This window comes from Emydura macquarii, unplaced genomic scaffold (genome assembly GCF_026122565.2).
Source record: "Emydura macquarii macquarii isolate MOO-44397 ecotype Brisbane River unplaced genomic scaffold, CSIRO-AGI_Emac_v2 contig_3134, whole genome shotgun sequence".
Lineage (NCBI taxonomy): Eukaryota > Metazoa > Chordata > Testudines > Chelidae > Emydura > Emydura macquarii.
The window spans coordinates 38,345-321,189 of NW_027133271.1; the positions used below are offsets into that span (position 1 = coordinate 38,345).

Below are 282,845 nucleotides of genomic sequence, written 5' to 3' on the forward strand. Positions count from 1 at the left end.
CAAAGGGAGAGATTGTGTCTGTGCGTGTGTGTCCCTCCAGAGGAAGAGATTGTGTCTCTGTGTGTTTGTGTGTCTGTCCAGAGGGATTGTGTGTGTGTGCGTGTTAGAGCCCCTCACTTTTTTTTTAAGCCCATGGGACATTTGCTTCCCATTGCTCTCCCTGTCCCCGGCACTCAGACACAAAATTGCCCCTGCCTTAGTCTCCGGGTGATCCGTGCACTGGACGTGCTCGTGAATAAATCGTGCCGATCCAGTGCTTTGCAGTCTGGGGAAGGGGCTGCACCAGTTCCCCAAAGAAGAGCGTAAGTGAAGCCGGAGTGAGCAGCTCTGTTTGTAAAATTAATCCTCTGTCTCCAGGCCCCAAGCACCCCAGGCAGTCACACTAACCAGGTGACACCAGCAGAATCGCCCTGCCAGCGCCTCCTCCCCCCTGCCCCCTTCATGTCGTCATGGTTTAATGTAAGCGCTGGGGGGATCTTCAGTGCAGCTCAGTCGTGGCAGTGCTGTGTGAGATGCAGCAGCCCTGAGCAAGGCGACCAGTCTGCCAGAGCCCGGCGTCTCCTGGACTGGGATCAGATCAGCACTCGGAGCACTTAGTTACTCTAGCGCTGGTCAGTGACACTGGAGACAGGTGAGCAGAAGAGAGATGGCAAAGGGGGTGTGTGTGTTTGTGCATGCGTGTGTGCATAGATCCGTTTGCTGCCGGGCCTGTGCATCTTCTCACCAGGGGTGCTGATCCGCCCCTGCTGTTGCTGGGGTGGGGCGGGGTTGGGGGGGGAGCAGTGGGGCTGTGGGCCAAGCGGATGCTTTCAGTTCTGGTTGCACAAAGGAACTTCGGTCGGACACTGCGGAGCAGGTCTCCAGCTGAGCTCTTCCTTAGCCTTCCCGCGCCTTCCTCCTCCACACTCTTCCTCCACGAGCTAAGGGGTCTCTCTGATCTCGGCCGGCTGGCTCGGAGAGTGCTGCTTTCACCAGAGCATGCCAAGGGAGATGCTCTGCATGTGTTTAAAAGCCAAAGGGCAGCAGAGCAAAGCTTAGACAGCAAACGCAGAGACCAGGAGAGCAAAGGCACCGAAAGTTTTCTTGCTGGTGCATGAAGTTCCCTTTAAAAGCGTCTTCCGGCCTGCCTTTTAAATCCAGACAAGAAATATATTTGTATGTACAATGAGTCAAACTCGCTGCTTCGCTTCGCAGCCTGTATGTTATTATTTACTGTTATGGCCTTTGAGTTCCTCTTTAGCGGAAAAGAAGAATACGCGAGCTTACAATTTTCATTCATAAAATTCACATTGTAGCACCTGAAACATACATATGCACACACCCCTTCATGGTACGTATTTCTGCATACACACACACGCACAATGAAGCAAAGATGGGCCAACTACTCACACACACACACACACACCCTGAAATCTGTCTTCAGTAGCAATAGACGCACTATTCAAACTAAACAATTTGTGTCGCTGAATTTTATTAAATTCATCAAATAAATTATCCCGCAAATAAGCAGCTCTACTATTAGCCTCCCTTCCTAGGACAAACGCCCAGCAGATAAACAGTGAAGTGACTAAAGAAACACGGCTCTTAATTTACAGGTGAAGCCGAATGGCATAAGGGCTGTGAAACCTTGGGATGTTTTGAGGTGGTTGCTTAAGACACGGACTTTCTGCCTGAAAACGAGACAAGTATCCGGCGAAAGCCTCCTCCGCTGTTACTGATCACAAGCGACGCGAGAGAAATGGAGTCTGGCTGTTACACTTGACCAGCGAAGAAAATGATCTATGCAGGGCGCACCATTGAAAGGTATTTACTGATTTATTACCACTTATCAGCTGGAATTCCTAAAGATGAAGCTAATGATGCGATGTGTAGAATGACTCAGTTAAGTAAATGGAATGGTGTCCTTAGGGAAAGTTTCCATTTGTATAGATAGACGCATGTGTGTCCAATCTCTGCTTCTCACACATAAATATGTTACACCATAGCGTCACACATCACCCGTTCACATACACACACTTCCCGTATACCAAAGTCAGGCAACACACACAACATACAGCAGCCTCAAAACACCCATCCACACACACGCTCATTACACAGATCAGTCACACAACAATACACATCATATACATACACATACAAAAGTTACACACATACACACACACACAATCTTAGTTTAATACATTTTACATTGCCTGGACCTATGTATTTGTTTCTCTGTTATAATTTATCTATTTATCTCTGCAAAGATTTCAGTTCTAGTGTGCATGAAATACCCAACTTTCTTTTGCATCACATTGTGTAATTATGCACACAGAGATGGAGTAATGCAGGCACAGTCCATTGTATGCATTGTTAATTGTCTCCCTTATATTTCCAGCTCTCCTCCATAGCCGGAGGGATAGTATCTGTAATTTTCTTTCAACACACGAGTGAGCATTATTTCTTTTTTTGTCCTCGAACCTTGTTACCATCAATGCATTAATCAACGCAGCAGCAAGCTGACAAATGTTCAGGAGATGATGAGTTAACAACGTCTCCCTTTTTATAAGCCACGTCAGTGAAAAATTGAGCCCAGTGAAGCATCTTATTTACTAAATAAACTCACCCTGGCTTGGATTTGCACTGAGTGAAATCAGAGATCTTTGCTGAGTCCATCTCTTCAGGGACTAAAGAAGTTGTGAGCTGCCCAGGTCTTGGGAACGGCATCTAGGGAGCGTTCTGTTGCAAACGCAGACAAATTCCGGCTGCGAATACAAGCAGGAGCCTTTCACTTTTAAAACCAGCGAGAGAGGCGATGCCTGCACAGACGCAATATGTATTCCATTCCCCTTTTGTGCGCCGATCCACAGCTGCATTCCCAATGAATGTGATCTGTAGACTGGGCTCTCATTGTCCTGCGTACAAATTCTGCCTTCTGATCATTACCCAAGCACTGTGAATATCATTTCCCTCCTAAAAGGAGATCTCTTTGCTACTGGAATTGAAAGATTCCTTTGCTGAAGCTGAGAAAACAAGAGGGAATCGTTCTCTTTCAGACCTGAATTATATCCATGACTCTGTTTCCCCCCTTCCCAGGGAGTGAGATCTCAGTAGGTACAAGGGAGCCAAGTGTCTCTTCGTTCTCTTTGGCATTCAGGACCCAAAGCAAATAAGGGCCACGCAATGAATTGGTTTCCCGAGCGGCAGGGAAAACGTTGATAGGTACCGGTCCATATTTTGTACCCGCTGCATCCCCTTCGTGCTGCCCTATTGGTGCAAAGGGGACAGAAAGCTGTCTTGGCAAAGCAGCTGGGAATGAGCCCAGCCACTTGGCATAAAGGTCCCGGGGAAAAGCATCCAAAGGGCCTAAGCGGCGTCAGAGTCTAGCGCCATATTCAAAAGCGCCTTAGGCACTTGGGCCCAGATCCTCAGTGGTAGCCAGGTGCCCGTCTCCCATTGAAATCACTGCCCCAGGGCATGCCATGACCACTGGGCATCAGCTGAGATGAAAAAGAAATAGCTACCGGTACAGATACAATCAGGGGCTTCATCCTTCGAACCACCTGGCCTTGGAGATTGTCAGAGGCAGCCCATGGGGCTGGATGGACCATTGGTCTGTTCTGAGGCTGCAACTCCCACGCTCCTAAACGTCTAACACTTGCATGTTGAAGGTGGCAATTTGCATCTCTCACCCTCATGCAAAGTAGCAATTCTGCTTCCTCTAATTGGCAGCCCAGCATGATAAATCAGGCAGGTGTGTGAGAGGCCAAGGGACATGGAAAGCTGGAAGGAGCCGACAGATCTTCACTTGCTTTTCTGACCCTGCAGTAACCCACCGTTGTGTCATCAACGGGAATTGACCCCGCCGCCTCTAACATAAAAACCTAAGAACAGCCATCCTGAGTCAGACCAATGGTCCCTCTAGCCCAGAGCCCTGTCTTCCGACAGTGGCCAATGCCAGGTGCTGCAGAGGGAGTGAACAGAACAGGAAATCAAGTGATCCATTCCCTGTCGTCCACTCCCAGCTTCTGGCGAATAGAGACCAGGGTCACCCAGATAAAGGGGTTGCATCCCTGCCCCTCCTGGCTAATAGCCATTGATGGTCTTATCCTCCATGAACTTATCTAGTTCTTTTTTGAACCCTGTTATAGTTTTGTCCTTCACAACGTCCTTTGGCAAGGAGTTCCACAGGTCGACTGTGCGTTGTGTGAAGAAATACTGCCTTTTGTTCATTTTAAACCTTGCTTCCTATTAATTTCATTGGGTGACCTCTAATTCTTGTGTTATTGAAGAAGTAAATAACACTTCCTTATTCACTTTCTCCACACCGCCCAAGGTTTTAAAGACCCCTATCAAATCCCCCCTTAATCGTCTCTTTTCCAAGCTGAAAAGTCCCAGTCTTTTAATCTCTCCTCATATGGAAGCTTTTCCATACCCCTAATCATTTTAATTGCCCGTCTCTGCACCTTTTCCAATTCCGATATATCTTTTTTTGAGATGGGGCGACCAGATCTGCACGCAGTATTCAAGATGTGGGCGTAGCATGGATTTCTATAGAGGCGATACGATATGTTCTACCAGACCTATCCCTTTCCTAATGATTCCCAGCATTCGGTTAGCTTTTTTGACTGCCGCTGCACATTGAGCTGGTGTTTTCAGAGAGCTATCGACAAAGACTTCAAGATCTCGGTCTTGAGTGATAATGGCTAACTTAGGCCCCACCGTTTTGTACTGATAGATGGGATTCTGTTTTCCAGTGTGCTTTGTATTTATCAGCATTGAATTTCACCCCAATGGGCAAGCCCCTGCTATTTGAGCTAAAGGTTCGCTCCATTAGAGGGATCAGTAGTAGGTTGTTTTCTTGTGCATGGACCTGCCTCATAATGGGAACCCCAATAAATTGGATAATTACCTGCGATACACAGCAAGTTCCACAGTCGCTGCTGTTAAACCCTTTGAGTCCTTTACTGAAATGCTGTCTTCACCTCCCTTATGTAGCCCTCCGGCTTGGTGAAGCCCAGCAGATCTCAGGAGACCTCCATCAGTGATGGTCCTCTCAGGAAGTCCATGTTCTCATCAGCTGTGCCAGCGCCGCACTGCCACAAAGCTGGGCCAAATCCTGGGTGTAAGAAACCAAAAGGGCGGGGGAAGTGCTGCTGCTCTTTAGTTATAAAGGGCCAGCTCCGCACCGGGGGTAAATCCATCGACTCATTGAAATCAGTGGGGCAGCTCTGCCGTCAGCGACGCTCCCCTGAATTCCATGGAGTGGTGCTGATCAAACAAGCCAACCTCTGGCTGAAAACCCAAGGGTCTCCAGGGCTCGTTCTATGTAGCCAGGTCCCTCTGAACGGGCCTCTAATGGGTGTCCTTTCCTTCTGGCTTTCTAGGAGCAAGATGGACTAAGTGCAACGCAGCTGGAGGAACGTGGCTCATCCACCATGTGGAATAGACAAGTTGGAGAGAGTGCAGCGGAGGGCAACAAAAATGATGAGGGGGCTGGAGCACAGGACTTATGAGGAGAGGCTGAGGGAACTGGGCTTGTTTAGTCTGCAAAAGAGAAGAGTGAGGGGGGATTTGATAGCGGCCTTTAACTACCTGAAAGGGGGTTCCAGGGAGGATGGGGATAGGCTGTTCTCGGTGGTGGCAGATGACAGAACAAGGAGCACAAGTTGCAGGGCGGGAGGTCTAGGTTGGACGTTAGGAAGAAGTTTTTCACGAGGAGGGTGGTGAAGCACTGGAATGGGTTACCTAGGGAGGTGGTGGAATCTCCATCCTTAGAGGTTTTTAAGCTGAGGCTTGACAAAGCCCTGGTTGGGATGATATAGCTGAGGTTAGTCCTGCTTTGAGCAGGGGGTTGGACTAGATGACCTCCTGAGGTCCCTTCCAACTCTAATATTCTATGATTCTATGATTCTATGTAGCCAGGTCCCTCTGAACGGGCCTCTAATGGGTGTCCTTTCCTTCTGGCTTTCTAGGAGCAAGATGGCCTGAGTGCAACGCAGCTGGAGGAACGTGGCTCATCCACCACGTGGAATAGACCCTGGGATTGAAAATCAAACCCTTCCGGTGCGTGCGCAGCCTGCAGAGGGACTGGAAGAAACCTGCTGTGCACCCGCACTTCCAGCAATACAGACAGCTCCTGGGTTATCCCAGCTGCTTTCCCCGCCACTGCCTCGGCAGCTCCCCGCATCCTTGCTAACGGACACCGGCTCGCTGCTTTTTAACGCTCTGGGGAGCCGTCTGCTGCCGCCGTCCACCCAGAGTCACACCCCGCTCTCTTTTGCCCCCTGGCGGAGACTTTGCAAATGAAAGCTGCTGCGCACGGGCGTACTGCCTTCGGGAAGATCAGCGTCCAGGGACCAGGGGGGAAGCCGTGGCGCCGGCCTCTCCGAACATGGATCAATTCGCCTACGGCGTCCTACTTCTTAGGAAGGTTATTGTGTGGTGCGTCATCATGCTCCCATCAGGTAAGGGGCTTCTGTGACTCATGAGATTTGACAAAAGCCCGTGGTTGGACCATCGGCCTGGGAGCCAGGAATGCCCGGGTTCCAATCCCGGGGCTGTTGTTTAACTTCTCTGAGCCTATTCCCCCACCTGTGAAATGCTTGGAAAATTTAAAACTGCTGTTTAAATGCCACATATAACAAGCTTCCCAGCTGGCAGAGGTGACTGGCACCTGTTGATCGTGGGGGGCCCAATTTAAAGGTTTCCTCCCCCGCCCATGCCCTCAGCGGCCCCTCTCTGCAGCTCCCAGCTCTTTCTTGCTGCCTCTCCTGTCACTGCAGCTTGCAGCTCACTAGTTCCAGGAGCTGTCGCAGGGGGAGGGGGCCCAGCTGGCAAACCCTGGCAGAAATCCGGGGGGGGGGGGAGGGGGGGAGGGATGTGACCCCAGTTGCCCCCCACATGCGTCACCTCTGCCAGTTGGGCTATCAGCAGCGTTCGAACTCAAGACCGTCAATAACAAAAGTCTGAGCATCTTTCACTCGAGTTAAAGGGGTAACTCCTTCAGCTAACAGCTGTAGTAGGTTGTTATGTGTATCAGTCACTGAGGGGGGGGAGGTCTCTGGCCTGCGTCATACCAGAGGTCAACCTGGATCATCACAATGGTCCCTTCTGGCCTTGGAACCAATGAATACCAGGGTGATGCTCTCTCCCTGGCCTGTGTTTCTCAGTAACAGTGAAATTCAGCTCCATGCAGAGCACACAGCCCACGGCTCTGTAGGATGAATAACGCAACTGGAGAGAGAGGGTCAGCTTTCAGGAGGGACCTCCCTGAGTCTGGCATCAGAGATGCTTAAATACAGGCCAGGGGGACCAGGCCGCTTGTCTGTAAATGCTAATAGCTCCAGCACGCACCACCGACCCCTCAGCATGCTAATAAAGATCGCTGTCCTGCAGTCCTTTCCTGCTAATGTAACAGACACAACTCCCCAGGGGTGGCCCTCACCCAACGGGAGCGGCTATCACGGTGTTGCGCCCTCGCCTGGTTTCATCATGAGCCTCATGATATTTTACGTTTTACGTAAAGCCCGAGCTCCTGGATTCAGGTGACTACTTGGGACTCTCAGCTTTTGTTTTAAAAATAGCAAGTTTCTAGCCCTTGTGTTCGCAGAGAAAAGCTTGAGAACGTGAGCTGAGTGTGACTGGAAGGCCCAGAAGATCAATAAAATGAACCCCCCATTTATTTCTCTTTAAAATTCTCATGGTTTTGTCAGAAGCCTGATGCAAGATGTTCAAAGGCTGGCAGCTGGCGGCAGCTTTAAAGCTGCCCTTTGAACAGCCATCTGCTTATTCAGACTGTTCATTGCAATCATCTTCATGGCAGCCTCTGTGGCTCAAACCCATCTAGGCAGGGCTGGCCCCCACCCCTGTGCCGAGCTACGGGAGATGGGGGGAGCTACATCTCCGCACGTCCTGTTGGATGTTTACCCCGTTGGGTTGGATTGCGCCTGTTTGCAATGCGCCGCGAAAGCGTCCCCGCCTGTGAAGGCTCCGCACGTGACATGACGGGACGCTGTCAAGCCGTGTTCTCTTCGGCTACGTTGTCAGCAGCCTTTGGGGGTGGTTGACAAGGACGCTGGGGATTGGCTGTGACTCAGCTGAATTCTTAGCACTTTTCGTCCGTAGACCTCCAAGGACTTAACAAAGTATCATTAACGCCAGATGGGGGAACTGAGGCACAGCAAGACAAAAGGGGCCTATGGTGAGTGAAGGGCTGAACTTGGGTCCCCTGATGCCCTAGCTACTGGGCAACACATACATGGTTTCCCCCGTCCCCCAAATCCCACCTCAACTTCTCTTACCCTGAATCCCCCCAAGTGACTGAATACAGTCAACTTTGAGACGCAGTACAGTTGTCAAGATTTATTGCTCTTTAAAAAGCAAAGCCTGACTGACCTTCACACCCTAAAGGCCCCCCCAGGCCGCCTGCCAAGAGAGAAACCAGCAACCTTCCATCTCCACGTGCTCTGAAGTTAGGAGCGACTGAACGTCGGAACCACCTGGTGACGCCTGAGCATGAAACGAGTTTGGTGTGACTCAGTCCAGCTTCTGGGTGCTCAATAACGAAAAGCATCACCGCAACTGGACCTAAATGGGCTCCCCTGGCTGCAATCTCAGCGGAGATAGGGAGGGTGGGATGGAGCCTGCACTCCCTTCCCCATCCTCCGAAGGGTCCTTCCATGTTTACTGAAGTTGGATTTCTGCCACTGGTGCATTTGGAGCCATAGGACGGCTGCAGAATTCCCACAGGGGCACATGTTGCTGGTGCAATACAAGAAGCTCTCACAGCTGCTAGCCAGATGGGGCAACCGCCTGCATCCTGCCAGCACCCTGCACATCACCGTTAGTGCTCAGCAGGACTAACGTGATGTCTCACGCCTGGGCCCAGGGATGAATTTCACCCTGAAAAGAGCAGTGGGATGGACAGACAGACACACACTCGCACACATGCTATGCACAGAGACTCCACAACGCCAGCTCTCCCCTGACACTGATCATAGAATCCTAGAAGATGAGGGGTGGCAGGGACCTCAGGAGGTATCTAGTCCCACCCCCTGCTCAAAGCACAATCAACCCCAACTAAATCATCCCAGCCAGGACTTTGTCAATCCAGGCCTTAAAAACCTCTAAGGATGGAGATTCCACCACCTCCCTAGTAACCCATTCCAGTGCTTCACCACCCTCCTAGGGAAAAGGCTTTTCCTAATGTCCAACCTAGACCTCCCCCACTGCAACTTGAGACCATTGCTCCTTGTTCTGTCATCTGCCACCACTGAGAACAGCCTAGCCCCATCCTCCCTGCAACCCCCTTTCAGGTAGTTAAAGGCTGCTATCAAATCCCCCCTCACTCTTCTCTTCTGTAGACTAAACAAGCCTAGTTCCCTCAGCCTCTCCTCATAAGTCCTGTGCTCCAGCCCCCTCATCATTTTTGTTGCCCTCCGCTGGACTCTCTCCAACTTGTCCACATCCTTCCTGCAGTGGGGGCCCAAACTGATCTTCCCTTCTGAGCAAGGACAGGGGTAGCTGCCCCTTCTCCTCACCTCGCACAGGCAGATCTGATTGTGGCGATGAGTCGCCATGTTATTTCCACAGGCACATGCCCTTTAGAGACAGAAGCAAACAAGCCTGGCTGCTCAGCTGGAAGCTATGCGGGCAGAAGGGCCAGGGAGAGAAACACCAGCCTGCTGACGACTCACGACATCGACATCGACATCCTTACGTTGCAAGAGACCCGCATTAGCAACGACCAACAGGCGAGGCATCACCGTATCTACTGATGCAACCTAATGACCAGCCACCGTCATCCGAAATATGGCTTGGCAATATACATCAAGGCACCGTCCCAGATTTGAATGTGATTCCATCAGCTGAAGGAGAGGCCTCATTTACCGCAACCATCGAAGTAGAGGAGCTCTACATCACCAACGTCTATAAAGCCCCTAGTGCAAGATGGCCGAAACCAACGCTACCTAGCATCCCATTCTATGCATCTACACAGGCGATTTAATAATCTCCACACTATGTGGGGGAACAAAACAAATAACACCGATGGCGAAGACCTCATGGACTGGATATCTGCTCAAGACTTGCAATTAATTTACGAACTAAAACAACGATGAACACTCCATTCAAGTCGCTAGCACCATGGGTACAATCCAGACCTACCATTCGTGTCTCAAGACAAACGTGGAAACACTCTGATCGCATCATGTGACGTACTACCAGCATTTCTGAATAGCCAGCACAGGCCCAGAATGATCTACGCAGGCGCTGAAATTCCTGTGCTTTTACCGAAAGAGGCACCACAATGAAATTCTGCTACAGCTGACTGGGATGCCTACAAGCAGAGTGTTGAGAAACCAGTCGCAAGGATTCCAGCGAGACCGGAGTGCTACCAACGGTTCGTAGGGCTCCTGAAAGCAGCAGGAAAGAAAAACGGTCCTGAGGTTTTCGGAAAAAGCACGCTCCTTGCTGGCCAAGAGAGACGCAGGAGTTGCTCTGACAATACAACCAGCCCGGGAGCTCTTACCCCGCAAAAGCCATGCTACGCTCCCTTGACACAGCACAACACTAGCGCTGGCTTGACTGCATACAAAACCTTGATTTTACACGTTCAAGCCATCGAGCCTGGACACTACGGGGACGCGTTGGGGCTGCTAATCCCACAGAGTATCGGCCTCCAGGAATCTGGCCAACTTGGTAGCTACCAAACAAGTGAAGAACACAAAGGACCACTCGATAAACACATGAGAAGAGAAAGGTATCAACAACTCTACGGGACACTTGCATCAATTCCCGGAGGAGAATCCTCCGCTGTCAGTACTGAGGAATCTGAAGAAGGACTTGACACAGTGAAAAAAGGGACCTCTGCAGGCCATGACCGTATTTTGCCAGAATTTCCCCAGCATCTCAGCCCCAAAGGATTCCAATGACTAGCAGCATTGTCCTCTGCTACCTCCTTTCTATGCACTGGTGATCAAAACTGGACACAGTCCTCCAGCTGAGGCCTAACCAGAGCCGAGTAGAGTGGTAATATCATCTCCCATGACTTGCATGCTATGCCTCGGTTAATGAAACCCAACGTCGCATATGCTTTTTTTGTAACAGCATCACATTGCTCATGTTGTGGTTGCGATGCACCATAACTCCCAGATCCTTCTCAGCTCGCCTGCTGCCAAGCCAGTGATCCCCCGTTTGTGTTTGTGTTTGTGCATTTGGTTTTTCTTCCATTTGTCGTGGTTGAATTTCATTTTGTTGGCTATAGCCCAGTTCTCCAATGTATCAAAATCCCTCTGAATTTTAGCTCTACCCTCCAAAGTGTTGGCAACCCCCTCTTGCTTTGTGTCATCTGCAAATTTGATCAGTTTGCTCTCTGTTCCTACATCCAGATCATTAATAAAGCTATTACACAATTCCGGGTCCAGAACAGATCCCTATGGAACCCTACTTGAGATCTCCCTTCAATCCAACATCATTCCATTAAGAGTTACTCTTTCTTGCAGTTGTTTACCCAATTATGTGTCCATTTAATGGCAATCCCACCAAGCCCGCATTTCTCCAGCTGACTTATCAGAACGTCATGTGGGACTGTCTCAAAAGCCTTGCTGACGTCCAGGTATATTACTGCATTCCCCCTCTCCACCAAGCCAGTTACCCGGTCAAAGAAGGAAATTGGCATGATTTGATCTTTGTCGATCCATGCCGGCTTCTAGCGATCACCCCTTCATCCTCCAGGTATTCACAAATTGAATATTTTATGCATTGCTATCGTAGCTTCCCAAAGGTATCAAAGTCAGGCTGACTGGTCTGTAGTTCCCTGACTCCTCCTTTTCTCCCTTTTAAAGATGGGCACTACATTAGCCCTTCTCCAGACTTCCAGGACTATCCTGTCATCTGTAAGTTTGTAAATATTATTGCCAGTGGCTCTGAGACTTTTTTCATCTAATTCCTCCAGTCCCCTGGGATGATAGCATCTGGCCCCGCTGTTTTGAATTCATGCAAATTGGTCGGAAGATCTCTGACGTGTTCTTTACTACTCCCGATCTGCATCGCTTCCCCTTTTTTGTCCGTGGTAACTTCGTTAGTCGTCCGGCCACATGTTATTTTTTGTGAGACGACTGAAGCAAAGTAGGCATTGAGCAGCTCCAGCTTCCTATCATCTTCTGCTACCAGCTCACCTTTTCCACCCAGCAGCAGCCCCACGCTGTCTCTGATCTTTTGTCTCTAACATTCCTTGCCCTGGCTTTCCTGGTTTTGTCCCTACATGCTCGCGCTATTCCCATGTATATTTCCTCGGCGACATGCCCATATTTTTTCCATACAAATCCCTTTTGGTTTTTAGATTGCTAAAAAGCTCCTGGTGAAGCCACATTGGCCTCCGGTGGCTCTTCTTATCTTTCCTCTGCGTTGGAATAGCTTGATGTCGAGCCTCCAGTATTACATCTTTTAGGAACTGCCAGCCCCCTCGACTCCTTGTCTTCCTAATTGGTCTTTCCCTGGGACTTTGCCTGCTATTTCCCTGGGTTGGTTGAAATCCGCCTTTCTGCTTCTTTTGCTGCTCTCGTGTCCTGTAGGATCTTGAATTCCATCAGATCCTGATCACTTCCTCCCACGGTCCCGACCACCTTCGCATTCATGCATGAAAAGCATGAAACCGAAAATCAACGAACCAAAATCTGTGTGTCAGGAGCGAGGCCTAATTGGTGGACAAAATAACGAGGGGTTGGGCAATTGGGTCCACCACTCCCTTTGTGAGTCCTTAAATTGGCTCCTGGGATGAGCCTAACCATCCTGCCTGTCACCCCTGCCGTCTCCTGAGACCCTGGCCCTTCTTCATCTGAATCCTGAGAGATGCCCTGACCAGGCCAGGCCAGAGAGAGGGACCCAGATGACATCGCCACCTCCCCCGGCTCTGGCTAAATCCCAAACCCCACCAGCCTAGGATGTGAGACTGCCACACATCCCCTCCACACTTATTTCTTTTCTTTCCTCTCTCTCTCCTTTTTCCTTCTGTCTAGTACAAGTCTGGCTCAGCCAGCTGGGCCTGCAGATTTTGCAACTCTGCTGTAAGCCTGGGACCAGACAGAGGCAGCTAAAAGCAATGCCCCAACTGCCCCAAGCTGCCAGGTATCGGAGCAGCTGATAAAACTGCGTGCTTCCGGGCTGTTCCTGAGGTGAGCCTGCAAGTGAAAGTCAACACCCAGGACGAAGCTGCATTTTCAGTCTTCGCTGTTCTTTTCTTTCCCCTCTTGTGTGCGCTTGTCTTGTTCTGCCTTCTAGGAAATGGGATTGGACTTTGACACCAGCAAGAACAGCAGCTGCAGCCCATCTCAACTAACTTCTCTTGTCCCCAAAGACATCTGTGATACCCTCTAAGAGACTGTCAGACAAGGGCGTCTTTCCTTCAAAAACCTCTCTCCAGTTGCAGGGAACATGGGATGCTGGGAAGACGAAAGCCCCATTTAACACTTTACATTCCAAATATGTTAACTGTTGCTTTTTCTTTTCTGTGACTTTAATAAAAGGTGAAACAGATTTTTAATGGTGTGTTTGCCGTGGAGCTAAGCAGGATGAAACCTCTGCACACCAAACCCCTAATCTCATTTAATGCTGGACAGTGACAGGGTCCTATTAACACCTTTGGCCTATATAGGCTGACTAAATTAATACGGCATTATAGGAAGTGGTCAGAGAAGAACGCAAACTAGCTCTTCCTTATGGCTTTTTTTGTCTCCCTTCGGTGCAGTGTCCATCCAGGACCGGACTCACATCCACGCCGAGGAGCGCCTCTTCAAGTACCTGTTCACCAGCTACAACAGGTGGTCCCGTCCCGTCCCCAACATCTCCGATGTCGTCATCGTCAGATTTGGGCTATCCATTGCTCAGCTGATCGACGTGGTATGTGTGCGAAGCCGGACTCTCCTTCCTCTTCCTAAACCCTCCACAGAAGGCTGGGACATTTATTTGAGCACCTGCGGCTACAGCTGGCACCTTAAGCCCAGCAAAGCTGCATTAGCCCTCGTGTTTCAGGGCACATGTGCAGCACCAGCTGGGGTCAGGAAGGAACTCCCCTCCCCCCCTCCTCAGGTAGTATATTGCATATTTAAGGGCTTTAAGAGCTTTTATCCTTTCAGCTGTACCCTAAGAGGAAGGATCGCCTTGTGGTTAAAGCATTTAAGGAGCATCGGCTTCTTTTTCTTGATCTGCCATAGACTCACCGTGTGGCTTTGGGCAAGTTACTTCACCCCTTTGTGCCTCACTTCCCCAGCTGTGGAATGAGGGAATGACACTCCCGGTGTCTGCCTTGGCTGTGCAGGGTGTAAACCTTTGGATGCGTCTGCACAGCGAACGGCAGCCCTCGGCCGTGAGTCTCAGAGCCGGGTTGACAGACCCAGGCTTATGGGACTTGCACTCCAGTGCTGAAAATAGCTGCATAGACATTCAGGTTAGGGTGGGAGTTCAGGCTCCGAGGTCTAGGATGCGGGTGGGCTTCATGGCTCGGGATCTAGCCCGAGCCACATGTCTACACAGCTATTTTAGCACCCGACTGTGAGACCCATGAGCCTGCCTCTGTCGCCCTGGGCTCTGATGCTCACAGCTGCATAGAAATCACTCAGGGGGAGAATCTCTCTCTCTCCATGAAGGACCCAGCACAAAGGGCTCCAGGCCTCTCAGTGCTTCTCTGGATCAATATTGAGTAATAATAAAGTCTCTAGACCTGGCCGCAGCTGGAGACACGAAACTGAACTAGCGGGACCGTTGATCTGTTCACTGCGGAATTTCCCCCACGCGCTTTCTGGACGCGAAGATAAAAGAGCTTAACCAGGGAGGTTTTGCACGGCTAGTCAACGCTGGCTGACGCAAGCTGAAACAGGAGCTAGGCCGCTCCTTGAAGTACGTGAAATGTAATGGCAGTAATTCATAGAATCATAGAATATTAGAGTTGGCAGGGAGCTCAGGAGGTATCTAGTCCAACCCCCTGCTCAAAGCAGGACTAACCTCAGCTATATCATCCCAGCCAGGGCTGTGTCAAGCCTCAGCTTAAAAACCTCTAAAGATGGAGATTCCACCACCTCCCTAGGTAACCCATTCCAGTGCTTCACCACCCTCCTAGTGAAAAACTTTCCTAATGTCCAACCTAGACCTCCCCCCTGCAACTTGAGACCGTTGCTCCTTGTTCTGTCACCTGCCACCACCGAGAACAGCCTAGCCCCATCCTCTCTGGGACCCCCTTTCAGGTAGTTAAAGGCCGCTATCAAAACCCGCCTCATTCTTCTCTTTTGCAGACTAAACAAGCCTAGTTCCTTCAGCCTCTCCTCATACGTCTTGTGCTCCAGCCCCCTCATCATTTTGGTTGCCCTCCGCTGGACTCTCTCCAACTTCTCCACATCTTTTTTGTAGTGGGGGGCCCAAAACTGGACACAATACTCCAAATGCGGCCTCACCAATGCCGAATAGAGGGGAATAATCACTTCCCGTGACCTGCTGGCAATGCCCCTCCTAATGCAGCCCAATATGCCATTAGACTTCTTGGCAACCAGGGCACACTGCTGACTCATATCCAGCTTCTTATCCACTGTAACCCCAGGTCCTTTTCTGCAGAACTGCTGCCCCGACAGTCCCCAGTCTGTAGCTGTGCATGGGATTCTTCCATCCTAGGTGCAGAACTCTGCACTTGTCTTTGTTGAACCTCATCAGATTTCTTTTGGCCCAATCCTCCAGTTTGTTTAGGTCCTTCTGTATCCTATCCCTACCTTCCAGGGTATCTACCACTCCCCCCAGCTTAGTGTCATCTGCAAACTTGCTGAGGGTGCAATCCACCCCATCTTCCAGATCATTAATGAAGATGTTGAACGATACCGGCCCCAGGACCGACCCCTGGGGCACTCCGCTTGTGACCGGCTGCCAGCTAGACATGGAGACATTGATCACTACCCATTGAGCCCAATGATCTAGCCAGTTCTCTATCCATTTTATAGTCCATTCATCCAACCCATACTTCTTTAACTTGCTGATAAGAATACTGTGAGAGACCGTATCAAAAGCTTTGCTAAAGTCAAGGTATATCACGTCCACCGCCTTCCCTACATCCACAGAGCCAGTCACCTCTTCATAGAAAGCAATCAGGTTGGTCAGACATGACTTGCCCTGGGTGAATCCGTGTTGACTGTTCCTGATCACCTTCCTCTCTTCCAAAGTGCCTTAAAATGGATTCCTTGAGGACCTGCTCCATGCTTTTTCCAGGGATTGAGGTGAGGCTGACCGGTCTGTAGTTCCCTGGATCTTCTTTCCTCCCTTTCTTGAAGATGGGCACTAAATGGACAAAGTGTTGCCATTTGTCTATAAAAGGAGTGTCAGGAAAACACGCTGACAAAGATAAAATGCGTTGGGCTGGGTTTATTTATATCCTCTATTCCATCTTCCAGCCAAGATCTCAGTTCTCAACCACCACATGCCAACCTTGGCTCATTACGGCTGATTTAGTGTTCACAGGACAGGAGCCGGCAGCCCAGGCCCTGGCCAAATTCCAACGTGGGTCATTATATTCCACTTAACTAAACTGCCCCTGCGGTTCCAGCTGCTTGTGGTATTTGTCTTTACTCCCTGTCCTGAACTGCTGTCTGGCGTTGCTGTGCGCTGTTAAACAGCTGTGGCGTTCCACCCCAGAAGTGGAGCAGAAAGTGAATCCTGTGTAATCAGATTAACAGATGTTTAAGGCCAAAAAAGACCGCTCTGGTCATTTTATCCGCCCTCCAGCAGAACACAGGACAGAGGGAGTCTCTGAATTCATTGGGCTGTGATTGAATGAATGTCAATGAAAGGTCAACGTTTAATGAAATGAATGTGAATTCAATGGCTGTGAGAGACGTAGAGCAGTTCATTAGACAAACATCCAATCTTGATTTTAAAATTGCCAGCAATGGAGGATCCACCCCAGCCTTTGATAAATTGTTTCTGCGGTTAATTAAAACTTGTGCCTGAATTAGTCTAGCTTCAACTTCCATTTAACGGGCTTTCAGCCGCTCCTAAGGGAATCCAAAGAAACCGCAGCCAAAAAAGAACAGCAGGAAGAGTGAAAACAAAATCTGTTCTGCTTTTAAAACCCTCCGTGCGGTGAGAGTCTCAGGGGCGGTTAGAGACACAGGGAAAGAAATTATTCTTAGTATAACTGTGACAAATTCTGCACACGAGGATGATCCCTCGGAAACCACCAGGAACTGATGTGACACGGACAGTGCAGGGGGATTCCAGCATACGGGGGCTAACACCATTCTTCTTCCATAAAATGCCATGCAATCTTTCCAAGGCCTGGTCTACACTTACCCGGAAATTCGGAGGCAGTCCACGGGCGTTACACAAGCTACGCAAAGCAGCTGCGTAATTCCCGTCGGCTTCGTAACTTCCCTTTAGTGCGCCGGCTCCACCGCGCTGCGCTGACGAGAAACGCGTTCCCATCGACGCAGCGCTACGCCTTTTGAGGAGGTGGTTTAATTGAATTAACTTTCGGATCGATGGAGCAGGTAGGTCTTCACTTCCGCTCAGTCGATCCGGATAGATCCATCTGATGGTGGTGAATTTGCTGCTCTCAGTGTGTACATACCCCAAGAAACACCACGGGTCAGGAGCTCAGGTTTGTAACAGCACAACCGGCTTCTCAGCTTCTAGTCGCTGCTTTTGGAAGCTGTTCCCTTCTTTCGCTGAAGCATTTGAAGGCCTCTCACTTTGCTCTAAGCACTTACACTAGGAAGTCTGTCTAATAGTCGCCCCAGGATCTATCTATCTATCTATCTATCTGTCTGTCTGTCTATCTGTCTATCTATCTGTCTCACATTCATCACCACTCTGTTTGAACACTATTTACTCCTGGAAAAAGGGGTAAACAGCGAGGCGGCAAAATTTTCAGATGATTCAAAATTACTCACGATAGCTAAGTCCAACGCAGATGACGAAGAGTTACAAAGGAATCTCACAAAATTGGGCGCTTGGGCATCAAAATGGCAGATGAAATTCAATGGTGACAAATACAAAGTAATGCAAATTGGAAAACATAATCCCAACTACACCTATAAAATGATGGGGTCTAAATTAGCCGTCACCACCCCAGAAAGATCTTGGAGTCAGTGTGGATAGTTCGCTGAAAACATCCACTCAATGTGCAGCGGCAGTCAAAAAAGCTAACAGCATGCTGGGAATCATTAGGAAAGGGACAGATAATGAGACAGAAAATATCAAATGCCACAATATAATCCGTGGTACGCCCACCCCTTGAATACTGCCTGCAGCTCTGGTCACCCCATCTCAAAAAAGATATATTGGAATTGGAAAAGGTGCAGAGAAGGACAACAAAAACGCTTAGGGGTATGGAACAGCTTCCTTGTGAGGAGAGATTAAAGAGACTAGGACCTCTCAGCTTGGATAAGAGATGACCGAAAGGGGGATGTGACAGAGTGCTTTAAAATCATGACTTGTGTGGAGAAAGTGAATAAGGACGTTCACATAACATGAGAACCAGGAGTCACGCAATGAAATTAACAGGCAGCAGGTTTAAAACAAACATAGCAAAGTATTTCTTCACACAGCGCCTGGACAGCCTGGGGAATCAGCGGCAGGGGTTGTTGTGAAGGCCAAAACTATAATGGGGTTCAAAAACGAACTAGCTAAGTTCATGGAGGACAGGTCCATCAATGGCTGTTAGCCAAGATGGTCAGGGCTGCGACCCCCTGCTCTGGGTGTCCCGAGCTTCAGACTGCCACCAGCTGGGAGTGGACGACAGGGGACGGATCGTTCGACAGTTGCCCTGTTCTGTTCTTTCCCTTTGTAGCACCTGGCACTGGCCACTCTTGGGAGACAGGACACTGGGTAGCTGGACCACTGGGCTGACCACGTAAGGCCGTTCTCATGCAATGCCCACGCTTTGCAAGGACTAACGGCATGTCACTGCCATCTAGTGGCCTCACACCTGAAGGAGCTAAAACCTCTCTCCACAGCTGGCACTTGTTCTCCCAGTCCCTGAGCTGGGGAGCAAGCAGGGAAGGGTAACAGCTGGATCTTGCATTGAACTGGCCCAGTGGAAGCCGCTGGTTTCAGGTCTGATGTTGGTTTTCTCCATCAGGATCAAACAAACTCTCCTCTTCTCTCCTTTCCCTGCCCCCCACCGGGCCCCACCCAGGACGAGAAGAACCAAATGATGACCACAAATGTCTGGCTGAAGCAGGTGAGGGCTCGTTAGCCAGCGGGCTGCTGAGCTGGGAGGTGCGGTTCGTAAGGGGCGAGGTTAGGAGTTTGGTGCAGAGACGCCCAGCCCACCCTGGAGGCTCTCGTCTGGCAGCACCTCTGGGGCCCGGAAACCTTCCGAGAAGAGCCTTGGGTGCTCGATTTCAGCCTCCTCTCCCTTGATCTGGGTAAAAGCCAAGAGAGAGGCTGCCCCCGGGGCTTGGCAGTGGTGCCTGGTGCATTCACCCATGTGGACATGGTTCAAACCTAGCCCAGGTGAGAAGTGGCTGGTAGCGGTTCCCATCACACAGTTGCTCAGACTATGTGAACAGGGCCAGGGCCGGGTTCAAAGCATGTTTTGGGGACAGCCTGTCGGGAGCTGATGATGGCACAGCTTTGGCTATCCCTGCCCTATATGGCGAGGCCGGTACTCGGCGGGACCGCGGCCCGCGCCCTTTCACCACCACTGGATTTCCACCAGCTCCCAGACGTGGCAGTGATGGGCACTTTACCAATGTGCCTAATTAAGATGTGTTTTAAAAGAGAAAAGTGGCTCAGGAGGCATCTCTTTAAGCAGAGCAGTGACCCCCCCCGGACCATGTTAGTTCATACGAGAGGGACCCCGGCTTCTGGAGCTAAACAGCCGGGGCTCAGTCCCTACAGGGGACCCGGGGTGAGCTTGTGACAAGAGGGGACTGTACCTCTCCGTGTTGCACCGGCTCCCTCTGAAAGCTGGATCCCCAGCTCTAGCGGGGCTGCCCGCCCAGCACGACCCTTTCTTGCACTTTGCTCCCCCAGGAGTGGAGCGACTACAAGCTGCGCTGGGATCCGGCGGACTTCGACAACGTCACCTCCATCCGCGTGCCCTCCGAGATGATCTGGATCCCCGACATCGTGCTGTATAACAAGTAGGTGGCGAGGGAGCCGCGCGGGTCGCCTTGGAAAGCAAAGGGCTGGCAGCCGTCCATTCCGCGTCTGCCACCGAGGAGGCCAGGCTTTTTGGAGACCCTGGTTCTGATTCCATTTGCAGTTGCACCCATGCAAATCAGGACTCACTCCATTAAAACCAATAGGTTTACACTAGTGTAACTGGGAGCCGAATCAGGTGCCTGGCAACAGAGAACCAGAGCAAACCATAGGGTCTGTCCATGTCCCGCAGCCTGCGCAATGGGTCCCCTTCCCATTCAGTACAGCCCAGTATTTCCGCCACGCAGGGCCCTACGCTAACCTCAGCATCTTCCTTCTCCTGCTTCCAGTTGAAATTTGGGTCTTGCTGCCATCTTCTGGTGCTTCTCGGTAACTAAAAAACACGTTATTCAGCGACCACCTGCCTTGACAGATGGGAGCTTCACCTCCCAGCCGGGACCCAGGCCTGACCAGGAGTTTGCTGAGTTTCATGCCCTTGGCGCTGCGCTCAGCTGCAGAGACATTCTGAGACCCAGCCAGAGCTGATCTGCTCTGCTGTCCTGGGGCAGCCTGATCTGCCCATCTACCCATGCTCACCACCACCATGTCGGAGCATCTGCCATGGGGGTGCATTGGGTCCCTGAGCCCCTCTATTTCTACCCAGCTCGGTACTCACCCCCCCCCCCCCGGCCTTCATCACACACCTGAGCTCCTCCGAAGGAGCCGATACCCCCATTTCGCAGATGGGGAAACTGTGACCCCAAAGAGTTAGGGGTGAAATTCAGGGCCAGGCACCACTTTATCCCTCACGCCTGGAACATAAGGGATGCACTGGGGTTGGTTGTGTGGAATGGTTTGCAAAGGGAGGCTGTAATAGGGCCAGGAACGCAAACCAAGATCTTTTGATCTAGGCAGCAATTCTGCAGAAAAGGACCTGGGGTTCACAGTGAACAAGAAGCTGGATATGAGTCATCAGTGTGCCCTTATTGCCAAGAAAGCTAACGGCATATTGGGCTGCATTAGTAGGAGCATTGCCAGCAGATCGCAGGAAGTGATTATTCCCCGCTATTTGGCATTGGTGAGGCCGCATTTGGAGTATTGTGTCCAGTTTTGGGCCCCCCACTACAAAAAGGATGTGGACAAATTGGGGAGAGTCCAGCGGAGGGCAACAAAAATGATGAGGGGGCTGGAGCACAAGACTTATGAGGAGAGGCAGAAGGAGCTAGGCTTGTTCAGTCTGCAGAAGAGAAGAATGAGGGGGGATTTGATAGCAGCCTTTAACTACCTGAAAGGGAGTTCCAGGGAGGATGGAGCTAGGCTGTTCTCAGTGGTGGCAGATGACAGAACAAGGAGCAACGGTCTCAAGTTGCAGTGGGGAAGGTCTAGGTTGGATATTAGGAAAATCCTTTTCCCTAGGAGGTTGGTGAAACACTGGAATGGGTTACCTAGGGAGGTGGTGGAATCGCCATCCTTAGAGGTTTTTAAGCTGTGGCTTGACAAAGCCCTGGCTGGGTTGATTTAGTTGGGGTTGGTCCTGCTTTGAGCAGGGGGTGGGACTAGATGTCTCCTGAAGTCCCTGCTACCCCTGCTCTGCTATGATTTGCGTCCCAGAGCAGAGCTAATCACAAACCCGTCGTTTTCCCCTTTACTGCTTTTGGGTGATTTGGTCTTGCCCCCGTTTCCCCCCCGCGCACACTTTCTGCAAGGCTCTCGCCACTCTGACCCCCGCTCCTCTCTCCTTCAGCGCCGACGGGGAGTTCGCCGTGACCCACATGACCAAAGCCCACCTCTTCTCCAGCGGCAGGGTGAAGTGGGTGCCGCCGGCCATCTACAAGAGCTCGTGCAGCATCGACGTGACCTTCTTCCCCTTCGACGAGCAGAACTGCAAGATGAAGTTTGGCTCCTGGACGTACGACAAGGCCAAGATCGACCTGGAGCGCATGGAGCGCCACGTGGACCTGAAGGACTACTGGGAGAGCGGGGAGTGGGCCATCGTCAACGCCGTGGGCACCTACAACACCAAGAAGTACGACTGCTGCGCGGAGATCTACCCGGACATCACCTACTGCTTCATCATCCGGCGCTTGCCCCTTTTCTACACCATCAACCTCATCATTCCCTGCCTGCTCATCTCCTGCCTGACCGTGCTGGTCTTCTACCTGCCCTCCGACTGCGGGGAGAAGATCACCCTCTGCATCTCCGTCCTGCTCTCCCTCACCGTCTTCCTGCTGCTGATCACGGAGATCATCCCCTCCACCTCGCTGGTCATCCCCCTGATCGGCGAGTACCTCCTCTTCACCATGATCTTCGTCACCCTCTCCATCGTCATCACCGTCTTCGTCCTCAACGTCCACCACCGCTCGCCCAGCACCCATGAGATGCCCCGCTGGGTGCGCGCCGTCTTCCTGGGCTTCATCCCCCGCTGGATCTTCATGCAGCGGCCCCCGGTGCTGGCCTCCGTGGAGGGGCTGACCGGGCAGTACGACTCGCCGGGGGCCAGGCTCAGCACGTCCAGGGGCTGGCTGGAAACGAATGTCGACGAGCGGTGGGAGGAGGACGAGGAAGAGGAGAGGATGCCCCCCGGACGCGTGCCCCTCCAGACAGGCTCCCCCAAACACAGCCTCCCGCACCACCACAGCTGCAGCTGCCACCTGGACAGAGGGCTGGGGGCCTGGGTACAGCGGCCACCTGCCAAAGGGGACAACGTGGTGTCGGATCCCGGCCTGCCGCTGTCCCCCAGGGTCCTGAAAGCCTTGGAGGGGGTGCTCTACATCGCAGACCACCTGCGGGCCGAGGACGCGGATTTCTCGGTGAGTCTGCACCCCGCTGGCTAGGGAGGGTTGGCCGGGGGACTTTGGGCCTTTCTCCCCACCTCTCGCCCTCAGGTGGAGTCTGGCCCAGCTGATGGCTATTCCAGGGCCCGTGTGAGGCGAGCGGGTAGGAGTCAGTCTAGTTCCCTGCCTCAAAGCACCGCGTTCACCTGCAGTCGCCGTTTGCGGCTGTTCCGTGACCTGGTGGTCGGTCGTCTTGTTGCCGGAGCTCAGGGGAGAGGTGGGAAGAGGTGGGGCTAACAACGAATGAACTGTTCCTAGGTCAGCGAGAGAGGTCTGTGCGGGAAAAGAGCCGCTGGTCAAACGCCAATGGGCCAAATTCATCCATTGAGGCCAGAATGCCCCTGGAGGGGTGTGGGGGGAGCTAGTCCAGGTCAGAAGAAGCGTCTGCACTCAGCCGCCAGCCGGAGCGACGGGGCCACAGCTGGAACGCCGTTCACGCCCCTCGGCGTCACTGCGTCCTGAGAGACCCTGAGTTGCCTTTGTTGGCCTGGGTCTGCTCAGTGACGAATGAAAACTACAGGTGGCCTGGCTAGACCAGGTCTGTAGGGCCTCAATCACTGCACCTGCATTTCCAGCCGGGTGGGCAGATGTAAGGCTCAGTTGCCCCCTCAGAGCTGGTTTTCTTTGCCACTGAACAGCCGCCTGGCCAGGGGAGGATGGTCAAGTCTCTTCGTCTCGGTGCTCACCCAGCTGCCGTCAGCGTAGGCTGGAGACCTCACACCCATCGACGGACGGAGCCTCTCCTAAGACGGAGGGGAGGTTGTTAGCCCCATTTTACCCACAGGGACTTGCCCAAAATGCCCATGGTAGGGGCAGGAATTGAACGTCTGCCGAGTGGAGCTGATCGGGAATTTTTCAACGAACCATTTCTCCCACCCCGGCCCAGCCCCTCAAAAATGCCCATTCATCGAAACTGAAGCTGTTCCTGTGGCAGGGTGGGTTTAGACAAAGCTCCCGACACAAAGAACTGGGGGGGGAGAAAGTTTCAGGCCTGTCCAAATGTCCCATTTTGACATTTTCAAACAGGAAAGTCTTAGGTCGAAACAACTTTTCATTTAGAAAAGTGAGGAAATGGAGATTAAAAAAAAAGGACTAAAAATTGAAATCAAGTTTTGATCACCCAGAACCAGATTTGGGCTTTAGGGTTTTTTTTTTTAGTTCATTTGTGAAAGCTTTTGACATTTTGTGTGTGTGTGTGTGTGTGTGAGAGAGAGAGAGAGAGATGACTTGAGATTGGAGGAAAAAAGGGCGAAATCTCAAAAATTCGTATGGGATGGAAAACCCATTTCCTGCCCAGCCCTGCACCCGAGTCCAGCTGCAGGCCGACCTCTCTGTCACAATACAACAGCCTCTCCGCCAGGCTGCTGGGGCCTCCCGTGACCCCCACATTGCTCTCCCCCCCCCCACCTCACTCTGTCTCTTGTCTGCCTGCAGGTGAAGGAGGACTGGAAGTACGTCGCTATGGTGATAGACCGGATATTCCTCTGGATGTTTATCATCGTCTGTTTGCTGGGCACCGTCGGCCTCTTCCTCCCTCCTTTCTTGGCCGGGATGATATAGGGTCTGTGCCCTGCTCTGGAGGGGGCACTGCTCCCCAACTTGCGCCCAGGGCTGGGGAGGAGCCAAACTAGCCCACTCTGCCTGCTGGCTCTGGGGCGCCACCTGGGGCCTGTCCCCACTGGAGGAACGTTGTTGAACATTTGAACTCCGGCTCATCCCAGTTCGCACCAGTTCCGAAGGCACGCGTCAGCTGGGCGCAGCTCACTCTGTGTAGATGCTCACCAGCATCTGGTTTCTACTAACACAAAAGGTGGGGGGGGGAAGCCCTACAGTGACACCCCGACAGGGTTTTTTTCCTCGAGTGGCAGAAGCTGCTTAGAACTAAACGACCCAGAACGGAGCCACGCAGGGTGCGCTGCATTGGAAATGGACATGCCCGGAGCTACCTGGCAAGGTGGCAGGTGCAGCCCTGGAGATGGCCCTGTGTGGGAACGCTTTGCTCACCTGGCTTTGATGACAAGGTCTCCCGGGCTGCACACCTTATCCCCCCAGGGCAGGCTGTGGTATAGATTCCCCCTGTACCCAGGAAGCCTTATCTCTAGCAGCCCACGCGTTTAGCTAGGGAGGTTCCCCCCAGCATCAGTCTTCACTGCGGAGTTAATTCGGGTGATGGGCCTGTGGGTCAGCCTAGCCGGGGCACAAGCAGCCTCCCTGCGTCCTCACTAGCGCTGCGCTCCGGGCGTGGGGCCAGAACTTCTGGGGGCGTATCCTGTGGTTCTTTGCGCTGCCGTCGGGTGAGCCGCTCTACGATTTCCCCCCTGGAGCTGCGGGAGAACTCATCCATCCGGGCACGTGGAGAGGGGGATTGTGGGAAGGCACTGGAGACTATCAGCACTGGAGTGGTTAAGCCTGTGTCCTCACTGCAAAGGATCCCAGCTGCAGTGAAAGGAGCACCAGGCTCTAGCCCACCCCCTTCGCCAGCCAGCTAGCCCAGGGTGAAATTCACGCCTGTACTCAGAGCTGGTCCAAGAGCTAGTTACCACTTTCATCTGCGCTCTGCCGGGAGCGCCCTTTGCAGATGCGAGCTGGTTGAAAGCTCTTTTCAAAGCAAACAAACATTTTGTGTGTGTGTGTGTGGGGGGGGGAATGTTCAAAAAATGTTGATGAAACTAATCACAGCATTTTCATGTCCAAAATGTGTTTATTTGCTTTTCACGTGCCCTTCTTCCAGGCAGAGGGAAGGGGGTGGTGGGGGGGGGGACGACCAAAAGTTTTTCTATTAAAACCTTCCCAAAAATCTTTCATTTTGATTCATTTCATCAAAAAAGCCTGGGAAATCTTTCAAACGAAACGAACAATTTAAATGTCATTTGACGTTTCCCCATGGAAAATGCTCCCCGTTTTCAACCGGCCTTGCCGCGGACATTCATTAATTCTGATAACAAACCCAACAGGCTTGATTGCCATTTTTGAGAGGGGGGAAACTGAGGCGCGCAGGGAGGGTGGTAATTCACTAGCATTACACAGGAAGGCTTTTGCCAGAGCCCCGACTCACACTCAGGTCTTTACTGACCCAGCCTAGCTGCCCAACCAGGTAGCATCAGAGTTGAGCTTAGACCCTGGGCATCTTGCGTCTCACGTCCCCCAATCGAGCCAGCCAACTTCTATTTAAAGTCAAACTAAAGTTCTACCTGGCTCAAACCACTTCTCCCACAGCGCTGTTCAGAACGGTCCCCTGATGCCCAGTAACACAGGAGGGAAAGGGGACATCATTTCCTGCCTTTTTGAAAGGCCAGAGGAAAAGCAGAGAAAGCGTCTCTGGTCTTATTTTTGCAGCTGGAAGGGCCATTGACTGACATGTGTTGGGGCAAATGCACCCGGTGGAAGTAGGATTCATGTCTATGACTCTGCCCAGGGGCCAGTTTCTCTTTTGAAGGGATGATCACCAGACGGGCGTTAGCATGGTGACCCATTGGTATGATTCTGGTCTGCAATGCTGAAAGTCCAAGCTTCAACTCCTTGGGAAGGCCTGGTTGTGGGTGTATAAACAGGACCTTAAATTTGGATGTCTGTTTTTGCAGGGGGTTTTACAGATAGCTACAGTCTAGCTCAACTGTCAGATATGGGCTGGGTGCAGGAACGATTGGGTGAGATTCTACAGCCTCCCGCAGGGCTGCTAGTTATTGAGGTATTTGGCGTTCCACTTCATCTCCAGCCACGGCTAGACACAAGAGCTTGTAGGAGAGGCCCAGCTTTTCTTTCCAAAACTAAAGGAAGTTTCCAGTCCTCCTGCAGAACTTGAAATTGTGAAGCTAGTGCAACCTGAAGGCAAAGAAAAAGAAACCCCCACATGGATTAGCTTTGAAAAAAAATCTCACGATTGTTAAACCAATCTCAGGGTTTTGGGGGCTTTGGTAGGATTTTGGAACGCTTGAGGGTTGGCAAATACTGACCCGCCCGTTATGCAAGAGCTGCAACGAGGTGTCCGGTGTTTGGACAGCACCTAGCACACTGGGGTCCTGGCCCGTGACTGGGGCTCCTACATGCTAAAGTGATACAAATAATAAATAATAATCGTCTTCAGGCCTCACGAATCTCTGCTTCTCTCACAGCAAGGTGACCTCCCTGGCGTACCCCACAGATAGTAGGTATCTTCCAGGGAGGTTGGATATTCACCCAGAAACACGCCTCTTCCCCCTCATTCTAGCATGACTGTTTTGGCTTCAGTTGATCCAGCCCCGCCCTGTATGTCTAAAGTCAAGTTTGCCGAGACACACCTCTCTTGTTGCCAGGCTGGATCACGCTGGAGGCTGGCCGAGGGAGGAGAAGCGACTGAGGCGGCGGTTCCCAAACTGTGGGTTGTGACCCCAAGTGGGGTGGCTCCATCAGCAGATGGGTTCGCAGCAAACCTGAGCGTGCAGAAGACGCCGTTTTACAGAACGGCCTCCCCCGCACAGCGTGAGCTCGCACGCACCGTGTGCACGAGGCCACATCGCACGGAGGGCTATTTTGCTCAGCATGACGTCGCACGCACCGTATGTGTGTGAGGTCACGCGGTCCAGAGGACGCCGTTTTGACCTTGCACGTACAAGTGCGTGTGAGCTCACACTGCAGAGAGGCCACCATTTTTAAATGGCCACTTCAGTGCTGTCTGGGGTTGTGGGAAACAACACATCTGAAAATGGGGTCACGCAGGGAAAATGTTTGGGAGGCGCTGGACTAAGGCCATTTTCATCTGGGACAATTCGAATTAATGGAACAGAACTCAGCATGATTGGAAAACAGAGCCTGTGCACAGGAGCAGAATAGTGAGCTGGAAAAGAGAAGGGTACGTGGGTTTGAATGTGTGTATAGGTTTGTAAGTCTGGGGGGGAGTGGATGGGTGTACAGGAGTGTGTGAATGGCTCTGTGGAGAAGTGTGTGTGGACAGGACCGAGGGTGTGGCTGTGCGTGTGTGTAAAACAAAACGTTTCCCAGTGATGTCACTACAAGACCCTGCAGTGGCGTTAACTGGCCTCCCATTTAGACCTGAGAGAGAAACAGAACCGATTTGGTTACTGAAGATTCTCCATTTTCACGAGCCCTTGGACATCATGTTCTCACTGGGCCTGTCCTCACAGTATGGCCAGCTTGAGCGAGTGCAGGATGCAGGGGAAACATCGCAAGAAAACCTGGTTTAGGGGAGATGTCCAGCCCCGGCTGACCCTAGAGCTTCAGCTAACCCTCATGCTCCAGGGGCCTTTGATGCCTGCCCACAGAGAATACCCTTCATCTTGCGTCAAGAGCTTTCACAGCCAGCAGGGGCCATCTGAGAGGAAGAGGGGGGAACACAAGGGATCCTGCGTAAAGTCCTGAACTCAACTGTCACAGAAAAGCAAAGGCACCATCAAACTTTGTACATCTTTTATCTCAACCAGAATAAACAGCGTCAGGGGAACTAATAGCAACGCCGAAACCGTACAATTTGAATTCAACCACAAACCAAATAGAAAGATTTTCTTTGTCGTTGTTGTCGCTTTGTTGTTCTTTCTTTTTTCCCCCCACACACAGAATCATACAGAGAAGCAAAGATCAGAAATACCGTCCTCCGGGTTGGTTTGTGTTTTTAAACTCCTGAACAAGGCTGCAATTCTCAGGATCGAGATCCCCGGTCAGCACTGTCCATGCTCTGGGATTCGGTGCATTCCAGCTGCAGACGGGGAGGGGGATCAGGGACTAGGTTCAGGAGAGGCACACAGAGCACGCACGGTCATTAAATAAACTCTTCTATACAATGTACAAGAAAATAAACAGTCTCTTCACGGCCCAGTGGAACATTTCCAGAGCCCCCGGGTGTCTAACACCCGGGTCTCAGCGACCAATAGCCAAACACCCTCGTCTCCCCATGCCTACAAATCCAACAAGGCAAGGCGTGAGCCCAGATCTGCACCTGTGAAATTCACCAGTCTCCTGTCAGTTCAGCCGATGAGGGTAATATGGAAGCAGGAATGATCAAAAGCTCCCTGGCTGGGCTGGGACTGGCAGGTGGTTGGAGGATTCACTCGTCTACCCCCCACCGCCACCACCACGCTCCACACCCCTCCAGTGTCTTGTGTGTACAGAATTATCCCCAACAGCACATTCTACGGGACACAGGAAGACGGTGAGTTCCCCACAAGCATCCTTTTAAAGGGGAGGAGCCATGAGAGTCTCCGCCCTGTTCTCAGAAGATTGACATGACAATATAGAAGATACGAGCGATTGCGGGGAGGGGCGGAACATCGAGGCTGGAGGAGATATTTAAAGCCGGGCCTTCTGGAGCAGAGTCCTCTCCCATCTCCACCAGCAGCATGTCTCTCTCTCTCTCTCACTCCAGGGAGAGCTTCACCAGGTTGGCTTGGACCTTAGCCTGGTCCACCGCGTCCAGCAGGTTCTTGGCGTCCACGGCCAGGGTGTGGGAGGCCGTCAGCATCTGGCGCTTGCACTCCTCGCTCAGCGAGGTGACGGCGTTCTGCTGCGCCAGGCGCATCTTGTTGATCAGCTCGCCCAGGTCCTTGTTCAGCAGTTTCTGGGTGCCCTCAATCTGCCAACGCAAAGCACACACGTGGCAGGGAGGGTGAGAGGCAGCGGTGGAGGAACAGCGTGAAAGACATTCTGAAACCAGAGGCCTTTATGTGTCGTGACCCCCAATAGTAGCCGGACCACATACGGGATAACAGCCTACCACTGCTGCCAGCTAATGGTGTTACACAGCTATGTTCCCACGCATTTATGTGCGTGATTCAGGTATGAATCCTTCCAAGACAGCTTCATCCAGGCCAGGAGTAGGAAGACCGTGTGATGTCGGCCGGGGCAAGTCTGTCTAAGAGTCAGCATTTTTCTTTTTTTTTTTTTCCCTGGGGAATATGTTGTAAAATGCGCCTCCTTGAGGCTCCGAGACCAGCAGTCCAATAAAAAGAGACCCTTTTTTGTTGCTGATCACATGATTTGGGGGGGGCCTGACTCATGACTTTGCAACGTTCGGCGCTGGCTAGGGCTTTACCAGGGAAGTTTGAAACAAAGAAAAATCCCGCCTCCCTCCATGTGGGACGAGCTGCCCCCTGGCACTCGTGAATAGCGGCTGAAGCAATTTTGAGTGTCGCTGGAGGGTGGTTTCTTTAAGAAAAAGTCAAGCTCCAGGCCTGTATAGTTGCCCTGGCTGCTAGACTTAGAGTGAAGCAGACCAACTCCTGCGAAAGCAAAGTCCCCTCTGTGAGGGGTGCAGTGAGCTGGGGCTGCACCTGAAGACTGGGAAGGGATCTGGATCCCAGGACATAGGGGCAGGAAGCTGGGGGTGGGATGTCCCACCCACGATGGCTTTCCCACGGCAGCAGGGGGTGCGGGAGCCCTACCTCAGTACGCGATGAGGCGGGCAGAGCTGGCAGGATCTCGTCCACGCTGCCGATCAGCTTCCGAAGGGACAGGCCCACGTTCTGTGAAAGGGGAAAGGCAGCGTGAAAGGCGGCTCCGGCTCCAGCAAAAGGCTTCGTTCTCAGGAACGACCTGGGCCTGGCTCGGCTCAGGAGGCTGCTGCAGAGAGATGCACTCTGGGAAATGTTACCCCCCCACCCCTTGAGTCAAGACCACCCCTGGGGAGAGGTGCATCTTGGGAAATTTTAGCCACTGCTGGGTCAAGACCACCACTGGGGAGAGGTGCATGCTGGGAAATGTTACGCACTCTTGTGTCAAGACCAGGTGACCAGGTCCTGGCCAATGCCAGGTGCTTCAGAGGGAATGAACAGAGGAGGTGATCCACGCCGTCGGCCATTCTCAGTCTCTGGGTTAAGACCACCCCTGGGGAGAGGTGCATCTTGGGAAATGTAAGATGAGCAGAGACAGGTCTGACCTGATCCAATGGCTGGAAACGGAAACCGGACGAATTCGGCGTGGAAATGAGGTGCACATTTGTACCAGTCTGAGTAATTAACCACCGGATCAATTTACCGAGGGGCGTGGTGGATTCTCCGCCACCCACAATTTTTAAATCAAGACTGGATGCTTCTCTACAAGCTCTGCTCTAGGAGTGGTTGTGGGGACGTTCTCTGGCCTGCGTTATACCGGGGGTCGGACCAGATGATCACCCGGGTCCCTTCCTGGACTCTGCGATAGAAAGCTGGGCCGTCTTCGTCCACGCCAGCCTTCCCAGGAGGCAGCCTACCTCCTCCCTCCCCGCCCGCCACACCCGGTGCTCTTTACCTTCACCACAGTGATGTACCCCTCTGGGGGCAGCTGGCAGATCTGGTTCTTGAGCTGCAGCACCGCCTTCACCAGCTCCATGACGTTACCGTACACCGTGTCGTCCGTCCGGTCCAGGTTGGCAGTGGGGGCCGGCTGGAACGACTGCCCAGAGACCGGGAGAAGGCATGCCATCAGCCTCTCCACGGGGGCGCCTCGCCAAAGGCTTCGGAAGGGAGCCCCGAAGAGAAAGGACGGCAGCCGTGCACAGTGCAGGCCCTTCTGCACCCCCGGGGTGGACCCCCCCGCCTAACGGCCGGGCAGCTGTTAGCATCAGCGTGGCGTGTGCAGATCCACCAACAGCTGGGCCAAAGCGCCAACGCTTCCGGGGCCAAAGCAGGGCCTCCAGGCTCAGGCCCAGGGCAAGGGGATGCTGGGTGGAGAGCAGGGACCACACGCCCTCTATCCCGCCCCCTCTCCACGGGGCCCTGTGTAGCTAAGTGCGAGTAGGGGGCTGGGCCCAGCCTCAGAGTGGAAGAGAAGGGGCGGATGCAGGCCGGGATGAAGGGAACCCAGCCCGGTTCGTTCATCACCACATACCTGAGCACCCAGTCGTGGAGGCTTCTGGGGCGGGCCTGTGAACTCGGCTGAACCGTCCGGAAAAGAAAAGAAGAATCATTGGTCTGCCTGTGTATTATTTCCATTGCCGTCGCCCTCAGAGACCCCCAGCCAGGCCAGTGGGCACACACGGGCTCTGTCTACGCTTCGAGCTGCCTGGTGTAACTTCCATCTCAAGGAGACGTGCCCATGATAGCTCTGATCGACCTAGCGTGCTAAAAATAGAGGGTAGCCACGGAGGCGCAAGCCACAGGAAGGGCTAGCTGCCTGAGTAAGTACCTAGCGTCTTGGATGGGTACGTCTTCCCCGCCTCCAAAGAGCTCAGAGTCTGGATAAATAGGCACCTTTAAACAAGTTCAGCCACCCAACACTGGTTTTGCCCACCAGGTGTTAACCAGTAGAACTCCCTGGCTCAGGATATTATATAGACAAACAACTTAGAAAGTTCCCTCCAGCTCGAAAAAAAGGATTAAACTGTGTGTGAACAAGAGCTGGTGTGTGCAGGTGGAATGGCAGCCACCAGATACCCCACCCCGGTGCAGGAGGAGGATGGGACAGACTGGAATGGGCACTCACTATAGTCGGTCTCCTTCTCTGGGAACAGCTGCAAAGAAAAGAGAAACATCAACAATACACCTCGGTCCTGAAAACCTGAAATGAAGGGGGGAGCGAGCTGGAGCCACCGCTCCTGTCTGGCATCATGCGATTCCTGGCAAGGATCAGGCACCTGTGTGCAACGTCCCGCAGGTCCCCTGGGAACACTGCTAGCGCCAGGCGCAGCACTCACACAGCTTGGCTGAGCAGTGACGTGCGAGCCGGGAGAGAGGACGGCTGTCCAAGAGCAGGGCAGGGATGCAAACACCAAGGCCAGGGAGACATGGTTTGGCATGTGATAAGAGCTATTATCCCCATTGTACAGCTGGGAAATTGAGGCGCAGGAAGCTAAGTCATGGGCCAAAGATCACACAGGAAGTCAGTGGCGGAGCAGAGAAATGAATGCAGATCTACCAGGGCATAGGCTAGGGCCCTCACCACTGGAACAAATAACTATCCCATCTAGTGCAACTCATGAGACAACCATCTTCCATCAACACTCCTGAGTCTCCGAAAGCACCTTTCATCCCAGGTTCTTAGTGTGCATTACCAACAGGGATTAAAGGAGGTATTTCTATAACCCAGTGAGACAGGTAATAACTGGAAGACAGTTTGGCTCCTATCAGAATTAGCTTTGTGTTACTTACCGGTAGAGAATTGTTGTTCATACACATCATGGGGTCCTGTAATGGAGAAGAACAAGAAATATGAATAGCACAGAACCTGTGAAACAATTATCTTTATACCATATAGTTTTGGACTGACACAGACATGTGGCCCCCGAGGAATTTGAGAGCTGTTATCATTGTGCTGCACACCTACTTCATGGATAGAACTCAGATCTTCCCAGGACCCTGAGCTAAGGGGGAATCTCCGTTAGCTGTTAACAGTACAGGGCATATGACACACAGTCGAGCAGTTCCGGTGCCACCCAGCAGAGGCAGATGTACACATTAGTACAGCTGATAGGGAATTTTTTGTTGAAAACTTTTTATTGCCGAAAAAAGCAGATTTATGTAAAATGAAACTTTTAATGAGAAAGAGTTAGCTTAGACAAATGTCCTGTTTCAAAAAATTGTTGGGAAAAAGTTTTAAAATGGACAAAATGTCCGGTTTCAACATTTTCAAAACACAAAGTTCCTTTTCTTTTTGGTTCAAAATGAGTTTTTGCTTAGAAATTTCAGTTAATTTATAGTAAAAAAAAATATTTTTTTTAATTAAAAATGGTTGAAATCTAAATGAATCATTTTGATCAACTCGAACTGAATTTTTTTTTTCGGATTTTTTGATGTATGAGCATTTTTGGAGCTTTCAATTTTTTGTCCCAATTCAGGAGAAAAAGAACTTTCAAAGTCTTGAATGCGTTCGCAGGACAGGAAAACCATTTCCAATCAGCACTACACATTAGCCATTTAGTGACTATACTGAATATTCCCTAGCGGAGAGTGTTAGCCAATTTCACAGTGGAGAAACCAGATCCGAATCATGGAATCTTCCGTGTTCATATTCGATGTAGACTGTTGCACATTAGTCAGTGCATTCGTTGCATATACTTTTAAAAAATACTACTACTGCTAATCAAAACACTAGTCCAAGCATTTTCAAAATTCAAAATAGTTTCCATTACTGCAGGGTTGAAAAACTTTTCCACGACATTTTCCACAATATTTTCAACTAAGACTCAGATCAAAACCATGACTGACATTTTTCATTTCCCCCATACCGTGTTTTCTTACCAACAACTGTGTTTTACACACACACAACATTTCTATAACAAATGTGTTAAAAATTTTGATTTAAAAAAATATGCTGTGGAAAATTGCGTAAAGAACAGAATAGTTCCATAGTTTTGACAAACATTTGGGAGACGTTTTGGTTTTTGGAAAAAAAAAAAAAAAAAAGGCCATTTTTTGAGCAAAGAAAAAACGGGTGTGTAAAATATTTCAGCCAGTTGTCGACACCAGAGTGCGGTGTTCTCTGGTAACAGTCCCAACTGCTGGGCTAGCTCCATTATCAGCTGTAGTACATTGGATCATAAGTATTTTTTTTTAATACTTAACTCCATAAATCTATCTTACGTACATCTATGGCTCTCATTACTGTAGTATCAGAATATTTCAGTCTTTTATGTACTTATCCTCACAGCACCCCATAAGGCAGTGCAGTGCTAGTATCTTCAGTGTGCAGATAGGAAACTGAGGCACAGAGGAGCTAAGTGAATTGTCAAAGGAATCATAGAATCACAAAATCATAGTAGGACTGGAAAGGACCTTGAGAAGTCATCGAGTCCAGTCCCCTGCACTTACAGCAGGACCAGGCATTACCTAGGCCATCCCGGACAGGTGTTTGTCTAACCCGCTCTTAAAAATCTCCAGTGATAGAGATTCCACAGCCTCCCCAGGTAATTTATTCCAGTGCTTAACTGCCCTGACAGTTAGGAAGTTTTTTCTAATGTCCAACGTAAACCTCCTTGGCTGCAGTTTAAGCCCATCGCGTCTTGTCCTGTCCTCAGAGGTTAGCGAGAACAATATTTCTCCCTCCTCCTTGTAACAACCTTTTATGTGCTTGAAAACTGTTATGTCCCCTCTCAGTCTTCTCTTCTCCAGGCTAAACAAACCCAGGTCTGTCAGTCTTGCCTCCTAGGTCAGGTTTTCTAGACCTTGCATCATTTTTGCTGCTCTTCTCTGGACTTTCCCCAATTTGTCCACATCTTTCCTGAAATGTGGCGCCCAGAACGGGACACAATACTCCAGCTGAGGCCTAATCAGTGCAGAGTAGAGTGGAAGAAATGACCCCTTGTGTCTTACTTACAACACTCCTGCTACTACATCCCAGAATGATGTTTGGTTTTTCTGCAACAGTGTGACACTGTTGACTCATATTTAGTTAGTGATCCACTGTGACCCCCAGATCCCTTTCCACTTATCGAACTTAACACGTCCCTGGAAAACATTTTGCTTTTGACGAATCGGCATTTCCAACGGACAAACGTGCCATCGCAAAACGCCTGGCCGGCTCTCTGGCTGAACTCGCTGAGCCCACTCACCAGGGATTTCTCTTCCTGCTTCAGCCACTGATAATCCTCCACCATCTGCTTCTGTTGCTTGTCGAGCATTTGCCGCATCTTAGCCCGCTCCATCTCCCACAGCTTCTGCGCCTCTTCTCTGCTGGTGGGTCTGAGGAAGTCCTCCTCCTTGGAGACAAAAGGTGGGCTGTGACTGCGGCAGTCATGGCTCAGGGCCTCACGCGAGCCAGGCACCGCTGGAGACCACAGCCCAGAACCCAAGGCAACCGACCCCCCGATGCCCATATAGACGCAGGTGTGATGCCACAGGTACTCCAGATTGACTTCAGTGGAGTTACGCTGGATTTACACCACTGCAAATGAGATCCGAATCTGGCCCCAAACCTTACAACACTGCGTCATGGCAACTTTAAGAAACTGCCAGCCTCATTTTGTTATCCGCTATTATTTATTATTTATCCCCCATTTCATTCTAACTGCCCCACTGGAAGCTTGAAGCCAAGACCTCCTTCATTTCTTTCCACGTTTTCCTTCATGGTATTCACAGACCCTGCTTAGTTATTGTAGGGTTACGCAATGAGAGGTCTGGGCTGCCCAGGCGGGATTGTTATTGTAGGGTTACTCAGCGAGAGATCTGGGCTGAGCACTCCAGTAGGTTGTTGTATTTATTTGTACTGCGGTAACTGACAGTGGCACCGATCAGTGTCCAGGCCCCCCTGCGCTAGGCTCTGTACACACACGTGCACGCAGGGGAAGACACGGTGCCTAACGTCAGAACCTAAGAACAGCCACACAGGGTCAGAGCAACGGTCCGTCTAGCCCAGCATCCTGTCTTCCAGTAGCAGCTGGAATCAGGTGCTCCGGAGGGAATGAACCGAACCGGGCAATGTCTCGAGCGATTCATCCCCTGCCGCCCAGTCCCAGCTTCTGGCAGTCCGAGGTTGAGCTGAGGCCCAGAACGTGGGGTGGCGTCCTGGATAATCTCGGCTCATCCGTGCAAGGTCCCTTTAATGAACCTCGCAGCAGCCTATCGGGAAGGGGCCCGATGTGACTTGGGATCCGCTCCCCAGACGGGGAAAGGAACGGTTTTTGCATAAGCGGCAGACACTGCAGCACAGCGAAGAGCAAGGTCACGCGAGACAGCGCCACTTCCCTCCTCCCCCCCGCAGCGCAGCGCCCCCTAGCGCCACACCGACCCAGGGGGGAGAGCGCCCCCCGCTGGCTCACCCCGACGTCGTCCGATGAGCGCTCCCTTTGGAGCGAAGCAAGGCGGCGAGCAAGCCGGCCCGTCTTACCCGCATGCTGTGGCGCTTGAAGACGTTGTGCCGGTTGAGAGGCGGGGTGTGCAGGGAGTTGACGGGCGACTGGTACTCGAGGGGGCTAGTGAGCGTCGGCGAGCTGGCGCACAGACCCTCGGGCACCTGTTCGGGGGAGCAAGAGGCGCCGGGCACAGATCCAGAGACGGACAATTAGCGGCCACAGACAGAGACGGACAGAGAGAGCAAGTGAACAGAGCAGGGGGCGCATCAAAGAGGGGCGTTCACGCTGGGGCGGGCGTGCGGGGAGGGAATAACCCCTCCCAGCTCGGCTGCTGGCGGTCTTTCAAAGAGAGAGTCCCTTCTCCTCCTCCTGCCATCTCGGGATCTCCCTTGCCTCATCCTGCAGTGACGTCAGCAGGTGGACATCTGGCCTAGTGGTCTGAGCACAGATTTGGGAGCCAGGAACACCAGGCCTTCAACCCTCCTGTCTGCCAAGACCTTGGGCAAGCCAGCGAGGCCCCGGGCCTCCAAAAAACCCGAAGATCCCAACGTGAGTGACCACGCCTGAATCTTTTGGCCTAACTTTCCAGGGTTGTGTGACCATCCGCAGGCTCCCACTGACTAGGGGTGTTCAGCACCCTCTGACAATCAGGGCCCATGTGGCCGAGAGTTGGGTCCCAAAAAAACAGGCCACCAAAATTTGAAAATGTGGACTACAAAAGAAAAGAGAGGGGAAAAAAAAAAAAAACCTTCTCGTCCTGCCTCAGTTTCCCCATCTGTAAAATGGGAGTCGTATTCCCTCCCTGCCAGGAGGGTTGAATAATAAAGCTTTGTCCTTCTCCTGCCTCTTTCTTCCTATGGCCTCAGGGGGCTTCACAGACATTAGCAAATTAATTCTCCCAACCCTACCCCCTGCACGGTAGGTCAGGATCATCATCCCCATTTCACAGATGGGGAAACTGAGGCATGGGGGGAAGTGGCTTCACCAAGGCCGCACAGCGTGTCTGTGGCGGAGCCAGGAAGAGAACGTAAAGCTCCCAACTCCAAATCCTGCACTGGAACCACTAGACCCCACTTCTCTAACACCCGTAAAGTGCCTTACACCTATCGGGCCTGGTTCTGATCTCAGTTATGCCAGTGTAAGTCAGAGGAAACTCCCCTGAAATCGGCAGAGTTCTGCGGGTGTAAACCCTGCGTGAGAGCAGAATCAGGCCCTGTACGGCGCCCGGTTTGTGCTAAGACGTCACACACGGTATTTCACTGCTGGGAGAGGGCTGAGGGCAGGTGGACCCAGGCCCCGCGAGCCAACATCTGCTCCCAGTTCTCCCGTGGCTGAGGTCAGCGGGCCCGCACTGTGCGAAGGAGAACAGAATTCAAATGCCCAAATACCATCTGCGCGCGGCAAGGGAGCAAGAAGGTTGGAAAACGTTTTTCTCTCCTAAACCCCAGGTAAAAACGCACAGGACCAAAGCCCAAGAGGCGCTGGGCACCTGCTCGGACGTCAGGGGGAGCTGGGGGCACTCGACAGCAATGAGGAGTCGGCTCAGAATCAGCGACATACAGCAGCGCTTCAGCGATACAGGGGACCGAAATGCAGCGGTCTCATCCCCCCAAAGAGCGGTGTGCGGATGAGGGCGTTCTCTGCTAGTCAATATCGGACACTTTCCAGCTGGTCGGTAACAGCCATGTGGCCTTACCTGGAACTGCAGCTTGGGAGCTAATAAGTTGTTTTGCGGAGGTGGCTTATATTTCGGCCTGCTGGGCTGTGGGAAGAGAAGGACAGGGGAAAACCACAGGGTGAGGTGATCGGCAGCGGGGCTAACACTCGGCGAGAGGCAGAGCAGGACTGGTCAAGGCAGGCTGCAGCCGGGGGCCGATACCCGCAGCAAACTGACCGGCTGGGACTCTTCAGCCAACCCGTGGGAATGCAGCAAGATGCAGGTCATGAAAAGCAACCAGGAGGGGCTTTGTAGGCAGCACTTCGAGCGTGTGTCTTACCACACAGCCAGGTGGACGGACACCCAGTACACGAGTGCGAGGCGCTGCGCCTTGCAGTGTCTGTGACGTGTGTATCTGGCCTAACACGTAGCACGTTCCGGGTGATTGCACGTGAGATCTGTCACGTGTAACTGTCCCCTTAGTCATGCAGGGATCTAGATTAACTCGGCGGTAGTCACTGCTGTTGTCTCTAAGGCAGGTAAAACCAGGCATCTTGCTATATTTGAGACACAACCAATCCAGCACCGTGGCAGGGGGCTAGACGAAATGACCCCAGCGGCCCTGTCTAACCCTCTGGTTCTCTGATTCTCTGTATGTCGTTACCCCCAACATGCTGGACTTCATATTTAAAGGGACAGTGTCAGGTCAAAAATCATGGATTTAGTGAAAAAAATCATTCTTTCAGAGCAAAAGGGCTCCGGTGTTTCTCTGAAGTCTGTGATGTGCGTACCTGGCGTGAGAGGTCGCATGTTCCAGGTGCACTTGTCCCTGCACAGACCAGTAAGAAAACAAACGCCCTGCCCCAAAGAACTTGCCGTCTAGGGAAGACAGGAAACTCCAAAGACGGTGGACGGCAGGGATGGCCCACAAGGGTCACGGTGGATTCTCCATCCCGGACAATTTTTAAATGAAGATCGGATGGTTTTCTAAAAGATCTGCTCTCGGAATTATTTTGGGGGAATTCTACGGACTATGGAGGTGATCACAATGGTCCCTTCTGGCCTGGGAATCTATGAGAAACCAGACCCCTGTGTATGTGCATGGGTTATTAGGGGGAACTGAACCCATGCCCCTCAGATCAGAAAGCATAAGCGTCTGTCTCGTGAACTAAAGGAGGGATTCCATTAAGTAACAGGTGTAGTGGACTATTATCCTCTTAAGTGGACCAGCCACTAAAGAAGACCATGTTCTCCTAATGTGAGTGATGTATCCTCTGTAGGGATGGCAGCCCCTCCACAGCCCAGGCAGGAGCTGGCATCTTGTTACAGACACGCTGCCCGGCTCCCTGCTCACCTTCGGAGGGGGCTCCTGGAAAGATATTGGCTCCATGATTCTGGGAGGCCGGTGGCGATTGTTCCTCTCCTGCTCCCTGGCGATGTCCTTCTCCATCAGATAAATGTCACTGCAAGCGGTGGGAAAGGGAAAGGAAAGAATTGAGCACGACAGTTTCCTCCACAGCTGGGGAAATACCAAACAGTCAGCACTGGTGGTGTGGGGGGGGTTACTTATGCCAGCATCCCTGACAATGTTCCTGCAAACTAGAGGGTCAGTGGAAAACAATGACCACAGCAGAGCTAACCCAGGAGAAGAGCCGGGAAAAACGGTTGCGAGCAGATATCTGCCGAACCAGATCACTCCCACACACCTGCAGGGCCCACGCCGGCAGACACGGCAGGGACGCTTGTCTACAGCCGTGCGTCAGCGTTTACACCGAGGAGCCGGGAACGCAAGGGGCATTGGAAGGCGACTGCCGCAAGGCCTGGTCTCAGGACATAATGCCCTGCCGACTCTCACGCCACTAGCAGTGAAGAGCCGGGCTGGTGGGAGCGTGGTGTTTCATCACAGCGGTTCCCAGAGCTGGCGCGGTTTTGTGGCTGTTTCCCTGGGGCAGACAGCGATTCTGCTTCTCAACCTCAAGGCACAACGCGTCAGGCGGGGATTTGGGCAACCTGGGTTCAAGTCCTAGACCGTAGGCGCGCCCCGGCCACCTGCTCCCTGCTTTCCTGAATCAAGCAGCACAGGTTTCAGTCTGCAAAGGGGCCAGCCCGCGTTTGGGGAACCCTTTTGATTTGATGCCAATGAAGAAGGTAGAAAAGGTCAGAAGCTCGAAGCTTGCCAGGAAATGGGATTGTTGTCCCCAGCTCCGCTGAAGAGCCGCGTCCCCAGAGCGGGGTTTGGGGTCACGTTAGAACCGGAGCTCTGGAGATCTCCCCCCATGAACAGCGGCCAGCAGCAGGAACTGTGGGGTTCTGGCTAGCTGATAACAGGCCCCACTGCGGTGGCATTACTGCAACCGCTGACAATGAGGCCTCCACAGCTGCCCAAGTCACTAGCACCTCACGACCCTCCTGACTGATCCCTCTGGTGGCCCCAGTCCATTACCACCATATAACGCCCCCCCCCAGCTGCCTACCTCAAGCTGCAGACCAGCTCCTTGAACTTGGGCCTGTCGTTGGGGTCGTAGTCCCAGCAGCGCGTCATGAGGGTGTAGAGGACGGGAGGGCAGACGTCAGGCTTGGGGAGGCGATCTCCCTTCTCCAGCACCGCGATCACGTCTTTGTTCTCCAGCCAGAAGAAGGGCTGTTTGCCGTAACTCAGGATCTCCCACATGCACACGGCTGGGCGGGCAGTGGACACAAAGCGCGGCGTCTCAGGGATGGCAGGCGTGGCAAGGGCCGGGAGAGGGGATGCACACGCCCTGAGGGATGGGCAAGGCACAGGAAGCAGAGATGCCAGCTGCCCCCCACACTGCACTGACGGTCCAGTGATCGGACCCCGATTCGGGAGAGCTGAGTTCAAATCCCTGCTCTGCCACAGACGCCCTGTGTAACCTTGGGCAAGTCACTTAGCCTCGCTGCGCCCGAGTTCCCCATCCGTACAATGGGGTGCAATAGGCTCCAGGAGTGAATTTTGTGCTGGGGACTCCTGGCCACCAAGAACTGTCCTGAGTCTCTCCCCACCCTCCCCACCCAACTCCTATCAGCTGGCAGCTGCACTGCACGCAGAGTTGCCAGTAGGGGAGGGGTTTGCTTTGCGGGAGCCGAGGTGCTGTTAGCTTTCTGCGTTCAGCCCATGTCGCTGCTGCCTCCCCTCACTCTGATAAACCCCCACCTAGAGGGCATCCTGCCAGCTCCCTGCCCCCGCCCCGCTGGTGTAACTCCAGGATAATGGTTCTGGACCTGCCCCGAGGGAACCGCGAGCCGGATTTGGCCCTGCCTATGAGGAAAGGCACCGCTCTGAGATCCATACACTGCCCCGGGCCCTGCCCGCCCCCCCACGCTGCCCCCCCTCCCCCATGCGCGTCTCGCAGCCGGCCGGCACGCTCACCGAACATCCACACGTCACTGGCGGACGTGAAGCGGCGGAAGTTGATGGACTCTGGCGACATCCACTTGATGGGGAGACGGGTCACGGAAGCTTGGGGAGCAGAGAGGGCGGTCACGGACCTGCGGCTCCCCTTCCAGCTCTGGGCTTCCCCGCCCCCCGCCAGCTCTGCCAACGTCCCGCAAACCCAGCCCACGGCCCCCCTGCCGGCTATCCCTCGTAGTCCTGCGCTCCCCACACACAACTGGAGCCTCTTCCGCCTGATCTGCAGCCCCTCTGCTATTCCAGCCCTACCAGCGCCCCTCCGTCCTGACCTGCAGCCACCCCCTGCTACTGCAGCCTCTTCACCTGACACTCCTCCACGTCCTAGCTTTCCCATCTGGAAAAATATCCCCCGCCAGGACTCCCGCAGACTTCCCCCCGCTTTGGGCCAGGCCGCTGCAGACACAAGCTGTCCCTTACCTTTGTAATACTCATCATCCTCTATGTACCGGGAGAGACCGAAATCTCCCAGCTTCACGCACTCGGGGGAAGCCACCAGGATATTCCTCACAGCGATGTCCCTGCGGAAAAGGGGGACAGCGAGTCACTCCCATGGGGGTGTGCTGGACATCTGCTTTGGCGAGAGCTCTTCGGGGAGGTGACCAGGTAATGGGGGAGCGCCGGGGACCCACTTGCCCACGGCCTCGCATCTTGCTGTGCAGAATGAGTGTAACAAACCAAAGAACTCTGATCTGCTACCACTTCCCATCCGCTTTGCCGCAGTCGTGTGGCATTGTTCCTGCTTACCTAGGGCGGTGTGGGAATCTCCATCCTTAGAGGTGTTTAAGGCCTGGCTTGACACAGCCCTGGCTGGGATGATTTAGTTGGGGTGGGTCCTGCTTTGAGCAGGGGGTTAGACTAGATACCTCCTGAGGTTCCTGCCAACCCTCATCTTCTAGGATTCTGTGATTTTGTTTTGTGTTGTAACCAGCTGTTTCCGTCTCTTCCTCTCGCTTCTAGTTACGTCTTTATTCTCACTTACACAAACCTACTTTTGTCTTATTACACGTGAGTGCTGCGTGGTTTGCAGAAGCGGTGGTTTAAAGGAAATCGGGGTACACCACACCTTTGGGTGCAGAGGATCTGGAATTTCTGTGAGAAGCCAGTGGGAGGGGCTGGATATCACAGAGGTAGGATTCAAAGGCGCCTCGTTAGCCTGCAAGGCGAAGACAGGGCTGGGGTAGCCCAGAGAAGAGAAATTTGGCTGAATGGCCAGTGGTGGCCGGGAGCTGACACCCACCCAGCTAGCTACCCCTAGAAAGACACCCTCTTGCCAGGGGTAGTAGGGTGACTCAGTCACCCTGAAAACCCTGCGAACCCAGCACACTGTAATTTGCCATCGTTATGCAGTCACTCCCCCAGCGTAACCGTGCGTAGAGCTGAGCAAATAGCTGATTTCTCGGTCTGGCAGCTGAACCAAAAAGTAAATAAAGACGTAAAAAAAATTGTTTTTCGTTTTCTAGTTTTTATGACATTTTTTCAAATAAAATTGAAGTTAAATTTGAAACCAGAAGCTGCCTCCGTCCCAAAACCCAAACGCTTCCTTTAGAAAATGCAGATACTAAAATTTTTTGGGGCGGGGTCGGGGGAAGGATGGACTTTTTCATTTTTTCCCCGTGATGGAACCGATTCGTCAGCTCCGGTGCCAATTTGCGACATGTTTCGGTCGATGCGAAGCCACATTTTTCAGTCCCCCCCCCCCCCCCCCCGCCCCGCAAAACTTTCAGACAAAAACTTGTGCCCGGCTCCAATGGCGAGCGTCTCGGTGCGCTTGTGTGCGTCACCAGCCCTGCAGCGCTCTGCCAGCGGGTCGGTTAACGCCAGCCGCCTTGGCGAAGGCCTTTGATCACCCTCCCCCACTTTACCTGTGCACACAGTTGATGGCCTCCAGGTACGCCAGGGCTTTGCCGATCTGCAGCGCGTACAGGATGAGGGTCAGCACCTTCAGGGAGCTCTTGTTCTGTTCGAGGTAGTGGCCCAGCTGCAAGAGAGTTGCAGTTAGGTGCAAACGCAGCAGCGGGGGGGATCCAGGCAGTGCACGCCAAAGAAACCCCAGCAGCCACGGGAGGAAAGAGGTGGGAGTCGAAGGCAGCCGTGACGTGCAGATATCAGAGAAGCTGGAGCTGGGCGTCTATTGGGATGAGCATCCCGATGCCTTTCAGCACTGTCCAGATCTCTTGAGACTGCTGGGGACCAGCGGCAGACCCACTCCGGAGCAGGCAGGAGTCATTATTTCTGTTTTACAGGTGGGGAAACTGAGGCACGGAGCAGGGAAGTGACTTACCCCAAGGTCGCTGGCAGCGCTGGGCATGGAACCCAGGTGTCCTGGAACCCAGTCCCTGGCTCTAACAACTAGGCCACCCTCCCTATGGCAGGGGCAAGTGGGTGATGGGCCGTAAGATCTCCATGTCACGTAAGGTTCCCACGTGACTGGGAAGAACCTCTACATGGGCGGCAGGTATAAAAGGATGGGGGGGGCACTGGCACCGGAAGCTGCTGCTCGGCCTCTGCCCCCGTGGCCCACCCACACTGCCCCTCTTCCTGCCCCTGCTCCGCCTCTTCCCCATGGTCCCGCCCCGCCTCCTCCCCGAGGCCACGCCCCCACTCCACCACAAGCCACGCCCCCATTTGGCCCCTCCCCCGTGTCACCCCCATTCCCCAAACCCAAACTGTGCTGCTAACTCCTCTCGGCCCCCCCACTCTCACGCCACTTCTTCCCACCTCGCCTCGTCCCCTGAGACCCTCCCCAACCCCAGCCACTTGCTTCTCTCCGAGTGGGGGTGGGAAGAAGCGGTGCATGAGTGTGGGGGGGCGGAGAACCGAGAGGAGCGAGCAACGCGGGCAGGGGAATTTGGGGGAGGAGTCTGAGTGTGGGCGGAGCCTGAGGTGGAGCGTGGGCGGGGCCTCGGGGAGGAGGCGGGGCAGGGGCAGGGCCTCGGGGTGGAGTCAGCCTCCCCAAATGCGAGAGAGAGACACATTATCAATGGCTTTGCTGTCTGATGAGGAACAAGGAGTCCTGCCAGAAAGAACAGCCCCCCCACCCCCAGGCCCCCCGGCTAGCGGCCCCCCCCTCACCTCCCCGTAGGGGTACAGCTCCATGACGATCCAGGTCGGCTCCTCCTCTGTGATGCCGATGAGCTTCACAATGTGGGGGTGGTCCAGCTTCTTCATCAGCACTGCGGGCGAGAGAGACGCCGAGGGGGGGCTCAGGGGGGCGGCACTGGGGACCCCTCAGCCAACAGAACAGCAGCCTCCCCGCACTGGGCGGAAGAAGGGGCCGGCCTGGGATCTGGGGGAGACGCGGGAACATCTCGGGAGGCCCTGGCATTAGAGCAGGATGGAGACCAGCTCCTCCTTAGAGCAGGGGACCATTACAACCTTCGCCGTCACACGCGGCCCTCATTCCCCCTCCGGTCCCTCTCTCCCAGACCCCCAACAGGCTTCCTCTCCCTCAGCGACCCCCTCAATTTGCCCTGACACCCCACGGCCCTGCCAGCCCCACCTCGACCCCAACTGCAGGCCCACTGGCCCTCTCCCTGCCACCCACTCATCTTGGCTGATGCTGCTCCCCGGATCAGCCCGGCCCGGCTTCTCTGTCCCAGTCTCTCCCGCTTCACCCCACCCTGAGCCAGGCAGGGTACGGCATGGAGCGCCCCCGAGATGGGGGGGGGGGCAGGCTCAGTGGGGTGCTACGTACCGGCTTCGCTCATGAACTTGTCCTTGTTCTCGGGGGCGCAGTCCTTCTTGCAGGTCTTGACGGCCACGTTGATCCGCTCCCCTTTCTGGAAAGGGAAGGAGGGGCTTTCACCCTAGATCTCTGTCACGGGGTGACATCTCCCCGCCGGGGCTAAGCAGGGCGGTCCAGATAGCCGCGGGGGCAGGAGGAACAGCTGAGGGGGCGCTCTCGGGAGGACAGCGCTGGCAGGAAGCGCCTCCAAAGGGGGGATGGCAGAGGTCCTGGGCTGAGAAGGGCCAGGAGGAAATGGAAGCCGGGTTGCAGGGGAAATCAACATCCCCGTGTAGCTGGTCCTGGCGGGGAAGGGCCAGGACAGGGGAATCAGGCCCTGGGGGGACAGGCCCAGAAGAGAGGGCAGAAGTTGAGAGGGGACAAGGGGGCTGGGTGGCGAGGACGTGAACCAGTGACCCGAGATGCCCAGTGGCTGAGGGCTGGTGCCGGCCACGGCTGGGCTATCACTGGACTGATGAGGCCATAGGTTATAGCCCCGGAAAGGAGATGGACATCAGAGGGGCCTGGCCTGCGGCAGGGGTGTGTCCACACAGCCACAAGGAGGCGCTGCGGGATGGGCACTTTGCCCCAGCCTTGTCTGTGGAGGGGTTGGCATCTGCCCCCCCCCTGTGCCCACCCCTGCCAGACCCATGGCGAGGGTCAGTGGGGGCAGAGGATTGGGGGGGGGGCGGAGGCTGCTGGCGGCCGAGAGAAACCGAACTCACCTGGTTGGTGTAAATGCCCTCGTAGACCTCCCCGAAGAAACCTTCCCCCAGGATCCTGCCCAGAGTCACGTCCTCGCGGGAGACCCCGTACTGCTGGGCTGCAGGAAGAGAGAAACCAGGGTCTATTGGTGCCACCAACTCGTCCCTAGGAGTCCCTCCTCCATTGGCTTGGAAATCCCCCAGCGGGTTTGCTTGGGCCCCATGGCTCAGTGGGGCTGTCACAACCCGTGCAGACCCTGTCGAGCCGGCGGGTCTGCCAGGTGTGCAAAACCAGAGTCTGCCGGGAGAAGAGCATTGATCCTATTGCCAGAGCCGGACCCTGGTTCCCAGCCCCGTCTCATCTCCTTCAGGAGAAACAGAGTCTCTGGGGCCAATGCGACATTCCCCCGTTGTGAATGTGACGCAGCAGAGGACGGAGGGCAATGACTGTGTCTTAGGGACAGAGTTTACCAAGGGGGGTTGCGAACCCAGGGGAGGACAAATGCATGAACCTTTCGGCCCACACTCAGCTGTGTGAAGCCAGAGCGGGAGGTGAAAGGTACCAGGCCACATCCACCACTCGGGTAAATCAGGGCAGCTCCTTCTTTAATGGCGCGAGGCCAATTTGCCCCAGTGAAGGACTATGGGAAAATGACATCCTTCAGGCCACGCTTTTAAGAAGCAGCTAGCAGGAGGGGCGGGTTGACCAGTAGCTCCTCCCCCTCGCAGCTCAGCTCCACCCATCACGTCTCCACGGTCGTTTGGGAGCCAGTGAGGAGCCGACCATTGGCCCGCTCCTTCCCCTTGGAGCTGACGTCCGTCCCTCCAGCGTGTGCCTTCTCAAACATTTAAGGAGAAGCGTCTCCAGCCGAAGCAAACCGGGAGCGGCCAGGCAGGGCACCTACCTCCGGACTTGGGTCTCGAGGCCTCATCGGGGATTTCAGCATAAATATCCGAATCTAGGGCAAGAAATTCAGCAGTGAAAGCAGCCGCAGCTCTGGGAAGGGGCCACCTGGGCAGGGCCTGGCCCGGGGGATTTCTTTTAATAAACCGACAGGTCTGAGACCTCGATGAGCCGTCACTTTCTCTGCTTTAAAAACCCACCCTCACCAGCTCCTGGCAGCCGGGCGTGCTACAGCTTCCCACAGCATGAGTACAGGCTGTGCTGTCCCCCGTGCCCACGGAATCAGCGGGGGAAGGAACACGGGAACTGCCGTGGTGAATCAACCCAGGGGTCCGTCTAGTTCGGGCCAGCGCTGGCTGCTGACAAGGAGGGGCTGAAGAGGCAGGAAGGACCGACAGTGGGGCTGGTTCCACCCCACCCTGTGGCCGTGGAATAGAAGGGGGAAAAAAGCAAGGGTCCCTCCAGATCTAAATTATCCCCCAGTCAGGGTGCAGGGAAGGCAGAGGGGGGCTGGGTCCGGTGCTTTGGCTCAGGCAAAGTGCAGACCCCCTTTCTCAAACACTCCCATCCTTCTGTTTTCTCCTTCTCCTGGTTGCACCGGGCTGTGGCCCAGGCTGGCTTGTTTACTCTGCCATGCCCGGATGGTGAGAGGATGAATGAAACTCACCCACACTGAAGCTCTCCGTTAACGTGGGTCTTCCCTCGTCTATGTGCCTAAAGGGGAAAGCATGGGTGAAAACAAGCCAGAGACGGGCTCAGACAGCAGTAAATCAGTCACCAGCTCTCCTATCCATCCATCTGTCCATCTCTCCGTCTGTCTGTCCATCCAGCTCCTCCGTCTTCCAGCCACCCACTCACCTACAGTGTCTATCCCCAGGGTATCTCAGCCCTGCTCTGAAGCCGGGTATCCATGGGATCCATGGTCAGGGCTTTGGTTTTATGGAGATGACAGAGCACCCCTTCCTTTCAATCCGGACATCCCGCATCCCTGGCCCCCCCGCCCATTGCCAACACTGGTCCCTCCATGGGTTACGTTCTACTTACTGTGTTGGGATCTGTGGCAGGCTAACCCTCTTCTCATCCTCTGTGGAAGAAGGGGGAAAGGACATTTATTGCACATCTCCTGCCCCCAGACTCTTGGGACGTCTTAGCCCCTGCTCTGCCATCCTTGGCCAGACAGTAGAGCCTCCAAGGAAGACGTGGGGCAGACGGCAGAGTGCTGGGACCCTGCACACAAGCAGCTGTGGGGTAGTCAGAGAGCACAAAAAGACCATCCCTTCCCCACACACACAGCCGCTCAGCAACCTGCGTATGGATAGCAAGCCAAGCCAAGCCACCAGCTCTCAGCTGTTACCGAACGGACGTTTGCCCTTCTCCAGTAATTGAGCACGATCGTGGCAATCTTCCAGGAGGAGGAAAGAGGGGCTGTCAGAATGGAGCTCTGGCAGAGCCGTGCGGGGATTCAGAACTGGAATAGCTGGGGGCTGTAAACCCAGACTGGGAATAGGGGGCTAAGGAACCGTCCTGCACGAAGCCTGGCTCTGATGTGGCACATCAGCCCTTGACGCTCAGGGGCATCACAATCCCACTGCATCAGCCCCCCCCACTCTGGTCTCCCAAACACCTGCGCTCAGAGAGACTCGCTTACCCTTCTTGGGATGGGCGATGAGAGAGGTCTCCTGGTCCCCCTGCAGCCGGCAGTAACCGTCTATCAGATCAGCCATGTTCTCCGCCTCGGCCAGGGAGGAGGTTTTAATAGCCAGGGACTGTGAAACACGAAAGGGGAGGGGTGTGAGACCCGCGTGCGAGTTTGGATCCAGCATACAGGTCTGCATGCTCACAGCTGGACGAGCAACTGGATACAGAGTTGAGGGGCCCTGCCGTCCTGAGACCACCCCCTCCCTTCTGTGACCCTGGGGTCCAGCAAACTCTGACCACTGCGGGCAAGACTCAGAATCTGGGACCCCGACCACGGGACGGAAACGTGTGCAAGTGAAAACTCTTCGATGTAGGTGCACTGCTGCAAACGCCTGTAATGCAGACCGGGCCTTGGCTGGCACGGCTCAGAGCTTCCATTGAGCCCCCCGGCATGTGAATTACACCCACTCAGACTCCATTAGCACCAGAAGGCCAAGGCCATAGGTGATGGGTAAGGGGGTGTATGTGACACACCGGTGCCAGGGTGGGAGTCTAACTGTCCATATTACAGTCTGAGCTGAGGTCATTGCCAGCCTGAAGATCAACGGGCTCAACAGACAGTGACCAACGGCTCAGTGTCTAGTTGGCAGCCGGTCACAAGCGGGTCGGTGCTGGGGCCGGTTTTGTTCAACATCTTCATTAATCATCTGCAGGGGTGGATTGCACCCTCAGCAAGTTCATGGATGACACTAAGCTGGGGGGAGTGGTAGAAATGCTGGAGGGGAGGGACAGGATACAGTGATTTAGACACACTGGGGGATTAGGCCACATGAAATCTGATGAGGTTCAACAAGGACAAGTGCAGAGTCCTACACTTTGGATGGAAGAATCCAACGCACAGCTACAGACTGGGGATGACGGGCTAGGCAACAGTTCTGCAGAAAAGGACCTGGGGGTTACAGTGAACAAGAAGCTGGATATGAGTCAGCAGTGTGCCCTGGTTGCCAAGAAGGCTAATAGCACATTGGGCTGCATTAGTAGGAGCATTGCCAGCAGAGCGAGGGAAGTGATTATTCCCCTCTATTCAGCACTGGTGAGGCCACGTCTGGAGTATTGGGTCCAGTTTTGGGACCCCCACTACAGGAAGGATGTGGAGAAATTGGAGAGTCCAGAGGAGGGCAACAAAAATGATGAGGGGGCTGGAGCACAAGACTTATGAGGAGAGGCTGAAGGAACTAGGCTTGTTTAGCCTGCAGAAGAGAAGAGTGAGGGGGGATTTGATAGCAGCCTTTAACTACCTGAAAGGGGGTTCCAGGGAGGGTGGAGCTAGGCTGTTCTCAGTGGTGGCAGATGACAGAACAAGGAGCAATGGTCTCAAGTTGCAGTGGGGGAGGTCTAGGTTGGATATTAGGAAAAAGTTTGTCACTAGGAGGGTGGTGAAGCACTGGAATGGGTTACCTAGGGAGGTGGTGGAATCTCCATCCTTAGAGGTGTTTAAGGTGCAGCTTGACAAAGCCCTGGCTGGGATGGTTTAGTTGGGGTTGGTCCTGCTGTGAGCAGGGGGCTGGACTAGATACCTCCTGAGGTCCCGTCCAACCCCTATCTTCTCTGATTCTCTGACAGGCCTGCACTCACACCCTATGTCAATAACCACTGGTGGGAACATGTATGTGTTGCAGTTGTAGCTGTGGCAGTCCCAGGATTTTAAACAAACAGAAGCTGATCCAATAAAAGATCCTGCCTCAGCCATCTTGTCCTCGGCTGATAACATGTGACTGTTATTGAATCATAGAACCACAGGGTTCAGAGGGACCACAAGGACCATGTAGTCTAACCCCCTGCCAAGATGCAGGATTTGTTGTGTCCAAACCAAGCAAGACAGGTGCTGTCCAGCCTCCTTTGGCAAACCTCCAGTGAAGGAGTTTGCACAACCTCGCTAGGCAGTCTGTTCCCGTGTCCTACTGTTCTTATAGTTAGGAAGTTTTTCCTGAGACTTAATCTAAATCTGCTGGGCTGTAGTTTGAACCCACTGCCCCTTGTCCTGCCCTCTGTGGCAGGAGAAAGCAACTTTTTTCCTTTTTTTTAATGGCAGCTTTTCAAGTATTTGAAGACCGCTGTCATGTCACCCCTCAATTCCCTCTTTTCCAATTTAAACAAGCCCGGTTCCTTCAGCCTTTGCTCAGATGGCTTGCATTCCAGCTGTGTGAGCATCTCGGTTGCTTGCCTCTAGTTTCTTTCTCTACAGCCGTTCTATAGAGCAGCACTATCACCTGTGACTTGCATGCTCTGCCTCTGTGAATGCAACCCAAAACTGCATTTGCTTTTTTTGCAACAGCATCGCGTTGCTGACTCATGTTGCGGTTGTGATCCACCACAACTCCAGATCCTTCTCAGCTGTGCTACTGCCAAGCCAGTTTTCCCCCAGTCTGTATCTGTGCATTTGGTTTTTCTTCGCTAAGTGCAGCAACTTACATTTGTCTTTGCTGAATTTCATTTTGTTGTCTAGAGCCCAGTTCTCCAATTTCTCAAAATCCCTTTGAATTTTAGTTCTATTCTCCATGTTTGCAACGCCCCCCGCTTTGTGTCATCTGCAGATTTGATCAGGATCAGTGAGCCTGTGACCTTCTTTCTGTTACCACTAAAAACATGTGACACTTTCTTTTGCAGCTATTTTTACAACAGTCATCTCCCAAAACACCTCGGAACAGTTCTCAAGTTTCCTCTTTTTCTCCCCTCATTTTTCTTTCCCAGCCTTGGCACCAGGGGGAACAAATACTTGATAATAACGGGCTCTTCAATCTAGCAGACAAAGTTCTAACAATGTCAAATGGCCGGGAGTTGAAGCTAGACAAGTTCAGACGGGAAAGAAGGTGTCACGTTTTTAATGTGAGGGTCATTAACTGTTGGAAGGATTCCCCAAGGCTCGTGGTGGATTCCCCATCACGGGCAATTTTTCAATCAAGACGGGATGTTTTCTGTAAGAGCTCGGCTCTCATTCAAACAGGCATTAACTAAGAGAGGCGCTGTACAGGAGGTCAGACCGGATGATTGCAATGGAATCTGTGTGGCTCAATGACAGCGTGGCCCATTTCCCCCCCCTTTACCTGGGGGTTCCCGGTCAGCCCCAGCTGCAGAATGGCTCTGCCTTCCTCCACGCTGGAACACTTGATGGCTTTGATCTGCTTGAACTCCGCCAGGCAGGTGGGCTGCAATGCACCATGTCCCCCGTGTGATCACACAAGGCCGGCAGGGCTGGGGATGCAGCTGAGCAAAGACGCCAGCCCCCACTCCCCCCCACGCACGCGCCCAGCGCCCACCAGAGCTACGCCCAGCAGGGCGCCCTCAGAGCCGCGCAGGACTTAGCCATCGCCCCCGGGAGACCCAGGAGAGCAGGAGACCCCCCAGTCAACTCCTGCTGGACGTCTCCTGATTGGCCCTGCGGAGCGACAGGGGCCAGCCCTCGGTCCGTTTCGGGATGCCCCTTGCTTCTCCCCCGTTCTGTACGCAGCTCCACCTCCCTCCATCGACAGCTCCAGGTCCCAGCCCAGCGTCTGGGGGGAGCGGGGACGAGGGGGCGGCTAAGCCCTTTCCAGACTGACCCCTTGCCCCCCGCTCGCCCATACCTTTGCTTCCTTGCTTGTCATCTGCCGGATGCCCTTGGGCCCGATCACCAGGTCCACGGTGATGTTCCACCCTTGCTGGAAGGGAGAGAGAAGGACACGAGCGCGGTCAAATGCTCTGCCTCCGAAACGTCCCCGTCCCCCTTCCCACGAGCGTCTCGGCGCTGGTCAAGGGGGCCGGGCAGATGGCCCTGGAGAACGGACCCCGAAGGAGGGGCACAGGCGGCAGCGTGCCGGAGCCCTGGCCCGCAGGGACCACCGTCCGAGCGGGGAGGGGGCCGTTCAGTCTCCAGGGCCCAGACGGTCCGCGGCTTCTCTGCTGAGGCTGCCAGGCAGAGCGCCAGCTAGGGAAGGGCGGGGCGCTTGTCCGAGAGGAACTGGGCTGAGACTCACCCCGCAGCGCCCTGGGGGCAAACTCATCTCGGCTGAGCGGCAAGCGCGGCCCTCAGCCTCCGTGCGAGGACTAGACGCGAGAAGCCAACCTGCAGCCTCGCGCTGGGTGAGGCGCTGACTGCCAAGGTGTACCCACCGGCCCCGGCAGCCCCGCCTACCCCCCTTTCCCACCCCGGGCCTCCGACCGTTGGGCGAGGTGCACCGACCACGGAACCCGAGCCGAAACCACCGGGTGGGCCACAGGCAGGATTCGAACCCAGGAGGGTTCTGGAGGATGGGGTGGATTGCACCCTCAGCAAGTTTGCTGATGACACTAAGCTGGGGGGAGTGGTAGATACCCTGGAAGGTAGGGATAGGATACAGAGGGACCTAGACGAATTAGAGGATTGGGCCAAAAGAAATCTGATGAGGTTCAACAAGGACAAGTTCCTGCACTTAGGACAGAAGAATCCCATGCACAGCTACAGACTGGGGACCGATGGGCTAGGCAGCAGTTCTGCAGAAAAGGACCTGTGGGTTACAGCGGATAAGAAGCTGGATATGAGTCAGCAGTGTGCCCTGGTTGCCAAGAAGGCTAACGGCATATTGGGCTGCATTAGTAGGAGCATTGCCAGCAGATCGAGGGAAGTGATTATTCCCCTCTATTCGGCATTGGTGAGGCTGCATCTGGAATATTGTGTCCAGTTTTGGGCCCCCCACTACAAAAAGGATGTGGAGAAGTTAGAGAGAGTCCGGCGGAGGGCAACAAAAATGATGAGGGGGCTGGAGCACAAGACTTATGAGGAGAGGCTGAGGAAACTAGGCTTGTTTAGTCTGCAGAAGAGAAGAATGAGGGGGGATTTGATAGCAGCCTTTAACTACCTGAAAGGGGGTTCCAGGGAGGATGGAGCTAGGCTGTTCTCAGTGGTGGCAGATGACAGAACAAGGAGCAATGGTCTCAAGTTGCAGTGGGGGAGGTCTAGGTTGGACATTAGGAAAAAGGTTTTCACTAGGAGGGTGGTGAAGCACTGGAATGGGTTCCCTAGGAAGGTGGTGGAATCTCCATCCTTAGAGGTTTTTAAGCTGCGGCTTGACACAGCCCTGGCTGGGATGATTTAGCTGAGGTTGGTCCTGCTTTGAGCAGAGGGTTGGACGAGGTTGGACTCCTGAGGTCCCTGCCAACCCTCATCTTCTCTGATCCTAGGTCTCCCGACACAAAGGGCTGATGCACTAACTCACGCCACCCGCTCAGGAAGTACAAAAACGCTGCCCCCCCGGTGGCAGCATAGCATGTGGCCGTGGCACGCTCCCCCGGGTACATGCCACGTGTGTCCTGCCGCTTTCCTGGGGCGACGTTCCACGCAGCGTCTGGCACAGTGAAGTTCTTCCCCAGGCCCCATAATAATTCCCTGTAATGACGACAGTCTGTAACGATGGCAGTGCTTGCAGGGCTGGGGATGCTGGCACATCACGCCAGCAAACCACGAGCTCCCTCACTGCTGTTAAACCGCTGCGTACTGCAGCAGCTGTCAGAGGAGCTGTGCAAAGACCCCTGGTCCCCAGGGGGAAACTCAGGCTGGGGAGCCTGGATCACGGTTGGGGAGGGGCCTGGGTCCAAAGTCTGGGTGGAAACGCTATAAAACCTGGGGACTCGGGGGTTTGTTCAAGGGAAACGAAAAGGGTGCAAAGCTGAGTGCCACAAAAGTGCAGAAAGCCAGCTTGCACAACTCCCGGGGAGCTGAAACCACAGAGTTTCCCGAAGCACTTGTCATGAACGTCAGCTGCTGCTGTTTCAGATTAGCTCACCCTCCACCAGTCATCCTCACCCCACAGCTGCACAAAAGCCACCGAGACTAGCGGAAGGGTGTTGGCGGTGGTTAGGGGCTTTTGCTACCCCCCCCTCCGCGGCTGCCTGAGGAATTCTGCAAGGAATAGGATATTTGCTCTTACAAACTCAGGCCCAGACGCTGCCCGGGAGATGGAGTCTGGGTCCACCTTTCCAAAGGGCGGGAACCGGCAGGTGGAAAGCTGGGAGCAGCTGAAACCAAAGCTGTGTTACTGAGCATGCTCCGGGCAGGGATCCTGGCAATTTGAAAGGGCAGGCTCGCCACCTGGGGGCAGAGGGAGTGTGGAAGAGAGGTCAGACTAGATAACCACAACGGCCCCTGCTGGCCTTATACTCCATGAATCTATCAATGCCTAGTCCTTTTTGGAATCCTGCTGATACTTTGCCCCCCCTGATATCCAGTGGTGGTGAGTTCCACAGGCTCATTGTGTTTTGTGGTCTCCATTTGCAATCAACTGCCTTCCCTTTTCATTGCCTACCCCCAGAACTGAGCCCAGGGAGCCAAATCCCCAGCTGTTGTCGATCAAGGTAGTCAGTGGAGCTACACTGAGGATCTGGCCTTGTATTCCTAGGAAGCTAAGAGCCATTGATTTATACAATGGCCCCTCTACTATCTTCAGTGTCGCGGTTATACTGTGAGGCGCTCGTAGCTGCCAACAGAGACCTCCTCAAAGCCAGCGTTTGCCAACCACGCTCCTTCGGGCTCCGGAAGAGCAATCCAGCCCGGTATGTGATACAAACAGCTGGGGCCTTGCAGCTACTGCCTGAGGCACGAGGCTCCATGGCAGGCCAGAGCTACGCCGCGTGGAGTGAGGGCTTTCCCCAGTTGTGAACACAGGCCGGGTTAGGATGTTGGTTTCGCAGCATGTGTGTGCTGGAGGCAGAAAAGAGTCAGCAGGAGTTACTGCGAGCGTGACCCTCAGAAGCAGAGGGGCTGAGCTTTTTGGGCACAGAGCTTGCCGGAGTGCTGGCCGTGGGGATTTCTGAGCCAGGAAGCGGCCACCTGTATGTTTCCGCTGCGTCCATTCTTTGTAAATAAACAGAACTGCACCAAGAGTGGCCTTGTCTCCTGGCACCGATTTCTCACCCCGATGCAAACAATCCTGCCGGGCTGTGAAACTCCAGCTAACCACTCAGCCCCAGGGCCAGCGCTCTTCTCTGCCCTATTCTGTATGCACCCGGACATTTCCATCCGCTCTTCTGAGCGCTGCACATGGAGCAGAAGGTTTCATATTGAGCTGTCTGCAACGATGCCCGGGTCTTCCCCCTGCACAGTTACCATCAAGGCAGAAGCCGGCAGCGGGTATAAATATTCCAACGTTGAGGGGACAACCACAGGGAATTTTCAAGAGTTCAGGAATCCCCTGCGGGGTCCTGTTCTGAGTTCTGGGGTTTCCCTGGGGGAACTATGAATTCCCTTCCTTCGGCAATTCCCTGCGGGTGCTTCCCAGGGCTCGGCCATGGACTAGTCGTTCCCAGCTGGAACTCTGCAACTCCGGTCTGCGTCTCTTACCGTACCCTGGCGCTGATCCTCGGGCCCTGCCATGCCTCCTCCACCAGCTTCTCTTCACTCACAGCAAGCTTGGAAATAAGCCTGCCACGTAACGGCTGCTCCACAGGAGAGCAAGAGGGTCTAAGGAGACCCACCCCCCAGGCCTCCTCTGCTAAGTCTGCACCGACGGGGGGCCTGACTCTGCTTTCACGCTGGGGTCAATGAGAAGCGACTCCATGAGAATCAGGCCCTTGGTAAGGGGAAATTCATCCTGGGAACAGACTCCGGTGCCCAGACCTCTGCATCACCGGGGCACGTTTCGCACTCAGAGCGGTGGGGCTGGGCACACTGCACATCCTGCCATATGCTGGCACTAAACGCCCGGCCGGCAGCTTTGGCAATACCGGATCTCCCTCTGTGTCCTAGCACGGGTCCCCTTCCCTCCTCCTGATGCCGGCCATGGAGCCCGGCGCTATTCCCCAGCAGAGGTGGGATTATCAGGCTACAGACAGGTGCCAGCCGTACATATCCACCCCGCCCCCCTCCTCCCCGCGCCGGGACTCACTATCAGCTCGCAGCGGTAGCTCTCCTGGTCGATGTTGGCGAAGGTGGCGAGGGTGTTGAGGAATTTGATGATGCACTCCTCCTCCCGCAGCAGGGCGTACTGCTGGAACGTCTGCTGGATCATCTTCCGGAACTGCCGGGGCTGCGGAGTTACCAGCCAGAGAGTCAGCTCAGCCGCCCAAGGCGCCGTGCCGGCTGGGGATACCCCACAGCCCCCACAGCCGGGGAGGCGTCCGCTTAGCCCAAGGTTTCCCTCGCCCCACGCACGGTATCTCCGCCAACGCACGTGAGTCCTGACCCCACCCCACCTCCATTCCAGTCCCAGCCGCTCTCAGCCTGGACCCCCCCAGCCCCAGCTGTTCCAGCCCTGGGCTCCCCACATGCACAGCTCTGCCAGCGCCCCTCAACCCTGCCCTACAACCCCCACCCGTTGACCCAGAGCACCTGACAATCCAGCGCCGGCCTCTGGAGAGCTCTGCCAAGGAACCCCGAGGTCTAGGTGAGCATCAGCCAGCCGCACCCGGCTGGTCCGCTCCCGGCCTGCCCCTTCCCCGGGGACAAGCATGGGATGGTTCCTTGCCAAAGGGGGAATTTCCCAGCCCGTGCCCTAGGTACCATTCAAGTCCCTCTTATGCTGGTCGGGTTGGCTTAGACCCTCAGTTCCTGTCCCTCTGCACAGGGGCTGGATTTCACTGTAACATTTCAACCCAGCTGTTCTCGGAAGGACTCCTGGCCACCCCGGGCTGCCCGCCCGCCCGCCTCCTCCCCACAGAACCCCGCCAGCCCCCCTCACCTTCAAATTCTCCTGCATCTGCTTGGGGAAGAACAGATCCAGCCCGACTTCCTTTCTGAAAGGAGAGACACGCACGGATTAACGCTCCCCCGGGGACGCTTTGCAAAACCTACTCCTTTCACTAGCAGTGCGGAGGCATTCAGGCCGTCTCTAAGCTATCCCGCTGGGCGCGTGGGATGTGTGATATGCCGCCTGTGTCCCCCAGGACGTTGGCTAGGATGGGTCTCTGATCAGCGGCGACTGGAGTTCAGGGCAACTGGTGGCCTCTGCTCTCTGTCCGGTTCCCAGCTGAGGACTGTCTACATAGCAGCTGGCAGCTTCAGCTGAGAGGCCGAGGACTGAATGGGCTACAGAGACTGACCACCCCTCTCAGTGATGCCTGTGGAATAGGACAGTGACATTGGTACCTCCCCACTTTTATTGCCATGCACCTGGCATGGGAAATTATATTCCTGGGGGGTTTCATCTCCTGGCATTCCACGCTTCCTGCATTTATTAGGATCCCAGATTCCCCCCAACCTCTGGGTTTTATTCCCTGCATCCGGGCCATGACATTTTGAAGAACACACACACGTTTCTGCAAGGTCTCAAGGGCATCCCACTCTGTGACCCTGGCCAGGAGTTTGGACTAACCAAAGAAGAGCCCGAACCTTAGTGAACCCATTCCTGGCTTTGCATGGAGCCCGGTGGAATTCTTTCTGCAGGGGTGGGCTGGGGGGGCTCTGGGAAAACAGATGGGTGCTAGGCTGTGTGTGGACACGGGTGGTTAGGTGCGTAAGTGGCAGATCTCTGTGCCGGGATCTAGGGAGCTGCCTAATTCCCTGGGACACAAGGTATAGGAGGACATTTTTCTTGCCTGGATTGAGAGGTCACATGGGATTGGACACCCTGTCATTTGCGGGGACTTGGGGGGATGGGGGAAGAAGGAAGCCGAGAAGAAACAGAACAAGAGGTGCCAGAATCTGCCACTTACTCCAGGAACTCGAAGTTGGATTTCTTATCCAGGGCATTGTGAGGCATGTCCTTATAGAACCTCCTGCAAGAAGGGTGAGACGTCAGGCGTCAACATGCCAACCTCACGCGGGTGCAGCCGACGCGTGTGGGGGGAACATGCACATGTGCTCCCAGTGCTAAGGGAGCAGATTAGCCAGCAGCTGCCGGAGGCCCATTCGCAATGCAAAATGAGAGGCACAAAGTGACCGGAGGGTGGCAGATGCCCCATTCGCTTCACACTTCAACCACAGTCAGGAAAGGGACCATCAGACAGACGGGCCCGATAACAACCCCAGATGCAAAGGTAATAAGTTGGCTAAGTGTGTCACGTCCCCTGTTAGTGGCGCATTCTCAGAGCGGATACCAGCCTACTACTGCGCCTAGCTAATCAGTTACTCTTTAGCTCAAATGGCAGAGGCCTGTAGTTTGGAGCAGAAAGTTGAGGGTTCTGTCTCTGCTACTTGGCCGGGGTGTTGCACAACTTTGGAGCTATTTATACTCCAAACCGGGGTCTGGATCTACATTTGCAAGTAGCCCCTGGACTAAATTCTGCTGGGAAGGACACCTGTGGCGTTCCCACTGAAATCACGGAGAGCTGCCCTTGTGTCACTGAGCACAATGCCATGGGCTCAGTTACGCGCCACGTAACGGGCAGGACCCAAACAACCGCAAGCTTGTGGGGTGTCTGGTTCTGGATTGAGATTTGGCAGCGTGAGCCCAGCTGGACTATAAAAAGCGACTGTCAGAAAAGCAGGTGGCGCTGGGGATTTCCACCCCCATCAACGACTTTCAGATCAAACATGCTCAGCTTGAGATTTTTGCCAGCTTTGGCAGTTCCAGTCCAGCGGAGTCGTTCTGCCTCCTATTAGCATTAACGCCTGATCCCAACTCACTGCAAAACTCGCATGGATTTCAAGAGGCTTTGCCCTGCAGACTAGCAGGCTGGCGCGCTGACCGCGCACGAGGAGCACAGGATCCAGCTCGCTCCAACCCAGCAGCGTGGGCTCCTCTGTCGCTGACGCGAGCAAAGAAACCACGGGCCAAACCCTCAGCTGGCGTAAATCAGCAAAGTCCCCACTGACTTGCAGCAGGACGGCTTCCTGACCCTAGCAAGGAACGGCTGCCTTCAGACAGTCGCCTTTCTGGCTCGCAACGGCCACGTCCCTCCGGGCCTGAGTCTCATGGGGGCTGATGGGGCACCGCAGGCGAAATGCATACGTGCCACTGCTGCCCGCCTCGGCATTGCGCCCTGCCCACTACGCAGACCACGGGCACGAAGAGCAGCGGAGCCTCCCCGGGTTGAATCTCTCCAGTTCTTTTTAGCATCCATCTAGCGGCTTGCTGCTCGAGTCCGTCGGGCTGGAATGCGCGCAGCTCCCACGCCATCATTCCAGCAGACAGCACCTGGAGAGCCGGGGGGCCCTGTAGCCCACACGTCAGCTGCGCCAGTTCCTTCATCGCCAGCTTTCTCTCTTCGCCCTCCTCCCGACACTCCCCTTAGCGCCATGCAACAGCACTGGAGTCTGGCTTGATCTTCCCAGCCCACCAGGCCCCTGGGGGGTGGGACTCGGTCAGAAGGAGCTGCCCTCCCGTCCCTAACAAACCCTGGAACATCTCCTCGTTCCCTTGGCTGGTGGATTGCTCCAGGCACCTCCCCTCTCACCCCCCATCCTTTTTGCTCCTGGTGACCGTGTCACTGGGGGCAAAGGGAACCACAGTAGGAAAATGCTCTGCACTAAATGGCCTCTATTGTCCCAGGAGCTCCAAGCCCTTCTCCAAAGGCAGGGAGCATGATCCCATTTTGCAGAGGGGGAAACTGAGGCACGGAGCGGGGCAATGGCTGGAAGCAGCAGGGCCAGGATTCACACCCAGCAATCCCTGGTGCCTCGCCCCCTGCTGTTTTAACCACTAGACAGTGCTCCCTCCCAAACCTCTCTGCAACCAGCCACGCTGGAAACCTTGTAGCTGGGGCGCATGTTTAAGAAGAGTCCTTCCCCCCTCCCGGCCTCCTGGTGATCATTCCCCAGCGGCTCAGCGCCTGCTCTGAACGGTACGTACCTGAGTTCCAGGCAGCCCAGCTGCAGGGCCATGCCCTCGCTCACCTTGCTGGCGTAGTGCTGCATGTAATCGCTCCGGAGCTGCATGGCCAGAAAGAGAGACCAGGAGGCCCGTTAGGTGTCTGGCATTCCCCACCATCACCCCTCCTTGCATCTCCCTTCTCCTGCAGTGAGGGGCTGGAGACGCGAGTGTGGACCACGGGGATACGTGCAGGGCAAAAAGACTTAATTCAGGAACAGGAGCTGTCAGGTCTCAGGGGAAACTATTGCACCCGGAGATTCACAGCTGCTAAGGCCAGAAGGGGCCGTTAGGATCAGCTGGTCTGACCTCCTGCAAAACCCAAGTCAGAGCCTTGCCCAGCAATTCCTGCCCCCAGTTCATAGCTTTTAGGTGAGCTACGGTGGAGCTCTTAGAAAGAGACAGCCAGTCGTGACTTAAAGACTGCACGCGCCAGAGAACCCTCCCCGTCCCTGGCAAGCTGTGCCAACGGTTAATTGCTCTCCCTGTTCAACTGTGTGCCTTGGTCCAGTCTGAATTTCTCAGGCTTCCACGCCTGGACCCTGGATCTCATTCTGCCCTGGGATGGGAGCGCGACCCCGGAAGTGCACGTCTTCAGAGGCGTCCGTGGCTCGCGGTCCCCTGCACTAACCATCGCTGTCGCTGGTCAAACACACCTGGCTGGGGGACTGACGGAAAGCCCTGGCGCCCGCAGGTCCCAGGGATTTCTCTGCAATGGGTGGGGGCTCGTAACGTTTCTAAACCAGGCCTCGGCGTGCCACGAAGATCCCGGGGAGATGGCTGACCCCGGGTGGGGATGGGAGGCCGAATTCAACACCGGTGCAAGAGGGCGCAATGCCGCAGGGGCCAGGGGAGCCGTGCTCACTCATGCCAGCGGTGGACTAGCCCCGGAGAACATACTGCAAATACTCTGACCTGCTGGTAGAAGTACAGTAAGGTGGTCCTGTCCTCTTTGAAGCTCTCCATGTAGTCCTCAGGGAGGTAGCGGATTTGGAGGTCATACCTTAAAGAAACCAATAAACCAACTATTGGAGGGGTGGGAGGACCTCTTCAGAGGGGTCTGTCTTTCCGTAAAGCACCTAGTCCCTACTGCTGTTGCAGCCCTGGTTATTCCCCTGTCCAGCTCTGCCAGCGCCCCTCGCCCCTGCCCACCGCTCCCACTCTGCAATGTGGAGACTAAGCCGAGAGCTCCCCCCCCGGATCCAGGCGGGACGGATCCACCGACTGTCCTCCCGCTGCGGCCATCTCCCTTACGGCCGCCTGTCCTGCCGGCTCGGCCCTTCCTACCTCCACTCGGCCTCCAGGTGCAGGCACTCGTACTTGTCCTGCACCTCGCCCACCGTCAGGTCCGGGTGCAACCAGTGGATCTCGTCGGATTTCATGTGCTTGAGGCGCAGGGCGTAGCACTGGGCCAACTGGATGTTGGGCCCGAGCCTGCCACTCAGCAGGATGGAGTTGATGATCTCCTGCAATGGGGGGGGGGATGGCGTGAGAGTGAGAACACAGCAGCCCCTTTCCCCGGGGTATCACCCCTTCGCCCCTGCCCTGGCGCCAGGCTCCAACAGCCCACGCTTGGCACGAACCTCCTTTTAACCCTGTGGGGCGCCGGGCTTCCTACAGCATCTCCCGTATTAGATCCTCACTCTCTTTGGAGCAGGAGCTGCCTGCAGTCGTGCTGGGCCCGGGAACCCACTCAGCGCGCTGCCAAAGTACCGCAAACACCGAGAAAAAACACCGATGTCATTTCAACTATTCCCGCCAGAGGGTGCCGTGACACAGCCTGCGGAGCAGCTCCTGGCTAGGACCCCACAGCTGCCGGACACACCGGCTCCAGGGCACACAGCCGGGTCGTCATTTCAGGGGTGTCACTAAGCAGTGGTGTGGTCACAGGCTGCACTTTTAACTAAATACAACAGGCCTGACGCTTAGCTGGTCTCAGTGGGTCTAGCCCCTGAGGATTTAGCCCAGCACCCGAGAATCTGTCCCAGAGAGGGAAGGTGAAGGAGTTAATTTATTTCAAATGCAGCTCTTTTTGCTGTTAAAAGTCTGATTTTCCTTCCTCACCCCCATCCCGCCTTCAAACTGAAATCAGAAGAACAGGAATGTTTGCAATCTCTTTGCTTTGTAGTGAAACAATTTTCTTCAGATGCAACAATTTGTTAGAAAGAAAGAAAGAAAGAAAGAAAGAAAGAAAGAAAGAAAGAAAGAAAGAAAGAAGAGGGCACTAAGGTAAGGTCTGTAAGTCGCTGCATGGTTTGCACAGCTGGCGGCATGTCATGCTGGCTTGTTTAGGTCGGGCTATAAACTGTGCTCTTCAGGGTTATACTGAAGACATCTTTTGTTTCTATTTTATCACTCAAACCCTGGGAAACCAGCCGAAATCATTTTGCCGCTAAAGAAGGGTCGTTTTCAACGTTTTCTTTTCCTTGCTTAGCTTAAAAATTCTTTGGGGCCAGATCGCCAGCTGCTGTCAACCCAGAGCACTGTGTTAACTTCAGGGTGAATATCTCGGTGAAGGCCCCCTGCCCGGCCGGCCCCTTTCATCACATCGGCAGCCTGGCTGCTGTGAGTTCCCCTGGAAAGCTGAGCCACCAGCGCTATATTGAAGATGTTACCGGCTCTGCACTGCCAGCAGCTCTGGACTCCTCCTTCTAGCCGCCCAGCTTGAGGTTTGATACAAACGGGAACGCTCGCAGCTGGAAGAACTAGGACAAGAAATGCCTCTGCTGTCACTAATTTGAGCAGCTTCCTGGCCACACTGGGTTACCGGCCTCTGCCATAGGAGTTAGGGATTCAGCTGAGATATACAATATAACCCTTGACCACTCCTGGTCTTTAAAGATTCCCTGACACCCTTCTGCAAGGGGAGTATTAACCCAAGTGTCATGGCCAAATTGCAGTTTGGGTAATTACTTCCTGCCGAACTAATCCCCACGAACCAACCTGCTTTGGTACCCTAACATTCTTCACCTTCCACTGTTTCATCCCTGTGTCCTGTTAGCTGCCACGTTCTGCCCCAGAGGTGGCTGCATGGCCGTGCTGGGTGAAGCGATCCCCAGCTGCTGTATGGAGTTTGGAAATCCGTTTGGAGCTGGAAGGCAGGTCATGGGCCACATTCATCCCTGCTGTAACAGGACTCGTGTCAATGGAGGGACGCCTGAGGTGAATTTGCGGCGTGAGACCGCTTGATGTTGTTATCCCAGCTTGTTGGTAAGTGTTGGGAACGTTAACCCTCATTCGCAGTTTCCTGTCTTTGTAGGGTCCATTTATTTCCAAAACTACAAAGGCCTTGTTAGGTGTGAGCCACCGAGGGTCCCTTCAACCTTCATTTCACCTCAGCAACCTTTTTTCTTCCCCGCAGCGCCTTCCAGTTCTGTGGGCGAGTTTAGAGCTCGGGAAAGGAAAACACACAACTACCCGGAGCCAGGGGCGACGGGGCGTGTTCCCCATACTGGCCCTGAGAGAGCTGGGCCCAGCCAGCCAATTAAGCAGCGAGCAGGAGAGAGATTTAAGTTCCGAAGGAGACACTCTTTGGAAATGGGAACAAGAGGGGCCTGTATAAAGCCCAGGAGTGCGGCGCAGAAAGGGGGCTGCAGGGAAGTAGGCTGCATTCACTCCCTGGGAGGAGAGAGCTGTTTTGGGAATAGAGGTTAGTCCGCAGTTATTCTCTGGGAGGAGGGAGTTTGGAGGCTGGCAAACCCAGAGAGGGGGGAATCCAGGACGGTAGGAGACGCTCAGGGGAAAAGCAGCAAGAGATGGATCTGGGCAGGCCTTGGCTGCTAATTCAAGGGTCCCCGTGCTGGAATCCAGAGTAGAAAAAGCAGACCCAGGCTCCCCTGCCAGGGTTGGGGACGTACCATAGACCAGGCAAACGAACGTGGACTGCGTGCGATGACTTTGTGGTACGCACACGCACCCCGGCAGGGGGAACCACGCAGGGACCTGGCCAGAGGGCTGAGTCATGAAGAGGAAGCTGTGGCTCCTGGAACTCACCGTGGGGTGAGAAAAGACGACGGGTAGGGGCACTAGTTAATCCCCAGGACGGCCTGTGACACTGAAACAAATCTTCTGCGATGAATGTTTATTAGTTGCCTCTTTAAAGCACGGTACGCAGCTCAAGAACGAACAGGCACACCTAGAGACCAGCATATAAAGAGACCATACAGCTTTCAATCCAAAGAAGGCAGGAGAAAGGAAGTATTGTCCCACTTGTACACATGAGGAACTGAGGCCGTAAGAAATGACGTGATGTGCTTGCAGCACATAAGTATGGCCCTACGGGCTCAGACCTATGGTCCATCGAGCCCAGCATCCTGCCTTCTGACAGAGGCGAGGGCCAGGTCTTATGGCAGACCAGAAGAACCAGTAAGTCTCTGGTACCTCCAGGAATCAAACCGAGATCTCCTGAGTCTCAGCACAGTGCCACAAACCCGGCCTGCCTACCCCAGTGACAATCCAACGACGGGCCATCAGACCGTGGAATCTCTCAGGCCCTCTGCAACCACTCTCCACTTGAACCCTTAACCCAGAGACAAGAGACTCCGAGGGCCTTTGCCAACCTGTCAGATAGCCAGTCCCTCCCAAAGCAGGCCTTGCCTATCATGAGAAATGCAGAGGTTGCAGATCTCCCCTGTCTTGCAGATGCTCAGTGCAGGGGAAAGATTTTGGAGGGGAACCACTGGGTGAATATTCTTCAAAAGACACAAGTGGCCTGGGACATCTGCTATGGGAAACTCACCGGTCCCCCCTTTGGTGTTCAACCTGAATTTCCATGGATGAACCAAGCCGAGGAAAGTAGTAGCAGCATGCAGTGGTGTTGCACTAGATGGGGAAAGATCTCAACTGGATCATACATAATTAGTAAGGCTTTTGATACAGCCTTACGTGATCTCATAAACAAACTGGGGAAACACAGCCTAGCCACACCTACTGTAAGGTGCACAGCTAGCTGGAAAACCATACTCAGAAAGTAGCTGTCAATGGTTCACAATCAAGCGGGACGAGCATATCAAGTGGGATCCCCCAGGGATCTGTCGTGGGTCCGACTCTTCATATCTTCATCAGTAATTTAGGTAATGGCATAGAGAATACACTCAAAACATTTGTGGACGATACCAAGCTGGGAGGGGTTGAAAGTGCTTTGGAGGATAGGATTAGAATTCAAAATGATCTGGACAAACTGGAGAACTGGTCTGAATCAAACAGGATGAAATTCATTAAGGACAAATGCGAAGTACCACCCTTAGGAAAGAATAACCAGTTGCAGACATACAAAATGGGGAGTGCTGCCTAGGAAGGAGAACTGCAGAAAAGGATCTGGGGGTCACGGTGGATCACAAACTAAATAAGAATCAACAATGTCACGCTGCTGCAGAAAAAGCACACATCATTCTGGGGTGTATAAGCAGGAGTGTTGGAAGCTAAGACACAAGAGGTGATTCTTCTGCTCTACTCTGCACTGATTAGGCCTCAGCTGGAGTATTGTGTCCAGTTCTGGGCGCCACATTTCAGGAAAGATGTGGACAAACTGGAGAAAGTCCAGAGGAGAGCAACACAAATGAAGAAAGGTCTAGACAACATGACCTAGGAGGCAAGACTGACAGAGCTGGGTTTGTTTAGTCTGCAGAAGAGAAGACTGAAGTCTTCGAGTACATAAATGGCTGTTACAAAGAGGAAGGTGATAAATTATTCTTATCCGCCGAGGATAGGGCAAGAAACAATGGGCTTAAATTGCAGCAAGGGAGATTTAAATTGAACATTAGGAAAAACTCCTTAACTCTCAGAGTAGCTAAGCACTGGAATAAATTGTCTACGGTGGTTGTGGATTCTCCGTCATTGGAGGTTTTTAAAAACAGGTTAGACAAACACCCGTCAGGGCTGGTCTAGATAATACTCAGTCCTGTCTCAGTGCAAGACCTGTTGAGATCGCTTCCAGTTCTCCGATAATCATACCTACCTAAGAGATCTCAAAGTGCTCTACAAAGAGATCAGGGTTATTGACTCTGAGGCACAGGGAGGTTAAAGTGATTTGTCCAAGGTCAGCTCCAGGGCAAAGCGGGGATGAGAACCCGGATCTCCTACGGCCACACCATTTGTTTGTCATTCCTCTTCTTGACTCCATTGCAAAGCTAGTCTGCTGCCTCCTGCTTGAAAGCTGCAGCTCTCGGGTAGGGTGGACAGATCAGGGGGTTGTCAACGGGCTACAGAGCCTCTCCGGGCCGGTCATGGCTCTGCAGGGCCCGTGAGGTTCAGAAGCCCCGTGGTCTGCGTGAGATGAGCAGGTGGCTGTAATGCAGATCCCACCAGACGAGGGTCAGCATCGCGACTGGCGTCAGATCGCTCCCTCGAGGTCAGCCCTGGGCCGGAATGTGCGTGGTGAGGCAGGGTTCTGGGAGGTTTCCAGCTGTCTTCTGGAGTGAGACCTGGCCACAGCAGCAGCCTGAGGTCGAAGCAGCCCGGCAGCCCCCCCCCAGAGCCTGCCGTGTTGCAGGAGGGGAGCGTTTGCGAGGGGGGCCAGCTGCCCTGAACTGGAGATGCAATTGCATCCAACTGGGAATGCAGCTGCCATGCCCTGGGGCTCGAATTCCACAGACCCTGCTTCCCCTCTCGGAAGCAGTGCATCCTGGGAGGTTTCGCAAGGCCTCTGGCGCACCTCCTCAGTGTCCCTGCCTTCACGCCGGCATGAAACCTGTTCTGCCTTATCTGCTTATTTAAGGCCGTCAGGTTTAACCGGTTCTTAGACCGTGGGGAGATAGGAAGTGTTGTGCAAGCCTCCGGAGGCTTCCCATGGTTTGATTTCCTGAGCAGAGAGGGGGTCTGCGTGGGCGGAAAAAGTCAAATGATGGTGGAAGCGCATCAAAGGGCATCCCCCCCGCAGCCCCGCTGCCGCGCCCGCAAGGCGGGGTCCCCGGCTTCCCGGCACACACCCGGCCCCCCGGGAAAACTGGCCGACAGGTGGGAACATGAGTCAAAGCAACTTCACCGTCAGTCTGTCCTCCTTAAAGGAGAGTCGCAATCAAGGCGAGGGACGACAGAGGTGAGTCAAAGGACATGAGTGAAACCCCAGGGAGTGCAACAGGGGGGCAGGATCCCACCCCAGCAATTAATCTCATGCAATCTGCCTGCCTTCTCCCCATTACCCAGGGGGACCACATTCTCCCCCTCTTTAAACTACTGTTTCCAGGCACTCTTGCTCTTTTTATAACATCCCCGCCCTCTTCATCTAGCACCACCCTTGTTTCCCGGCCTCCCCGGCCACATGCCACTAGCCCCCGTGTGACCGGTGGGGCACTCCTGGACTCATAGGATATTGTAGAGCGCAGAGCAGAACTCACAGCTCTCCACTCCCAGACCAGTGCCTCCAACACCAGGGCAACCTTCCTCCATCCCTTCCCTTCAGCCTCTCTCTCTGTGTGAGAGCCTTCCCCTCCCAGCTCCAGCCAGCAGACACAGCCCCTCTGTATCTCCTGGCCTCTCCCTATCTTTCCAAAGCTCGGGACAAAACCCTCTCTTCTCCCCTTGGCTCAGGTCTCTTGGGTTCTGCTCTGGCACAAGGAAACACAATTAATAAGGGGTCGAAGGAGCTCCTGGGCCAATCCTCTAATGCTCCCTCTACTGTGGATGTATGTATTCAGTGCCAGAAAGGTGCAGAACGCTACACAGGAGACCCGGCCCAACACAGCTTACCATCTAACTCGGACAAACACAACACATGGGGAGAGGGTTCCAACCCAGATGCAAAGTTATCAGCAATGAAGACAGCCAAAGGTGTTTGCAGTGCGGGCTGGAAAAAGAGAAGTAAGGCCCGCTTCCCCTTTATGGAGTGCCTAGCCCTGCAACATCCTCAAAGCCGCTCTGTGCACCGCCTGCAAGGAAGATGCCCCGCCCAAGACGGCCTGATCCTGAGACGTGCTGAGCCGCTCCTGCCACCAACGGGGAGCAAAGGGAGCTCAGCGCCCAGCAGGAGCCGACCCTCGGCTGGTGTCACCTTGCCCCACACGAAGAAGAAACCACAAAGGTGCCAAGAAAAGGTCCGTAATTTCAGAACGGTGGCGTGACAGCAAAAAGGAAATCCTGTGTCCGGACAGAAGCGGCTTTGAGGCCATCACTCCACCCTAAGACTTTTATTATTAGCAGAGGTGATAAAACAACAACCAACCCCACTCTGCCCCCTCCCCAGATGCGTGAAAACTTTTGCAGATCATTCACTATGTTGGGATTCGTGCGGTCACAGGATTTCAGCATTTATTCGTACTCTGATAACTGCGCCGGGGCCAGGGCCCTGGGGAAATGCCTGAAGTGCCCAGAGACTCAGAAAATTCAGCACACAGGACAACTCGCCGCCAAACCTCCACCAGAAGCCTGCTGTTCTGCTCTAGGCCAGGCTCTCCCGGTTATAAAGCGTCCATTGTCCAATCAGGGAGCATCAGCGATACCAGGTGACTGGGACGGCCAATCACGCAACACAAATGGCAAAAGGGGCGTAGTCCTGGGGTGAAATTCACCCCTGTGCAAAGAGGGTCAGCGCTAGGGCGTAGGCACCACTCAAAGGGGCCTTCAGTGGCGTCTCAGCCTTGAATGGCCCACTCTGCCGGGTACCCGTTCACCGTCTGGGGCCTGGCCTCTGACTCAGATTTGAGCCCCAGCCCCCTTTGCGTCCACACACAAAGCAGCGAGCACTCAGGACGTGGCTCCTCGGACTCTGCTGGCGGGGGTGGTTCAGTGCCTGAGTCCTGCCGCGGCTCGGATCCAAGCCCCGGCATTTCGCAGCGCGGACGCAACTCGAGCGGCAGAGCCGAGCCAGAAGGTCGGCATCGCACGGTGCGGACACATGCACAGGGCTGGGAGACCGGGGTCCAGCAGGTGTAAACCCAGGTTTACAGTGCAGTGTGGACGCTCAAGCATGGCCTCGGAAACACCCAGTCCGCGGTGCAGTGAACGGTTCACCAACAACTGCCCCCTCCCCAAGCTACCTGGGGGATCCTGGTGAAGAATTAAAGTCCAGAGGCCTAGGTCCCCTCCCACACCAGCTTGGCTTCGGTGGAGCCACTGCTGAATCTCCTGGGGGTGAGCAAAGAATCAGCTCCCACATCAGCTCTGAGCAGCCGTGTGACCACTGAGATTCTAGCACTCCCCGTCCCCCAGCAGCAGGGGCACTTGCGGAGATTTTCTTCTGTTTCTCTCCTCCCCCTCACTGCTGTTTTCACTGAAGGCGCCACAGGACTCTTGGCGGCAGACCCTCAGTTTTCCCGGGAGAGCACCGCAGTGGCTGCCTTTCTGTTCCCAAGTACGTCCTGGGTTACGTGCCGGCCCCTTCCAACAACATTCTGTTTCCTTGATCCAACACGTCCTGCGGCTCTGTGGCTTGCTACGTGTGTCTCTGCCAATCTCCCAGGTCAGCCTGCGGGATGGTGAAGCTGGTGACATTTTTCACTGCCCCGACACCCCTTTTTAAAAGACTCCTGTGTCCTAGCTCCGGGTAGGATGGTAGAGCTGACAGCTCGGGGCACAGGCGGCCGGCCAGTGAAGTGACCTGGGAATCAGGCCCCCTGGGTCCCATCTCAAGAGCTGGGAGGAGGCACAGCTGGTGGGTAGAGGGATAGGCAGCAGGTCAGGACACCTAAGGTGTAACCACACCTGGAAAAAGATTGTGAGGATGTCCTGCCCAGGGGCTGACCCTGATGGTGCCCCCCGGAGACAGGGGCTGGTACAGCACGTTGCAGCCCCTCTGCTAAGCTGGGGAGGTTTCCCCAGTGCTTCCTGAACTTCCCGGGCAACCGCTCTGGTTCTAAGACCAACTCAGTGGCCCAGCCCTCATCCACACCCAGCTAAACAGGCCAGGACTCAGCTCTCTCCAGATCTTGTGTGGCCTGGCTGCTGCCTCCAGTGCACCCCCTCATGGCCAGGGATGGCGCTACAGCAGCCCTGCCTCGGTTTCCCTTCCAGATGCTCTGCAATAATTGGCATTAGGACCCGAATCCTTACAAGAAGATTCCCCTTTTCGCGGGATCTTCTTTATTCAGTGCCCTGCCAACGGCAGCCTCTCACGCCCCACAGGCCCAGCCCTTCGTCCCACCGCCCTCCTTCCTGGGGTCTTAGCCTTAGACCAGCGGTAGCCTTAGACCAGCTTGTCTTCCCCTCCCTGGGCTGGGGGAGGGCAGAGGGCAGCTTCCTTCCCTGTTGACGTCTCTCCTCTTGTAAGGTCCGAGGCCTTGTTTTTTGGCTAAGCAGTAGCAGCCACATTAGGAGAGACAGCAGCTGTAAGCTCTTATTGTTTTGTCTTTATGGTCCCCACTTCTCTATTGTTTGAATGATTTCTGTCTGGTTCTTTAATTGCTTCATAAGGAGATGGGAACTACTTCAAGCAATTAAGGTGGTGGGGTGTGACTGGTCAAAGAATTATTTTGCAGTCTGATTGGTTAAGCAAGACCCACGTTTCACTATATAAACTGGAGTCCAGAAGGCAGTTCTTTGAAAGCTAACTCCAGGACACAGCCCGAGAGCAGAGCTGCCCAACCACAACACCCGGCCAACCCCAGCGTGCAGCAGCTGGAGTCCCCGGATGAGCTAACCCGGACCAGCCACCAGGAGAAGTTTGTCTGTGGTGAGCGTTGGATGCTTAGCGTGTCTGTTCTGTTGCGGTCATCGTTACTAAATAGAGAATGAGGATGTTGCTGTGTCAGGCTCTTTGACTGGTGAAAGATCCTGCAAACCCGCAGAGAATTACGCCCGGAGCCCTACGAATTGGGAAAGGATGGCCCTGAGCCCTACAGTGTGAATTGGGTAAGGGTAGGTGTCTTTCCCCCACAGCCCTACGAGCTGGGAAAGGGTGGGGGTGCCTTAACCGGGTTATGCCTTGAGCCCTATGGATTGAGGTAGCGGTGGGATGCCCTAGTGTGCGGGTGATATTTTAGTGACAGAAGAGCCAAATTCGGAGCCAGCCTCTTTCCCGAGGCTCAGCCCTGCTCGCTGGGACAGACGGGAGCTCTGCCCACCCTGGACTACACGGCTCCTAACGCACCACTTGCCTGGAAACACCCAAAACTCGAATTACGATCCCGGGACCACACAACGCACCTGCTACAAGGTCCGACTGGCCGTGGGGCCTGCTCACTCGTAAAGGGGCCAGACCACCGCGTTACGCCCTGGCATGGCGGCTGTGGTCAGCGGGGAACCCCTGGGCTGATGGGGCCCTCCGTCCCCCTCCTACGTGAGGAGCCAGAGGCCGTGGGCCGAGCTTCTCCCAGAGGCCAGGCAGAGTCTGGGTCTCGCTGCCTTCCGGGCTCCTCTCCTCGGTCCCCCCGGCCCCACGCCGGGTCTGCTCCTTGGGGCGGGAGGGGAGAGGTAGCCATGCCTAGGGGCCCTGGTGAGGGGTGCACGGCAGACAGAGCAGCACCGAGACGCAGGCCCGGCACGACCGTCACTCCATGCTGGCACCCCACCTCCAGCACCAGCCCGTCCCCCGTCTTTCAGAGGCAGGGGAAAGCCACCCCTCACTGCCTGGCCTGTTGTACGCGAACGACCGCGCTGGGAGAGGCCGGGGATCAACCTTGAGGACCCTGAGAAGGCCCAGGGGTCTCTGACACTCGCATCGTCTCTTTGCGTCAGGCCAATTCTCATCTGCTCCATCAGGTGGCTGCTTCCACCGCTGGCGAAACGGCTGGTGGCTGCGAGGGCCAGCCTGCTCCAGACCACAGACTGCACCCAGGAGGCATAAAGGGGCTTCACGCTGCTCCCTGTCCCCCCATTCCTCCAAGTCTCACCTGCCCCGGGACGCGATCACCCCCTCAACCCTTCCACGCAGCCCATGTTCAGTCTGACTCCCTGAGCTCATCCGCAAGGCCCCGACCCTGCCCACAGGTAGGTCCTCCATGAAGACGCTACCATCGGGAAGCTTCTTGGTCTGCACAGAAATTGCACGTAAACTGCCTGTGCCCGGGTCTCTGTCTTTAGGCTGAGAGCTCCTCCGAGCAGGAGTCGCTGCCAAGTGTTTGGGGAAGTGCCCAGGTCACAGATAAATAATCATCCTGGCCCTCCACGTGCAATGAGCCCGAAGATCTACAAACACATCCCCCGTCCCTCTCACCCGTCGCAGTCAGGAACGGCTGGCGAGCAGGCGATGTGGATCTCCGGCTGGGGAAAGGTGCCAGGCTCACAGCCCTAGAGACCCATGGAGGTGCAGCACGGCCAGCGCGCCCCGGCCGCGGTGCAACTCTTGTCTGGTGAGCTGGGCTCAGTCTCTCTGACCTGGCCAGTCCTGGCCCAGGCTGCCAGGGGTGATGTAGGGGTGGGGCCGTCACGACAGCGACTGCTGCTCGGCGCTGACCCCGGGCAGGATTTGAACTGCTGAGCTGGAGATCAACGGGGCTGTGGTGCATCACCTACCGGGAGAGCCCCTCCATGGCCAGTCTGCAGCACGGCTGCCCCCTCCCCGTGTTGCCTCCAGACTGGAATTGACTGCCTGTCTCGACAATGGCGAGGACCGAGAGGTCGGGTCAGCTCCGGCTTTGGAGGGGTTGCAAAGCAGCTCCGGGGCAAAGACCCCGTGGAGGAGGATGAAGTCAGACGAAGAAGGAAGGGCTAACGGCCCAGTCTGCCTGGGGACCAAACAAACCCCCGCAGCTGTCACTGACTTCTGCGGGGTTTGTGCTAGCTGCCTGATTCGCAGAGGGGCTGCACCCCTGCAGCTCCCCTGGGCTTCAAAAGGATGGGGCGAGCGCTCAGCTCTTCTGGACACCAGCCCGCACCAGCCGACGCGCCAGCCCTGCCTTCCCTGGCAACCACACCTTCTACCACTGTGTACTAAGAGCACATCTCCGCATCTCCGTCACCACACTGCATCCCGCCCCGCCACCCCGGATCTCCATCGCCACTCTGCACCCTGCCCCACTGCTCCAGATCTCCATCGCCACACTGCACCCTGGTCTGGATCTCCGTCACCATGCTGCATCCCGCCCCGCTGCCCCAGATCTCCGTCGCCACACTGCATCCCGCCCCGCTGCCCCAGATCTCCATCACCACACTGCACCCTGGCCTGGATCTCCATCGCCACGCTGCATCCCGCCCCGCCGCCCCGGATCTCTGTCGCCACGCTGCAGCCTGCCCCGCCACCCCAGAGCTCCATCACCATGCTGCAGCCAGCCCCGCCGCCCCGGATCTCCGTCGCCACTTGCACCCTGGCCTGGATCTCCGACACCACGCTGCACCCTGGCCTGGATCTCCATCGCCACGCTGCATCCCGCCCCGCCACCCCGGATCTCCATCGCCACTCTGCACCCTGCCCCACTGCTCCAGATCTCCATCGCCACACTGCACCCTGGTCTGGATCTCCGTCTCCATGCTCCATCCCGCCCCGCTGCCCCAGATCTCCGTCGCCACACTGCATCCCGCCCCGCCACCCCGGATCTCCATCGCCACTCTGCACCCTGCCCCACTGCTCCAGATCTCCATCGCCACACTGCACCCTGGTCTGGATCTCCGTCACCATGCTGCATCCCGCCCCGCTGCCCCAGATCTCCGTCGCCACACTGCATCCCACCCCGCTGCCCCAGATCTCCATCACCACGCTGCACCCTGGCCTGGATCTCCAACACCACGCTGCAGCCTGCCCCGCCACCCCGGATCTCTGTCGCCACGCTGCAGCCTGCCCCGCCACCCCAGATCTCCATCACCATGCTGCAGCCAGCCCCGCCGCCCCGGATCTCCGTCGCCACTTGCACCCTGGCCTGGATCTCCGACACCACGCTGCACCCTGGCCTGGATCTCCATCGCCACGCTGCATCCCGCCCCGCTGCCCCAGATCTCCATCACCACACTGCACCCTGGCCTGGATCTCCAACACCACGCTGCATCCCGCCCCGCCGCCCCGGATCTCCGTCACCACGCTGCACCCTGGCTTGGATCTCCGTCGCCACACTGCGCCCTGCCCCGCCAACCTAGATCTCCATCGTGCCCGGATCTTCATCGCACCGTTGCATCCCGCCTCGCTTACCCGGATCTCCGTCAGGACGGAGCATTTCACCAGCTTGAAGTTCTTCCCCATGTTGAAGCTGTTGCTGTAGAAACACACTTTGAGGATCCTCACTTCCTCCTTCTCGATGTCGATGGGCAGCGACACCATGGTGGGCTCCAGGGTCCCACCCAGACTCCGGAGCGAGCTGGCCCGCAGCCGGTTGAGGGTCTCCGGGATTCCCGACATCTTGAGGAGCACGGGGCTGCTAAGAACACAGCATCACTCTCCTGCGGGGACAGAGACGGGCGGGGATGAAAGAACAACCCCGGAGCAGGCTGCTGAACCAGGTGCCGCGCGGCTGAGGCTCAGGACAAGGCAGCGGCGCTCTCGACAAGCACCCCCAAGGGCCAGGACCCCCACAGCCCGTGTGTGGGGTAGGGCAGGAGGGAGCGCTCAGCATGGGGCCAGTGGGAGAGAGGCAGGGGAAAGGCACCCGGTATGGGGCAGGGCGGTGGAGGGGCAGGGAAGGGAGAGGGTTCCCAGCATGGGTGGGAAGGGAGGCCGGCACACAGCAGAGCCCCAGAGGCCCCCCCCCCATCCCACCCTTCTTTGCAGGAATCCTGCTCCCGTGCCATCTTTACCTGTGGGAACTGGGAGCCCCGGGCCCGTGCTCCAGCCCACCGAGGGGCCCGGGAAGTGAAGGAGCCAGGCTCTGCAATTTGCCAGGAGCCTGGGGCGCTGGCACAGGGAAGCCGGCCTGGGATGGAAGCAGGCGCGTGCTCCAGAGGGGCCTGTCGGGGCCTGCGGGCGTGACGTGGGCTCGCTCAGCAGGCAGGGCGCCGCTCCCCTGCCAGACGCAGCTGCCCTCCGTAGCACAGAGACGCTGCGGCTCCCCGGCCCTGCTCGCTTCACCCCCCCCGGGGAAGGTCCCAGCTCCCTGGCCCAATGCACAGCACGAGGCTGTCGGGGGCCAGGGCCACGGACGGGAACGGGGGGCTCGCTGCAGAGGCCCAATCTCTAGCCCCAGGGCCCGCCCCGTCACACTCCAGCCCCTGGTAATAAAGCAGCAGAGACCTGGGAGCAGTCGAGATCCCATCGTGCAAGCGAGGAGGTTAGCTGCACTCTCCTGTCCAGCCAGGGTAACCTGAGGGCTGCTCGTTCAGGCAGAATCAGATCCGGGCCACCCCTGGGCTTTCTGATCTGCTCATTACTTTGCACCTTGTATCTGCATGCCCGGCTCCCTGCTTTCTTCGCCCACCCGCCGCTGCATCCTCCCTGCGCTGGAAACTACGGCCTTAACTCTGACCCCCTGTGATCCTCCCAACCCTGATTTTCTCCCCTCTTGTTTTTAAGCAGTCCAGTCGGTTTTATGCAGAAGGATAAAATGGTGCATTTCCCAAGCCTTCCTCAGCAACCCTCCAGTAAACAAGTCCATGGGCACTGCCGAGCACTCACAAGCAACCCTACAACAAGAAAGCTGTGAGTGCACTGCTGTGCACGCTATCAACCATCCAGACAGATCACAGGCAGCCCAGCCCTGCAGATCCCACGGATATCTGCCTTATATCCATGGACCATGTTTGCTGATCGGACGCGGATTCAAACTTTATATCTAGAGCCCGGTAAATCCGCGGGTATCCGGGGATCATGTTTGCGGATCGCAGCTTAGATGCGGATACAAATTTTATATCTAGAGCCTGGTAAATCCGCGGGTATCCAGGGCCCATGTTTGCGGCTCACGGATTGGATGCAGATGCACATTTTATATCCACGCAGGGCTCTGTTCATAAGCAATGACAAGGCAGCGTGCGCCATGGTGCCTTTGTCAGCAGCACTACAATAATACATCAGCGTGCACTGTACAGGGTGTGTAATTTTCGAAGTCAGCAGATCTATACCTCATGCACTTTAGGCCAGGTTGTGGGCCTTCTGCTGGCAGGAGTGAGCAGTTTCACACACAAGTATTCCCGTTTCCTTGAAGGGCATCATCTGCGTCAGTAGCTGATGGGGTTTACAATCGGGCCCTGAATGAGATTTTTCCCCTGACCAAAAATCTTTGCAGTTCCCCTTTATAAGAAACCACCGCAATGCAAAAGTCAGTTGTGAGTCACAGCTGCCTTGCTTTCTTCTGACTGGGCACAACAGAACCAGGAAGCACCCGGCTGAACAGTCTCTTTCATCTCAAAAAGATTCACCAACTATACCACTGCGATGCAGCCACCTCTGGGGCAGAGGGCAGCCGCTAACTGACGGAGCAGCAGCACAAGGGAAATGTTTCCTCATAACATCAGGGGGAAACGTTTTCATGGACTCACAGAAAGGCAGGACTGCAAGGGACTCGGAGAGATTATCGTGTGCAGCCCTCTGGGCTGAGACAGGACCAAGTAAACCTAGACCACCCCTGACAGGTGTTTGTCCAACCTTTGTCCTCAAAACCTCCAGTGATGTGGACTCCACAGCCTCCCTTGAAAGCTTGTTCCAGAGCTTAACTGCCCTTTGAGTTAAAGCTTTTTCCTGCTCTCTAACCTAAGTCTCGCTGCAGATTAAGCCCATTATTTCTTGTCCTGCCTTCAGAGGACATGAAGAGCAATTGATCCCCGTCCTCTTCATAACAGCCCTTAACATATTTGAAGACTTCTTTTCTCAAGACTAAACATGCCCAGTTTTCTTTAACCTTTCCTTGTGGGTCAGGTTGGCTAACCCTTTGCTCATTTTCATTGCTCTCCTCTGGACTCTCTCCAATTTGTCCACGTCTTTCCTAAAGCGTCACAGCTAGCACAGGACACAACACTCCAGCGGGGGCCTCTCCAGTGCCAAGCAGAGCAGGACAATTACCGCCTGCGTTTTACACACAAACACCTGTTAATACACCCCAGAGAAGGATATAGCCTTTTTCGCACTGCACCACACTACTCACTCATTTTCCATTTGTGATCCACTATAAACCCCAGCCCCTTCTCAGCAGCACAACGGCCCAGCCAGTTATTCCCCGTTTTGTAACTGTGCATTTGATGTTTGCTTTTTACGGGTAGTACTTTGCACTTGTCTTTGTTGACTTTCCTCTTGTTGACGTCAGACCAATTCTTTAATTTGTCGAGGTTGTTTTGAACTCGAATCCTGGCCTCCAAAAGCCGAGCCACCCTTCCCAGCTGGGTGCCATCTGACAATTCTATGAACACACCCTCCACGCCGTTATCCAAGTATTAATGAAAATATTGACTAGTACCAGACCCAAGACAGACCCCAGCAGGACGCCACTCGATACAGCCTCCCAGTTGGACAGCAAACTACGGATAACGACTCTTTGAGTACAATCTTTCAACCAGTTGTGCACCCACTTAATAGTAATTTCATCTAGATCGTATCTCCCTAGTTTGCTTATGAGAATGTCATGAGTGACTGTGTCCAAAAAAAGCCTTACTAAAATCAAGGTAGATCATGTCTACTGCTTCTATGAGGCTAGTTGGTCCCAGCAGAAAGGCCACGGGGACCAAGTGACCCTACAGCAATCAATTCACGGTGAAGCTGAAGCACGCGGAAGTGCAGGACGCTTGACCTCCAGCTGCATACACTCCGTCTCTGAGACAGCCAGCCCATTATCTTTCACCAGCACCAAGGTGAACAACTCAGGACGACCACCACTGATCAGCTCTCACTTGTCCTGGTTCAAAATGAAGCCAGATGTCTCGGCCTGAAACGTAAATCCCCACCTCCCATAACGCGGCAGGAGAAGATGATCAGTCGGCCTAGGGAAAGAAATGCCTGGAGCAGAACAAGTTGTTGACGGTCAACTTTCTCCCTGGCGCACAGCCAGGAGAGGGCTAAGTGCAGACTGGGGTTCCTGCCAGGCTGGGTTCTTTGGGTTTCCAGTGCAGAAGCAGGAATTAAAGCAGGCCAATGCTACCAAAAAATGATTCCCCACGACCATCAGCTCCAGTCTGTATTCATTGCTGGGCGCCATCCCCACTGGCTTGGACTGGTCTGGACACTGGGGCAAAAAGGGAATTTCAAACTCACACTCAGGAGGAGTCATTCAAATCAAATCTCAAATTATTTTGTACATGGGAGTGTTTGTGCCCTTATCCAATTGAGGGACAGAAAAAAACCCATGATTCAGCTGACCAATCACAAGAGTTCAAAAATAGTGAAAATTCCGATATTGCTCACAAGCAATCCACCTTTTCAAAGGGATGGCTGGGTCCCACCTCGGGTGCATGCATTGCATGGTTCTGCAAGGGGATGGCTGGATCCCACCTCGAGTGCATGCACTGCATGGTTCTGCAAGGGGATAGCTGGATCCCAGCTCAGGTGGGTGCATTGCTTTGTTCTACAAGGCAGCTGGGGACTGGATCCCAGCTGAAATGCAGGGGCTGCATTGTTCTGCAAGGGACCAAGGAACAGGTGACAGGTGACCAAATAGCTCTTCTACATCTTCTCTGCTGTATTACTCCAAGTACAGCCTCAGTACATGAGACGTCTGGGTTCCGAGGTGGCCGAGCGCTCTGGCTAGCACACGTCTTGCATTGCATTGCAGCTATGTCCCTCTGTCCACAGAAACCACAATTCACAAAGCAGGGCTGGCTAGCATCTCGCTGTTCTGCGGCACAAAGCACCAGTGCCCTGACCAGTGCCCTGGCCAGGGGAGATGGACGGGGCGAACTCACGGGTCTTTTCCGTCTCTAGTTTTTATGATGATGTGACGAGAAACTCCTCCAATGACATTACACTCCAGCACACAGCGCCTGGCCTGCTTGCGATGGCAAGCCCAGCTGGGGGCTGCTGTTTATACCTTGACATTGTCACGCCGGGGGAGGACGGTGGGAAGGCGATGCACGGAGGAGCTCTCAGAAAAGGCCAAGTCACAGCCGGAGAAGTGGAGGAAACTGGGAAGCGGGACTCCTGCGCCGAGAAGCTCCCCGCAGCAGGGAAGAAGGCGTGCTCGCTGTCCCTCTGAGGTGTGTCTGCTGGAGGGTGCCAGGCGCCAGTTGCCACTTATTTCCCACACGAGGACAGGGCCGGAATGTGCTGCCCATGTCTGCAGAGCTCTCAGCTGTTATCAGCCTGTCCACGGCAGCAAAGGGGCGGGTGACGCTGATAAGAAGCGTGGCTGGTCGACCCGTCGGGTCAGGGGCCTATTTTGCAGCAGGGGATATTATTATCCATGACGAGTATTGGTGATGTGGATTGCAGGGACTGGGGTGTGCTGCGCGTTGAACGGACACAGCCCCTGTCCCAGAGGAAGGTGAGTGACATCCAAAGGGCTGGAAGAGTAGGATACAATCAAAGCGAGTTTCTCCACCGGTGTCAATGTGTGCAGTTCAGTCAATGGAGCGACAGCAGCTTCACGCAGAGATGCAACGGCAATTTCTCTCTTTCTTTCTTTCAATTATAACTCTTCCGGCCCAGTGCCTGTGCGCACCATCTGCCCATCAGGCATCATTAACCGAGCCAGGACTGCGGAGGAGAGGTTTGAAGGAGGCGTGGGGGACCCAGGTGTTGAGAGGTGACCTGGAGAAGGGAGACGGGGCAGTGAGCGGAGACGGTGTTAGAGGGAGCCAAAGGCAGCGGGTGACCAGCCGGGCTTGAGGGCGTGAGAATCCGCGAGGCCAGCAGGGAGCTGCTGCTGGCCAGGACCGAAGGAGGCGGGGTCGTGGTACATGGGGTGCTTGGCGGCGGGGGAAGAGAAGGGGCCCGTGGGGGGCGGGGAGCCTGGGCTGGCCCATGGAGAGAGGCCCTTTGCAGAGGGGCAGAGAGCAGACGGGAGTGGAGGGAATCACCTGGCGTCAGTGCTGGAGGCGGAGGGCCGAGCCCTGGGGGCCCGTGTGGGATGCTGAAGGGATCAAGGGAGTGGGGGTGGTCAGAGGGAACCTGCCCGGGGGGCAGCGAGGGAGCCGCGTTTACGGGGACGAGGCAGGATGAGCAGGAGACGGTCCAGGGGTTGAGGCGAGGGGAGGAGACGGGCGTTGGCCGGGAGTCAGTGGCAGAGGCCAGCACAAGGGGGGAGACCCAGCCCCGTGCACTAGGCCGGCCGGCGACAGACCGTCCCGGCAGACGGAGACATTTGCTCAGCTCGGGGCGCGTTGCTAACAAGTACAGCCGCTTCCCAAGAGCTGCAGTGGGCTGGAGCCATCTCCCCCCTTCTCCATCTGCTCCCAGCAGCGCTTCCTTCCGCTGCTGGCGTTTCGGGGCGCAGCGCTGGCGACCGGGGGGACACGCACGGCCCCGTTCCTCCTTCAGCACTTTCCTCGTTTCAAAACGCTCCTTTGAAATGCCCCAGGCTGAGCCAGCTCCGCGCCGGGAAACGATCCTGGGGCCCGGCCCCTGAACGGGCTCGGCCCAGAGGGCAGCAGGGCAAGCGTCCCCCACGCCACCTGATGGTTTTAAACCGGAGCCAAGGGTCAAGAAGGGCTGAAGGAAGCGGGAGCAGCGGCGGGGCTGGGCCCAGAGGGGCCGTGAGAAGGCCAGGGGGAGTGAGGGGTGCTCCCCTGGCTAGGATGCTCCCGCAGAGAGGCTCTGGGGAGTCCCCACTGCAGAAGGAAGAGTGGGGACGGGGGTCCTGACAGAGGGACAGGGGAAGGCTGACGGACAGGCCAGCTGTGGCAGCAGATCGCCAGGATGCCATATGTGTGATGTCAGCGGCCAAGAGGCAACGTGAGTTGTGCGGGCGGTGGGGGGGGATAGGAATTTTTGCACACTCGGTTTTGTTAATAAATGGTGTGAATGGACTCGGGGAATAAGCTTCCATGGAGCTACTGGGGGCTCAAAAGGGAAACTGAGGCGAGGAGCCACTTGCCCGAGGCCTCTCTTTTACACTGACCTTCAGCCCAGCCCTGGTCTCACTCGACTCACACATGCCGGCATATCCCACTCCTCCCAGGCCAGCACGGACCCGGCTGGCAACCTGCCCCATAGTACAGCAACCTGAGAAAGCCAGTGCAGCAGGGATTCAGGGAGCAAAAGAACATTAACCATCGCCCGCTGTGTCCCCTGGAATGACTTCTTAAAACACTGTATCCGGCCCACCCCTGATCCTCCAGGACCAGCACGCCACCCCCCGCTGGAGACCAGGGCGCTCACAAAGACGCACTTGTCACGCTCCCATACCAGCAGCGACTTCTCCTAACACAAGAGGTAGGCTCACCCACATCAACTCACGGCTCCGTCTTTTTGGCTTTCTCTCCCCTCGACCCATCTGGTGGCCTTCGGGCTGAGATACAAGTGTGTGTTACTCTGTTTAGCGTTGGACTGGCTTTTTTGTTCCTTTTCGGGGGCTTGGGTTTAAAAAAAAAAATTCTGTACTTCAAGAGGCAATGCCAACATATAATTAGGAATTTGTCTCCCAGCTGTATTCTGCCACCGCTTGAAATCTAATACCAGCAGAAGGATAGAACTCAGATCCTCCTGCCCAAGCGAAAAGAGAATCTCCATTAGCAATTAGCGGTATAAGGACAGGAGACACAGTTGTGCAGTACTTACTTCATCCAGCAGAGAGCAGCAGTATCACACACACACACACACACTTTTCATTACAGTGCATCGTTAAACCTAGTTTCTTCGCCAGTGTTACCAATCACAGCATGGATGGTTACAATTCTTAATCATCTGGTCTACTGTTGATTCGTTAACACTCTTCGTTTGCTTATCCGTCAGCTTGGACAATGGGAATCAGTGACTTGAGTGTCACTTGGGTTCGCAGAGACACAAAGTGAGTGAGGTAATATCATTTATTGGCCCAACTTCTTGCAGAAGTTAAGCTGTTACCTCACCCACCTGGTCTCTAATAGCCCAGACTAACACGGCTCCAGCAACGCCGCAAACATCTTGAGCTCTTAGTCAATGCAGGTTCAGGTGACCAGGCTGCCATGTTTGGGCTGCAAACATTCCAGAAGAATGTTTCATTGTTTGCAAACAGCTGTGTCCGTGAAATGGCACAGACACATTTCTATTTAGTCTCTCTCCCTTGTTTTATTATTTTTTTCTCTCCTGTTTTGTAGATTCGAGGCTGAATCTCGGCTGAGATAACTTCACAGCCCCAGGTTTTACCAGAATCTGAATTTTGGAATGCCCACAGATGAATTATATTGATTTTTTTAAAAAAAATTAGCTAATGAGCCATAATCAGTGTGGGATTCCAGCCCAAAATTAGTGGAACAGATAACCCTGACACGGAAATCTAACGTCAGCCTCACGGCTGTTGTCCCTGGTCTAGATAAGGGAGGAGAAACGGGGGCTCACAAGTGAATTGCAACTGGGGTTGGCTTGCATAAATTCAAGCAACGGTAGGAAATCTACTCGGGGTTGGTGGATTGAGCCGTTATTTGTGGGGGAACGTGGGAAAGGCAAAAGCGGCAGGCCCCGTCTCACATAGCTAGAGATAGAGACAGGAGAAGTGCAAGTATAACATGGTGGCAATGTGTTTTAAGTGCCGGTCTAGTGGCTGGTCCACTAGAGGATAAAAGCCTACTACTGCCAATGGCATTCCTGCTTGAGGTCAAGTGGCAGTGATCTGTGCGACAATCCCTGAGCACCACTATACAAGGACAGGCCTGGGGAGAAAAGGTCCTAATCCTGCAAAGTGCTGAACACCTTCAGCTCCTAGGACCCTGGAAGTGATCGGCAGCTGATGGGACCAGGCGGCTGCAAGAAAGGGCTCCCTCTTGGATTTTCTCAGAAGACTGGAAGAGTGTCTGTCTTCCTAGGACGCTGGCTGAAATGGGAGATGGATTTAGAGCTGTCAGGCCACCTGAGCCTTCCTCTCTACGTTGTTTTCCAGGGGGTGTTCACTCCGGCTGCTCTAGGCCTAGTTTCACATAACACCAGCTAGACCAGAGTAGAAGGCGAGGTGCGTGGGACTGCAGAGCAAGACAGGCGTGCACTGGCAGGGCTGTGGGGGGAGCACGGGGCTGCCACAGTGGGGGAGAGGGATTGTGGGTTAGGATTGAGATGCATTGACAGAGCGGAATGTGGGGTTTCCTGGAAGGAATACCAGGGGGTGATTCAGGTCAGCGATGAGGGGCATCGGCCGAAGGAGACAAACATGCACAGCTGAGAGGCAGTGCTGCCTAGTGGATGGAGCACTGGTCTTGGATTCAGAAGACCAGGTTTTATTTCCAGCTTTGCATGCTGGGTGGCCTTGGGCAAGTCACCGCCCCGCTCTGTGCCTCAGTTTCCCCCATCTGCAACATGGGGATCATGACACGGACCTGTTTTGTAAAGCACTTTGAAATCCACTGAGCAAAAGTGCTACAGAAGAGCTGGATTTATTCTGATTACCTGCCTCCCCCAGGCCTGGGTCAAAGCAGTCCTATTAACACCGAACGGCCACAAAGACAGGGAAATAGCTCATTTGACGGCAGGCCAGAAGGAGGCTTTGCAAACACATCTGTTGCATTAAGCAGTGATTCTGCCATGGGGAAACGGCTTAGCTAACTCCCTTTACATTTCCCCCTCTGTTTAACAACTGGATGGATTTTGGTAACTCGTGATAAATAAAAACAAACAATCTGCAGTTGGGAAAAAAAAAACCAGGCTGTCACAACCGGCGGAGTGATGCGCTGGCAGGTGCAGCCTTGGCTAATTACAATGATGCAAAGGGAGCCCGACGGAGGCAAGACGCCGGGGAGCATGCATGCATCCTGCTTGCATCTCTCCTTCCATGTCTGCTAACAACAGGTCTGACAAAATAGGATTCAAATATTTTTATTATACACACACACACACACCCGCACAAACACAACCACAACAATGAAGCTGCTACCTGCACACCCCGCCCAGACAAAGGCAATTAAAAACTGGCAACATTTGTCAGATTAGCAGCCTGGGACCATCCACGCCAGCAGCACAACACCCGATATGGATTGTCCGTTCTGCTAGTGAGACCAGCCTTCATCATCCACTTCTTCCACAAACATCTTTGTACCTTCTCCCCACACGTGGGGCACCCGACTTGAAACCACCCACAAGCCACAATTCTTCCTTCCAGTCCTCGCCCCACACCCACTTGTTCCAGGATGACCCCAAGACAAGACTGGTAAGGGGCGTGCAAGCAGAGCTGAGGAATTACGGGTCACTGATTGTCTTCCTCCCCCTGTTGCTTTTGAGGTTGTAGGCTCCTTGGGGCTGGGGTTACACCTCCCTCTGGGTCTGTACAGCACCTAACACCTGACTGGAGCCAGCACCAATAGTACCAGTGTCGACACATTCCTCGTCTGCCCCAACTCTGACACAGAGGAATCACCTCCGAGATGTGGAGTTCAACATCCAGAGCCTCGGCACTGATTGGCCTCACCCTGCATGCTCCCAATTAGCACCCCAGGTGACTGTGACGTTGAAGATGGGGATGCCTGTCTACCGGAAACTAGCCTGAGACCCAGCAAACTCATCAAGGCCACCAAGCAGCCACTGGAGTAGCAAATTTCAGAGCATAGACATTGCCAGAGTGGATCACAGCAATGAGCCCAGCTAGTACAGCTTCCTGTCTGCGGCAGAGATCAGCACCAGCTGCTTCGGAGAATGCCTACCAGGGGCAGCGACGGGATAACCTGGCCACAGGGGAAGATTCTTCTTTATCCCAGTCGTTAGGGCCCGGTGCAGGAATCAGATTCCCTTCACTAACCTAGGACAGGGTTGTTTTTTTAAATCATCTTCATCCTAACTCTGGACCTCGTGGTTATCCATGACTGATCTCTAAAGGTATCTTAGCAACAAGAAGGTGGTCAGGGAAAATATGGGCCCTTTACAGAATGGGGGAGGCAACCTAGTGACGGAGGATGTGGAGAAAGCTGAGGTACTCAATGCCTTTTTTGCTTCTGTCTTCACAGACAAGGTCAGCTCCCAGGCTACTGCACTGGGCAGCAGAGCATGGGGAGGCGGTGAGCAGCTCAGTGATGACAGAACAGGGTCACTATTTAGAAAAGCTGGACATGCACAGGTCCATGGGGCGGATGCAATGCACCCGAGGGTGCTGAGGGGATTGGCTGATGGGATTGCAGAGCCATTGGCCATTAGCTTTGAAAACTCGTGGCGATTGGGGGAGGTCCCGGATGATAGGAAAGAGGCAAATCTAGTGCCCATCTTCAAAAAAGGGAAGGAGGAGGATGCGGGGAACTACAGACCGGTCAACCTCACCTCAATCCCTGGAAAAATCATGGAGCAGGTCCTCAAGGAATCCATTTTGGGGCACTTGGAAGAGAAGAAGGTGATCAGGAACAGTCAACACGGATTCACCAAGGGAAAGTCATGCCTGACCAACCTGATTGCTTTCTATGAAGAGGTGACTGGCTCTGTGGATGTAGGGAAGGCGGTGGATGTGATATACCTTGACTTTAGCAAAGCTTTTGATACTGTCTCTCACGGTATTCTTATCGGCAAGTTAAAGAAGTATGGGTTGGATGAATGGACTATAAAATGGATAGAGAACTGGCTAGAGCATAGGGCTCAACGAGTAGTGATCAATGGCTCCATGTCTAGCTGGCAACCGGTCACAAGCGGAGTGCCCCAGGGGTCGGTTCTGGGGCCGGTTTTGTTCAACATCTTCATTAATGATCTGAAGGATGGGGTAGATTGCACCCTCAGCAAGTTTGCAGATGACACTAAGCTAGGGGGCGTGGTAGATACCCTGGAAGGTAGGGATAAGATACAGAGTGACCTAGACAAATTGGAGGATTGGGCCAAAAAAAATCTGATGAGATTCAACAACGACAAATGCAGAGTCCTGCACTTAGGACGGAAGAATCCCATGCACAGCTACAGACTGGGGACCGACGAGCTAGGCAGCAGTTCGGCAGAAAAGGACCAGGGGGTAACAATGGACAAGAAGCTGGGTATGAGTCAGCAGTGTGCCCTGGTTGCCAAGAAGGCTAATGGCATATTGGGCTGCATTAGTAGGAGCATTGCCAGCAGATCGCGGGAAGTGATTATTCCCCTCTATTTGGCACTGATGAGGCCACATTTGGAGTATTGTGTCCAGTTTTGGGACCCCCACTACAGGAAGGATGTGAATAAATTGGAGAGTGTTCAGAGGAGGACAACAAAAATGATGAGGGGGCTGGAGCACAAGACTTATGAGGAGAGGCTGAGGGAAGTAGGCTGGTTTAGTCTGCAGAAGAGAAGAATGAGGGGGATTTGATAGCAGCCTTTAACTACCTGAAAGGGGGTTCCAGGGAGGATGGAGCTAGGCTGTTCTCAGTGGTGGCAGATGACAGAACAAGAAGCAACGGTCTCAAGTTGCAGTGGGGGAGGTCTAGGTTGGATATTAGGAAAAAGTTTTTCCCTAGGATGGTGGTGAAGCACTGGAATGGGTTACCTAAGGAGGTGGTGGATCTCCATCCTTAGACATTTTTAAAATGAAGCTTGACAAAGCCCTGACTGGGATGATTTATTTGGCTTGGTCCTGCTTTGAGCAGGGGTTGGACTAGATACCTCCTGAGGTCCCTTCCAACTCTAATCTTGTATGATTCTATGTCAATGTCTGTCCCTCTTTGAATCCTACTACCTTCTGGCTTCAGTTGTATCTTGTGGCAATGAGTTCCACAGGCTAACAGCACACTGTGGTGAAAAAGTATTTCCTTTCCTCACTTTTGAATTTACCACCTTGCTGTTTCATTGACTGCCCCTTTGCTCTTGCATTCTGAGACAGGGCACATAGACGATCCCGACACCCCTTCTCTATCTCCCTTTTTCTGAGATATTTTTCCATGCCTTTCAAGTAGCCTTGGCTATATTTGAACCAGCAACCTAGAAACAAAAGCCTCTCTAGCCCATTGTTCACCTGTCCTCTATGACTGACTGAGCATCTTCTGCTCTGAAGTATGAGTCGATTCCTCCTGCTTTACTGTGGTCTTGTGTTTACAGAACCTGGGAATGAGGAGATTTGGGTTTTACTAGCCCCAGTTGTGCCTCAGTTTCCCCACTGGAAAAATGATCATCCTTGACCGTCTTTGTAAATCATTTTCTGATCCTCAAAGGAAAAGAGGTGTCTGAATCAGGACAGCCTCATGTGCCCCCGGCCCTTAGAAAGTATTGTGGTCACAGCAGCAGGACAGCGGGGGGGGAGGAGAAGCCAGAAGTTTAGTGAACTTTGGTGAATGAGTTATTTTCCTAGACTTATCCGTGAGTAAGGCCAGGCAGCAGGCAACCTGAATAGCTGACACCAGCCCCGTTCAGTACAACAGAATAATGCGTCCCCCAGCAGCCAGCCTGCGCCAACGGCTGATTTTATTTTTCTTTCGGTGCTCGTGCATGCTCTTTTTAGCTTTCAAAAAGCAATAAAGCAAGCCCCACCCCCCGCTGCCCCGAATTGGCCTGCACTCCCATCTGCTGACGACACACACCGGAAGTGTCCATGCCCAAGCGCCCGTGCCAGAGCGCTGACTGACTCATTCGGTGCAGTCGGGGGTACATTATTTCACGTAACGCACGGTTTTAAACAAATCTGCTCACCCCGGGCTTTGGCTTTGGTCCACCTGCGTCTCCTCCGACGTCTTTATCTCAGCTCACTCCCTCCCCCAGCTCCTGGGGTTTGAGAATGTCGTTTAGTTCCTGCAGTTTGATTTCCCCGGCAGTATCACCTCCCCGACGCTACAGGTTCATACAGAAATTCTTCCCTTCCCTTGTCCTGGTTCTCTGCATCTTCTCTCCCCAGCTGTCTGCCACAGGCTACGACGCCGAAAGAATGTTCCAGGCTTTAAAAAAAACCCAATTAGGCCTGAAGCCCTAATTTAGATCCAAAGTTTGGTTCCTACCCGTCACTCCACGCCTCCAGTGTTTCCACGTCCTTTGCCGTGCCTCCCCAGTACGCGCTGCCCACCCCCAGCTCTGCGCCACTAACCCACTAGCCCCACTTTCTTCTTCAAATCCCTCTTTGGGGTGTGTCTACACCGCAACTAGACATCTGTGGCTGGCCCGGGCCAGCTGACTCAGGGCCGTGGAGCTCAGATTACAGGGCTGCTTCCACCGCGCTGTAGGCGTCCCGGCCTCTAGGACCGCCCCAGAGCTCGGGCCCCAGCCCAAACCCAGATTTCTACACCCCAGTGAAACAGCGACACAGCACAAGCCCTACGGGCCGGAGTCAGTGTTTTTCTTTGCTGTGTAGACACACCCTTTGAGACTCCATTTTTTTTTTTGCAGGGACGTGTTCAAATCCCATTGTCTTTCGAGGCATTCGGCGCCTGACTGCCATCCGTGCCTTTGAAACTTCTCTGCCACGGCCCTCCTCACCGTACTGTTAAGACTGTCACAGAAGAGCTGGGAGAACAATTAAAGGATTAGAAAATATGTCTGAGCGTGATAAGACTCAAGGAGCTCCACCTGCTCACCTTCACAAAGAGAAGTTGAAGGGGCGACTTGATTACCGTGTACGAGTAGCTACAAATATTTCACGATGGGCTCTTCGATCTAGCCGAGAAAGGTCTAACACGGTCCAATGGCAGGAAGTTGAAGCTAGACAAATTCAGACCAGAACGACGGTGTCAATTTTTCACCGTGTTCCAATGATTAATTGCCCTCAGTTTACCAAAGGTTGAGGTGGATTCTCCATCACCAGCAATTTTAAAATCCAGATCAGATGTTCTTCTAAATGATAAGATCTTGGAATTATTGTGGGGGAAGTTCTCTGGTCTGTGTCATATCGGAGGTCAGACTAGACGGTCACAATGAACCCGACTGGCCTTGGAGGCTGTGGCACCTGTTCCCACAGCCAGTGCGAGGACAGGAGCAGGACCAGTGAAGAAGGGAACTTTCATTCTGGGGCAGTGTGAAATAAACACAAATCTATTTCCCTGTCACGCAGCCTGGACCGAATCTATCCCTAGCGGAAATCCAGTGCCTGGGGTGGAGTTCCCCTAAGCAAGAATTTGGCCCTCTGTGATTTGTAACTTGCCCTTCTGTGTTTTGTAACTGATCTTGCTGCAGTGGTTAAATAGTTTGGGGAGACTGGGAAGCGGGAGACAAAACCTTTCACCTCTCGGAGGCGAGGTTGAATTCAGCCCACATCAGCCATGCTCAGAGGGTGTTATCTTGTGAACCCTGTTAAAGGCTAATATGAAGTGAGTTTGGTGGATCTCAATCATAAGAACATACCAATGACCACAGTGGCTCAGGATCCTGTCTTCCAACAGTGGCCGGTCCCAGATGCGTCAGAGAGTGAACAGAACAATTGATCAAGTGATCCAACCCAGTCAACCAGTTTCTAGCAGTCCGAGGTTTAGGAACTCCCAGAGCATGGGGTTACACCCCTGACCATCTTGGCTAATAGCCGCTGATAGGCCTCTCCTCCATGAACGTAGCTAGTTCTTTTCTGAGCCCAGTGATACATCGATCTAATTCTGAGATTAGTCCAGTTTTTAGAGAGATGGATGTCCGTGGCACAAAATCCACCCTAGCCCCTGGTCTTACTGAGAATCCAAGCACTGAGTGGGCTTAGAGGATGAGCTGCCAGCCCCTGACGTCGCTGCTGTTTATCGTCTTCGGGTTCAAAGAGGACCATGACACGGCTGCTTGGCTGGGTTTCTGTGGACGGGTGAGGGACGGATCAGGCCAATTTGAGCTTTGAACCGTCTGTGGCCCACTGAACAAGAGATGCCGCTATGGGTTACTTGATTTACAGCGGACACGTTGCTGTTATGAGATTTATGCTGCTGGCGCATCTGCTGTGCCTCAGTGGATCTCCTCTGCTCACAGACTGTGGCTCCAGTGTGGATGAGATTCTGCAGGTAGAAAGGATCCAGAGACTGAGATCTTCCCGAAGCGCTAGGGAAACGCCTCAGAGATAACCTGAGGGAGTCTTTGAAACGTTTCTTCTGGCCTCCCTAAGAGCGCTGTCCCTCCTTTAGGTCGCCATAAAAGACGAAATCTCAGCTGTGATTTCATCAACCGAGCATGGCTGCTTGGAATACCGGCCCGTAGGAGAACCTCAGTACCTCCAACCTTGTCTCGCCACCTGATCCTCATCAGTTTCCTCAGACAGCCCATGGGAAAGTGATTCAGCTCGATAGCACAGTGTCTGTACACCGTCCAGGTTTCGCATGCTGTCGGGGGGTTAGACCCCCCTTGCTCCTCTTTGGGGGTCTGATTGCTCAGGGAAAGCAAAGCAGTATGGCCCAATGGCCACAGTCAGTAAGCAGCCCTTTTGGGTCTGGGCAGTGTGGCCTAGTGGCCTGAGTCACCAGTGTCACCCAATTCTGGGGGACAGTGGGGCCTGTTGGCCTGTTGGGGGAGTGAAGTGCCACCTAGGAGCATGCGGTGCCCTGGGTGGGGGGGCTCAGGCCCTCCCTGATCTTCTGAGCCCCAGCCCAGGGCCCTAATGATAGCAGGGCTACTTGCCACCGAGTCAGCGGGGATCACGCAGCACGCTGACTCTTCCCGCGGGTCAGGGCTAGCCCCTTCCCTGGGCTACTTCCGACCCGTCTCCTCCGATGGTTCATTGGTTAGGCAGGCCTCCAGGTCCTTCAACATGTCCAGCCTTCGGGCGGGCGGTCGCAGGTTCTGGGGCTCCTTCTGGGTCCAGCGGGTCTCAAATCCTCCCGGTTCCTGAATGTGCTGGTTCCACGGTGGGAACCTCCAGCAGGGCTTCTTCCTCCTCGGCAGTCAGCCCCGAATGAGCTGGGCTGCTCCCTTTTATACTGAGACAGGAGTTGGAGCATGCCCAGCACGGTCTAAGGGGCGGGTCTTCCTCCGCCCATAATGCAGGGTCAACTCCCTTCTCTCTGGTGCGGGATAGGCCCACCCCGTCACACAGGCATACGTCAAAGTTGGCAGCACTATGGCTTTGTAGACCTGACGTGGTCCCCCCATGCCGTGGTCCCCCCATGCCGTGGATGATGCGTACTGGTGGGATGAGGCGACAGAAGCTTGCCGGGCTACTTCCTGCTCTTTACCTGCTCTATGAATCACCCCGGTGCTTCCGCGTCCAGCACCTTCCACCAGCACTACATCTACTGGGAAAAGAGAAAGGCTTGGACCACTGCAACAAGAGGTCTGGGAGATCCAAAGCAGGGCACAATCAAGAGACGTGGCCAGCAAAGTCAAGAGGAAAGGGCTCTCCCTACACCAGGGGAACAAGCCAGATGCAAGGGGAAAACACACAAAGACACGAGAAGAGGGTGTGTATGGGAAAATAAATCCCATTTGAGGCTAGCAGGAGAAGAACAGGAGAAGCAGGCCTCCTTTGAGGCTCGTCTCATTTCTCTCTTCGTGAATGAGCCATGCAGCGCAGAAGTGAATGAATCTCTCACATGCTCTGCCACGTCTAAATCGCACTAGGCAGGCACCGCTGGAACGCTGACAGTCCCACGTGTACCGGGTGCTGGAAGATGCACACGCACCTCCCACGCTCATTTCATGCAGCAAGCAAGCGTGAAGAGACCTAATTCGTTCACAGGGAGACTAATAACAGATCAGTGACTTGTGCAGGCTGAGGGAGGCGTCAGCCGTGGGATGGATGGGGAGTAAACAAGATGACCGAACGGGGGCTTTTCTATTGTTCAGCTGAGGGTTGTTTCAACGGCGGGTTTGAGGCACATGAACCTGAGGCAATTTAGCACTGAGAACTCAAGACGACTGACGGGCAGGAGAGGACAGACGCCACGGTGATGGACACTAGGTAGACAGGCTGGGTGGATGGAGGGATGTTTATCTGGGTATCACCTGTCTCTTGGCTCACGCATGGGAGGAGGTTTTCAGCCAGGGCGATTCTAGGTCAACACCAATTTGGGGGTGGGAAGAACTCTTTCCCCTGCGCAAACTGGTGGGGTCTAGGGGTGATGGTGGGTTGTCTTCCCCCGGAGCATGGAGGATCACCCATTGTGATCAACTAGCTCTTTCCCCCTGGCAGAGCTCCCCCATCTCCCTCTGAAGCAATGGTATGGGCCACAGCTGGAGACAACACTGGAGAGCATGGACCTTCGTCTATGGCAATTCCTAGATCGTCTTTCTCCTGGTCTATGGATCTGCTTAGCTTCAGGGGAGGCCGCTTTGGCTGACGCAGCAGTGGCCACAGAGTGCCCGGCTCTACGAATGGGACCTTTCTTCCAGACTGCAGCAGGAGGTGGCCCTCACCAGACACAGCTCTTTCATTTTCATATGCGGGGAGGGTAATGGGACAAGGACAGTCCTTGGACTCTGGCTTTGCACAGCGGAGAGTTTAACAGGGACCGATCCTGACCGGGGCCCTGAGCCCTACTGTAATACTAATAACAGCTGGCAAAAATCCGGGTGTGGTTGAAATGCTAGTGACCCTTTCAGCAGGTAAATGTTATTGTTAGCCCCTTGTGGTTCTTTCTCTGCACACCTCAGACTCCCGGGGCCTGCGGAAGGAGCTCAGTGGACTGTGTCTTGTAGCGCTGGATTCCAGCACGGCGGATTTGGTCCGTGGACCTTTTCTGGGAGTTCCTGGAGCAACGCTCAAGGTAGAGGGCTAAAACGAGCAGCGTGGACGTTCTGGCTCGGGCGGAAATGTGAGCTCCCATGTGCACACGAACCCCCTGGGTCCGAGCTCCGAGTCTCCGCTAAAACCGCAACAGCCAGACTGCTATTTTTAGCATGCTAGCCCGAACCCCGCTAGCACGATTGTCTCCCCAGGCTGGGACGCTCACTCCCAGCTGCAGCACGGAGATACCCTCGACGGCTGCTGCTGAGAGCATGGAGTTTTGCCTGTCGGATGCAACCGAGCTACGGCGAATGTAGAATATCAGGCAGCACGTGCTAATGGCAGGATCCAGTACAGGGAGTGGTGGAGTCTGATCGCTTAGGACGTTTAAAGTTAGAGGGGACAAAGCCATGAAGAATAACTGTCCCTCTCTGCCATGCAGGAAGGGGGTAAGAGGGAATGGACTGGATGGGTTTTTGCCATCAGTAAGTTCTATGCGAACTGTTCAGATGATGATCTCAGAAGGATGGACTCCAGGGGAACATTGTTTGAGTGGGGGAAGGGGTTGGGGGTGGGGGGTAGAAATGTTTTTTCAAATTACACAAACATTTTCCAAAATATGTTTCATGTCACTGGAAAATGTCTCAAATTTGTCAAAACAAAAAGGTTTCATTTCAATATGACTCAAAACAAAACCGGTCGGGTTTCAATATTCTGTGTTGTGGGGGGTGTTGTACCCCCATTTCCTCCCTTTCCCCCCATTTTCCATTGTAAAAAAAAAAAGGGAGGGGAGAGAAATGGGTGATAAAACCCACAAAACCAAACATTTTCATCTGGAAGGAAAACTGAAAAAACCCGTGAAAAACGTTGAACAAAACAATTGTTTGGTTTTGGTTTCGTTTCTCTCCCCTCTCGATTCTCTCAAATTTCTCTCAAACTTTGTCACAGAAAACACTGACCTTGTTCCAGCCTGCCCTGCAGAGGGCACGGTTAGCACACAGGAAGGACAAAATTAACACATCCTGTTCCTAGGTGTGCGGCACACAACGCTGTGACAAAGATAGGAGTGAATTCCCATCCACACCAATCAGAGATGCACCTCGAGACCACAGTGCAGTCTCTGTTGAGTCTGTGGTCTCGGTCTCCAGCTGCAGGGCTCAGAACCGACCACAGCTCTCTGGTCCAGCAGCGATCCCTGAGTCTCACATTGTCCGCCCCTGGTTAGCTGCAGGCCCGCAGTGTCTGCACACCACGCACCCTACTAGGGCAAAGAATTGTCAGCGGCGCTGTTCAAGGGAAGATAGGCGCGAGCGTGTCGTCGTGTAGTGGCTGCAGCCCGCAGAAGGTACAGCACTACTGCGGCCAGCAGATCTCCTCCTTCGGCCCATGCACATGCTCTTTCTAACGTAGAAGAGCTGAAGGACTAGCCCTACTCTCACGACAAAGTCTCACGTGGCTCTTCTGTTCAGGAGAGTGACGTCTTAGGGGGTCGTGGCTTGAATGGGTGCTTGGCTGTGAACCCTAGAAGCTCCAGAGTTATTTCCGTCTCACTGCCGGGAGTATGCTGCGTGTGAGGGCCTGCCCCTGCTGGAGTCCAAGGAGCGGGCTGCAGATTGGCTAGACGTACCTGAGCTAACAGGGCAGGTTGTACAAATGGGCCAGGGACCCTGGGCAACTGCTCGCATTGTTGAAGCCAGAGCTGCCATCACTCCTGTGACAGCCGGGGTGATGGCCTGCCACAGCCTGGGGAGACGGGACTGGGTTATGTTTAAATCCCTCGGGGGCCCACTGTAGTAAATGGAAGGTGGCATGTCTTCTCTCTAGAGGGAGATGTGACAGACTGAGACCTGGGAGTCCAGCTGACTGTACTGAACTATGTGCCAGACAAGGATGGACTGTCAGGACAATAAATGTGAAGTGGATTTCTGGGGAATACCTAAGGAGTGGTTAATGCAAATGACCCAGCTCGAGTATTGCAAAAACCCAGCCTTCTGAAGAGGAGAGGGTCTTTCATCTGCTGATCACTGTTAGCAAAGGCCGAGATCAAAGGCCCCAGCTGTATAAAGAAACGGCTGCTCTGTCCAGCCTGCGTTCTGGGTCTCAGGCAGTTATGAACTCGTAACCATGGGGAAAAGCAGGCTGGGGGTTTTAAAGGCTACCAGAGATGTTAGCATGTGAGTAGGTTCTGTCACCGTTTGTAATGTGTTTTCTCTGTTACGCTTTCACCAGGAGAATAACTGTGCTTGCTTAGAAAGAGCTGGGTGGTGACTTCTCACTGCAAGCGATACCCTGGGCATTGCCTCTGGAGAGGAAGCAAAGTGCAGCTATTATGCAGTCTGGCTTGCTGGGGCTATCACAGCGTAGGCAGGGAACTGTGCAGCCTTGAAAAGCCCCCGGCAGGAGGGAGAGTGTTGCAAGTCTCTGCCCAAGAGAGGTGACAGCTCTGAGTCTAGAGCGGGGCCCTGGAGAGATGGCGAGGGGGATACAGATGCAGTCGCCCTGAAACTGTGACATCTACCCTTGCTGTTTTTAGCAATGCTAGGGGCAGGTACCTGAGCTCCAATCCCACTCTGGATTCAGTGTAGACACACCCCGCGTGTCACAGCTGTTCTGCGCCGGGTGGAATGTCAGGGGCTGCACGTGTCCCGTTTGGAGGGAGACTGTCCGTGTTGTTAATGACCCCGGCTTCGTTAAACTCGGCAGTGTGGGAGAACGATAAAGGTAGTCAACGGGCAGCGGAGGTTCCTTCAGCCAGCTGGCACCCGAGTTCCAGCAGTGCTGGGCATCCACAACTCAGGGGACGGCAAAGGGGGCTGTGAAGAATCAGGCTGTCACCGTCAGTCGCGCTCGGTGAGGCTGATCATGCCACACATGTCAGGCTGCCAGCTGAGTTGTTTCCGCTGACTTCCAGCGGTGCAGAGAGGGCAGTTGGGTACGTTACGGTGCGTCGGGGTTCTCTGCTCCCCCCAGGAATCCGGTATAGCTCACGCGGACTAGAAACGCCGCGCGATCGCACAAAGCAAGGCCTCCTTACCGGTGGGAAGAGATAGCAGGAGCAGAATGGCAGGAAGCTGCCTCTAGAAAGCTCCTCGTCTCACCTGGCTGGGCGAAAGCACCATTTAGCTGGCTGTTCAAAATGCACTAACCTGGTTTCCCCCTCCCCCGGTTTACTGGCTGGGATTGTGATTTGTGCTGTAATTTGCACAGCACTCAGAGACAGCTTTGATCTGCCAGGCGCCGCTGTCTAATTACAGGCTGCATTGTGCTGCTGTACTGTACAGAAAGAATCCTGAGCGCTGGCCGCTCTGCGTGCAGCTGAACCCACCCGGGATGCTGCCTGCCGGCTCCTCCACGCGGCAAGGTTCGTCTTTTTAAAGGCACTCGAAGTAATCGCTGTCCTAAGAATACATAATTACAGGTCTGGCCCTTCAACATCTTTCCTGTTCTACAGGAACTCGGAGCTTTTCACCCCGCATGGGGTTTTAAAGGGACAGGCCTGTGTTTTTCAGATTTCTCTAAGGGGCGTTTTCCCCATCTGGGTGTGGAAAGTCAGAGCCATCATGCTAATGGCACAGAATAGATCAGCAGCAGGATTCAAACCCAAAACCTTCAGTACCGATACACAGAGCAGGACCACGCGAGCCAAAAGAGCTGCTCCGCGAGTTAATAGCAGCACCAGGCTGTTATCCACTAAGGGACAGCCACTAAAGAGGAACACAGCCCACACTCTGCCAAAGTGTTACAGGGTTAGTTGGCTTCCTCTCCGCCCGCCCCCACCTTCTCGTCTTCCTTTGTAATGCAGCAGCACCAGGCTAAAGCAGGGTGAATTCTGAAGTTACCCACAGTGTTTTGCAACATATGTGATTCTCTTAGATGTGCATTTAAAAAGTCAGGTGTTCTCCTCCCCCACACCCCGCTTTGTGATAATTGGGCCTACAAATTTATCCTCCAGCCGAGCTCGACTGTGAAAAGTTAATAAAATGTCACAACATGCACAGATCAACAAACGCTGGCAGGAGAAGGTGAAAGAGCAGGACAGACCGGATGAGTCCAAACAAAAAGGCCCCCTGATATAACTCAAAGGATCATGCCTGGTAAGCATGGTAAACGTGTGAGACTGGAAAGCAGGGAACCAAAGTGGGTGTGTCACAAATTAGACCTAACAAGGGGACCAAATAATGAAGGGTTGGGTTATTCCACCCATCACTCCCTTTGTGGGTCCTTAAAGAAAGGGGAAAATGGCTACTGGAGCAAGCTTCACCACCATGGCTGCTATTCCCACCATCTCCAGGGACCCTAGACCTCCTAAGAGATGTCCAGGCTGGGCAAAGAGAGGATCACAGAGGACATTGTCACCTCCCCTGGCTAAATCCCAACCTCCACCTGGATGTGACACGCACACACACACACACACACACACACTTCTTTCTTGCCTCTCCTATCTCTCTTGTTTTTCCTTCTAACAAGAGTCTGGCGTAGCCAGCTGAATCTGCATACCCTGCAACACTGCTGTAAGCCTGTGACCGGAAAGAGGCAGCTAAAAGCAGCACCCTCACCAGTCCAACGCTAGCACGAGTTTGTCAGGTCTCGGGGTGGCTGATGAAACCACGGGCTGGGCCTGTGTTTTTTTCCAGCAGCAAAGACGCAAGTGAGAGTCAACACCGCAGCATCCCAGCCAGGCTGTGGATGGCTAGACTTACTAGTCGGAGCCAGAGTCCATAATCACAGACGGCGGGGTCCAAGGCAGGAGACAAACCGGCGATCAGGAGCCACATGCCCGATGCCATGGGAGCCGGAGGCGCACAGCCCACCAAAAGCAGGGTGAAGCACAGTTCAGACACCGTCCTATGCCTGTGCTGGTTTAAGAAGGGCCAGTGGCCGATCAGCTGCTCTGGGACTCGGCCACTTGGACTTCAGGCAGAACTTCTCACTGGGGCTGGGATTTACAAGTCTCAGGTAAGCAATTGGCGGCAGGCTGCCCCTGTGAACCTAGGTTCAAGACCGAGGGCTCACAACAGATAAGCTGCATTTTCTGTCTTTGCTTTTCTTTTCTCTCCCCTTTTGTGTTTGGCTTCTTAGGAAACGGGCTCGGACTTTAACAACCGCAGCCAGAATCCAGCTCCAGCCCCCAGCTGGGTCTCCAGCCCAGCCAACTTCTCTCTGCCGCCCCGGACAGCCGTCACCGTATGCGATACCGCCTGAGAGACTGGCAAACAAGGACTGATTTTTTTTTCTTCTAAAAACATGCCCCAGCTGACAGGAACACGGGCTGTCTTACATTAAAATGGAAAGCCTCCTTTCTCCCGTTACACTCGCAACGCTTCGACTGGTGTTCCTTCTGTCTCTTCAATCAAAGACGAAAAGGGCGTTTAATGGGGCGTTTGCCCCGGTGCTGAGCAGGGCTCCGTTTACCAGACCCTGAACGTGGCTCCAAACTGTTTAATGTTGGACGGTTTCAGGGCCCTTCGCTCTTTGGGCCTGATCGGTTCCATCTAAATGAATGCAGCAGCCCCCACTTTCACGCCCACTGCCCATCAGGCTCCACGGGTGAGTCACACGTGGAGGCTGGAGCCTGTGAACGCTGCTGTTGAAAGTGACACACAGCCTGGGGAGTGGGTGTCAGAGGGGAGCCGGCCCCGCGCCACAGGGGACTCTGCACCAGGATGCTGCACCGGGCCTGCGTCAGCCTTTAAACGCCTTGTCAGCCTGGCGGCTTCTCCCCGTCTGTCTCTGTGCAGCAAGGCACGGTACAGAACATCACGCTCTCTGTGGCTGGCCCGCTTCCCCCAGAGCTGCCGCAGCAGGAAGAAGACAGGTGGCTTCCTGCAGCCGGCAGAGGGCTCCTGGGTAGCAGCAGGTTGGGGGAGCCGTGGGAGGAGGCTGGCAGGCAGCGCTGGCACGTGGCTACAAAGCACTGCCAGCGCTTCCCGGCACAGGGCTGGCTGCAGTGAGACCACACTCCCGCCGCTCCCTGCCACTATAGGGCCCCATATGCAGGCGTTCCCCTAGGGCAGCAACCCGCAGCTTAGCCTGGGGCAGAGAGTTCTCAGGGTGCAGCCCGTAGGCGCCTCCCGGGCAGAGGATACCATCTCTGCCCCGCTCTCCGTCCGGCCCTCACCCTCCTCTCGGCCCCCGTCTCAGCCCCTTCTCTGCCCTAACCGAACTAAACAGCTAAGGACAATCTGATTGGCTGCTCTGCTTTGCCCCTCGCTCCAAGGGCCAATGAGATTTCTCAGAGCGAGCCGCCCAATGGCTTCCAAAGCACCAATCCGGTTCCCTTAGTCAATCTCCTCCCCCCCCCCCAGTGCAGTCTTATTGGCTGCAGAAGCTGCGTCCTTGCCCCCTGGCGGCCTAGGAAGGTTTCTGATTGGCTGGGGTTCTACTGGCCATCAGCTCCCAGAGCTGCCTGGAGGTGCGGGGGCGGTAAATACCAGCGTGAGAATTTACCTGCACATCCCTTGACAATGTCTTTAAAAACGCATGGCAATCTGGGGAGCCAGCAGCCCTGCCTTGGACAGAGCCTGAGTCGGGGACAGACCCCGAGCTCTTCAAGGGGCGAGTCTCTGCTAGATTCCTGGCTTCACACATGCTAGGAACAGCAAACCCCGGCCGGGCCCGAGTCTCTAGCTGAACAGTGAAATTGACAGCTAGGACAGCCCCAGATTTTACCAGTTACCCTCTTTTCCTGTCTCTCTCTCACCTTTTCCTCCTCTCAAATCTATGGCATAAAATTTGGCGCGGCACTTTATATTCCCCAGCATTGGCAGGCCGCTCAAAGCCTCCTAGCTTTGGCCACCATCACCTCTAGCTCAGGTCCATCCTTGAGTTGTGCATCCCTGGTGTAAAGGTGGTGACCCTACCCACACGAGATCTGACATCTGTCCTATCACAGCCTTATATACTCAGCCCTTCTTCCACCATATGGCTCACATTAGTCTGTAAATATGAAATCCCATGGAAAATTGAGTATTGGGTATTTATTAACATGTTCAGAAGTGAGGGGTACTTGCTACTTAAAAGGTTGAGGAACACTGCCCCACTCCAGCGTCCCATAGAATACCCAGTCAAGCGCAAGGTCTTGGTGCTTATCTGCAAGGCGCGCCATGGGTTGCGCCCAGAGATCTACAAGAGCTCTGGGATGAGGCTGCGATTGACAGCTGCCCCTCTGGCACAATGGAGCTCTCAACAATAGGGGTAAAGCTGGTTTGTGCAGGAGACAGAACCTTCTCCGGGGGGGGCAGAGGTCCGAGACTCTGCACCCAACTACCCCGGGAACCGAGGTCCATCCCAACCCCACCACTCTCCGCTCCAAGTGCTACATGCATTTCTTTGACCTGCCTTCTCTAGTATAAACCCAGGGAAATGTGTGTGTGTGTGTGCGCGCACGCACACGCGGGGGGGGGGGGGGGGGAGGAATCATGATAAGTATTCTGAAACAAGACCTTCCACTTCCTGGGAGAAGAGGGCAGAACAAATGTAGCCACACGGCTCAACGCACGACTGGAAGAATCAGAGAAATACAGAGCTGGAAGGGACCATCATGTCCAGCCCCCTGGTGCTCTGGCAAGACCAAGCAAACCTTGTCCGCCCTTGACAGGCGTTTGTCCAACCGTTTCTTAGAAACCTCCAGTGACGGGGCCTCACAGCCTCCCTTGGAAACCCACTCCAGAGCTTAGCTCCCCTTAGTGTTAGCAAGGCTTTTCTCACATGGGTAAGAATCCCAAAGAATCCTAGATCCCAGGCCTACAGTGCCCGGGACAGCTGTTGGTCCCCCATTAACTGCCCCCGGTGGAGATTAGGCACTGCAGGAAGTACCGCCCAAACGGTCCGGAGTGACAGCACCCTGCAGCCTTCTGATTGGCCCATGCTCACTATTTATCCCTGCACAGTGGCCCAGACAGTATCGACCTCCGGCCTGTTGTGATGCCAGGCCTCGCCTTGCTTTCTGATCTCCAGGCTCTGACCCCAGCCTGCCCCTGCCATGACTTTTGCCTCCCGATTCCAGCCCGGTAGCAATCTCCGATCTCCAGTCCCTGGTCCTGGCCTGACTCGGACCCTGCTTTTTGCTGACTGAGGCAAGGTTCAAATGGCCAGGAGCCTGCCTCACTGACCGCTGCCTTGTGGCTGTCCTCGATTTGTGGACAACAACCCAACGGTAGCTGCTAGGCCAGGCTGGACATATATTCCCGCTGAGGCCGCACAGTGGTGAGAAAAGTTAGACGATGACCTCCCATGTCTTACAGAAGACACTCTGGTTAACACACCCCACAAGGATATGAGCCCTTTTCACAGCTGCATCCCATGGCTCACCCATATTCAGATTGTGATCCCCTATAACCCTGGATCCTTTTCAGCTGTGTGGACGGGAGGGGGCGGGCGCCGGTCGGGCCCTCCTCAGAGGAGCTGCTCCCCTGCTGACATCCCAGCAGCCGCATCGACCCAGCCCGTGGCTCCCTTGTGCCCAGAGGGGGCGGAGGGGCTGGGTCAGCGCGGCCGCGGGGTTGTCAACGGGGGAATGGCTCAGAGGAGGGCCCGGCTGGTGTCCCCCCACCAAGCTGGGGCCCAGGGGGCATGTCCCCCTTGGTACGCCACTGCCACCACACCTGCCGCTCACAAACGGGGGGTGGGGGGAGAAGAGCAGGAAACAGACCTGCAGACACCCCCCCTCCGCAGGGCGCTGCCTCCGGGCAGGGGGGAGATGCAAATACATGTATTGGCCCCTGGGGGCCGGAGAGCCCGGGCACACCGCTGGTGATGTGCGCCTCGGACAGGCCTGTCACTGTAAAACAATCACCTCTCCAACCCTCCTGACCCCCTCCCATCACACCTCTCCCCTCACCACGGGCCAGCCCAGCCCCCAGCCAGGGGCATTTTGCCATGCTAGCCCGTCCCTCCGCCAGATCGTGGGTGAAAGTGTAAAACTGACGGTCAAAGACAAAAAAATTAAGGCAAGACCCGACACCTACCCCTGTGGCTCCCCATCAGACGCCTCTTTGCTACGCAGTCATCCTGTCTGCATGTTGTTCCCTTATCTCACAGGCTGTCACTGTCAGGACAGATGCACCGTATGATCCAGAGAGGGATAATCTAGAACTCCCTGGTAGGCCAACCTCTTCGCTCCCAGACAAAATTGTTTCCTGTCCGTCTGCGCTCTCTGTCCAGTCCAGCGGCACCAGATCCTCCACGACTTATACTGGGAGATTATTTCACATCCATGTAGTTTCCACAGGGAGGAAGGGTTTCCTGATGTCCAGCCTACATTCTCCGGGGCTGAATTTCATCCTGCCCCTCTATTCACACCCCCCGTCTACTTCCTACAAGAAGGGGGTCGTGGCTGCTCAGATCCCCAAGTGAGAGATCCTCCTCCTTCTCTCCGGATCTCACAGCTCTGATTATTTTGGGCTGCGGCCAGCTGCGTCTCTAAAATAAAACGCTGGTAATTGGAGCGAAGGCTGCTGAGCCATTGAGCCCAGACCTGAGATGCGGGCTGGGCTCCCCTTTCTCTTCTCCCCCCGGCCAGGTTCCGCGTTGCACTGCCCCGCTTGTCCGTCTGGCCCAAGGGAGCTGGGCGCATCTCCTTGTGGGTCCTGTCAACATTGCTCTGAGCTCCCTGCCGTGCTCCCACCTCCCCTGGACGAGGACAGAGCTAGGTTGCACGTCTGAAAGCTAGCAGCCGACGGCTGGAGCAGACACAACCGATTCATAGAGTTGTCTCCCCTCTTCCAGATTCTAGTGGACAGAGCACTGGACTGGGACACAGGAGACCTGGGTTTTATTCCTCTCTCTGCCACAGGACTGCTGGGTGACCGGATTACACTCCCGCCACGCCCCGTCCACCCATGCAGGCCGTTTCTGCCCCTTTCAGTGCCAGGGCAGCGTAAGAGGACGTTGGCCTAAGTGAATCAGGGCCAAGGTCTAATCCTCTCCTGGGGCCAGGCCTCCCCATATGTCCCTCCTCATCCGCTGAGCCTGGCTCTCCTGCTACCGGTGCCCTGTCCATTTGCCAAGCTGGGCTATCTCCCTGACTAGCAGAGTCACGCGGGGTTTGTGAGCTTGGGGCGAGGAAGGCCCCCGCTTTCCCCTCCCTCCCCTGGCTGGCCGTATAAAATGCCCTCCACATCCCTAGTTTGTTCTCCGCCTGTCACCACGGGGAACCGGCTGGCCACCGGGAAGCCAACCCTCGGCCTCCGTGTGCTGACCAGGAGTTCCTCTGGAGTGGCTGTATCGCGGGAGTGGGGGCAGGGCACCACGAATGCGCTGGGCCCCCAATCCAGCCGCTCAACGCCCAGCAGCACGGACTGGTCGGTCCCCCCCTGACGGTTTCAGCAGTGAGGCCTCCTCCCTGACAGCCGCTGCATTCAACCTGCAGCCCGCCCCGTCCCGCTGTCTATTTCTGCCCCTGCAGCCACGTCCCTCTTCCTGCTCCATGCTCTCGGGGCCCCCCGTGCAATCCTTTGGGCTAGCAGAGGCCGTGCCGCAAAAGATTCTGGGGTACACCTGAACGCCACGGCCGCCCACCCCACCTGCTGGAGCAGAGGGGGGCTTGCCCCGGCAGAAACCCTGGAGCTGGGCCATTTGGAGAGCGTCCGTGCTGGCCCCAGGGCCGGGGGCACCCACGTGACCTATGCCGAAGGCTGCACTGGCAGTATCTAGTCCCACTCAGGGCTGAAGCACGGAGCGGTGCCCAGGAAACTTACCCTGCCGCAGTCTGTGGGTAGCCGGAGGATTTCCCTGCCCAGGGTTCCTCTCACCAGCACTAAATCCAGCTCCAGACACATTCCCCGGGCCAACGCCAGCCCGGCTGGAACTCCACTGCCAGCACCCTCTTGTCCTAAGGGTTGAAGCTGGCCCATCACCGTTGGCGCACCCCCCCCCCCACCCCGTTGCAGAATGTGACCCGCCCCAGCCCGTCTCCTTGTTTTCCCTGTGACACTGGAGGGGCCGGCACCGGCCGAGCTGGTGCACAAGTCAGCAAAGGGCACCAGCGTCCGGGGCAGCGAGAGAAAAGCACCACTTACTGTCGAGAGGGCTCTCTCTGCTCGCCTCGCAGCTCCCCCTGCGCCTCGCCCGCTCTGACCGAACTGACACTTCCTGCCTTCTCGCACCAGGGTGAGGAGGCCAATTTGCATACTGCAAAGGCAGCAGGTGGAGAGACAGCATCAGAGGCAGAGGGGAAATCCTCCCTGCACCAGGGTAAGCGGACAAGGAGGTGAAGCTGTCGGCCGCCAAACCTGCTCCCCTCCCTGGCTGTGTCCTGGCCAAGGTCCACGCAGGCTGGCCAAACGGTGTCTGAAACCCATTCAGCTGCCTCCCGCCACCGGGCCTCCATGCAGCTGCTACCACTGCCCCAGATTTGCAAAGCCCGAAATAAGGCTGAGACCCAGCCGGGCTCCTGGGAGACCACACGGACCCGCAGTGAGACTGGAACAGGTCCAGCCGCTTTCTGGCAGAAAGGATGGTCCAGGGGTCAGCCTAGATCTGGGTTCAAGTCCCTCCTCTCCACAACTTTCAAGTAGGACCTTGGGTGAGTTGTTCAATCTCCCTGTGACTCAATTCCCCAACTGTACCAGGGGGATAATGGTGCTGTGAGGATACAGACATCAAAGACTGTGAGCTACCATGGTAACAGAAGCCAGAGAAGTACCTTTGGTAGGCCACAAACTCTGAGATTATTATTTCTAGTGCCTGGTAGCCCCAGTTGTGGGCCAGGACCCCCATGTTCTGTGTTGGTGCAGCACCTAGCACACAAAAAAAGAGGCAGTCCCTGCCCCCAGACAGCTTACAATCTACACAGAGGACAAGAGCCAACAGATGGATCCAGGCCGGGGGAGTACAAGGAAACAATGCGACAACACTGGTCAGCATGACCGGCAGCGGATGAGGACTGATCCCATCGTGACATGAGTGGGCTCCCCTACCCCAAGAGCCCCCGCTAGGGTCTGTCTCACGGCACATGCCAAGGGGACACGGTCGCGTACCGCTGCCCTTCAGCAGACGCTCACCCTGTCTGCACGCAGTCACGTTACCCCCTTCGTGACTATGCTGGAGGGGGTCCCTCTGTCTCTCACACTGCCCACCGGGTTTTCAATACCCCCCTTTCTGGGCTCCCAGTGTCTTCCGGACGCTGCGTTAATAATGCCCTGTGTTCCCTGGGTCAGCAGGCATTGCCACCCCAGATCTGACCTGGGAGCTAGCTAGCTAGTCTCTGGTATCCTCTCTGTGACTGGGGCCAGCTCCAGATGACTTGCAGGAAGTTGCAAGAAAACCTAGAGCAAACAATTATGCAATAACCTGCCCCAAGGGTAAATTTCTGCCTAGCCCCTTCCGGTGACTGGATTATGCTCTTTAGCATGAACGTTTATCTCCTTTATTCGTATTGTAGCCTATCCAATGTAAGGGGGGCCGTCCTTATTATCTAGCTAACCAGCAAATGCATTTTTGAACCCTGCTAAGCCATTGTCCTGCATGATATACTGTGGCAGTGAGTTCCATGGGTTAATGAAGTATGGGTGTTATAATATTTCAGTGTTTTTCTCCAGCCCATTCCTTAGGCGGCCTAACATCTGAGCAGACGTCTCTTTGATCCCTCTACAGTGATGGCCAGCCTTCCTTCCTGAGTCAATGTTATCCATTTTTTCCTTCCCCCCCCACCCCCCATTTTTAGCACTAGGTGCAACGTTTCAAACTGAGTCCTGGACAGGTGAAGTGATGCTGTAAAGGTCACACAGGAAATCAGTGACACAGCCAAACCGAGAAGCCAGGTCTCTTTCCTCCCAAGGCTGTGCCGTGGTCACTGGTCTTTATGCAGGTATTTATATGGCCCCATTATTATTCTTATTGCAGTAGCCCACAGAGGCCCCAGGCGAGATCTGGACCCCAGTGCGCTAGGTACGGTACGTACACATGACAGCCCCACTTCCTGCTCACGCTCATGAGAGTTTACAATGAAAACAGACAAGACAGAGGCAGGGAGCGTCTTAAGGCTGATTTTGGAGATGGGGATTTGAGGCACAGAGAGATGAAGTGACTTGCCCAGCATCACAAAGGGAGTCTGGGGTAGACTCCTTTCGTCTTTCTTTCCCCTCTCACCCCTTTATCTATTTTGTCTATAGACTATAAGTTCTGTGCGGTAGGGACTGTCTCCCCTATGTGCATGTACAGAGCCTTGCACATGGGGGCCGTGATCTCAGCTGTGTCTCTGGCCACTCCTGTAACACAATCAATAACAATCCTCTCTGTGAGAAACAGATGCACAGGAGGGGGAAGTGACTTGTTCCAGGTTATGCAGGGAGCCAATAAACAGACCCTGCGTCACAGATTTCATTCATAGATTCCGAGGACTCTGATCTTCTTCATAACACAGGCCGGAGAGCTTCCCCACAATAATTCCTAGAGCAGCTCTTTTAGCCATACATCCGAACTGGATTTAAAAATTGCAGGGATGGAGAAACCAGCACGACCCTTGGTAAATTGTTCCCGCGATTAATTACCCTCACTTTCTAAATTTTACACCTTATTTCCTGTCTCAGTTTGTCTAGCTTCAACTTCCAGCCATTGGATCATGCTAACCCTTTCTCTGCTAGATTGAAGAGCCCATTATCAAATATATGTTCCCCATGTAAAAACACCATAACAGAGGCTCAAGTGAAACGTATACCCCCAAATCAAAAAACATAGTCAGAGGACCAGAAAAGTGCCAGCATGGCTAAATAACAGAATAAAAGAGGTGGTTAGAGGCAAAAAGCCATCCTTTAAAAGCCAGAAGTCAAATCCCACCGAGGAACATAGAAAGGAGCATAAACTGTGACAAGTCAGGTGTCCAAGTATAATTAGGAAGATCAGAAAAGAATTTGAAGAGCAATTAAAAAAACAAAAACTAACAGCAAAAAAAATGTAAGTTCTTCAGGAGCAGGAAGCGCGCCAAGCAATCAGTGGGGCCACTGGACAATCAAGGTGCTAAAGAAGCACTCAAGTAAGACAAGGCCAGTGCAGAGAAGCTAAATGAATTCTTTCCCATCAATCTTCGCTGCAGAGGATGTGAGGGAGAAATCTGAGGAACTGTTCTAGATTGAGGTGTCAGTAGAGGAGGTTTTGGAACAAACTGTGAAATTAAACAGTAATAAGTCACCCGAACCAGATGGTACCACCCAAGAGTTCTGAAAGAACTCAGATATGAAATGGTAGAACTACTAACTGTGGCATGTAACCTGTCACTTAAATCAGCTTTGGACCAGATAACTGGAGGATAGCTAATGCGACACCAATTTTTTAAAAAGATCCCGGAGGTGATCTTGGCAATTACAGGCCAATAAGTCTAACTTCAGTACCAGGCTAATGGGTTTGAAACTATACTAAAGAACAGAATTACCAGATGAACACAGTTTGATGGAGAAGAGTCAACATGGTTTTTGTAAAAGGAAATCATGCCTCACCGATCTATTAGAATTCTCTGAGGGAGGTCAACAAACATGTGGACAAGGATGATCCAGTGGAGATAGTATAGTTGGACTTTCAGCAAGCCTTTGACAAGGTCCCTCACCAAGGGCTCCTAAGCAAAGTAAGCAGTCGTGGGATAAGAGGGAAGGTCTTCTCATGGATCAGTAACCGGTTAAAAGACAGGAAGCAAAGGAGAGGAATAAATGGTCAGTTTTCAGAATGGAGAGAGGTAAATAACGGGGTCCCCCAAGGATCTGTACTGGGCCCAGTGCTGTTCAACATATTCATAAATGATCTGGAAAAAGGGCTAAACAATGATAGAAAATTACTAAATCCAAAGCTGACGGCAAAGAGTTACAAAGGGATCTCACAAAACTGGAAAACACAATCCCAACTATACATACAAAATATATGATACAAAATGATAAATTAGCTGTTACCACTCAAGAAAGATCTTGGAGTCCTTGTGGCTAGTTCTCTGAAAACATCCACTCAATATGCAGCAGCAGTGAAAAAAGCTAACGATATTAGGAAAGGGATAGATAATAAAACAAAAAATATCATATTGCCACTTTATAATCCATAGTATGCCCAAACCTTGAATACTGCATGCAATTCTGGTTGCCCCATCTCAAAAAAGATGTATTAGAATTGGAAAAGGTACCAAGTAGGGCAGCAAAAATGATTCAGGGTATGGAACAGCTTCCATATGAGGAGAGATTAAAAAGACGTGGGAATTTTCAGCTTGGAAAAGAAATGAGTAAGGAGGGATATGATAGAGTTCTATAAAATCATCAGTGGTGTGGATAAAGTGAATAAGAAAGTGTTATTTACCCCTTCACATAACAGTAGGACTAGGGGTCACCCAATGACATGAATAGGCTTCAGGTTTAAAACAAACAAAAGGAAGAACTCCTTCACACAACGTACTGTCAACTTGTGGAACTCCTTGGCAGGGGATGTTGTGAAGGGCAAAAATATAATAGGGTTCAAAAGAGAACTAGGTAAATTCATAGAGGACAGGTCCATCAATGGCTATTAGCCAGGATAGGCAGGGATGCAAAACTATGCTCTGGGTATCCTAAAGCTCTCACTGCCAGAAGCTGGGACTGGACGACAGGGAACGGATCACTCAGTAATTGCCTGTTCTGTTCATTCCTCTGAAGCACCTGGCACCAGCCACTGTCAGAAGACAGGAGACTGGGCTGGACGGACCGTTGGCCTGACCCAATAAGGCCGCTCTTGTGTTCTGATGTAGGTAATTCCTTAATCTTTTCATTGTTAAGCTAAAGAAATTAGGCTCCTTGAGTCTTAGGCATGTTTTAATCCTTTACTCACTCACAGGACTCTCCTCTGAACCCTCTCCAATTCATTAACATCCTTCCTGACCTGCAGAGCCCAGACCTGGACAGAGGATTCCAGCAGCGGTCGCACCAGTGCCAAATCCAGAGGTAAAACAACCTCTCTGCTCCTACTCAAGATTCCCGGTTGTACATCCCAGGATCTCATTAGCCCTTTCAGCCACAGCATCACACGGGGAGCCCATGTTCAGCTGATTATCCGCCGTGACCCCCAAATCTTCCTTAGAGGCACTGCTCCCCAGGAGGGAGTCCCCCATCCTGTACGCTTGGCCGACAGTCTTGGTTCCTAGATGTCTGCATTTCCATTGAGCCACATTGTGTGTCTTTCCTGCAAGGCATCCTCTTTAACTCCACATGGCCGAGTGAGCCGCGTGATGAGGAGCACTAGTTAAATGAATGGAACAGGTGCAGCGAAGGGCTGCTCTCACAATCAGGTGACTGGAGAGCCGTTCTTATGAGAGGAGACTAAAAGAGCTTGGATTTAGTCTAACAGAAACCCAGGGGGAGAGGGGAGCGAATTGGTCTCTCTAAATATACCAGGGAGGCGCAGCCCAGGGATGGAGAAGAGCTATCGAAAGTTAAAGGACAACGTTGGCACAAGATCAAATGGGGATAAACTGGCCGTGAAATTTAGGCTGGAAATCAGACGATGGTTTCTAACGATGAGGAGTGAGGTTCTGCAAATAGTAGTGGGGGCAAACAAGCTCCTGGGTCCTAGGCTGACGTTTGATCCGTTTATGGATGGGAATGGATGACAGCAGGGGACTGAACTGGATGACTCAGGGAAGTCCCTTCTTGTCTTATGTTCCTCAGCGTGCTCTGGGGAAGCTGTGTTAGGCCAGTCTGAAATGGGGACACACTCCTGGGATGAACCGGAGAGAGATTTCTGCCCGTCTCCAAGCAGGTTCCCCCCTAGAGCGGAATCCGAGTCTGGGTCAGAACTTCTTAAGGACCAAGGATTCGGTTAGAGCTGGGGGTTCGTTCCAGACCCGTCTCTGTGTTTCTCTGGCCGGGGAGGACAGTCCAGTGGTCTCCACGCGTCAGAAACACATGAAGATGTTATGTTGCTCCACCTTGATTACACACCACCACCCATCGGGGCAAGCACACGGATATCTTGGTTACCCAGGTGCTGGCGGATTTGAGGGAGTTCGGAAAAGGGCCAGGACCAGCTGTTGGAAGGACTGACTTATGGAGAAGGATTAAAAGAGCTTCTCCATTGGTCTGGTTGGCTAAAGTATCTGAGGCTTGTGAATGCCACGGCGGCGGTTGCTGGTGGTGGAAGGATGGGGACAGGAGCAATGAGATGAAATTCAATGGAGGACATTTCGGCCGAAAGTGCAGCCGGGCCAACCCGGATCAGGGTCAGGATTGAGGGAGGCAGGCAGAGCTATGAAAGGAGGCCCAGGATGGGAATAGCTGGGTGGAGTCAGGAGGATGGAGACACCTCAGCAGCTGCCTCCACTGAAACTGCATCACGCAGAGCTTCAGAAACAAGGCGCCCCTGAAGCACGAAGCTCTCTCAGCAGCTGCCGCTCTGTGAAACGACTCCGATGCCAGCCCGTGATGATTAATCACGTGACCCCCTAACAGGAAGCCTGGCTCTCACACAGCGGAGGAAACGACACACGCTCCAGGCTGCAGGGGATGATTCACCCGAGGCGGGGGTTGGAAGAGGCTGCTTATGGCAGGTGCAGGGAGATACCAGCCCGTGGGACCTTCCCCGTCATCCTCCAGACCCCCAGTATTGGCCGGGCCATTGAAGCTTCACTGGGCCTCTGTTCCCCCCAGATTTGGGCTGAGCTGGTCCCCAGGTGCTATCCCTGCGACAGATGGAACCAGGGCCTCCATCTCCATTTAGAGATGGGCATGAACCAGGCCATCTCTGAAGCCGGAGGAGCTCAGAGCAGGATCCAAACTTCCCAGCCGGCCCCTATATCTATCCGGGGCTCAGCTAGATCCAAACACTGCAGAGCCCGGGGCCCGCGCGCCCCATCAGAATGGACAGCACAAGGAGATAATCTCTTCCCCCCGGCGACCCAGAGAAGGGGCCAGCTCAGTATGGCCCAGCGCGGCGAGCACGCTGTAGATCGATGCACACTGAGATCAGCCAGGGGCACAGCCGAGCCTTTAACATGTCCAAACACCTGTGATCCCACACCACGGGCGGGAATCCATTCTTCCGTTCATCGCCCGCCGCGGGCCCTGTCGGCGCGCCACTAGTCCAGCTCCTGCCCCTTCCCTCTTTAATCTGTCATCTAGGTTTTTATAACCCCGCTCGTCATCATGGGATCCGTGCTTCCCCAGCATCATCTACTGCAATGTGCGGAGCGGAACCCGCTTTCCCTTCCCTTTTCTGTTCTCGGCGGTTCCACTCTATTCTGGTTCTTACACTGCGAAGTCACCACAGCCTGGGGGCTAATTTTCGCACTGGGGCCACAGCTGTCAGTCCACCCTCGCACCTGGCAGGTGTTAACTAACTCCCGTTCCCGGCTGCGCCCTGCGAAGCGGCGATCTATCATCCCCCGGTGGGGACGCCGAGATGTGGGCTGGCGAAGGAGGGGACAGAACATTTGGGGATGTGATCTGCAAACGCCCCAGAATTCGGATGTGTTCGGATCCATGGCTGTGGTTAGCTCAAAGCCAGGACGTCTGTCGTCCCCCCCGTCCTGGGGTCTCACCACTAAACCACGTCTCCCTGACGAGATCACTTATGAACACCTATTTATTGAAACAGGCCTGGCCTAGGAGCTAATAATAAAGGCCAGGGGCGTTCTAAAGAACCTGAGGATGACAGGTGTCCTTGTTCCCATGGATTCAAAACGCTAACCCGCCACCCTCAACAGCTCCCATCACACCCACGCTCCGCGTTCCAGCCAAGAATGGGGGGAAACAGATCTTTCTGTACCGGGCGCAGCGCAACAGTGTTTATTTGGAGATGGTGAGAGGACAAAGCAGGGACCATCTGGGAAAGGATTTATCACGCGCCGGGGAGGACAGCATCCTAGGAGGCGGCAGCTTGCAGATCCGGAGGCAGGCTGCAGGCATCGGCGGAACCAGGAATCCCGCTAAAGGTTCAGAGTGGGTTCAGAAAGGTTCAGAGCCACTGGGGCAGAGAGATTCACTGGACCAGATTGCGCCTGTCAAGTCATAAACCGCCTCCTGCCCCGCCACACACACCCCACGATTAACCCCACTGAGCCAGAGGGGCAGGATCCAGCCCACTGTTCTCTTAGGGTCTGTTGAGTTGTGAGAAGCCCTGAAACCAGGGCAGGCAGCCCCCAGCCCCGGGGATTTAAACAAGGGCAAGTGAGTTCACAAAGAACACCACGCTCGAGTTCAAGGGGCGTCTACACTGCTAGGGAGGAAAGAAAGGATCCTAGCATCAGCGTCGAATACAGCCGTGGCTAAGGGAGGGGGGATGAAAGCAGAGCCGGGCCCCTGGACTTCAGTGGGGTCCCTCTGCATTTACATTGTGTTGGTTAGGCCGGCTCCGTCTCACAGACACCAGTAGGGTCATTCTGTGTTTACACTGGTGAGAAGGAGACCAGGTCAGGCCGATCTGGTTTAATGGGGCAGCTCCCTTTGTATTTACACCAGGCTGGGGCTGGTTTCCCACCCTCTCTCCCAGACGTGACGTGTACCACTCGAGTCCGGCTTCCTGTTGGCGGGGGCCTGGAATTTAGCCCGCCTTCGCCCGCTCCTCCTCCTTACGCTTAACACTTTCCTTCGGCCGGGAGGCTGGGCTGATCGAGCAAGGGATTTCGGGGTTCAGGGAGGGGGTTTGCTTGGTCTCTCCCTGGACGGGGACCCACACCCCAGCAGAGAGATGATCACAGCTCGCCCCCTTGTGCCATTGTCCCAGCTGAGAGAGGCCCGTGAGACTGAGCCCCCTAGAAGTACTCCCCCCAGCCCAGGGTTGAAGGTGGCGTAGGGCCCAGTCCAACCCCCACCGACATCAGTGGTAAGACTCCCCCTTGATCATTTCAGTCAGCTCAGGGTCGGACCTGTGGCGAGATGCGGACACCTTGCCTGAAAGGAACTGGCCTGAAACCTATTGAACTCATTGCATGTAAACCAGCAGCCACCTCCTAGGCCCGGTCCCTCCCAGAGCTCCGTCTGGGGAAATGCAGCTCCACACAACCGCCGGCTCAGGGCTGCGGCTACTGTTACAGGCGAGCCCTACGGCCTGACGGCCCGCTGGGGGATTTAATACAGGCAGTGGCGGGTTCACACAAAAACCACCTAGCCAGCCACACACGCACTGACCCTCCCACACACACACAAATCCAGCCCACTACACACGTACACACACAGAGAACACTTATCTAGATACACATGCACACCCATCCAGATACACACACGTGCACACCCATCCAGATACACACACACACACACAATTCACTCCTCTAAATACATATGCACACCCACCAAGACACACGCACACCCAGCTAGATTCACACACCCCAGCCCACCCAGCTAGACACACACGCTCAGCGCACCCCTTTAGATCAGTATGCACACCCATCTAGATCCTCACACACCACACAGCCACAATTGTATCCCAACCGTACAGGCGCACCCAGCCACATGCAGACGCAGGCGTGCCTACACCCAGCCAGATGCACCCCCCACACCTACACCCAGCCAGATACACCCCTCCCCACCTACACCCAGCCAGATACACCCCCCCACCACTCCTCTCCAAATGAAAATGAGCCAGAGTCGTGGTCCGTCCTCGCGTGGCCTGGCTCAGCCAGGCTGGACACTGCCAGGCACCCACCTGAGGGGAAGACAGGTCCCACCCAGACTGCACTGGTCCTCAATTCCCTCCCCCAATCTCCCCCCGTTAGTCAGGGCTTTGAAATCCATGGGAGTTAGGCGCCTCACCACATTTAAAATCTGGGCCTTCGTGCCCTACAATCTTCAATATACTCATCCTCACCACCCCCCGTGAGGCAGGGTGAGGCTATCAGCCCCATGGTGCAGAGGGGAAACTGCGGCACGGAGCAGCTAAGTGACTCACCCAAGGTCACACAGGGGTCTGTGGCAGAGCAAGGATATGACCCAGGTCTCCCAAGACCCAGGTCAGCAGCCTCGCCACGGGACCATCCTTCCTCACTAGCTGCTTCAGAGTAAGGTGCCAGGCCCCCACAGCCAACAGATGCCCCTCATGAAGGGCTCCCCCCAGCCACCAATAGTTAGAGAGTGGGTATGCACGAGGCTTTATCTTCCTTCCAAAGTTAGTGTCAGCATGAAGGAGCGTGGCCTAGTGGACAGAGCCCTGCCCCGGGGTTCAGGAGACCTCCATCCTATTCCTGGCCTCTTGGATGATTCTCCGTGCCTCAGTTTCCCCATCTGTACAACAGGGATGCTGACCCTGCCCTCCTTTGTAAAGCAGTTGGAGAGCTCCTGATGACCTGAGCGGTGGTGCTGCTCTTTACCTGGGCTGAGTCAGTGCCTTCCAAAGAGCCCTGGGACATCTGAGCTGGAGTCAGGACAGGACCAGACATTCGTATGGCCAAGAATCAGATCCACTGTTACGTTAGACAGTAGGTGTGACACAGTGTAAGTGGCAAAGGGGGAATGTGGCAATGGGGAGAAACCAAACGCCAACTCCTGAGGTTTCTTACACCTACATCTGGCACTGACCATTATCAGAGACTGGATATCTGGTACGGCATTTCCTCCGTTCCTGTTCACAGAGCCCACACGATCAGGTCAGCACGGCAGGCCCGCAGGTTTGGCCGATCAGTCGTGGCGAGACCCTTTCCAGCATTTTGCTGCCTGCTTAAAGCTGGTTGTGGAGCCGTCTGCTCTGAACGCCAGAAATACAATCTCTTGTAACAGCCGTTCATAGTGCACGGGAGAAATTAGGCAGGAGAGCAAGCAATGTTCTCCCCCTCCCCCTCCGCCCCCACACCTGCTACAGCAGCCTCCGTACCCTGGGAAACTGTCAAAGAAACTCCCAGCGAATTTAAAAAAAAAAAAAAAAAAAATCTGCGTTGGAGCTGAAGAGTGGAAAGTGGTTCTCGCTGCACTCCCGAATTCCAGCACAGCACATTGTCAGGGGAACGGATCGCATCCGCCAGCCCCCTCGTCGACAGCAGGCGGCAGTGACTCACCGCCAGCCATTAAGGAGCCCTGCCTGTTTGCATCAGTTGTTGGGTTTGCAACTGTAGCTTACCCCGAAGACAAAATACCTGTGTGCAGAGTAAGTTGCTCTCTGGAAAGATCTACGAGCCCTTATCCTGAACGCCGCCACAGCGTTATCCTGATGGGAAGCATCAGCCCAGCAATCAGGACTCCTGGGTTCTATTTCTGGGTCTGCTACTGACTGGACGTCGACAAATCCCTGAGGCCAAGAGTTTCCAGCTTGGGCATGTCTGCTTTTAGGAGTCCAACTCTGTACATCCCGTCTCTGTGTCTCTATTCCCCCTGGACAAAAATGAGGTTAATAATACTGTAATTGACCTGGCTGTGTGCGTGTGTCTCTGTGATCCACTGTCTTCTACTGGATGAAATCAGACTGGCTGAAAAAGCGTGTCCTAGGCCCTATACTAGCTAATAGCTGATGATGATTTAAGCTAAACCAGCAAGGGTTTATGCAGTACAGGCGGGGAAACTGGAGTTCTCTCTTTGCTCCGGCCATGGAATCCCATGGCGTGCAGCACAATAACGAAGGAAGCTGCTTGGAAATGGGCAATTTCAATGAAATTTCAGCTTTTAAAGAGATCCGAGTTTTCCTGAAAACATCCAGGAAAATCGTACGGGAGTTTCAACCCATTCTAGCAACAGCAAAGTCCTCCGTGCCCAGATCTGTGCCCAGATCTGTTCCCATTCCTCCCTGCCGGGCAGGAGCGTTTAATCCATGGTTTAATCCATCCCTATTTGCTAGTAATGTAATTCACAAAGGTCCCATTGCATTCTCCAGATCCTCATACATCCCCGACACTGACAAATTAAAACAGATCCAACCCAGCGTCAATAAAGAGAACCCATGAATGAATTAGCCGGACACCCTTGGTAATCAGGGTTAAACTGGTCTAATGCCTCAGTCATGAAGGAGCTTTTGAAAATGGGTCTTTGGCTCCCAAATCTCACAGACTTTACGGACAGAAGGGACCATCATGATCATTTGACCACGTTGCAGGCCACAGAATCTCACCCACCCACACAAGTAATAGACCCCTAAGCTCTGGCTGAGTCACTGCAGTCCTCAGATCATGATTTAAAGACTTCACGTTACAGAGAATCCACCATTTACACTAGATTAAACCGGCAAGTGATCCGAGCCACACACTGCAGAGGAAGGCGAAACCCCGCCCCGGGTCTCTGACACTCTGACCCAGGAGGGAAATTCCTTCCTGACCCCAAACGTGGCAATCAGTTAGACCCGGAGCATGTGGGCAAAACCCACCAGCCAGACACCTGGGAAAGAATTCACTTAGAGGCTTTACCTGTGGGCACACAGGGTTTAAATTCTCATAGATTATTTCCCGGAGCCCCCCCACATCCCCTCCCCCAACATGCTATGAAAACTCCAGGGGCCAGCAGGGGTGGGGCTCAGGACTTCAGCTGCTGGGCTGGAAGGGGAGCTTGGGACTTCTGCCCTGCGGGGCGGCAGGCTTCAGGGCTTTATCCCCGGGGGCGTGACTGGCATTCACAACTCCAGGGACACTCAGGGCTGCAGTAGCGGGGGGGCTGCAGGTTGGAATCGAGCATCACCGACTCACTGGCAAAAGCGTGGGACTGAAAGGCCCAAGGGACGAAGCAGGTTTGGAGGCAATCCAAGCAGCGGCCTGGGAGCCGGGGGGTCATTCAGCATCAGAGGCAGTGCGGGGCAACGGCCGCAATCCTCGCAGGGGGCAGGAGTCAGGAGATCCAACCCACGGGGGCCAGGCCGGCGGGTCAGGGAGGTGCAGGCGGGCGAGGGGACAAGACCGGGGAGCCAGGGAAGGGCCTGTGGTTCAAACAGCTTCCGCTGCCTGTCGGCGTCTTTATATAGTCCAGGCATCCAATCAGATTGCTGCCTGCCCAGCCAATCAGGAACCTGGGGCGTGGCTACTGTGGGACGGCAGGTCGTGAGCGCTAAGGCGGCTGGTCAGAGGCAATGCTTCAGTGCACTGCCATGGTGCGGAAGGTAGGGGATGTCATTTAGGCAGCCGACGGGCCAGAATTCAATCACCGGGTCCTGCCACTAGAGGCGAGGCCGGTTTTGGAATAGCTGGGGGCCGCTGGTCGGCACTGAGCACCAGCAGAGCCGTGGCAGGGAGTTAGACCCATGTTATATTAGCCCATCGCTGTCACGTGAATCAAAACCAAAAGCCCGACCGATGCTGAAAGACTAAAAATAAATCCAACTCTGCAATGGGGAACCCACCTCCCAGGAGCAGGGTGGGCATGTTTCCCAGTAACCTTTCCCTGCACGAAGGAAGCAAGCCGAGGAGCGCTTGTGTCGTGGGTTTTTGCACCACGGGGAAACCTCGAGGAGGTGTGATGACAGGTCCCTCATTGGTCGCTAAGCAGGTTGGTCGCTAAGCAACCCAAGTGAAACCATATGTGATGCCGCTGCCTGGTTTGGGGGGCAAAGGAAATGGAAGGGTCTGTTTTCCATATTTGGCTGCTTCTGAAAAAACACCAGTAGCAGCAAGAGAGGGGGTGGAGGGAGAAGATGGCGAGGTGCAGCATCCATGGGACACTCCAGTGCAGCCTGGCATGACAACTTTCCAGTAGGTATATTGCAAATCTACGGTAGCATGGGCACAACACAGGGCTCTTCAGACCCAGCACCCCCCAGGGCCCGCTACCCCAGCCATTAATGCTTCAGGGAGCAACTGGCAAAGCCAGCGGGATGTCCCCTAAGAAGGTCAGGCGTTGATACCGCGTGGCTGGATCTCAGAGCCCAGGAGGCAGGTGGGGGACCATCACCCTCTGCAAGTTAAAGGGGCAGAGGTCTAACTGACTTGCCCCAGGGTACTAGGTGAATTTCTGTCATGAAGTGGCCTGTCCCTCAGTCCAACCCGCCCTATTGAATTATCAGAGCCAGCTGAGAACAGGAGGCGAGGAGCAGGGGGTTTTAGGTGAGCCACACAAAAAGCCAGCAACTGACTGAGTTGAGAGGCATGCAGGAGGCTGGGAAGAAGGGGACTGAAAGGAAGGGAAGAGAAGAGAAGATTCTGCCCCCAACTCCAGCACTGAGAGGGGCAAGGAGGAAAGTGTCTGGAAGCTGTAGCCCAGGGCGGGCAGAGTCCTCCTAAAATCCTAAAACTGTGCCCAGAAAGAGTCTTGGGGCTGGCCGGAATTCCTTCCTGGGGAAGCTGGGAGATCTACCCTGTGTGAGGGGAAACTGAGGCACCAGCTATCCTAGGGTAAAGCAGCACTCCTACAGTCACCAAGACAGCCCATGTCTCCTATCTCTAAGCCCTGAGTCCTAAGCAGCGGCTGGTCGACTTTAGTCCTTCCAGTCTGGGGACAAATAATTCCTGACCCCAGCTGCTGAAAGCTTTGGCCCTGAAGCATGAGGGTGGAACAGGGCCTCTTATTATCAAAGTACATCAAGGCGTTAGCACAAACTGGTGAGTTGCAGACAACTACAATGTGTGCACCCCACATTATTCCAGCTGCCGCTGGAGGGCAAAAGCTTAAAGTCCAACCTCACGTGATCCAACTCTTGCCGCTGACATTACAAAGGTGAGCGAGAGCTGCGGCTGTCAGTCCGATCACAGCCCACCTTCTGCATGACGGTGTGAGCTGCAGGGGTTGTGGGTGTGTGTTGCAGAGCTGTGAAGAGGAAGGGGATTTGCTGGGCAGGGGAGGAGTCCATCAATGAGAACTGTCAACCCGATGGATGGCCGGCCGTGAATGAAAGTTCCCGCGGATATTTGGTCCCTTGGGTGAAGGGTTTGTGTGGCTGTGTTTTCCCCCAGGAATTGAAATTAGGGATGTGTGTTCAAAGTTACAGGGGGTGAGAGTTGAGGTCCGATGAGGGGTGAGGCCCTGAGGGTGGAGATGGGCTGTATGGCACCATACTAAACACTGAAAAATGTTTCATGGCCATTTGGTTAGATTAAACTCAGGTTTTAAAATCATCAGACACACTAAAGTTGGCAGCTCACACCTATTAGGAAGCTCTGCATCTACACCCTGCTCGGTTTCTGGTAATTTTGCACAAACGCTGTTGATGAAAACGTCTCGCATGCAATGCATTCTTCTTGGGCGGCTCCTCCTGGGTCCGCTGCTTCCAGTCCAGGATAGGCTCAGGATCAGGCAGAAGGCGGCTTCTTTCAGAACACAAAATTCTCTTCCGTGAGAAGAAAGGCCGCTCCGCTATAGCTGTTGTGACTGGGAGGAGTCCCTACTTCTTTCATCCCAGGAAACAGAGCACAAAGACGGGTGTCAAAGCCCTCAGGGAGGATAAAGTTGAGGTCAAATCTCCATTCATTCCCCTCTGTGTTCATGTCGGGGGGCGTGTTCGCCCCCTCCCACTTTTGGGGTGGGGGGAAGGGGCGTTGTGGCCCCACGGTTGAGTCTAACTGTCTCCCCCCGTTGCTTCAGGGCAGCATGGGCCCGTGGCCAGCGTCAATATGGTTGCCCCTCTCGTCTGGGCTGTATGGCCTAGTGGCTAGGGTCAATATGGCTGCCTTTGGACCCCTACACTCCGCTGTGCTGAGGGCAGAGTCAACAGAATGGCCCTTTCGATCAGGGCAGGGTGGCCTAATGGCCAGAGTCAATACAGTCACCCACCTCTGTGGGTGAATGTGGCCTTTTGGCACATAGGGGAAGTGGGGCACCACCTAGGGGTGGGCGGCGCCTGGGGTAGGGGGCCTCAGGCCCTCCCTGCTCCTCCGAGCCCCAGCCCTGGGCCCGGTCAGTGGCGGGGGTGCTGGCCACCCAGCCAGCGGGGATCCATCCGAAACACGCCGACTGGGTCGCCGATTCCCCCGCCGTAGCAACGGGCAAGTCCCCTGGGCCACTTCCTACCCCGTTCTCCGGCGTCAAGGTCTATCGCTCTCCCAGGTCGCTGGGGTCATCGGCTGGTGCGGCTCCCGGCAACTCCGTTCCCCAGGGGACTCTTTCGGAGAGCGGGGCACCCGCCTGGGTTGCAGCAGCCTCACCCTCCGCTCTCTAGCAGTGCTTACGCAAGAGCCTGCAAGGTGCGTCCCCTCTCCTCCCCGGTCCGCCCCAGCCGAGCTGGGCTGCTCTCTTTTGTACTGATGCTGCAGGTGGAGCATGCCCAGTAGAGCCAAGGGGGACATGGCTTGTACCCCCCTCACAGTTCAAATTCTCTCTTCTGTCCTGCCCACATAGCAGCCCCGGTGCTGGTAGTACCTCACTGCACTCAACTGGCGGTGTTTTTATAAGCCAGGCAACCGTAAAAGCTACAGTCGAGGTTGACAGAATCCAGAAGTCGCTGTTGTAGATTTGTAAGAATCGAGTCTCTGTCATTTTTCGGCTGCCTTAACAAACCCTCGTCCTCCTCACTGAAGGATTCAATAGAAGTGCCTTCACTAGACAACTTCTGAACTGAAGTCTTTGCTTCTCCCAGGATGTTTTCAGTGGATCTCTCTCCGATTGATCCAAGCCTAGTGTCTATTGCTGGACAGAGATCTACTGCTGCCGCAGCAGATACCTGGATGGCATTGTTTAAATGACCCAAGTAGCTTCAACAGTAGATTTACGAGAGAATGGCGCTAATCTTCTCCGAATTCAGTAGCAAAAGGAGTCCACCAGCCTCACCACTTAAACCCATCGCATCTCGGTTGATGCTTTCCAAAACCCGTAATAACAGCTGCAATAATTTTAAAAGACAACAGCCAAGCATCGCTCATGAGAAAGCTAGCAGGTTTTCCCAGGTTGGACTAATTTGAACATCTATTTTTTTTCCAAGACCTTCAGTCCTTTTAGACTCTGGCTGGAGAAAAAAAAAAGTATAATGAAGATGTTACGTTTATGGCTTTTGTAATGTCTTTTGAAGATTCTGCAGCTTGTACTGGTGCTAGCTGGAATACTTGGTCTCTGCCGTGTGCACAGGAGAGATTAGGGTTATACTTTTCTCTGAGCAAAGCTTGTACTCCACTAGGTCTTCCAGAGAAGTTTGCAGCTCCATCAAATGCACAAGCAGCCATCTAACCGTTTGGGGTTCAATTTACAAGCATTTTACTCTAAGATACGGGTTGTAACGGATGCACTGACGTGTCTTCTATAACCTGAATATCTAGAAATGCATCTATTGGCCTGCCACTGACATCAGGATAATGTGCACAATGACTTAATACTTGATGGCCCTTTACATCGGTGCATTCATCAGCCAGGTATGCACATTTTTTTAATGTATTGATAGTTCTTCACTTTTCAACTGCTGAGTCTTCCGCTGTTGTACCACATGCTTCTAACCGATCAGTTGAGTTTCTTGCAGAAAGATGGTGAGCATTTGCCAGTTCAGAACCAGTGTCCAACTTCAGGATTAACAAGTGACAATGCACTTAACACTGGCCGGTCTCTCTTGCTGAAATCGAAAGTATGGCGTGACAGCCAGGTTTGTTCACATAAACTGTGTTGTGTCTCCAGCATCCTTAACAGCCTCATTAAGAACGTCTAAAATTGGCTTTGACATTGAGTGGTTTATAAGGCTTTCTGCAGGTCGACGCAGTCCAGAGGCTTTGTGTTTTATGGCCTCTTAATGTAGGTTGTCAGCACTGGCTTTGCTGATCAATCTGGCAAACCAAGCTCCTCCACTTTTACTATATAAATCCATGGTACGCCCACCCCTTGAATACTGCATGTGGTTCTGATCACCCCCATCTCAAAAAAGAGATATTGGAATTGGACAAGGTACAGAGAAGAGCAACTAAAATAATTAGGGGTATGGAACAATTCCCTATGAGGAGAGATTACAAAGATTGGGACTTTTCAGCTTGAAAAAAGAGACAGCTAAAGGGTGGATATGATAGAAGTCTATAAAATTTTGACTGGTGTGGGGAAAGTGACTAAGGAAGGGTTATTTACTCCTTCACATAACACAAGAACTAGGGGTCACCCAATGCAATTCATATGCAGCAAGTTTAAAAACAAACAAAAGGAAGTCCTTCTTCACACAACGCAGTCAACCTGTGGAACTTTTTGCCAGGGGATTTTGTGAAGGCCAAAACTATAACAGGGTTCAAAAAAGAACTGGATCAGTTCATGGAGGACAGGTCCATCAATGGCTTTTAGCCAGGATGGGCAGGGATGTAAAACCATGCTCTGAGTGTCTCTAGCCTCTGTTTGCCAGAAGCTGGGAGTGGAGGACAGGGATGGATCACTTGAGGATTGCCTGGTCTGTTCGTTCCCTCAGCACCAGGCAGCCAGAATTGATCACTTGGGAAACCCAGCTCTCTGTCTGCGGGCTACCTAGGCAGAGCAGGTGTGTTCATGTAAATACAGCCTGGGCCCGAAGGCTTCCCTTCCCTCAACCCATCTCATCACTAGCTGGCAGGGGAGAGCTCATTCAGACCTTGCTTACAAAGCATCATTGGAAATTATTAGGTTGCCCAACACCACCAAAACAAATGCACCGACGTGGTCGTAAAGGAACATTTCAAACCCATGAGGCTTTTTTAGGTACAAGTGTTTGATCATGTTCTCTAGCTGCTTTTAAAATGTGTATTTAATGTTTCACTTTCAATTCCCATTTCCAACCAATGACTCAATTAGCAACACTGCATGCAGCTAGTTGACCACTGGGGGGTGTTAGGGAAATTCAGGGGTGGGTGTAGGGAAATCCCTGGTTTGGGCACAGAGGTCCCCTTTACGGGTTATTATGTGGTTCTGATAGCAGCCTCAATACACAGGTGCTTCCCTCTGAGGCATTTCAGTCCTGGCGAGCTGACACAGCAACGTACGGCTTGAAGCACCGTCTCTTCCTTTCTCTTCTTTAATCCACTCCAGGCTCTCTTCTTTGTACCCCAATAGGGAACACAGGACCAGCCAGAGTGAATCAGACCCACACTCCCCATAGGTCAGTGTCCTGTCTCCTATAGTGACCAGGCATCAATTGGCATTTATGGAAGAACTGCTTCCTGAGTAACATCAACTGCCAATGGGGCCCAGTGGGTAGGGCCCGGCCTAAAATACAGGCCCTGTGGGTTCTAGGCCTGGCTCCAATCTGCTGTGTGGTCTCAGACTTCGGTTGTCCAGAGGCTTCTGGCTGAGTGTGATGTGTTTGCACAAGACCTAGCCCAGCTCAGACCTGATAGTAGTGGTGCTACAGGAATGCTACTGATACAGCATATAATGTGTTGGGGCCCCCAGACATTTGCCCTAATAATTACCCCATGAATTAGGCTGTCAGCTCCTGGAGTGGGGAGTGGGATGAAGGTATTTACCTCTCTTCTAAAGCTCTTGTTTCTTTTTTTTTAGGCTGGGATTTTCTTCAAAGAAGCCTAAATTTGAGTTCCCAAATCCTGTGGCCTCCTTTGGAAAACACAGCTTTAATCCCACGCTTAGAACTCTGGATATTTTTGCTATCTATATATCAGACTAGCTTCCCACCCCCTTTTTTTTTTAAATCCTCCTATGGTCTTGGCCTCCATGAGATCTTGTGGCCATGAGTTCCAAAGGCAATTTTTCCCCTGTATGAAAGTCTTTTCTGGTCTCAGTTTTGAATTTGCCACCTTCCAATTTCATAGAATGCCCCTGTGGTGTTGTGTTACAAAAAGGGGGTCACATTACACAGCAGCAATAAAAAAAGAAAACCTAATCATGTCAGCAGCAAGTCTCCGAGCCCAGGTCAATTGACTCAGGCTCAAGTTACAGGGCCAAAAATAGTAGTGTAGATGTTCCCACGTGGGCTGGAGCCCGGCCTCTGAAACACAACGAGAAAGCAGGGTCACTGAGCCTAATAATTCCCATTGATGTAGGCACCTACAAACCTTTGTGAATCACGCCCTTGGGCACTTCTGAACAAACATGCCCCAGCTACCTTCTCTACACCATGCATTATTCTGCATACCTTTGCCACCTCCTCTTTTATCTGTCACATCTCTAAAATAAATAACCCCAGTACAATCACCCATGTGCTTATCCTGTGATTCATAGTTTGTTCTGGCCTAAGTTTACAGCAGTTAAATTGTTTCATAAAAACATGTGAAAAGTTACACGTGATTTATGAGGAGAGGCTGAGGGAACTGGGTTTGTTTAGTCTGCAGAAGAGAAGAATGAGGGGGGATTTGATAGCAGCCTTTAACTACCTGAAGGGGGTTCCAGGGCAGATGGAGCTAGGCTGTTCTCAGTGGTGGCAGATGACAGAACTAGGAGCAATGGTCTCAAGTTGCAATGGGGGAGGTCTAGGTTGGATATTAGAAAAATCTTTTTCCCTAGGCGGGTGGTGAAGCACTGGAATGGGTTACCTGGGGAGGTGGTGGAATCTCCATCTTTAGAGGTTTTTAAGCTGAGGCTTGACAAAGCCCTGGCTGGGATGATATAGCCGAGGTAAGTTCTGCGTTGAGCAGGGGGTTGGACGAGATGACGTCCGCAGGTCCCTTCCAGCCCTCATCTTCTAGGATTCTATGGATGGCCTACCTAGTAACCAGATGGTCTGGATATCTCCATGCAGATGAAACAAGGATTCTCTCTCTAGAGCAGCAATTGGCATAGCATCTAAGCACCGCACAGACAGAAGCCTGCAAGCTGTGGAGGTTCACCCAGCCTGCTCCATGAGCTTCTTGCACGCCGGTTCTTCGGTGTGAAACTCACCCCCACCAGGGGCTGACCTGGGGCCTTCGGCACCAAAAGGACAGGCCTCTCGCATTTGAGCTGAAAGAGCAGCTCTCTCCTCGGAGGGCAGTGGTGAGCTCTTCCGCTGCGTCGGACGCATTTAGCCAGCGGATTACAGGGGTTTTGGGTCCCGAGCCCGCAGCTCTTCCTCACAGGAGGAGGAAGCCCTGCTCACACGAGGCGTCTTCTTCATTTCAATGCGTTTTCACTCCCCAGACAGTGTTCCGGCAGGTGTTAAAACACTGGGTTAGCCCGTGTTAGAAAGGTTCTTGTTTGTAGCTGCCCTGCTAAATACAACCCACTCACTTCCCATGGACTATGGCCGCTCGGCAACTTTCCATCGAAACCATGTGTTTTTCTAACAGGAATTTGGGGCTGACACTTTTTTTTTTTGGGTGGACTTTTGGTCAAAAAACTGAATTCCCGACAAACCAGAAACACCCGTCCCGAAGTGCCAGCCCGGTGCCTCATGGGGGATGTAATTCAGAAGCCTCGTCCTCCTGTGCGCACTGGGCTCTCTGGCTGGACTCCATCTGCCATGATGCACTGCCTTCCCTCACCAAGAAGGGAGGCCGTGGGGCATCATGGGGAACGTAGTCTGACGAGGCAATCCAGCCTGTAGAGGGGAAATTGGGAGCGTGGGACGCCAGAACTGTAATGCCCAGGAGTCACCCTGGTCGCATTTCCCACTTGAAATATTTCAGTTTTTTGATTTTTCATCGAAAGATTTTCCATTGTTGGCAAAATGTTCTGTTTGTGGGAGGGAGATGATTGGGGAGAGTGCTTTCTTCCAGCTGGTTCTTTCATCAGCGCAGGGAATTACTGCTTTCTCACAAGCACCACAGGTTGCAGGTTCTATTCTATTCCTGCCGTAACCATGCTGTCTGTATAGCTAGCGCTCTGGGGCGTTCCACGGGCCCTTACGTTATTATAATTTTAAATACAAGCAAAACTCAGTACCGAGGCTTCACTTCTACGTCAACCCATCCTGAGTAATAATTATGCTGAGGGAAAAGCAAAGTGATTCAGAAGACATTGTCTTCCCTGCCCCCACCCACCCCCAGGAGTTTGCACAGTGCATATTAATAATAGCCCAAACGTGAAGGCAATGGAAAAGCAGAACTTGGAGGAGCACTGCCACTTGTGCACCACAGGACGGGTGGAAGGTAAAAATGACAAACCCAGAGCCAGAGAGCTTTCCAGCAGCAACGTCCAATACAGAGATCATGGCGGGGGAGGCTTTTCCATTCAAAGAGACACAGAAAAAGCACGAATGCTTTAGTCTGCAAATGCATTGGGGGAGAAAAGAGAGGGGGAAAGACACTCAGGGACAGCAAAGCGCTGCTCTCCAGGACTTCCCAGAGTCCCAACGGCTCTAGAGAAAAAAAAAAAAAAAACATTCGTATGCCCACTGCCTCATCTGCAGTGACCCACGGAGAGAATGCCTCACAGACAGACATGCTGAAACACACAAATTGTCTCTTCCCACCCTTACCCCACCACGCTGAGATCCAGGGTCACACACACACACCCATCTGTCTCTCCCACAGACACCGCTAAATACACACAATATTTTTCTCTCTAGCTCCCCGAGACGCATACTATACATCTATCAGCCACAAGTTTTAACTCCAGATCCCAAATTTTGAGGCTACCCCCCGCCCCCACAGCCTAGGATTTTGGGCTAGAGACTGGCTGCAAAGACGCAGATTTCCCCCAGCACAGAGCTGTTCACATGGGGGGGTGGGGGGATTAGTTCAAGCCCCTCAGAAGAATCTCTTGCTCACTGAAATACAGAGGCAGATTCACATCTTCTCATGGGACTTGACCACAGTTCTCAGAGCTGACCATAGCTCACTGATGCAGAGACAGATAAGTCTGAATGGCCATGGGACTCTGTGCAAACAGAGCCCTGCAATGCGCCCAGCGGAGAACAGGACGTTGCTTTTAAGAACCCAGCCCATGGGGTGGTGAAAACAAGCTTCTCTCCCAGTGCTGCACCAGAGCCAGGAGTCTGCATTCAAATCCTTCCCCCGGGGCCAGATCAAAACCCTTCCAGGCCAGCCCAGGTCAGGAATAGCCTGAAGTCGTTACCAGCTGATGGCTATTGGGGGAGAGGATATGGGGGGGGTCTCAATTTGGGTGCTAGTGATCAGCCCTTCTCACCACAAAACTTACCCTCCCTTCTGGTACAAACTGGTGCCAGCGTCAGCAAAGAGGCCAAGGATTGCAGGCTAGAGAGGAAGGATGATCCAGTGGCTAGCCTGGGACTTGGCACAGATTTCCCGTGTGCCCCTGGATGAGTCACTTAGCCTCCCTGTGCCTCAGTTTCCCCATTTGTACAATGGGGATACTAGCCCTGCCCTGCCCCACAGAGGTGTGTGCGGATCTGTACATTAAAGATGGTGAGGCCCTAACAGTCTCCCATCTCCTGGGGTTCAGCACACGCTTTCAGAGGGGGGGGGACACTTGCACAGCTGCTACCGCACCGTACGGGGAAAGCAAGGCCTGCCGTCCTCGTGGCAAATTCCCCCACCACCGAGCACCCGTCGAGGATTCTGCGGCATGCCAGGGCAGCTAAAGCCTGGCACCTGGCTCCCGTTCTGTCCGTACCTCTGCCTGTGGGCCGCCCGCAGCTTCCCGGGCCCGCTGTTTACTGCGTGTAAGCTGGCTCTGCTGAGGGAGCCTGGGGCTGCGTGTCTCTGCTATGCGTGGCATGCGCTGGGCGGGAGCCAGCGGCAGCGAGGGAGGAAGCCAGCCACATTTTCACTGTGGGGAGGGCTGTGAGCATTTTCAGCTCTGTGGAAGGGCCTTTGCCAGGGGCCATATTTCAGGGGACAGGGTGGGGGGAAACGGGGAAGAGGCCGGCAGGCGTTATAGGGAGGCTGATCTGTTAGCATTCGAGCTCTGCAGACACCCCCTCACCTTAACTCCTGCAGTCTTTAGGGAACAGGGGGAAAAAGCATAGCAGGGAAGGAATAAGTAACAAGGGAGGAAACCAATGGTGCGTGAACGCCAGCGGCGTGGGGCATTTCCCCTTCTCTGTCAGAGCCGGGGAACTCCAGGAAAAGCCCCATGCTAGCTCACAACCCCCTCCGCCGAGAGCAGGCAGGCCCTGTGCGGCGGGCAGAGGTTTGGGCCCAGCTGAGGTGGGAGGAATGGCAGGAGGGGAACTTGCCCGCTCACACTCGGAGCCAGCTCTGGGAAGGATCCCCTCTGCAGCTCCAACCTGCGTTCGACCTTCTCCTGCTACAAAGCAGAGGGGAGCCTCAGCCGCCTCGGGGCGTCCCCCCTGGGCAGGATTGTTCCCTGCTGCTGAGGCTCCAGTGCTTTGTCCAGCACAGCTTGACCCAGCGTCCACCCGCATCCCCCTTGCTCTCGCAGGGAGGAGGATCCGTCCGATATGCAGCCCACGCTCTCCCTTTGCTTAATCCTCCAGCTCCTGCCCCTCTGGACAGTCCTCCTCAATCCATCCCTCCTTGGTGCTCCCATGGCAACCGGGATCCCCCCTTCTGACAGCCCGTTCTCTACCATCCCATTCCAGAGGAGAGTCCTGCAGACAATCACCTCCAAGGCAGGTCACTCCCCAGAGCATCTACCAGAGGCAGCCTCCACTGCCCGCTGGTACCCAGCGGTGCCAGCCCGGCATTTCAGTTTTTACTGACAGGAAGAGCTGAAGTTGATTTTTTTTTTTTTTTTTAAACTGACAGTAAACGTTTTACTGACATCACTACAAACACCATCAACAACACAACAATGTCACAGCAGTGTGGACTCACTCGGGCTATTCTGTCCACGGGAATTTGGAATGCGCACCTGTTTTAGCCGCCGTTAATTGATCAGTTGGGTTTTTTGGGCATGTGCGATAATAGAAAACAGGAAAGTGACAAAGTCCTGCTCGGCGTAGCGTTATGAAACGAGACGCGATTCTGAACGATGACAATCCATGTCAAAATACAATAGGTTTTCTTTCTACCCAATGTTAGAGACATTGTCATGTCTTTACAGATTTTCTGACTGTGTTAAAATTGTACTTTTTTTTTTTTTTTTTTTTTTACTGACTGTCTGTAAATTTACGGACGGTTGGCAACCCTGCTGGTACCTCGTCGTGTGTTGCACTTGCCGGCCAGTAGCTGGCCCCAGGGATGGACTTGGTCAGCGAGTTCTCCAGCCAGCAGCTGGGTTCATTTAGGAGAGCACCTCTCCTTGCTTGTTCACCCAGGGGAGACTGGAACCAGGATTTCCATCGGCAGAAACCCGGTGCCCAATCCCAGATTAGGTTCATCTTGTTTTGGACACAGGACACTCTTGGCATCAGAACCCCACACGGCTGCCCCATCGTGAGACAGGTGCCCCTTCCCTTAGCCAACAGCCATAGCCGCTGTCCCCTTGAGTACGCCACCGGCCCAGTTCTCTTGGATCAGGAGCTGTACGGAAGGGACTGTCTCTGCCCCTCTAGTAAATACAAGGACCCATGCTCACCCAGTACGGTTATGCCAGGGAGGGATTTGGCCCAGCCAGGGCAAATATTGACACAGCTAGCAGAATATCAGTGGCCCGGGGAGGTCTGTCCCGGTGCATGGGAGAGACAGCCCGGAGCCTGGCCCCCTCCGGGCTCAGAGTTCAATCCCAGCCGACACGCTACAGCAGTCGCACACCGGCGGGAAGCGGCTTTTAGACAGAGCCAGACCACGCTGTCCGCCGGCACCTGCACTAACCTGGCATGCTCACACCGTCAGGGCCAGGCGTCCTGCCTCGGTCACAGCAAGTCCACCAACAGCCGGGTGTGGGGGGGCGACCGTCACCCCGCACCAGCCAGCGTTCACCTGCAGGCGCTTCCCTTCAGCGACCAGGCCCCGGCCGTATCCTCAGACGGACCATTCAGGCGGGAAAGGCCGGCGCGCTCAGGGTTAACCACTCCAGCTCTCTCCTACCTTTTCACCTGCCTTCGAGGCAGCCTCGCGGCCAGGGCAGGGCGTTAGCAACACAGCCAGGGGTCTGCACCGCCCCACCCTGTCACATGCCCCCCGCAGCTGGGGCACCAGGACGGAGGTTTGGAAAAATGGGATCTTCCTTCCCCAGAGGGAAAAAAAAAACCACCCTGGGAGTTTTACACACACACGCCCTCTCTGCGCTCTCACTTCCTGGTCTGGGCAGCCTTGCATTCCTCCGAGCGCTGCCCTCCCTCTTTCCCCGCCTGCATCTCCTCTGCCAGCCCCAGCACAGCAGGTCCCTCGGGTGCAAAGGCTGCCCTGCTCCTGCCAGGAGGCGGATAACCCTGCTTGCCGCGCCCCGCTGCCAAGGGACTCACCTACACGAGAGGGAGCCGGTGCAAAACCCGCGGCCGGGTGGTGGGTGCTTTGCCCTCCTCTCTGCAGGACTCTCGCCAGACTAGAGCAGGGTGGAGGAACTTGGGGGGGGATCGGGCCGGCATGAGAATGTGTGCATCCTTCTGCCTGTTCTTTGAAACCACACCCCTGCCGCTCACTTCCTGGACAGGCTCGGGGCGGGTGGCGTGCGCTGGGGACAGGAATCCTCGAGCCCTCACTTCCGCCACAGCGGCAGTCACCCCCAGCGCGGCAGGCGAGAGGGAGAGGCTTGCCCGGTCCCCCTCTCTGGGAAAGGGCCCCCCCCCCCCAAACAAGAGCCTCTCCCTGCCTCCAGCTGAGTCAAGGATCAGACCACCACCCCCCCCCGCACCTGATCTCTACCAGGCCACGTGAGAAGCCGGGCGTGGCTCCACAGCTGCATTCCAGGACCGCAGAGCACGGTGCCAAGAGGCCTTCAGGCCCCTGATCTTGAGCTGCTCTGCACCAAGCCGGTCCCTCTGCGTACCTGAGAGCAGCCTCTGGGCTGCTCTGAATCTGTCCCCCTCCAAAGAATGGCACCTGGGGCTGAAAGGTACAGTATTGCTATTGACAGGGGATGTCAGTCACCCTTTGCAAAGTCGGGGCCGGCTGCAGCAGTGACTTCACAACAGCCAGCAAGGCACCACAAACTCAGCAAGGGTGCAAAAGCTCCAGCACAACGGAGAGCAAGCCTACGCTCTGTTATGCCGAAGGACCTCCAGAATGAAGCTGGGAGGCTGGTCAAGGGCATTAACACAGCTCCCTCCGAAAGAAGGGGGTAACGGGATTATTTCAGAAAATGAAGATTTGTTCAGTCACCCTTTCCGGGGCCGGCTGCAGCAGCGACTTCACAACAGCCAGCAAGGCGCCACAAACGGTTTCGGCCAAGCAAATGCCGAAGGACTCTGCATCCAGCTTCAAACAGGCAAGAAAGTGAGACTGAATCTGTAGCATGTTGGTTAGGGGCAGGTGCTAGGTGCTGCACAGAGACACGGTAAGAGATGGCACCTGCCCCAAAGAACTAACAGTCTATCCAGCTGAAAGGTACAGTATTGCTATTTTACAGGCAGGGCATTACGGCACAGACAGGGGATGTGCCGGGCTTCGCATCCCTACCACTGCGCCCCACATCCTTGTGCAAGGACAGGTGCGCCCCCCCCCCCCCCACACCTCCTGCTCCATCCACCCTGGACTCCTGGCCGCCCCCACAGCCGGCCCCACACGGGGTCGATCTTCAGCCGGAGCTCCGCCCCGCTCCCCGCCAGACCGCCGCGGAAATCAGAGTTCCTCTGTCTTGGGAAAGCCCCAGGGGTGTCCCAGAAGATTTAGGGAGCCAGCTAACGCCCCTGGGAAAAAAACACTGCCCAGCGCCATGGAAGAGACGACCCGCTGCAGCCCTATAAACAGGGTAGGGAGAAGAACACGAAGGGGAAGGCAAAGGGGCACAGCCAGCCTTCACGTCCCGGAGAATGGGGAGAGGGGTCGATTAAGGGGCCAAGGACTGACCCACGCGCCGAGGGCCATGTTTGAGTGAGGCACTTCGGCAATGCGTGGAGGAGAGGTGCCGGTAGCTGCGGCACTACAGAGCTGGGGGTTTCTGCAGCAGAAGGGCCTCAACCCCGTTCCTCACAGCTTGGCTGGCGGCCGTGCCGCGTGAGCGCGTGGCGTGTCGGTGAATCCGCCACAGATGCGCCCTGCTTACCGGCCATTACAGCCGCTATGGCCAAGCGCAGAACTGCGTGGGAACCAGCTCGCGGACGGCACAAAAATCCCTGGGGGGGGTGCAATGAACCAGCACCGTGCCTTTGCGACACCGTGATCAGTGCTGATTTAGTAGCCACTAGCCATTTTAGGCTGTGCTGGCTTATGCTTCCCCCCTAGCCCGCCCAGCCCTTGACGGGTCCAGGACAAACTACACTCACTTCTGAAGGGGATGCAATACCACGGTGTTGGCACCATCCCAACCCCTTAGTAATCGCCCCTAGCGTGTATCCGCCATAAATCACAAGGCGGGGACGAGTCGCAACCATGCCTATTTGAGGGAGGGGAAACTGAGTCACTGAGCAGTTAGGTGACTTGCCCAGTGGCAGAGTGAGACAGTGGCAGAGCCCGGAACAATAAGCCAGGGCTCCCAATTCTCAGTTCCACTCCGCTGGGCCATGCTGCCTCTCCCACCACAGGGCAACAGTTCTAGGCTACGCCCGTATCCTTACTGAGGGCTAGCGTACAGCTCCCTGCACTGGTATGGGGGTGGCAAGACCAGACGGACCTCACGGCCCGGGGCATGCAGGGAGCCACGTGAGCCGTACACGTTGCCAAGGCAGCAATGGGGGAATTGGACCTCCTTACCTGGGAGAGGGGCATCAGGGAGGCCATCTGCCACAGGGTCCGTAGCACAAAGTGGCAGTGCCCAGCTCATTCCAGCCCCAGGGGAGAGCACGGTGGAAGTTGTGGGTGACCTGGAGCCGTCCTTGCTTCCCCATCTCAGCCGAACCCTGCGCTGGCACCGCTGAGCCGGAGCCCAGCACGCGCCGCCTACGAGCCGTTTCCCCAGCACTTGCACTCACTCTGCTGCAGGGGACCAGCAGCAGCAATGGACTTTTGCCAGGAGCAAGTCAGCCAGGGGAGGGACCCGTTCACCTGGCCAAACGCTCCCCAGTTAGCCGGGCAGCGGGGTGGTTTTACGTGGGAGGTGGAAGGACAGACAGAGAATGCCAGGCTAGATTTCCCACAGCCAGGCTCGCCCTAGACAGACAACCCCCAGCCTCGTGCCCCCTTCTACCCACCAGGCACAGCCCGGCCAGCAGTGCCACAAAGGCCAGTGTCCCCACCCGTGGCCTGCGTGGGGAAACCGCCACTTGTTTAACCAGACTGAGCAGATGGCAGCAGCCTTTGGTCAGCCTGAGCCAAGGTGGGACTGGAACCCGGGACTCGGAAGGGAAGTGGTGCAGTAGCCCCTTAGAAATCCTCCGAGCCAGCCAGTCCTACCCTAGGGAGGGTCCCTTCGTGTCTCCCAAACACTCAGCACCAACACATGCCCCGCTCTTCCCGCAGGGGTAGGAACCCCAAACCACGCCACCATTTATTAATAGCACCTCATCCTCCACCACTAAGGTGGCCAGATAGTGAAAAATCAGGACGGGGGGGTAATCGGGGCTTTTTCTTATATAGGCACCTAACATCAGGACATCTGGTCACCCTATTCCATATCTATTCCCCATGAAATGGCTTGGAGAATCCAGCCGAACCCAGCGTGCAGGGAAGATTCCCCCCTTCTCACCCCCCGACTGCTACATTCAGAGACATGAACTTACTTTTAAGGAGAGGCGTCAGGTGTTGCCAGAGGTGGGAAGGCAGATGGGAACCCAGAGGCGTCAGCCAGATGTTTACCCCTGCGCGCCGCTCGCAGAGAGCCAGGCAGGAGAACTCACTCCTATATGAGGGGTGGGGGGGAAAAAAAAAAACCACTCACCACGCCGCCCGCAGTGGCAGAGTTGCAGCAGCGTGTCTTGTATTTTTTTCCCCTCCCTCCACAAGTCCACAGCCCTTCCAGCACGTTGTTGCTGCCATCGTGTGGCTCTGGGCACACACTGCCTGCGGGGGAAGCTGCCCCGGCTGAGTGCCAGGGGCAGGCGCTGCTCAGCCTGCGTGGAGCTAAGGGCCATTTAATGCGGTGGCCGTCAACCCGGGGTACCCACACCCCTGGAGGTACGCGGAGATCTCCCAGATGGTACATGAGAGCATCTAGATATTTGCCTAGTTTTACAACAGGCTACAGAAAAAGCACTAGCGAAGGCAGTGGGAACAAACCTTTCCTACGACACACTGAAATGGGAGTACGATCTTTCTATCCCGATCGATTTATTTTATCATTGTACAGTAACAATGAGCAATTGTTCAGCAACAGCTGGCTGTGACACCCTTGTCTTTTCAGGTCTGATTCTGTACGCAAGCAGCTTTTAAATGTGGTGGAACTTTGGGGTTCTCCTGAAAGGGGCAGAGTCTTCTGGAGAGATTGGGAACCGCTGATCTAGCGGTAGGTCCGCAGAGAATACGAGCCCCTTGCAGCTCCCGGCTAGCGCAGCAGCTGCTTGAGTTACAACCAAAAGGGCTCGGATTCAATCCCAGGGGACGGCCCATCAAGGTGGCCGAAAGAGCAAAGAGAACTGTTGCCATCCACCTCTCCGGGCTCCAGTTCCATCAGATCAAACACACAGAGTCTACCCAGCACCGGGGCGCCAGCCAGTGACCGCAGCTGATGGCGGGGCGCCAGGGTGTGCGTGGCGTGAAGTGCCCAGATCTGGCTCAATCCTGTGAGCCCACAAATCTCTGGGGCAGCTGGGCAGGGGTCCCAGCTAGGGTCAAGGCACGCACCCTTTCCAGTGGCAATGGAGATTTGGACAGCTTGGTGCACTGGGTGTTTTTTTTACTCCACACTGTCACAAGTGAAGTGAGCGGCTCTGTACTCAGCTGATTAAGTTAACACAACAGAAAAGAAATAGGAAGATAACACGGCAAAGATGGGGCCCGATTTGTCCTCAGCTGCACCTTGTGTCATCATGAACACCTGCACGATGCGGATATAAACTGCTGCCAAAAAACCATCACACCAGCACCTTTTTACACAGACTTTGCCCCACCAGCCCCACAACACCGACTGATGCAAGTCAAACACCCACATTAAGCTACCACTGCCCTCCGGCTGGCACTAGTGTGCGGCTGGGTTTGTCTCTTTAGACTGGGAGCTGCTAGAAGCTTTTGTACAGCTGTAGCCTATAGAACTAGCCTGCTTGCTTGCATTATTATAGATATTTTATTCAGCTGTAATGCAAAGTACCTTCCAGGCCACATCCTGGATGACAGCTACCGTTAGTATATATATATTTTCAACCTTTGGTTTAGATAAGTATCAATGTAGAACAGGATAAGACATATATGGTCATAACCTTTACCCTAGACAAGTCAAGGGACATTAAAAGAGGAAGGGGCGGTCCCCGGTTACGCCCAAGAAACTTTACAAGAACACCACAGAACCCACAATAAGCTAGAAATAACAAAGGTGAGATAAAAGACCACCTGGAAAAGGATGTGGATACGTCAATAATACGTACGAACCTAGTAGCCAATAGATTATATGTACCCCAAAAGTTTGGAGGTGGAAAGGCCAAGTATGGGCCAGGAAGGAGGATCCATATTCTTGGGGGTATAAGAAAGATCAAATCCAGCTCATCGGGCAGTCGACTGTCAGCTATCCCTGCTTGACGTTTTATTTAGTGTTAAGATTCATTCTTTATTTTATATTCTTAAAGTTGTAATGTTAGTCTTAGCTTATAGCTCTTAGCTTTGAAGCAGCTCTTATTCCACTCAACTCCAACTTGAGAAATTAGACATCTCTTTCAACCAAGTCCAGGAAGGGTGTGAGTATACTAGTTTAAAGCATATCATAGTTATATCTATCAAATAAGTCTTTACCTTTAAGATTGTATTAATCCATTATCAATTTGATTATTCATTTTATTTTCTCTATATCAGTTCATTTGTTTATTTTATGTTATTTTAATAAATTTATAAAATTATACAAATCCTGGTTATCACGGGAATTCTTCCTGTGTTGTACCCGGTGTCCTTATAAACTCACCTGAAGCCTGATTTAGGACACGAACCTCATAATCCTTTAATTAGAGCAATTGGCAAACCTATTACCCTATTCAATACATTAATAACCATAAAAACAGGCTACCTAGCACTGAGCACCCTGGATCAGCAGTGCTGTGCTTACCTGATCAGAGAAAAAGGTATTAGTAACACTAGTAAAAGAGTAATGTGGCTGGGGTCTAGCCTGGGAACCAGGATGCCTGGGTTCTAGTCCTGGCTTGGCCTCTGACCAGGTGAGTGGTCTTCAGCAAGTCACTTTCCCTCTCAGTGCCTCTATTTCCCGTTCCACATCTTGTTTATTCAGGTGTAAGCTCTTCGGGCTGGCACTGCCTCTCACTAGGTGTGCGTATGTACAGCTCCCAGCACAATGGGGTCCTGACCTCTGCTGAAGTGTTTTATCAGTCATAACAGTGTTACCAGCTCTCATGATTTTATTGCAAGTCTTGCAATTTTTAGAGAGTCGTCTAAAGACCCAGCTGCTGGAGTCATGAGATTACATGATGGCTCAACTGTCTTAAGTAAGCTTCTCACTCTGGCAGGGAACAGATGAAGGAAGCATACCCTGAGAGCTCAAAGCCAACAGAGAGAAAAAGGCCCCAACATTTGTTATTTAGCATAAAACACACAATTTACAGGCCAATCTCATAACTTATGAATGTTCAGGGTTAGCAATACTGAATTACTACTACTACTAATGAGTTACACTCCCCATTCAGCAAATCCTTGAGAGAGAACTATATCAGACCCAATCCTACAAAACACTTACTACTTGGCCCAGTGTTTGCATAACTGCTTTTTCCAGTATCACAGCAGCACAGGCCAGAGTTCCACCTTTTCAGGATTTAGCTATATTTACATACATTAAGCAGAGTTAGAGCTCCAAGAAAAGTAGGGACAAATATTTCTAAGGAGAATGCATTTAGTAAAGTTGTACCTCTCTCTACCAGACAGCCATGCATGCATTTAGCTACTTAGAAACCCTGAAACAATTATCAAGAACAAGTTTTTAAACATTTTGCAGGGGGTCTGAAAGTTTTAGTGCTTACTACTAAAAAGCTCACATGCAAAATAAAATTACATGTGCTCCTGGGCAGATTTACCCATCTCAGTCTCTGCAGCATGGGGTGTGTAGAGCACAGCAGCTCCTTAAACTTAGGAAACAAACAATAGTCCCACACCTTCCTTAAGTCTCTTCACCAACAGCCTGCAATTTGCCCAGCCTGCAGTTCTAATCCTTGTCTTCTCTGGTAGGGCAAGGGAGTCTGCTGCAGTCTAAACCAAACAAGCAAGCCAAATCCCTGGAGCACAGCCCCTTACCTTGCTCCATTGCTGTGTTTCCCATTCCTATTTATTCACTCCTCCCCCTTCTCCGTGAGCTCCCATTGGTTCTACTCTCAGAGAGTGACTCTGGGTGTGTCCTGCTAGGCTCCTTGCCCACAATGGAAATCATCCAAGTAGCTTCAAACAGCTAATGAACACGCCCAGTGCCTGCCACACCCAATTCAATTTCTAAATGATTCTGGCCCATCCGGCAGAGTCGCCCCACGCAGTTCTGTGTTGTGCGGTCTGCAGGAACACACGGGTCCCCTAAACCAAAACGAGTAACTATGCCTCCTCCCCCCCGTTTCTTCTCTTATTTATCTCACTAAATGCTGCAACACAAGCGTGTGGATTAGACTGGCTGCCGTGAGCACCATCTTCTGTGCCCAGGCACAGCCCCGTTAGCTAGCGGATCCAACCGCAGGGCTGAGCCATAGATGTTTATCGGACCGGGACCCATTTTCAGGGCCAGCTTTAAGGGTGGGTGACTGCCCAGGGCACCGTGGTCGGGGCGGGGTTGCCATTGTCATGAAGCAAGGAGCCGGGCAGGCCAGGTGTGGCAGGCTGCGGAAGGGCGCTCAGGGCAATGAGGGAGGACAGGCAAAGGGACCTGGGTGGGGAGGATGTGTGGGGAGATGATGCAAAACTATTCAAGACAGTTAAGTCCAAAGCCGACTGTGAGGAGTTACAAAGGGGATCTCACAAAACTGGGTGACTGGGCAACAAAATGGCAGATGAAATTCAGTGTTGATAAATGCAAACTAATGCACATTGGAAAACATAATTCTAACTATACATATAAAATGATGGGGTCTAAATTAGCCGTTACCACTCAAGAAAGAGATCCTGAAGTCAGTGTGGATAGGTCTCTGAAAACATCCACTCAATGTGCAGCGGCAGTCAAAAAAGCTAACCGAGTGTTGGGAATCATTAGGAGCTTTCCAGCTGTAGATTCTCCGGTCTTCCTCCTTGGATCCAGACCCTTAAACTCCCAACCCCCTCTGGGAACGTCCCTCCAAACTCTGTTCCTTCAACTGCCATCTCGGGCGATGGATTGATGCCGCCCGACCCGTACCCGGGGATTCTCAGGGAGGCTCTGCAGGGATTGCTCTCAAATAACAGGTGTCAATAACGTTGGCCACACCTTGGGGTCCCAGCCTCAGCCAGTGAGTGGCCCAGTCTGTCCGTTTTGGGGCAAATGGCCGGGGCCATAATTCCCCCGTTCATCTTGTGGCTTGACATTGTTGCTGGTATTTCTCCACCTGGTCTAGGCTGGCACCCAGATCACTTCGTAGTCCCTTGCTAGCGTGTCACTGAGTGCCGCGTGGCCACCTGATCTTCTCCTTGCTTGCACATCTCCTGAGAGCTTGCCATAGGGCCCAGATTCCCGCATCCCCACCTGCCCCATGGCCAGTCTCTCAAACGTGACCAAAAATGCACCAGGGTCATCTGTGGGGCCCATTTTCCAGAGGCATCTCCCCGATGCCTGATGACTGATCCCCACCGCAAACTCACCATGTCTTGCAGCAGCTGTTGCTACACCTGGGCTTCCGCCATTATCAATTCCTGCAGGTTTTTCTGTCATGCAGCCTACCAGGGGAGCGAGGGCTGCCTCTCCAAGCAGTGGGACTGCTGGAAGTTCTCCAAGGGCTTCTGCATTTCCTTCCGCTGTGCGACCGTAACGTCTCCCCCTTCAGATTCTCCATCCACATGGATAAAGGCAGGATCCAGGACAAGCCTGCAGGGGCCTACCTGGCTAACCAGTGACCAGAGCGTGGGTTCCCGGCACCCTGTCACAGCCCCTTTAAGAGAAGGGGAGGAACGTTGGACGCTGGAGATTCTTTGCGGTTTGAACCGGGCAGAGGGACTCGCCGGAGAAGGCAGGATAGGGCGACAGGGCCAAGAGGCAGAGAGTTGTGACTAGCCAGGACACGGGAGCGAAGGATGGAAGTGAGAACCCAGGACGGGGCAGCGAGAGAAGAGCAGCAGGAGGAATCTGCCTGAAGAGATCCAGCGAGAGCCTGCGCCCATCCCAGAAAGGCTGGGCCGACGGGTGGAAAAACCTGGGATCCCTCCGCGGCGGATCCCTCACTGCCAGCCGGGGAGGGGCAGCAGCTGGCGGACAGGAGGGATGAGGAGAACGTGCTCCGTTGTCTTCCCACTGAAAAGTGTGTGCTCAGAATAACCGTGCCGGCCTCAGCGAGTCCATTCCCACGGGCGAGCATCACTCCCGTGAGTAAGGGTGGGCAGGATCAGGCCGATTAACTACTGAGCAGAAGGCCCCTTGGTGCAGGGCATGGTCCAAAGCACACGGATATTCTGGCGGGTGGAAGCCCCCCGTGTTTTTGAATGTGGGTTGCTATGGTGAGGAGGGGGTGAAACGAGCAAGTCACCCATGGCCAGGCTGGCGGGTTTGCTATGGAAGCACAGGGGCAGGGGATATCTCATCACCAGGCAGCAAATATCTCCAGTGACGGGACACTAGATAGAGAGAGCTTTGAATTACTGCAGAGGATTCTTTCCCAGGTGTCTGGTGGCTGGATTTTGCCCCCCTGCTCAGGGTCTAACTGATCGCCATATTTGGGGTCAGGAAGGAATTTGGAGTCACGTGACAATCCCAGCTTTCATTTAAAAATAGTAAGTTTTTAGCCCTTCATGCTTGAAAACGTGATCCTCAAAAACTGTCAGGCAAATAAAAAGAATTCCCCCAGATTATTTTAAAATCTCGTGATCTGGGGGGCCAGACCCATGATTTTTGAATGCATAGGGTTGGCAAGGCTTGCCAATATGTGGGGGTATTTATCTTTACAGCCAAGCAAATAATTCACGGGGAATAATTTAAGCTGTGAATCCAGCTTGTTTTCCTCTTCACAAATTCCCTGTAAGAAGCTTACAAGGGACTCAGGTTTATCCCTATTTCAAAAATAATCACTGGGTGATTTCAACCAATAATTCTTCTTCAGGAATCAATTTCCTAGTTAAAATTCAGTGTATGGATTGGATACACAGGTCATGTGACATGGCTTCTGTTCTCCTATTGGATGAACTCTGAGAAATCTGACAGCTGGTGTGAAGGCTCTCCTTTACCCTTTCAGGGGAATATAATGTATTATCAAGGAGGCAGTATGTCCCAATGGGCAGAGCGCTGGCTGGGCAGTCAGGAGAACTATGTGCTAGGCCCAGTTCTGCCACTGATCTGTTGCATGAGCCTGGACAAGTCACCTCTCTGTACCTTAGCTTCCCCATGTGTTTAATAGGGATATTAACATCTACAGTCCTTTGTAAAATGCTTTAATAGATTCCAAGGGCAGAATGCACCACTGTGATCATCTAGTCTGACCTGCTGTATAACATAAGCCAGAAAACTTCCCCACAATAATTCCTTGAGCAGATCTTTTAGAAATTGTCAGTGATGGAGAATCCACCCCGACCCTTTGTAGATTGTTCCAATGATTAATTACTCTCACAATTATAAATGTATGCCTTATTTCAAGTCTGAATTTGTCTAGCTTCAACTTCCAGCCATTGGATTATGTTAAGCCTTTCTCAGTTAGATTCAAGAGCCAATTATGAAATATTTGTTCCCTGTGTAGGCAATCAATCAATCAATCAAGTCACACCTTAACCTTCTCTTTGTTAAGCTAAATAGATGGAGCTCTTTGAGTCTGTCACTATAAGGCATGTTTTTTAATCCTTTAATCATTCTTGTGGATCTTTTCTGATCCCTGGCCTTAGATTTCTCCTTGTGTCCCTTTGCTTCCCTTATCAATTTTCTACAATTCCTAGCCTCTGATTTATATTCATTACTATCAAGTTCCCCTTTCTTCCACTTGTTATATATATATATATTTATAGCTGCCTTCACTTTCTCTCTAAGTCAGGTCTATTTTTTTTTTAACCAATTTTTCTTGATTGTGGCTTTTGGAGCATCTAGTGAGATGTTCTTAAAAAATTACCAATTATCATTCACATTGTTCTCATTAAAATTCTTCTTCCCAGCTGATTTGGCCCCTTATTTGTTTTCCTCTTTATGAAATTGGCCATACTAAAGCACCAAGTATAATAGATGACCTCCTGTGGTCCCTTCCAACTCTCATCTTCTATGATTCAGTACTGTCAGCATAAGATCTCCAGCATATGTCCCTCAAACTGATACCCCCCAAGGATCACCCAGCTTTCCCCCCCTACAGATTGTAGATTGGAAATCTTGGAGCTCTATAGCTGAGACATGCCCTGCCACTACCCACTGAAGTCACTGGAAAGATTCCCATTCACTTTAGCATTGGACTGGGCCATATTACAGCGAGTCTTCATTGTGTTCACCGCGTTCTCCAACATTTTGACCTGTAACCTCGTTTGCTGGAATATTCACAGCCCCTCCTAAGGTATCTGCCTAGATCGACTGGTCTTAGAAACATGTGCATCCCTATCACCATTGCATCCCCTTCTCATACACTCCATTAGACGAGAACAATCCCAGCCACTGTGCTTCGTGGGACTGAGACCCCAGTCTTCTGTGCCAGTCAGCTCACTGGACTGCTGTGGCTAGGGCACATCAAGTTTCCATTGCCAGCGGTGCACAAGGGAGCGACGTGGCTAGCACCACATCCAACCACCTTTGTCTTCCCTCCGCCCCTCAGTGGATCGGGTACCCCTCTGCATCTGAGTGAGCTCTGTGGAGCCTCAGACCCAGGCCATCCGGGATGGTAGCCAAGCATGGGAACGCCCCCCCCGGTTGTGCCAGCACTCTAGCATTTATTCAGGTAGGTCTTGGTAACAAATTGCTGGACAATCATTAATTTATTGCACTAATAAAATAAAAAGCCCTTCTCCAGGCCAGGGCAAAGTGCAATAGACCCAGGGACAAAGCCTAGGCCAGACCCGCAGCTGGATCACCACCGGGCACCAAGGCCACTACGTCTCTCTGGGGATGTGTGCTCTGTTTGAAGGGGGGCAGGTGGGAGTGACCTGGGGGGGGGGAGGCTTACAGAGCTGCTGCTGCGGCAATGCTAAGCCTGTTTCCTGGCTCGGATAAATCTCCTTGTTCAGTGTTGGAGGAAAGCGACTCTCCCGGGGGGCCGCGGCAGCGGAAAGGCCGGCTGGCAGGCAGCTCCCGGGCGGCACCTGAGTCAGGCACCCAGGCCAGGGTGCGCGGCGCGTGGGCTGGGGGAGCCGCTCCCTAGCGCCGGAGGGGCCGACCCGGGGTGGAGCCCAGCTGCAGCCCGACGAGGCCAGGGCCATAAAAGGACAGGCCCGGGCCGGCCGCGCCTTCCCTTCTCCCCGGCACCGGGACGGGAGCGCATCGCGCCAGCGCGCGGGGCTGGGTCGCGCCCCAGCCATGCCCGGAGGCGCCCCTCGGCCCCCGCCGCGCCGGCGGCTCCGCACCAGAGGGGGCTGCAAAAGCTGCCTCCGCCCAGGCTGGGCCGCCGCCGCCTCCCCGGAGCCCAGGTAAAACCCAGCCCGGGCACGGCCGCTGGGCTCGGCCGGCGCCGCACCGCCTGGCTGCGGGCGCATCGCCAAAGGGCGCAGCCGGTCTCCAGCCGGGCCGGAGCTGCGCCTTTACGCACGGCCGGAGCTGCGCCTTTACGCACGGCCGGGCGGCTCTTTCCGGGCCGCGGGCGGGAGAGAGCGAGCCTCGAGCGGCGGGGAAAGTCCGATCCCCCCCAACCCAGTCCAGCCGAGAGACCAGCAGCGCCTCCCCGCCCCGCCGCTGGCGTGTGAACCTCCCTTTCCCGTTCCCACCGGCCGCGCCCACCCCGCTTCGCGGCTCCCACTGGTCTAAAGCCATGTCACTCCCGCCCCGCTTCTGGCGCCGGCCGGGGTGCTGCTGCTGCGCCGCCCGCTCCGGCTTCCTCCCTCCCCCTGCCCGCCGGGGAGTCACCCAGCCGCGCACCCGCCGGCCCGGACTGCAGCCGGGCGGCTCGTCCCGTCTCTGCCGAAGTCGGACGCCCTTTGCTTTCTCCCCCACCCCACCCCTGCTGCAGGGCGGCCATGGAGACGAAAGCGGCTCCCGCGGCGGCCGGCGCCTCCTCTTCTTCTTCCAGCTTCAAAGAGGAGCTGCTCTGCCCCATCTGCTACGACCCCTTCCGCGAGGCCGTGACCCTCTGCTGCGGCCACAACTTCTGCAAGGGCTGCGTGAGCCGCTCCTGGCAGCACCAGCCCCGCCAGGCCTGCCCCGTCTGCAAGGAGAGCTCCTCCCTGGACGAGCTGCGCGTCAACCGCACCCTCAACAACCTGGTGGAGGTGCTCCGCCGGGAGGAGAGCCGCCGGGGCGGCCCAGGACCCGCCCTGTGCCCACTGCACGGCCAGGAGGCCAAGCTCTTCTGCCAGGAGGACAAGGAGCTGGCCTGCTTCGCCTGCCAGCGCGCCAAGCAGCACGAGGGCCACAAGCTGCGGCCTGTGGGGGAGACGGCCAAGGACTACCGGGTGAGTGGCTCAGCGGGGGTGCCAGGCTCCGGGCAGGGTGCTGTCTGTAAGGGATCAGCAGCGTGGGGCCTGCCCCGAGCGACGCACCTGCACAGACGTGCCCGAGCTACACGGGCGCTGGTGGGGAGGGGGGGAGCACGGAGACGTGGGTAGCGACTGGCCTGCACGCTTGGCACGTGCTGGGCGCAGGGACCCGCGGCTACCCCGGGCCAGGGGGGCGCACGCCTGGTACGTGCCCGCCAGTGTGTGGGCTACAGGGACGTGCGTGGGTGTGGGCGAGAGACAGGCCCCTCCACCTTGGATCTCCCAGAGTGAGGGGTATCTTGCTGTGGGGAAGCGGGCGGGGCCTCCGATCGAGGGGGTGCAGGGAGCTTTCTCCCCTTTGCCCATGCAGCGCCTCTCCTGCCAGCGTGTTCCTGACGCGTGGGTTTTGTGTGGCTAGCCCTCCCCGTCGCTAGGCGGGCACCCCAGGCCTGACTCCGTTGCTGTTGCTTGCCTTGTTAGCAGCATGGCAGGAGCTGGGGAGAGCTCTGGCACGGGACAGCCCGGGCTCCGGCCCCCACCATGCCCAGCCGGGACATAGTTTTTCTGTCTTTGGATGAGGAATGGCTCCTTCTCCAGCTTTGATCCTTCCCTGGGCCCCAGTAAAGTTTGCATAGTGCAGGCATGGGGGGGAAGGAAGAGAGCCTGTGGCAGTACAACCATGCTCCGAGGCCTCTCCCCACTCACGTGTCAGGGAGCAGGGCAGCTCTCCAGACCGCGGTTTGGCTCTGAATTCTCTTGCAGGCCGGAAAAGGGAAACTGGAGCCGCTGTGCTGTGTCACTGGCAAAGTGAGTCACCCGGGAGGGGGCCTTGTCTTAATTCGAACGCTGCTGCAGCCGTCGGGGCAGGCTCGGAGATCTGTTTCCTAGCCCCAACCGACACGGCGCAGGACGGGGTAGCGTGGCCTAGTGGTTGAGGCACAGCCCTTGGAGTCAGGCCTCCTGCGCGCTCGTCCCAGCCGTGCCGTGAGCGGGCGTGAGTCACTGAATCTCTCCAGACACTTCCTGTCGTCTATAAAACAGGGAGAATAACAATTGGGGAACGTGGGGCTTGCCAGGCAGGATCAGGCCCAGGGTTCCTCTAGTCCGAGGGTCCCGTCTCTGACGGCGGCCAGGACCGGATGCTTCCGAGGAAGGTGCAGAAAACCCTGCAAGAGACTTTTACTGGCTCACCTGCCCCCAGGAGAAGAGTCTTAGGGGTTGTTTTATAGCCAAAGCAGGAGAATTTAGATTCCTATGCATGCGAGTATCTGCATTCCCTCAGGATGGAGGGAGGCACCCTCGGGCAGCTCCTGCACCGGCCCAGTTCCCCTCGGAGGCAGCTCATGTCATGGCAAGCTGGGAGAGGGAAGGAAGGGAGGGAATCAGCCAGGGATGCACATGGCAATGAGGGGCGAGGCCTGGGGCCAGAAGAGGCCGAATGGGGAGAGGGAAGCTTCACCCACCGCCCATGCACCTCTGAGCATTGAGGCTTGAGGGACATTTGTAAGGTGCTTTGAGATCCCCGGAGGGAAGGGGTTATTGCTGTTGCTGAGCTGGTGTTGGTCTTGTGGCGTGTGTGAGGCCTGGGGCTGGATAAAGAGGCTCTCCTTCCTGCAGGCCAAATGGAGGAACATGGAGAACTCTCTGCGGGACAAGGTGAAGGATTTTGGGATGGTCCGGCGCTCGTATGAGTCCATCTCCAAGCACAACCAGGTGAGAAGCCAGGCGGAAGCGGGTTGGCGGATTGCCAAACCCCTGCCCAAACGGCCGGGCAGATCATGCCAGCAGGCGTCGGCAAAGGGGGCCGTAGCTGATGGCAAAGCTCCAGCTGGCCGTATTGTTTGGCAGGGGGCCCAGCCCACAGGCTCTCAGCTGCTGAGTCTTTCTCACTGCTGCCAGGAGGGGCTGAGCCGAGCCATGAGTGACTGAGTTGGTGCCACAGCCCAGGGCCTCCTGCTCCCCCTGTGTTACCAGCCCCTGAGGGTGGGCCTTGTTTGGAAATGTCTCTCAATGGAGCCTTTCATCCCAGAGAATCTGAAGGCCCTTTGCAAACTGTGCATCGTGGATCACACTCCCCCGGCAGGAATGCAGCTCCCTCTGGGGTGGAACACCGCCCCGTCCCATGCCAGCAATCCCGCACAGCGACGTAGGGGAGGCTAATGGCAGGAGAGATGGGTGGGCTCACAGGAGGGAGAGTTGGCCCCTGTCTGTGCCATGCCTTGGGGTCAGGACTCTGGATTTGTGTCTCCGGCGAGGGATCGGTGATTGGGAGGGTGGGGGCGGGGGCGATGTGGGAGCTGGGAGTGTTGCGTGGCCTCACACCGGCACATGCACCGTTTGACGTATGCTGCAGCCCAACAAGCAGCTGGGAGCCCTGGGCTTTCTCCTTGATCCCATCTTTACCAGCCTGGGCAAGTCTGCATAGATCCTTGGGAACGTACCAGAGCAGCTCCGGGAGCCATCCTGGCCAGCGCCAGAGACCTTTGAAGGTGCCTGAAACCCCACAATGGACAGTGTAGGGAGGTGGAGAGATTCAAAAAGGCACGAATGGGAGCCGGGCACCTGGTTCACCTTCATTTTCAGCGGGAGAGGCCTCCGCCTGCCCTCTCTGCCGTGGAGAGCTGCCCGCTTGTGGAATGCCCTGCCCAGCGATGGGCTGCGCGTGCCTCTTCCTGTCCTTCACCTCGGAGGGTCCTGGGCAGGCAGAGGCCTCTGGATAAGGTTTGGTGACGGGGGCAAACTCTCCCTGGGCACCTGAACTCTACACACAGCCCAGGGTGGAAATGGAAAGCAGTTTACAGGGGCTGTGAAGCCCCTAGTGGGAATCTCAGACACGCCATGTGCCGGCTTGTGGTCGGTCTGTCTGTCTGTCTGCAGGAGAAGGGAGGGAGCTGCAGGCCCGGTTCGAGGCACCTGAGCAGAGCTGCGTGTTGGAAGCCGAAGTCTGACCTAGGAGGGGAGCCAGGGGTCGGGATTGAGGGGCACCGGCAGAGCGACGTGTGGCCCAGGATGGAGCTAGCTGCTTTCCCTGTGGGGGGGACAGGCCCAGCAGTGCCGTGCAGGAGGGTGGCTGACCGCTCTGCCCTGCAAGTATTGTTGCATGTGTCCAAGTCCGTGGGCACAGCCAGCGCCGCGGGGGAGGACTGGCTGGGGGAGACACTGGCGCGGTGAGGGCGGTTGCTGCTGCGAGAGCTCTGGGGGGCTGAGGCGAGGATGGCGTGGGGCGTGCAGGATGGGGGGGATTTATAGCTGTAGGGGAGCTGCTAGTGTCGGGGCACGCAGCCCGTGTGGCTTGGCGTCCATAGTTCTCCAGCGCCCTGCGAATACTTGGCCGGGGGGCTGCGTGTCTGGCTGGTTTAACTATTGCAATCCCGGCACAGGTCTGTCATTTCCCCTACCCCGGAGAGCTCCTGGACTCTCTGAAAGGGACTGAGTGGGTGTGGAGGCTGCTTTCATTTCAGGAGGCTGTTACTGGTTGGGAAATGCTGGCCTGTCTCTAGACTCTGGCTCATGGATGGGAACCCTGAGGGATGATGATTCTTGGAGTTCCCACCTGGGACAATGGCCCTTGCTGGTGTGGGCAGCCAGTGAGGTTCTGTCGGTGTCCAAGGGAATAAGCTGTAACATGCCAGTCATCAGCCGGATTCCCTGTTGGAGCAAATTCATGCCCTGCGGACTGGGGCTAGGGGAGTGAGGCAAGATCTGGGTTCAGCTGCTGGCTCTGTCACAGGCTCTGTGGGACCTTAAGCAAGCTATTTCACTTCATCTGTGTCCACTTCCCATCAGTACAATGGGGCTCCTGCCCCTTTGCCCTGTCTGGTTAGCAGAGCTGCCCAAAACATCCCATTTTTCCCAGGAAAAATGTCAGTTTTGGGATGGAAAAAAAAATGAAAATCTTCATTTATTTTAGAATTGAAATGTTTTGACTTGGGCTTTCAACTCCCTTCCTCCAATTTGGGGTTTTGACTCTCCCCCCTCTTTGCATTTTTTTGGGGGGGCAAAACACTAAATGTTTTCCATGTGGGGAAAAGGAAACTCAGATTTTTGGTTTCAATATTTTGTGTCAAAATATCCAAAGATTCTTCACCCTCAGATTGTTTTAGTGTAACTCAGATTTTGGCAAAACTGACTTTTTGTTAATGAAAACGTCATTAGAAAAATTCTGGTCACTCTTGTTAGGTGGTGAACTCCGTGGGGTGGGGGCCATCGGGCTGAGTGTTAGTGCAACCCCCCAGCAAGGTGCAAGTTCAGTACTAATAACATTCTTCACTTCCTGTCCTCGAGTGGGGTCGTGGTGCTGCATGTCGCCTGGTAGATGGGTGTTGGGTGCAGCGACCCCTTGGTGGCTTCTATCGCCCTCGGGGGTGGGAAGGGCCAGGGCGAAGTCAGGTTGCTGCAATAGTCCTGCTCTTCCTCCCGCCGGGCAGGTTGAGGTCACCAGGCTGGAGGATCAGATCAGGAAGGAGTTCGAGAAGCTGCACGAGTTCCTGTGTGGTGAGGAGAAGGCCGTGCTGTCGGAGCTGCACGAGGAGGCCCGGCGCAAGCAGGACCTGATCGAGGGCAAGGTCCAGAAGCTGTCGGAGGAGAGCAACGCCCTGCTGCACGAGGTCAACCAGCTGCAGGCTGACCTGAAGGAGGACGACCTCTCCTTCCTCACGGTAACACCAGCCTCCAGCCCTCCTCTCCCTGCCTGCACTGCTCACCTCGGCCCCAGCTCAGGTGGGGTGTTGTGTAGGGGATGTGGCAGAACTACAGCCTAGCTCCGCCCACTGTCAAATCTCCGCCCACATCCCGGGCACTGAGACCTAGACCTGATGTGAAGTGGCAGCGAAAAATGACTGTTGCAGTTGTGGGTTTGCTGCAGACGCCAGAGCCACAGAAGATCCTGGGCTGGGGCTGCGGGCTTGACTCACAGCGGGAGAGAAGGTTCCTAGAGGTAGATACGTGAAGCTCAGCTAAGGGGCATAAAAACTGTGGGCCAGGCCCCCAGGTGGGGTAAACTGGCCTAGCACCGTGGCCTTCAATGGAGCTCCACTGACTGACACCAGCTGAGGATCTGTCCCTGTATTTGAATGGTGTAATCGCTTGGGGTGGAAGCAAACTAGTTAGGGCTGGTCTGCACAAGAAGATTAGATCGACCCAGCTACATCACTCAGAGGTGTGAAAAATCCACCCCCAAGCGATGTAGTTCAGCCCCATGTCAACAGTGCTGGTTGATGGAAGGTGGATGACCTACACCAATGGGAAAGGTTCTCCCATTGGCGTAAATAGCATCTACACCGAAGCTGCAGCTGTGCTGCTGTAGTGTTTCAAGTGTAGACAAGCCCTTAGTGTGCTACAGAAGGGGCTGGGTGGGGAGGGGATCACTAAGAGGAATAGGATGCAACCAGAAAGGAAACCTTGCCTGTGTTCTGTGAGCTGGCACCTCTCCTGAGCTGTCTGGGAAAAGCAATCACATTTTCAATGTAAATTCTCTCGAAAACCTGCTCAGAAGCATGTGGTTTTGTTGTGGGGATTTTGCGCTTTGGATTGTCCCAGTCCTGGGCACAAGAATCACGACACACACGCCCTCCCCCCAATCCTGAAGTCAGATAATCCAATGCATAACTGCACTGTCTCCAGGGCCCGTTTCTGCCCACCATTGTCAGTTCCTCCGATGGTTACAAAAGCATTGGGTGGGTTTAATGTGCAACATCTCTCTCGTCTCTTTCAGAAACACAAGAACCGCAAGCGCAGGTAGGTCCCTGAGCGTCTGCAATCCTGACTGTGCAGCTGAACTAAGGTGGGGTTTATTGACTAAAACATGGCCCTCTTCTACCAATTCCCGCAGTGTTACCAACCGTGCGTGAAATAGCTTTATCTGTTACACGGAACCCACATCAAACCTCCCTGCTGCGGAGTACATATGGCTGCGGCTGTAAAGAAGGGGTTCTGGTACTTTCATTGGGGACCTTGTTTTTGAAGGTACAGAGTATTAGCAACTTCAGTGGGCACTGCAAGTACCCAGCACCTCTGCCAATACAGCCCGTGGTGCCTGGGGTCCCAGAGCAATTTAGAAATTGCATGTGGTAGAGATCATAGAATCCTAGAAGATGAGGGGTGGCAGGGACCTCAGGAGGTATCTAGTCCCACCCCCTGCTCGCAGCAGGACCAACCCCAAGTAAATCATCCCAGCCAGGGCTTTGTCAAGCCGCAGCTTAAAAACCTCTAAGGATGGAGATTCCACCACCTCCCTAGGTAACCCATTCCAGTGCTTCACCACCCGCCCAGTGAAAAACTTTTTCCTAATGTCCTACCTAGACCTCCCCCCCTGCAACTTGAGACCGTTGCTCCTTGTTCTGTCATCTGCCACCACCGAGAACAGCCTAGCTCCATCCTCCCTGGAACCCCCTTTCAGGTAGTTGAAGGCTGCTAGCAAATCCCCCCTCATTCTTCTCTTCTGCAGACTAAACAAGCCTAGTTCCTTCAGCCTCCCTTCATAAGTCTTGTGCTCCAGCCCCTCATCATTTTTGTTGCCCTCCGCTGGACTCTCTCCAACTTGTCCACATCCTTCCTGTAGTGGGGGATCCAAAACTGGACACAATACTCCAAATGCATCATCCCCAGTGCCAAATAGAGGGGAATAATCACTTCCCTCGATCTGCTGGCAATGCTCCTACTAACGCAGCCCAATATGCTATTAGCCTTCTTGGCAACCACGGCACACTGCTGACTCATATCCAGCTTCTTATCCACTGTTACCCCCAGGTCCTTTTCTGCAGAACTGCAGCCTGGCCAGTCGTCCCCAGTCTGTAGCTGTGCATGGGATTCTTCCGTCCTAGGTGCACTCGTCCTTGTTGAACCGCATCAGATGAGTGTGAGCTGTGAAATCTGGGTTGGAATCATTCTAATCCCACCCTCCCAGGCTCCACATTGGCTCTGAAGTGCCAGTCCAGGCTAATCTCTAGTACCCGGGCAGGAGTTGCAGCCCCCCATTGGGAATGGCACTAGGCAGCGGTTTATCAGTTCCGGCTGGAAATGAAGGGGCCCTTCTCCAGCTCACACTAGAAGGGCAGTTGCAGACAGCTGGTAAATACCTAAGCTGGAATCTAGCCAGGAATGTGCCATGGAATCTGTGAGGATTTGGTTTCAAAGCCCCATTGAAAGACAGCACCTCTCAGCACAGTGCCCCCTAGCCCCGGGCTGGGCTGACCCTGAGAACAGAGCATTGTCCTGACTCACCAGTGCCCTGGAGATCTCCATCCCTGACACGGCCTTGGCGGTGGGAAACTGGACTGTAACCAGCACCTGCAGGCACAACAGGACGTCCTTCCTGACTCCAATGATCCTTTGCGGTAACCCCCTAGTGCATGGCCTCTCCTGGCTGGATCTGTGTAACCTTGTCCTGCATGTCCCCAGAATTGCCTGCACGGCGGAGGAGCCGGAAGCCATCCCGCCGGGGATGCTGGTTGATGTCCCCAAGTTCCTGGGCTCCCTGCAGTACAAGGTGTGGAGGAAGATGCTGGACATCATCACAGTAGGTAAGGCGCTGAGGGCACGGGGCAGCGAGTGAGGCGGGCAGGTGGTGGCCGATGCACCAGGTAACATAGAGCACGGGGCTGCCCAGACGTCACAGGATGGGAGCACCATGGAGCTTTGCAGGCCAGCTTCTGCCTTTGAAGCCTTCATGTAACAGACTGGGGCTGGTCCGCCTGGAGGCTAACAGCCTACTACTGCTGCTGGACTTGCTTGTTTAGCTCCAGTGGTAAGGGCCCCTGGCATTGAAGGCTGTGGGTTCAAACCCAGCTGATGATCTCGCTGTGGGGTTATTACAGGGGCACATGTAACCCAGGTTGGTTTGTGTTTCATGACACCACATCCTGGGTGTCCCAGGCAGATCCTGATTTGGGATGTCCTTCCAGTAACACTTCAGTGGGCACATCCCCTCCGATCGGACTTCTCATGCCACCACAGTCCTCTAGCCTTCTTGGCTACACCCTGTCTCCGTCTCATCACACCTGAGGGGAATGTGCCTCACGTCCCAGCCCACAGGGACGCTGACTCCCAACTGTCTAGTCCCTGCCCGAAGGGCGTCGTCTGCCTCGGTTTACCCAGCGATGCTCCAGCGTTGGTTGCATTGGAGCCGGGCAGAGGGACCGTCCCATCCCTGCGGACCATGAGCTCTTCCAGCTTACAAGGATCAGTAACTGCACTGGAGCGGCCATCATCCTGGTCGTCACCAGGGATCGAACCTGGGACCTGCAGAGCTAAGGGCATGACCAAACCGCTAGAAGGGGCGGGCTGGGAGAGTGCGGAGATACCCGTGGGAGAGGTCGGGTGATGGAGGCTGGCGGGTGGGATGTGGACAAGCAAAGGCCCCTAGGGGCTGTCACAGACACCTGCCAGCAGGACGCTAGCTCCATAGGGCAGAGCCTGGCACCTCCTGACAAATTTCCTTCTCAGTTCCCTTCAGCTTTGACCCCAACTCCGCCGCGGGCTGGCTCTCGGTCTCCAGCAACCTCACCAGCGTCACCAACGGAAGCTACAAGCTGCTGGTGGACAACCCGGAGCGCTTTTCCTCAGCCCCCTGCATCCTGGGCTCCCGGGGCTTCTCCAAGGGCTCCCATGCCTGGGAGGTGGACTTGGGGGGGCTCGTGAACTGGCGCGTGGGCGTGGCCAAGGAGCGCAGCGGCCGCCGGTGGAACTTCCACCACGATGCCCGCTCGGGCTTCTGGTACATCTACCGCCTGCCGGGTGCGGACAGCGAGACGTGCCGGGTCTCCAACTCAGCCAGGTCGGAGACGGCGCTCCGGGACCTCAAGCGGATCCGGGTGGAACTGGACTGCGACGAGGGCGAGCTCTCCTTCTACGACGCCGACCAGAAGAGCCACATCTACACCTTCCACGAGCAGTTCAACGGCGACGTCTTCCCCTATTTCTACGTGGGCAGCCTGACGCCCGATACGCCGGCCGGGTCCCTCAGGATCTGCCCTCTGCGCGTCCTGATCAAGGAGGACCTTCCACTGTAGGCTGCGCCATACAAGCAGTAGAAAGGTTTCCTTTCTTGGCCACCCCCTTTCCCGTCCTCCATTCCCCCCTGGCCTGCTGCTTCCACGCACCTTTCTGCACTGCGTTCCATCAGGATGTCCTCTTCCAATGGACCAAGCGCCTCCTAGCCCTGGTTTCTTGCTTGAGATTTCTCAGCAGAAGCTGTTACTCTTGGGTTATTTTCTAATGTGTGCCTTCATGACCGATTGTGGCCTTTTTTTGTCTTTTTAATAAACCTCCAGGGTGGCAGGACACAGCCGTGGTCTCCTAAAGGTTGGGGTTTGGGTCACAAATTCCAAGCGTCTTCATTCAAATTTTCGGCAGGAAAAGCCCAGTCAGCTGCAAAACCCGCATCCCACTCTCCTTTTGAAGGTGATTAACTACCTGGCTAGTTAGAAAGTTTTTCCTAATCTCTAACCTAAATCTCCCTTGCTGCAGATTAAACCCATGCCTGCTTGTCCTACCCTCAGCGGTCATGCAGAACCGTCGCTCATTGCCCTCTTTCTAACAGCCCTCAACAGATTAAGATTTTTCACGTCATGAAAGCTGCCTGGAGCTGGCATAACTCCGCTCTCCCAGGCTGAGAGTCCAGTCCGTTTTGGATCCAAAATCAGACCCCATAGATAGTAGAGGAACTTGAGTGGACTGAGACTCAATGCAGCGGTGAGAGCTTATTCCAAGAGTCCCACTTTAAAGTAAGTAATTTTCACCTTGGTCTCAGGCACCTACTTTAGCCTGAAATCTCAGGTATTAGGAGTGTGAGTGGGAAGCAGGGTACGGGGAGGAGTTAATTGCAAATCAGGTATTATCCTTCACCGAGCTGAAGGGAAAGACTCAAAATCATCGTTTTCCCACCAGCCCCCTTAAGTGCCGAAGCGGGAAGATATTGGTGGAGAAAAGTAGGAAAGTCTTTTAAAAAAATGTGTGTGAATTTTTTTTCTCCATTCTTCAACCCGCTCCAGGCCGCATCCCCCTCCTGACACACTCACGCTCTCACACTCACACTCTCTGTCTCTCTCTCTCTCTTTCTGTCTCTCTCTTCTCCCCAGGCAATAGGGCTGCTCCTCTGCAGAACCCACTGAGCCAACCCCGAAATCGGACACCCACCCTCCTTTCTATTGTAAGATATTTGGATCCAGCTCCACCCTTTTCTCCCAGTCCCTTAATTCCGGGGAGAATCTGAATTGAAATGACACCAATTCAAACTGGATTAGGTGGCTGGGTAAGATATAACTCCTGACTAGAGTTATTTTATATGTGATGCCTGTAACATAACTTTAGCAGTGTGTAGAATCACTGCTTGGACAGAAAGAGGGTGAAGAGTACTCCTGATTATTATTTAACATGTGTAATGGGGTCACACCTGGAGGCAACCAAGTCTGGGCCCCCCTGGGCCAGACGCTGTATAAACTTACTGAACATCTGATAGATTTCAAGGTCAAAAGAGACCCATTGTGAGGCTCTAGTCTGACCCCCTGCAGGACACAGGGCTGCGAATTTACCCAGCCCGTGACAGTCTGTGCCCCAGAGAGCTTACAGTCCAAAAGACAAGACAGAAGAGGTGGATTAGCCATTTAAAGGTAAGAATTGCTAGAGGCTTTCCCGTAACTTGGGATGTTAAGCATCTCCCTTAGCTGTTGCCTGCCTCTGAATGCTTTGGGCTCTGTCTTCCCATGTACATTAACTTAAAGTGGTATAAAGGTAGCTGGGTATAACTTACTCCCCTTCCTTTTCAGGGTATGCTGGTCCATTAAGCCTTGGGGGGGGGGCAGAAGTCCCCACTTCAGCGATGTTAACACAAGCTCAGAAACCATCGAAAGCTGGAAGAGAGGAAGGGGTCCCAGGGAATTAGCAGTGGGGTGGGAAGGGCACTGTCACTTTAAGGGCCCGGGCTCAGGAGTCCTCCAGCATAGGATTGGCTCAGAGAGAAGGAAGCCCGGTCCTATCAGGGGAAGCTGTCAGAAGGAGGGTAGTATATATGCTGCCTTTCCTCCCAGGACAGGCTGTGCAGGGGCAGAGAAGGAAGCCTGAGCCGGAAGGCTAGACCACTGCTGAGTGGAATAAGGTCTCTGTGAGCAACCGCAACAGTGGGGGGTGAAAGAGGGAGGGAAAACAATGCTTTCAGGTAGAACTTGCCCTGGGGTGGGCAAAGATCTAAGGAGGATGGGTGTGTAACTGGGGGGCTGGCACGTGGGCTGGAGAGGCTGGCGCTAAGCCGGCCCTGATGAGCCCCACCTCAGAGGAAGCGGGATTCGAAGGTAAAAGGCAGCGCTAACTGCTGACGGGAGATGGGTGTGAGCTATGGGGTTTGCTGACAAATTGCACAGCCGGTTACACTGCAGTTCGTTCTGAAAAGAGCTCAAATAGCCCGCGTCAGTCAGGTTTATTGCTTATGCCGATCCGAATTTAGGACAGGGCAAAGGTTCAGTAGGATACCGGTCTCCGGGAAGCTGTCTCGTGCAGCGTTATGTTCACCTTACACGGGCGGCGTGCGCCCAAAGTTACACACTTCAGCTGGCGTTATTTATCTGTTGATTTCCCCCGTTCTCCATCTATGGACACGTCACTAAAATCCCAACCAGCCGTTTGTCCCGCTTCCCTCCCGCGCGGTTCTGTTCCTTCCTTCCTTTGTTTTGCAAACTAGCATTTCAGGCACCGAGCCAGGACGGTGCTTCCCTGGCATGTACTAAGACACAGCACGAAGGGATCTGGGCTTTGACACGTTTCCCTGCTGTTTGGGTCAAGTTGTTATGAGATACTTAGCATAAGTGAGCAGGGTCATATTGAAAGCGTAGGCCCATTTAGCCTATATAATTGCAGTTATATTACTGTAATGTGCTTAATAGCTACTGATAGGTATGGTGCAGATAAGACATCTTAGTGATGTTAGATCAAACATGGGGTGTGGGTGTGTGTTAGTCCAGTAAATATTAGTCACCAGGTTCCTATGATGGGCCTTGTACTTAGGACAGTGGGGGGCTGTTTTGAGTTACTTTGGGGTCTTGATTCAGTTTCAGGGAAAGGCCGGTGCTAGCCCTGAGCAGATGCACGCAGCACTCCCAAGGGCTCCCGAAGAGAAGGGAGCAGAGGAAGGGCCCTGCAGAAACACCTCTGCTCACACTCTGCTGCGAGGACTAAGCTCCATGTTCACAAGCACTTCTCTACCAGTGTAACTGGGTCCACACGAGGGGCTGATGCTACTTGAACTAGAGCAGGAAAGTCACAGCCCTACAAGGCCAAAGACACGCAGGGCAAGATTTTCAAAGGGATTTAGGTGCCTAAAGTTCCTGGTAGGTGCCTAGTGGGATTTTCAAAGGCAGGTAGGTGCTATTGAAGCCAACAGGAGTTAGGCACTTACCTGCCATTGGGACCAGTGGGAGTTAGGTACCTCAGTGCCTATTTGTATCTTTAGGTACTTACACGCCTTGAATAATCTGGCCGTCGCTGCCTGAGAGTCGCTGCCGGGCACATGCCCCAGAGTTGCCGTTGCTTTATAGCACAGCTTCCTTCTCCTCGAAGACATGGGGGCTCCATTCTGCACGGTGCTGAGCACCCTCTGCTCCCTGTGGCTGAGATTCCCCCCCTGTGCGGGTGAGCGGCAGCAGAACTAGGTACCACTTACAGCCCACTTCAGCCCCAGAGGGCCCCCAGCATCTGGCAGGACACATCCCGAAATGCTTGTCAGGAGGCAGTGGTGCCTGGTGGCTAGCACATCGGACTGGGATTCGGGAGACCTCAGTTCTATTCCTGGTTCTAGCTTACTGGGTGACCTGGGGCAAGTCGCTTCACTGCCCCATGCCTCAGTTTCCCCACCAGTGAAGTGGGGATAATGACACCGACCTCCTTGGTAAAGGGTTTTGAGATCTACTGAGGAGAAGGGCACAGAAGAGCCAGGAATAATTATTGGGAGTGTAGCAAGGCGCTGTTGCCTTCCCTCGGAGCCTGGTCCCAAGGAAGGGTCGCTCTGCCCCCACTGGACAGAGCCTGGCCCTGCAGGCCAAGCTACCCGGAAGCAGAGGGGCGGAACCAGGGCCAGGGTAGGAAGTATAAAAGGCAGGCCCAGCAGCTCAGTCAGGGGGAAGCTGCTGCCGGAGGCAGATGTATCTTCCCAGAGACTGTGATGTGGGCCTGACCCAGGCCCTGCGGCTGTTTGGTGCAGCCGCCCCACCAATGGGAGCCTCCAAAGCCTGCCCGGACTGCCGGGCCCGAGTGACTGGAGAGGGCCACCAAACCTAGTAGCTGGGAGCAGATACCCGAGCCCGCTGGGTGGGAGAAACTCCCTGAGGCCGGCCCTGACCTGGAGGAGCTGCCTGGTGTGGAGGACCCACCAGCGTGGACCGAACCCTGGGGACTGGAGGAACCCCTGGGGCCCTGTGACCTGGGAAAGCTGCCCTCCGCTGATGAGCCGGAGGAGTTTCCGGGCCGGTCGATGGTGAGGGACTCGCCGGATGCCCGCTCGCTGCCTCCCCTAGTGACCCGGAGGGAACTACGTGGATGCAGGCCCCCGGGGATTGGGTAGGAGGAAGTAGCCCAGGGATAGCCGGCCAGAGAGTGACTGAGCCAGTCAGCGCCTTGCGGCTGGAGCCCCGCTGACTCAGTGGCAAAACACCTGCGTCCCCCTCCTCCCTTCCTTAACCACCCTAGCTACACTGCTGGCCAGAGGACCCTGAGCTTCACCAGCCCCACCTGACTGTAAGGCCAGGGGCTATAGACCACTAGACCTGCCCTGCCCCTTGAGGGCCAGTGGCTATCGATTGCTGCACTAGCCTTGCCCGGCTTGAAGGCTGGGGGCTGCAACCTGCTTACCAGGTGTATGGACGCCTTTGCCAGCCCTGCCTGGCTTGAGGACCAGAGGCAACAGACTGCTCATCTGCCCTGCCCCGCCTCGGAGGCGGGGGCACCAGACTACGCACTCCCCCCTGCCCTGTTGGAGGGTTGAGGGTCATAGGACCTAAGTACTTTCCAGCCCCGCTTGCGAGCTGGGGGCTAAAGACTCCGTTGCCTGCCCCGCCCTGTCTGAGGGCCGGGGGCGATAGACTATTGGCCCACCCTGCCTGTGGGGAGCCGCAGACCCATTACCAGCCCTACCCTACATGAGGGCCAGGGGGCTATAGACTGCGGGGGAAGCACGCCCTGCCTGGGGGCCGGGGCTACAGACTCCTAGTTAGGGAGTTTATGCCCCTTGACAAAGATGCTGTGGCCTTCCTCAGATCCTGGGACCGAGGGAGGGTTGCGACGCCGCTGGCTGGACCGTGGCACCAGCCTACAGGGAGCAAAAGAATCTGGTTGAACTAACGCCGCTGAGATTATAACGCTGGGAGTTTTGGTACTTCAGACTCTTCCTAGCAAGTGTGAGTGGGAGTTTCTAAAGCACTCGACATTAGCCTGACTGTCATCACATTGCAACAAGTTGGAGTTTTTCCTCTGACTTCAGTGGGAGCAGGCGTAGGCCAGCCTTCGAAAAGCCCACCTTTAATTTCTCTTTGAAACCGCATTTCTCTTCCCTCTGAGTCTCCCAGGTCCCTGATAGTTTGTATCTGGGTATTGCTGAGTGCATGGCTCTGTGTTTACCGAATGCAAATGAAGTGGGAGGAGAAAATGATTTTTTCCAGGCCTGCTGCCTGAAAAGAAAGTCACTTGTTAGGACAGTGCAGGGGTTCTTCTCGACAAGCACTGCTGGAGCGTTGGACTGCGACTCAGGAGACCTGGCCTGCTGGGTGACCTCGGCCAAGTCACATCCCTGCTCTGTGCCTCAGTTTCTCCGTCTGAGAAATGGGGATAATGACCCATCTATCCTTTGTAAAGGAGATTTTGAGATCTGTGGACGAAAGAGTGCTAGATAAGAACACTGCCACCCAGCCTTGTTATTGTGTTATTGTGTTGTGTTACTCCTGTGCCCTTCACTTGGAAAAAATATCACTATTAAGCTTTGCAGTTTGTTTTAAGAACTTGCAGGTGTCACTGATCAGGGACTCACTCCTTCCATTCATGCTCACAGCTGGACTGAGGTGTGGGCGCTGCTCTGTGTATCAATTTCCCTTCCACCCCATCTCCGCTGGGAGTGGCAGGGCAGCATGGCCTGCGCTGTTGGACTCCCATGAGATATCAGTCAGTCACCAGTGTTGCCAGTGGGGCACCTTTCACCAGTGCTGACGTCGGAAACCCAACAAAGTGCAAAACTTGGGGCTAGAACTATCCTTAGCTTGTTCCCCCAGCAGGACTGGGAGAGGGGGAGTCTGAATGCAAGCTCCTCTGTAGCTGAGGGGATGCTGAGATGGGGGCCAGACATAGGCCACGTGAGGTTTCTGGTACCCTCCTTTCTAACGCAGGGAGGGGAGAGTAGCCGCAGTCGGCTCCATTTTATGCCAGGCAGTTGTGGTGCTGTGTTTACCGTTCTTCCTTGTATCACATTAGCACCCAGGCCCCGGCTGTGCCAGGCGCTGTGCAAACAGAACAGAAAAGTTAGGCCGTAGACGAGGCTCTATGAAGTAGCTGACGGGCCCTCCTACCAGGCAAAATTTGGATGCTCCTGTGTCCAAAATGTCAGTCCATCATCCTGGCCGAGAGACGACGGGCCCGGTGAAGTGGGCGCCAATTCTGGCGGAAGCGGTGGCTGATTAGAGTTGAGCTGTGAGGTGACGGAGGACAATTACCCTATTGTCAACCGAACAGAGACCTTAATCTTGGCAGATGTTGGAATTTTTGCGTGTGGAACTGACAGTGCCACGCTCTGTCTCCTTAACAAGGAGTTCATTAGCTGCCCAGGCAACCACAGTAATGAGCACAGTACAAATATCTAGATTACCTTGTATAACAAGCTCTCTGTTTCCCTTTCCTTTCTACCATTCAGAGGAGCTCAGCTGTTGTGCCGGTCGTCTATAATATATGCAAACTGAATAGGCAAATTGATTCAGCAGAAGGATGGCAGAAGGGGGCGAGGAACATCTCTGTGTTCAATGCTAGGGCAATGGGGCCTTGATCTCCGCTAGGTGCTATGGCAGGCGCCCAGGCTTAATTCCTCTTCATCCAGCTGCCTTCCACCCACTGCAACTCGGTCTCCTAGCAGTTAATCATCTCTGAGTGGGCTTCAGAATCTGACGGGCTGCTTTGATTATCCCCTTAATGTCGTCCCTCAGTAGGGTACCGCCCGTCTGGTTTTTATCCGGACAGTTCGGATTACGGCTTCTGTGTCCGGGTGCCGTTTAGGTGCCTGGTTTTTGGGGACCAGGCCACCCTCAATGGCAGCCAAAGCAAAAGGCCAGTTACCGCGGGGGAGGGGGAGGCACGGGGTCAGTAACTGCTGACCAGGCTCTTTGAGATGATCCAGTGACCAATAGGAGAGAGGCGTGAGCGATGGGGGCGGGGCCTTGGGAGGAAGAGGTGGAGCAGGGGGCGGGGCCTTGAGAGGAAGAGGTGGAGCGGGGGCGGGGCCTTGTGGGGAGAGGTGGGGCAGTGATAGGGCCACAGGAGTCCGGTTACCAGGAATTAGACAGGTGGCAGCCCTAGCTCACAGGCTTGACAAGGCGGCACTCTGGGAAATATGCAAATGGTTGTCAGGCCACTCTCAAAGTGTTTAATTACAGCTGCCTGCCTGCCTTTAGATGAAGCTGCATTTATGTCTGACTCCAATATTGCAGTCTCTCCAGAGAGGGACTCTGTTTACAAGGGGCCTTTATGGTACCTGATTAAAAAGAGGCAGAGAAATTTGATAAGCACTTTAAAAAAACGGGGAGCAGAGCGGGAGACGAAGAGAAAGTGAAAGTGATGTTACACGTGATGAGAAGCCGGATAGTTATGGCAACCGCTTTCTGCAAGCTGTGTGCCTGACAGGGACTTATGGGTAGAAAAGTCAATGGGCAAACAAACTATCCTTAGATTGCTGGAGCTCTGTATTCAATTCTCACTTGTGTCATGAGTGTAGCATTCTTAGCAGACGTATTATTTTTAAAGGAGCAGCTAGAGAGCTCACCTGAGATCAGACCCCGGTGCGCTATACAGACATGGTGAGAGAGCATCCCGGCCCTGGCGAGTTTACAATATAACTAGATAAAGGAAGTATTATTACCCTCGTTTTACAGGTGGGGAAACTGAGGCACAGAGCAGCAAATTGACTTGCCCCAGGCCACACAGGAAGTCTGTGGTAGATCCAGGAATTGAACTGAGGCTTCCTGCAGCCTAGTGGAGCATCTTCACTACAAGCCCATCCTTCTTTTTGCCTGTGTAGTTTACCTTTATCACAGAATAACCACACAGGTGGGCGGCTCTGCTCAGAAGCCTTTTCCCTGGAGTTGGTAGCGGGTGGACAAGGTCAGGCCAGGCGTGCATTAGCAGAGCTGTGGTGAGTAGAATTCCAGTCACCTCTGAGCCTGGAGCTAAGGAGATGTTGCACAGCCCCTGACTGCTTTTTGTTTGTCTTTAACCAGTGTGATCAGCCTCTCCATTTTAAATGTTATCCCCAAATTAGAAATGAAAAATATGCATCTAACCCCATCACATCAGTTTCAGAAATTCTATCTAAAATGCCATAGAATCATAGAGTTGGAAGGGACCTCAGGAGGTATCTAGTCCAACCCCCTTCTCAAAGCAGGACTAACCTCAGCTAAATAATCCCAGCGAGGGTTTTGTCAAGCCTCAGCTTAAAAACCTCTAAAGATGGAGATTCCACCACCTCCCTAGGTAACCCATTCCAGTGCTTCACCACCCTCCTCGGGAAAAACATTTTCCTAATATCCAACCTAGACCTCCCCCCCTGCAACTTGAGACCGTTGCTTCTTGTTCTGTCATCTGCCACCAATGAGAAAAGCCTAGCTCCATCCTCCCTGGAACCCCCTTTCAGGTAGTTAAAGGCTGCTATCAAATCCCCCCTCATTCTTCTCTTCTGCAGCCTAAACAAGCCTAGTTCCCTCAGCCTCTCCTCATAAGTCTTGTGCTCCAGCCCCCTCATCATTTTTGTTGCCCTCCGCTGGACTCTCTCCAACTTGTCCACATCCTTTTTGTAGTGGGGGGCCCAAAACTGGACACAATACTCCAAATGCGGCCTCGCCAATCCCAAATAGAGGGGAATAATCACTTCCCATGATCTGCTGGCAATGCTCCTACTAACGCAGCCCAATGTGCTATTAGCCTTCTTGACAACCAGGGCACACTGCTGACTCATATCCAGCTTCTTATCCACTGTAACCCCCAGGTCCTTTTCTGCAGAACTGCTGCCTAGCTCATCGGTCCCCAGTCTGTAGCTGTGCATGGGATTCTTCCGTCCTAAGTGCAGGACTCTGCACGTGTCCTTATTGAACCTCATCAGATTTCTTTTGGCCCAATCCTCTAATTTGTCTAGGTCACTCTGTATCCTATCCCTATCTCCCAGGGTATCTACCATTCCCCCTAGCTTAGTGTCATCTGCAAACTTGCTGAGGGTGCAATCTACCCCATCCTCCAGATCATTGATGAAGTTGTTGAACAAAACCGGCCCCAGGTCCGACCCCTGGGGAACTCCGCTTGTGACCGGCTGCCAGCTAGACATGGAGCCATTGATCACTACTCGTTGAGCCCTATGCTCTAGCCAGTTCTCTATCCATTTTATAGTCCATTCATCCAACCCATACTTCTTTAACTTGCTGATAAGAATACTGTGAGAGACAGTATCAAAAGCTTTGCTAAAGTCAAGGTATATCACATCCACCGCCTTCCCTACATCCACAGAGCCAGTCACCTCATCATAGAAAGCAATCAGGTTGGTCTGGCATGACTTTCCCTTGGTGAATCCGTGTTGACTGTTCCTGATCACCTTCCTCTCCTCCAAGTGCCTTAAAATGGATTCTTTCAGGACCTGCTCCATGATTTGTCCAGGGATTGAGGTCAGGCTGACCGGTCTGTAGTTCCCCGGTTCCTCTTTCCTCCCTTTCTTAAAGATGGGCACTAGATTTGCTTTTTTCCAGTCATCAGGGACCTCTGCCAATTGCCACGAGCTTTCAAAGATAATAGCCAATGGTTCTGAAATCACATCAGCCAACTCCCTCAGCACTCTCGGGTGCATTGCATCCGGCCCCATGGACCTGTGTATGTCCAATCTTTCTAAATAGTCCTGACCCTGTTCTGTCAGCACTGAGGGCTGCTCACTGCCTCCCCATGCTCTGCTGCCCAGTGCAGTAGTCTGGGAGCTGACCTTGTGTGTGAGAAGACAGAGGCAAAAAAGGCATTGAGTACCTCAGCTTTCTCCACATCCTCTGTCACTAGGTTGCCTCCCCCATTCTGTACGGGGCCCACACTTTCCCTAATCTTCCTCTTGTTGGTAACATACCTGTAGAAACCCTTCTTGTTCCCCTTCATGTCCCTTGCTAGATGCAACTCTAATCGTGCTTTGGCCTTCCTGATTTCATTCCTGCACGTTCGAGCAGAAGGGCCAGATCTTCACATTCACCTTCATCATAGCTCCACGGATTTGCCATAGCTGAGGATCTGGCCCTCAACCTTTATTCCTGAACTTTCCTCATCGGGGCCATATTATCCATTAGGCACAATAAGCCCAGTGCCTAGGGCCTACGAAAAAAAATTATATATAATTTTTTATTTTTATTTAAAAAACTATTTATTAATAGCTTAGAATCAAATTAGTTATTTCGGTCGGGGGGCCTACAAAGGCAAGTGTGCCTGGGGCCTACGAAGGTTTTAAAATGGCCATGTTCCTCAGCTAAGAGCCCATCTGGGGCATCATTCATTGACCTAATGGCTTTTAAAGAGCTGAGTTTCCTTTCTAAATCCTAGAGCAAAAACGATGTAATCTTAACACTTGGTGAGCGGCAGCTCATTGTACTTGCTGTGCGGTCAGTGGGGTGTGATCTGAAGAAACATTTCTTACCCCTGCTCCATGTACTAAGTTTCTGTGAACTTGCTGCTACCAGTCAATCAGTGGAGAGGGCCCTGCTGGACTGAGTATTCGAAGCCCTCTATTCTGTCTCCCCTCTGCATCTCATTTGCTCCATTAGTCAAATGGAGATATTGATCCTTCTCTTGTCGGGATGAAAAACGCTGAGTGTTATTCATTATTTACTATCACTTACTATTTGTTTTTTGCATTTTGCTTCCCTTCGTCCGTTTCACTTTCTGTTTCCGGTCAGTTTCCTGTTCTGGTTCTCATGCATTGTTGCCTTTGCGTTGCCAGTAATGGAGGTAAGTTTCCAATCCCGCCCCCTCAGACACACAAGTGCTTGTATTCATTCCCCCTCCCCCCTTCCAAGTGAAAACATTTAATAAAACTCACTATGAATGGAAAACAGACCCACCTCCCCCCAAAACTGGAACTTGGGGCTTAAACTATGTTGTGTTCCTTTAAGCTAAAGATGCTAATATTTAGCACTTATGTTACAGAGCCTGCTGAAACACCAACTTGATTGCTCAGGACCAAACTGGAATCTTGGCTGAACTGGGGTAAATTCAGACTAAGGGCAATGCAAACATAAGCCATTTCCACTCAGGCTGCCAAATTGTCTTTGATCCTAACCGTTGTATTTACCAGCCGAAATCTTGTCTCTCTGCTCCTGTGAATTATTTGGTTTCAGACAGGATGATCTGGAGAGAAACGTTCTCGCTCATTCAGGTCTAACATATGCATAGCTTTGCATTTGCATAGTCCTGCGGCTGGCCAGGAGGAAGGGACTCACAAGAGGAAGATATTAACAATTGGTTTCCATGGTTTCTCCTGCTCTATTTGCATAGGATTCTCCTTAGGAACCGGAATCCAGGAGTCACCAAGCAAAACACAAAAGGAAGATGTTCCTCCGGCAGCAGTAAGGGGGATGAGGAAGGCAACTCCAGAGGGTTGGACGAGGCCACTTATTCAGTGATGACTCACTAGAAAGGGTGGTGCAGAACGCAGTGCAGAAAAGCGCTGTTAAGCTTGGATTCCCTTGCCCCCCACCCATACATACTCACACACAATGCAGCACCTAAAGAAGCAAACTGAGCAGGTTGTGTGGGTGTGTTAAAGGCACCTTATCAAAGCAGGTGAACTCCAATCATGGGGCATCAGACCTTAGCAATTGGAAAAACCTATGAAATAGCCAGTCCGTCTCCCTTCTGATGCAGGATCATGGTTATCAAATCTTTGTGCCCCCCATGATGCTTGTGATGTAAATGACTCCAGTGTTGTCAACCAAAACCATTCCAAACCCTATTCAGGGCCCCCTAACCATGACATTTTAGAATAATAAATGCTGGCTTCTTTTTATTTGGCTTATGGGTCATGAGGAGAGCTCAGCAGGAAGCATTTTTTCCATTCTGTGAAAACTTTCAAGAGTTCAGATATTTTTCCTGGCCTGAATTGGGACAAAAAGTCAAAATCTCAAAAATTTTCACAAACCCAAAATCTGAAGAAGAAAAAGTCATTTTTGGTCAATCGAATTTTTTATGTTTCACTCTAATTAGCTTAAATTTTGAAATGAACAATCACTTTGAACCAGAAAATCAGAATCTTTCATTTGAAAAAATGTCAAAACACAATGTTTCAACCATTCTGAAGCACTTTTGACCCCCTCCCCAAAACAAGTTTCATTGTAAAAATTGCTGACCTGCTCTAGTTTTGAGACTGCAGGGAGGTCACGTTCTCAAGCTTTTCTCTACCACTGAAAGGGTAGAAATTTACCTTTTCTTTAGTGAAACCTGAGTTTCTCTCATAATCTCATGACTCCAAGAGCTGGAGCTTTACGAAAAACATCATATATTGCAAGGCTTGTGATAAAATCACAAGAGCTGGCAACACAAAGGGAGACTTATGATAATCTTGTCTGCTCTCCTGCATAACACACTTCAGCGGGTGAGTTCCTGCATCAAGTCCAAAGTTTGCAGTAGAGACCCCTGATCTTTATGTCATTCCACTCTTCCCAGCCCAGTACAGTATAATTACTCGGGCAGCCCTTGTGGTTTCTTTATTTTGATATTCTATTTGTTGCCCCTTCTTCCACCCCCGTGTCCTGTTCTGACAACAGTGAGTCACTCTTTCTGAGTGATAGCAGAGATCTGGGGCATTACAGACTCATAGACTCTAAGGTCAGAAGGGATCAATATGATCATCTAATCTGACCTCCTGCACAACGCAGGCCACAGAACCTCACCCACCCACTCCTGTAACAGACCCCTGACCTATCACTGAGTTATGAAAGTGCTTAAATCCTGGTTTAAAGACTTTAAGGTACAGAGAATCCACCAGCAAGTGAGCCATGCCCCGTGCTACAGAGGAAGGTGAAAAACCCCCCAGAACCTTTGCCAATCTGGGGACAATTCCTTCCTGACTCTAAATATGGTGATCAGTTAAACCCTGAGCATGTGGGCAAGACTCACCAGCCAGACACGCAAGAAAAAATTCTCTGTAGTAACTCAGTTACCCTCCCCATCAAACGTCCCATCACAGGCCATTGGCATATCTACTACTGGTAGTCAAAGGTCAGTCAATTGCCAAACTAGGCTGTCCTATCACACCACCCCCTCCATAAATTTATCAAGCTCAGTTTTGAAGCCAGTTTGGCTTTTTGCCCCCACTGCTCCCCTTGGAAGGCTATTCCAGAACTTTACTCCTCTGATGGCTAGAAACCTGCCTCTAATTGCAAGTCTAAACTTCCTGTTGGCCAGTTTGTATCCATTAGATCTTGTGTCCACATTGGCACTGAACTTAAATAATTCCTCTCCCTCCCTGGTATTTATCCCTCTGATGTATTTATAGAGAGCAATCATATTTCCCTGCAGCCTTCTTTTGGTTAGGCTAAACAAGCCAAGCTCTTTGAGTCGCCTCTCACAAGGCAGGTTTTCCATTCCACACATCATCCTAGTAGCCCTTCTCTGCACCTGTTCCAGTTTGAATTCATCTTTCTTAAACATGGGGGACCAGATCAGGTCAGCTTCCCCCTGGAGGAGAAATTAATGATGTAGAGACATGCTATGTTCTAAGTGTGACTGTTCTAATTTACACAGATACACTAGTCTTGGAACACTGGTGGTCACAAACAGCATGAAGGCTATCCCTTCTTCCAGGAATCTTATCCAAACACCAATGCCTAGTTTCCATGGAGCAACTCTGCCAGAAGAACTGATCAGAGATCCAGGCAGAAAACAAACTCTCCCACTGCTTATACACCCACCTCTCTGGAAGCTCTCTCTACAGAGAACCTTGGAGAATCCAAAGTAACAACCACACAGCATGTCTTCCAATGATTGAACACTTGCTCGCACATTAAGAAAAATAATTTGAAAGACTGTGTAACAGCACCATCTGGTGTCACCTGCCATGACACATTCATTGTATGCAGTGTTGCTGTAGCCGTGCTGTTGCCAGGATAGTAGAGAGACAGGGTGGGTGAGGTAATATCTTTAATTGGACCAATTTCTGTTGGTGAGAAAAACAAGTTGTGTAATCTCGAAAGCTTCTCTCTCTCACCAACAGAAGGTGGTCCAATAAAAGATATTACCTCACCCATAAGGAAGTGTTATTTACTCCTTCTCATAACACAAGAACAAGGGGTCACCAAATGAAATTACTAGGCAGCAGGTTTAAAACAAACAAAAGGAAGGTATTTCTTCACACAATGCACAGTCAACCTGTGGAACTCCTTGCCAGAGGATGTTGTGAAGGCCAAGACTATAACAGGGTTCAGAAAAGAACTCATTAAGTTCATGGAGGATAGGTCCATCAATGGCTATTAGCCAGGATGGGCAGGGATTGCTGTTTGCCAGAGGCTGGGAATGGCTGACAGGATGGATCACGTGATGATTACCTGTTCTGTTCATTCTCTCTGAAGCACTTGGCATTGGCCACTGTGAGAAGACAGGATACTGAGCTAGATGGACCATTGTCTGACCCAGTATGGCAGTTCTTATGTTCTCAGCCACCTTGTCTCTATAACACATTTATATTAGGCTGCCCTCAAATTTTACATTTTCAAAGCGCAGCAGATTTTTTGGCTTGACAATAAACAGCTGCTCTGGAGACGTTGTCGGGGGGAAGCTAGAGGGTTGGACAGCAGAGGAAGTGCAAGTAGGGACTTTTGGCACCAGGAAGGTAGTTGAGGCGTTAGGAAGGGCTAGACACATCCTCCTTCCCTTCCACTTTTGGACTGAGTGAGGTGACTTTAAATTCGGAAGTTGGGGGGAAAAGATGAATTCTTCATTCCTCATCCCAGCAAAATTTGACAGCAGCAAGCTGCCCCACTGCACCCCCACCCCAAAATCAGATGGAAGTTTCTGGTAATATGATCTGCAGTGAAACAGATGTTGGCATTTAGTGTGTCATCATTAGGTTTCAGGGTCAACATCCTATGGAGATGAATGGCATCAGTTCACAAACAATTGTGTCATGGTCTCCCCGCCTCCCCCCTCGTCCCAGGGAAAAAACGTCATCCCACTTTGAAAGTTTTCACCAGCTCTGCAGATTTTCTCTTCACCTTCTACCAAGGTGATGGAGAGGTTCAAAATAACGGCGAGACAAGGTTTTAAGGTTAACTTAAAAAAATGACAGAACTCTCCCGCCCACCCCAATTTGGAATCTGAATTCGCCTGCTGTTACCATTTGGGGTTAGATCTCTGACGTGATTTCAGAGGGAAGTGGAATTGTGCACAGTTTGTTAAAAGGCATGTGACGCCGGTCTAATAGCGGGCACGTAGGTGTACTGCTGCCCTCTGCGGGACGGAGCGTCAGGCATGCGTCTGTAAGCATGTGGTCATATCGCCCTGGGATATTGGAGTTCCATGGAGAATATCAACCCAAAGGCGTCTCCTGCTAACAGAGATTTCCTTTTGGTTACCCAGGTGGGGGCTATATATTTGGAGCAGAAGTTTCTGACCGATTCTTGTTAACTAGGAAGTCCATGGTGCAAGAGTGTTTTAACTGATGGAGTGCATGTTACCATGGATTCTGTGGATGTGGAGTTACCAAAAGTAGTGTCATGGCAGGAGCCACCAGACGGTACTGTTACAAAGTCTTTCAAGTTCTCTTCAAATGCTCATTCTTTGCAGACATGCTGTGGTGTTATTAGTATAATGACATAGGTTCTTTGGGAGAGCTGTTGCAAACAGCAAGAGTTTGCCTTCTGCCTTAATTTCTCTCACTGGAGTCAATTCTTGGTGCGGTGTTGCTTCCTGCGAACCATGCATTGGTGTCTGGGCTGAAAATCCTGAAGTAGTTTATGTGCATGTTGTTTGACCACCTCTGTTCCAGGACTGGTGTAGAGGATGGAGATAAAATAAGTTACACCAAGAAAATACCCCGATTCTACATCACTGATTCTCCTCCACCAGGAAACTGATCTGTAAGCCCCCTGCATCTGCTACCTCTCGGCAGTAGGCAACAGCAAGTGATACCACAATGAGCTGACAACACTTAGATGGCTTCTATGATCCAGCAAGTCTGATATTTACTTGCACTTCGTTTACTACTTTGGCAAAAAAAAAAAAAGAAGAAAAAGACATTCTCTTCTGGTAGAAAATGCAGAATTAGCATGTGAGGGGGACCAGCCGAGATGGGGTAACTGGAGACGGAGAGCTCCATTAGCCCCACCTGGTCGCATCTGGAGTGTGTGCCAGGCTCACGGAGGAGTTAAAAGGAAGGAGTTCAGCTCAGCTGGGAGGAGGCAACCCAGGAGAGAGGTGGTCTGGCAGTCCCTCTAGGGGAAGGGCCGGACACTAGCCACGTGGAAAGAGAACCATGGGAAAGCTCCAGGGGTGGGGTTGAGGCCTTCAAAGCCCAGGAGGGCCCCTCTGCTGATGAGTCTTCTGTAGAAGAGCCAAGAACTGGGGAGCACCGAAGAGGGGCTAAAGGTCCAAGCCTTGGGCGTCTGGAAGTTGATTCGCTTGTATTTCACCTGGTGCTCGGGATTTGCTGAGGGTCCCTGGGGAGGAAGCTCTGGGAGCCGCTGCTCCGTTTGACGCGGGAGATGGAAGGGGAGCCCAGGAGGGGCGGGGGACGTGTGGATTGCCCAGATGGGGTGGAACTCTAGGGTGGCCTTGGCAGAAGCCACATCCTCACCAGACCCCTGAGGTCCTGAGAGAGAGAGAGAGAAGGTGAGTCGCTGAAATGCCCGGTCACGCCACATGGGGGCGCCCCAGGACTGTGTGTCTACAATTTAGCGTGACAGACGTTGGTGTGCAAAGTGCCCGCCTGAGTGTGGGAGACACCTCTGGGGAACGGGTCGGGCAACCAACCCTGCCCCGCTGCCGGCCCCTGCTCCTTTCATGCGAGGCCCCGTGCCTTCCCACCCGGCCCTGCCCCGTCCATGCCCCCCCACGCTTGCCAGCCCCAAGTCCCCTCTAACCCCCCCGAGCCCGATGCTGAGCAGAGCAGCCAGGCCGGACACCCCCCAACTCCGAGCCCAGAGCAGAGCAGCCCCCTTCCCACACCCCCTGGCTCTATATTTTGCGGGACATTATGTAGCCATTGCAGGACGTGGGAGAAAAGATCCAGTGGCGGGACTGTCCCAGGATTTATGGGACGGTTGGTCACCCTGGGAACTGTCTGCAGGTTTACTGTCGTGCATTGTCCGTGATGTTCATGCCAGGTGTTCTGGGGAGTGCTTGAGACCCCCCCGCCCGCCCTGCCCGCCCCTTGCCTAGGCTCAGATCCAGCCCAGCAGCACTTCCTAACCCTGCGAAGATCTGAACGGGCTGAGCAAAATTAAAAAGAAAACAACCTTCAGAAAACTCCAATTCCTCTCCTGACCTTCCTGTAGATAATACATGTTCCTACTTCCACTAATTGGAGGGTTTTTTTGGTAGAAGCAGCTCCAGGGATTCGCTGATTTACCTGTAGAAATGAGCATTTCTGGGTACCATTCCTCTTCTCATCTATTGTACAGTAGCAGCAAGAATTAGAGCAGATGGGCAGGGTCTGAGCTGTCCTGGTTTTCACAGCATAGCCCCAGTTCTGATTGCACCAGGCTGTGCCCTTTAATGGCCCATATTAAAACAGACTCCGTCCTCCTCGGGGGGGATCAAACTCCAGACCTGCTGGCAGTTCTACCGCCTGAGCTGCCGGAGCAATGCCGGTAGCTGGGCATAAGTAGTAGGCTGTTGTAGGTACTGGGCTCAGCCCCGAGCGGGAGCTGTGATGCCACGCGCTGTGGCACTGTATTTCAGGATATTGACACTGGCCCAGGGGGCAAGGGACAGTCACTCCCTGCTGCCCTTTGGAGCTGCGTTTTCATTGGGCCTGAGCTCGGCCCTGCCCCACAGCTGGAGGGGGTGTTCCAGTGGTGTTCCCTCCCTCCCTCCTCTCCTGCCTGGCATTGCATGGTCCCTGTCTGTCCCAGCCCCTGTCCTTGGCCCAGGCCAACCGCGGCATCTTTGCATCTCGCCAGCCAGTCACTGGCTCCTTGGAAGGTGGGCACCTCAGCGCCCGGCCGGCTGGACCAGCGCCCGGCTATTGACGCCGCGTGGGCCAGAGGGAAGCCACGCACCAGATTGCATTGGACCCGTCAGAAGGCCCCAGGTTCTCAGCAGCGGAGGAGAGGGGAAGCGTGCCAACTGCAGCAAAGCCAAGAGACAAGGACCTCTGATCCGTCGGGGCTCCCTGTTCACGTCCCGCCCTTCTCCCCTCCTGGCATGGCTGGACTAAGAGAACGTTCTGGCACCTGCTTCCTTCTCTCAAGCCCAAGGTTGCTGGACACCCCTTTGCACTTTAACTCTCTCATCTCCGCTCCTGCTCCGCTGTGCTGCACCCGCCGGCACAGCTCACCCCTCCCATCAGGTGCCCGGGCGTCTCGGGGCTCACCCCCCTTAGCCAGACGGGGCAGCCCAGCTGACGGGGGCAGGCTGAGGCTGCGTGGCTGGCCCCGGGGAGGCCCGTACAGCACGCAGGCCGCCCGACGGGGCCTGGCTCATTCCCAGTCGCATCACGCACCACTTGCAATGAGGTCACCCCAGCACCCAGCGGGAGCACGTGACGGGGCCTGGCCGTGAGCTGAATCTGTGATTCCCCAGCACCTGTGGTGGTGCGAGGGGGCGGGGGAGGCAGCACCATCCCCATCTGGAACAAAGACATCACTCCCCATCCATCCTGTCCTCCCCTAGGCCCGTGGCGGGGGCACTAAGGAGGCTGTAATTAAAGGCAGCTCAGCCTCCTCCCCCTGCAGCACCCAGCCCTAGAGATTTATAAGGCTGGGATGCTTTAAACAGGCAGGATGGTTTCCCATTGGCTCCTGTTGGCAGCATGATGTCATTGCCATCCAGTCAGGAGACAGATGCTCCCTTTCCCCACCCCACCCCCAATTATCCAGGAGCTCTTGAAAAGTCTGGCAGGATTTAACCCCTTGTGGATTTGTGTCTGCAAGGAAGCGAAGCCTCCACAGGAATATCTCCCCTTCCCACTGTGCCGCTGCAGCAGCAGGGCTGGGAAAGTTGGGCGTGAAAGGAGAGGCTGGCCGGGCCCCGGGTGGGACGGCGCCCGTGTGCCTGGCTCTGTGTGGGCATTTTCCATCCGTGCTGACTAGCATAGAGTCCTCTGAGAATACAAGACTCCCCTGGCTCAGGCCAGTCCTAGTGTAAGCACGTACAACCCCCCTGGCCTTTGTTTGCTAGGCTCTGTCGGATGTTTGCATTTGAAGAATGTTGCTTTCTGGCGGTAACTTATCTGCAACTGGATGGTGGCAACCAGCCCGGGAAATGGAGCTGGGTGTTCAGCACCTAGCAATGGGAAAGAGCATCTGTCCGGGCTGCACAGCTGACGCGGCTGCACCTGTGTAGTGGCATCCCTCGCATAGGTGCCGCGGACTTGGCCCAGCTGTGATCGTACGCAAACGTGGCAAGGCCGTTCGAATTATGGCCTGGAGGTGGAGGCACGGGATGGGGACTCAGGAAATCTGCCGTCAGTTCCTCGCTCTGCCCCAGTATCCGGTAAAATGGGGATAACAAGCCTTCCTTTCTTCAGCCTGTGTCTATCTTGTCTGTTACTAGGTGCACGTACAGCACCTAGCACAAGAGGGGGGTCCTGGACACTGCTACCAAAGAGATCACTTCTCTCGTGACTCCCACCACCGCTGTGTTCCACCAGAACCCGCAGCCTATCGACCAGCAGGGGGAGGCCCAGGAGCGCAGGAATTACAGGTTCCTGGGGGGAAGGGATCTAGACTGTGGAACTCACCGCCACATGAGCTAGGAGCGAGCATGGGCCTCCTCGCATCTGGACCCAAACGTCAGACTCATCTCTTCGGCCTAGCTTTCCCGCCCCAACAAGCATTTCAACCCCACGTGCATGCACCAGACTTATCGAGGGAGCAAACCACTCCCCCAGCAGGCTGCCCAGATATCCTCATTCCCTGTCTCAGGATTTGGGAGAGGCTCAGGTCCTCAGGTCATGGAACCTAGCTAGAAAGAGGGGGCTGTTTTCCAAGAGGGGGTGAGACCAGCCTCCCATCCCTCTACAGCTGCTATGACCCTTGCTGGGATGAGGCAAGTCAAACATCTATTGCCCCTCCCCCTTTAGGTCAAGAGAGCCCAGCTCGGGTACCAGGGTCAGTGTCAATGAGTGCTGCTCCCTCCTCTTCTCCCACCCTCTGCCTCCTTTCATCACTCACATCCCGTCGCCATAGCAATGGGGGCCAGCATCAGCCTCTGCAGGTTCCCTCATGGCTCACCCCTGCCTGCCTCCTCAGAGACATTGGCTTGGGGGTCACTGTGTCAGGGCATCCTCCCCCTACGCTGCGTCGTCCCCTCGCCGCTGTCGCTCCCAGGGATCCTGCTAGGATCCAGCCCAGCACGAGGCTTCCTGCAGTCGTAGGCCTGTGCAACCCTGCTGGACCGGGGCAGGTGGGAGAGGAGATGACATGGGTTCTGGAGTGGAGCTTTGGTTCAGCGGAAGCCTTGAAACGTGTCCCCTTTGGCTCTTCCGCCTGCCAGGAAATCTGCCAGGAATCCCACATTAGAAGGCTCAGCGTTTGAGCGGTTGGGCTCCCTCTCTGACCCACCGGACATGGTGGATTCCAGCTGGGCTGGAAGGGTCAGGAGAAGGGGCACACTCTCTCATCATTTCTGGTCCCTCAGACTTCCTAACAGGCCAGAAAAATCCAGGAGAATGGGTTCCCAGTGTGTGAGCTGACCGGGAATCCCCTGGAGGCAGCCTGTCCATGTTACTCCAGCCTGTCCTCTCTTCTTCAACCCCACTAGCGCTGGAAGCTCACAGGATGACAGGGTGCTCTGTGGACAGAAGGGTGTGCGGTTAACTAGTAGTATGAATTCCTGGGGCGGCAGGGTACCGTCCACGTCTTAGCAGCGCCAAGAGGGGATTGTCCTTTCAAACTAGAAGTGTGGACAGAGTGACTGGCTCTTCCCATGCGTTCGGGGACAGTAGCATTTCAACCATCTGGCTGGTTGTTGTGTATTAGGTGTGTCCTCAGCCTCCCCCTGCTATTCCTGACTCCGTCTCTCTGCTGGCCTCTGACGTTCCTCGTGGGCTTCCTATAACAACGGTGCTTAGCTCCGGTGACCTCTCGCGAGGCTGATGTGAGCTCCGCACGCGGTGCTGTGTGTCTGCGGCGCATTTCCCGCCGGGCTAGCTGTTGCCGCAGGCTCGGCGTGTCTGCTGCAGATGGAAAGGAAAGCCGAGGAAAGCGTGGGAAGATGTTTCGGGCAACACGAAGGTGGAGAGGAATGCACAAATCTTCCCTCTGGTTCCCCTGCTCTTCAGGCAGCCGCACAGACAAGACACGGTCTCTGCCCTGAAGAGCTTCCCATTTAAATAGACAAAAGAGGCCCAGGATTCTTACCTGACTTTACAGATGGGGAACGGAGGCGGGGAGAGATGGACTGACTCGCACGCGGCCACACAGGGAATCTGTTCTTGTCCAGCAATCACCGGCCACGCTGGGCCGGGGTCTCTTTTAGAGACGGGCCTGATCTCTCTTGGGTCTTCTGCCTCTGTGAAACTGCCATCAAGGCGGGGGCGTTGGAGGACGGGTTTGGCCTCCATTTTTCTACACAGCCCTTCTCCGATCCTCTTGGTGGCGGACGGCGCGAGCGGCGGGGTCAAAACTCTAACCCAGGGGGCAAGTCTGCCAGGCTCTGAGCGCCACCCCCGCTCCCACCTCGCCCCTCTGGGCAAAGCCATCATGTGATGATACGGGCCAGGGATCTCCCCTTCTGCTTGTCGCTGGTCCAGTTACTGCCTGGTGGCTCTGACCTAATGGGGGAGTTTCCAGGGGCACCCCGACTCCCCGGACAAAGGCATTTAACAAGGCATTGGATCCACTGCATCTGGAGCAACTCAATGACCCCCCTCCCATCCCTCCGCCCCCTCAGTAATGTAAAAATGTACGAACGGATTGATGGCTGCAGTTACACTCTGTGTGTGTGTGTGTGTGTGTGTGTGTGTTGGGGGAAGGTTTGACTTCACAGAAGATAAAGATGGAGCGGATCTCATAGGTCATCCTGTCCATTCCCCTGGGGCCAATCAGGATCGTTCTCTGCTCTGGTGTCTCATCTAGTATCCGGTGCTATGGGGTAAGGATGCTGAGGCCCGGAGAAGCCGATCTCAGGGCAACCCAAGCAGGAGGCTGTCAGGAGTGGAACCGCGTTATTGCAACACTGCTGCTTTGCTAATCGTGCTCCATACCCAGCCCTCCCCAATGAACGGGGTGAGGAGTCCTGTGCAGATAGGGTGACCTGATAGCAAGTGTGAAAAATTGGGTTGGGGCGAGGGATAGTAGGCGCCTATATAAAAAAAAGCCCCGAATATCGGGACTGTCCCTATAAAATGGGGACATCTGGTCACCCTATGGGCAGTGCATAGGTGTTCACACACACACACCGATAGTGATGCCTCTGCCTTTGGTTCTGCTTTCCAGACACCCATGAAAAGCCAGCCTGAGACACAACAGCAGCATGCAAACTAAGGATCGGTTGCAACAACTGTGTGTCTATGAGTATGCATGCATGGCTGTGTGTACGCCCAGGAGCGGGCCTGAGTTTTCAGGGTGTGTTTGAGCATGCGAGCGGGCGGGATCGGGGGTGGGGGGTGCTCTTTACTCAATGCAGCAAACACGTGCAGCTCTTGTGACACCTGGATCGCACAGCACTGGGTGCAAGAGAAATGTGGGTAGCTTGATCAGCACAGAGGAGGCAGGGGCCAAAGAAAGATGCTGCCCTTCTGGGGACCCCCCACTCTTGTGCTTGCTTTGTTCTCACAGGGCCCAGGGACCGGAGAGGCTTGTCCCCCTCTGACTTACTGCGAACACATTTTCTACATCAGAACTCCACAAGCCATGGCGCTGCTCATGGAAATGAGGGATGGATGATATTGACCAAAGTCCACATGGTGAAAGCAGGCATCGCCAACACAGCTCTATGTCAAGGCATCACACATCCTACACAGCCTGCCATGCCCCTGCTAGTCCAGTCCAACCAACGCACCTGGATGGCGATGGATGTGGCCGCACAGCTCTCAGTGCTGATGTGGGACTCTCCTTTGCTCTGCCCCTCACTGCTTAGCTCTGCTGATGCATCCTGCTCCTACTTTGAAACTCTTTTTGCTGCTCTAGACCTGGGCAGGGAACTGATCGCTTTGCCAAACTGTCTGGTATTTCCCCTGATGAGAACTAAGCTCAAGGCTGTTGCCCTCAAACCCAAGTCACACGGATGGCTGATCAGGCTATAATAAATCCAGTCTCGGTTCCACCTGCGTGATTCACCCTTCTCCCTTGAGTGGAAGAGTTTGTTCCCTGTAATTAAAGATTTGTGGTCCATGGATTAACTATGGAGTCAATTAACTGCAGATTTAAATCACACACTTTAATTTTCTGGTCCTCTGAATATCCAAACAGAAATCCGGAGCTGACAGGAATGGTTTTTACTACATTTCATCCCAGGGGTTGTAGGTTTTATCTTTCTTAGACGGCTTGTTTGGCATTTTCCTGCCGTTACTCAAGTTCCTCTAGAACCCACTGCTTTGCGGATCCATTCGTGACGAACCAGGGATATATACAGAGGCATCACCATCGTTAGCCAACCAGTTATCTATGGCAGTTGGAAATGGAGCTCATAACCTTGAGCTCCAGAAATGTGGCCCTTGAGGAGGGAAAGAAGCAGCTCCTCTGCTATTCCGAGGAAAACAAGAGAGTTAATCTGGTCTGATGCGCTCTGTGCAATAGAGGACAGCAGTGCATGTACATACACAATCTCCTGGAGACATAGGGCTGTGGATCATTGCTAGGCATGGCTGACTGAATGGATTGCAATTAGGAGTGGGTGAATTTGGGTTTAGGAGAAGGATCTGCCTCTGGTTAGTGCACTGGGTTGGGACTCAGGAGATCTTAGGTCAAATCCCAGATCTGCTCCAGACCCCCTGCATGACCTCGAGCAGCTCACGTTGTCTTTCTCTCCTTTAGTTCCCCAGCTGTAAAATGGGAGTAATGATCCTTACTTTCTCTCCTGTCTATTTAGACTGTAAACTCGTCAGACCTGGGGTTATCTCTCACTATGTGTTTGCACAGCTCCGTGCACGGTGGGGTCCCAATCTCTGTTATGGCCTCCAGGTGCTACTGTAATATTAATAATAGGCAGCCACGCAAACATTACATAGTACTGTAAGAAAACCAGCAGCATCTGACTTTGGTGTACTTAACTCTGCGACCTGGAGAGTCCTTTAATGTGGCTTTTAGTGGAATTTCTGAGGTTTCTTTAAAATAAATTCCAGGATTTAGAGCTATTTGGCCTGGCCATAGGGGAATAGGTGCCAGCTCAACAGGGCCAGGGCTGTTTGGGAGCTCTGGCCTCATTTAGTCTGCATTGGCTTGGCCTGGTAAAAACTTTATGTGCAGTCTGTCCCTGTATGTTTCAGTGCTGGGATGGGTCAAAAAGGATGATGAAGTTTCACACCCAGCTTTGTGAGCTGGGAGGAGGAAGGTCTCACGGACGCAGAAAGACTAGAAGAACTAAACAGGCAGGCCACCGCTAAGCAAATGACCAAGGGCCAGAGTTTCAAAGGCGGTCGGCATGTTGGGTGCTAAGCACCTTTGAATATCTGGCCGTCCCTGTGGAGGCTGAGCGCTTGAAAAGCTGCACCTCGTGTCTCTGCGTTGGCGGGACTGTGAAGGAATCTAAAGGGATTCTAAATATGTGCGGTCCCTCCTCTTGGGAGGAGATCCCCATAAATGTCTGCAAAACGAACTCATTATCCGCCCTCAAAACGCTCCTTTGCTGCAATGCCTGTGGGGGAAAAACTGAGAACAGCTAGACTGCTGGTGCAGTGATACTCCTGCCTACCACGCCAACCAATATCGTCTCATAGTTTCCCTGTCCTCCCCACCTACCCGTCTCCATCCATCTGTTGTCTCTTGCCTTATACTGCGATTATAAACTCTTATACTCTATACTTATACTATATTATATACTCAGATTATAAACCGTCTTTTGTCCTGTTTTGTACAGCACCTAGCACAATGGGGCAGGCTCCTAGTGCTATAGGAATGCAAATAATAATGATTTAGGATGGAGCGTGAAGGGTTTAACTAGGTGAAATTAAGAAAAGGAAGATGTACTGTGAGCAGCAGGGGAAATACCTGGTGAGATGTGGTAGGGGCTGTGGAGTAGCAGGGAAGCCTCATTACTTCGGAGTTTTAAAACTAGCCTGGACTAAATAGTCTTGTCCATCTTGTACGGGCCGGGTTCCCTGGCAGCCTCATGCGCCTGAAGCCAAGGAAATTAAACCAGCCGAGAATCTGACCCTGCCATTGGGTTCCTGACAGATTGAGTGAGAAGTGACTGATTTTTTCATCCTTTCGCTCTCTTTCTCTGTTTAATGGCAGCTCTGGTCCCCCCAGTGCCCTTTGCAGAGGGACATTGGGACCATGTCCCCCTGTGGGTGTGAGTACAGCACCTAGCACTATGGGGATGTGATCCTAGCTGGTGCATTTGGGCATCCCTATAATGTCCATTAACAGGGGCAGGGCCGGGTACTCCAAAGCCACCCCGGATCTCTCCGGCCAGCTGTGCTGTCCCCCACCCGCACTCACCCCACAGCCGGAGCTGAAAATAGCTTCTTTGTGTGACATCATCCTTTGGTACCCGGCCTGCAAGGAGTTACTCCGGCAATCCCTGCTTCCCTGGCTAGGGGCTGCCCAATCAGCAGAGGCCCTGGGCTCGGCCAATCGGCTGGCTCGGAGGTGATGTCATGGTGAGAGTCTGGCAAGCAGGGCTGATGCTGGCAGAAACCCTTAGCAGCATTAAGTAGCCGAGGGAGCGACAGCCAGGTACCGGGTGTCGGGGGTAAGTAGCAAAGGCAGGGGGCTTGTTCCCCAGCAGAGAAGCAGTGAGGAGCTCAGGGAGGGAAGCCAGCCTGGGGGGTGTCTGTCGCTCCGGGGGTTTGAACTCCGTAGGGTGACCAGACAGCAAGTGTGAGAAAGCAGGCCAGGGGGAGAGGGGTCATAGGCGCCTATATAAGACAAAGCCCCGAATATCGGGACTGGGCCTATAAAATTGGGACATCCAGTCACCCTAGGACTCTGGGATCCCCGATGGGTTGTGCCGGGTGCCGGGGAGTTTCGCGGGGTGATCTCAGGGGGAGGAAGCGGCGTGAGGAGGGCTTACAAAACTGATTGGCCCCGTTTGCCGTCTTTCGATTCCGTGCCTCCTAAAAGTCCCAGCGGCACTGTCCCCCCATGCAGAGCGGCTCCCTGGTCGGTTGTCGGGTGCGCCCAGCTGGCTGGACCAGCTGCAGGCTCCCTCTTTGTCTGTCTGTCCTGTCTGACTCCCACGTGCTGGCTCGCTCTCATCCTTGCTTTGCTGCTTGGTGTGGTACAGGCTCCAGTAGCCACTGGACGGCTCCAAGGGAGAGACGCCCAGCTTCACCCAAACAGCTCCTACCTCCTCCTCCTCATCATCATCCCAGAGCGCATCTGTGCTCGCAGCAGGCCTGCCTCTGCCCTGCTGGGCTGAGCCAATCCCCCAGGGCAGGGAGACAGTGTGGTGAGTCCAGATCTAAATGCTTGGTTGTTGCTTTCAAAAGCGGTGCCAGTCTTTACTCTGGGCTGGATCCTGTGTGTTTGGTGTTTTCCTTCATCCTCGTCTCTCTAGCCAGAACCTGGATTGCATGGGGGTTTTAGCTCATCTATCTATCTATTTATCCCCATACACACCTCTCATCTATCTATCTGTCTATCTATCTGTCTATCTATGTCTTTCCTTCTCAGCCACACAATAGATGCATTGGGCCTGACTCTGATCTCACGCTGGTGTAAATCAGGACTAGCCCCACTGAAGTGAATTGACATGGGGGTAAAGTCAGATGGGGGTAAAGTCGGTGTAAGTGGGATCAGGCTGGGGCCAGCTGAGTTCAAGGCTTGCGGGCTGTACCCAGCGCACAGGTGGGTCTCTCCAATGCTGCTTCCCATCTGGCAGACAGGAGGGTTGCAAATCTCGGTCTCCCTGTCCACACAACCCAGCCAGCCTTTGGGTGGGAAACCCCCGTAGCCCCGAGCGGGGTCAGTTAGGGTCACTCCCGGCTTCCTGAACATGCTCTGAGGATGTCGCCTTTGGGGGTGGCCACACCGGAGAGCCAGCTGGGGTGGGGTGAGATGGGTCTGCAGTGGGCTGGAAGGGGGGTTCCCAGGTGGGACGTCCCGGGCATGGAGCAGTCCAAAGAGGCTTCCCCTGACTTAGTGGAGGGAAGAGCAGACCCCAAAGCAGCGAGAGGCGAGGCAGCAGTCAGGGCTGAGACGATGCTGGCAGGGTGGGGCAGTCTGCTTTACTCATGGAGGCAGGAAGCGTCTTTCCCTGGCGGGGCCTTCAAATATTTATTTCACAGGGGAGGGAGGGGCAGCTGGGAGAGAGGAGAACTGGGCATCAGCTGGAGGGCAGAGAAAGGCATGGAGCTTTTAAGAGCTGAGCCAGCCCTGGGGAGGGTGGAGGTTCCCCCCACACCCGGAGAGGGCTGTGCGGGCCGGTCGTGCCAGCCCTTCCAGGAGCACGGGCGCCTCATTGCTCAAGCCCAGCCGAGCTCAGCCAGCATTACCCAGGGCGGCTGCTGCCTCTGTCTAGCAAACAGCAGCGCGCACGGCAAAACTCAGTGTCCGTCGTCAGTGGGCTTGTTTTAACCTCCAGCGCCTGCTTCCGCAGTCCCCATGGGCTCCCTGCCCTGCCGCCCGCCTGGCCCTCGGGCTGTTTCCAGCCGTGGTGCCGGTGTCTTCTCGTGGGTGGATTTTGGTGGCTGTTGAAAGTGCCTGTCTGGGTAGCGCCAACTACAGCTGTGCATGGCGTGGACATGCGTCGTTCGCGTTACCCTCACACACAACTCTGCTGATTTGCCACAGTCCTTCCCTGGCATCCCCCTGCTATCCCTGTCCTGGGCTCCCCACACGGCCCTGTCCAAGCCCCTCAATCCTGCCCTGCAGCCCCCCCTGCTATCCCAGTCCTTCGCCTCTCTTGAGCAAAGATGCACAGTGTGGATGGAGATCTGTGTGCTGGGAGATGGACAAACACCCGCTGGGGCCGGGGAGGATTCCCACCAAGATGGTTTTAAGCGTTCACTTCACTCAGGCTGTCAGAAGGGCTGGCCCGCAGCCCCGGCCGCGCCCTTATTCATTAGCCGCTGAGAACGTGCGTTTGAGTCTGAGCTGAGGGGTCACAATGAAGGTGGCTGGGCCAGGCCTGCATGGCAGGACCATCACTGTGCTGCACGGACTGTCAGAGCCCCTCCCGCGCTGGTAACTGGGGCGGCCCCTCGTGGCGACAGCCCCACCTGGGATCAGCCTGTGCCCCGCTGCTGCCGTGGGGGAAATTCCCCCTGGCTCAGACAGCAGCAGCCTGGCTCAGGGGAGCAGTGGGTCTGGTAACTGTGATCTGCGCTGCCACAGCACCTGGCTTAGCCTGGCGCCGGGAGCGAGGGGGACTGAAGGGTTGATGACTCCTGCCCTGTTCAGCTAGTCTAGGTTTGTCTAGCCTGCCTGTCCCAATCACAGCTGGGTTCAGTCCTGCGGTGACACACGTTTGGTGCTCAGACCCCAGCGTGAGCCTCTCCCCACCGTTAGCCCCTTGGCCACGCGGCCCGGCCTGTCGTGGTTAGCGTGACCTCCCTGGGGACATCCCTGCTCTTTGACGAGCCCTGGCTGCGTGGCTGGGGCTGGCCAGGAGATGGCCGAGTTTTAAAGAGGGGTTTCCGTGGAGAGAGTCCAGGTGCCTGCAGAGGGCAGGGAGCTTCCCTCCAGAGGAGCACAGAGGAGTCAGGCATTGCCCTGCGGCCTCACCGGCCATTGTAGCCTAGGACAAGCCATTGGGCTTTAAAGCACTTGTGGCTTCCGAAGGGCAGCTAGAGGGGAGACGGGTCCGGTGGCCCCAGGGCCCTCTGTGATCTCCAAACCTGGAGGGGCAAAGAGCAGTTTAGCCAACTCTCCTCCTGCTGGGCTGTGAATAGGTCGCCGTGGCTCTGGGCCCCTGGGCTTCCTCTGAGACTGACACAAAGGGATGGGGATCTGAGCGACATGGAGGGTTGAGGGGCTCATCTGTGGGGCAGGATCGAGGCGACTCAGTGGGGCTGAGGGGATTGGGGCAGCAGGGGGTGCTGCAGGCGAGGATGGAGGCGCAGCAGCAAAGCTGGGGGCGGCCATGGCCAGGTTATGGTCCAGGACGCAGGCAGAGGCCCTCGTTCATCCTTTATCTCGGGGCTCTCATGGGCTCTGGCTGGAAGCCGGCCCCATGTGGCTGGCAGGTTATTCTCATTTCCCATTCCTCTCGCGCCGCCAATGTGCTGGGCCCTTAGCGACCGGGACGTGCAGCCCACCAGGAGCCTTAGCGAGAGAGAGGAAACCCCTTCCTCTGAGCCCTCCCTCCGCCACACACCAGCCCCTTGAAGCTTCCCAGCTGCATCTGCTCCGGACCCTTTCCTCAACCCAGGCTCCGTAGCAAGGCGGCTGGGTGGCTCCGGGAAATGTGCTGGGGTGGATCCGCTCTGGTTCCGCTGCTTCCCCAGAGAACAGCTGGTGGGCGGGTTCTACCCAAGGGCAAATCCCAGCATGCCGGGGTCTCTCATGATCCCAGCAAAGCCCGGTTCAGAGCATCTCACTCCGGGCCTGTCACCGCCGTGCCGTGCCTCGGGATTAAAGGGGAAATTCGCACCTGCCTGGGCCCTTCTTATGGACCCGCCTGGTAGCTGCATGTGGGATCAGGTGGGGCCGGGTGAGCCGCGCAGCCACTGTGATCGATTTTCCACCCCGGCTCCAAAGCCAGCCCATTCTCCCAGCTGGAGGAAACAATCCAGCCATTGTCAGCTCGCTGGATCGCAGCCGGCTGCCCGGGCCTGGCACCGGATGGTGCCTATTGTTCGAGTTCCTCTTTCCTTCTGCCGGGGGGTTTGTTTACATGGCACAACGTTGACCCAGGACCTGCAGGTTCTTAGAGCCGGTTCTAAATGCCAGGAGCTACCCGGGGGAACCACTTCCAGCCGGGGTCCCTAGGCCAGTCCAGTCCCTGGTTCAGTCACAGCTCAGGGATCTTTAGCTATTGCAGTTTGCATGCCAAGACAAGGGAGCCGCCGAGGACACTGCTTTAACTGCTAAAACCCCGGAGCAACGCCAACAGGTGTCTGCAGCCCCCGTCTCTCCTGCACCCGCACCCCCCCCCCAGACACCCCTTCTGCCATCAATAAACCAACCCCGCTCTCCGGCACCTTACCTTGCCCCCTGGTCTGGCCCACTGCACTGGATTTTCCTTGCTGTACCCCCACGCCCACAACGGTCGTCAGTTACAGCGCGCCCCCAGCGTGGCGTTGGGACTGGATCCAGGACACTCGGCACCAGGACCGACCCTTACCGCGCGCCCATCTGCAGTGCTGCGGTAGGACTTGTACTTCTCTCCCAAGCTGGTAACTGCCACACTCTGGGGATGTGGGTGCACGCAGTTCAGCTGGTCAGCTCACAGCAACCCAGTCTGTGCCTGGCATCCCCTGCTGGTTGCCGGTCCCTGGCTGGACAGCTCTTGGAAAGATGTTTCACGCCCGCCGTTGAATTTCGGCAGCCCGCTGGCAAGCCAGACTCGCTGGGAATGCGCGCGGAGTTTGCTGGATCTTTCACTGATCCCTGGCCCAAACCCTGGATTTGATTCACCCGCTAAGGGTGGAGTCAGTCCTTGTTATGAAAGGCTTGGCCCAGCCCTGGCCCTAGCGAGGTGAAGGGTGGCTGCCTGGCACACAGGAGAGCTGGATTCTAGCCCTGCCTCTCCCACGGCCTTTTTGTGTGAGCTCACACCAGTTTCTGAACAGCTCCGTGCCTCAGTTTCCCCCATCTGTAGCAATGATGCTGAGGGGCTTGACCCTGCTTTGGGCTTTGGGAACTTGGCACAAAAGGTGCTGTCCCGCTATCCACGCTTACTAGCCTTCAGATTTGGGGAGCGCCTCGAGGTCTTGGCACGTCTGGGCCCCCGTACGCTGGAGGCTCTACAAACAGCTAGCCCCAGCCCGAAGATGCTGGTGATTGACGGGCTTCAGTTTTCTCTTACCCTTCATGCGTCCCCCCTGAGCAGGTAACCGTCGCTTCCATGTCACAGATGGGGAAACTGAGGCACGGTAACGTGCCCACGGCGGCAGCAGCGTCAAAGGCAGGGGGTGCAGCCCTGAGCTGAGCCTCCACAGCCAGGCGGGGCCATTACGCGCTGCTCTCCCCCACCCAGCGATTCCTGCAGCAACGCCAGCGCCTTGGCGTGTCTCTCCCAGCAAGCCGGCGCCCGGTGTGTTGGCACCTCGGGCCGGGCTGGACAAGCACGGGGGGGAGACGGGGTAAGCGGCTGTGGATTCACACCAGAGCCTGCAGGTGCAGCGCGGCGCCGTCTCAGGGGGTCACACCTGAGCAACGCCTGATGGAGCTGCGCTTTGCAAACGCCTACCCCTGGGGGAGACAGCAGGTGCCCTGACCCCTGGGCTCTGGCTGTGGGGGTGGGGTGGGGCTGTGGTCCTGCGGTTTGGCTGGGCTTTGGCATCCAATGGCATTTCGGTTCCTGAACTGAGGCCTCCCAGGCGGCTGCCCTTGGCAGGCCCCGCGCGCCTGACTCCAGCGCCCCGGCGGCTGAAGGAAGACGGCCGAGGTCTGCCAGCCCGGCGTGGGGCGCACCCTGCCCCTAAAGGCCCTTCCCTGGCCATGCGCCTTAGCAAGCAGACCCTTTCTCCACCCTACACTTGGCCGCTTTATCAGCCCGAGGTGTGGGAGACCCCGAAACACCAGGGCCAAGCCAGGAGGACTGTCCTGGGGGAAGTCTGTGCAGACCCGACCTAAGTTGGCCCGGAATTCCCCAGCTGGAGAGGGAGACCCTGGAAGGGGCTGTACTGATTATAATGAGGGTTTTTGATTGAGGCTGCCGGGCACAGACCGTCCCTGTGGTTCCCTCTGGCTCTCAGGCTAATTTATGCCCTGGGCTGCCTCAGCCAGAGCTGACATCCCCTGGGTCAGCCATAGCAAGCCAGACACTCACCAGAGATTGCACAAAGGGCTGCGAGCTGCTGCGTCTTTCAGAGCGGCAGAAACTCCCTTGCCTCAATTATGTTTCGTTGACAGTCGACCCCCAGACGGGTTTTCCCGTCAGGAACGCTCGGTCCGCCCGCTGCGGTTTTGCGCCCTGGTTTGTTGTCGTAGGGCTGCACGACACACACACGTCGTGTTGTTATGGTAGGGTTGTTGGCTTCCACGCGCTGGTTTGTCATTGCAGGCTGCCCCTCGGCTCGCACCCGCTGATTTACTGCGGTAGGGACACATGGAAGCACTGGGCCGCCAGCATCATAGGGCTGCTCGCGAGCGCTGGGTGTCCACACGCTGCTCATGCTCGTTGGCTCACCTCCTGAGTTGAACACGTGGCTTTATTCTCGCGGGGAGGGTCGGGAGCGCTGAGCCCCCCCCCGGCCGGTTTGTTATTGTAGGGTTGCCGCTGCCCCTGACTATCTTGATGCGCGGGGTGGAGAAAGGTGTGGCTGCGTTTGCTTTGGACATGAAAAGAGTTGCTAGAAAGAACTCCGGGGCGAGGCATGTAGAAAGAGCCACTGGCGGGAAATCCCACCACGTCTCCTCAGCCATGCCAAGGGCCCTTAAGACAAACCCCAAGCAGGGGCAACCTGCGGGAACTAGCACCGTCTAGGAGAAGGCGAAAGGGCCCCCCCCCCCGTATTAACTTGTCCAGCAGGGAGTGCGTGAAGCCGGGCCATACGACCCGAAGGCTGAGCCTGCGGGGGGCTGGCCGCGGCCGTGCCCGTCTAGACAGAGTGGGCCCCGTCGCCTGTCGTCTCGCAGGGGCGCCCTGGGGGCTCTTTTTTTTCTCTGCGTTGTTTTTCGAAAGAACGCTTCGCATTGCCATGATTGCCTGCCCTCCTCCTCCCCCCTTCCTCCGCCAGCTCTGCTGATCCCCTCACACCTGCCCCTGTTGTGTCAGCGCCGGGACCCCCCACACGCAGCTCTGCCCGTGGGACCGGGGCAGGGCCAGAGGTCGCTGCAGCAGCAAAAGGAGATCTGTGCGGGGCTGGGTGGGGACTGGGCCAGCCTGGCGAGCTGCACGCAGGAGCAAGGGGCACTGGCGGAGCTGGCCGCGGGGGGTGTGTGTGTGTGTGTTTCGGACAGACAGGTGTGATTGTGTGTCCGCGGCTGTCTGGCTGTGGTGTGCCGACGAGTGGCCAGGCGTGGGGTTTGTGTGGATGAGGGCGCTCGTGGCCAGCTTGCAGGCGTACGCGTGTCTGCGGGGGGACAGGGCCGTGTTCCCCACCTGAATGTTTGCAGGAGGCAGCAGGAGCTCCATGGGACGTCCCGGCTCCGTGTGGGACAGGACCAGCCATGGAGGGGGGCACCCTGCCTGTCCGGGCACCTCCCCGGGGGGCTAACAGGGGCCCTGCTGGGCGCTAACCAGCTCGTCTCTTTGCTTCCCCAGGCCCCGAGAAAGCTTCTTGCCACGCTTGATTCCCAGCCTGCAGAAGAAACCCGAGCACCATGACTCTGGCCGGTACGGACGCGCCGTGAGACCCCCCCCCCACCCCGGCAGCCCGCCGCGCTCTCTCCACCTGCTAGCGTGCAGGGGAGAAAGCAGCTGGCGTGCAGCCCTGACCCCTTCCCTGCGGGACAGGCAACGGCCTTCATCGCCATCAGCCGCGGGCGGGGCAGGGGGGGAATGAAGCCAGGCTGCACCCTCGCCCCACCCCAGCAGTCCCTCGTCCCTAGCAACAGCTCAGGGGCAGGGAGGCCTAGTGAGTAGGGCACTGGCTTCCTGGGACTCTGTCCCTGGTCCAGCCAGTCAGGCCGTGCCTCAGTTTCCCTTGGGAGAGCGACGTTGGCCTGCCTTTGAGGTCGGTGGCTAAAAGGGGCGACATCCATGACGAGGGGTGTGAAAAGGGAGGCGTGGTGGGTCTAAAGAGCTTGCCAGACTCAGCAGCACGTGACCTGTGTCAGTCCCTGTCACCCCACTTGTACTGCTTAGCGCAGCAGGGGTGGAATACCTGCTTTCCTTGCAGACTCCATTTCGAGCGCCAGGGCAGGACCGATGGACCGGTTCGTGCCCTGGAGCCGGACAAGGGGGGTTTTGCTCTGGTATCCTTCCCAGCAAACTTCCCCCCTGCCCTGCGGTGCTGCTGTGCATCGGGGAGCTGCAGCCGCTCCGCCCCAGAGGTGGCTGCATTTCGCTGCTCCTCGGTCATCAGGGCGCCGTGTGGCTGCATGAGATCAATGGTGCTCTGCCAGCACGTGCTGGGTGAGGCCGGGGCAGTGGGACCCTCTCGCTGTCAGCTGAGTGGCTGAGATTGACTCTCCCCCCGGTGTTTTCGCAGCATACAAAGAGAAGATGAAGGAGCTGCCCCTCGTGTCTCTGTTCTGCTCCTGCTTCCTGGCGGACCCCTTGCACAAACCAGCGTATACATACGAAGGTAGGTTGCCACGCTTACTCCTGCTGCTGGGGCGTCAGATGATCAAGGGACATTAATTCCTTCTGGCATTACAAGGGCTGGCGGTGGGAAAAACAGCGGGGCTCCTGGGGTCACCGCCTGTCCTGGAACCTTGCATGGCCGGTATCCCACACAGCAAACATCAGGAGCGGGAGATCCCAGGGGATCCAGAACTGGCTGGGTCAGTGCAGCTGGTGAGGGCCACCTACTGGCAGCGGTGAGGATTAAATGCCAAAGTTTGGCGTGAGCAGGTTTTGTGGGACTTTCACGGGAACGGGTGGGAAATCCCTTGAGTGGGGTCAGGTCAGCTGTGCAAGTACCGAGACCAGAGGCAGGAGATCAGCTGGACTAAGTTCATCTGAAAAGCAACCGCACCACGGCTCACCAGATGTGACTGAAGCCCACGCCTTCCGCCCCAAAAGCACAGGCTGTGGCTGCTCACGGAAAGACTCCATTAGCTGGTAGCAGTAGGAGGCTGTTATCCTCTAAGCAGACCAGCTTCTGGAATGGGACATCACCTCCTTAGTCAGTCATTACTCACTTCAGTGATATTAGTCACATCTGCTCTTATTTCCTTAATGATTGCCTCGTTCATATAATTAGCCTGCAGAACCCACTGTCGCTAATTGCTATTAGCTTAGCACAGTTTTAGGAAAACCCACTGGGCATGCACATGACTAAGAGCAGCATCTGGCGAGGATAACAATGGTCAGGGTCATCCATCCTCATGCTTCCTGGCACAGACTGAGCCCCATATGGGGTCAGGAAGAAATTCACCTTTCCTTCCCCCAGGCACACAGGAATTTTGCCTTTTCTGAAGCAGGAAACACGGCCGTTGTCAAAGCCCCGCTACCGAACTAGGTAGCCCAGGTCTGGTCCTCTCTGGCAGCAACTATCTTCCCGGAGTCTCCCTTCAGCTTTTTTGGATCGTAGGAATCTTGGGGGCAGGAACTAGGATTTCCTAGGTGCTTTGTCCTGCCCTGCGCACCCTGCGGGCGCTCAGCTGATACTAGATGATGCTGATAACCATGGATCCAGCGCCCGCCGGCAGAGGAGTAAGAAATGCCGAGCACAGATGGCAGGGGTTTCCAGACATTTATTTTAGGAAGCCACAACTAGATGGATCATTCCAGGTGACTCGCACAAGCAGCCCCTGTCATGCCCGACAGCAGGGACTGGTGGGAGAAGAGCATCACTCCCCCATCCCCAATGCCAACTGCCGTGCCACTGAGACTTCCTCTTCTGGTGTTGGCACGCAGTGTTAGGTCACTCTGAAAGCGCGCTGATCCCCCGGGACAGAGAGCCTGGCTTGCCCGATTGCCGCATGGACAGGCTCACACTGACAACTGGGCTCTTGGCTGCATTGTGTAGCGTGTGTGGTTTCCCTTTGTGTTCCCAAAACAGATCTGAACGATAGAATCATAGGGACCGCAAGGGTCATCTAGTCTAACCCCTGCCAAGATGCAGGATTTGTTGTGTCCAAATCATCCAAGGCAGATGACTGTCCAGCCACCTTTTGAAAACCTCCAGTGAAGGAGCTTCCACAACCTCCCGAAGCGTCTCTTCCAGTGTCCTGCTGTTCTCACAGTTAGGAAGTTTTTCCTGAGATTTAATCTAAATCTGCTGGGCGGTAGTGTGGATCCATTGCCTCTTGTCCTGCCCTCTGTAGCAAGAGAAAACAACTTTTCTCCATCGTTTTTACGGCAGCCTTTCAAGTACTTGAAGACCGCAATCGATTGTTTCCCCTTCCAGTTGCCTCGTTGCCAAACTCGACACGCCCAGTTCCTTCAGCCTTTGCTCAGGCAGCTTGCGTTCCCTCTGATCATCTTTGTCGCTCGCCTCTGGGCCCTTTCCAGTTTCTCTGCATCCTTTCTATACATTGGTGACCAAATCTGGACACAGCACTATCACCTTCTGTGACTCGCACGCTCTGCCTCTGGTAATGCAACCGAAAATTGCATTTGCTTTTTTTGCAACAGCATCGCATTGCTGACTCATGTGGAGGTTGTGATCCACCACAACTCCCAGAGCTGGGTGCATTTTATTTTATTTTTTGGCCAATAGCAGTAGGCTGTTATCCTCCAGGGCGATCAGCCCCTGGAATAGGATCATCCCCCTAGGCAGTGTGTGATTCACGGCACATTCACTAGAAGGACATTTTTCAGGTCAGCGAAACTTACTAGAGAATTCAGGTTGGATTCAGCAAATCGTTTCTATGGGGGAAAAATGTAGCAAAAAAACTTTTTTGAAACATTGAAACTATTTTTTTTAAAAAGAGAGAGAGAGAGAGATGAAAAAATCTCCCCAAAAATCCACCTGAAACAAAATGAAAAATCATTTCATTTTGGGCTTGAACTTAACATTTCCTGTGACTCAGTGATTTTTTTCCGGCTCTTCATTCCCGCAAAAACAGCCAGGATCATTCAGTTTCACTTTGAACCAAACCAATTTTTTTTTCCAGATTTTTTTGGGTTCGGCCTCCAGGCCATAAAAAAAAAAGTCCATTCTTTGCTCAGCTCGTTGCTCATGAAAGGCTGTTGTTTGTGTCCATTTCTCAGCCGGGGAATGGCTTGTGGCCGTGAGTTTTGCAAGCTAAGCATGCTCCTGGTACTTCCAGCCCAGCCCCCTCTGAGGTCACACGGCCCATGGGGAGCCCTACGCCTCCTCCGAGCCTTACACTGGGCCATGTTCTGTGCTTCGAGCAAGGGACTGGCGTGTGTGTGTGTGTGTGTGTGTGGACTCAGGGCGGGCGACGGACACGGAGAAGAGAGTGCGTGGGAGTGAGAATGAGGAGCTAAGGGGTGAGGAAATGGATGAGTGAACGCTGGCGAGTGTGTAAGGGGGAGAGTGTGAGAATGTGCGTGAATGCTGGGCGAAGCCTGGGTCAATGCAGGCGAAAGAGGAGGGGGAGTGAGGGGGGGGAGTGAATCTGGAGGGGGTGTGAACATGGGTGTGGAGGGCGAATGGATTCTGGGTGTGTGAGCATATGTGAGTGAGTGACTGCTGTGAGTGTGAGCGCTGTGCTGTGGAACAGAGGCCGTGAGTGTGAGTGGTTGCTGGGAGACCGAGTGTATGTGAGTGTGCAAGCAGATGCGAGTGCGGCTGGTGAGGGCTAAGTGTGCGAGCAGGTGTGAATGGCTGTGGGGGGGACTGAGTGTGAGTGAGTGGCGGGGGGGCTGAGTGTGAGTGTGTGTGAGCAGGTGTGAGTATGAATGGCCGTGGGGGGAACTGAGTGTGAGTGCATGCACTGGTGTGAGCGGCTGGCAGAGGACCTGGTGTGAGCAGACGTGAGTGTGAGCGGATGGTGGGGAACTGAGTGTGAGTGTGTGAGCAGGTGTGAGCGTGAGTGGCTGCGGGGGCAAGTGTGTGTGCGTGTCAGCGGGTGTGGCTGTGGCGTGGGAGGGGGCCAAGAGGGCGTGTGCAGGTGTGAACGCCTCTCGCTCCCCCAGCAGACACCGTCGACCTGACCTGGTGCGTCATCTCGGACATGGAGGTCATCGAGCTGAACAAGCGCACCTCGGGCCAGTCCTTCGAGGTCATCCTCAAGCCGCCGTCCTTCGACGGGATCCCCGAGTTCAACGCCTCCCTGCCCCGGCGCCGCGACCCCTCCCTGGAGGAGATCCAGAAGAAGCTGGAGGCGGCGGAGGAGCGGCGGAAGGTAGGCAGAGGGGCTCCCGCGGCGGAGGGGGGGCGGGGCAGCGGGGTACGTCGGGGCGCGGGAACGGGCGCAGGGGCTCCTGGGCGGTTTCGGAGGAGGTCCCTGTGGAAGCAGTTGAACGTAGCGGGCGGATGGGGTGTGCCCAGGCCTGCCTTAACTCGCTGCCACGCTCTGTCCGCAGCAACCCTGGGCGACTTCACTGAGTCCCACGGGGCCACCAGGGTGCCTCAGGGGTGGGGGGAAGGTCCCCCCATCGCTCAGACCGAGCCAACCTGGGAGCGAGACAGGGCCTTAAAAGCAGCGGCTGGGCTGGGTTACCACGGGAGAGTTGGACGTTTGGGGAGGTAACTCGGGTCCCGGCTTGGAGTTCCAGACCCAGGCTTGGGAGGATCTGCCCCCCACCCGGGAAGGCCCCGGGACACTTGGAAAGTTGTGTTACCCTCACAGCCAGCTGGATGTGCTGAAGCTGGGAGCGCTGGCAGGGCCAGGTCAGCTACCAGGTCTCAGCCACGTCCTATGGGTCCGTTATTTGGGGGCTGTGCAGAGCTGCCTTCCCGACAGCATCCGCCTCTAAATCCCTTGGGCCAGGCAGGCAGGGAGGCTACGTGTGCACAGACCCGCTGGAGGCAGGAAAATACATTAGCACGTAGCACGGGCGGGTGCCACGACCAGCCGCTTGCTCACTGCTGGGGTTTGAGCCTTCGGAGTGAAGAGCCGGAGTCTCTATGGCTTGAGTTAAAGGATTAAGGCCAAGATCCTTGAAGGAATTTAGAACCCTAACTTCCTCTGACATCGGTGGGAGATAGGTGCCTAAATACCTTTGAGGATCTGGGCCTAAATCTCCTCGGCGGTGGCTCAGGCAGGGAGCGGGGCAGGGGGTCGCACGCTGACCAGCTGGTTCCCCTCGTGACTCAGGCCTCTCGCTGTCCCCAGCGGGAGCGGCCGGCTGCGTGGTTCTCGCCCAGGACTCAGCCGGCTTGTCCCGTTTGCTTTGTGGGTGCAGTACCAGGAAGCGGAGCTCCTGAAGCACCTGGCGGAGAAGCGGGAGCACGAGCGGGAGGTCATCCAGAAGGCCATCGAGGAGAACAACAACTTCATCAAGATGGCCAAGGAGAAACTGGCGCAGAAGATGGAGTCCAATAAGGAGAACCGGGAGGCCCACTTGGCGGCCATGCTGGAACGCCTGCAGGAGAAGGTGAGCGCTGGGCACCTGGCCTGGTGCTGCTAGTAGGGTGAGAGGTGATGACTGTATCCAGCAGGTGCCCTTGGGTGTCTCTGTTGTTGTTGTATCCCCTGGCAGAGGCAGGATCAAGGGCCTGTTTGTGCTGCCCAAACTCTGAATAAGAGCCAGCCCCTGCCCCGAAGAGCATCCTGTCTATTCAGACTGTAAAGACAGAGGCACAGAGGGCGATGGCAGGCCAGATTTTGAAAGGGATTTAGGTACTGAACCAGGCAGATCGGTGCTGAAGCCCGCCGTGGCGGTGCCACTGACCTTGTCAGAGCCGCAGCTCAGGTCCCGCCTCGCCCCCCAGGGGCCGGAGTTCCTGCCTGGTGGCGTTTTTCAAAGCCTGGTGAGCCCTGGCACCCCCTGAGACCTGGAGCAGGATTCCCAGACGAGGCCAGGGACCACCTGGCTCACCAGCGGCACCCGATCCTCTGGACCAGCTTTGACCCCCCAGCAGGAGGGCCGGAGATCTAGGTGGGGGGGAGAGCGGGGGACGGCCCGGCTCCCGCGTGGAGCACAGCCAGAGGCACAAGGAAATGGCGACATGTCGCATGTGAGCGGGAGACAGGCGGAGGCGGGGTGGATTTTCGGCTGCGAGGGCCTGGGCTATCTAAGCCGCTGACCTGGCTTAGGTGCCCGGCTCCTGGAGAGAGTTCACGGCTGCAGATCCCACCCAGAGACGGCTTACCTCCGGCCCATCCGCCAGGCGCCCCAGATCAGCCACGTAGCACCTCGCCCGTCTCCTTTCCCGCCCCTTTCCTCAGCATTTCACTCCTGGCTGGCCCAGCTGGCTGCCTGCTCAGCTGGCCGGCTTCTGAAAATCCCTTTTTTCGGTGCTTAACGATCCGCACAGACCCTGCAGGGAGCCACCGAAACCAGGGCAGAAAATCCTGCTGGGCAGCAGGTCGCATGGGGGCCGAGTGTTGCTTTGCACCTAAAACCCCTTTGCAAAGCTGGCCCAGAGTGATTCGCCCGAGGCAAAGTCTGGGAACTAACCCGGGGCTCCTGAGACCCAGCCCAGGGCTTTGCCCCCCTCCCTCGCCAGGCCGTCTCCTACGCGCCTGGGTCCCCCTGGGGCTGGTTCCCTCTGAACTGTCTTTAATCTGGGCAGATTTATTCATTTCAAGGGACCAGGCGGGCTGCACCATGTAACTCACTGGGCCTAATCAGCACCTCCACAGACTGCGGCTGGGGGGAGCAGCTGCCTTTGTTCAGGGATGATCGACTGCCTGCCTGTTAATCAGGCTTGGACTGGTGCTAAGCAATTGTCCCTTTCCCCGTGGGAAGGTGGGGGTCATGGTAACCCCGCTGCCTCTCTCCTTTCCTTACCTTTGCCTGCCCGGGAAGGTGTCTCCAGAAACCGCTGTGACGGGGCCCGGGGCTCTCCAAATGCCTGATTCCATCCCTCTCCCCAGCGCTTCTCTGTCGGGTCTCGAAAAAGCGAGGCAGAGCAGGGTGCCCCTCGGGGAGAGCCAGGCGGCTCTGGACTGGAGACAGAGGCCGGGCCGGGCCGACGGGACAAGCAGCCGGGTTTGTCGGCTAGTTCCCAAGGGCAGCCGCTGGCCCCCTTTTCCGTTTTACGCCAAGGCACGTCCACTCAATCGCCGTCTTGGCCTTCCCCCAGCAGCCAACCCAGGCTGGTCTGTGTCTCAGTTCGACGGCCCGGAGCACCTCACCATCCTTACGGTATTTCTCTGTGGGAGGCAGGGCAGTGCTGTTAGCCTCATTGTCCAGCTGGGGAAACTGAGGCACAGAGTGGCTTACCCACGGTCAGCCAGGGCGTCTGGAGCAAAGCAGGGATTTGAACCCAGTCTCCCAAGCCTCAAACTAGCATCCTCACCACGGGCCCATCTTTATAATCTTGCCTGTTTATTAGTCCAGGCTAGTTTGCGAGGAGCAAAGAGGGGCCCAGCCTTTCCCTAGGGGATTCCCCAGCCCAGGAAATGGTTCCTTCTAAGTTTTCTTTTACTCAGTTTCATCTCCTGTCTCCTGGACCCAGCTTCTTGGGGTGCCCTCTATGCAGTTCCCCTGCCTCTGGGGTTACAGACCCCTCCGGGCACCCTCACAGAGGACGGCACCGGGTACAAGCCAGGGCGGAGGCCCTGGAACACACCCTCCCCCGGGGGCTACATTTACCCCCACTGAACATCAGCAGACTGCTTAGATCTCCTGGCAGTAAATCCAGCCCAACGCCAGCACAGCCTCACTGTCCTCCTGCAGACACCTTCTCCAGCCTTCCCCTGGTATCAGCAACCAAGAGCGTGACAATCGAAGAGTCTGTCTGCCCTGCAGTTAGAAACCTGCAGCCGGCCCGGGCCAGCTGACCTGGGCTGCAGGGCTGTTGAATCGCAGTGTAGACGTTCCAGCTGAGCGCTTTGGGACCCTCCCACCTCGCTGGATCCGGGCTTCAGGCCAAGCCCGGCAGTCTACACTGCCATTAACCAGCCTCACGCACCGAAATCAGCCGGCCCGGGCCAGCCACAGGCTTTGTCTGGCAGAGTAGACATACAGTAAACTCACGGCAGTCCCTGTCTCTTGTCTGATCGGTGCTGCCTTTCTAGGTCTGTGTCTAGGCACATCCTTAGCTGGTCGGACGGCGGTGGCGTTAGTGATGTTACAGCAGGGAGGAATCTGGGTCACCCCGCTCTGTCCTTGCCTCTAAATCAGACGTTCCCCCCCATCCCCTGGCCCCCTCCTTCGCTGCCAGTCACTGAGTCCTGGCGCACAGCACACTAACCGGTTCCCTTTCCACCTCCCCGCAGGACAAACATGCGGAAGAGGTGCGGAAAAACAAGGAGCTAAAGGAAGAAGCCTCCAGATAGAGAGGGCAGGACGGTGGCGGCTCGGACTGACAGCTCCGGTGAAGCTTTGCGGCCGGCGACCGGGACGTTCCTCTGCTTGCTTTGTTTGTGAATGTAAAGAATTGACCAGTGAAGCCATCCTATTTGTTTTGCGGGAGGGAGGGGGGACTGGGGAAGAGAGAGGTAGGGCAGGGGCGTGTTTGTCGGAGAGAAGCCGGCCTGGGGAGTAGACACCTCCTTCCGCCCCCCGTGGGAAGTCTACAATCCTCTCCATGGTTTCATTTTTACTTCATCCTTTGTGTCCAGGAGAGAGTCCAAAAAAAAACAACAACCGAGGGTCGGTGACGCTGGCGGTTAGGGGAGGTGACATGACGGGGCGGGCGGGGGGTGTGTGCGTATCGTGTGTGACTTTAATTTGGGGATATGTGCCAAGCAGACAGGGCCGCGCTGCGTCTCTCTGTAGCTGTGGGCAGGAAAGTCATCTCTCGGGGTGCGTGTCGCCTGTTCTGTGTTTGCCATGAACTTTGGTCATCAATACAAACGGAACATCTCCTCTCGCTGTCTCGTTCTTATGCTTCTGTCTCTCTCGCTAACTGCAGGCCGGTCAGGGCGGGGGGGGGGGGGGCCTGGCCCTGCTTGGCTTTGTTTTTCCCGGGTGCTCATGCAGTATTTTGGAAATAATGCTTTGCCAGCAATTTGATATCGTCGGCCGTTCATTAATAGCTTGCCTGCCCGCTCTGCCCGCTTCCTACGAGGGTGTTATCCGGTTGTAAGAGACGCTTGTTTGGCTGCATCCAGGGAAGGCCAAAAACCCCGTGATCCCCCTAAGAGTAAGTGTTTGCCAGATGGAGCCTGGGCCGTAGCTTCCAGCAAGAGACCCCTTTTGCTAGGTATGGAGCAGCAGGGACTCTTTCTGCACTTTGGAGCGAGGCGGGTGGGCAGAAGGCCCCGGCGGCTGGGATTGCTAGCCGGTCGGCTCCGCCACGAGCGAGAGAGAATCCAGTGCAGGGCAACAGGAACGGTGATGCAAGGAGTGGAGAAGCGGAGGGACCGAGGGAGCCCCCGTTCTAGAGCCAGGGAAGACGGGGGGTGTTCAATCAAAGGTGATAACTAGCTGCCCGCTCGCTGTGTCCAGGGAGAGGGGAACTGTCTCTAATGCCAGCTGGCCAAGGAGCAGCATCCCAAAGGGAAGCGAGGAAAAACTGCAGCTGGATATTTCCGAAGGGTTTCTTCCCCAGGGGGCCGTGGCGTGGGCTGGTGTCTCCTCGTTACGGGGTCTCCCGGGCCCGTTCATTAGGAGGCGAGTGGACGGTGGCCACCTCCAGGTTGCACCGAGCGACCAGCCCGGGCTGGCCTCCATAGCCCCAGGTGCGGGAGGCCTCAGAGAGGATGAGCTGCAGCAAGGCTGAGGGGAGGCCCAGCCGGCGCTAAGCGAGGGCAGCGAGCTGGCGCCTGGCTACGCTAGCCGGCCTGCAGGCAGAGCCTCCAGCCAGACCGGGCCCTACGCCCCCGCCTCCATTCCCAGCTCTTGAACAAGCGCGGTCTCCGGCGCCGCTACCTCCGGATAAGGCTTTCGGGGCACGGCTTAAGCGAGGGGGCCGTGCTAACACGGCATCTCTGAGGCAGATCGCATGAGCGCGGTTAAGCAGGGCCCAGCTCTTCAGAGACAAGTTACGCCCCAGGTCTGGCTCTGGGGGCTGGTGGAAGGGGGCGGGGGAGAGGCAATGGGGGGGGGGGTCTGGTCCCGTCGTGACACAAGCTGTCTTTTTGTATACAACAGTTGTAAATAAACTGCCTTGGCATTTCTTTCCTGTCTCACGCTGTGTGCGGTGTCTTGGGTGCCGTTTGTGCCGGGGCCGTCTGGCTCTCTGTCCTCCGGCCATGCGGGGAGGAGAGGACGTGTGTGTGTGTGTGTGTGTGTGTGTGTGTGTGTGCTGGGAGAAAGGCAGAGGGGCGTGGTGCATGGAGATGGAGTGTGGGATACAAAGAGGGTCTGTGCACCCTCGTGTGGGCGCACACACCTACGCACGTGTGCAGTGAGCGAGTGCAGGGGTGTTTAGATGAGAGCGGGTGGCCAAATCAATGCGCGGGCCCGTGGAGCTGGCCCAGCCCCGCGGCCTGTGAGCCATTCCCACGCTGCCTGTGGCATCCATCACTCAAAGCCAGCCACAGGTGGAGCCTCTGGGGTCTGGCCCGTGCGGCCAGCAGCTCGGACTCGAGCCTTCCTCCATAGCATTCGAGGCGGCGAGAGGCCCAGCCCACCCACCGACCCCCTCCCGCCACAGCTGTAGCTGATGGCCACAGAGGCAATAAACGTCACCAAAGGGACAGCGAGGGGCCCTCGTGGCAGCTCCCAGCATGACGGGAGCGGAGGGAGAGCAGCAGGCGGCTGCGGGAATTCAAAATCCGGCCCCTCAGCTGCACCCACCCAAGATGACAGAACCAGAGGCGGGCTGCAGCGCCTGTCCCTCCCCTTCAGAGGTCTTTGAAGGCCCCCTGCCCCTTGGGGTACCCGCCCCTGCAATCCCACATTCAGACATTGGAGCTAACGCCCTAGGAGACCTCTGCCAGCAGCAGCCGCCGAGACCATCAGCGAGCAGGGGCTAGGGAAAGGCAGGATGCAGAGACTTGATTGGCTTGAAAGGCCTGAGTCCTGAGCCACGTTGCTTCACCTCCGGAGGCGTGGGGGGTCTAAGCCCTACCCAGGCTCTGGGGATTGTCCTACCCAGCACCTGGTGAAGGCCTGCGTGTGGGACGTGCCTCTCCCCACCCTATCACCCCAGCAGCGGGGACAGGGCGGCGTTGCTTGCCGTTGCCGTGTGGTGCACAAGCCATTAAGGTTCTGTCCACACAGCGCACTGAGCCGAAGCGGTGACTCAGGGGTGAGCCCTGGCCCCTCTGCCATCCACACACAACTCAGTCTGATGCTGCTCAGCCGGTGCTTAGCAACTGGGGTCCGGGGACCCTGCGTGGGGAGTGTGTGTGGGAGGCAGGGTTGCAGAGTCCAAGTCCCACTGTGATGCGGGGCTAAGCCCTGTCATCCTGCCGTATAGATGCAGGTCAAGCCGCCGACCCGCATCAGACGGGCTGCACCATGGGCACGTGAGCATGGTCGGCAGAGCTGGGTCCTTCGCAGGTTTGCAGTGCAGTGCGGACGCTCCAGCGTGGGCTCGGAAACGCCGCGTGCACAAACCCGGGTCCCACAGACCTGGGCTTAGAGGGCCGTGTAGACGTACCCTGAAATGCCAGCAGGGTCAACTGCGGGAACGGGCTGATATGACTGTGGGCTAGGAAGGTGTCGGGGACTGGACTCAGGCTTATGTTCCTAAAACAGGGCGGGAGACGCTCGTCCCCAGTCCGAGGGGGGCGGCAGCAAACGTGCCACCCCTACTCTGCTCACAGGCAGGCCATCACCTCCTCGGCGGAAGTGTGTAGGCCCAGATCCTCCACAGGGCTTTGCCATCCATCGCAGTTAGGCACCTAATGCGGATCTGGGCCCGAATGCCTCGCAGGCCGAGGGTAACGTGCACAGCCAGGGGAGCCCAGCAGGGTGAAGTCACGGCTGGTGAGACAAAAGCCCCGTTTGAACCCAGCGAAACGGCTGCGGGTTTCGATGCCACATCAGGCCCCCTGGAGTTCCAACGAACCTGCGAACCCCGCCCAGGAGATCTGCCGTCCAACACCCTGCTGGGCTCCGCCGATGCTGGAGACAGGCGTGAGGGATGGGGGGGGCATGGCATCCAACAGGCGAGCAGAGAAATGGCACCTCCCGTGGGGCCAGGGTGGTGAGTTTGATGGAAACGGTGAGCCGTGGGTGGCGAAGCTCCAGCCTTCTGAACAATGTGTAGCTTGCAATTCCCTTCCAGCCCTCCAAGTTCCATTCTTGCTGTCAGGGGGCAGGAGGACTGCCACGTGACCGACTGTCTCCAGCCGTACCTTGAACGGCCACGTACACCACAGCCACGGCAGCAAGGCAGGGCCATCTCCCTCCCACCCCATCGATGAGAGCAGAACGATACCGGTTCCATCAGGGAAGTGGAGAATCAGTAGCACAGTTCATTGCTGCACTGCGGAGGTGGCCGGAGCATGGTCAATCCAGACGAACGCTGAGTGGTGCCCTGCGTGACCAGTTTGTCTCCGGTTTACGCAGTGAACAGAGCTGAAAGAAGTTACCGACTGTATCAGAGCACACATCCAAGGAGGCTGCTGAAGTAGTTATTGCCTGGCTGTGAAGTTCTGGGGTGCAATCCAGACCAGCTAGGTGCCTCACAAGGCTTTGCTGTGGATAGCTTCCAACTTGGGCCTACCAGCACACCGGTCACCCCGAGTGTCTGCGTATAAATACAGCGTGTCAGCAACAGATCAGTGACACACTGGGTCCCGCCAGCCTGGGTCACGACCTGCAGGGTGACCCAACATACCCCCAGTTCTGAATTTTTCCAAAACGTGTGTTCTCCCTTGCCCAGCCCTCAGCTGGACAGTTCAGATATTCAGGTTCGATGGCCCTGTAATATTCAACAGTTTGCTATTTTAACTGGCATCACTAAACAGTTTGATTTAAACACAGCACTGGACCTGCTTAGACTGAAAATAAAACCATTTTATTTTGCTACAAAGAGAGAGATTTTATGTGAGTACAAATATAAAGTATTAAAGCCAGACATGGCTACATGAGAAATAAAGATAAAACACTTTCTAGCAACTAAAAACTTAACAAACTAGACTTGGCTCATGGTAAAATCCTTACCACATGGTCCCAGCAACATAGCTGACCAAATTCTCAGGGGTCAGGTTCTCCACCCAGAGACAAAGGGCTGGTTCTTTAGTCTTCTTAGCTGAAAGACATGAATTGGGGTGTTTTCCCCCCTCACTTTTATAGTCCAATCAGCCTTTGAATGCATTTTCCTGAGGCTTACCCCCTAGATAAAATTCATTCCAGCTGTGAGGAAGGAGACATGGAGGCTCATGGTGAAAGAGATTTCCATGCTGTTGTTTGCAAAAATACAGATCAATCCATTCCTGTCCCCACTTTGTTTCCAAAGAATGGCCATTTGACATGTGATTACCAGTCAACTTTGATGACACCTGGCTAGAGACATCGGCTTGTCCTTTGCCTTTGAGAAACTGGTTTACCCACTCCCCCGGCTTGTTTGGTGAACACATTTTAGTCAGAATGTCAGTTTATGTTCGTAACTCTTAATCCGCATTTTGTACATACATTACACAAGAATGCTAATGTTCAGTGCGCTGTTAGTTTTTACATGATATCTCACAAGGCATATTTTGCACAAAGATTGTTACACTAATGTGTAGGGTGTGACTACAAGGGTGCTTATGGTCACACAAGAAACCACAGAGACGGCTTCTCTGGAATTTACTATGAGCTGAGACGTTCATCTCCTGAACTGGTGAGGCAGAGAACGACGGAAGCAAACCACTACCACGTTCCTGTTGCACACAAACTATGCGCCCTATGGAGGACTGCTTGGCGTGTCATATTTTCCGCAGAAAGGGACAGGAGACAGGACACATCGCCGTGTCCTGTCACACAATCCAACGACCAGCAACCCAGTGTGAGTGTCCATCCAAGAAGACACCTGTGAAGAACGATCCTCAGAAAGGATGCAAGTCGGGAATTCATTATATGGCAAAAAGACAGGCGCCCTAGTAACACTGACCAAGATCTGGCGCTGTGTGCCTGATCAGAACTGGCATTAGAAATAGCATCTGGACCCCACCCTTCACTGAAAGAGTTCCTACAAGAATGGAGTTTAATACTGGAACTGCCACCTCATTGATCCCAGCATGTACTTATCACCAGACTTTGTCACAAGGCCAGTGGCTATTTCAGGAGGACCTTCTGTTCCTGCAATTGAACCTTCTTCCATTATAACGCCTAACTTTAACGACGTGGCAGAGGAGACTTTGGTACCAGATCCAGCTGGTTCCTTACCACTCCCTGGCACCATTGTTCAGGGCCCAGCCACACCATCACCAAGAAGAGAGTGTGAAAACCAGAGGTGCTCCTGAATTTATAAATTGTTTAGCTAGTGAGTTGCTTTTCCAGGGCAGAATAATCCCTTGCAATTTAAGAATTTGTGGTAGCTCACCGCAACTTTTAGTTCGGTTATATAGTGTTTTTTGATAGTCATGTAAACAGCAGTGTGTGTGTGTGTGTGTGTGTGTTTTGCACCCCACCACAAAACCTCACTCTCCTGTTAATTTCAGTTTTGCTGCCAGGACGATAAAGCCAGTACAGCAGACAGCTGTGTTTCTATCAGCTCCTTCTGTGCCTGCGTCTATCTCCTTCTCCACTGAGTCCAAATACAACAGGAGGGGCTGCACTGTCAGATGGGTGAAAATTCCACCATGGTCAGTCGTGCCAAAGACACACAGATCAGAAGGGGAGAAATGAGTTAGCAAACAACCAGCAGGGCAGAACCAGTGTACAAGGGGAGCTGCAGAGATCAGAAGAATGTACTGCCCTCCTGCAAGGGGGCAGGCAAGAACCAGCCCAGGTAGGTTTACACTGGAGTATACTTCTCTGGAGTGAGTGTCGTGGGGTCAAGTTTCAGCAAACTAAGAACCGAGGTGGCAGGATAACACCACTGCAGAACAGAACCCAATGTTCTTCTCAGGTACGTACGCACAGAGAGGGAATCTCTAAAGCCGGGAAGGTCATGGTGCCATGCCGCATAGCCCTGGTAATCCTGGCTTCCATAATAGCATGCACAGTTCTGGTGCCCAAAGCAACGCAACAAAACTGATCCAAGGACAGAGGGATAAAGCAGGTGGGGCGGGACTGAGGGAGCTAATTTCATAGAGTCTGGAAAAGAGCAGGCTCCAGGTGGGGGGATGATCGTGTACAAAAATACCTGCAAGGAAACAGAAATGAAGGAAGGAGATTATTTGTAGCCTCAGAAGATGGTAGGATGAGGAGCAGAGGTCGGAAACTAAGGCAGGGAACGTTTTAGCAGCACACCGTTCTTGACTCTAAAAGCAATCGGGCAGTAGGATAACCTCCCAAGGAAGATGGTAAGACAGCATTGCTGACGGTACTCAGGGGCCTTGCGAGAAAGTGCTCGTGGGAACAGGGCTGGGGATCTGACCAGCACTGCCTTCAGCCGGGGTGGGACTCCAAGCTGACAGGTGGGAAGCCTGGCTGTGGGCTGCTCCTCTCTGATCCCTCTGGCAAATGTAGGATGTTCGGAATAACAGCACTGCAGAGCAGGAAGGGAAGTTGGGGGCGGGGGGAATAACCACCAGGCTTATTGAGAGATGAATTCAAACTACAGGCACGAGATGGAGACTCTCGCTCGTTAGGCCTCTCAGAAAACACCTCCCCACCCCCAGAGGATAGTGAGTGACAGCAGACCCGATCAATACATTGCAGCAGAGCAGAATTACCTCACCAGAGCAGAACTGAGAGGCTTGATATACCCGGAGGCTAGGACCCTGTTACCTAGCAACTGCTGACAGCTGAGTACCACTTGTGTGGGCAGGACAGCCTCTGGGGAGGCAAAGCGGCAGAGGCTGGGATGGGCGCTGCTAATGCTGTCTAGCGCCTCCGAGTGGGAAGGAGGCGGGGTGGAGTCCTGTAAAATGCAGGGTGTGGTATGAGAGGATCCTTTTCCAGCCCTAGGATCTCTGATCACCTGATGCCTGGTAAGACCGGATGGAAGATGGCAGTAAATTGTCTGAACAAGGCCTAGGAATGGACTGGAGGAGCTAACAAGGCTTTTCCAACTCTGTCGTCCAATGAACTACCTGTGGGCCCGTGACATGAGACAGACGCCGGCCTTCCGCTGGCCCCACCCGTTATTTATGACACGGCCACGTGCAATTTCACGAGGCCCAAGGTCGGGTCCTGTGCTGTATTTTGCAGTCTCAAGGGCTGCTCGATCCTGTCACTAACCCAAGTAACGCTCAGCACTTACTTCATTCATCGGAGCAAAACACTCGCAGGCTGCCAATGGTGATACACCGAGGCAGGGGAATCAGGCGAACCGTCAGAAATACAATTCCTGCTGCAACAATCAAAGGCGGAGAGTGACACGGCTTCTGTCGAGTGATTACAGTCAGTAAGGGCCTGTCAGTACAATTTGCTCTCAATTGTCCCTTTATATAGCTGGGTAATGAGTCAGTGAAATCAACAAAACTTGGGCTATTTAGAGAGGGATGAGTTGGAGCCACATGGGCATTCAAATTCCAGGGGTGTAAATGCTTAGCCAGAAAGTGCAGAGATGAATAGGATCAGAGGGCTAGAATATAAGAACTGTGAAACTGCAGACCTATTAACTGTGGAATGTAACCTATCACTTAAATCAGCCTCTGTACCAGATGACTGGGGGGTAGCTAATGTAACAATGATTTTTAAAAAGACTCCGAAGGTGATCCTGGCAATTACAGGCCAGTAAGCCTAGTACCAGACAAATTGGTTGAAACTGTAGTAAAGAACAGAATTACCAGACACATAGATGAACACTATATGCTAGAGAAGAGTCAAGCTAACTTTTGTAAAGGGAAATCATGCCTCACCAATCTATTAGAATTCTTTGTGGCAGTCAACAAACGTGGGCAAAGATGATCCTGTGGATATAGTGTACTTGGACTTTAAGAGCGCCTTTGACAAGGTCCCTCACCCAGGGCTTTTCAGCAAAGTATGTCATCATGGGATAAGAGAGAAGATCATCTCATGGATCAGTCACTGGTTAAAACATAGGAAACAATGGTCAATTTTCACAGTGGAGAGAGGTAAATAGTGGTGACCCCCAAAGGTCTGTCCGGGGAGCAGCACTGTTCAACATATTCGTAAATGATCTGGGTAAAGGGGTAAACTGTGCGGGGGCAAAAATTTGCAGATGGTACAAGATTATTCAAGGTCATTAAGTCCAAAGCAGACTGCCAAGTGTTACAAAGGGATCTCAGTAAACTGGGTGACTGGGCAACAAAATGGCAGATGAAATTCAAAATTGATAAATGCAAAGTAATGCACATTGGAAAACAATCCCAACTATCCATACAAAACTATGGGGGTCTAAATTAACTGTTACCATTCCAGGAAGATCTTTGAGTCAACACGGATAGTTCTTTGAAAACATCAGCTCAGTGTGCAGCGGCCGTCCTAACAGCTAAGAGAGTGTTAGGAACCTTTAGGAAAGGGATAGATAATAAAACACAGACTATCATTATACCATTATATAAATCCATGGTACATCCAGACCTTGAATACTGCGCGCAGTTCTCGGTGCCCCTTCTCAAAAAAGACTGAATTGGAAACGGTGCAGAGAAGGGAACAAAAATGATTAGGGGTATGGAACAGCTTCCATATGAGGAGAGATTTAAAAGATTGGGACAGTTCAGGTTAGAAAAGAGATGATTAAGGGGGGATGTGATAGATGTCTATAAAATCAACTTCCCCCAAGAACTGCGTCAGCAATCTTATAAGGAACCAGGCACTTGAGGGTCCCTCCCCACAGCAGGTGTTTGGATGGAGGAAGTGGATAGGGAAGTGTTATTTACCCCTTCAGATAACACAAGAACCAGGGGTCATCTGATGACATTAATAGGCAGCATGTTTGCAACAAACAAAAGGAAGTACTTCTTTACACAACACACAATCAACCTGTGGAACTCCTTGCCAGAGGATGTTGTGAAGACCAAAAGAATAACTGGGCTCAATAAAGAAAGAGAGAAGTTCATGGAAGATAGGTCCATCAATGGCTATTAGCCAAGATGGTCAGTGACAACTTCCAAGTGACATATGGTGGGGCTAGATGATGGAATAGATCACTCACTAATTGCCCTGTTCTTTTCATTCCTCTGAAGCACCTGGCACTGACAACTATCAGAGACAGAATACTGGGCTAGGTGGACCGTTGGTCTGACCCAGTATGGCTGTTCTTAAGAAAGCCAAGTGGGTTCTCAGATTTACCCCATCTCAGAGAAGACCAGAACAACGGGGGGTTCAATTCCAAGAGAACAGATTTCTCAGTTGATTAAAATGGGTAGAGGGTGCGCAGCTCAGGAGCCGGTGCAAAATGACCCCCTGACAATGCAAGGTCTCTGTTTACCAATGAAGCTGAGGAAACCATGTGCCTCAATACAGATCTGCCGGGATAGCCTCCAAGGTGAGAGGTGAGATAGCTCTCTGTGGTCTGCTCAGTCCTTGGCCGCCGTGCTGACGTGGTCAAAGGGAATCCTGCCGGGCATACACATAAAATAGACTGTGGCTATGTTCGCACTGCAGCGGCACAGCTCCGGCAGTTTCCCGTCTCTGAGAGGGGGTGGCTAGATAATCAGTCCATCGACCTAGCTGCAGCTACACTGGGGTTAGATCAACCCACCGATGGGTTGACGTTGCCAGGTTGACCTAATTTTTATGTGTGGATCAGGCCTGCATTGTTAACCTGTGGAACTTTCTGCTGCATGGGTGTTACCGAGGCAAAGAGCTTAAGATTCAGGCATGGATTAGACATTTATAGGAGCAGGAACGGAAGCTGCTGCAAGAGAAGGGAAGAGAGCGCTGATGAGAGCTATCAATCCTCATGCCTCACTGTGAAAAGACCCATTAGGAAACCTGCTCCATTTCCCCCAGCAAGTGCAGGATTGTCCCCTGTGGAATATTATCCAGGACTTTGTCCTAGCTAGCTTCAAAAAGGCTCCACCTCTTCCCTTGGGAGCTCAGGCAACAGTCTCATAGACCTCCCACCTCGGGGTGGTGTTTTCCCCCCGGGGCTGTTATCGACAGGCTGCTGGGTCTCTGTGTCATCGCACCGGCTGTGGCGGTGATGGTCACAGCGGGTGTAATGGCAGGGTAGCTGGGGAGACGGCAGAGACGCTGCAGGTGCTGGGCAACAGATGGGCCAGTGTGCACAAACCCTCAGCCCCCCACTACCCCTTGCGTTCCACCCCCTAGCCCTGGCCCAGGGGGTGTTTCACTGAAGAGATGCGCAGCAGCCGGCAGGCCACTCGGCAGCTGGCAGGAGAGTCCCGGCTGGCACAATGCGGCGCTATCTTTAGTCCTGATCACACCCCCGTGGAGACGCCCGAGATGCAATGACATTATAACTGTTCTCCCCCCTTCCCTCCCCTCCCCACCCCCCGTTCCTTCCGAGGCTTCAGGATGTGCTGACAGTTGCTAATTATCAGGAAGCCACGGCAGGGTTGACGAGAGGCTTCCACTGTTGCTTGGAAAAAGGAGCAGGAGAGAACAGCCCGAGGGGGGTGCATGGCGAATGGACAAGCTCCCATCCCTCCAGCCCTCCAGACCCCACCGCTCCCCCCACCCTTCCACCCGTCCTGCTGCTTGAGAGCTGAAATGATTAATTTGGAGAGGCTTTGATTAGACAAAAGAAGATTCACCCGCTCAGCCATCTGCACTCCAGGCCCTTCGGAGCAAAGAATTAAGGCTGGGGGTTGATCGCTGACTGGGTAAAAGATGAGCCGATGAGCCCAGCACCTAATAACCAGTGACTGTGTCTAGCAACCTCAGGGTTTTATTCTGCTGCCCATCACAGCAGTCTCTGGGCGCCTTCCAGAAGCATTGCTTCAGAAGCACTAGCGCAGTCCCTGCCAGACATCATGGCCTCTTCGGCATTTCTCCCTTTTGGGGTTAAAAATCTCTCCTTGGGGGTCTGGACGTTGCTTTTGTTGACTTTATTTTTCTTTTGGAGGCTGATTGGTTTCAGGATCAGTGTTTGGTGCTGGGGGGGGGGGGGGGAATTGGGGTTTCTTCGGGTGACAGGGGGTGTCACCGTTGCGAAAGTTATTCTTAGGGTCTGGGAAAGGACCGTACGTCACAGGCCACAATGCTACGCGCTGAGCAGTGAAATCAGCAGCATTAGTGAGTCTGTGCAACACAGATTCCCATTCACAGACACTTCCAAGGGGTGAATACTTCAGCTGTTCCATACGAGCTATTAATGATCCCAATAGAAGAGTCACACTCCTTAAAAACCGCCTCGGAGACTATGGACAGGAGGTAGGCGGCCGTAAGTACGGCACGTCCTTAATATATTCACTCTGTGCACCCCCTGCCCTTTTACGCCCACCTCCTCCCTTGTGTTCTGTTACCACTCAGCTGAGTGATGTCTTCTGTGTGTTCCGAAATTCTCCAGGGCAGGAACAATGGGCCAAATCCTACAACCCTCAGAACTCCTCTTAGCTGGAACAGAGCCAAAGCCACTCGTATTGGGAAATCCTCCGCTGGTGCCGTCAGCACGATGTCAGCTGTCCTACTTCCCCCCCAGCACAGGGTGCAATTCAAGGCTGGCTTGGATCAGGAAGGCAGGTCAGAGATAGAGGACGCACAATGGGAAGCTGTTCACAGCTCTGGCTGATCTAACTTATGAGACGAGCCAGCCGGGCCCCCCAGCAACCCCTGGGATTGAGGCATGGTGAGGGGGGGACAGAAAGGGAGGGTAAAAGCCAGAGCAAACACTGCTTTGGCACACCTGGGGGTCTGGCCCCATGTTGTCTTAGTCGGACTGTGCGGTATCGTGCATGCAGATGGTGTTTCTCAACACAGTGGGTCTCCAGTCCCATCGGGCTCATGAAATGAAATCGGGGGGAGTTGGAGGCATTGAAAAACGTATCACGTTCTAAAGCAAAGGAATCTTTCCCTGCTCCCAGTCCCCGGCAAACCCTTCCCCTTCAAGGTCCAAAATAATGAATAGTAAACGGGTGAGTTTATAATTAGATTTCCAGACTGCACACATGCAACTGGGCCGGCCTGATTTACATGCACGAACACCAGACAGGCACATCACTGGCTGGATACATGTGCAAATACGTCATTTCCCTTTCTCCCAGCCTTCCTCTACTCTTTATCCTTGTAGAAGGCAGGCTGTTCAGGGCAGAAACTGTGTCTGCTGGGGGGATGGAAAACCCCCAGAACATGGGCGGGGGAGCTGTGCTGCAACCTAAATAATAAGAGCAAATTTCCAAAATTAGACATGTGCAACCACATGCACACAACTGGGGCATGCCAGGAGCCAAAAGGCACTTGACTGGCCCTGTGCAAATGTGTATGTGCACCTTGGGCATCCGCACACACAAATTGGAAACATGCAGTCACATGCCTCTAATAGTGAAAGCCTGATTCTCCACCCCCCTATACCAGTATAACTTCATGGAGTCTGCCTTCGTTCTGCACTTTAGCGGCAGGGGTATCAAGTGCATGGCCCCTCCGATGACTCAGTATACCAAGGTCCCTTGTGTCTGACTCAGTGAAAGCCTAAAAACTCTGGCATCTGGGCCAATACTCCCTCTTTGTAGTGAAACAGGTTCTAACGACCAAGGCTCTGCGTGAGCAATAGCGTAGCACATATAAAGGATGGGTACACATTTGCTGTCCAGTTACTGCACTGCCCAGGACTCATTTATACTGGTGTGACTGGGAGGAGACTCAGTCTGTCGATATTGAAAGACAAAGTTACTGCGCAGCACCCCAGGGTGTGTATCTACGGCATATTAGGCTGCTGCTCAGCAACGTCCTGTGTGGAAACGCAGTGAAAGTGCAGCGGGGCTTAATGGCAGCTTTGCCAGAGGCAGGAAATAACCCGGAGAAAGGTGAAGGCTGACCGCGGCAAGCCTCACGCCGGGACTTCTGCTGCTCTGTAGCGGTGTCCGTACTGGACATTGCCATCCAGCAAGCTGGCACGCTGCAGATTCACGCCCTGGCTTGCCATGGAGACACGGGAGTTAAGTGTGCTAACTCACAGCTTTAAAGAGCACGTTGGGACAAAGTAAAAAGGCAATATAGGAAACCGGTGGCTATGCTAAATCTGAGCATCGTGGTGTAAACGGTCAAAAGCGACTCATGTTTGAGGTGCGCCGATTCTTGGGTGCCTAACTCAAAATACCTTTAAGAGGCCGGACTTTCAGAAATTACCGAGGAAACCGTGACTGAGAATCCCGTACCTTTAAAGTGTCTCAGATTAGACATCCAAAAACCAGAGGGACCCCGAAACCCCTGTCGCTTTTGAGTATTCAGGCCTTTAATCGGAAAGCCACTATATTGCATTAATAGTCTTTCTGCGCTCAGGTTTTCCCAGCTGTTTGCCTGACCTGACCTGAACATGGCTTTAAGCTTGGGAGAGGTTGACGAGGAAACAAAAGAAAACGCTGCCTTTATACTACCGAAAAGCATCGGTGCCCTGGACACCTTGATAAGCGGCCTGCTTACCACTGAGGGACACATCCCAGAAGATGCCTTTGGGGAAATCATTGAACTACGGTGAAATCTCCTCAGCAGAAAAGTCAGTAAAGGAAGACGTGAACAAGAGATCTGCCCAATGCGAAGCGCTCGCACCGAGGGAAAAGGCGCCGTGTGATGAGCTGTCATGGAGCAGCAGGAGCTGAAGGAGATGGATCATCGCCGGAGCAATGAGAAGGAGGCAGAAGCATGCAGCAGAGACGCTTTGCAAGTGGCAGAAAATAACCAGGGAAGCAGCGCATGAAGGGGTGAGAAATGCAGAAGCAAGGGTGAGGGAAAGCCAAATTGGGCGAAGGGCTGGTCTGGGCTGACGTTCAACCCTCTATTCAGGCTGCTCGTTGGTAGGATTTTTGGGGGTTTGGTTTGCTTACAGCTAGAAGCCTTTTTTTTTTTTTTTTTTTGCCAGTTCATTTGCTGTACCTGGGATCCCTTTCCTCCACTGCTGCTGCTGCCCTGGAGAGGTCTCCAGCGTTCAGCAAAGTCACTGCAGTTATGCATGGGGGGCAGGAGATGAAGGGCAGGGTTAGGAAAGCGTATGGTAGGGTCTTGTGCCTCCCTCCATGCCACTGAACCCAGCCCCTGGGAGGCAGGATTTTGCCCCGGTAGATTAGCGTGTGATTTTTATCCTCCAGGAGTTTTGGAGGAGAGAGAGACTGGCTCACTAGAGAAGCAGGCTGGTTTCGTGGTTAAGGCACGGAATTAGGATTCAGAAGATCTGGGTGCAGTGCCCAGCTCTGTCGCGGACTTCCTGTGGAACCCTGGGCAAATCACCTCCTCATGCCGCGCCTCAGTTTCCCCACCAGCTCAGCGGGGACAATAGCCCTTCCCCTTGTCCGTTCCGATCATAAGCTCTTCGGGGGGGAAAGGACTGTCTCGTCTTACTGTGTCTTTGCTCCTGGTAATTTGCAGGGCACTTTCGGGATAGGACAGATCCTGGCCCGAGCAACTCACAATTCAAGGATCAGCACACAGACGTCAGCCTGCCACCATGCAAGCAAAATCACACGCTCGAAGCTTGTGCAGGACCAGGGCTCTTTACTGGGCTTATCCCTTGTAAAACAAAGCTACAGTTCTCAATCTAACAGGCCTGCTCTCTCTCTCACATAATCTCCAGACTAGTACATGTGACTCCGTCATTAAATACTGATACGAATTAATTTTGCTATTGTGTTGTTCTCTTCCCCATCATAGGGCTTCCTATGATACAGGCACATGAAGAAGCCTTGAAATCTGCAGCCGGGCACAGGGATGAGAGGGACCAGGGCTTGATTTGCAATGAAAGAGGAGCCGGGGCGCAAGCAATTTTGTTCTTTTCATAACTGATGCAGCAAGCCTAGAGGTGCCAGGGCTCAGCCCTGGCACAAATTAAGCACTGATGAGGACCCAGAGGAACGTAGATTCCTTTAGGTTTCCTGCTGCTCTCATGAAATGGAGGCATATTCCAAAAAGATAAACGCAGACCTGGAGGGAGATTGAGCTCCAAGAAAGGAACGTACATTAATATTGAGACCCGGCTGTCCGCCCTGTCCGCCCTGAGAGAGGAGACAGCACCAGTGCAGTCCCAGATGAGGAGCTACACCAATTTCTTAAGCAGCTTATCAAGAAAAGCCCAAGTTCCGGGAGTGAGCGTCAGGCACAACTTTGTCCTTGTTCACCCACTTTCCCAGATGTTGGAGGAGATCCTCAAACAGCTTCAACGTGAAGCTTTGGGCATCATCCAAAAAGACATTGGCATGACGAGTGAGAGACTAGAAAGCTTCACATCCCACAGTAAGGATATGTTAACCGAGGCAGGGGGGATGGATCCTGATTTTCTGTAAGAGCTAATGTTGTCCCATCTGGCAGTCACGCGTTTGGGCCCTTTTTAAAATCCCTGCATCGTTAGGCCCGAGGGGTGCCAACCCTTCAGGATTTTCTGGCGTCTCCAGGCATTAACGATTAATCTGGTATTAAAGATGATGGCATGTGATGAAACCTGCAGGAGTACGTCCAACCAAAATTGGCAACCTTGGAAAGTCACCATTATGTCTTCACAGTTCTGGCTCAGGGTTTTCATATAGCCAGCTCCTCAGACAGAAAAGAGGCAGGATGAAAAAAAAGGGGCAGGCAATCTAGTACAGGGGTCTTCTCACAGTCAATATTGTGGCAGAGGGCATGAAAACCTAACAGAAAATACACGGTGCTGAAAACTCCCACGTCCTTACGGCAGCACTTCTGAGACCCACAAACACTGTCAGAAGCAACTGGGGTGAAGAGTCTAATTGGTTCCTTGTGTAACCCTTCTGCCAGACCGAGTCGGCAGCAGCAAGGGCCGGGTTCTATATCTAGGGGTTCCTGTCAATGATACAACACCAAATTGGCTCGAGCCCTCACCCAGTCACCTGGGAAATTACACACTATCCCCTGGGCGCCCCCCTCCCAGGGGCAATACTTCCCCTCTCGCAAGCACAGAGTCTGAGTGTAGAAAGAAACCTTTTAATAACAAAAGAGAGATAACAGCAGTGGTTTGGGAAACGGTGCAAACAGAGTTCATGAACTCAATGAGCCAAACCCATCCCAGAGTACGGGGCGTGTCCTTCACCTCTCCCTTACTTCTTGCCCCCGTACTGACCAGCGTCGGTTGCAATGTCCACCTCTTGGGTGTGGCTCCACCCCCTATGCCGCTCCTGTCCGACACAGGCTTGACCAGGCCCCCTCTGCTGCTGTCTCCTACCGCCTTCGGGCCTCACTGAGACCCCGACCGCTGGCAGCGACCACGCCTGTTTCCCACCGACCGCTGGCACTGACCGCACCTGGCTCCCGCTGACTGCACCAGGCTGGCACCGACTGCGCCAGCCTCCCACCAGAGTTTCCTGGTGCTCACTCAGCTCTGTTAGTTGTCAGGCAAGGTTTCCCAGCTCCTCTACTGGTTCAGCTCTTAGTGATTTCAGCTCATGGGGAAACCTTCTGCTGACACACAGGCAATGTCCCTGCTTTCAAGAAACAAAAGACTCCAAGATGGGTCATTAATTCTACCTTTTAACAACGGGAAGAGAGAGTCACTCCATGCCTGGGGACAGCCCTTTACCAGGGCCAGTGCAATCCCAACAGGAGACTGCTCCACCTCCCCAACCCCCTGTTTCCAGGCTGGAACATCTGTCTGCCACCCTTGGGGAGCTCTGTTTAGTTTCGGGTGCAGATTCTATCCTAACAGACAAAGCACAGGTTTGCTGACATCTGTTCTCACAATTGAAGGACAACATTTCATTACCCCAGCCGTTAACACAAAAGTGGTTTGTAGCCCAAACCAGCCCTGCTAACCATTTCCCATTATGCTCAGCACCTAGGTAAGTTATGCTAAATACTTCATTGTACTCATGCAGATACAAAGCCCATGCAAATAAAGTGCCCCCTTTCAGCTGCTGAGCAGGGAGAGTGTCACTGAGACACTCAGCCCTGGCTTACATGTGTGCGTGAGTTTTACCACCACAGCTCCCAGACTAATGCCGAGTAAATCTGACCACCGTGAGTATGATGGAGCCCTGGAACCATTGCCAAGTTGCAGACAGGATTTTTGTAAGTGTCTAGCTTCTTCTAACTTGTATCTGTGGTGTCACAGGTAAACGGCCTCTGTTTGAGTTTGCTCGGCTCCCAGGAGGGGCAGTAGGGTACATATGAAGTTAAAGAATAAGCGTTAAAGTTTGGTTAGGGAAATGTATGTGTCGTAAGGAAAGGCTCTGGCTAGCAAGGAGAAGGAAGGCCTTGAAAGAAGTGAGCGACAAGGACAGGACGAATGATGTAGGAGGGTTGTCCGGTTCCTTCCAACCCGCATCTTCTCTGATTCTATAAAGCCTCAAGTCTCCTGGGACCTACCTACCTGAGAAACCACCTCTTTCCCCATGAGATATTGCTGCAGCTGCAATCAGTGGAGGGGTGCTCACCCTCCCTCTCCCTGGGTATCTAAGGCCACATCTCGGGGAAACATTTCAGCACGTGCTTAAATATTAGAATCGTTGGGACTCGTCATGTGCTCAGAGTTAAACATGTGCTTAAGTGATTTGAGGCCTGTAGACGGGTGACTTGTCCTGTCCAGGATTGGCTCTGCAGGCACATGGCCTCAGTTTCCCACTGAGGTTCCCAGAAACAATCCACTGCAAGCAAGAGTCTTTAAGGCAATATTCCCCCCTCTCTTGGGGTCTAGTTTGTTTAACACAGTTTGGCTCCCCAGGATGAGGCCCCTTTCAACCACCTTTCAGCCCTCCTCTGGGACTGTGTCCCTTTAAATCCTGGCCTGCAACATCCTCCCTTCAGATCAGGGTTTCACAGCCCCCCCTCTGGGACTGTGTCCCTTTCAGTTCTAGCCTCCCCCAGCCCATAAACCCACCCCATTGGATCAGAGTTTCACGAGCCCTCCTCTTACGGGCTGTGATCTTCCTCCTTGGCTGAGCTTGGAGCCTCCTTTTGATTCACCTGCCCACTGCATTAACCCTCCCCAAATGGGTCTGATAACCCCAAACACCTGTCTGGGCCAGCTGGGGAGACAGGGCCCTTGTCCCATGCACTCTACATAGCTCCTGGTCCAAGCTCTTAATAAACAGCAGCCTGAGTTTCTTCTAGACCTTTTCCCTCCCAGACACAAACTGTTCCCCACTAACTCTCATCCTGGAGAGGGGTAACTGGCCTCTCCCGCTACCCCCTTGTGACCTTATGGGTCAAATAACCCAGTACAGGGCCTAGGAGAAGGAGTGGCAAAAACACAGGCTATTTACTGGACAGGTAAGGCCGATTGGACCAGTCCGTCTCTGCAATAGCGCACGCTTCCGGAGGTGGGAAGAGGAGGTAACCAGCTTATCGAAATTTTCCTAGAAGGATAGGGCAGGGAGCTGGGATATCATCAGAGGGCAAAGACAGGCACGCAGAGGAGAACCAACTCTGGAGAGGTTGTCCGCTTGGAATAATTTCTAAAGGGGCAAGGAGTTGGGCATGTTTATTTGCTGGTGGGTGGGGAAGAGAGAAGGCGGAGGAGCTGACCAGGAGTGCAGCTGCTGTCAGGAGTAATAATGCCAGCCCCTGAAATAGGTTACGAAATGGACAAGGAGCATTATGAAAATAAGGAGTGTGAATAGTTACAGTCGTGTTCTCGCAGCTGCTGCTGGTCTGGCTCAGGGCCCCAGCATCATTTTTTCGGGCCCAGTACAAACTTGTAACACAGGCCCCCTCCCACACATGTACCACCCTCCCTCAGCCCAGACCTACAATCTCATGAGCCATGAAAAAAGTCTGAATTCTGAAATTGCTGTTACATACTCTACATTTCTGAAAAGTCCCTCCTCCCCCCCCCCCACTTTGCTATTTTTGTTTAACACAACACCCAGCCTGAGAGTCCTACACGTCCGTGACTATTTTGTAACTTTCTGATCATGATAAAGGTATTATAGCCTGTCAATGTCTTGATTTTGTTCATCTGCTTCCCTAGTCAGCATATTGCCTAAGTGCAGAAACGCCTTGTCTGATTCCTTTAGCTTCTTTTAGTTCCCTTTCTTTTATCTCCTTACGTTTCTGGCTGCCTGATTTGTATGTATAGCCACCACCAGATATGGCAGTATGGGGGGTGTGTGTGTGACTGTGTGTGAACTAGACACTTACTCACATATATTTTGGACCTACAAATCCTACCAGAAGCAGCACCACTGGCTCCCACGGTTTTATGATGCTTTGCTTTGCCCCTTCTACCAGCTGTCCCTCCTTCCTGCCTATGCACAAGGAACTCTGGGACTGGGAGTTCTTGATCTGGATATGATAGACTATGTCACAGAGAGGAGCACAAATCTCTCTGTCTCAGCCTCAAACGACAAGTCCCAGTTTAACCGCACAAGCACACACTCGCTATTCTAGAGACGGACCTGGGCTGGGCCAGTAGGCCCAGCAACTCACTTGAGACTGCTCGAACACGGCTTCCAATTGGTGCCAGCAAATCTCAGAAGATCTGGACAGTAGATCCAGGGAAATAAGTTTCTATAAATATCCTCAGGCATGATCTACAATTTTGCTTCAATTTTTTTCCTCATGGTAATGGGGGTTGCCGCCTGGGCTGGGCCACCCCAGGGCCTCTGGCCCCCGGTAAAGTGTACCCTCTCCCCCCCTGCAGTGGGGGCCCAAAACTGGACACAATACTCCAAATGTGGCCTCCCCAGTGCCGAATAGAGGGGAATAATTACTTCCCGCGATCTGCTGGCAATGCTCCTACTAATGCAGCCCAATATGCCGTTAGCCTTCTTGGCAACCAGGGCACACTGCTGACTCATATCCAGCTTCTTGTCCACTGTTACCCCCAGGTCCTTTTCTGCAGAACTGCTGCCTCGCTCATCAGTCCCCAGTCTGTAGCAGTACATGGGATTCTTCCGTCCTAAGTGCAGGACTCTGCACTTGTTCTTGTTGAATCTCATCAGATGTTTTTTGGCTCAGTCCTCCAATTTTTCTAGGTCACTCTGTATCCTATTCCTGCCCTTCAGTGTATCTACCACTCCCCCCAGGTGAGTGTCATCTGTAAACTTGCTGAGGGTGCAATCCAACCCATTCTCCAGATCATTAATGAAGATGTTGAACAAAACCAGCCCCAGCACCAACCCCTGGGGCAATCCGCTTGTTACCGGCTGCCAACTAATCATCGAGCCATTGATCACTACTCGTTGAGCCCGATGATCTAGCCAGCTCTCTATCCATCTTATAATCCATTCCTCCAACCCATACTTCTTTAACTTGCTGATAAGAATATTGTGAGAGACCGTATCAAAAGCTTTGCTAAAGTCAAGGTATATCACATCCACCGCTTTCCCCACATCCACAGAGCCAGTCACCTCTTCATAAAAGCAATCAGGTTGGTCAGACATGACTTGCCCTCGGTGAATCCATGCTGACTGTTTCTGATCACCTTCCTCTCTTCCAAGTGCCTTAAAATGGATTCCTTGAGGACCTGCTCCATGATTTTTCCAGGGACTGAGGTGAGGTTGACTGATCTGTAGTTCCCTGATTCCTCCCACCTTTGGCAAGCCACCTATGAAGTAAAGAGCAATCTCACCCAATGCTCTCTTCCCAGAGAAGGAAAGGACACTGTGAAAATGGGACTGAAGTCGCAGTGTTCTGAGGCTTTTGAAATGTGTTTTATTTATGGTGCAATATTTATCCCGGCTCTGAGGACCCTCAGCTACATCACGTCAGTGTGCCACACACTGATGGCAACACGGAGCTGGAGGGGACATTAGCAAACTTTCCATCCTCACCCCACCCTGTGTAACATACAGTTCTCTGCACTCTGTGGCCAAACAAACAATATCAGGGACCAGTCCCAGGAGGCAGCCACACCTGCTTTCCCCAGGGGAGATGCAAACATAGCCCACACACAGTAGGGAAGCAGTCCCGGCCTGCACTGCACAGCACGTCCCCAGAAGGCAGCGAGGTGCATGGCGGACCTTCAGCTGCAAACACACACAAGCCTCCCTTCTGTAAGCGAAGAGCAGAGCTCTGTCAAGCCGGGAGGACTGTCTTTATACCATACATGTATTGTATCCCATTGTATCCCACTAGAGGGCAGTTGTACACATCGGTCCAAAGCAGAACATCGTGTGAGTCCTCCTACAGCTTCCCCCGAGATTATCATTCGTCCTTGAGCTCACACCAAGAGCATCTGGGGTCTCCAGGAGCTCAAGCCAGCAATCCATGCCTGGATCCATCCAGAACCAGCAAAAGGTGGCATCCGGATTTGGGCCAACACACCTGAGAAGCCAAAGGGGCAGCTCCGTGAGCCCAGCCAGCTGAGGGCACTGCTCTATGGCCTGCAAGCAAGTCCAGCATTCCTCCGGCAGCAGGCAGCGCAGCAGTACCTCAAGTCGCCACATGGCAGTAATGCATGAAAGAAGTTTAAAAACATTCAAATGGTTCCCCTAAAAGACGTGGCCCTCTCGGACTGCGAACCGCCATCTTTGGCCTGTTCTCAGCCTTTAGTAGGTCCAGTCTAGGAGAGTGTTGAACAATAAGATTTCACTCATTGGTAACACAGGACTGCACCACTTAACCACGCATCGAAGGCCATTCTTTCTGCCTTTATCTTGTGGTTGTCTTCATTCTCTCGTCCCCGCCCTGAAGGCAGAATTATGCAACGAGCAAGATGATATTTTAGGGCCTCTGTGGGCTCTGGCATCAGTCCAGCTGCAATGATAACAAGCCCCCTCTCTTTCCTCCCTTTCTGGAGCTGGCGATCTGCTGAGAGGAGAAACGTCCCAGTCCCTTCATGGGGAGAGATGGGGGCGGAAGGTGCGCGGACGGATCATCATGGTCACTTTCTTCAGGGAGTAGTAATCGGTGTCTTTCCACGTGTACCACACAATGCCGTCCGGCCCCAGGATCTTGCGGTTTTTTATGGAGTACCTGCCCCCCTGTGACAGAGAGAAGGATGCTTGAGGCACAGGAGTCACCCAGAAGGTGACGCATGGGGGAGAACAGCTTACGGACCACTCCTGCTTCAGCCATGGGGGAATGGCTGATATTTACTAGTGCCAGCAGCATGGCCAGCACCATACAAACATTCCCTTGCACCTGGAATCCTCTCCCACCCAACAGAGAAGGCCTGGCAATTGGCATACAAGGCTGTACAACCTGTATTGTTTTCACGCGATGATAACTTATTTACAAGGTCAGTGATGAAAACCCTCAAGGCCACTGAGGAGTGGAAGGATGGTCTTGAAGTTAAGACCTAAGCCTTCAACTCAAGAAATGGGGGTTCAGTTCCCAGCTCTGCTATAGATTTCCCATGTGACTTTGGGCAAGTCACTTAAACTCTGAGTTCCTCACCTGAAAAAGGGGGCTGATTCATCCCTACCGCGTAGGGGCGCCATGAGGCCCTCATGTCTGTGAGGTGCTCAGCCAGGACAGTGACGTGGGCCTGATAAGCTCCCGAATAGACTAATCTCAGAAGCCCCACGTTACGTGTGCTAGAATTCTGCATTCCACAGCTACCCTTGAGGAGCTGAGAACCATCCTGAGGGTGGGTTGGGCTGGGTGGGAAGAGAGATGTTGTTGGGTAGCACAAAGGATTGATTGGCCTGCGTTTGGGATGCAACGTTACTGAGTAATTGAGGGATCCACAAGAACTTTTCAGGTCATCTCAAACTTCTGCCAGTTAAACCTCCAGGCAGCCCCATCATGTATTTGGTTGTAAATATTTTCTCTGGCGCTATTTCGCATGAAGAATCCATCCCCCGGGAAAGCCAAGTTGCCTTGCCCACAGAATTCCCACCCTGTAGGATTGTGGAAATCTCTAAAAAATTCATAACATCGCATCTATAATCCAGGAAGGAAGGCTGAAAGAATTGGTGTGTTTAGTCTAGAGAAGAAAAAACTGAAGAAGGACCTGATAGTAGTCTTCAAATATGTAAAAGGTTGTTATAAAGAAGATGATTGATTGTTCTTATGCAAGGGGAGGACAAGAAGGAATCAGCTTAGTTTGCAGCAATGGAGATTTAAATTGGATATTGGGAAAATCTTTCTAACTGTAAAGATAGTTAAGCTCTGGAATAGGCTTCCAAAGGAGGTTTTCCATTGGAGGTTTTTAAGACCAGGTTGGACAAGCACCTATCAGGGATGGTCAAGATTCACTTGGTCCTGCCTCAGTGGAAGGGGTGGATTAGATGGGACCACTCAAGGTCCCTTCCAGCCTTACATTTCCACGATTCTCTTTCTCATCATCATACTACATATTTAAGTTGGGATGCCCCCTCAGCCTCCCAGGTCTAGAAATAAGCACTGTAGCCTAGTGCATAAGGCGATTCCCAGCTCTCCAGTGGCATTGGCTTATCGCTCTGGTTGTTCACAAAATATCAGGCTTGGAACTTGTCACTGGTCCAGAACTCAATATTGCTCCATGCTGCAATTCAGCCCATTATAATTTGGAGGAGGTCCGTAGCTGAAACATGGGTTGTGTCAGGTTGCTTTTTATTAATTTTTTTTTAAATGGCAGCTGACTGAAAGCGGCATAGAAGGTTGGGAGGTCAGAAACAGTCCCGGTAAAGACGGATTAGTGGGCGCAGTGCAAATGAGGCGCTCTGAAGCTGATCATATATGTAATTTATCATGGGCTTGCGTCATATAGTTGCCTGGATGCAGGAGAGAGTTCTATTTTCTACTACATCCGTAGGATAAAAAAAAGTGTATTGAAGAATTAGAGTTAGCGGGTGCATGATAACGAAAGGCCCTGACTAGCGAGTAGCAGGAAGGCCATGAAAATAACGAGTTAAAAGGCCAAAAGAAATGAAATAGGGAGGATGTCTGGTTCAAAGAATAACTAATAACACAAGGGAAAGTTTCTAAAACGAAGGCCTCTAACGAACGGGGGAGTCCACACATGGTTTTCAAGAAGACAAATAGGATCTCCCTGAAAAGGAGCCAATACGGCCCTTCCCAACCCACATACTAGTGTTCTCTCCTTTGTGAACCCAGGTGCAATGAAAGAGCTGTTGGTCAGCAGAAAGGAGCGAAAAGGATAAGGAGAAAAGACCTTGGGGAAAAGCAGGTTCTAGATCATATTTGCGTTAAGCCTGGAACGAAGGGTGAACTATCTCCGATTGGTTTTTAGCTGAAGTCGGTCAGTGGCACTGACAAGCTTGTTCATTAAAGGATATAAAAATTAAACTCTTAAAGGGGTCTTTGCTAATACCTGCCTGACTGCGTTGGAGCCGACCCATATGGGTCCAAGCATCCCTGGGCTGAGCCCATTTGTAAGTATCTGATCAAATGCTTATCAACGTTTTGTTCCTGTTCACTATTTAAATATGTTAAGAGCAATTGTATACGTGCCATTTGGCCTTTGGATTTAATAAAAGGAATGTATTGTTAAATTAGGATTTGGTGGTTTCCCGTATTAATATTAATAACAGAAAACCAGTTACTGACCTTCTGTGACTGTTGTTCTTCGAGATGTGTTGCTGGTGTCCATTCCAAGTAGGTGTGCGCGCGCCGAATGCACAGTCGCCGGAAAGTTTTTCTCCTAGTGGTATCCGTAGGGTCAGCTCTGGTGCCCCCTGGAGCTGCACCCACATGAGGCCATCTATAGGGCCCTGACGACTCCCCATCTCCTCAGTTCCTTCTTGCCAGAACTCCAACAGAGGGGTAGGCGGGTGGGTCTTGGAAAGGACATGAGTTGGCCGAAGTTATGGCCGAAGTTATGGCCACCAGAAAAGCTACCTTCCAGGATAGATAGAGAAGCAAGGGATTGCTAGAGGCTCAAATGGTGGTCCCATCAGTCTGGACAGCATGAGGTTACGGTCCCACTGGGAATCAGCTGACATACGTGGCATTTGGCGTGGGGCTCTGCTGACCCTGCCTGTCACGCTCATTAGCTGCCGCCACTACGAGCGATCCCAGAGGAGAGTGAGTTTAGAGATACTCATGCTCCTTGGAGGGCACAAAGTGCTTCCTAGCGACTCTCTGCCGTGGGAGGCAAAGAGGCTGGAGTTTGCCACAGTGACTGCGTGGTGTTGCGTATGATCTTTATTAATGGCAAAGCGACTCTGGAGGGACCCTCCCGGGCTCAGATGGCAACCATGGGGTCTGCCCTCTCCGAGACCTCCTCTATTTGGAGCCCCATGTCCTGTGCCACCCTGCGCGACAGCTCCTGGTTAGCCCTGCTGTCGTCCACAGTAGGGGGAGCCGCTGCTCCTGCCATGCTTTGTCCGGGGATGAAGAAGAAGCTCTGACGGGGACCGTGCCCTGTTCTTGCCCTTCGGCACTGATGGAATCCCACGGTACCAGTTCCTCGTCCTCAGTGCCAGGATCGAAGTCCTGCTCGGTGCCGGACTCGACGCCGGCTTCAGGCCCAGGTTCACTGCCGCGTCTAGTGCCACGTTGTATTTTCCCGAGAGTCGGCCGGGTTTTGCCCTTGGAAACAAGCGAGAGCTACTGTCCCGAGTGCGACCCCTGCTCCTGGTGGAATGCCCCTGGGGTCCAGAATGGCCAGTGGGTCAACATCCGCCATTGGGGAGGCCAAGGCCTGAGAAGAGGTTGTGCCGCCTCAATTCCCCTCTCTGGTGCCGTCTGGCCGAACGGTGCCGGCTCCTTCTTGAGCTGTACGACTCCGCCTCGGAGTTGGAGGTGTACAGCTCGCTTCTGGGCGACCAGGGCAGTGCCGCCCGGTGCCGGGCAGTGGTGCCACGGGGAGAGCAACCACAGCATCATGGATGGCTTACCCCTAGATGGCACCAGGAGCTTTTATGAATCTGGTGGTCTGGGGTTCTGGTCTCAAACCCGCCTAGGATTGGGTGTCGGTACCGTGCCCTCTCTGAGCTCTCTGTCTGCCTCAAAGGTCTCCGGCGCGGAGGGGAGCTGCAGCTCCTCCACACAGCTCTCCCTGGGCAGGGAGTGCAAGGGCACCGGACTTGACGGACCCCTCAACGGGGCCAGAGCCGACGGTGCCACGCCCGAGGGTCTGGGACTGGAGTGGCCCAACGTGGGTCACACTCCACTCAAGCCTTAACGGCCAGATGTTTTCAGTGTCAGCGAGCATCCCCTGTCCATCTTCTTTTGCTTTTTCCACAGGAACGGGGATTGCTAGCGGTGCTGTGTGTGTCTCCACGTGCAGCGTCCCTCAGTGCCGGTGATACATGCCGGTGCAGAGCGTCTCTATGCATAGAGTCCTTCCTCAGCGCCGTATTCCTTACCGATGCCGGTGTGCTCTGCACCAAAGCCAAGGTGCTGGGTCTTTGCTCCATTGGACTTTGCTCTGGGGCTTGAAGTGCTACCTCCATTAGGATAAATGTTATCTGGCTTCTGTCCTTTTGGGTTCTGGGGTGGAAACTCCTGCAGATCTTGCAGCGATCCCGCTGGTGGGTTTCCCCTAGGCATTTTAGGTTGAATGCGGATTGTTTCTTAGCATAGGCTTCTTATAGGCCCCTCACAGCTTAAAGCCAGTGGATCAAGGCACACCCCGACCCCGGGAATGGGGGAAGAGGGGAAAAGACCCCAATAAACGGGATCCTAACTAAACTAACTGATCTATGAATTATCACTACTAACGCTAAATCTAAACTATTTACAGAAAAAGTCCACTGGGGAAGAGCTTGCAGAGCAAGAGAAAAGCGATGTTCCAATGACCGTCACGGGCAGTAAGAAGGAACTGAAGAGGCTGGGGGTCGGCAGGGCCCTATATACGGCGCCATGAGGGCACAACTCCAGGGGGCACCAGAGCCGACCCTACGGATACCCTTAGGGGAAAAACCTTCCAGCGAGAGTGCCTGTGGCATGCACACACACCTGGTTTGAATCGACATGAGCAAGCACTCAAAGAAGAACCATAGAATTGTAGGCCTGGAAGGGACCTCAAGAGGTCATCTTGTCCAGTGTTTCTCAATGACCGGTCCATGGACTGGTGCCGGTCTCTGACACAGCTTACACAGCTTAGGAAGGCAGCAAGCCGGTCCCTGATTTCAAAAAGATTGAGAAACACTGATCTAGTCCAGTCCCCCGCCCTCACGGCAGGGCCAGGCATTATCTAGAACATCCGTGACAGGTGTCCAACCTGTTCTTAAAAACCTCCAGTGATGGAGATTCCACAACCTCCCCAGACAATTTATTCCAGTGTTTAGCTACCCTGACAGTTAGGAAGTTTCTCCTACTGTCCAACCTAAACCACCCTTGCTGCAATTTAAGTCCATTGCTGCTTGTCCTGTCCTCAGAGGTTAAGAAAAAATTTTCTCCCTCCTCCTTGTAACAACCTTTTATGAACTTGAAAACTGTTCTCATGTCCCCTCTCAGTCTTCTCTTCTGCAGGCTAAACAAACCCAGTTTTTTCAATCTTCCCTCATAGGTCATGTTTTCTAGACCTTCAATAATGTTTGTTGCTCTTCTCTGGACTTTCTCCAAATTGTCCACATCTTTCCTGAAATGTGGCGCCTCGAACTGGACACAATTCTCCACCTGAGGCTTGGTCATTGTGGAGTAAAGCAGAAGAATTACGTCTCGTGTCTTGATTACAACACTCCTGCCAATACACCCCAGAATGATGTTCACTTTTTCTGCAACAGTGTTACGCTGTTGACTCAGATTTAGCTTGTGATCTACTGTAACCCCCAGATCCCTTTCCACAGTTCTCCTTCCTGGGCAGTCATTGCCCACTGTGTACGTGTGCGACTGATTGTTCCTTCCTAAGCAGATACTTTGCATTTGTCCTTATTCACCTTCATCCTATTTACTTCAAACCAGTTCTCCAGTTTGTCCCGATCATTCTGAATTCTAATCCTATCCTCCAAAGCACTTGCATCCCCTCCCAGCTTGGTATTATCCGCAAGCTTTAAAAGTGTCCTCTCGATGCCACTGATGAATAATTCCATCAATGTCTTCCAAGGAAATCAAGGTATCTCAAAGCAATGACGCAGAGCCCTGGAGCATTGTGGCTGGGCGGACAAAGAGGGGCTGCTGGTATATTGAACAGCAGCCCCACGCAGATCCATGGAGCCTCGCACAGGATGTAGTAACACCTACCTCCTTACGCGGCAACCTTACCGTGTAGTACACTCCATTGAGATTGGAGAAGAAGCATTGTTGATACCACCAGCCTCCGTGGGAGATCTCGGCACAGATGTTCCCCGTGTCGGGCGTGCTGAAGCTCCTCTTGTTGTGGTACCAGGCAAAGGAATCCTCCACAGTCCCACTGAAGCCATCCACGTGCAGGCGGTAATAGTTCGCCTCGTCCTCAATGCTGCAAACAATAGGGAACAGGCTGGATTGTCTCGTGGGGGTTTCTACAGCTGGATTGGGGGGAGTGGCATTTAATATATTGTTTGACATTAGTATGTCAAAATCATAATAATTTATATAAGATATGCCATGTCTGGTACTGTTAAAAGGATTATAATATGCTAAGTAAGAGGATAATACTTTTGTTCATGTGTTATATGTGTAATGGAAGTTATGGATGTATTTGATATATCTGTATTTCAAATTGTGCTGTCTGAGACACACCCTAGACAGGATGGCGGCAGAACAATAGCCTGCTTAATGGCCCATTAAGACATCCACAGATGCAAGAGGTCCAGGGGGAAAAGCCAGAGATATACCTGATGAGTCACCAGGATTTGCTCATGTGACTCTGAACTCCATTTTAGTTCCTGTAAAATTCCACAAGCAGCATGGCAAGAACAGAAGGTATATAAAGGCAGAAGCCTTGGGAATTCATTTTGTTCTTCAGTCGGGATTCAGCTTCAGCTACCAGCCTACCTCTGGAACAAGTCATCTGCAACTGAAGCTGTGAAACAAAGGACTGAGACCCATCCAGGTACTGGATGTACAACAGAGGGACTATACAAGCCTGCAAACTTCACAATTCTTCTAAAAACCTGATGTATCTGGACTTTCAAATCATTTGTATGTATCTGATTGTTTTAACCCTTTAACATTTCTCTTATGGTTTGTTTCTTTCTTTTTATAATAAACCTTTAGTTTTATTTACTAAAGGATTGGCTGGCAGCGTGGTATTTTGGGTACGATCCAAACTTACATTGATCTGGTACTGTGGCTGACCCCTTGGGGTCAGAGGGAACCTTTTTAGTAAAAAGCAGAGAGTTTAAATAACTGGTCTCTTTACTGGACCTAGTGGCTGATTGGGAGCCGGAGACTGGAATGAAGTAAAGGGGGTTGTGTATATTTGTGTACTGGCTTCTTGATAACCAGTGTGGGGATTCAGAAGCACTGTTTGTGGCTGGTTGGGAAGTCTGGCTTCAGTGCCACCCACCAGTGCTGGGAGAATCTGCTCCCTTTTACAGCCTGCCCTGACCTTGGCATTCTCAGGTGGCTGCCCTAGGCACGGACGGGTCACACCAGGCATTGCAAAATTTTTGCAGAGCATCCATTTGCATGCAGTTATCTAGGCTGGGCATGCTTGCTGTAAGTGTGGCTTGCCCACATTAGGCCCCAGCCCCATCTCTCTCCCTTGGGAAGATGTGTTTTGGCACTGGCTTAATTCAGATCCACTGATCAGAGGTTTAGGTGGGTGGACGGGGAATCTAAAGCCATGATCAAGCATTATGGCCCAGTGCTGCTTTTGCTGCTCAGTTGGCAGTGCCCCTAATAATGAGGTTCTGCTTTTTTGTGGAGCTGACGCCCTGTTCTCCTCTTGGACGGAGCTGAACTATCCTGGTTTATCTCCTGGGGACAGAGGGAATAGAGCGGAGAAACGGCTGCTTGGCAGATTCATCGGTCTAAGGATTTTGTTTTTCCCCATCCACCCTTCCCGGTAGCTCTGACGTGCTTACTCAGAGAACATCCTAAGCTGAACCGGAAAAAAGGGGCTCTGTGTAAAATTATAACCATGGCCAGACTGACATCCCCTCAGTGAGATGGGAACTCATGAGACCAGCCAGTTACATTACCGAGGACGAATATTTCTAAGGGGCATCAGGCCAGATCCAAAGCCCAATAAAGTCAGCGGGAGTCTTTCCAGGGACTCCAATGGGATTTGGATCAGCACCACACCCCAGGGATTGAACTATGGCCCCCCCAGATCGAAAAGCATGAGCTACCGCTGCTTCGGGGCACAAACGAACCCCTAAGGGTACGTCGACAAACAGCAGTCAGGCGGTGTGACTGACCAGCGTCGGCAGGCCTACGAGCTCTGCTGGAGCTTGTGCCCGTCGCAGTGCGGCTGGGGTGAGAGGGCGAGCTGCCCGCGTACAAGCCCTTCAGACACTCGCAGAGCTGGCCAGTGTATGTTTGCAGATCACCCCTCCACACTGTACTGGAGGCGCACCCTGAGGAAGGTTAGGTGGAAACTTGCCCTCTGGGCCAGTTATTCCATAAGGGTCCACTAGGAGGATCCTTGTGCTGCCTGTGGGGCTGGTCACTATGGAAACAGGAGGTCGGTGTGGAAGGCCCCACTACGGTCAATTGCCCAAAACGTACTCTCATCAAAATGACGCTCAACTGACCAGGAAGTGAGGCCTGCCATTCCTCCTTGGCCCTTGTGATGGGAGTCAAGCAAAGAGGCCAGGAACTAACCGTAACTGGGACCCAATCCCACACGCCTTCTGGGCACAGGGTTTCCACTGGGATTTCCAAGCACGAAGGTCTTACAGGACAGGACCCTTTGCCTGCAGCAGGGGCCTGGGGAAGGGCACCAGGCCCTCCTACCTGAAGGTCTGGTAGAAGGCGTGCTTGTGCTTGTTGTTCCAGTCTTCCAAATCAATGCGGAGCGAGTAGTCCCCTTGGCTCGTCACCTTGTGAATGTTCTCGTTGCCCAGCCAGAACTCACTGTTTAAGTCCCCAAAGCCGTCTTTGTACTCGTTCCAGGTCCGGGTGAAGTTGACCGAGCCGTCCTGCCGCCGCTGGATGACGGTCCAGCCTCCACCTGCCAAGGGGAGAGAGATGAAGTTGAGCTGAGTCTCCCATTAGCATCATTAGTGATGGACCCAACGTCATCTTGGGGCAGAACCTTGACTCGGCACCGCCGCATACTGAAACTGGCCGACCGGCCTGCCTGCAGAGGTGTCCTCAACTAACACTGCCCCTCTTTATCCCTTGTCCCCTTCTATCCCCCACGCCTCAGAGAAAAGCTTTAATCCTGGTTCTGCAGCTGAGATACTTCTGCGATGTGTATCAGGGGAGAAGTTTATAGATCACAGTTACATCAGCTCCGGCTGCAGCAGAGTTACTCCTCATTTACACTGGTGTAATGGACAGCAGAATCAAGCTGCTACATTTTAAGGAATGAAGCATTTTAGAAATGAAATAGACCTAGACAAATTGCAGAGTGACCTAGACAAATTGGAGGACTGGGCCAAAAGAAATCTGATGAGGTTCAACAAGGACAAGTGCAGAGTCCTCCACTTAGGACGGAAGAATCCCATGCACAGCTACAGACTGGGGACCAACTGGCTAGGCAGCAGTTCTGCAGAAAAGGACCTGGGGGTAACAACGGATAAGAAGCTGGATATGAGTCAGCAGTGTGCCCTGGTTGCCAAGAAGTCTAATAGCATATTGGGCTGCATTAGTAGGAGCATTGCCAGCAGATTGAGGGAAGTGATTATTCCCCTCTATTCGGCATTGGTGAGGCCACATTTGGAGTATTGTGTCCAGTTTTGGGCCCCCCACTACCAAAAGGATGTGGAAAAGTTGGAGAGAGTGCAGTGGAGGGCAACAAAAATGATGAGGGGGCTGGAGCACAAGACTTATGAGGAGAGGCTAAGGAAACTGGGCTTGTTTAGTCTGCAGAAGAAAAGAGTGAGGGGGGATTTGATAGCAGCCTTTAACTACCTGAAAGGGGGTTCCAGGGAGGATGGGGCTAGGCTGTTCTCAGTGGTGGCAGATGACAGAACTAGGAGCAATGGTCTCAAGTTGCAGTGGGGGAGGTCTAGGTTGGATATTAGGAAAAAGTTTTTCCCTAGAAGCACTGGAATGGGTTACCTAGGGAGGTGGTGGAATCTCCATCCTTATAGGTTTTTAAGCTGAGGCTTGACGAAGCCCTGGCTGGGATGATATAGCTGAGGTTAGTCCTGCTTTGAGCAGGGGGTTGGACTAGATACCTCCTGAGGTCCCTTCCACTCTAATATTCTATGATTCTATGATTCTAAGTAGCACCCCTGGCTAGGAGCAGCACGGCCCCTGCAGGAACAGGCCTGCAGACTCCCCCGCCACCGCTCCGGCACTGGGAGAGGGACGGAGGGGGAAGTTTTGGCACAGTCCATGCTCAAGGTTGCCGACCCCTGGACTAGATGATGATAAAGTTCCCTTCTGACCTTAACGTCTATGAGTCTGTGAGAAAGCAATGCACAGGGGCTGGTCTTGAGGCTGTCTGGCTTGCTGGAGATATCACAGTGTATCGAATCACAGCCTCATCGACGTGTAGGACTGGAAGGGACCTCTATAGGTCATCTCGCCCAATCCCCTGCACTCAAAGTAAGAATGAAACCATTCCTGACGGGTGTTTGTCTCACCTGTTCTTAAATGGCAAGCAGCTGTGCAGACTTAAAAACCCTGATTGGGAGGAAGAGAGATGCAGGTGTCTGCCCAAGAGAGGTGATGACTGGGAGCCTGAAATCGTACGTATGTTCCCTCGAGGGACCATGGATAGCAAATACAGATGCAGTTCCTCTGAAACTGTGACACTGTCCTTCCCCCATTTAACCAAAGCACTTGGCTTCAAGAGCACAGACGCCATAAGCTCCTTCAGCATGGGGACACACCAAGATGAAGAATCCATCCTTGCCTGAATAGGTCCTGGGGGCGAGAAACACCAGCTCCACCCCTGCCGCTCACTGAGACTCTACCACTGGGGTTCCCGCAGCTGGGGCTCCAGAACGCCAGTAGATGAGACTATCTCTGCCAGGAAGCTGGTGCCTAGAGACTATGGTGAGGTGTGCTCTAGGTACATCTCCAGAACTGACAGAAGTCTGAAGCTGTACCTTGTGCACCGCCGGAAAGGTTTAAGAACCAACAGCCTTGGGAGGAAAGACGGTCAGGAATGGAGTTGCCTCTTACTGTACCTTCCGTGTCCATTTCACACAGCACTTCTATTGGCATCCCGCCGACCGAGGGCATAATGCTGTAGACCCCAGACCGCCGGATCCCGTTGTAGTATATTGAAGCACAGTCTATGGGGCAGTTCTTTGCGTGCTTCACGTCTAAGACAGGAAACAAAGAGACGCAGTTCAATATTTAGTTCATAGAGAGTCGGGATGGGACGACTTGTTGGGATGACTTTAGAAGTCAACCAACGATTTTGAGTTCCAGATTTAGATCAGAGCTGAAGATTTTTGAGGTCTGAGCTCTGTTTTACCCTGGCAAAATTTAAGTTCTGGGATTCTTCATGGACTGACGGGTAGTTCATTGACATTTATTTCATTTTATTTTATCCTGCAGGCTATCCTAAAAGGTTGGAAAGACTGATTTTCACAGACAAACCTTTATCAATCACATAGCGCACAGGGAAGCATGTTTGAACCAGAATTCTAGATCTGCACTCAGCCACAATTTCAGGACCTTTGGAATCAAATCTGGATGCCAATCAAAATTGTGTGGCTAGGACCTGTCTCTGTAATGATCTGGCAGTGGAAACCCCTGAGCTTAAGGGCAGATTGGATTCACAGCTGATTCAGGATATAAAACTCACAGCTCAGGCCCATCTCCACTAGCACAGACCTCCACTTAGTTAGAATGACACGTGTGACAGTCTGTACCCCTATGTTCACCCTTTCTACAAGACTATGATAAATTTGGTCCAAAGTCTGCCTTGTGGGATATCAATTGAAAACTCATAATCTGCTGAACATCATTGTCCTGGTAAAATATGTTTGGCAATATTATATGTAAAATTATGAAATTCAACTGAATAATACATGTTCCAAGTTTAGAAAAGCAAGCACAAACCAATTCCTCAGGGACAAAAGGCAAATTGATGCCTCAGCCACGTCAACGAAATCAAATGGACTATCACCTGTTTAAGCAGCCATTCTTTGGCAGGAAAAAGGGTGTGAGTGAGAAATTTACATGCTGGCAAAGGAACAGCTGGAAGTTCCCATCCCACAGACTTGCTGTCACCTGAACCCAGCTGGAGATGATTCTCAAAGAAGAGAAATTCTATAAGAAAGTTCAGAAACGTATTTTATTATTTTACCTAAACCAGTGCGTTTGGATTGAAGTGTTTGGGAAACTTCATTGGAGATAATGGAAAATGATATGCACAAATCCTGTTAAGAAAAAGATGGACTTTCAGAGAACTTGTACTGTCCAGAAGGAAAGAGCTGGGCAGTGCAAAATACCTGTTTCTGCAGACAAGTTTGGAACTGGGAATTGCTGGTGTCACTCTGCATTATAATTCAGAAGTGGCTGGCTAGCTCACTCATATAACTCAGCTGGGAGTAATTTACATTCCAGAGGCTGTGTGAGAGCAGGACCAGGACTGGCAGCTCTCACAGCGAAGCAGTGTAGAAGGCACCCCAAGTTGGAGAATTGAGGGGACACAGCTGTTCATCAATCCAGATTGTACCCTGGGGAATGTCATGACATGTTCTTGGTTTGTTTTTAAATTAAAGTTTCTTTGCCATTTAAGTACAGGTGGAAATATTAAGAGTTTTGCTGAACCCAAAGTTCTGCTGAGTTCTTCCATTCCAAAATTGAAACAGAACGAGCTGGTCCTGTTTCCATTCTCCAAAGGCAGCCAGTGCTGGATGTTTTGGAGAAAGGTGGAAAACCTCTCATAATGCACTTTACGTTGCCAGGCTTCGATACTCTTAAAGAGTATGCCAAACCCTAGCATCCTTACTCACTCACACCTCCTGCTAGGAGGTTCAGGCACAAGCACGTGTCAGAACCCATATCTGCACTCCCGTGTCGACATACCCAAAGATGGGTTGCCTATCTAAAGGCTGAGCGAAAGCTGAGGAAGATCATCAGTGTGAACAATTCCCACTCACACAAATTCTCTAGAGAACAGATCATGCAGAGAGAAAGAAGGAAGCAACAGGGGAAATGTGAGAGAGAGAGATCGCATCATAGCCCACACAATCAGGGATAACTTTCTCTGATCCACGCTAGACCAGCCCAATCCACAGCTGACCTTCATACCAAACCAGCAGCATTGCCAAACCTGAAGGACTGAGAGGCTTATAAAATGCAAATTGTGATTTTTTTTTCCCATGAGGGAGGCGGGAGGGATGAAGTCACAGATCTGGCAGCCAATGAAAGTACACTGGGAAAGGAGGGATGGGCGTTTCACCATTCCAAGCCGCGTGATAGAGCGCCCGTTAGCTTCGAGGTTTCCCGTTGGCTGTGGGAGGTGGGCATGGAATGGAGAAGCATCCAATCAATGGCCACTTTTTTGGGACTGGTGGCAGAGTTCCATTGGGCTACTTCTGTCCAGCTGATCCAGCAACGCTGCCAAGGGGAACCCTGGGAGGAATAGCATGTAAGGAAATCTCACAGGGGAGACATGCTGGGTATAGTTTCTGCTGCCAAGTGAGGATATTACCACCAGCACCAGTTCTCCGGTCATTTACACTTAACCCATTTCTCCAAAGGGAAATGATTCACGTGTACCCGGTGGCTAGAGGAACTGGAGCCAAGTTATCATGGTATCAAAGGCTGAGAGAGCTGGCTTCATTTAAAACAAGGAAGATGGAAAGCGATTAGACTGGTTGCTCATGGGATCAGTCACCAACTAACGCGCCTTTCCTCCCGATGTCAGTGGCTCAAATCAGATTCAGATTAGTAGGTGAAAGTCATTAACCAATCAAGCCTTTTGAGTAATGTGTGTAGAAGGAGTCACTGGACATAGCCAACTTCTCACTGGATAAGTATCCACAGCCCAGAAACCATCTTTTCACACGTCCTTTTCAATCTTTTAGTAAAGATTGATCGAGAAACTAGATCAGCTCTCCCTTCTGACTGTAAGCAAGCTCCACTTTATTTAATCGATAACAAAATGCTCTTCCGGGGAAGTGGCTGTCTTTATGTTGTGTTTGTACAGCACCTAGCACAGTGGGGACCAGGGTTCCTAGGCACTATGGTAATACAAACTAGAATAAATACGAATATTAATCCTACAACGGGAGTCAGATTTTCCTAGCACAATGCCCAGCGCTGACCGTGGGAATGCTGAGGAGTTCATCTGTCCCCTGCTTTTTCTTTCACGGCAGTGCAGACCAAGAAGATTCTTTCAATTCCTGCAGGAATGCTTGTGCATCGTTATTACTTTATACCCCGGAGGCACTATTGGAAAATCCTGGCCAGAGAGAAGTGGGGGGAAGGAGGCTGGCTGGAAAGGGAGGCAGGGTCTCTCTCCAGCTTGGGAATGACAGCAATAATGAGATCTTGGATGACTGGGTCCCACCACATTTGGGAAGGCTCCAACTCAGATCTGAACCTTTCCTCTGGCCCGTTACTGTGTAATGGACCAAAGCAACATCTCTACTCCTCCTCCCCTCGCCCAGTTTGGAGCTGAGCATTGTGACTTCAGTCCCTCCCTCTGCCCAGCCTCCTGATTTCATTCATTTATTTTTTAAGTTTCAAAGAAAACAACTTTGGAGAGGACATGCACATTCCCCTGCCGTGCTGCACACCTCACCACAACAGCCTTGGACAGGTGCACAAGACCTGGAACGGGAAACTGACCAGCCCCTGCACTGGGTGCAGGAAGAGAATCCAAGAACGGGCATCCTGTTGCAGGGCTGTCGGGGGCGGGACGCCCAGTTAGTAATTGCGGGGGGGATTCCTCCCCCAGGGCAGGAGAAGAATTCCTACCCCTATCCCTCAGCATTCCTAACCCCTGGGGGAGGGGAATCCCTTCCCGGCATCCTCAGGCCCCCCTTTGAAAAGTAGCATCACTCCCTGTGGTCACAGAGGCTTACGCCCCTCCCTGCTGGACCACGCTGACAGACTCAGGTTTGTGGGACTCACGCTAGACAGCGCTTTGAAGTTGCGGCTGGGGCTCTGAAGCCCACCCCCCCGCCCTAGGCCGCAGCCCCCAAGCTCCAGCCCCAGCTGCAATGTCTTCAGCTCAGTGCTGCGTGGCTGGAACTCAGCGCGCCCCGACGTCCAGAAGGGGCGCCGGAGAAGCTCCACCCCCCTGGGCACGTCTACACCTCAGAGGGGAATGAGCCGCCCAGTCTGGCTAGACAGACTCACGCCGGCAGGGCTGGAGCTGCTGTGCTAAAAATGGTGGTGTGGACGTCGCGGCCCCGGCGCAGATTCGGGCTCGCTCAGACCCAGCGGGGGGCAGGTGGTCTTCAGAGCCGGAGCTGCCGCCTGCGCTGCACTTTTGAAGCACGCTAGCCCGAGTCCCATGAGCCTGAGTCTGTCTGCCCCTGGCTGGGGGGCTCATCCCCAGCCACAGTGTAGACACGACCTCAACGTCCATCCCAGTGCCAGCCCTCAGCAGTTTCCTTGTCCTCGATTCCTGTGTCTGTGATAGAATACTAGACCCTAAGGCAGGCTACGCCACACAGCCCCCGGTGTCTAGCCTGGATCTCAGCCCCCCACCTCCCCTCCCAGCCCATCACAGGAATTCCCCATCACCTGGCCCAGACTCGGGGGGGGGGCACACTCCTGAGGGGTGCAGACTGTATCCTGGGGGGAGGGCGTGAGAATCTTTAGGGAACAAAAATAACTGTGCTGCACATTTTACCCACAGCTGGGAGTAACTAGCAACGCGGATTCCTCAGACACGTCCGGTCCTCCGCTGGAGATGGCGCGGTGCATTTGGACGGATTTCTGTTACGTTGGCACAGCCTTATGCAAAGCTGTTGCCATCCGTACGTTAATCCGCCATAGAAGATGAGGGTTGGAAGGGACCTCGGGAGGTCGTCTAGTGCCACCCCCTGCAGTACCCACTAGTAACCGTGTGATGCAGTAAGCAGCAGTTCACACAACATTTGTTTTTAATCGGCACCTGTACTTGTGTGGCAGGAGGGGGGAGGTGTGTGTAAACTACTACAGACACAAGAGGGGGGCCAAATAAGCTTGAGCTCCACTGACCTGGAGGGTGCATCTCCTGCTGCGACCTCATCTCGGCTGGCGCGAGGCAGCCGGGGTTGCGCCGGGCCCACTCGGTCAGCAGGGAGAGGTTGTGGATCTGGGCCCGCATGTCATAGAGCAGCGTGGCCTGGATGTGCTGCAGCGTGCTGGCCTCGGTGCAACGTTCCTCCAGCTCCTGCACCCGCTGCTCCATCGTGGAGTTCCGGCTGTTCTTCTCCTCGTGCTTTAGGGGATCCAAAAGAACCAAAGGAGCGTTAGCTGCGGAGGGTTCGGGGGTGGTCATAGGAGTTAACCGTGCATAGGACAATGTGGGACGGTGGACTGGAAAGCAGCTGACAGCCAGGGCTGAGCCGAGAACACCAGGGAATGTGATTCTGGTGCGTGGCAGATGCATCCTGCAACAGGCCTCTAACCAGAGCTAAAGGGCAGCCCCTGTTCTCTAAGTGACAACCGCAAGCCCTGCATCCTAAGGAAAGGCTGTTCACACCTGGCCATGCCATCCCAGTCACAGCTGCTACTGGGTGTTCAGAGAGGCCGTCAGAGAGGTGAAGGTGAGTTGCCCAAGATCATCCAGCAGGCCAGGGGCGAAGTTGAGGCTAGAAGCATGGTTGCCTGAATTTTAGTCCAGTGCTCTATCTAATAGGCCACGCTGCACAGAGAGCTAGCCAGACCCCAACTTATGAACGTGGGTAATGACTGGCAGATGTACCCCCTCTGTAAGGGAGCCAATATAACCTCTGCCATCATGTCCAGCTATCTTCCCAATTTACTTCCACCCCACCCTGTGATCTTTAGCGAGATCACTCTTATTCATGCTTCCAATCTCCATCACAAACTGGCCTTGTAATGTGCCTGCAATGGTGCGAGCCCTAGTGTAGACAAGGATCCTGCAGCTGCCAGTATTTTTAACACCGCTTCAGTCAGACTGGCTTGGAGCTTGTTTTAATTGGTTACTGAACCAGCGCTCAGTACGGTTTGTTCTTGTCTGCACTTGCAGCTAAACGGTGCCCAGCTGCGTCCATTGCTGATGTCCATAGGTAGCCCAGTGGGTGTGTTCTTCGGGCAAGCTGCTACGGGTCCAGCCCTGGAAGGAGCTAAGTGCTCTCAATGCACATTGAAATCAGTATTCAGGATCTCAGAGCCTTGGTTCTGGCCGAGTGATGATGCTCAGAGGCCCCTGGATATGCTGTGATCAAGCTGCCACCCTTACCAACGAGTTACCGCAAGTACTTGGCCTGCCTGTGCTCTCCACACCCCGTGTCCAACCCCTGCTCCTGTGATTCCTGTGACTTGTATCAACATTTGCCCAAGACTGAACTCGGTGACTGGGACGTCTTGAAACGCAAGCATGTTACAAGACTTTGATTTGGCCGAGAAACACACACTTGGGGGTGCCGGGGAAGCAGCTCTTGATCATCTGGCGTTGTTTATCAAATGTTCTTTTATCACTTTCCGGTGTGAGTTCATTCAAGAGCCCAGCACCTAGTTGTTACTGGGGCATTTAGTGCAGTGGGTGAGACAGACACCTATGTATGAGACACGCACAGATCACCACCCTTACCAACCCAAACACACCAAGAAATCGGTTATCTATAGCCAGATGCTCAGAAAGTCCGGGACATGCACCTTAACATGCTCTAAACCACCTTCGCCAAACAAGGACACTCCGCCAGAGGAGTACATCTCATCATGGAACAGGCCACCCAAATACCCCGAGCGAACCTGCTTCAATACAGAAATAAAACCCTCTCTGACTGCACACCCCTCCCACCCCACACCAGAACCCATACAGGGTACCTTCAAACAGCTGCAACCCATGCTCGATGGGGACCCCATACTGAACCCCTCTTCTGGCCTTCAAACAACCCCTCCATCTCTCCAAGCTCAGCTTCAGAAGCATGTTCCGCACCAACCAGGCCGCACCAAGCGGCACCAGGCCCTGCCAGAACGGACGCGAAACCTGCTGACCGCTCTCCACTGCTGCACTGATCAATACTCCCTATAACGCACCTTTCAATATTCATGGGTCCTACGGCCGCCTATCAGCCCCTGTGATGTACCTCACCCAACCAGGGCACTCAGTGCCCCAACAGCACCTGTGTGGGTGAAACGGGGCCAGCGCTACGCTCCCAAAGGAACTCCCGCAGGAAAACGACAGAAGACAGAAACACCCGATTGGCCACAGGTGAATGCTTAGCACGGCGCGATCTCTCCAAACATGACCTCTCAGGCCTCAACCTCAAAGGAAACCTGCACAACACGGCTGAAAGACGGGCGTGGGAGCTTCAGTTCATAACTTTGCTAGACACTAAAATCATGGTCTTATGGATTTATGGTTTATTACACCCATCTGTAACCATCACTAACCCCCTTTTTGTCCTATGGCTACAGGGGTGTTAACGGGCCACTGCACCTCGACTAGGTGCTAACCGCTCATGCTAAATTCTTTGTTTGATTTTGTACTTAGCTGCGACACTTTGAGTACCTTTCCCGGGCCCACGGAAGAGCTCTGTGTAGCTCGAAATCTTGTCTCTCTCACCAGCAGAAGCTGGTCTCGTTAAAGGTCTAGATAGCCGCAGATGCTGGACATACCTGACTTGTCAGGGGAAACGAAGCCTTATTCGTTTGTGCTACACCCTTTGTCCACCAGATGGCACAGCTGTCATTAAAATTACACCCACCCGCTGAGCCATCTTTTAAAAACAATCTGCCAACTGCCCCTGAAAACTTTGTTTCAGTTCAATGCTGCTTCTCCAGCAGATGCTCTGTAACTCCAGTCCTCTGCTTTTGTTATTGCTTGGGACGTAGGGGCCCAGAGTCCACTCAAAATTGCTCCCAGTATATTATTAGAGGAATTTCGATGGGAGCCCATGTACGACTGGATCCATACTGTCACTTGGCTGTGTTCTGTGCTGTTCCATCCTCCATCCCTCAATAGAGCTGGCTGCGAGTCGCAGGAACTCCAGGAGAGCCAAAGATTTGAGGCTTAATGACCATGGAACGCCTCTTCTTAGCAGAACTGAACTTTCTCTGGCTTGGTCACCCTTCATCTAGATGAAATCGTGGTGATCAGGGGAGGTCCAAGGTGACTGGAAAAAGGCAAATACAGTGCCCATCTTCAAGAAAGGGAAGAAAGAGGATCTGGGGAACTACAGACCAGTCAGCCTCACCTCAGTCCCTGGAAAAATCATGGAGCAGGTCCTCAAGGAAACCATTTTGAGGCACTTGGAAGAGAGGAAGGTGATCAGGAACGGTCAATATGGATTCACCAAGGGCAAGTCATGCCTGACCAACCTGATTGCCTTCTATGATGAGGTGACTGGCTCTGTGGATGTGGGGAAAGTGGTGGACGTGAAATATCTTGACTTTAGCAAAGCTTTTGATAGAGTCTCCCACAGTATTCTTATCAGCAAGTTAAAGAAGAGTGGGTTGGATGAATGGACTATAAGATGGATAGAGAGCTGGCTAGATCGTCGGGCTCAATGGGTAGTGATCAACAGTTCAATGTCTAGCTGGCAGCCAGTAACAAGCGGAGTGCCCCAGGGGTCGGTGCTGGGGCTGGTTTTGTTCAACATCTTCATTAATGATCTGGAGGATGGGGTGGATTGCACCCTCAGCAAGTTCACAGATGACACTCACCTGGGGGGAGTGGTAGATATGCTGGAGGGCAGGGATAGGATACAGAGTGACCTAGACAAATTAGAGGACTGGGCCAAAATAAATCTGATGAGGTTCAACAAGGACAAGTGCAGAGTCCTGCACTTAGGATGGAAGAATCCCATGCACAGCTACAGACTGGGGAGGCAGCAGTTTGGCAGAAAAGGACCTGGGGGTTACAGTGGACAAGAAGCTGGATATGAGTCACTAAGGGAAGGATGTGGACAACTTGGAGAGAGTCCAGTGGAGGGCAACAAAAATGATGAGGGGGCTGGAGCACAGGACTTATGAGGAGAGGCTGAGGGAACTGGGCTTGTTTAGTCTGCAGAAGAGAAGAATGAGGGGGGATTTGATAGCAGCCTTTAACTACCTGAAAGGGGGTTCCAAGGAGAATGGAGCTAGACTGTTCTCAGTGGTGGCAGATGACAGAACAAGGAGCAACGGTCTCTAGTTGCAGTTGGGGAGGTCTAGGTTGGACATTAGGAAAAAGTTTTTCACTAGGAGGGTGGTGAAGCACTGGAATGGGTTACCTAGGGAGGTGGTGGAATCTCCATCTTTAGAGGTTTTTAAGCTGAGGCTTGACAAAGCCCTGGCTGGGATGATATAGTTGAGGTTAGTCCTGCTTTGAGCAGGGGGTTGGACTAGATGACCTCCTGAGGTCTCTTCCAACTCTAATATTCTATGATTCTATGATTCTAAGGCAAATTCAGGTTGCATAGCAGGGAAAACATCCCCCCGGTGAAATGGACTGGATGTGAAACACCAAGCATGGCGTGAGAGCCCCATGGCATGGGACACATACAACTGGATGGGTGAAAGCTCTGGCTACTGTGTGTAACTACTGCACTGCCTTCGGAAGGATGGGCCAGCCGTGAGCTAGGGAAACCAGATATCCCAACCCTTGCCCCCTTTCTATGCCCACAACTTTGCCCTCTTAGATACTCGAGGACCTATTTTACTGGTACTATTCCCCATGGTTATAGGGACACATAAATGATCTAAAATTGGAGCTGGCAAAGTGCAAAATTGTGCCCCAGATTAGCTGCACTTCCTGCCTTTCCACATCCAGGATCAATGACTGCATAGTCTGACTCGTCATGGGACTGCCTCGCTTCGTCTGCAGATGTTAGTGTGACACTCCAAGTACCAGTGCAAGATTGCTGCTTGTTAAACACGCCATCCAGGATAGACGGCCCATGCAACCTTCACTTCTTACCCACTCTAGATCTGGGACCACATTGCAGAGGTGCTTGGATCTTCAATTAGCCAACGCTGTCTCTCAAGTGTCTGCCATTTGATCTGCTACAGACATTTCAAATACTCGACTTCCCCACCAAGGGATGTCCTTCTTCATTTCCGCCACAGGATGGCGTGACTGCCGTGCTCTCACAGCTGTGTCTGCTGGCTTCAAGATTCGCAGGAAAACTTTGGAAAACATCCTAGCATGAATAGTTGCTGTAATTCTCTTTGCCTCGGGTTTTAATGCATTTTCACTGGCTCCTTACAATACTGTTCCCAGGTAGGTACTTGATTATGCCGTGTGCTACCCACTCAGCGTAATTCAAGACAGCCTGCCAATCTGGAGCGCCGTTCAATAGCAAGGATTTACGAGGTTCAATAACGATGTGGAACTTTTTCTCACCCAGACTGAACTTGCTCCGGCTGTGTAATAAATCACAAGGACCAAAAGCTCCAATTCTGTTTGTCTCATCTTTTTGGTTATTATTTTGCATTGTATTGCTTGTGCTGTGTCAATAAACTGCATCTGAAGGAACAGGGAAGTATTCATCAGCTCCTGCCCCTTAATTCCCAGCAGGCCTCAGCCTCCTTGTCACAGCACAATTGGTTAACACGTGCCATTTGTGACATTGCACCCAGGGCATTTTTATTTCAGAGAATAAATGGCATGAGCAGATGTCTTAATAATGAGAGACCTCCACCTCCATGTGAATCTCCCTCTCTCTCTGACGGCCTGAGGTTCTTACATGGCTTCCAGAACCATAATATCTGAGCACCTCACCGCCTTTCAAATGCTTATCCTCATAACTCCCCTGTGAGGCAGGGCAGGGCCGATATCCCCCCATTGTTGATAAATGCAAAATAATACGCATTGGAAAACATAATCCCAACTATACACACAAAATGATGGGGTCTAAGTTAGCTGTTACCACTCAAGGAAGAAATCTTGGAGTGCTTGTGGGTAGTTCTCTGAAAACAACCACTCAATGTGCTGCGGCAGTCAAAAAAAGCTAACCGAATGTTAGGAATCATTAGGAAAGGGATAGATAGATAATAAGACAAAAAATATCATCACCCCCACTGTACACATCCATGGTACGCCCACACCTTGAATACTGTGTGCCGTTCTGGTTGCCCCATCTCAAAAAAAAATGTTAAAATTGGAAAAGGTCAGAGGAGGAAAACAAAAATGATTAAGGGTCTGGAACAGCTTCCATATGAGGAGTGTTTAAAAAGACTGCAACTGTCCAGTGTGGAAAAGAAGTGACTAAGGAGGGATGTAATAGAGGTCTATAAAACCATGACTGGTGTGGAGAAAGGACTAAGGAAGTGTTATTTACTCCTTCACATAACACAAGAACCAAGGGTCACCCAATGAAATTAAAAGGCATCAGGTTCAAAACAAACAAAAGGAAGTACTTCATCACACAACGCACAGGCAATTGCGGAACTCATTGCCAGGGATGTTGTGAAGGACAAAACTACAAGTGGATGCAAAAAAGAATTAGAAAAGTTCATAGAAGATAGGTCCATCAATGACTATTAAATGGTCAGGGATGCAACCCCATGCTCTGGGTGTCCCTAGATGTCCGAGTGCCGGAAGCTGGGAATGGATGACGGGCGATGAATCACTCGATAATTGCATGTTCTGTTTATTCCCTCTGAAGCATCTGGCAATGACCGCTCTTGGAAGACAGGATACTGGGCTAGATGAACCATTGGTCTGATGCAATATGGTCGTTCTTATGTTTTTATTGTATAGATGGAGAACTGAGGCACCAAAAGGCTACGTGACTTGGCCAATGTCACACACAAAGTCTGTGGCAGAGCAAGGAATTGAATCAGGATCTTCCAAATCCCAAGTTAGCATCCTAACCACTGGATGTGGCCCACTGTTTCTCTCTTGCTATGCTTTACATACACAAAAAGCAACCCTGTCATCCTGAATGACTTATTTCAGATGAACAGAAAACAAGAACCAAAGTAACATCTCCAGGAGAGAGAGAGCACAGTGTGTGTATCTCCTTGGTAACAAGCTGACTCTAAAGTGAACACAAAATGGCAGCTATCTCAAGCAGGCTCTTAGACATGTAAAGGGCACAGAAAAGAAAAATTGTAGCAGGTAAGTAACTACACCTACCACATTTCCAAGGAGCGAGGGACGGAGCCCTGTTTCGTCCCCCCCATACATAACTGAGAAAAGAGGATTTCTTCTAAAGGGAAGGGACGTTAATGTTTCCTAGGAAACCGTAATATGGGAGGCACCTAGGACAGCAAATGGATCATGAGGTTGCAATACAATACAGCAGCAAAAACGCCTAGTGCAGTTTGGGGGCCGCATAGGCCAAAGTATCCCATCCTGCAACAAGCAGAAAGCGGCGCCTCTCCCTGGGGCTCTGGTGCCACCACAGGTGGAATGTCGCACCACACTACCAGAAAAACAGCGACAAATTGCAGCCCTTTATCACTTCCAAGGCCAGACAGGACCATTGTGATCATCTAGTCTGGCCTCCTGTGTGACCCAGGCCATACAACTGCCCTGAATGCAACCCTTGCTACCTTCCCACACCAGGGGTCAAAGCCAGGCTCCCTGGGGGAAAGCTGGAAATCCTGCCCGCTAACCCATGGGGGTGGGACGAGAGGAACAAAGGCGCGCGAGAGGCTGTGGGACCCGATCTCTGAAGGATTGCAAAAGAAACTTCATCTAGTTTGGCTAAGTAGCAACTAGCGGCTGAGGGGACATAATGTGACACCGATCTACAGCCACTGAAAGAGGGAAAGGGGCATGGTGGAAGGGGCTGCCACTACGATTAAGGAAAGGAAAATCTGGGATGAATATCAGAATTCCCGGATCCAGTCTATTAGACTCCTGGGGGAAGGGATTAGGACATTTACACTAGACTGGACAAACCACTAGGCAATCTTCTTTATGAGCAACCTTGCAGCGGGATCCCAGGGAGATGGGGTAGATAAGCTAACAAATCTGTTCTATGTCCAGCCTCAGTGGTTCTGTTACAGGCAGTCCCCACTTCAAGCGCTGCCGGCAGGTCAACTCCTGTCTTTGTCCGTGATTCTCATTCCTGGGTTTCTAGGGTTTTGCTTGAATCCAGCTCAGATGCTCCAGGTCCCACGACTCACCTCTCACAGCCATTTAGCCAAACTAGATAGCTTTTGTTCTTCTCGTCCCTTCTCATAACCCAGCCTTCCTGCCTTTGGTCAGTTTTGTTTGGGCTCTTCTCTGACTCCCCTCCGATTTGTCAATGTGGTTGTGATAGCACTGGGGCCACAACTGTGCTCAGTATTGTAGGTACGTAAACACACCGGAGATGATTAATGGGGATTAGCATCTCCCTGCTCTAGGACAAGATGCTCCTGTGTATTGACAATATTTGTTCAACATCTTCATTAACGATCTGGAGGATAAAAAGCTGGATATGAGTCAGCAGTGTGCCCTGGTTGTCAGCAAGTTTGCCAGCAGGTCAGATGATTACATTCGGCAAAGATATTGTGTCCAGGGGCCCCCCAATACAAAAAGGATGTGGGTTGGAGAGAGTACGGAGGGCAACTGGGGCTGGAGCACAGGACTTAGGAGGCTGAGGGAACTGGGCTTGTTTAGTCTGCAAAAGAGAAGAGTGAGGGGGGATTTGATAGCGGCCTTTAACTACCTGAAAGGGGGTTCTAGGGAGGATGGGGCTAGGCTGTTCTCGGTGGTGGCAGATGACAGAACAAGGAGCAATGGTCTCAAGTTGCAGGGAGGGAGGTCTAGGTTGGACATTAGGAAAAAGTTTTTTACTAGGAGGGTGGTGAAGCACTGGAATGGGTTTAGGGAGGTGGTGGAATCTCCATCCTTAGAGGTTTTTAAGCTGCGGCTTGACAAAGCCCTGGTTGGGATGATATAGCAGAGGTTAGTCCTGCTTTGAGCAGTGGGTTGGAGGATTGGGCCTAATATTCTAAAGAAATCTGATGACACAAAGAGATTCAACAAGGACAAATGCAGAGTCCTGGACAAATGCAGTCCTGGACTCAGGATGGAAGAATCCCAGGCACGGCTACAGACTGGGGACGACTGGCTAGGCAGCAGTTCTGCAGAAAAGGACCTGGGGGTAACAGTGGATAAGAAGCTGGATATGAGTCAGCAGTGTGCCCTGGTTGTCAAGAAGGCTAATAGCATATTGGGCTGCATTAGTAGGAGCATTGCCAGCAGGTCACGGGAAGTGATTATTCCCCTCTATTCGGCATTGGTGAGGCCGCATTTAGAATATTGTGTCCAGTTTTGGGCCCCCCACTACAAAAAGGATGTGGACAAACTGGAAAGAGTCCAGCGGAGGGCAACAAAAATGACTAGGGGGCTGGAGCACAAGACTTATGAGGAGAGGCTGAGGAAACTAGGCTTGTTTAATCTGCAAAAGAGAAGAACGAGGGAGGATTTGATAGCAGCCTTTAACTACCTGAAAAGGGGTTCCAGGGAGGATGGAGCTAGGCTGTTCTCAGTGGTGGCAGATGACAGAACAAGGAGCAATGGTCTCAAGTTGCAGGGCGGGAGGTCTAGGTTGGACATTAGGAAAAACATTTTCACTAGGAAGGTGGTGAAGCACTGGAATGGGTTACCTAGGGAGGTGGTGGAATCTCCATCCTTAGAGGTTTTTAAGCTGAGGCTTGACAAAGCCCTGGCTGGGATGATATAGCTGAGGTTAGTCCTGCTTTGAGCAGGGGTTGGACTAGATACCTCCTGAGGTCCCTTCCAACTCTAATCTGCTCGGATTGTATGAATATCTCAGCACTGGTCTCTATTCTTCCCCAGAGCTGGCTGCTGGTTGCATCGACAGCTGACTTGGGTTGAACCTCACTGCTCTCATCTCTTCGCTGAGCTATTGTTCAGCAACCACAAATTCGAACTCCCGAGCCACTCCAAGGTGGCCTGGAGAAGGGGTGAGGGTTTCTAATGAGACTATTTCCCAGCCATTACTGGAAGAGGACTAGCCAGAGTCCCTCCGGCTGGCAGGAGACGTCTATACGTGAGATATGCAGTCGGGAGTGGCAGGGTATAGTTGAAAGCAATTGCTCCACATAGCTGAAAAGTGCCTGGAAACGTGGGGTAATTTTGTGCTCAGAAAAGGATCCTGGTCCCAGCAGAGTCAGCAAGTGCAGGATCGGTCCCTAGGTGTCCTTCAGTGTGCGGTTTATCACTCGCTGAGGATTTCTCGGCTAGAAATAGCCAATCACTAGCCAGCTAATGTGCAAACTTCACAAGGAAAGCAGGGGAACCAGCTGGCAGGGCAGGCGTCGCAAACTGCTTTCTGTCGCATGAGCACATCTCAGCCAAGGGGGCTGCACTGGGGAGAAATGAACAGGCTCACAGAGCGGCGCATGCGAGCCAAGAGAGGGGTCTGAGGGGATGCCGAGCAGCTGGGAGACCTTGCGCTAGGATGACACGCGCCCGCGCTCGCCCAGTAACACAGCGGCAGACTCAGCTCGCTCCACGCGGCAGGCAGCACGGACCACTGGACAAGGACCGGGATGAGGAGACGCCTTGCTTTGCGCTGTGAGCCTGGGCCAGCGGGAGAGAGGTTATTCCACCTCTGTATTTGGCACTGGTGCGTCCCCTGTGGGAATCCTGTGGCCCGTTCTGGTGGCCACCGTTCAAGATTTAGGGTTAATGTTTTTCTGGGTCACTTCCCTGCTCTCCGCCCCGCTACAGCCCCTTGGGTTCCCCTAGAGATTCCTTTCCCACCCTGGAGTGAATTCCCCCTTTGCCAACTTCTAAACAAGCAATCCTCGCTGTGTCTCTTTCCCAGATCTGCTAAAAGACCCCTGGGGCCCAATCCTTGGTGGGCGTAGCTCAGCTAAGGATCTGGGCCCTGACATTTCACAGTGCACAGATAAATAAATAACTGAATCACCATCCTCCACTGAGAGACCTAGATGGGCTCTGAGCTGGACAGATGGCCAGAGCAGCCTGAGATCTCCTTAAATCAAGCAGCACGCAGGGTACTCTCCTGCTAATCCTTCCAGAGAAGGGATCTGAGCTATTCCATTGCTGCTAGGGGATTCACACTCGGTGTAAGCGGGTGAAATAACTCAGGCTGCCTGCATTTGAGACGTGCGGCTGCTGGTGTAAAGAAAAGCCTGGGCGCAGACCGGACTCATTCAGAAACAGTCACATCACGACTGTTAATGGGTTACCATCACTTTTCCGTTGTTCGCCACCGCCGGGCAGTTACGCAGGGGCGTTGTTCTGGATTTACATCCCTGGAACAGCCAGCAGAATCTGGCCCAGGCCTGGTGAAGCTCGGGAGGGAAAGGGCAGCAAATTTCGGAGGAAATGTGAACACAATTCAGCAGGTGGAACGTGACCAAACCACTGCAGGGGGCAGGCCCGCAGGCGGGAGAGGAATAGTTTGGAGGGACAAGGAGCTGTCACTAGGAGAAATGAGAGGGAAATGGACAAAGAGGCTGGATGGCAGGAAAAATGGAGGTGGGTCTATTTGACTGTGAAAGAGGCTCCAAAGGGACGTGCTGGAAGCCCCATGGCTTGGGCCATTTACGGCTGAAGTGGACAAAGTCCTGGAGCACAGTCTGTACGGAGCAAGCCGGCATTGACAGGGGCTGTTGGGCCTCTTGCATCGCCAACATCTGGGGAACAGTGACACTGGAATTCCAGGCATCCCTGCTTCCGGACCACTTGGGGGGTGCGTCTACACTGCAGCTAGACACCCAGAGCTGTTAATTGTGGTGTGTAGACCTTAGGGGCGGGGGGTGGGTGGGAGGGAGAGTTTCCCAGAGCTCAGGCTGCAGCCCCAGCCTAAACGTCTTCCCTGCAATTAACCAGCCCCTTCCCCCAGTTAGCCTGGGAACCTAAGTCAGCCGGCACAGGCCAGCCGCGGGTGTCTAACCACAGCGGAGACAGGCCCTTTGGTTCCTCGGCCCGTCTGTCCAGGGTCAGACTGGGCTTGTTAGCCCACGGCTTGCAATGGGAACTCTCCCAGGACTAGCCAGATAGGAAGGGGGGGAAGGGGAGAGAAAACCGGTCAGTGGCTGTTGGCTGCGTGGCGGACAGCCGGCCCGGGAAAGCTGGTGTGGGAGGGACACAGGTTCCCGGCGGTCCCCGGGTAGCCCGCCCTTTCCTCCTCCCTCGCCCTCCTTTACAATACCCCGGGGGGATTTTCCCCCTCAGCTCCCGGGCCAAGAGCCTGCCCGGGTGTGCGAGGCTGCGGGGAGAGGCAGCCGTGCAGGGAGTGGGGGTTTGGGGGGGGAACGATATTAATAGTGCCAGTGCCCAGCGCGTCCCGCTCTTGGGATATTAGTGAGAGGCCTCACCCACCAATCCTGTGCCCCATCTGCTTCTGCACTGACCAGCCAGCAGTTATAAGGCGAAGCCACTGGGTGCCAGATGTGCACATCTGGGGCTCTTCGGGCTGGGCACAGCTGGCAACGGGCTGGCTCTTCAGAGCAGGACACATGTTCCCCCTCCGCCCCCCCCCCCCCCCGATTCACTGGCTCTCACTGCCTCTCTCTGTACGCCGGGGCTGGGGAGGAGGTAGCCCCCGTCCTCCCAGAAACAGTGGCCTCAAGCCCTGACGCCGACCGGCTGAGGACAGGAGCACTCGTTACACGATAGTGACCGAAAAGGGGGAACGCAAGGGAAAGCGGCCGCACCGGGAAGCGCTTCTTTAGCGTTACTAACGCTTGCGGCCGGCTCCAGGCAGGGCCGTCCCTCGGGGTGTATTCGGCTCCGCGCTGGCATGCGGGAAGCTGTCCCCCGGCTCCAGGCTGGGAGCCGAGGCGCGGATGGCTGCCATCCATCTGCAAGCCCAGCTCGCGGGGCGCGGGAGGCTGACGCCAGGCTCCCAGCCGGGGTGCGGGAAGCTGCCGCCCAGCTGCCCAGGACACGGGTGGCTACCGCCTGCCTCCCAGCTGGGAGCTGGGACTGGGTGGGACGTGGGCGGCTGCCTCCCAGAACGTGTGGGCTTGCGGGACCGGGGGACGTCCCTACCCTAGGGATGGGTCTGGCTCTAGGCCTGGGATAAAGGCTGCGCTGTCCTTGGGGCGGGACTGGGGGGACAGAAATATCATTTAGGATCTAAGCAGAAGGAGATTTTGCCTAGCTAAGGACTGGTTAAACCTTCGTAAAGGTTTCAGGACCCAACTGGTAATTGGGGAAGGGTCTAAGGATGCCTCAAGGAACCTGGAGGGGTCATTCATTTGTGAACAGGTCCAGGGTGCAGGGCGGGGAAGGCACATGGGAAATACTGATCAAATATACGGGCTGAAAGGGGAGAGGCAGAGCGAGTGACAGACGGGGAGAGGGTGAGAGAGAGGAAAGCAGGGGGTGGCGTTGAATGAGGGGGTGCTACTCCTAGCAGGTGCCAGGACAGCGCGACCCAGCATGAACTGGGAGGGTCACAAGGCAGGATCCAGCGAGAGGCCCAGGAAGATCTGTGGGGAGGTTTTGTTTTCATCCCATTAACCCTTTTGCTTCGGGTTCTCCTGCACCTGTCGTACATCAGCCTTCGGGAGGTGCCTAGGAGAGCAGCACAAGTGTGCTCTACCCTGGCGATCGCAGCACACGTGGCGGGGGGGGGTGGGGGGGTCCCTGGCACATTCGGCAGTGGGTGCATCCGAGCTGGGTGTGCTGCCGAGAGCCAAGAGCAGAACAGATCCAGTGTCTTGCCGCGGCAGGGCGGGGCCTGCCTTAATGAACCAGTGCAAACCCCACCACAGGCTCAATTTCCGGGAGGAAGGCAAGAGGAGTTTTGGAGATTGGGCCTCCCACTGGTACCTTTTTCCTCCCGTGTGCATGTATTTAATTTGGATTTGTAGAAAGCCTCCTACGTCGTGCCACACGAAAGCATGCAGGGGGGGACAGAGGAAATGCCTGGTGAAGGAAAAGGCTGGGGATACAGAGCCCGGGATTACCAATGCCAACGCACGCCAGATCAGCAGTGACTGGAAAGGTTCTAAGCACTCAGAGAAGCTTGGTGGACCGTGTGAAATGACATGGGGGCCGTCCGCCAGCCCGTCCACACTCCAGCATCCGGAGCCCTCAAGGCGGTCGGTCCTCCCAGGACAAAGGTTTCACTCGCAGGGCAGGCTGCATGCACTCTGGATAAACACAAGTCTTCAGCCCCCAGGGGCAACACTCGCGTCTCCTTCACTTTCAAAAGGCGGGGGAAGGAACTGATTGGGAAGCCATGCTGGGGGGTGACCTTCGGTGCGGGAGGCAAGTATTAAGCACAGAGTAACAGAAAGAGATGACAAGGATGTGGACAAACTGGAGATAGTCCAGCAGAGGGCAACGAAAATGATGAGGGGGCTGGAGCACAAGACTTATGAGGAGAGGCTGAGGGAACTAGGCTTGTTTAGTCTGCAGAAGAGAAGAATGAGGGGGATTTGATAGCAGCCTTTAATTACCTGAAAGGGGGTTCCAGGGAGGATGGAGCTAGGCTGTTCTCAGTGGTGGCAGATGACAGAACAAGGAGCAACGGTCTCAAGTTGCAGGGCGGGAGGTCTAGGTTGGACATTAGGAAAAACTTTTTCCCTAGGCGGGTGGTGAAGCACTGGAATGGGTTACCTAGGCAGGTGGTGGAATCTCCATCCTTAGAGGTTTGTAAGGCCTGGCTTGACAAAGCCCTGGCTGGGATGATTTAGTTGGGGTTGGTCCTGCTTTGAGCAGGGGGTGGAACTAGATACCTCCTGAGGTCCCTGCCAACCCTCATCTTCTCTGACTCTGTGATTCTAAGGGCAGGGAACAATGCTGCTGACTGTGATGAGAGAGAGGTGAAGTTCAGGGCTCAGAGAGGGTCCCGAACGGACTGAGGTCAGACATGCCAGAGAGGGTCAGTCTGAAGGAGGTGGGCTGCCGGGCTCTTCGTGGCAGAGTCAGGACACAAGCAGATGGAAAGGTCTCTGCAAATCCAGCCGAGGGACAAAACAGCAACAACCTGGAGGTCTACCAGGAAGGTGACACCTTGCAAAACGGGGATCAGCAGAAGGAGCCGGGGGAGGAGGACGGATGAGAATGAAAAAGCAAATGAATCACAGCAATTTGAGATGCCCGACCCTTCTAGGACTCATCTAGTCCAGCCTGCAGTGGCTAGTGCACGCTGGTGAGCTCCATGGAGTCTGTTCTCTAGGGCTTTGTCCAATCCGGTTGGAATGACTCAGTCAAACTGGGCTCCCATCACGTCCTACGGGAGGCTAATACACTCTTGCTGCCAGGGAAGGGAAGCTTTCCTGATAGCTGAAATTTGCTCCATTTTCCCCCTTTTCTCCTACTTCCTCCCCAATGGACCGGCCTGCCAAATGCAGAGCCAGGCTGCCTAAAGCCGGGAGCAATAAAAGCAGAGGGTCAAACTTTTTTTTCTGGGACCCCCTTTGAAAATATTTCAGGCTGTGACGACCCCCCCAGAAAGTGATGCTTCCCCCCCACCCCCCGTACCACGCCACTCTTACTTCTGCACTGCTGCTGGGGGCAGAGCTGCCTTCAGAGCCCCCGGCCAGCAGCCGCTGCTCTCTGGCCATCCGGCTCTGCAGGGCTCTGGCTGTCAGCCAGGCACGGGTCTGACAGCCCCGGCACGCCTGGGGGCTGACAGCTCGCGGCCCTCCCCCCGTAATAGCTTCGCGACTCCTTGCGGGGTCCCGGTTTGAGAACCCCTGAATTAAAGCACGTGCGGGAAATGAATCCCTGACGCGACATTTGGCACGAGCTGAACTCGGGTCACCTTATCTCAGCGCCAGGGGCTGCATCGCTGCTTTTCTTTTAAGCAGCAGGAGACATGGCAGCTCAGAGTGCATCAAATTGCACACCCAGGCCCGGGTCCCTCCCCGCCCCCCCGGTGCCTTTGCCCAAGTGTTTGAAGCAGGAGAGCACTAAGTGGATGTCAAACGCCAGCAGATCAGGATTCTCTGACAATAGCATCTCAGACCCACACCGGCCAGGTGCAGATGACTACACAGGGGGCGAGGAAGTGGGGAAAAGCTCAGGCTCCAAGACCCCAGCTCTGTACTTCCATCTGTGTTTCAGTGACTATGGAGGTGACGGGGAAATCGCAGCAGAGGGCAACCTCAACGATGCAAGAACTTGCCAGCTGAGAGAGGGGGGCTGGATGGACCCCTTAATAATACGGCTGGCCATTCCTTGCATTGATGGGGGAAGGGGGAAAATTACACGTGACCTGACCCGTTTGGAAGGGGGAGACCAGGGCTGTGAGTGGAAGGGCAGGAGGGGGGGGCGGAAGAACGACTTTATCTTACCTGCAGCTCTAGGACTTTGATGCGGTGCCGGTGGTTCCTCAGCTCCTCCTGCAGCTCCGAGATCAGCTCCCGCAGCTCCAGGATCTGCTGCTTGCGCTCCTCGTTTTCATGGAGCCAGTAGGAGACTTCGTCCGTGCAGCGGAACATATCCGGGCACCTCTGCTCGTCCATCTGCGGCAAGGTGGCCACGATCTTACACCGCCCGTTGGGCAGGACCTGGTTGCTGTACTCCCCGCACTGGATCAGGCCTGTGTTCACACGGGGCCCCCCGCTGTCGTCCGCAGCAGCGGCCAGGGGCTTCTGGAGCGAGCGGCCGCTCAGAGCGGCCAGGAAGAGGAGCGAGCACCAGGCCATCCCGGCAGAGCCGAGGCTGAGGGCGCGCTTCGGGAGGAAGGCGAAGGATGCAAGCAAGGAGCGGCCTGGGTAACGCAGGGCCATTCATTCAGCCAGTGTCCAGGGTCGAGATGGCGCCTTAGAGAAACCCGCGTGCATAGCCCAGGCGAGCCAATGGCTCTGGTGCAAAGTGGCCGAAGGGGAAGGTTCCCGCTGGCAGGTCACTCTCCGGGGGGATAACTAGGTAGCAGACCCGCACCCCTGGGGAGCGCAGTGGGTGAAGTGTGTCACTGAGGACAAAGCACTGGTGTGACCCCACTGCTTCTCATTACCCCAGCTACCAACAGGACAGGCCTAGGTCCAGGGCTTGGTCCCCACACGCGCCTTTCGCCGTCAACGGCTGAGCCCGTTCATTAATCAAGGGCCAGTCCTCCTCCAGAGTTGCCCCCCCGACAATTTCCTCCGGGAACCTGAAAACAAAGACAGGAAAATGTGCTTTACGCCCAGGCTTAATCCGGGCCCGATGAGCCAGGGGAAATCTCTACCTGCTTGCCTGCTTAGTAGCTCACAGGACACAGCAAGTGGCGTGACTATCCCTGGGGCTGCTGAAGACAGGGAGTGGAAAGGACAGAAAATACCAGGCCAACCTGGCCCCGTCAGTTTACCCGTCTCAGATCCGTTGTAACCTCTTGCTTTCCTCCCCCGGCCCCCTCCATCCCCAAAACCAAACCGAAATGGCTTCCAGATGTCCCAGCCGATCCTTCCAAACCTGCCCCCTTTTCCGAGGACAACCAGTGATGCGGGGCGAAAGAGAGGGCTTCGCGAATGGCGTGAGACATGAAAAAGTTATCCCGTCTCTGGCTGAGCGAAGCTGAACGCCATCGAGAGCAACCGTTCAGATCAGCTCGGCACCCAAGTGGGAAGCACTTCCCCAGTTTTAGCTCGGTTCTTGCTTAGGCCGAACTCCACTGGGCTGGCCTGGGAGTGCTGCGTGAGGAAGGACTGAATACAAATGGACAGCAGGATCTGGAGCCATAGCCATAGGTTTTTTTTTTTCCCCTGCCAACATATCAGACTTGGAGAGGTTCATTTCTAAATGGAGCCCTAAACCCAACAGTCCTGGATCCTCCTTTTAAATTCACTCACCAGAGGCCAGGTTGGGGCCCCCGTCCTTCCCTCAGAGAGCAGTCACTCACACGCACTGTCCCGTCATGAGAGTAACTGCTTGTGGGTGGGAGCAAGGAGTTCCCAACCTGACTCTGTGTGTGGCTTCAATCTTTGCACAGGCGTAGCACCTTCCAGCCACGCACCTGAAATCCAGCAGAGCCACCCCTGAGCCTCATCCCACAAATGACACCACAGGGAGCTCCAAACCTGGCAGCTGCCGACACCAAGAATTCCCCATTTCACAGCTCTCTGCCTCTCAAAAGGACTCGCGTCTTCTGGCACCGTCCTCTGAACTGCCCCTCGCTCCCAGGTGTGTGTTTGCCCAACCAACCCGCCTCGTTCAGCCAGTGCATGCAGCTTGCTGCAGGGTCTGCTTGAAATGACTGCCCCGCCCCTGCCCCTGCCCTGGGAAAGTCAGAAATGGCCTGATTCTGCCCTGCGTGAGCTGTGCTGACTACCCCCCCGAGAGCTTCCCTCTGGGAAACACTGGGCCCATCCTCCACAAGCAGAGACGGCAGCTGAAATTCATTTTACATCAGACGATCCCCCCTTCTCCCCCTCTGATAATAATAAGAAGAGACCCAAACTTACCTGCAAAAAGCCAGACTCAGCCCCCCAGTCTGCAGGGAGCCCTGGGCACGTCACAGCTGCAATCACTTTGCAGGAGAGAGGAAAGCGAGGTAAAAAGGCATGGCGAAGCAGGGTGTGTCAGGGGACACTAATTGCTTATTCCCCCTGATCCTATCACTGCACTATAAATAGGAATATAAAAAGAAATCCCACAGTCTCAGACCATTCAGGAGAGGGAGGAGCCCCAGACCCAGCATGCCCTTCAGGAGGTTATCAGTGCGAAGGAGATTAAATCTGAGTCTTGGCAGAGACACCTTATTCTTCCTCTTCCGGGAGGAGTCCTGAATTGACTCCAGACTCATTTAACACACGGGGCCACGTGCAATGCGGGTGCTGCAGGGAGATGTTAATTACATCCGTGTCATATCCCCCAGGGAGACGGAGGAACCAGTGAGATTCTGCCCAGCGAGGGCAGCTTTCATTTCCCCACGCTATCAGGCCGAAAACCAAGTGCAGAACTGGATGGGTGAGAGCAGCTCCTTCCATCACTGCACAGCACAAGCCAGGACTTAGAGAGGTCTTGAACGATGACGCCAGCAAACACAGGCCATGTGGCTCTGTCTAGGAACCAGAGAGAACCATCAGGTTCTATGTGTCCAGCAGTCTCAATAAAGAATTCCCTTTATATTCATTACAGCCCGGAGCTTTGTCTTCTGCATCGTGAGGGACACCTCAATGGGCTTCAGGAGAAGAGGCATGTTTTATCCTTCTCTGCCTTCCTGATGTGCACTCGCCGATCCCTTGCTCCATCCCCTATCACATTTCTGATGCCAAGAGGGTCTGTCTGTCCATCCATGTTTTATTTCTCCGGCATGGTTCTGGATAGATCTGACCTTTCCCCCCCTCACGCTGTCAGTTTCTTGGGAGAAAACAACAGGAATTATCTGTCTGACTGTAAAAGTCAACAGATTTGCTCAATTAAATATGCTAATCATTTAGAAGTAGGGACCTGACCCTGAACCTTGGATTTCTGTGTTGGACAAAAAAACGGGGTTTGAAGTTATTGGAAACAGGTTTCTTGACTACAAATGTTCCCTGCAGAATAATTCCCGGGGAAAAAAACCTTGTTAAAGCCCAGCTCAGATAATTTAACCCACACAAGCACTTAAAAGCAAGGAAACCACCCAGTGAAGGAGTCCTCCATTAACATGCCTTAACTCCCACACAACACATTCGATACCTGCACCGACAGACTCCACTCTAGAAGTCCTGCCCAGTAACACAAAACACACGTGGCATTCCACACCATCACACAAAAATGTAAAGACTTGTCTCCAATCTGAGCAACAACCAGGCCGTTCTGGTAGGTATCTGAGCACCAGGGAACATAGAACGTAATAGGTGCCCCCGCCCCACGGGGGTGTACGAAAGCTGAATTAAGGTTTTTGGTTACAGAGGCTTCAGATCAAGTAAAAACCAGCCTGGACCCTGAATTCAAACTCAAATCAAATTGTTTTTTGGGGTTTGAAAAAGTGAGGTGAACTGGTGTTTTTCTCCATGGTTTTGCGTTGTTTGCTCCTCTGGTCTGCCAGGACGTGGCTGGGGCAGAAATGGAAAGCAGCAAGCACTGAGAGGAAAAAACAATTACCTTCTCATCACTGTTCTTCTTCCAGACGTGATGCATGTGTCCATTGCGCCGTTCCCGGGCTCGGTTTAAATACCAGATGGGAACCAATCCGGACCCCCAGAGTTCTGCCAGTCAGATCCCTGGCCTGGAATTCCCTCTTGGAGATCAGTTCCTAGTTCTGGCACCTGCTGGCAGGCAGGACTGACTAGCGCCTCGCAGCTCTGTGAACAAGGCTTTGAGACCCAGGGTCCCTGATATCAGTCCTCCCTCAGGGTGACGTGGGACCAGGTTTTGGAACATGTGTGCGGGCTGGGGCGATTCCTATGGAACATTCATGTAAGATATGGCGTGTCAGGTACTGTTAGAAAGGCCATAATGTGCTAAGTAAGATGATGATGTTGATGTTCATGGTCATGTTGAGACACACCCTAGACAGGATGGCAGAAGAACAATAGCCTGCGCCAGCTCTCAGACTTGCTCAGGTGACTCCTCATTTTTGGTAAAATTCCACAATGGCCATACATAAGGCAGAGGCCTGGGAATCCCTCCCAGTCAACAAGATGCCAGAGCCGGCCACATTTCCATTTACAGTCCAGGATCCCATGTACTCCTCCTGGCTTTGTACCTCTACTGGTGGAGGAGGTGGATGAGTCTTGTGAGGGACATGGGTTTTCAGGTAGGGTTTCAAAAACAACACATGAAGCACCGGGTGATTCTTCAGAAAGGGAAGGTAGCTGAAGTTCAAAAGTGACTGGATAACCCTATTGCAGCATCTTAAAAGGGCCAAGGAACCGAAAGTCCATCTCACGAGTAGGTCTGCCTATGCAGAGATGCTCCATGAAGCACCAGACCTTTTGTCCCACTGAGTAGGTGAGGCCTTGCTGTCTGTGCTAGTCTGCTTACTGCTTGTGGTCTCCGCTTGCTTTTTCCAGGTGATCCTTCTCTTCTTCCTGGGCCCGCAGTAGAATCCAGTGTAGAATTACCAGAGTCCAACACATTGACAACAGGTTTGATGGTAGTGGACGATTTTCCCAAAAGGGCCCACTTCGTCCCTTGCACAGGCCTCCTGGGTGCTGAAGAGAGAGCCCAGCTATGGATTCGCCACGTAGCCTGCCTCCACGAAGCACATCACCTTGAACCGGGGCATTGTCCAACCTGAAGGACACCAAGAGCTATTCACAGTCTCCAGAGCAGCTTCTACCACTCATCTGCTTCCCTGATTCACACAGGGCTGTACTGCTTTTCCTTCCCACCCCCCAGAGGTCCAATTCAGCGTGTGCGGGCAACTCCTATGTGACCCAGCAACTCAGGAATCAGGGCTCAGGGGTAACAATTCCTGCTAGTTTTCCGATTCAGTGCACGGCAGTGCAGAGTCAGGGACTGCCATCTTTCTCCTCGACGAGGAGGACCGGTGTGCCAGCCGGCAAGATCGACTTGTGGATAAACCCCCCGGCCAGGTTCTCCTGGAGGCATTCTCAGAGTATAGTCAGGTCAGGTTCTGACCTGCCATAAACTCCCCCAAATGGTATTTGTACTCCCAGCTGCAGCTCTGTTGGGCAGTCAATCGCCGTGCAGAGGGAGGGTGTCCTCATTCCTCCTTCAAAAACATCAGCGTCGTCTTGGTATTTTGAGGACTGTTCAGATGTAGCGTCAGCATTCAGATTCTGCCTGGATAGCCACCCCAGCCGGATTCTCTTGAGGTTCAGATGCTGGGACAGGATCTACCAGTCTCCACCCCTGTTGCCAACAAAACTCCAGTGGAAAACAGACTTCCTGTGCTTGCCACCAGATAAACGGACTGTGGAGGGCCTGTCAGGAGATACCGAGGATCCGTGGAAAGTGTGGAGAATGGATCACGCCAAATTATAACATTTCCTGGTGACCCTGATCACGGCCTCCAGGGGAGGTATTTCCTCTGTTACTGGACCAGAAGCCAAAGGGGAACCATCAAGAGTTTCTATGAGGCCATGAGTGGCCTTGCATTTCAGGAGAATCTGCAGGGTCCAGGCTGTTGCTGCATCTGTGAAGCAGACTAAGCAGTCAGCTGCACCTGACTCAGAGAGGAATGCTACGACAGGAGCTTACATGGACGCCCCGGGTATGTGCAACTGGACCAGCACTTGCAAATGTGAAGCCTTGGCACGGAGCTCAGGGTGTGCTCCAATCAAGTCCAAAGTGTGGGGGACTCTTTTCCCCGCATCCTTGGAAGTCATGAAGGGCAGGCAGAGATGGAGTGACCTGACTCACCACAGTAGAAGCAGAGATGGTGCTGGCGCTGGCATTCCTCTCCCTGGGGGTGAGCCATTGACAGGCCACATCGGCTCAGCAAGATGCATTAACGAAGAGGTAACAATTTCTGGTTAGGAGACTTGAGCTCCCCGAAGGCATCCAGACATGCAGGCGTCTCCACCCCGGCTAACTCATCTTTAATTTCCTCTTGCGGGTCCCACCGGTACGGGTACAGCTTTGCCGTCTCGGTCCAAACTGTGTCAGTCGTGAGGCAGCAGAATTGCACTGTGTGATGCTGGCTGGATTAGGGGGACCATTTATGATATTATTTAACAGCAGCATTTCAAGATTTACAATAATTCAGACGAGATAGGCCGTGTCAGGTACTGTTAGAAAGGTTATAATTTGCTAAGTGCGATGATATTGTTTATGTGCATGTGTCAATTTGTACCGGACGTCATGGATATGTTGGATGTATCTGTATTTCAACTTGTGCTGTGTTTCTGGATGACACCCCAGACAAGGTGGCTGCACCACTAGCCTGCTTAATGGCCCATCAAGGAAACTCACAGGTCTGATGGCCAGAGAAGCCAAGACTACATCGGATGAGTCACCAGGACATGTCAGAACATGCCCTATGAACAGTGGAGAGGACTCTCTCTGACTCTGAGGCTTCTCCATGCCGTGCGTTGAGGGCTTATGTTTGACCCAAGCCATGTGGCAATCCACTATAAAAGGCAGCTGCAGCACATCTGTATCGTTTTTCAGCCAGTCTTCAGTCTTCACCTACTTCTGGATCAATTCATCTGCAACTGAAGCTGTGAATCAAAGGACTGAGACCCATCCAGGTACCGCATGTACACCAGAGGGACTATACCAGCCTGCAAACTCCACGGTTCTAATGAAAACCTGATATAGATGGGCTTTCAAATCATTTGTATGTATCTGATTGCTTTAACGATGTAACGTTTCTCTTATAGTTTGTTTCTTTCCTTTTATAATAAATCTTTAGTTTTAGTTACTAAAGGATGGGCTGGCAGCGTGGTATTTTGGGTAAGATCCAAACTTATATTGATCTGGTGCTGTGGCTGACCCTTTGGGGTTAGGAGAATCTTTTTGGTAAAGAGCAGAGAGTTTAAATAACTGGTCTCTTTACTGGACCTAGTGGCTGATTGGGAGCCAGAGACTGAAATGCAGTAAAGGGGGTTGTGTGTATTTTGGACTGGCTTCCTGATAACCAGTGTGGGGAATCAGAAGCACAGTTTGTGGCTGGTTGGGAAGTCTGACTTCAGTGCCACCCACCAGCGCTGGGAGAATCTGCTCTCCTTTTACAGCCTGCCCTGACCTGGGCGTTTTCCAGTGGTCTACCCTAGGCACAGACGGGTCACACGCTGCATAGGCAACTAAGATGCCTTGCATCTGTTGGAGCTTTCTTAGGGCAGCCTCTGCCATTTGAGATCATCAAGTAGCACCGACATGGCTTGGAGGAAAACCTCCCTGTTCGACAGCATCAGGCTGTCGCACTCCAAGGAGGGGGAGGCCAACTCTGATGTTTCCTGGACAGCAGGCGGATAACCAGGCTCACCGTTGCACGATGAGGAGCGTAGGACTGAGGCTGCATCATGAACAGGAGGCAACAGTGGTTTATAAAACCCCGGAATCACTGACAATTACCCAGGTGCGTACCGAGGGGGAGTGGAGGGGGCCAGGCCCCTGGGTGCCAGCCTTGGGGGGCACCAGGCCAGCTCTTCATGAGGCGCAGGGGGTGGGGGATGCAGGAGGCTCTGCGGGGCAGCTGGACAGAGCCCAGGGGCAGGCAGGGGGTGGGAGGGGAGCTGCGGCTCACCAGAAGGAGTTGTCCCACCTGCTTCCCCCTGGCCAGGAGGTGAGGCCATCCCGCCCAAGCCAGCTCCGGGCTGCAGGGCTGGAGCAGGAGAGGTGGGCGCCGTGTGGCAGGTAAGTGTGTGTGTGGGGGGGGGGGGGCGGGCAGGGGTCGGCAGAGCCCAGCCAGAGCTGGGTTCCACCACCACAATGAGTGCCAGAAAGTCCCTCACACAGGAAGAGGTAAGCAGCGTGTCCCACACCCCTCCCCCCTCACAGGAACAGACACCCCCATCCTCGGGGCAGCATCGTCTGGTGGGACCCAGGGACCCCTCCTGCCCTGCATTGGGGGGGCGTGTAAGTCCTGGGGGGGTGCAAATGCAGGCTTGGCCCCCAGGCACCGGAGACCCACGGTACACCACTGCAATTACCATCAAACCACTCTGGCAGATGTATCGGGGAACCGGGCTCCACAAGCTGTGTCTGGAGTGCGGCATTTTCAGCATGCACCTGTCTGACTTTCTCCTGCAATGGCTGCTTCTCTGAGGTCAGCCTATGACCCAGACCTGCGTGGCTTGAGTGTCCTCCTGAAGGCAGGCGGCTCCCTTGAGTGTGTCCGGTTACCCAGGTCCATTCTGCTGGCACCGGGCCCACTCCTGCGCTCTAAGTGGTCCATCCAAACAGCCATGACCAGGACATGGGCCATCTGACCCTGTGGTTGGAGCAGGAGTCGGGCGTCAGGCCAGGTCAGATACCAGGAGATCAGCGTCCAAGACCGGCCAGAAGGCAAACAAAGAGTCGGGTGTCAGGAGCGTTCCCTGACCAACAGCGCTCTGATATCAGCGCGTTCAGGAACTGACATGACACTTGTTCGATAATGACAGACAGGCTTTAATCACTACCCTTAAAAAATGAGCCCCCCAACCAAAAGTCCAGTATCTATTAGCTGCAAAAGCAATTTTCCTCTCCGATGCAGGCAAGAGGCGGTGTCAATTCTTGACAGCTTCTCCAAGAGCTTGGCTCCGTAGTCTCAGAAGAAAGATGGGCGAGGTGACAGTTCTGTGTCTAGAATGATGTCTCAGTCGTGAAGCGCACTTGCTAGTGGGATTGTTGCTTCCCTCTTTATACTCTTGAATTCAGTGTTTTCCAAACATCTTTGGTAATTGCCTGAGAGAACAAAGGAAATCCAAACAAAAACAACAGGAGAAAGCCCTACATGTTTTTACTCAGTTCAAAGGGGATTAGGCACCTGGATTTTGTTTAGTCAACAATCCAGCACGTGTTTGTCACAAAGTGCCACCCTTTCCTAACAGAAGGGGGCTGAGGTTTGCTGAGATGAAAACCGCGTAATACCTGGCACCCATCAGAAGATGGGATCAAAGGTATCCTTGAAAGATATGGACCATTGGGGTAGAGATGAGTTAATTACAGAAGATAATTTCATTAGGGAGACTGGTCAGTCAAGAGGGGCCATGAATCACAGGAAAAGCAGCTACCCTGATGAAATGCCAGACACGCTTACAGGAGGAAAAACAGCCCGTGTGATGCAACAAGAAGCAATCACTTCGTTTCAAAAAAGGTTTCCAGCCACCACCATACTTTTGCAATATGCATCTTATTAGTAATATTTGGTAGCTTAATTGTATAAGACGGCTCAGCCTAGCTTGAATTTCATAGTCCACAAGGAGGCAGGCAGGCCGGGTCAGGTATCAGAGGTCAGAGGCAGGAGGAGCAGGTAGTACTAAGGAAGCAGGCCTAATCCCTGGAAACCCAGTTGCATGGACAACTTCCTGTGCCTGTGCTTGGTTTAAATACAAGCAGGGAATCCATCAAGACAGCCAGAGTTCCACCAATCAGAGCCCAGGACTGAGGTCCTCTGGCAGAGTTCAGGTCCTCGTTCTGGTGCCCGTTAGTTGGTCACTAGATGGCAGATGGGCCCATGCTTGCACCTGCTGCTCCTGAAGACCAGGGTTTGAGACCCCTCGCCTCTCCCAGACAGGTGCTCTGTTAGACTCTAGTTATTCAGGCCTGCCTGTAAAGACCCATGTTTTGTAAGTCTATCCTTCTCCTTTAGCTGGTTATAGGGGTATAAAACAAAGAATCACAACCACAGGCCTTCTCTCACTATGACAGTCTGAGGCCTGGTACTTTGGCTCAGATGCCACAGTGGCGGCCATAAGCCGGGAAGCGTGAGGTCACATACGCACGTTCCAACACAACGTCTGACACCAGGCTGCTAAGACGGTGATCCCGTCTAACACCTCCAAAGAAAAGATCCGAGCATGTTTAAAGGAAACTCGGCTTGCTGGCATTCTGTCTGGCGAAAGAATCACTCATCCACAGCTGTGGTTGTAAAATCTACACTCCTCGTCGTGTTGTCTTTATGGTCCCCAGTTCTCTATTGTCTGTTTGAATGCGTTCTGTCTGGTTCTTGGATTGTTTCTGTCTGTTGCATAGCTAAGTGTGATCGGGTAAGGTGGTGGGAGATGATTGGTTAAAGAATTATGCGACACTATATTAGGACTGGTTAAAGAATCATCTTGTAGTATTGTTAAAGAAATGGTTGGTTAAGATACATTATAAAAACAGGGGTAAAACAGGAAATGGGGGGGAAGATGTATTGGTGTAAAGGACTGAGGGGGTCCAAATGGATGCTTGCTTGAAAAGATCCCAATAAACCTGTCATATTGCCTGCTCGTGGACGCTGGACTTCTGCTTCTGCCAGCGCACTAAGAACTGAAAGGACTGGGGGGGCGGGGTCCTAACACATGTTGTCTTGGCTCTTCCAGAGATGACAAGACTCTCTTTACTATGCAAACTCATTTGTCCTGCTGGTAAATGCAAGGGCGATAGACTGAGTTAAGCCATGTCTGCAATGCTATGAGGGGGCCACATATGTACATACAGTCACATCTCCTGTGAGCCTGATGTGTGGCTGGCCCTTGAGGGGCGTATTGGCTGAAATTTGGGAAGAGGCAGAAAAGGCCCTGGCGGCAGTCAAGTCTAGGAGCACTCAAATGAACTCCAGTCTTTGTAGAAGCAATAGTGTTCTTTATTTTTAGGCCCACGATGCTGCACCAGTGGTGAGTCTGATGGAGAGCAGTCGCTACCTGGTGTCCGGAGGGACCCTGAACCAACAAGTCACATACAGCTGTCTCTCTAGTGGAGATAGGCTGCTACCGTCACTATGCAGCTGGTAAAAGCCCTCGGCGCTGATGAGACCAGAGGGTAGGATGGTGAACTGGTAATGATCTTCTCCTGTAACGAACCTCAGGAACTTCCTGTGAGCAGGACGGAGGGCCATGTGGAAGCAGACATCCGGTGAACTGAGGGCAGCATAACCGCAGAGCTAGGAAAGGGACAATCGTAGCACGGCTCACCATACGGAACTTCATCTTCTTGGTGTACTTTTTCAGGTTCTGAAGGTCTAGAACGGGTCTGAAACCTCCTGTGCCCAAATGAAAAGGAGACACTTCTTCTCTAGCTCCCAAAGAACGCAGGGTCTGCACTTCCTGCCTTAGTACAGTCTCATGAGAAGGGTCCCTGAAGAGGGACTGGCAAAGGGAGGATCAGAGGGGGGGGAATGAAAACAAATTGCAAAGTGTACCCCGAATCCACCATGCTTCGCACCCGCTTGTCTGCCGTGCCTGTGGGAAATGGAATAACCTGTCCAGGAAAGAAGGGATCGGTCCAGTGAGATCCAGGGGTCAAACCAACTGCTTCTAGGCCAGTGGATGTCTGAATGAGGAGACCGAGGAAGTAGAAGGCAGAGGTATCCTTCTCTCAGACTTTTGCTTTCTTGTGGACTGCTCAGCCTGACGGAAGGGGTAACATTGCTGTCTAAGCTGGTATCCAGGACAATATTTGTCTTCTTCATAGCTGGGATATAGAGGTCCACAGACTGTAGCACTGCTCTTCAGTCCTTTAGAGTGTGTAGAGCCTCATCTGCTTTGGATGAGAACTCAGCCCTCGAAGGGAAGGTCCTCTGCTGTCTGTTTTACCTCAGCAGGAACAGCCCAGGACTGCCACGAGCGGGAAGGGCACATAGCCACTGTCATCGCCATAGCCCTGGCGGCAGAATCCGCCACCTCCAAGGAAGCTTGCAGAGCCGATGGAGAGACCAGGTGACCTTCTGCAACCAGGGACTGAAACCATTCTCTGGAGCTGCCCAGCCATTTATCTGCAAACTGAGGGATTGCCTCCCGGTTAGAATAGTTGTAGCTGGACGTTAAGGCACTGTGTCGCTGTGAACACAATGTCGAATGAATGGGCCTTCCAAAAAGATCAAGCTCCTTGGCATCTTTTCCTTTCGGAGTGACCTTAGCCCAGCCTTTTGTTCAGCAGGGCCGCTTGTCGCGAGCCCAGCACAGGGTGTAAATAAAACTGCCCAGGCCCCTGGGATTGAACCTGGTTTCCGTTCCCTTGGTTTAGCCACAGATGGCACGGAGGAAGGGGTTCACCACAGTGTCTTAATAAGCTGCATAGTGGCATCGTTGATAGGCAGGGCTAGCTGGGACGCCCTAGCAAAACGTCAGTCACTTTGTGGGTATTCTCCTCCACTGGCTCCAGCTGTACGCCAAGAGAAACGGCTATTCTCCGGCAGAGCTCTCGGTGCACCTGGAAGTCATCTGGCGCCGGGCAGGACATCTCCAGCACCAGAGCCTCATCAGGTAACGAGGAAGATGCCTGAGGGGGAAGCAAAGGGGAAAAGCTCTCAAGGCTAGTCCGGTAGTACCCGGGTAGGCAGCAGCTCCCACGCAGGCTGAGGGAAGTCCTGTAATTGTGAGTCTGTAGGTAACTCGATAACAACCATCACAGGCCCCTCGGTACTGGCGGGACACAGTTCTTCCAGGGGATCTGCTCCTGCCAGGTAGAGGCCATGCTGACCTGGATGCTGATCCCCAGGGGATCCAATATGGCCAGTATCAGGCCTCAGATGTGTCGGGGCCGCGTGTCCCAATCCCTGGCTTGACTCTTCTCAAAGCTGCGCTGCCGAGGACGAGGAGGGGACCTCTGGACTCTCGGTAGTGTGAGGCTCAAGGGCCCGTCTCAGAGTCCGATGAAGAAAAGGAATATTCTGAGAGCCACGGTGGTGCAGTGCCGGGGGGCCTCGGCAACGGTGCCAGGAATGTGGCACCAGATGAAGACAGAGGGCTTCCTAGCTGCTGGTACCGTGCATTGGATGGAGCCCGTATTGGAGCAAACAGGGCTGAAAAGGGTGGTACCGGGCCTGTAGTCGATGGGCCCTGCACCGGTGCCAAACGAGGGTCTAGGCCCTGAATCAATGGCAGCGTTGGTGCCAACAGGCATCGCAGGCCTTTCGCTGCTGCGTAGGCCCGTGACATTGTCGGTACCCAGAGGAGCGGTCGCTCTTGCATGATCAGACGTGTCTGATCTCTCTCAGCCAAAGAAGTAGCTGACCTTGATGGCCCCTGCCATGGGCGGCAGGTATAATAGGCGCAGCTGCCGCCGACCTGCCGCCGGGCGCCTGGGCCGTGGTGGCCCCGCCTCTTCCCGTGCTTGCTGCCCCTTCCCCAGCCCGCCACCGTCCCCCAGCCTGGCTGCTCCTCTCCCCCCATTCCACCCTCCCTCTCCAGAGGTGCTCACCACTTGCCACGTGTGTCCCTCCTCTCCTCCACCCCTTCCCCCATGAGCCCTCCCCCCGCTCACCCCACCCTCCTCAACCCCTAGCAGCAGCCGCACAAGTGCCAAATACAGAGATAAAATAACCTCTCTCCTCTTACTTGAGATTCCCCTGTTTACAATCCCAGGATCACATTAACTCTTTTGGCCACAGCGTTACACTGGGGGCTGATGTTCAAACAACCTTAACGAAGCACTTTGTTCCTACCAGTGCCTCATTTCTCTAAGGTCGAAAGCCTTCATCTCAGCTTCGTCATTTTGAGTTTTTCTATTTCGTCCAATCAGCATTTCCCAGCGGAGAATACATTCTGTTGGAAAATTTTCAGCCCGCTCTAATGCGCAGTGAGATACTAAAACTGGAGTCAGGGTGGCAGAATCGGGTCCCAAATAAATACAGCACAGCTAACCAGTGAACTCGTGGTGTCACGCAAGACCTCCCAGTCATGCCAGACACAGCTAGGGCACTGTTTGTGAGAACAAGCAGGCGGGCTGGCGTGCAGAATGGATTTCCGAGTCCAGTATTTCAGTCATGTTCATCACAGTCGAGGGCTGAGCCTCTGGCCAGCTGGCAGATTCAATAACGATGCCCTGTGTCTGCCTGGTGTCTTTCATCCAAGGATCTAAACGACACATCAGTGGGAGCCACAGGGACCCAGCACCTTGGAAAATCAGGGTACTTCTCACTAGATATAATACGATCCAATGGAAGTTGAAGCTACACAAACTGAGTCTGGAAATAGGTGGCATATTTTTAAGAGCAGGCGTAATTAACCAGTGCAGCCAATTACCAAGGGCTGTGGTGGATTCTCACTCCTAGCAAATTTTTAAAGCACGACTGGCTGTTTTTCTAAAAGATCCATTCTCTTTCAAGAGGAATTAAGTCAGGAGAGTGCTGTGCCTACCTTGTCCAGGCGCTCAGACCAGAGGATCACAGTGGTGCCTTCTGGCCTCAGAAGCTATGAATTTTTGTCTCACTGCTGGGCGCTGTTTTAGTGGCCAGAGCCATTTCTCAGTCACCTGAGTGCACAAAAAAGCAATTAATCTGAAACTCTGCCTTCACGCTGCGTCCTGTCCCATGGACCAAGGGCTCGGAAATGATCGAATGGGATTGTACCAGACTTTCTGCTCAGAGAAATTTAGACCTCAGAGCTGAGGAGCAGCATGAGACATTTCAATCCAGTGGGCACACATTGTGAAACATGCCGGGGGCTTCACGAGAAAGTGCCTCCCATGTAACACGATGTCCATGGGCGAGTCATTATCTCTGGGGCGTGAACCACTGATTACGGGGTCTACGAGCTTGTACGCTAGAGCCCAAGCTAATAGTTCCAGCTCTGTAAGCCGGAAGGCAGCAACAAACCCATCAATCTGTATGTGGTCAGCTAGCCATGCTCTGTGACAACAGAGACAGCAGAGCGCTCAAGAGAACGGATTAATAGGGGGAGGGGGGGTCTCGTGTCCCCATCTCCTTCAGACCTGAAGTTACAGGGGCTTTCATTGGAACTGAGCTTGTCCTTCCACCAGCTCCTGGCTAAGTGTTGTTAATAGTTAGCCAATTCCTCTGACCCAGTGAGAGACAAGCCTCTTGAGTGTGTCTGAATGGATACACGTCTAATCTATTTCCTTCTAACGAAATCCATTCTCATCACCTTTCACTCAAACCCTGGACTTTCCGTTCACCTTTCCAGGGCACTGTGGTTTTACAGAGCGAAGTCTTTGCGAAACCATTTAGGAGCCATTCTCCCACTGTATTTATATTTCTATTTCTATACCGATCGGCACCTAAATGGATTTGACTTCTCCTCCCTCCCACTCCTTTTTCTTTCATTTCTCTCCCCATTATGCTCACGAAAGCTCGGTGCTATCATTAGTGAGCGTAGCCTGAATGGGAGTGAGTGCCACATGGAAAAAAACCCCGCTTCCCGCCCCGGCCATTGCATTCAATGAGCATGAAGTGGTGTTTCACTCAAGGTTGCTCGTCGTGAAGGCTAAATGAATATGGACCCCGCTCGATGGGTTCCTTGATGGGCGACTGCCCACTTGAGGGAAACAAAGCACTAATGGGTCTTCTTCTTTCCATTACTCCCGCAGTTGTTTTGGGAGCGTTTAGCAGAGAAGGGGGGTTGGAGGAGGGAAATCAAAGCAATGAGAGGATGAGCAGCAGACTGCAGTGGCAATAGCTCCCAGAGAAGAGCTATAAAAATGGATAACTGCTCTAAAAGGGGCACGGTCAGGGGGAATCGGCATTTGCCTAGCTGCCTGGGTCAAAAAGTCTTTGTGTCTGTTGGCAATGTTCCTGTTGTTTTTATGGGATTTTATTTTACTTTTTGGGGAGGGGTGGGGGTCGGGGAAGGGGATGGGCTGCCCAAGTGCATCTTGCCCCCAGCCCAGCACGCAGAAGCAACCCTTTGAAGAGAACTGACCGCCGTGTGCAGCACCAGCCCTACAAGAATAAATCGGTGTCAACAGGCCACCCTGGGCTAACAAACCAGCACGTGCGTCCCAATAACGAAGCGACACACTCAGCTCAGTGCCCGCTGCGTCAAAATCAGGCTTTGTTGCGCTCTCTTCTGACACCCTTCACAACTTAGCCCCTCTCTGCTCTCGCTTCACACTGCCAATACGCTCTGCTCTGCCACCAGTGCCATCCTCATCTCCCCCAAGTGCCGCCGTGCTTTCTTCCATACCGTGTCTTGTGCATGGAACCTTCCTCCTAAAATAGATCATAAAGCCGGCACCTTGGTCTCCTCCGAATCCCTGCTCTAGACTCACGTCTACTGTGGTAAATAGCCTTTAAGCATTCGTGATCGTCAATTATGGCCAAAGAAAGAAAGAAATCTTTGATCGCTCTGGTTCTAAATAACTTAAGTGATGGCATGTCCACCACATCTGGAGAGACCAGCCTCCACCTGTCACATGCTATTACTCTCGGGACTGCCACAAAGTTAGTGGCACCGTAGCCTTTTCACACACCATATGCTATATCTGCTTCTATGCTTTCCTCCGTCCACCTGCTTCTAGAGCAGACAGGGCCCCATGTGGCTCCCGGTGCTGGCCTCATTCGTGTTTATTTTGCTCTTTGGTGCCTCCAGTTCTTGCTGGGGTAACAACTGAAACGCTCATTAGCTGGCGACCTTTTCATTTTTGATTTCCCCTCGTTAATTTCGTCTGGTTTGCATAGGTTCCCTTCATTTGCACTGTCATCGCTGCTCTTTTGAGCAGGAACATTGCCAGGTCATATCCATCCCCAGAGAGAGATGGGAGGAGGGGGAAGGAGAAAGGGAAATTATAAAACAAAAGTCTCCGCTAACCTCAGGTGGGGATTTCTTTAGCTCTCTTAAGCTAAGTAGGGTTTGACGTGTTTGGTAATTACATAGGGGACCTCAAAGGAAAGCCATGTTTCAGGAACACTTGTTAGCAAGTCCGTAGGAAGTGCTGCCAGATACAGGGATGAGTGAATGACCCAGCAGGCTGGAAAGGCATTCACAGTGCTGGACCGGTGCACTGTGCCGATGGAGATGCCATGAGCTACAGAACTAAAGATCCCAAGGCACTTTTCATAAGAGTACAGCTATTCTCTCTGGGGTCTTGGCCCAACTTGGGCTCAAGTTTCCTCTGCAGTTTCAGTGCGGAGAAAGAAAGCGAGGAATCGCTTCTCGCAGCTAAAACATACAGCAGAGGGGAGTCACTTAGATACTCGAGCAATGCAATTTGGATCAGAATTCAGTTCCAATTCTGAACTTTCCCAGAGTTTGGAGGTGATCAAACGTGGAGAAGTTTGGCTTTAGATCCAGATCTCTAGTGCCTTCTGACTGTCTTCTCCAAGTCTGCCTTCTCCCCTCTCAGCTCCTGGGTGAGGGGCTCTCTTTATTTCCATCTCCACCAGCCCCAGCACATGGTCAGCACTTCAGTAAGACACGGGCGACCGTTGATTTCATTTCTGAGAACATCGGCTGGAAGGTGCTACAGAAAAACATGCAGCACTTCCATTTGTCTGCAACCCCACCACTTGGGACGTCTCAAATAGGCTGAACAAAGCACCGAAATATCTCCGGTAGGGGATGATCCTGCCCGGGCGAAATGGGTGAGATGCCCAAGGCGTTCTTTTCCATCTTGCACGTCAAATCATGCTGGGATTTCTATAACAGCTCCTTCCCTTAGCTAATGTTAATGGAAATAAACCATTCCCAGAGAAGGAACTCAGACCAAGAGGAAGCTTGAGGCTTTTAAAGGCCAGTGGAAGAAACTTAACGCTGAGCAAATGTCAGTTGTAATCTGTTGTGACTATTCTGGGATTCCTGGGTTGACACCAACCTGTTTATCTGCCGCTGGCAACATTTTACAAATACCAGGAAAGGTCAGAACCCTGCGGAGAAGGAAGTTGCTGCAGGAAGATACAGTTTTGACTAGATACTTATGGCATTGGTGGGTGGGTGTCTCCATGTCCTCCATTATGTCCTCCATCAGTTCCCAGGCCCCAATTGCCTCCCTGGGGTCCTGTTTCATCCACAGGGAGGAAGGATGGATCTCCTGTCTGGACACTCTCCTGACTCGCATCTGGCACTCATCCATCTACATCGACACGATAAAGTGCATAGTCAATCGCCTGCCCACGCTTTGGTTCATTACGAAACATATTCAAGAGACCCAATAAACCAGTATCAGTCGGGTTGATTGCTATAACCCAATAATAATATAGTTCAGGGAAAAGGTTCGATACAATCCCAGTCTCTGGGAAGCTGTCTCCTGCAGTGTTGTTACATACACCCTATGTAGAAGGTGGGCTCCCAAAGTTACGCTCCCAGAGCCATCTTTTTACACCTTTCCTGTTGACAAGTAAAAGGTCCTGTGTACACCCGTTTCCTACCTTGTTTTTCTGATGCCACGGTGGACCCCTTTTTTCTTTGTTCTGCATACCTGCATTCCAGGTGCCAAAAGGCGCAAAGGCGCCTCTTAGGTTTGTACTAGCGTAGAAAATGCATAGCTCTTGTCTTTTTCCTTTGGGACATTACGAACATAAGAATGGCCAGAGTGGAGCAGACCAATGTTCCAGATATCCCCGTATCCTGTCTTTCGACAGTGGACCATGCCAGGTGCTTCAGAGGGAATGAACAGAACAGGCTGCCATCAAGCCATCCATCCCCTGTTGCCCAGTCCCAGCTTCTGGCAAACAGAGGCTAGGGACACTTCAGAGCACGGTTTTGCATCCCTGCCCATCCTGGCTAATAGCCATTGATGGATATTCCAGTATTAGCTTGTGAGAGTAACTCCCTACCGGTTGCTCTGGTAAAGCACTCAGATGTCCTGATCCTGGCAGTTTTCCTATCTTACATCAGCTAGTGGAAGGTGCTGTGGGACTCTTGACATAGGTTGACAGAATTGTGGGGTGTGTATAAATACAATCAGTTAACAGAACTTCCCAACACTTCTATTAATGCTGTGCCTAACATATCCATACTGGCTAACGATCAGGATAGAGGTTAGACTGGGGAGGGGAACGCAAGGAAGGAGGTGGTACTTATATAAGCTCCACCCACAAAATAAATTCTGTCCATGAGAGCTGCCAAGTGTGACCGGGGCTCCTTGAGTGGAGTGTGACTATGCCCAGGGGAAGGAGCATAGGCCTGGAAGGGACCTCCTGGGTCAGTGAGTCCCGTCACCTACCATCTCGCCGTACAAACCTCCCCCATGAACGTATCAAGCTCCATCTTAAAGCTAGGTAGGTTGTTTGCCCACCCTACCGCAACTGGGAGGCGTTTCCAGAACCTCCCTCCTCTGATGGCTAGAAACCTGCTCCTAATTCTAAGCCTGACTTTGTTCATGGCCAGTTTATCCCCACTGGTTCCAGTGCCGGTCCTGTTCTTGCACTGCAATAGCTCTTCACCCACCCTGGTAGTCACCCCTCTAAAGTATTTAGAGGCAGCCTTCAGATCCCTTCTCAGCCGTCATTTGTCTCGGCTAACCACGCCATGCTGTTTTAAGGTGCATTCGGCCTTTTGAGCTGGGAGGTAAAATTTTCAGCGTGTGTAGACGTAACCAGACTAGCTCTGCTCCGGCAAGCACCTCAAAGGAAGAGTACATCCGTGGCAGCTAGCTGCCCCAAGTCCAGTCCCATGTGACCCTTCGAGTGTGTACTCAGGCAGCTAGCCCGTGTCACCACCCCACTGTGAACACGCTGCTATGGCTCAGGCAGGCGCTCGAGCAAAACTAGTGTGGATACGTCTGCTCACATCGAGAATCACACTTCCCAGCTCAAATGTAGACACACACTCTGTCAGGGAGGCTCTCCAGTCCCCTGATCATCCTAGCAGCCCTTCTCTGCACCCGTTCCAGTTGGATTCATCTTCTCTGAACACGGGCGACCAGATTGTTCCAGAGGAGGTCTTCGCAGTGCCTTGTACAATGGCATCGACGCTTCCCTACCTCCGGAAATACCTGCCTGATCCGCCCTAGTCGTGGTGGTGTCTCCTCGAGGAGACGTAGCCAAAATGGCACCGGCGTGAGAATGGGCATTAACATCTCACTGAGATGAAAGGGGCAGTTCACACCTGTCGGAGCTGCTGTTCCAGGCTCTGCGCAGAGTCACGTAAACGTCTCGGCATTGGTTACATTCACTTCACATCTTCGAGGTTTTCTTTTCCACCGTAACAGCTGTACCTGAATGAAAGATGATTTAGTTGGGGTGGGTCCTGCTGTGAGCAGGGGTGGGACTAGATACCTCCTGAGGTCCCTGCCACCCCTCATCTTCTAGGAGTCTATGAAAGCTGCAACTCTGCAGAACAAGGCAGCGGCTTCAGGGAGGAGCCATGCTGGCTGTTGCTGAGTTCTGATCTTACGTATGTCAGGGACTTTGATCACTGTCGGATTCAAGAGCCGGTCTAGATTAGAAAAGTTTCACTTTGTATGGCCTTGTCTGGGAAAGCTTTGCCAACTATACCCCTTTGGTTGCACAAGTCTAAGAACTACATGGACACTCTTAGTTTGTTATAAGAGCAGCTTTTTTTTAATTTCACTTAAACCTCTTCCCAGGCAACATAAGCTGAAAAGAGACACTCTTCTACTGGAAGAAGGGGTTGTACTGGTATGATTCCCAGCACAGAGGGGAATCTATTGGTATAATTCTCACCATAGGTCTGGTCTACACTTAGCATTTAGATCAACATGCCTGCGTTGCTCAGAAGTATGAACATTTCATAACTATGCCAAGCTCACCACAGGTACAGAGACAGGAAGGCCACCTGAAGAATGCTGCCATCGACTTAGTCTGCAAAAGAGAAGAGTGAGTGGGGATTTGATAGCAGCCTTTAACTACCTGAAAGGGGGTTCCAGGGAGGATGGAGCTAGGCTGTTCTCGGTGGTGGCAGATGACAGAACAAGGAGCAATGGTCTCAAGTTGCAGGGCGGGAGGTCTAAGTTGGACATTAGGAAAAAGTTTTTCCCTAGGAGGGTGGTGAAGCACTGGAATGGGTTACCTAGGGAGGTGGTAGAATCTCCATCCTTAGAGGTTTTTAAGCTGAGGCTTGACAAAGCCCTGGTTGGGATGATATAGTTGAGGTTAGTCCTGCTTTGAGCAGAGGGTTGGACTAGATACCTTCTGAGGTCCCTTCCAACTCTAATATTCTATGATTCTATGATTCTATGACTTAGCTGCTGCTGCTCAGCGAAGCTGATTACACAGAGCAATCGAAAAACCCTTTCCTTCACTGTAACAGGCATCTATGCTATGGCACTACAGCGGCACAGCTACAGCGCCCTAGCTGTGCTCCTGTAACTCAGACTTTCCCAAGTCCATCAAGCCTAACTCAGTTTAAAATCGATCTAGTTAATCTGGGACTAACCCCTAATATAGATGCATTCTGAAGCTCAGTTGTATCGTAGATCCCAAGGCCAGAAGAGACAACTGTGATCATCTAGTCTGACCTCCTGTGAGACACAGGCCAGAGAAGCTACACAAAAATCTTTCCAAGAGCAGAGCTTTTAGAAAAACATCCAATCTCGAGTTTAAAATTGCCGGTGATGGTTAATCCAGCACGGCCCTGGGTCAATTGTATCACTGGCCACTTACTCTCACCGTTACAATTGTATGCCTTATTTCCGGTCTGAATTTGTCTAGCTTCAACTTCCAGCCCTTGGATGGTGTCAGATCTTTCTTCACTATGCTAAAAAGCCCATTATTAAATATTTGTTTCCCATGTAGATACGCATAGACTGTGGTCAAGTCACCTCTTAACCTTCTCTGTGTTAAACTAAACGGATCGAGCTCCTTGAGTCCATCATTATAAGGCAGGTTTTCCAACCCTTTAACCATTCGAGATTCATCTGCTTATGCATCCCAGGAGCCCATTAGCAATTTTGGCCACAGAGTCACACTGGGAGCTCATGCTCAGCTGTTCAGGCAGGGAACTGCGCAGTCAGGCAGGCAGGAACAAGATGCAGGTCTCCATCCAAGAGAGGTGACGGCTGGGGGGCTGGATCCTGAGACTGGTGCCCTCCCTAGATCATGGAGGGGGAAACCAGGGGCAATTGCCATGCACTCTGACACACACCTCTACAAACTAACCATTGCAAACCAAGCATAAAACAATGCCAGCCCCACACAACAAACACAACCAACCAACTGGCCAGATGGAGGCAAAAACACTACACCTCCTGCCACCCAGTTCTTCCCACGAGGCCAAGAAAAGGGCAGTGGTGTGGTGCAGGCCGTATCAGACGGAAGGGTGGAGAAACGTCCACCTCCTTCCGTTTAAACTCCAGCACCCCGGCTGATTGCAGCGCTGCGATGGCAACGCGCAGGCAAAGAGCTGGCTTGCCGACTGGCTTCGGCGCTCCACCCCAGAAGAAGCTGAGTTTCACAGGTGGGAGGGTCATTCCTAGAGGCATGGGGCCAGATGTTCAAACCACTCAGACCGCAGCCCACTGCGCTCTCTTGGAAATCTGGCCGTGCGTGTCACAATGGGATCGGCTGAGGGCCGAGCACTTGAACACGTGGCCCGTTTGGGTTTGATCCTGGAACAAATCAGGGCACTGAACCCCCTCCCCCCGCCGGCTTCAATGGGAGCGGCAGATGCTCAGCGATCAGATCTAGGTCTTCCGAGTGAGAATTTTACCCTGTGCCTGGTGTCTTGCTCACCCTTCGGAGACTGCAACCTTGCCCCCAGCACACGTCCACCGCCGCCCTCCATGGAACTCACAAATCTGGGGGCTCACACTCCTCGCTCTCATCTGTTGAAATGCGGCAGCCCTGCTGCGTGCTCACCCTCGCTCGGCCCGTTAGCCGCCCTCCCCATTCGATCGGCACAATGCCCGGGCTGGCTGGCGTGCCAAGCGGACAGTCACCTGAAGCAACCGCCGGTGCATGGCTCTGCTGCCACAGAGGAATCTGGCACAAGGACCTGGAGCGCACACGGCCTGCCAGGTGTGTTGGGACGTCTCCCCGCAGTCTGTAAGTCGCGGCTGGGCCAGGAGGGATCTCCTTCCCCTCTGCTGGTCTGCATGGCACTTAGCTTCCCGGTGCGGCGTCAGGGCAGCGAGTCTCCAAGCCGTGGGCAGCCGGAGAGGGGTGTTGCTTGCATTCCGGCAAGCCCGGTGAACGAGCACGTGGGTGAGAGTAAAAGGAAGCGAGCGGCATTGATTTCTGCACGGAGTGTGGGCAAATCTCGCCCCTCTCCCTTGCGTGCAACCTCCCGCGCTCATGAGCATGCCAGTTAAGATGGGGCAGAGAATGGTCTTTCCTGAGAAGACACTCTCCGCCCAGAACGCTCTCAGGCTTCATTCCTGCTACAAGCTGGGCATAACTCGGTGTATGTGTGGCAGGACCCACTCCCATCAATACAGGATCGGGGCCCCTTGCTCTCCCTGTCCTGTGCTTTGCATGTAAACATAGAATCCTAGCAGATGAGGGGTGGCAGGGACCCCAGGAGGGCATCTAGTCTCACCCCCTGCTCAAGGCAGGACCAACCCCAACTAAACTATCCCAGCCAGGGCTGTGTCAAGCCAGGCCTTAAAAACCTCTAAGGATGGAGATTCCCCCACCTCTCTAGGTAACCCATTCCAGTGCTTCACCACCCATCTAGGGAAAAAGCTTTTCCTACTATCCGGCCTAGACCTCCTGCCCTGCAACTGGAGACCATGCCGCACGCTGCGCCTGCCCAGAGCAGGGGAAAACCCGGTGCTTGCGTGGTAGGGGACACCAGATCCTCAGGCCACGATGGCAGGCTGCCAAAGCCCAAGGGCGGCACGTCACAACGCTCCAGAACCAGATGCAAATTTCCCAAGCCACCCAGCGTGGTAATGAGCCAAACCACACTCAGGCAGCCTAACCCCCCTCGCTGAAAGCCATGTTCGGCCGGGGGCCCAGCTCTGATGGGTGGAGACCAAATGCAGGCTGAGTTCATCCATGCTCAGGAAGGAAATCCTGCTGATGGTCAGCTTTGTTTCACCCCACCATGCTAGGGCGGCTCTGAGCCAAACGGCACAGCCCTGCAGGCCACCTTTGGGCGTGACTTTGCCCACTGCCGTGCATCGTTCCTTGCTTTAGCAAACACCCGGCTGTACCCCAGCGGAGTCTCTGATCGCTGCAGCAGATCGGCAGGGGTTGTGGGTGGCATTTCTCGCCATTTCCCACACGTTCTCTCAACTGAAAACGAATCCACGCTCGCGGCGAAGCAATCCTTGCTGCTGGGCTCCTGAATCCCATTGCTGCCTTCCTCCTCCTCTAAGCCGTACTAAGCCGTCTTAGGGGCACATGCTACCGGCAGCACACCTCTTAGAAGATAATGACTTCACAGTAATCGGGGATTTGGTGCTGTGCGTGAGAAAGAGCGAGCGTGCAAGTAACAGACATGACACACGGCTTGTCTACGCTCGAAACACTGCAGTGACAGGAGAGTTCTCCCGCCGGGCAGCGAGGTCAATGGAAGAATTCTTCCGGCGATCTCACGCTGTCTCCACTGGGGGTTAGGTCCCCTTAGCTACATCACGCAGGAGCGTGGATTTTTCACATGCCCCCCCAGGCGACAGAGCGGGCCCACCTAACTTTTTAGCGTGGGCGAGGGCTCAGAAAAAGGGACTGTAAAAAAAGGGCACCATGCAGCTTCATGTTCATCTCCTCTCAGTGGCGCCTGGTTCAGGCTGCAAAGTGAGGTCCCAGCGCTGCAGACGGAAACGCTGTCTCAGCCGCCTGGGTTAATGTGGCTCCAACTCTAGGCCCAGGGCCCAAAAGATGGTTTCTCTAACTGCTACTGCTGCTAACTTCCCTGATGGCTGGCTAAATGTAACTGTACAAATCCAGGGACAAAGACCGGAGCCCATACTTACCGGACGGGAGTGGGGGGCTAGTTCCTGGGAAGCAGTGACTCTGAGAAAAGCATGGGGGGCGTGGTGGCTAAGCCCAATGTGATGCAGTGGCCAAAAGGGCTCATGGGATCCAGGGTTGTACAAACAGGGGAATCTCACGTCGGAGCAGAGAGAGGTTATTTTACCTCTGTATTTGGCACCGATGCAACCGCTGTTGGAATGCAGTGTGCAACGCTGGGGTCCACAGTTCCAAAAGGATGTTGAAAAATTGAAGGAGGGGTCCGGGAAAAGGCACAACGATGATTAAAGGATTCGAAACAATGCATTATATTAGTAGTTACGGCTGGCGGCACAATGGGTAGACGTGCTCGATCAACGCCAGCGTCCGTTAGTGCACTAAAAATAGAAGGCTAGATGCAGAGCCGGGATGGGGTAGCTACCTGAGTAGTTGGCTAGGGTTTCAGATGGGATCAAGCGAGGGGGGGGGGCGGTTAGCCCAGCCTGCCTCAGTTTACCCTTCTATCTTTAGCCCACTAGCACAGTCAGAGTTAGCCAGCTGCAGTGCAAACCTACCCACAGAGAAAGCTTCAAGGTCCAGGAGCTTAATTTATTTAGCTTATCAAAACAACAGCTAAGAGGTGACTCGATCACAATCTATAAATACCTACACGAGGCAAAGAAATTTGATCATAGAGGGCTCTTCAGTCTAGCAGAGACAGGTTATAATAAGCTCCAGTGGCTGCAAGATGAAGCAAGAAAAATTTAGATGCGAAATAAGGTGCAAATTTTAAAGCGTGAGGGTAATTAACCTCTGCATCAGCCTTAGCAAGGACTCACCGTCACAGGAAAGCTTCAAGGTTAGATTCTTTTCTAAAAGAGCCACTTTAGTCCAAACAGGAATTCGTTCAGGGAAGTCCGGTGGCCTGTGTTACGCAGGAGGTCAGACGAGAGGTTCACAGTGTCCTATCTGGCCTTAGAAGCGCTAAGCTCTTTCCTTGTTCCATTCTGCTTCCCTCACTATTGAACCTTGCATTGAAGTAACAGAGGTTACTTTTCACTTCCTGTCCTAAATGGCTGCCTAGAAATGGCTGCCATGTTCCACCTGAGAGGTTGCTGCAATTCAGCGGTGAGAAGTGATTTATTCTTCTGTGTAGTACGGTAGCACCCAGAAACCCCTGCCAGGCCCTGCGGCAGGGTGATTTGGGCAGCCAGCAGGCCTAGTGGTCTGGCCCTCCCATATCAGTCTGTCTTTCCAGTCAATATGTCCCAGGCTGTCTGGATGGGAGCCCTGCTGGACTGGCTTCTTTGCCGGTAACCCCTTGCCCTGCCCTCTGGGGCCCGAAGCCGGGGTTCTGGGGGGGAGTGGGGTGCTTGCGACCCTCTGGTGATTTTGCCCCTGGTGCTACCTCCCTCTTGGGCAGTGCCAACAGGTGGGGTGGGGGGAGAATCACAGCTAGACCCCCTCAGTAGCAGTTGCTTCTCCTACTGCTGCAAAGCAATGCTTTTCCAGAAAACAGCTTCTCTCTTTTCTCTCCCCACCGTCCCCAGAGCTGCTGGAGCTTCCTATATTGGTCTTCCACACACACACACCCCCAAGAACATTGCTTGGCTGAAGGGTGAGACCTCCAGGCCCATTCTGCTCCAGCCCTTCCCCCTCTCGGTTTTAGCGTGGGATCTGAGAATCCCATTTTGTGTAATGTGCCGTTCAGACAGATCAGAGGATCTGGTCCCTGCTGTGATGCTGGCAGACCAGGTGCCAGCTCGTACCAACGTCCCCCGCCGCGGTGGAACACTGACAAATACCTGCCTGGAATCCGTCTGGCTCGCCTGTGTGTTAGGTTGGTTAAACCAGGTATTAGGATTATAAGAATGGGTTTAGACTTCATTGAATGCTTGTGAGTGGCTGCCTGCATTCGTCTCAAGGACAAGTGCAGGGTCCTGCACTTAGGACGGAAGAATCCCATGCACAGCTAGAGACTGGAGACCAACGGGCTAGGCAGCAGCTCTGCAGAAAAGGAGCAGGGGGTAACAGTGGATAAGAAGCTGGATATGAGTCAGCAGTGTGCCCTGGTTGCCAAGAAGGCTAATAGCATATTGGGCTGCATTAGTAGGGGCATTGCCAGCAGATCGTGGGAAGTGATTATTCCCCTCTATTCAGCATTGGTGAGGCTGCATTTGGAGTATTGTGTCCAGGTTTGGGCCCCCCACTACAAAAAGGATGTGGAGAAGTTGGAGAGAGTCCAGCGGAGGGCAACAAAAATGATGAGGGGGCTGGAGCACATGACTTATGAGGAGAGGCTGAGGGAACTGGGCTTGTTCAGTCTGCAGAAGAGAAGAATGAGGGGGGATTTGATAGCAGCCTTTAACTACCTGAAAGGGGGTTCCAGGGAGGATGGAGCTAGGCTGTTCTCGGTGGTGGCAGATGACAGAACAAGGAGCAACGGTCTCAAGTTGCAGTGGGAGAGGTCTAGGTTGGATGTTAAAAAAAACTTTTCCCTAAGCGGGTAGTGAAGCACTGCAATGGGTTACCTAAGGAGGTGGAGGAATCTCCATCCTTAGAGGTTTTTAAGCTGAGGCTTGACACAGCCCTGGCTGGGATGATTTAGTTGGGGTTGGTCCTGCTCTGAGTAGGGGGTTGGACTAGATACCTCCTGAGGTCCCTGCCAACCCTCATCTTCTAGGATTCATGATTCTATGATCTCACTTACAGCGTTTGTAACCCCTAGTGTCAGGTAATATTTGAGCGGTTGTAGTGTGAGCCCCTGTGCCTCTGACCATCGCCCAACAGGAGAGAGACACTAACCAGCGTGACCTGCCGATGCTGCCCCACAAGAAACACCCATCAACCCCAGACCAACTATTAAGGGACGTTAAAGGCGACAAAAAACTTCATTGCTCTGCTCAGTCATGAAGATGAGTCATGTAAGTGGATTCCTCCCATCAGCTGCTCAGAGCCCATGGTAGGAGGGGATGAAAACCCCACACAGAAGGAACTGACTGTCTCTGGCCTATTTGCACTCTGGGGGACCAGACTGACTAGGCAAAAGCAAGAGATCCTCAGTGATTAGCCTGGATTTGCCCTAAAGGACATTACAGAGCTTGCTTCATTTGAAATTTCAGATTGTAATTCATTTATGTATCTAGGTTTACCAGCTTTAACCTTGTAAACAACTCTCTCGTGTCCTTCTCCGGTTTAATCAATCTTGATATGAATTAGTGTAGGACTGGCTACAAGCGTTGTCTCTGGTGTAAGATCTAGGGTGCAAGTGACCCAGGGTGAGCGACTGGTCCTTTGGGGCTGGGAGTAACCTGACTACAGCTGTGATCCTTGGTGTAAGGGACCACCTATCACACAAGGTATGCTCACCTGGGCGACAAATAGTAGCCCAGGGAACCGACTGGGACTCCTTGTTGAGGCTGGTGTAGGGCCTGAGGCGTTTACACTTGATCATTGGATGGTAAAACTGAAGTACAGTAGAACCTCAAAGATATGAGCACCTCGGGAATGAAGGTTGTTGATAACCGTGAAGCGTTCATAACTCTGCCCAAACCGCAGCCCCAGGAGCACAGCTGTGGGCAAAACTCGGGCGGGATCAGTGCATCCGCGGTACAGGCTCCGTCCTTTTAAAACGGAGATGCGCTTTCAGAGCAATGCGTGCTGGCTGCAGCTCAGGATCCCGCTCCAGCGACTCCACTACAGTGAAGGTGAACACCAGCTTTCTATTGAAATCTACACAGGCCACACGCTCCCACTCCATCAATGCTGCTGCGACCTGAGACCGCAGGAATAAGAGAAAGCCTTGTGCAAAGAAAGGAGAGGCTGTGCAAAAGACAATGGTAAGTAGGGTCAAAGTGGAGGAGTGGAGCCTGCTCCTGGCTTGATAAAACATGGGCTAGTAGCTAGAGCGTCAGTCCAATCCCAGCTCTGCCACTGACTTCTTGTGTGAACTTGGGCAAGTCACTTAACGGTTGCCAGAAGTTGCAACGCTTAATTCATTCATGATTTTGAAATGCAAAGCGTTATTTATACTAACCTTGCTTTATTTGCTAGTGCGGCTTTTTTTTTTTTTTAAGTCCTCTCGACAAGCAGCTAATGTGCAAACGATCCTGGCAAAGAAGGAAAGCGGCAGCAAATGTTGCCATGGCAGCCATCGCAAGCAAAAGGAAATTTTAACACTGGAAATTATGTTAACCACTTCAGGAGCAAAGCCACTTGCCTTGTGCCACTTGGGGATCTTGGATTAGTGTGTGAGCGCATAGTCTGCCAACGGGGTATTTATTCCCACAAAAAAACCAAACTCTGCTAACTGAGAGACAGAGAGAGAGTGTGTGTGAGTGTCTGTGTTGATCAAGCTCCTATCAGCGCAATCAAGGAACTCACCAACTACATAAAGATCCGCAGCAATCTGTTCTTAAACACTACCACCAGACGTTACAATACCCAAAACTCAGACCCTTCACTTCTGTAGCAATCTTCCTTTCACTCCCCCTCAACACACCTCTTAAATCGCTCTCCCTTGCACAGATATAACAGGAGCACAATTGTGTTCATAGAATCCTAGAAGATGAGGGTTGGAAGGGACCTCAGGAGGTATCTAGTCCCACCCCCTGCTCAAAGCAGGACCAACCCCAACTAAATCATCCCAGTGTTTACTTACGTATCAGGGAAGAAAAATTCCCTCCATTGCAAGGCGATGTATTGGGTGAAACTCTAAGGCCTGTGTTACCCAGGAGGTCAGATTAAAAGACAAAAGTTTTGCTGGCAGAAGCACCAGTGTGGACTAGCCCTTTAGTTATCTAAATCCAGACTCATCCCTGCTGTAGCCCTAAATTATTTAATCACCTGCTAATAACGTCTCAGCTAACCTCTTTAACACCTGTTAGTGCTAATCAGCATCTTCCTCTTTGTTTAGCATTTCTGAGCTGTTACCTGCACCTACACAAACAGACTGTGATTAGTTAGGCTTTTTTTTTTTAAAAAAAAGAAATAATTTAGAATTAAATTACATCCACAGTAGTTTGAATAGACTTTTGGTGTTGATCAAACTGTTTACTTTTGCTCAAAGCACAAAGTGTTAAGCAAACAGCTGCATTACACGTTTCATTCCCCCTATTCCTGTGCCAGTGGAACTGCAGCTCAAAATAACATTCCACGTTTCCAAATGCCAGTTTCCAAATGACTTTGTTGTTCCCCAGCTCATTTGAATAAAGGGGAGTATACCGAGAAAGCTCATTCTCAGATGTCGAGATGGTAATAGTTCACAGGAAAGGCTCGGCTCACTTTTGACAAATATCCCAATTTGAAAAGTTTGGAGAAAAAAGTTTTTAAAATTGTTGAAGTGTCCATTTTGATACTATTGTAATGAAAAAGTTTCATTTTCCAGGTCACAGACAATTTTTGTTTTGAAATTTTGACCAATTCATACTAAGGGGGGAAAAAAAAGGGGGTTACAAAAAGTAAGAGGTCAAAATCAAAACAAAACATTTTGAAAGTATCTTAAAGAAATATTTAAATTAAATTGATTAAAAACTGGCTAACTGATAGGTCTCAAAGTATAACTGTAAACAGGGAATCATCATTAAGTGGGTCTGTTTCAGTGGGGTCCCACTGGAAGCAGCCTGTGGCCCTATGCTATTTAATATCTTTATCAATAATCTGGAAGAAAACAAAAAAATCATCACTGATGATGTTTGCAGAGGACACAAAAATTGTGGGAGTGGTAAATAACAAAGAGGACAAGACACTAATTCAGAGTGATCACTTGATAAACTGGGCACAAGAAAAGAACATGCTTTTTTAAATGTGGCTAAATGGAAATGTAGACATCTAGGAACAAAGCAGGGAGGCCATACTTACAGGATGGGGGACTCTATCCTGGGAAGTGGTGACTCTGACAAAGATTTGGGGGTCATGGTGGATAATCATAGAATCATAGAAGATGAAGGTTGGAAGGGACCTCAGGAGGTATCTAGTCCCAGCCCCTGCTCAAAGCAGGACCAACCCAACTAAATCATCCCAGCCAGGGCTGTGTCAAGCCAGGCCTTAAAAACCTCTAAGGATGGAGATTCCACCACCTCCCTAGGTAACCCCTTCCAGTGCTTCACCACCCTCCTAGGGGAAATGTTTTTCCTAATATCCAACCTGGACCTCCGCCACTGCAACTTGAGACCATTTCTCCTTGTTCTGTCATCTGCCACCACTGAGAACAGCCTAGCTCCATCCTCCCTGGAACCCCCTTTCAGGTAGTTAAAGGCTGCTATCAAATCCACCTTCACATTTCATTTCTGCAGACTAAACAAGCCTAGTTCCCTCAGCCTCTCCTCATAAGTCATGTGCTCCAGCCCCCTCATCATTTTTGTTGCCCTTCTCTGGACTCTCTCCAATTTGTCCATAATCAGCTGAACTCGAGCTCCCAGTGTGATGCTGGGGTCATAAGAACTAATGTGATCCTGGGATGTATAAACAAGGAAATTTTGAGTAGGAGCAGAGAGGTTATTTTACCTCTGGATTTGGCACTGGTGCGACTGCTGCTGTAATCCTGTGTCTAGTGCTGGTGGACAGAACTCAAGAAGGAAGTGGATAAATTGGGAGGGTTCAGAACTTGATCACAAGAATTATTAAATGATTAGAAAACAGGCTTTCTAGTGAGAAACTCACAGAGCTCAATCTATTTAACCTAACGAAGAGAAGGTTAAGGGATGGCTTGATTACAGTCTATAAGGATCTACATGGGAAACAAATATTTAATAATCTATCAGAGAAAGACATAACACAATCCCAAGGCTGAATTTGTCTAGTTTCTACTTCCTGCCTTGAAATAAGCTGTAGATTTTTTAACAGTGAGGGTAATTAACTCTTGGAACAATTTACCGTGGGTCATGATGGATTCTCCATCACTGACAATTACTGATTCCAGATTGGATTTTTTCTAAAATATCTGCTCTAGGAATTATTCTGGGGCAGGTCTCTTTTAGATTATCTCAATGGTCCCTTTTGGCCTGTTAATCAATGACTTTATCCAATCTGTATTCCATCTGCCCCCCATCCCAACCCCCCAAAATTATCAGCTCGTGAAAATGTTTGAGATTTCAACTTTGTCCTAATTCAGGATGGGGAAAACGTTAAAATCTCCAAAACCCACAGGACAGGAAAAGGGTGCCATTTAAATGTAAAGTTGGTCTTCTGATGTTTCTACAGCATGACGGCCTCTCGTTAAGAGGAGTGAGGCAACATGAGAAAGATGGTCTTTGTGGGGAAGGCACTGGAACGTGACTCGGGAGACCTGGGTTCTCTTCCTGGTTCTGCCACAGACTCCCCGTGTGACTTTGGGCGAGTCACTTAGACTTCACGTTTCAGAAGTGGACACTGATTTGGGGTGCCTTCAGCTTCCTGGCACCCATCTTAAAACAGCTAGGGCCGGATTTTTCTGAGTTGCTTAGCTCCAGCATTGATTTGATGGAACATCTCAAATTCAGGCCGAGAGTTTGTGGCCATTTTTCAAGCATTTAAAATTCCATCTTCCACGTTTTCTGACCTGCTCGAAATCCAAAGGGTCTCAAGCCAAGTGCCCCAAAACCCAGGCATCCAATAGTCAGTGGCTGTGTTTGCAAATGTCAGCCTTGGACCCTGATGTTCATGGGTCCCTCCTGAGCCTCCACAGCTTCGTCTAGATTGGAAGCTGTGCAACACTGCTGAAAACCAGTCCCTTAACCCGCCTCTGCCTCAGCTCCTCACCTGTACATTTGCATAGTAAGCCTTCCCTGAGTCACAGTGTCGGGATTCCCTCCGAAATCTTTTCCCCTCAGCTTATCCAGAACACCTGGATGAAATGTTCCCCCAGGACTGGACAAGGTCTCGGGGATCCTAGCACTCAGAGAAACTTTAGGCTCATCTCCACTTCATCACATTACCACACATCCAAAGTTACACAGGCAACACATCGTCCTCTATATACATTTGCACGTGACATGGCATTCGCTATACATTACACCACGCGTTTTGGGAGTGGCTTGGTTACTTTGCAGGAACCAATCCCTGTGCAGCATGCTCTGTCCACATGGCACCTGATCTTTACATTCCGTGTTTATCTTGTCCATAGTCCCTAGCATCAAAGTGTTGCTGCTTATCTTAGCTAGCCCAGACATCCTGACTCCAGCAGACTGTTTGTCAAGCCCCTATTTACAACTTAAATTTCCATTCACCTTCCCAGTTACGCCCAATAAGAAATGAGGCAAGTTACTTATGTCAAGCCAGGCCCACACATAGATTGTTGTCAGCATAAATTGCTGGGAAGCACTCTGAGCCTACATGAATGAAGCAGTACATAGCAAGACAGTCATTGTCTTCGGCTGATGACAAGCAGTGTGATCTATCTAGCACTGGAATCTTCCTGTAATCCCGCCAAGGACAGCTGGTCAGTGAGTTGTTTTACCCTCTACCTTCCATTAAATAGGTTTGTGCTACTTAACATGAACTCAAACATGACTCCCAGGATGGAAACACGCTCAGTCTGCGTAAGCGATAAGGCAGAGAGCTCTACACTGCCTTGGAGACGAGTTTCTTTTGTTCGTTTTATAATTGATGAAAAATTGGTGCAACAGGAGAGGGTATAAAGGGGACAAGTTCTGGAAAGCCTTTTTATAGAGGCAATTGTACTGCA

At 53.5% G+C, this 282,845-nt stretch overlaps 5 protein-coding genes and 1 long non-coding RNA gene across 10 annotated transcripts; 3 read left to right on the forward strand and 3 right to left on the reverse strand.

Annotated features, from left to right (window-relative positions):
- Positions 1-6,373: 6,373 nt before the first annotated feature.
- CHRNA2 (cholinergic receptor nicotinic alpha 2 subunit) lies at positions 6,374-24,638 on the forward strand. The gene is made up of 6 exons (XM_067531289.1): positions 6,374-6,446; positions 13,727-13,878; positions 19,151-19,195; positions 19,993-20,102; positions 21,845-22,910; positions 24,369-24,638. Exons 1-6 carry the CDS (start codon positions 6,374-6,376, stop codon positions 24,492-24,494), a joined length of 1,572 nt encoding a protein of 523 aa, XP_067387390.1. The 3' UTR covers positions 24,495-24,638.
- A 3,685-nt stretch (positions 24,639-28,323) lies between these two features.
- Positions 28,324-136,620, reverse strand: PTK2B (protein tyrosine kinase 2 beta). Of its 3 annotated transcripts, XM_067531307.1 has the most exons (32): positions 136,487-136,620; positions 132,968-133,086; positions 74,428-74,675; positions 61,725-61,903; positions 61,353-61,440; positions 60,420-60,499; positions 58,342-58,404; positions 57,369-57,423; positions 56,577-56,717; positions 52,305-52,379; positions 51,786-51,887; positions 48,692-48,809; positions 48,088-48,127; positions 47,711-47,757; positions 47,045-47,098; positions 46,161-46,258; positions 45,406-45,490; positions 44,784-44,884; positions 43,574-43,689; positions 42,129-42,229; positions 41,670-41,759; positions 40,756-40,960; positions 39,636-39,744; positions 38,321-38,386; positions 36,660-36,785; positions 35,386-35,532; positions 32,987-33,022; positions 32,322-32,349; positions 31,728-31,774; positions 31,149-31,292; positions 30,305-30,385; positions 28,324-29,496 (listed from the first exon to the last, which is right to left on the reverse strand). In XM_067531307.1, exons 3-32 carry the CDS (start codon positions 74,632-74,634, stop codon positions 29,281-29,283), a joined length of 3,045 nt encoding a protein of 1,014 aa, XP_067387408.1. In that variant the 5' UTR covers positions 74,635-74,675; positions 132,968-133,086; positions 136,487-136,620; the 3' UTR covers positions 28,324-29,280. The 3 variants fall into 3 exon arrangements, with proteins under 3 accessions (XP_067387408.1, XP_067387410.1, XP_067387409.1); XM_067531309.1 differs by lacking the exons at positions 132,968-133,086; positions 136,487-136,620 and adding an exon at positions 129,024-129,375; XM_067531308.1 differs by lacking the exons at positions 132,968-133,086; positions 136,487-136,620 and adding an exon at positions 101,719-101,798.
- A 5,228-nt stretch (positions 136,621-141,848) lies between these two features.
- On the forward strand, positions 141,849-152,357 carry TRIM35 (tripartite motif containing 35). 2 transcript variants are annotated; one of them, XM_067531291.1, is made up of 8 exons: positions 141,849-142,076; positions 142,613-143,054; positions 143,841-143,885; positions 144,696-144,791; positions 147,506-147,736; positions 148,792-148,814; positions 150,477-150,598; positions 151,521-152,357. In XM_067531291.1, the coding sequence occupies exons 1-8, from the start codon at positions 141,967-141,969 to the stop codon at positions 152,084-152,086; spliced, it is 1,635 nt and encodes a 544-aa protein (XP_067387392.1). In that variant the 5' UTR covers positions 141,849-141,966; the 3' UTR covers positions 152,087-152,357. The 2 variants fall into 2 exon arrangements, with proteins under 2 accessions (XP_067387392.1, XP_067387393.1); XM_067531292.1 differs by lacking the exon at positions 143,841-143,885 and having other exon boundaries at positions 141,890-142,076.
- Positions 152,358-178,253: 25,896 nt separating this feature from the next.
- STMN4 (stathmin 4) lies at positions 178,254-195,212 on the forward strand. 2 transcript variants are annotated; one of them, XM_067531320.1, is made up of 6 exons: positions 178,254-178,334; positions 185,958-186,029; positions 186,847-186,942; positions 190,410-190,618; positions 191,622-191,813; positions 194,606-195,212. In XM_067531320.1, exons 2-6 carry the CDS (start codon positions 186,017-186,019, stop codon positions 194,663-194,665), a joined length of 570 nt encoding a protein of 189 aa, XP_067387421.1. In that variant the 5' UTR covers positions 178,254-178,334; positions 185,958-186,016; the 3' UTR covers positions 194,666-195,212. The 2 variants fall into 2 exon arrangements, with proteins under 2 accessions (XP_067387421.1, XP_067387422.1); XM_067531321.1 differs by having other exon boundaries at positions 190,413-190,618.
- A 21,914-nt stretch (positions 195,213-217,126) lies between these two features.
- On the reverse strand, positions 217,127-249,935 carry LOC137142081 (angiopoietin-related protein 7-like). The gene is made up of 6 exons (XM_067531310.1): positions 249,498-249,935; positions 233,349-233,571; positions 228,362-228,499; positions 226,011-226,227; positions 223,389-223,584; positions 217,127-217,273 (listed from the first exon to the last, which is right to left on the reverse strand). Exons 1-6 carry the CDS (start codon positions 249,933-249,935, stop codon positions 217,127-217,129), a joined length of 1,359 nt encoding a protein of 452 aa, XP_067387411.1.
- A 17,050-nt stretch (positions 249,936-266,985) lies between these two features.
- LOC137142082 (uncharacterized) lies at positions 266,986-270,139 on the reverse strand. The gene is made up of 3 exons (XR_010916846.1): positions 270,100-270,139; positions 269,436-269,544; positions 266,986-267,459 (listed from the first exon to the last, which is right to left on the reverse strand). It is a non-coding gene; the product is annotated as an uncharacterized lncRNA (long non-coding RNA).
- Positions 270,140-282,845: the final 12,706 nt, after the last annotated feature.

Coding starts and splice junctions, on each gene's coding strand:
- LOC137142081 (XM_067531310.1), bottom strand. CDS start 249,935: ATGGCCCTGCGTTACCCAGGCCGCTCCTTGCTTGCATCCTTCGCCTTC. Junction 228,500..233,348: donor GCAGGAGATGCACCCTCCAG/GTCAGTGGAGCT, acceptor TTCCTGTCTTAG/ACGTGAAGCACGCAAAGAAC. Junction 223,585..226,010: donor GCCTTCTACCAGACCTTCAG/GTAGGAGGGCCT, acceptor TATTGTTTGCAG/CATTGAGGACGAGGCGAACT.
- TRIM35 (XM_067531291.1), top strand. CDS start 141,967: ATGCCCGGAGGCGCCCCTCGGCCCCCGCCGCGCCGGCGGCTCCGCACC. Junction 143,055..143,840: donor AGACGGCCAAGGACTACCGG/GTGAGTGGCTCA, acceptor ATTCTCTTGCAG/GCCGGAAAAGGGAAACTGGA. Junction 144,792..147,505: donor CCATCTCCAAGCACAACCAG/GTGAGAAGCCAG, acceptor CCCGCCGGGCAG/GTTGAGGTCACCAGGCTGGA.
- PTK2B (XM_067531307.1), bottom strand. CDS start 74,634: ATGTCGGGAATCCCGGAGACCCTCAACCGGCTGCGGGCCAGCTCGCTC. Junction 61,904..74,427: donor CCGTCCTGACGGAGATCCGG/GTAAGCGAGGCG, acceptor CCCCCATTGCAG/GAGATCATCAACTCCATCCT. Junction 56,718..57,368: donor AGATGCAGGAGAATTTGAAG/GTGAGGGGGGCT, acceptor GTAACTCCGCAG/CCCCGGCAGTTCCGGAAGAT.
- STMN4 (XM_067531320.1), top strand. Junction 190,619..191,621: donor CGGCGGAGGAGCGGCGGAAG/GTAGGCAGAGGG, acceptor TTGTGGGTGCAG/TACCAGGAAGCGGAGCTCCT. Junction 191,814..194,605: donor TGGAACGCCTGCAGGAGAAG/GTGAGCGCTGGG, acceptor ACCTCCCCGCAG/GACAAACATGCGGAAGAGGT.
- CHRNA2 (XM_067531289.1), top strand. CDS start 6,374: ATGGATCAATTCGCCTACGGCGTCCTACTTCTTAGGAAGGTTATTGTG. Junction 19,196..19,992: donor CAAATGTCTGGCTGAAGCAG/GTGAGGGCTCGT, acceptor TTGCTCCCCCAG/GAGTGGAGCGACTACAAGCT. Junction 20,103..21,844: donor GACATCGTGCTGTATAACAA/GTAGGTGGCGAG, acceptor TCTCTCCTTCAG/CGCCGACGGGGAGTTCGCCG.